At 41.5% G+C, this 242,258-nt stretch overlaps 1 protein-coding gene across 5 annotated transcripts; it reads right to left on the bottom strand.

Moving 5' to 3' along the window:
• Positions 1-56,493: 56,493 nt before the first annotated feature.
• Positions 56,494-215,479, bottom strand: TASP1 (taspase 1). Of its 5 annotated transcripts, none has more exons than XM_074947169.1 (14): positions 215,366-215,479; positions 205,974-206,192; positions 202,664-202,731; positions 198,923-198,991; positions 183,987-184,107; positions 182,466-182,550; positions 180,683-180,762; positions 166,012-166,118; positions 157,484-157,603; positions 156,336-156,414; positions 117,939-118,049; positions 93,598-93,708; positions 82,365-82,438; positions 56,496-57,900 (listed from the first exon to the last, which is right to left on the bottom strand). In XM_074947169.1, the coding sequence occupies exons 2-14, from the start codon at positions 206,116-206,118 to the stop codon at positions 57,808-57,810; spliced, it is 1,263 nt and encodes a 420-aa protein (XP_074803270.1). In that variant the 5' UTR covers positions 206,119-206,192; positions 215,366-215,479; the 3' UTR covers positions 56,496-57,807. The 5 variants fall into 5 exon arrangements, with proteins under 5 accessions (XP_074803272.1, XP_074803273.1, XP_074803270.1 ...); XM_074947170.1 differs by lacking the exon at positions 215,366-215,479 and adding an exon at positions 214,194-214,212; XM_074947171.1 differs by lacking the exon at positions 117,939-118,049 and having other exon boundaries at positions 56,494-57,900.
• Between the last annotated feature and the right edge of the window lie 26,779 nt (positions 215,480-242,258).

Below are 242,258 nucleotides of genomic sequence, written 5' to 3'. Positions count from 1 at the left end.
TAGGCCTTGTCATACATTCAGGCTCCAGGCAATGTAATTAGACCCGTGCATCACAGTTTTTATTAGCTGTTTATTCCCCCCCCCCCCCCGCCGTGATTTGCATTGTCAGTGGAATGCAGCCCTTGATCCAGACCTCCCTCGTAAAGTGCTTTGAGATCTACTGATGAAAAGCACTGTACAAGAGCCCCAGGTATCATTATAAATTAGGGCTGTCACTTAATCACCGTTAACTCACGCGATTAACTCAAAAAAATTAACTGCGATTAAAAATATTAATCACAAGGTTAAACAATAGAATACCAGTTGAAATTTATTAAATATTTAGAGCCTACAAGTCCACTCAGTCCTATTTCTTGTTCAGCCAATTGCTAAGACAAAAAAGTTTGTTTACATTTTTGGGAGATAATGCTGCCTGCTTCTTACTTACAATGTCACCTGAAAATTAGAACAGACGTTCGCATGGCATTTTTGTAGCTGGTGTTGCAAGGTATTTATGTGCCAGATATGCTAAACATTCATATGCCCCTTCATGCTCCAGCCACCATTGCCGTGGACATGCTTCCATGATGATGATGTTCCTTAAAAAAATAGTGCGTTAATTAAATTTGTGACTGAACTTCTTGGGGGAGAATTGTACGTCCCCTGCTCTGTTTTACCCTCATTCTGCCCTCATGTTATAGAAGTCTCGGATGATGTCCCAGCACATGTTGTTTGATTTACGAACAGTGTTACTGCAGATTTGACAAAACGCAAAGAAGGTACCAATGTGATAGTTCTAAAAATAGCTACAGCACTTGACCCAAGGTTTAAGAATCTGAACTGCCGTCCAAAATCTGAGAGGGACGAGGTGTGGAGCATGCTTTCAGAAGTCTTAAAAGAGCAACATTCCGATGTGAAAACTACAGAACCCAAACCACCACCCCAAAAAAAAAAAATTAACCTTCTACTGGTGGCATCTGACTCAGATAATGAAAATGAACATGCATCAGTCCACTCTGCTTTGGATTGTTATCGAGCAGAACCTGTCATCAGCATGGATGCATGTCCTCTGGAATGGTGGTTGAAGCATGAAGGGACATATGAATCTTTAGCACTTCTGGCACATAAATATCTTGCGATGCCGGTTATGACAGTGCCATGCGAATGCCTGTTCTCACTTTCAAGTGACATAGTAAACAAGCGGGCACCATTATCGCCTGCAAATGTAACCAAACTTGTTTGAGCAATTGGCTGAAGTAGGACTGAGTGGACTTGTAGTCTCTATAAAGTTTTACATTGTTTTATTTTTGAGTGCAGTTATTTTTTGTACATAATTCGACATTTGTAAGTTCAACTTTCATAATAAAGAGATTGCACTACAGTACTTGTAGTAGGTGAATTGAAATATACTATTTTGTTTTTTACAGTGCAAATATTTGTATTAAAAATAAATAGAAAGTGAGCACTGTACACTTTGTATTCTGTGTTGTAATTAAAATCAATATATTTGAAAATTTAGAAAGCATCCAAAAATATTTAAATAAATGGTATTCTATTGTTTAACAGTGCAATTAATCGTGATTAATTTTTTTAATAGTTTGATAGCCTTATTAATTTATTATTAAAGGCTATTTAGCTCAGAGAAACTGGTTTTCATGGTACCATTTCCAATAAGATTAGTGGGAGTTAATTACTAGTCTACTAAATCACTTTTAAAAATGGAACTCTGGCACTTTTGAAAGGTTTACCCAAGATCATTTCAGCACAGTATACCAAGATACTAGAGACCCTGCGTGGAGCAATTCATAGATTATATAGCCAGAAGGGACCATTGTGATCATCTAGTCTGACCTCCTGTACAACACAGGCTATAGGATTTCCCTGAATTAATTCCTGTTTGAACTAAAGCACATCTTTAAGAAAAAACATCCAATCTTGATTTTCAAATTTCCAGTGATGGAGAATCCGCTACAACCCTTACAATAAGCTGTTATCTGATTCCAGAAAAACTTTCAGTTCATTTCTCTCAGCAACTGTAGCCCGAGAGAGAGAGAGGATATACAGTAATAACTGAGCAAAGGAAATTAACTTGCACCCAGAACATTTTGATTAATGAAAAGTTACAAACAAACTAGCTAGTTATTAGCCCCCCTGAAAACAGTTAATATCCCCTGCAAGTCCTGTCTAGTTGAGTATTTACGCAGCCTTCAAATCCCAGAAGGCCACACGTGCTGGCTATACATCAGCCTAGCCGACATGTTGGCCTGGTGCGTAAGTCCAAGAAGACAGCTCCAACCTCAGGAATTACAGACCTGCTCTGGGGAGATGCTTGTGTTAATGAGCTCACTTCCGCCCACATGCCACAAGCCCCTACCTTTGGCTGTCCCCATAGTGGGACTGTGTAGAGGTTACAACAGCCCTAGGACTGAAAGTAAACCCTTCTGCAGTGCGAGCAGCAGTGAGGGGAAGGTCACTGGGCCACAGTCTAATTTCTCTTTTACCTTGTTTTTAAATGATATGAATTGTTTGGGGGTCCTCAGATTATACTGGAAAGTCCGTGAGGAGGTTCCTGATCCAACTCACCAGATATGGTTGGCCTCTCTCTCTAATCCCCCTGCATAGCTGACATAGGCTCCTCCCCCTTCACAGAGCTGTGAGGAGAACAAATCTAGTCAAAAGGCCCTGTTGTCTCTTGCCAAGCACCAATGCAGAGCTAGCTGCCAGGGAGAGGCACCTTCAGCTCCATAGCCCTTTAAAATTTCTTGCCTGCCTGCCTCCCTGAAATCAGCAACCCGCCACCCAATGCCATTGCTCAACTGCACTAGGGCTGAGATAGTTCTTGCGAGTCCACCTGCTGGCAGGGGCTTCCCTGCAGCAAGGACATTCCTCAGAAAGGAGTCATTTAGGCTGGCTAGAACACTTATAAGACCCCACTCCTACAAGTAGTACTGGGGCCCTAGTTTTGTGATCTGTAGGTACACAGCAAGAGTCTATCTTTGGTCAGTACAATTACCCCAGGAACATTCAACAGCAAGCGTATGGCACCTTTAGACAATCCTTTTAAAGTCGGTTGGAAAGTCATTGTGCGGGGTGTTATTTAACATAATCGAATGGCTCCATCTCTCTTGTGTGTGTTTACACTACCGGGGGGGAGGGGGAGGAAGGGAATCTAAGTTACACAACTTCAGCTATGTGAATAAGGTAGCTGAAGTTGACGTACTTAGATCTAATTACTGCGGTGTGTCAACAGGAGATGCTCTCCTGTCGATTCCCCTTGTGCTTCTCGTTGAGGTGGAGTACCGGAGTCAACTCTAGAGCGATCAGCGGTCAATTTATCGTGTTTATACTAGACACAATAAATCGACCCCCGCTGGATCGATCGCTGCCCATCAATCCAGCCAGTAATGTAGACAAGCCTTTAGAACGCATAAAAATAAGAAAGGAGGGAAGGGCAAGAGGAAGAGAAAGCAGAGCAGTTTGTGTTGGGATGGGGAGAAAGCCATTTCCAGTAAGCGCATACACTGGTGCCTGGCTTAATGACATTTGTGTGAAAGCTGATGGAGCATGTGGTTTTCTTTTTTTTCCCAATTTTTTCCATCCATTTGCAATTTCCAATAGAAAAGTGTGTGGGCAGCTTCCATTATGCCTGCACTGTTTCAGACAAATTAAGGGTTTGACTAAGTAATTACCGGTTTCATAGATATGTGTCTATATTTATATTGGTATTTATATTGTGTTTGTAAATAAAGGCAGGAAACCCTCTAGTCGTTATTTTAGATCAGCCTCAGATATGACAATGGTTTGCAGGATGCAGCATCCACAGAAGCAAAGCTACAGAACAGCAGTTCCTTACTGGAACGCAGGAAGGGATGACGTTTAGCCCCAGGTTGGACAAGCAGGCCGTCTTAGCTCTCTGCGAGGAGATGTGGTAAGTCGAGCCAGCAGCATCCATGCCTTGACTAATGCTAAAAACGTCAACGTCCTGAGTAGCCGGTTTATTCGTTTTCCCTGTAGCCACACTGGTAAAGGCACACATGCATTTTATGACCTTGCTAATTTTCTATCAGTTCAGGGAGTGATACATTTTTCCTATATTTGTGCTCTACCTTCAAAAAAAAGCCTTTAACACACTGAGAAGCTTTTCATTCCTTAAACACACAATTAATACGGGATTCAAAATGTCATATTTTGCAAGGGATAGTGATCTTAAATAGACTCAATCAGCGAAACCTAACAGGACCAAGGGTGGGTGGCTCTAGATTTTTAAAGGAGTGATTTGACAGTATTTCCCTTTTAAAACAGAGCAAATAATGTTTCATGTGTTGAACACCAGAGTCGCTACTTATTACAGGATTAATTTTGATACCTTTACTCATGTTAGCCGACACCTTGCTCCAGGAGTAGCCCCACTGACCTCACGGTCTGCTTGTGGAGGGCTCTGTGGTGGCTTTGTAACAAGCTCCAAGCAAACGACAGAGCAGTGTTGTGCTGGCCCTGGAACAAACAGGAAGGCAGTTTGTGATTCCCCGTTTTCCCCTGCTTTGGAGGGAGGCAGTGGGGAAGTTCCCTCTCCTAGTCCTTTACTTCGAGCTGTGTATATCCCCAGCATGCCAGTAGTTACACCAACCAGTTCATTGGCCAGCCAAGGTTCCACCCATTCCTCATCCCTTCCCATCCCACCTCCACAGAGGACACTCTCCCTCCTTCCTCTTGAATCCAGGTAGTGGATGCAAGAGAGTAAAGGGCCATTGGCCAGCTACACAGTCACAACCTGGCCTGGAATAAGGTGCTACCCAGCAGGAGTCTGGATATCCAGACCTGGTCTGAAATGGCGTGATGTACTCTTTGGGGTTTTTGAACCTTGCAAAGTAACTAGGTCCAAAGAAGCACAGCGTTCCAGCTCCCTTACATACACCTAGGAAACACGCAACTCAAACTGCGGGTGGACGTTGGCAAAGCTGCATTATAAAACCAGATTCTATTCAGGCTAGACCCAGTGAGTGCCCCTTACCTCACTCCCGAGGTATTGTGCTCCTCCACTGTCCCAGCTGTTGCCTTCTGCCCCATTTTAGGTGAGAGGAGTCTAGCCCAATGGTTCTCAAACTAGGGCCGCCGCTTGTTCAGGGAAAGCCGCTGGTGGGCCGGGCCGGTTTGTTTACCTGCCACATCCGCAGGTTCAGCCGATCGCGGCTCCCACTGGCTGCACTTCGCCGCTCCAGGCCAATGGGGGTTGCAGGAAGGGCAGGCTTCCCTAGCGGCGGCCCTAGTTTGAGAACCACTGGTCTAGCCTCTTTGTGCTGGACACACAACAGTCTCTCTCTCTCTCTCCAGGAAGCACTGCGGTAAACAGTGAGTCTAGTCGTCTTGCCTGGGACAGGCAGGCACAGCTGGAAGGACTTCATCAGGACCTGTGACAATGGATATTTCAGATCATAGGTAAATGCCTGGTCCAAAATTAGCCCCTATTGCAGAATACACAATTCAAACACTATGGCCTGTGTTCTGCCTTGCTAAACAGAGACCAAGCCAGTAACTGCCAAATATGGGCCTATAGCTACAGACAGACACCTGGGTATGTTAGGGCTTAGTCCTGTTTCAGAGCAGCGCTCGTGGGATTCCCCTATGCTGGGTGAGATGGTGTTCCCTCAAGCTGCTTCCCGACAGCAGCAGGGCACTAGACCAGGCTGCTGTCATTGTAGGACAGGGCTGCCCCTCTCCATGGTTCCTGGCAACTGCCTCTGTAAGGGATTCAGTGGGACTCCAAATTCCGCTCACCCCACAGCCTTCAAGTCAAAGGGAGAAAAGGCAGAATTTGGCTCTAAATTAACTAATGGGTGTCACGACTCCTGTTACCCCGTGATGGAATTGAAGAATGAGAATACAGCCTCTGTTAAAATGGGACCTTTGTACAATACCACTGCTTCTGCACTCCCAGTGGACTATCTTCCTTAAAAGTTCCCACCATTACTACTATATGATAGGTACTTTCCAAACACTTCAGGACAATTCCTACCCCCAGGAGCTCACAGCCTAGTGACAGAGTCTGGGAAGGGGAACAACAATGGGCAGCTTACATACAGATCAATTGAGAGTCACTGTTGGCAGCATGGTAGATGTGGGTCTTTAAGAGGGACTTCAGTGTAGAGGGGGACACAGGTATTGGCAATGTTGGACCATTTACGAGAGTGCTGGTGTGGGCCAACTCCTAAAAAATGCCAACAGCTGCTGACACCTTGTCTACACCAGCTCTCCCATCGCTGCTACTTCCAGTGGAACTGCAAGAACAGCGGGCAATTTTAATTCAAAGTCTAGTACAAAGCCAAAGTAGTGCTACACCAAGCAGCTGGGACTCTGGTTTTACGTCTCGTCCAAGACATCATCCCCTCCACCGTGCTGGGGCACTGCTTCAGTGCTAACTCGGCTGCCACCTACCAAACTGCTAATACCACGTCCGCCAGCACCTTGCTGTCTTTGGAGGTTTCACACCCAACCAGTCACAGAGCTCAGTGCTGCTTCACTTACACGATTTGAAGGAATCGCCGCATGGCTTAGTGGGGCTGGCAGCTACCGTTTCACCAGCGTGACATATCACAGAGACTTCCTTTAGAGCACGTGGCTGGAAGTGATCGCTTGGATTCTCAAGAGTTAGTCTCTCTTTTGGTAAATCCTAGTAAAGGGGAGCATATTAATTACCCTTTCCTTTTCTTTCGTCTTTGGCTTCTGGACAAAGACGATTGCCACTTCCTCATCCTGCACAAGTAAATAGGAGCAAACCTAAAAAAAACCCAAAACCACAAAAAGCAGCTCAGCATCAAGAAAGCATAGCTAAGGGATGGGAAGAACTGATCTTTATCGAATGAGACAGCCTACGCAGGAAGCCAAACAGATCAACCCGTGATGCTTTTTATTGATCACCATGTTGACTTAAGAACAGGTCTGTGAGAGACATACGATCTGGGCAAGGACACACACCTCTCTCCACCCTCCTCTTCTGAGACCTAGCAGCATCGGTACCCTTTGCAACATTCCACCCTGAGTGAGATGCTAATGGGCTTCCCCGAGTATATCACAAAGGGAGACCATGATTTGAAAAATCCACGATGGTGTTGGAATAAATACAGACTGGCTCCCAATGCTCTGTGTAATTCAGTGAAGAGGGGAGATTTTTATAGACACAAACCTCTATTGATCTCAGATTCTTGATTGATCTCAGATGCTTTTCTTTTGGAACTACTGTATATATGATTTTAAAAAGAATGGCTTGGACTGGGAGATAATGGAAGAAATTCAGATGCGTTGGACTTCATTGTATATTGAAGGAAAGGATGTCCTGGACTAACCCAGTGTGTCAAGTGAGAACTCTTCACTCTTTTGGGAGGGCGGGGGGGATGGAATGATTTGCTTTACTAACGTTTCCCATTAATAGAAATAAGATGTGTAACAGACTGACATGGCAACTCAAACACAGCAACCGGCAAATGGCATTAGCACCCAGATTTCTCCTTTTCTATGAGTGGTAAAGAACAACTTGCATACAAACAATGGGCCAGATCTTTCACTCACTCAACGCCACAGAAAACCTCTCGTCTTCAGCCAGAGTAGGACTGGATCCAATGTGTTGTTTTTACTCTTACCACACAGCAACAAGCAAACTTTTTCCATTCTCCTCTCCTTTTGGCATGGAATAAGAGTAGCTTGTAAATTGCTTCCAGGGATTTCAAGTCAACTTCAGGGAAACAAGGGAACAAAACTACCAGCAAGTATCATGTCAACTGTTTCATAGGAAAACAGTTATGAGACTGAAATAAAGGTTCTACAGAGCTAGAATCTTTCCTTTTCGTGATAGTTGTACTATGTCTTAGGCTAATTTTCCACACGTTAAAATGCACAAAATCTAGTGTCTCTCTTTTGCGGTAGTTTACCCTTCTGTAAAAGCTTCCCTCCAAGGGCCTCACAGTACTTCACAAACATTTGTGGATCAAGCTTTGCAATGTCCCTCTGAAGTAGCTGTTTTATGAATGAGGAACTTGAGGTTGTTAGACTTGCCCATAGTCACACAAGAGTCTCTAACAGAGAGTAGATAAAATATAACTCTGATATCTTGACTCATAAATCTTGTACTTTGACCCCGAGACAATCCTTCCCTCCACATAGCCACATATACATACTACTCCCCTTGTATTACACTGGTACTATTATTTACTTTGCCCATGCTTGTTCTATATTTGTCCTAGAGTCTATGTTGTTGTTTGTTACAATATAGAAAGAAAAGTTTAACATTAAAAAAAAGCAGGCAATTGCTAAATTACTCATTAGTCTTATAAGAAAAAAAAGGAGAAAAAGTGCTTTGGCACTCCTGTAAAGAAACATTTGCATAAGGGTGCTAGAATGGGTCTGAGTCCACAACCTTTTACCTGTAGGTCACCATGTCGAATCCTGCCCAAGACATTAGTGGTGAAATGTCTTTAACTATCTGATGACTGGTCAATGGTGCCAGCTGAGTTTCTTACAGACAGGCATCCCAGCACAAAAAGCACAATCGTCATTCGTCCCGTGTAGACAAATTCACCCAAGAACTCAAAGACTGAATGAGCAAGGAGAGTGTAGTGCCCTCTAGTGGTCCCACCCATATCTGGCTGAGGTTTATTGGTAGGTCATTGTGGGGAAACTTGCACTACCATTGCCCATGACATAAACAGAGAACTTCAGCAGGTTACTAGTGTATAATTAGGGGACTTCAGAAGACTGCTAGCTAGTATCCTAACTACTGTGGTACAGTTAAATTGGTAGAACTTCCTAGTGTGAATGCAGTTACACTGGTATAAAGCTGCTTTATGCTGCCATAGCTATTCCCATATGGGGATGGCGAATAAGCTATCCAGGTTATAAGGCACCTTTATACCACTGTAACTGCACCCACACTAGAGGCTGTAATGGTATAACCATTTATGTAAAATATTACACCCCTAACCAAAATAGCGCAATCACCCAGATCTTACTAACAACGCTGTGACTTTCAAGCCAACACCTTTCACAAGTAATAGGCTCAATTTTTCCCCAAAAGTTACTATGGAAGGCTCCAGGGCAGCAATGTCCTCACCTCACAATTAGAACAGTACCCAGTTCCAAAAACCGAGGATCTGTCTGCAATTTTAGCTGGCCAGCAATTGCTCACAAAGTTAGATATGAGCCAGACCTACCAACAGATCATCCTGGAGGAAGATTCCAAGCAGCACATCACAGTAAATACTCACAAAAGACTGTTTAAATACAATCGGTTACCTTTTGTTGTGATCTCAGCCCCTGCTATTTTCCATGGAGGGATTAATTCAGGGGATTCCACATGTGGCATACTAATCACAGGTACCACAAACACAGAACATTTACAACATTTAGCAGACGTGCTAAACAGGCTAACAGAAGCAGGTCTGTGCCTAAAAATGTTCCTTCCTGGCACATGAAGTGGGATATAAAGTGAAAGCTCAGGGACTACAGCCACAGAGAAAGAGAAAGCAATTTGGGATGGCCCTGCACCCAGGAATATTTCAGAGCTGAGCACTCACTTAGGCTTGCTGAATTATTACAGTAAGTTTTTGCTGAAATTATCAACACTTTCAATACCTCTGTATGTGCTACTCCAAAAGGGGGTTAAATGGTATTGGAAATCAGCTCAGGCACAAATGTTTCAGGTTTCTAAACTCTTGCTGCAGTCCTCAGAAGTCCTGGTCTGTGATCAAGCTAAGAAAGAACCGATCTTGACTTGTAACACATCTCTTTTTGGAACTAGCACTGTTTTAGCTTTGTGGATGAAGGATGGGTCAGAGAAATCATAGAATATCAGGGTTGAAAGGGATCTCAGGAGGTCATCTAGTCCAACCCCCTGCTCAAGCAGGACCAATCCCCAACTAAATCATCCCAACTAAACAAATTGCATTTGTGTCCTGGACACTGCTGTCTGCTGAACATACTAGATCGAGAAGGATTAGCTGTTATCTTTGGGGTGAAGAAAGTTTATGCTAAGTGTGTGGCTCCCCCAGACCAAAGCTGATCAGGATGTCACACCTTATTACAAGGGACACAGTGAACTTGGTGTGCAAGATGGGTGTGTATTATGGGGAACATGAGTCATCATTCCAAAGCAAGGACGTGAAGTAATACTGGATGAGCTCCATCAGACACAACGATATACTATGAACATGAAAAGGTCAGTCTGGAATTACATGTGGTGGCCAAAGATGGCTGCTGATACTGAGAATAAGGTACAATATTGTTCTATCTGTCAAGAGAGTCACAAAGCTCCTACTGTGGCTCCACTCCATCCTTGGGAGTGGCCAGAGAAGCCTTGGAGGAGAGCACGTAGTGATTATGCTGGACCATTCCTGAGGAAAATGTTTCTAGTACCAGTGGATGCAAATGCCAAATGGGTAGTCATCTATCCCATGAACACATCCATTAGCAAACCAACCAGAGAAAAATCAAGGACCAGTTTTAGTAACCATGGGTTACCTGAAATGCTTATATCAGATAATGGAAGTTCTTTTACCAGCATGGAATTCCTAAAATTTATTAAACTAAATAGCAACATGCTACATCGGCATCTTACCATCTATCATCAAATGGATGATGGATGGTAATTCATCAATTCAGTCATTTAAAGAGGGTATTAAAAGAATACCTGGAGGTACTAAGATATAAAAATGTCTTGTTACCTGTTTAATTGTCGGATAACACCACAGGCCTATCCCCAGCAGAAGGGAAGGAAACTAAGGTCAAGGTTAGACCTTATGCATTCATACTTAATGGGAAAATACACCAAAACCAACGGAAGCAAAAGCAGCATGACAAACATGCTAAAGACTGAAGTTTGACTGCTGGCAAAGCTGTTGATACTAAAAACTTTGACCCTCATCCCAACTGGATGCCAGCTATCATACAGGATCAGTATCCTACATGGTAATGCTAGGGGATGGCAGGATTGTATGCCAACACATGGATCAGCAGAGAAAAAGGAGTGTGGTTAACTCTGGAGATGTTAGTACAGCAGCACTGGAATTGCAACCTGATAATGCCCAATTAGGTTCAGCACCAATTTCTGGAAGTCTGGAAGGACAGCTGGACACATATTAACTGTTACAGATAGACCTCATGGACAGACTGTTCAAGTTACCACAGCTCAGAATGACTGGTTTGAACTCAAAGTTGTTCCTGAAAATGCAGCAGTGATGGTAGAATACCTTTTGTGGAGATTGAATTGAAGTGTTCTATACGGGAGAAATGTCCATCGACCCATCTAAAGGATTATACAGTGGAACAGTGACTGAATGCCTATTTATTTATCTTATTATTATTAGCCATTTGAATTGCACTACTAATTATTATTGTTGGTTTTGTGGGTTGTGTTGTAAATACTTAAAAAGGAGGAATTGTTATAATGTGTATCATACACCAGACACAAGAGGGAATAGGCAGGGAGTTAAACAACCTGTGGCAGTTCCAGGGTTGTGTTGTGCATTGTTGGCAGCTCTGGAAAGCCTGGGTCTGTGGAGCTGTTCCCAAGATAGATGTGTGTGGACTGAATAAAACGACTGTTAATACTCGAAGATGTTGGAGTACATCTGGTTCACACTACAAAAGAAGGTCTGACACCGATCGGAGCCCTTGCTGGAGATGGGGGTGGTGAGCGCTGGTAAGTTTATTGGCACATGTGTACATTCTTTTATTGTTTTTAATATGTTCTCTCTGTAGTGCTTTCACCTTAAGAAGAAATGAGCTTGCTTAGAAAAAATTGTGTGATAACATAAAGTTGTGGGCACGTATTATGCCATGTATAGCCTTTGAGGAGAAAGGCAGAGCTGGCCTGCTTAGACAATCTGGCTTTCTGGGTAATTCAGTGTAGGCAGGGAACTGTGCAACCTAGAAAAACACTGGTCAGAAGGGGGAAAGATGTGCATTTCCACCCAACAGAGGCAATGACTGGGAAGTCAAGAGCTCAGAGTGCGTACCCTTGCTGGGTCACAGAGGGGAAATACAGGTGCAGTTGCCCTGAACTGTGACACATACCTCACAAACATTAATCTCATAACACCCTAGTGAGGCAGAGAAATAATATCCCCATTTTACACAGGGGAAAACTGAGGCACCAAGAGACAAAGTAACCTGCCCAATGTCACACAAGGAGTACGTGGCAGAGCTTTGAAGTGAATCTACATTTCTTGATGCCTAGTTCAGCACCTTACGCATACAGCTACCCTTCTTCCACAGAAAAGGTACGTAAAACAGAAGGACAGTGGAGATAGTACAAGGTTCTTTAAGGTCAAAATGTTCAATAACGTCAGTCACAAGATTTCTAACATCAGTTTAAATTAATAAACCTTGCAGTGTCACCCCCAAGTGTTGTGCAAGTGAGGTAAATGTGGGTTTTAAATGGATGCCATGACCGAGGGCAGGTCTACACTCCCGCTTAAGTCAATGTAACTTACATCGCTCGGGGTATAAAAAAGACACATACCCCCAAGCGGTGCAAGTTACAGCAACCTAAGTTCTGTCCACACTGGCGCTATGTCGGTGGGAGACATGCTCCCACCAACATAGCTTCTGCTTCTGGCAGAGGTGGAGTAATTATGCTGATGAAAGAGAGCTCTCCCATCAGCATACAGTGTCTGCACTGATGCAGCTGCACCAATGTGGCCCTTCTAGTGTAGACAAGCCCTCAAAGTGATGTACGTTTGAAAGGTCTGATCTTTGCAAAGCCCAAAAACAAAATTTCAGTGGTTTGCTTAGACTTTTTTTCCCAAGAGACTTGCTGGAATGCACCAGGCCTTGGAATAGTCTGAGGACATACAGTCCTGCATCAAGGAAGACACTGTTCTCTGTGGGATTCATTAATTGTAACCACAGAAGTCACACGGAGGAGGCACAAAGACTGGGTAAGTGTGCATATGGTGAAAGACCAGAGAACGTGCTTGTTCCTCACAAGCATTTTCTTGGACCCTAATAAAGCCCTTATGAGCCACCTATAAGAAGAGTTCTATCCTTTGCATTGCTGCACAGCTCAGCCACGAGTTGGCTTATCCCAGCAAAGCCTTGTACACTATATTCAGATAGAGATTGAATAAAAGGGCTCTGGTTTTTTAGCCAGATCCCAAACTTAGCCTCTGATATTCTGGGTGCAATTTTGCACCCATAATTAAGTACAGACTCATCAGAACATAAGAACAGCCATACTGGATCAGACCAAAGGTCCATCTAGCCCAGTATCCTGTCTTCAGACAGTGGCCAATGCCAGGTGTCCCAGAGGGAATGAACAGAATAGGTAATCATCAAGAGATCAATCCCCTGTCACCCATTCCCAGCGTCCAGCAAACGGAGGCTAGGGACACCATCCCTGCCCATCCTGGCTAATAGCCATTGTTGGACCTATCCTCCATTAATTTATCTAGTTCTCTTTTGAACTCTGTTATATATAGGGCAGTTAGTTTTCAAAATGGGCATAATTGTGGTTACAAATAATCTGGGCACAAAGCTGCATCCACAATATTGAGGAACATTTTAGCTTTAGATCCGTTCCTTTGGTTACTGTCCCATTGAGGCAGTCTTGCAGAAAATTACCTCTAGCCAAACAGTAATAACAGTGAAGGTGCAAATCCATTCCTGCTTCCTCCTCAGCTAAGGTGCAAACTCTGCTCCCCAGCCCCATTCATATCAATGCTGAGTTAGAAGTGTTTACTGGTATGTGCAGTTTTGTCCCTTTCCCTCAGTTTTTTTAAAAAAACTGGCAAATACAAAAACATTACTGCAATGCATCGACTCCCAAGTTTGTGACTGCTCCTTTCCTGCTAAGCAAATATGGGGACCCCTGCAAAGCCCTCCAACTTGCCTCCTCTTTTCCCCAGTAGTGATATCCCAGATTCTGTCGGTGACCTCCCCCTAGACTCCTATGCCATCACAGTAGCTGGTTCCCATCTCACAGGTGATATGGAGGAGCGCCAGAGAATGTGTCCAGAACTGGGTCCAGTCAGGTGCGTAGCATAAGCATGTTTCCCATCAAACAGGAGGATGAAATCTAGAAAGTGCCATAAGCAAGGGCTGCAATAAAGAGGGCTGTTACAGAGCTGTCCGTCAGCAGCTTGTACCCCGTACTGTGCAGCACAGGAGTCTGGGACATAAACGTCCTACTAGCATCTCAGCCACCTCCTAATGGGGCTGGGCTGCCCCCACAGCTGCAGGTTTGGCAGGATTTTCTGAACTCTCTCCCCCCATCAATGACAGCAAGGAACCTCTGCTTGCTTTGTTATTTCATTAGGAGCCGCAGAGAACAAAGGGAGCCCCAGTGAAATACAGACAGTCCTCCCGCTGAAAGAGGAGGAGGAGAACCCTGCTGCTCTGCAGCTGGATTGAGCCAGCAGCCTCCACGTTGGAAAACTACACTGGCCCAAAGAGTGGATCCTAAGAAAGCAGCTGGTGCCGCTGCTACCTATGCAGCGGCCGCAGCATTTGGATTGAGCCTGACAGCTGAGAGAGATGGACGGCAACCCACTGTGCCTGGAAGAAAAACAAAAACTGCTGCCGTCTTAAAATTGAGGTCATGTCTCCTGCCATTACTTTGCCCTGGCTGTAACATTCATCCCCCTCCAGACAAGGCTTGAGATCACAGGTTTCTGCCAGGAAGCCAAGAGTTCCTTAGACACTAGAACAAGAATGGTTTTTACTTATTGTACTTCTCAAAGATCTTCATATACCGAACACCTGGCTTGGTTCTTAGTCTTACCTTAGAGACTCAATGTTTCAGATTTCTATGAAATGCCTGTTTTCCTAGGTAAAATTTAAACTTATCCCCCCTAGATCACGCACGCGCCCCTTTGATCAAATGGGGATGGAAGAGTTTCCTTCCCTGAAGTGCTCATGAACAATATGCTGTCAGAGCAAGTCAGAGATCTGACTGGAAAAATGTTAAATTCCACCCACAACCTAAGGCCTGTCCACTTGTGACACCAACATGAGATGCAGCTAACTGTGCAGATCTTTAAAATATGGCAGCCACACTCCCCTCTCCTATGTACAGTGAAATAGCTAACCTTTAAAATAGTCATCACTAGGCTTCAGAATCAACATCACTACTGAGTGAAGGAGAGCACTTTACACCTCTCTCAGGACAAGTGTTTCAGTCTGTCTCCAGACTCATGTAGACATCTCCCCATTTACATTCTGAAGGTTTTGTTTACCTCCATAAGGGCCATTTCCTCAGTTCCTTTCAAGGATAGTTTAGTTTCCGTAGCACAAGACTGAAGCCACCAGAGAGTGATCAAGCCACCACAACTCTACCCAAATTGAGCCTCAGAGCCAAGATTTCTCCTCCATTGCCCTTCCCAACCAGTCTAAGCATGCTGCCTCTGCAAATCCAGATTACCTATTATTTCCAGGGAGTTTTCTTCCAGCTGAAGAGTTTTCATGAGGACTTTCTGGATTATTCTTTGTGAGTCAGAAGAGGATGACAATGTAACACTGGCCAATAACACTGTAGGTTGGGCTGGAAGCGTAAGTACCTCATTAAATAAAAGATCTGAAACTCAATGGAATGTGTAATTATGATGAGGCAATGAAAAACACCTGATGGGATACTAGCAAAATGGTTGGCGTGATCTAATTGATCCTGTTGGTGCAAAATCCGGCTACCATTTCATTGAGCAAGGCACCAGCCCTAACGAGCTACAAAATAGAAGACACTAATCGTACATAGAGGACTTAGTTTGGCTATCTGAGTACTGAGCCCGCCAGCTCCAGTGTACTCATTAACTTTCAGAATACTACTCATCTACTCTTCTCCAAACCTGTCCTAGTTCCTCTGCATACTACTGACTGGCCTTTTTTATTTTCCCCTTGAGCTTCTCACTAGGGTGACCAGATGTCCCGATTTTATAGAGACAGTCCTGATCTTTGGGTCTTTTTCTTATATAGGCTCCTATTACCCTCCACCCCCCGTCCCGATTTTTCACACTTGCTGTCTGGTCACCCTACTTCTCACAGAAGCTCAAAAAGCTTCAGTTGGCTACAAAATACAGTTCTGCCTCGTTCAAAAAGGAAGTTCTGTGATAACCTCCACAACCCACACAATCCAATTCTACTCTCCAGTGTAAATCCAGAATAGCTGCATCGACACCATAAGGGTTACACCAATGCAACGGACCAGAATTTGACAACAATACCGTAGAGTGTTTATTTTAATGAGAACTTTGGTAGTTTAAGGGCTGCTGCTGTAAGGGAGCGAAAGCTAAATTAAATAAATCTAACCTGCTTATATATTTGTAGCAGTTCGACGGACGCAGTAGCAATCTGCCTACTTTGATAAGATTGTGGGTCTTTTGTGGGTCTTTTTGTGATAAGATTGTGGGTCTTTTAATACACGGAAGTATCTGAGCGTATATGACAATCTGGCACCTGAGCTGTTTGCTTTAGCATTGCAGATTTCACAAGACACATGAAAGATTTTAGCGGGGCTGGAAAGTCACTTTTGATGAAATCACACATAGCTCCAGGAGTTGCATTCTTTATAATGTGTGCACACTGATGATAGGTGTCTTCAGATACATTTTGGCAATCTCATGCCATTTTCAGAAATCCCTCTGCGATATGAGAACACACGAGAGCATGAGGATGACAGAACTGGCCCCGCTACCGGTTAGGAAAGTGATGATTCCTTCTCCCAGTGAATGCTGTGACATTGTTAAGCCCTTCAGACCAGGTAAAATGCATCACAAAATTTCTTTGTACTTATCTGCACTGTGACTCTCTCTCTGCACTCATTTCACATGCAGAAATTCCATGGATTATCAATGAAAGGTCAGAGTGTGAATGACCACCCGAGTATGCAATAAGTTATATGCTGCTAACTGCAGTTTGCAGCATGCATTGAAATCTGGATTTGGAAAAATGGGGTACTTTTTGAATACACAAACTGGTGAAAGAACAGATGAATGTAAACTGATTTTTCTTTAAGTTACTCATGTCTATCTTACTACACCCCTGTCTGTTTTGTTATGCAGAGCATTATGAGTGCATTGGCTGCTCAAAATTTTGCAGTGCTATTAATAGGAAGAATCTTATCTGTTCTATGACTTGGCAGATGACTTCTGGGGCAGGTTTGGCCAGATAACTCCTTTCAATTTGCACTTCAAATAATAAAGTTAAAATGGAATATGGTAAGTGAGACAAGATATGCATCAGATGATACAATCATCTGTTACGAGCGGCAGCCATCACCTATGGATAGGGCTCCATGTCTGTCACGGAAGTCACAAATTCTGTGACTTTCCACAACCTCCGTGACTTCTGCAGCAGCCAGTGTGGCTGATCCCACCCAAGCAGCTGGACTCACAGCCAGACACTCCGGCCGCTGCTCGGGCAGCCCCAGGCAGCTGGCCCCGGGGACTGCCCAAGCAGTGGCCAGGGCAGCTGGCCCTGGGGATCACCTGAGCAGCAGTCCTGGGGGCGGCGGGAGCACCACAGCTCAGCACCATCCAGCAGCAGTCCCAGGGGCAGCTGGAGCAGTTGTGGGTGGGCGGCCCCAGGGGCAGCTGGTGCCACTGGCCCCAGGGCCCCCCCAGAGCAGCAGCCCCCCCAGCTAAGGTTTAGTCATGGGTATTTATAGTACAAGTCATGGACACATCATTGGCCATGAATTTTTGTTTATTCCCTGTGACCTGTCCATGACTGTTACTAAAAATACCCATGACTAAATCGTAGCCTTACCTATGGATGGTGCTGTTATAACCCATGCACCTAATAGGGGGATATCTCTTTAAGAGATCTTTTTTGGGGAGGGATAGGAGTGAGTTCTGAGTTTTGTTGCTAAGCAAATTTAGAACTCCACATCCAGAAGTATCTGGAACTGGGTGTGGTAATTTGGGATATGCTCAATAGGTTCCCTGGAGCAGGACTCAGATGCCATGAGGGCAAGCAGTCAGGGCAGCTGCTTTACAAAGGCCATGTGCCCTATGTGGGCTCATAGACTTTAAGGTCAGAAGGGACCATCGTGATCATCTAGTCTGATCTCCTGCACATTGCAGGCCACGGAACCTCACCCCCTCCTGTAATAGATCCCTAACCTCTGGCTGAGTTACTGAAGACCTCAAATCACGGGTTAAAGACTGCATGTTACAGAGAATCCAACATTTACACTAGTTTAAACCTGCAAGTTACCTGTACCCCATGCTGCAGAGGAAGGCAAAAAAACCCCATGGTCTCTGCCAGCCTGACCCAGGGGAAAATTCCTTCCCGACCCGAAATCAGTTGTCTCCTGAGCATGCGGGCAAGACCTGCCAGGTCTGGCAGAAGCTCAGCCCAGGAGCAGAAAGCAATACTTAACTGGGTGGTTGGTTAATCAGTTAGCTGACTGGCTAAAAGTGATTTCAGTGGAGGAAGAGGAAGAGTCTGCATGGATTCCAGCTGAAGATTCCGACAAGCAAGGGGACAGAAGATGTTGTTTCTGACTCAGCAGACTGTATAGATTTGGTGACCGTAGACTCTAACTGAGATTTAAGTGAACTCAGCCTAAGCTTTTGGGAACACGGAGTTTCTTCTCACTATGTCCTGGTCTACACTGGGAGTTTAGGTCGAATTTAGCAGCGTTAAATCGACGTAAACCTGCACCTGTCCACACGATGAAGCCCTTTATTTCGACTTAAAGGGCTCTTAAAATCGATTTCCTTACTCCACCCCTGACAAGTGGATTAGCGCTTAAATCAGCCTTGCCGGGTCGAACTTGGGGTACTGTGGACACAATTAGATGGCATTGGCCTCCGGGAGCTATCCCAGAGTGCTCCATTGTGACCGCTCTGGACAGCACTCTTAACTCAGATGCACTGGCCAGGTAGACAGGAAAAGGCCCGCGAACATTTGAATTTCAATTTCCTGTTTGGCCAGCATGGCAAGGTGCAGGTGACCATGCAGAGCTCATCAGCAGAGGTGACCATGATGGACTCCCAGAATCGCAAAAGAGCTCCAACATGGACCGAACGGGAGGTACAGGATCTGATCGCTGTATGGGAAGGAGAATCCGTGCTATCAAAACTCTGTTCCAGTTTTCAAAATGCCAAAACATTTGTCAAAATCTCCCAGGGCATGAAGACAGAGGCCATAACAGGGACTCAAAGCAGTGCTGCGTGAAACTTAAGGAGCTGAGGCAAGCCTACCAGAAAACCAGAGAGGCGAACGGCCGCTCCGGGTCAAACCCCCAAACGTGCCGGTTCTATGATGAGCTGCATGCCATTTTAGGGGGTTCAGCCACCACCACCCCAGCCGTGTTGTTTGACTCTTGCAATGGAGATGGAGGCAACATGGAAGCAGGTTTTGGGGACGAGCAAGATGATGATGATGAGGTTGTAGATAGCTCACAGCAAGCAAGCAGAAAAACCGGTTTTCCCGATAGCCAGGAACTGTTTCTCACCCTGGACCTGGAGCCAGTACCCCCCCGAACCCACCCAAGGCTGCCTCCTGGACCCAGCAGGCAGAGAAGGGACCTCTGGTGAGTGTACCTTTTAAAATACTAGACATGGTTTAAAAGCAAGCATGTGTGGCATTGTCCTTCCCTCCTCCACCACCCCTCCTGGGCTACCTTGGTAGTCATCCCCCTATTTGTATGATGAATGAATAAAGAATGCATGAATGTGAAGCAACAATGACTTTATTGCCTCTGCAAGCGGTGATCAAAGGGAGGAGAGGAGGGTGGTTAGCTTACAGGGAAGTAGAATGAACCAAGTGGTGGGGGGTTTCATCAAGGAGAAACAAACAGAACTTTCACACCGTAGCCTGTCCAGTCATGAAACTGGTTTTCAAAGCTTCTATGATGCGCACCGCGCCCTCCTGTGCTCTTCTAACTGCCCTGGTGTCTGGCTGCGCGTAACCAGCAGCCAGACGATTTGCCTCAACCTCCCACCCCACCATAAATGTCTCCCCCTTACTCTCACAGATATTGTGGAGCGCACAGCAAGCAGTAATAACAGTGGGAATATTGGTTTCACTGAGGTCTAACCGAGTCAGTAAACTGCGCCAGCGCACTTTTAAACGTCCAAATGCACATTCTACCACCATTCTGCACTTGCTCAGCTTGTAATTGAACAGCTCCTGACTACTGTCCAGGCTGCCTGTGTATGGCTTCATGAGCCATGGCATTAAGGTGTAGGCTGAGTCCCCAAGGATAACTATAGGCATTTCAACATTGCCAACAGTTATTTTCTGGTCTGGGAATAAAGTCCCTTCCTGCAGCTTTTGAAACAGACCAGAGTTCCTGAAGATGCGAGCGTCATGTACCTTTCCCGGCCATCCCACGTTGATGTTGGTGTGAAACATCCCTTGTGATCCACCAGAGCTTGCAGCACTGTTGAAAAGTACCCCTTGCGGTTTATGTACTTGCCGGCTTGGTGCTCCGGTGCCAAGATAGGGATATGGGTTCCATCTATGGCCCACCACAGTTAGGGAATCCCATTGCAGCAAAGCCATCCACCATGACCTGCACATTTCCCAGGGTCACTACACTTGATATCAGCAGATCTTTGATTGCGTGGGCTACTTGCATCACAGCAGCCCCCACAGTAGATTTGCCCACTCCAAATTGATTCCCAACTGACCGGTAGCTGTCTGGTGTTGCAAGCTTCCACAGGGCTATTGCCACTTGTTTTTCAACTGTGAGGGCTGCTCTCATCTTGGTATTCATGCTCTTCAGGGCAGGGGAAAGCAAGTCACAAAGTTCCATGAAAGTGCCCTTATGCATAAGAAAGTTTCGCAGCCACTGGGAATCGTCCCAGACCTGCAGCACTATGCAGTCCCACCAGTCTGTGCTTGTTTCCTGAGCCCAGAATCAGCATTCCACCGCATGAACCTGCCCCATTAGCACCATGATGCCTTCATTGGCAGGGCCCATGCTTTCAGAGAAGTCTGTGTCCATGTCCTCATCACTCATGTCACCGTGCTGACGTTGCCTACTCGTCCGGTATCGCTTTGCCAGGTTCTGGTGCTGCATATACTGCTGGATAATGCGTGTGGTGTTTAATGTGCTCCTAATTGCCAAAGTGATCTGAGCGGGCTCCATGCTTGCCGTGGTATGGCGTCCGCACAGAAAAAAGGCACGGAATGATTGTCTGCCGTTGCTGTGACGGAGGGAGGGGCGACTGATGACATGGCTTACAGGGCTTACAGGGTTGGCTTACAGGGAATTAAAATCAACAAAGGGGGTGGGCTTTACATCAAGAAGTATTTCCGGCATGACTTCACGGAGGATTCCAATAAGAAATGGTGCACCTAAATAATTGTTCTTATTGGAACAAGCAGGTTTGTCTGCCGTCTGACTGATACATGTCTAGATTTACCTCGCTGCTCCTTCTCTGTGAGTGACTGCAGTGTGACCTAGAGGAATGAGTCCCCTAGACGGGCGGAGGGGGGGGGGAAAGCAAATGAGTACAAAACAAATCTAGTCTATTTCTTGTTTTGATCCACTCCATCTATCTTTTACATCTTTGGCTGGCAGCAGACGGTGCAGGACTGCAAGCCATCCACATCTCATGGCTGCTCGGCAGAAGATGGTGCAATAGGACTGCTAGCCATCCAAATCACCTGCCTGCTCACCATAAGATGATTCAATAGGACTGACTGCAGGACTAATGAGAATGACCTGGTCGAGTCACCCCAAATTTAGTCCCTGCGCCCATGTCTGCCCAGGCGCTCCTGATCGACCTCACATAGGCGACCAGGAGCACCTCGGACATGACAATGATGGCTACCAGTCCTATTGCACTGTCTGCTGCCACAAGGCAATGGGTTGCTGCTGCTGTGTAGCAATGCAGTACCGCGTCTGTCAGCACCCAGGAGACATATGGTGACAGTGAGCTGAGTGGGCTCCATGCTTGCCGTGGTATGGCGTCTGCACAGGTAACTCAGGAAAAAAGGCGCGAAACGATTGTCTGCCATTGCTTTCACAGCGGGAGGGATGGAGGGCCAGATTACATGTACCCAGAACCACCCGTGACAAGGTTTTTTACCCCATCAGGCACTGGGATCTCAACCCAGAATTCCAATGGGCAGTGGAGACTGTGGGAACTGTGGGATAGCTATCCACAGTGCAACACTCCGGAAGTCGACGCTTGCCTCGGTACTGTGGAAGCACTCCGCCGAGTTAATGCACTTAATGTACTTAGAGCATTTTCTGTGGGGACACACACAATCGAATATATAAAAATGATTTCTAAAAAACCGACTTCTGTAAATTTGACCTAATTTCCTAGTGTAGACATACCCTATGTTTCTGTGGGGACTGACCTGTTCAGATTTAATTTGTTTTCTTTATTTATGTTTATGCATAATGTGGAAATAAGGTATATGGATGATAAAATAGCCATGTTATGTTATAAAAATTAAGTTATTATTTATTATCTTGCTTTAGCATAAGATTTTAGAAAGTTAATACTTAGTTACGTTCATTTCTTTTGTTCTTTGTGGGACTTGAATGTGGGGAGACGGACCCTGTGAAATCCTTGCTGAAAATCCTTTGAGACTGAACTCTGGGTCTCCAGCTGCTTTTTTGGGGGAGTTGGGTTTTTTTGGGCATTGGAGAAGGGCAATGAAATGAACTCTAGCCCACTCAAAGGCTACACTGTGACCCTAGGCACCCCTCTACTCATACCCTACACACTACTGCAACAATAGTTATTAAAAATATGCCCTGTGAGGTATCATTAAAAAGGAAATAAACTGGCCAATAATATCCTTGTGAAATGTATGTGACAATGCTGAACATGGAATTATGGATGCTCCCTGATATTATGCTTTAAAGTCTGTGACTAAAACGTGTTTAAACCAGGCATGTCAGGGGGAGTTGATAAACATGTTTTCTCAAGACAAAGGAAATAGGCCAACACATCAAACCAGGTGTGGGCCCAGTTCAATGGGCTATTCATTTGTATCAGAGGCTGCAGGAAGAGAACACTGACATTGTAAAATTGCAGCAGAAAGCATCACATTGGAACACACACCAGGGAACACCTTCAAGACGGAGTGGGCCCCCTGGATAAGACAGGAGACTGAACCCCAGGAAATCAATCTGACCTTTGAAACAAAGTCAGACATTAAGATATAAGGACACTCAGCAATATTTGGGATTATCCTTCACCCAAGGAAACAAGGAAAACCAGTATGTTTGACTCTGTGTGGATCATGGCTCAGAGTTAGCCAGCTGTTGCTTGGAAAGAAAGATTGGTGAGGAAATGGTCTTGAACATAGACTGTAGCTTGTTAAGTTAGGGATTAAAAGGTGTATATTGACTTCTGTTTGTAACCATTTCTATCTTTATTCCTTCTACTTGGCATCACTTCACCTATGTCCTTGTGTTGATAAACTTCTTTTATTTTTACTGTAAACCAACTGTGCTGTATTTGAAGGGGAGGGTGTGTTTACCCCAATTCAGTTAATAAGCTGCAATGTACTGAGTCTTTAAAAGAGCAGTGAACTTAATATCTCCTGTGAATGTAGCAATAAAGGCTGTGCATTGCAGAAAAACATCTTTGATGAGCTCAAGGGCTGGAGTTCACAGACTTTGCTGCCTGGCAAGATTTGGACTTGGAGAGCCTTGAGGAGTTTGCTAGTGAGGAAGACAGACTCGTGTGGCAGGGAGCTGACACAGAGTCTAATCTCCACCAAAGCTCACTCTTGCCGAGACTGAAAGGGAACACCGTGACTCACAGTTCTGGGTGTCCCCAGCAGCATGTTACAGGTGCACAGGAATTGCTTGGGTTCCTGGGTAACATGCTCTATCACCGGCCACCCATGCTAATGAAGCCAAACACACGGGTGATTTCATATTCCTCCTGGTGATGTCAATGCACACTTGGAGATGGAACACACTCAGAAGGCCAGACCCTCAGGTGGTGTGTGAATCGAAGTTGCTCCAATGGAATCAATGAAACTACGCAGATTTACACCAGCTGACAATCTGGTCCAGGAACTTCCCATTTCAAAGTAAGTATGATTAAAATCAACACCCCCCCCCCCAGCATTTAGTTTATGTTAGAGAAATACAATAAACCATAGAAGTGAGGTCCTGAAGAGGAAATCCTCAGTCACAACAAAAAAATGTGTACTTCATCGTCTGCCTGCCCTAAAATATTTTAACAAAGAGACACAGACAGAGGGATTTTCCTCACAATGACAACAATAATTACGTTCACTGAAGAAAAATAAGTTGAACATGTTGACCTGAATTTGATGGGTTAGTTGTTATGGCTCGCCACTGGTCGCATCCGACCAGATGATTTATAGGTTCTTATCCAATTCAGACTACAGAGTTCAAGAACTCAGAGAGTTCTATATCAGGAGAGGACTCTCGGGGTGCATGGCAAGAACATGTACACTGAGGACAATACAAGGTATTCTATAGCATCCTGAGACTATGTAATTCAGGCCCAATCTACTATACCCAAATGTTATTTCCGTACCCTAAGAAATTTATGGGTACCCTTCTCCTATAGGTTAGTAGATTATGACACTTACTTTCTAAATATATTAATAAGGATAATCTCACTCCAAAACTGCCAACCTAGGCTCCCTTGGTGACCTCCAAGTTGTGGTGTACCCTGCGGTTACCAACCGGTTGTAGATGCCAGATAAACCTGTTGAGTGATGTGGATAGTTCCTACCTTTGGTTCCCCAAAGTTCAGTGACCATTCTTAGCTGTGCCAAAGGTTGCCAGCTTTTATACTGACATATTCTTAACTGCTTATACTTTTTGCTATATAGCAGATCTTACCGCATTGTACAGACCAGTAGGCTTCTTGCATTTCAGCAAAACTTATTATTAAGAAACACATGCCTCAACACATCCTAAATTCCAAGGAATTAATACTGATAAAACATAAAAGTGAAATAGATTAATTTCAGAAAAAGAAACACATTATTTGATGCAGCTGGCTGGATTAGTAGGATATAATAGTTAGCAAAATAATCCTATGGGCTACAAACAGGAAGATTTGCATACCTTGTGTGGAAAATATAATTCATCTGTGCCAAGTGCATTGGAGACATTTTTCAAGAATCTCTCATCCATACAAAAATATGGCCACCGTAATACTGCCAGGATCAGTGAGGCCTCAGATAACCTGCTGCAAAACTGACAGTCTGGAAGCTCAGGAAACATGGTGTATGTTTCATTTCGTCTAAGATTTCTATTATGATTAAACCCCTTTGAATCGCATGTAACAATTTATTTCTTCCCCCCTCCCCTCCTAATACTTTGAATTTTTATACTACCTTTATCTAAGACTCTAAAAAACCTTACATTTATTTGTACTACAGTAGCCTCAGCTGAGATCAGGTCCCCATTGTGATAGATGTTGTCACATTGTGAGAGAGTCATTGTCTAGAAGGGCTTACCATCGAAGGCCCCAAACCTACGAACATTTATGAACATGCTTGTGATTAACTTTATTCACATGGATCAGGGCCTAAATTAAGCTTCACAATTATAAATCTGTTTGGTACACAAATATCCTTTTACATGTGTGTAAACTAACACACAGAGCCATTACATGGACTTGCCAAGGACGTGCAGCGAGAGTGGCAGAGATTAAAGAGAAGAACTCTGGAGTCCTGGCTAGCTGACCCTTCACTCTCACCAGACAACACCATTTCTGTTACACCTGTTTTGGACCACCTTTAAAAAACTCAGAGGAACAAATAGGTGGGAATATTTTCTAAACTCTGTTAAAGGGAAAGAAGCAACAAAAATAAAATACCAAAGTGCCACATTAACTGAGGATTTGCCCAGCATTTATCCAATTAGGAAATTACAAATTCTTCCCACCTTGCCTGACAACCACAAATTTTCAGAGCAGAGAATACACGGCGACTTACTAGTTGAAGTCATTTCCACCCTTTCAGAAACTTTTCCTGCCCCTTTTTGGCCATGCACAAACACAACTCCCACGTCTGGCAATTTTCTCAAGATGCCCATCAATTTCTTACAAGAACACTGAGTCATTTAAATGATGTGCCAGGTCATGTCACTCTTTCATTTGAATTGCTCAAGACCCAAAGATACATAGGGCATAACCAAAGGCAAAATAGAGCCCTCAGTGTAAAAGTTGTAGGTAAAGCCTCTGGAAAATGATCCAGGAGCTGCAGAACACTGGGGCATTTGTTTGTCCAGACTGAGCACATCAGCTCCACTGTTCCTAAAACTCCCGAGTGCTGCGTTCACTTCACCACATTCCACCCGCGAAGCAGAAGAGGGCATTCAGCATGGTTCAAGAAGTAAAGACTGAGCCATGCCAGTCTCTTAATGTAAAAACACTCAGCTCCCTCTCAGCCATTAAAATGAATGAAGAGCAAGAGTGTTTGGATAAACATCAGCCAAAAGAAACCTTGGAGGCAGCTAGAAGGCTACCGCTTCATACAACATAGACCATGTTTCCAAATACAAATATTACACTTGGCAAAGACTGCCCTTTGCTTCATGAGTTATGTTGCGCTTTTCTTTTTTTTTCTTTTTTCTTTTTTTTTTGTGATGTTTGAGTTTGTGCAAGAGGTATAAATAGCTAGGCTGTTATTAAATGACCTTTTCATTTTTTGCAAAATATCAAATGGGTCCCAATCCCTGGAACAAATGCACACAATGCTCTTTTGTGCCTGAGTTTTAACCATGACAAAAAAAATACCACGTAACTGAAAAATTGTGTCCAAGGGCCAAATGTAAAAAATAGAACTTTCCTCTATGAACTCCTTTCCAGAAAGCTGTCTGTAGAAAAACACATCTGGATCACTGTCTTATTTACATGTATACACACATGCCTGCTTACCTTGCAAAGGAACAGTGAGTTACTGTTCTTAATGCACTATAGCCCAGTCTACACTACAGACTTTCACCGGCATAGCTGTGTCGCTCAGGGGGATGATGGGTGTATCGATCTTGGGGTTCATTACATAACAAACCAGGGAATAAGAAAGGAATAAAACTTTAATAAAACAAGCTAGAGAGCATCTCTGGTGAACTGCTGCACACAGCATGCCGTGGTCCCAACCCGGTTTTCAGGATGCAACTCCAAATTCCTATGTTCCTAAAACTGCCCCTTATGCATTAAATTCTCAATCAATGTAGTACATTTCCAGAAACCTTGTGTGTCAACCACCTAGATAGGAGAGGTTACCAGCACATCAGTCTTGGGTGAGTCTTTACCCCTCACTTTCCTCAAATACCCCTTCCCCAGGCAGGTTAGTAAGTCTCTATGAGTCTTTCAGGATATTTAATCTCCCAATATGATCTTCTCAGTATCAGCCTTTTATTAGAGTCTGAGTTGCTCTCTTGCTCCTTGACAGTTTACCCTTTGTGCGTTGATGATAAAGGATCAGTCAGATGGGAAATGCCAGAGTCCACATCTACTGTCAATATGTTGGAACTTTCTGGGATTACTCGTAAATCCCTTCGATTAAATCAAAAGGTGTCCCCCTAGTGCAGTGGTGGGCAACCTGCAGCCCTTCAGGGTAATCCGCTGGCGGGCCACAAGACAGTTTGCTTACATTGACTGTCCGCAGGCACGGCTGCCCGCAGCTCCCAATGGCCACAGTTCACCGTTCCCGTCTGGACCACATAAGACGTTGGATGCAGCTGACTTTTAGTGGCACCCCTTTGGCCCCAAGTATGAGAGGTGTGACGGTCGGGGTTAAGAGATGAAGCTCACAGGCCCTTTTGTCAAAATAATATTTGTGTGTCCACTTTTGATTTTCTTTCATCGTCTGTATGATTTAATTGTTAAGAGATTTCAGCAAGTAGATCTGATCCTTCTTCCCATTAACAGCTGAGCTGGAGAAAAGCCATTTTCCAGGGGTGTACTTCAGTAAACCAGTCACACTTTATACAAATAATCCTCGCTGTCCAAAGTCTTTTTCAGAAGGTTATTTACTGTCCATACAGACCTTTCCACAAGTCCATTTGATTGGGGGTAGTTTGGGCTTGATGTTTTGTGGTGAAAATCCCAATCTATAGCAGATTGCCTAAAATCTTCACTGAAGAATTGTGGCCCATTATCACTAGAAACTTCATCTGGAATTCCACGTCTGGAGAAGATTCCCTTCATGCTGGCTATCACTGTTAGTACTGTGCAATGTGCAAATTTCTGGATACAGAGAATGATAATCTGTAACTATTAAATAATCCTTTGATTGCCAGGTAAGTAAGTCAATGCCTACCTTCTCATAAGGCCTTTGTGGAGCTGGATGAGGTCACAGTGGCTCTGCATGTTGACATGGCTTGTATTTCAAGCAGGAAAAGCAGTTTCCTACCACATTTGTGATTCATCTGCAGTCAACACAGCACCTCTTGTGCTTGTTTGCACGTCTCAATTTCTAAATGACCCTCGTGGATCTTCCGTAGCTTTTCTTTACAGAGGCTCATTGGAATTACGACCTTATGCCCTTGAAAATCACACCATCTATCACAGCAGGTTCATGTCTGCAGTTTCAATAGTCTCTTATACTTGGACAGCAACTGCCTATTTCTTCAGGCCACCCTTTAATTATCACTTCTTTAAGGATTCCCAATGATTCATCTTTCTCCATTTCCGCTCTCATTTGTTGTAGTTTCCTGTTACAATTTAACACTTGGCAGCTTATCTCCCCAGTAGCTGAGCAGGCTTCCACAACAGGCTGAGGGGCAAAGAAAAAAGATTCTCTGCAATGTTGAGAAACCGACCGTGTTGAATGGCTGAAGGGGAGGAGGGAATGACATCAGACCAAATTCTACAAATCTATGGAGGTTGCAAGCACTCAGCACCCTGTAGTACTGGGCCCTTTCACTGTAAATTCCCTCCACCCACCCTACATCAAGATGGATTTTCTTTGGCATAAAAGGGCACCATCAGCAGAGCATTCTCCCTTTCCCTTGGAATGCTCTCCATCCTCAGGTCTGAAATAGCCTGAATATCTAGATCTTCAGGGCCTGCTGCAAAGCCCATCTCTTGGAACAGGCACTGGTGTACGGCTAACACAGTCAGAGGCTGGATTTCTGCCCAGATGAAATTGTGGTGGGAGTTGAGTTTATGTGGAGTTGAGCAAATAATTGTGTTTTAGGTTCAGTGGCCAAACCTCAGAATCAATCAATCATTCATTTCAGGTCAACCTGGAAAATTCAGTTTTTCATTTCATTTCCAGGTGGTTTGTTTTGCTTTTTAAATAAAGTCAATAATTTTGATTTTCTTTTCTTCTTTCGGCCAAAACTATTTGACAAATTCAACCTAAATTTGCATATAGTTTTGGTGGCTCCAAAACTGCATTTTTCAGTAAATAAACTACTCGTCCGAAAAAAATTCACCCAGCTCTAGGCTTCAGCTGTTTTGGGCTGATGACCAGTGATCAGCTGGGAGAAGGAGAAGCTTTAGTCAATTGTTCCCTATTAAACTGTGTTTACAAATGTGTTCAGAGACTTTTAGGTAGCGTTAAGGTTGAGGGATTGACGTTAGATAGCGTTAAGGTTGAGCGTTAAGGGAGCCTTCCCTCCTTACTGGACATGAATCGCTGCATTATTATTCAGTGCCTACAAACTCATGTGAGGGGAGAGGCTGCAAAGCTATAAATCTTTACAGAATCTTGCTCATTATTTTGAGGATATCTCCTCTTGCATCAAGACACAAGGTAGGGAGGAATATTGACAGTCGCTGATACAGAGCCAATACAGAAGGATATAAGAAAAGTTTAACCAACCCCACCCCCCAAGAATGATGGTTAATTTTAGCTCCTCACACCGCAGTATTGGTGGTGGTGTGCATTTCAGGAAGTGCCTGGCCACAATGCTATAGGGTTGTTATTGCTGGTCAATCCTAATTAAAAGGCTTCCTTGCATCTTGCAATCCAGGGTTCTTGACCTCACTTTCAGATCACATATTTGGCTGTGAGAAGCTGCCTGTTTTCCTGCCAGCACGATGAGCCCCAGAAAATGTGCTTAGAGAGGGTTAAACAAGATGTTTTTATTCTGCTTCATGCTCATTTGATATGAAAATAGCTATTCCCAAATGAAGGTGCGAGACAAAGAAAATACACCACGGATTAGGAAAAAGCCAAATTCTATGTGAAAAACCTACAGCCACTGGCCATTTGGAAATGCTTATATTTTTAACAGCACTCAATTAGTACTGGGTGGTTAGCTTTAAGCTGTCATTAGAGATTGCCAAATGATCCAAAGTCCCTTCTATAAGTAAGTAAATAGGGGTATTAAAGTGTTGAATAAACAAGCAGAGCGACTGGGGTGTCTCTTGGACTCCAGTGTGGTCTTGGTCAATGGACTGGGAGTCAAAAGAAGATTTGTGCTATTTTCTGTTCTGCCTTTCTACCAGACCTCGGGGAAATCTCACTGTCAGCACCCCTGGTCCAGAGCTCATTTCAATCACAGGCCTCTTTGAGTAAGAGCTTTACTGCAGGAGGCAATGGGTGTTTGACTTGTGGTCAAGCCGGTAGCTGATTTCGTGCACATCTTAGAGAGTAACAACAGTCTGGTGTAGCAATATACAAGATGCACATGAAGGGAGTCCAGCTATAGGATGGGCACTCCACTGCTAAGTAGTGAGACCACTCGACTGTCTGGGCACCAACTGGCAGGCACAACTGAGTCCAAAGGTATACAAGCTAAGAGGGATGCTGGCCTTCCTTGGTTTGTTTTTTGTTCCCTAGTACCATGGTGTTACAGGGGCATTTCTATCCTGACCAGGGGAATGGGAACAAAGATGCTGCTGTGGAGAGGTAATAGATTGAGGCTGGGGGACCACTGAGAACAGCTAACACATTTTGGGAGGGGAAAGGTGAATGGTGCCAGGGTGAATGGTGCTGGCGGGGGGGCTGAAGAGGTGACAATGGATACACAGTTATTGGGAATAAATATGTGTGACTAAGTTGGCAGGGGGTGCAGTAGTGGTGAATAGTGGGTTAACTTGTGTGTGTGAGAAACAGGTGTAACATGTAACAGAGGGAGACCAGGGATATGTGTCCATGGGTGCACATTCATGTGAGAGGTGTGTGTGCGCATGTCCAAGTCTGAGTTGTGCAAGAGCACTGTTTGGGCTGGATTAAGCCTCATTGAAACGGGGTGTAACCATCCTCCTTCAATTAAGTTAGTTCTAGGAAGCCAGTAAGAGGTTTTATGGAACCAAGAGCCCAAACAGCAGGGGCCTCCACCCCAAACACAGGCACTTGTCACCGCCCAAAACAAAGGCACATGTGAGGCTGCTCGGAAATTTAAACTATGTAAGCAGAGGAGCTTCACTCAATATTGTTTTGAGTAGAGGAACGTGCATGAGAGAGAAGCTGAGAAAACCACCACAGAAATAGTCAGAGAAGAGCTCTTAGATCTTGCTCTGTCTGTGGCTGGTGCTTTCTTGAAATTCTCTTGAAAGCACCAGCCACAGACAGAGCAAGCTCTAAGACTGCAGCCCTGAGAAGAGCAGAGGTAGAGAGTTTTGGGGCTGAGTGGTGTCTGAAAGGGGCTTGGAACGGTGAGCAAAGAAATGGTCTCTTGTTTGATTCCTGCTGTGTTCAGGGAAACACGACTTTATGTACATTCTTTGTAAATCAATGAAACGGCATCACAGAAATGCCTAACTCCATCACCAATTTCTCCTCGTATCTGGAACCACAGGCAAGACCTCAGATTTTGGCTAACCACTCAGGTCAAAAGGAGTAATAAGGAGTCTTAAAAATAAAGGTGGTGATTGTGGTCAAGAGCAAATGTATGTCCAGGGCCAGTATGTGGGAACAGGTGGGTGACTGAACATTTACTTGTCCAGAGGTGTATAAGTTTGTGTGAGCAATGAGTGAGAAAAAGTACATGTTTATATTACGGCCACCATTGTGGCCAACAGACGGGGGACTGAACCTGGGATCTCCAGAGCTAAAAGTTATAGCTTGAGCTAATGAGTCAGGGCTCTGTAAGAACTTACATCCTCTGTGGATTGGCACAGAGGGGGACCTGTGGCACACATTCACCAGTGGGTTACATATACACAGAGTGTAAGCTTATGTGAATGGTTGTATGGGCAGAAGGGGGGAAGCTGTGTAACTATAGTAAAGTTGGACTAGGAGAGTGTTGTCTGGACTGGTAAGTTCTCCGGCCAGTTTTACAAGTCTGGTTTTATAATTTCGCTTTCTCACACGCACACCTTTTACTGCTACACAATAGCACCTCAAATAGCTGCTTCTCAATAAGGTTCTCTCAGGTCAAATGAATACCAACCACCCTTACCACATATGTTCTGTTAGCAATCTCTCCCATTGATCTCAGACTTAATCCAACTACTTGGGAGATTTCTTTCATTAAAAATGTACTACCAGCATTCCTTAAAGCATGAAAACCGTGCTCATACACTGAAAAAACTTGGAAAACTGTGTGTAACAGTGTCATATGTAGTCCTGACTAACCACTCCTAAACCTCAGCCTTGTTAACACATGGGAAGCAGGGCAGTCCAGCCAGGAGTAAGCTCCTGGCTTGCCTCTGAGCCCTGCTGTAGATTCTGATTCTGCTGTAGAACTTCAACCAGAATGCAACCAGCTCATGCTCTCCCACCTCTGTCCCAAACAGTCCTAGTTTACTTATTTTCAGGGCAGGCCTCAAGGCCCACTTCTTCCCCCCCTCCTGCACTAGAAGGACTCTGGTGGGAGACAGGAAGACTTTAAATATGTTATTTGCTATTGTGTTATATGTTACTCATTGGTCAAAGTGGGGTTATTGGAGCAATTTTATTAGTTTTTTCTAACTTGTAAAAGGATAATGACTCTTACTGAATGAGTGCATGAAAAAAAAATTCAGCTCCTTTTTTGACACATCACAAATGATCTCTAAGTGCCCTAGAGAATTTCTGACCATGATTCCCACATAGCATGGAAAAACAAGGGAAAAACAAGCAGAATTCTTTAAGGCATAACTTAAAAGGAGTAATAAAACAACAAATTGTCTCAATTTAAAACCTCGCTGCTGTTCACTGTTCTAAAATGACTAGTGCCTCACAAGACAGCCGGTCTTGAGGTTTTTTCCCCAAATAATCCGGACACTCCGTGTAAAATAAATAGTTGAAAGCAGCCCCCTCGGCTCCTTCCAGCATAAAGTGGATCCACAGATGAGAGCTGGATACAGGACTTATGTTCCCTGGTATTTGCAATGGCTGTTGCCTTTCAGAGGTGAGATGTTTACTTTCCATGCAGAGGAAGTTTCCCCACCCTCTGTATACAGACATCCATCTGCCAAGAAACTGTGTAAGCAACAGCCCCCAGAGGCCACTGTGTGCCGCCTCTATCACTCATGCCCCAGCAACTGTTGCAAATTATGTGTAACCTGAGGATGATTCGAAGGTTTTTGCCTGGCATGACTGTGAAATGGTTTATTGCATAGTTCTGCTGAACAAGCCAGCCAGGCAAGAAGTTTATTATGCAGCCATGAATCCAGTTTGGCAGGAGACTGAACCGTACCTTTGCTGACTTACATCACTGCATAACTCACTCACCCCGCTAGCCTCCTGTAAAATGCTACTTCAGCCCTTTCCTTTAGGCACGTCAGGCTCGAGTTCAGTGATCTCCCATAAAGCCTTGTGCTTTGTAAAGGGGGGTGGTCCTGTTGAAAACACAGGGGTCATATCCAAGAAGGCCTGATGTGCCCCATTCCTTGCTCTGGCCTTCCCTCTTTGCCCCATAAAGGTGTGCAACACTATCCTCTCACATGTTCACAAATGAAAGAAATTTCTATGAGACGATAGAGGGTGCAAGAGAAATGGACAGTCAGGGATTTAGCTGGTGAGGACGAAATGATTTATAACAACATTTGAGACAGGTCATTAAATGCAACCTCATTGTTGGAAACCCTGCTGTGCAAGCTATTTTCTTGTAAATGATTTGCCAGGGAGCTTTTCTATAACCAAGTCAGACTCACTGACTTAACGCCTAGGCCCTTATCTTCAACATTTTAAAAAACAGTACAACTTAAAGCTGGTTACTAATTAGTTTGGGGTGGGTAAGAGAAGAAAAGGGCAAGAGTGGGGGTTATGATGTTCGCTGAGGTAAATAAAAAATACAGATTATGTGGATTTCCCTAGTCTGATTTTTACTTCATTAAAAACATGTCCACAAGCTCGTGGGATGGAGATTCCAGTTCCCCACTCCTCTCTTAACATCATCTTCATTTATAAGATCCTCCACAGACTTGATCTTTCCCTTCTAGTCAAGGTCTTATCTTGCCCTCAACACCATGCTATCCAAGTGCATTTTAAGCAATGTGACTTTGTCTCTTTACATTTTCCATTCTATGCCCTATAGGACATATTACGCCTAAATTATACAGCCACACCCTGGGGATTCTGCAGCAAACTGGCAATTACATGGCAATGTTAACAAGTTACAGAATAATCCAACAACCTAGTTTCATTGAGAAAGTCTAAAAAGGCACAGGGTGAAACTGTGTGACTGTGAACCCGGCCTTCCTACTGCTTTCTCCTGCCAGATCCATGACTCTCTGAATGCCTAGGCAAGTTAAGGAGACAGAAAGGTTGGTCTGGTTAGGACACTGGAGTGGGACTCAGGAGATCTGGGTTAAATCCCCAACTCTGCTGTCAAATGGAGATAGTATTTGCTCTCTCCCACCATTGTTTTTTGTGTGTGTGTGTGTGCGCATCAGTGTGTGTGGCATTGAGCACAATGGGGCTTTAATCCCAGGGGGGCCTGTAGGTGATGTTATAATGCATATGAATTCAGTGAGGCCAGAGTTCCATTGGCCAAGGGAACCGGCAGCATCTCATCTGGAAGAAAAACACTTGATTCCTCAGAGTCCTCATGACACGGGCTGGCTTTAATCCCCTTCTCCTCATTGGTCTTCTACAGGGGACACCTATGCAGTTCTTCAATGAAATTGACAGCACCTCACCTCTCTCTCATTTGTATCTGCAACTGGATGCAAGCCAGCTCCATTCTCTACCAAAACCGGAGAACAAAGGCCTCACATCGGGCCTGGAAACTGCAATGCTCACCCATACTGACGGAGGTGAGGATTGGAAGCACATCCCCAGTCAGGGTTGCAGCTGAATATGCCTCTTGTGTCAAAACGCTATCAGACAAGTCTTCCAGCTCACGTTTGCTATTCAATTTAGGTGCTTTCTGTCTCCTCAGGGACCTCTGCTGTTCCCGACTATCTTGTCTGGGACTGAAGCAAAATGCATTGCTGCCTCATTTCCTCTCTGGATTCCCTGGCTCTCTCAAATAATGGGTGATCCCTTCAATTTCTTCACTCACCTCTTCCAAAAGGGCCTTCATCTGTATCTGCCTCCTGCCTGCCTGGGATCGGGCCTGCTCCATTTAGGCTTTTCCTGGTCATAACTGTGGCAGCTGCTTCTGCTTGGCAGCATGGGGTTGTTTCATCACCACTCTACCATTCTGACACCAGTATCACCATTGTAGCATCAGGGGTTTCCAAAGGAATGAGGTGAGACCACACAGTCAAGAAATCCAAACTTTAATGCAGGCAGAGGCCTCACTATCTGCCTCTACTAGGGCTGGCCTCAGGCCGTCCCAATCGCTGAAAGAGCATTGTTTCCATTCCCCTTTCACCAGCTTTTGCTCAAATCATGCCCCCCTGAAACCCAGCTAACAGGGTGGGTGGCGGTAGGAGGGAGCTGGTTATAATATAAACCTAGAGAATTGGTCTCCATTTTACTACACACTTGGTAAAGAACTGTGGAAAAATGAGTACAAGGGATGGATGGAAATATAACTTACACAGGAAAGGGTTATGCAACAAATAAGCAATGTTGTCTTATTGGTTACACTGCGTGTATATTATCAAAAGGTGGGTCATGAACATGAATACCATCCATTATATCCCCCAGAGTAGAAGTCAATGTGTTATCCCTAATCTGTACCTTTTTCAAAGGGCTGGGATTAGGGTTGCCAACCCACCAGGCTTGTCCGGGAGTCTCCAGGAATTAAAGATTAATCTTTAAATAAGGATCATGTCGTTTGATGAAACCTCCAGAAATATGTCCAACCAAAACTGGCAACCGTAGCTAAGACAGGCATTTGATTCAATTGCAGTTCTATTAGGATTTTTAAATTATATTTTTTATTTCAAAAGCCCTTTTACGATTATAATTTTCTAACATCAGTGTTTTACAACAATACAGCCTCAGAAAACATAGACCAAAACGCAAAGCCTGACCCCTAAGGAAAGGGAGTGGGAGGAGTAGCTTCGTGTACATAGGCAAAGGAGGAAATAATGGAAAATCTTATCTACAATCTGTTTTCCTATTATGAACCCCAGCCCTGCAAACACTTTGCATGCATAAAGGTTAAACCCATGCAGGAGTCCCATCAATGGGAGTATCCACATGCACCAATTTATGAAGGATAAAGGCTAGAGTTTGCATAGTCTCATGTAATAGCTCTCTTCTTTTGAGCCCTGTGTTACTGTTCTCACTACAGCCTACATGTACTTTACTGTGAGAAATCGTATTTCCAGTGTCACAGTAACATGTCCCATAACAGTTAATTATACTGATCATCCGCTCTCTTCTATAGCATTTTGCATCTAAGTGTCTCCAAGAGCTGCACAAATGCAAAGAGACTAAGCTTCACAACCTCAAGTGTGACATAGGTACCGTTATCTGCATTTTACAGATGACAAATTCAGGGCTTGTCTACACAGTCAGTTAGTGAGCAGCAGCCAGAGAGTAAACCTACAGGGCACTAGCCGGCCGTGCACGAACTAGCTGTGTGGACCCTGCTGTGGCACAGGACAAGTCCCGTAGTATGCTTTGCTGCATGGCTGCTTCAGACAGCAGCAGGATGAAGTGCACTACAGAATTTTTAATGTGAGGTAGCAGGGTTCAACAGCTCGGCCAGCTAGTGCGCTGTACATTCAGACCCGGCTTGCCACACATTGACTGACAGCGTACACAAGTCCGAAGTGACTCGGAAGTCAGTTTTTTAGTGTCAAGCTAATGATGGCTATTAGGATTTAAAAGATATGGGGGGGTCTAGTGTTACAATGTCTAATTTTGTTGGAGAACATGGCATGTGTGTTATACCACAAAGGCGCCATAAATACTGAGGCACCTCCTAAAACACTCCGCATGAAGAGCCCTTCAGCAGCTTGCGGAAACGACGGTCAGAAGGCAATGCTAGGCAAGTGGCAAGCATGGTGCTCACCAGGGTTAATAAAGGATTCAGAAATACTAGCTTAGTTTTAAAGCCTAGATCATAAGTTCTACTCTCCACCTTCTTGGACATAATTGCGGTTTTGTAACCTTGGAGGGGATCCTGTTCCAAATGTCCACTGGAGCCAAGGAAAATAATCCCATTGAGTTCAAAGAGCTTTGGAGCAGCCCCATCCGTATCCGGTGGACACCCAAAAAACCTAAGTAAGTGATTTTATATATTAAATAAAACTGAGCAGAAAAGATACAGTCATCTCTACCTTTGAAAAATCATACTGCATCTGGTAGACAGCTTGGAGAACAGATTTGTATTTATTTAATCAGCAAATTACTATTTCCACCTTTGCTTATAAAGAAAGGGCATTTTTGCCATAGTTCAAAAAAGAACGATTTACTTTCATTATATAAACTCTTTGCTTTGACTTCCGAGACTATTTCTGAAGATCAAGAAGCTGTTTGAGATGAGAGGGATGATGTTTAAAAGGCAGGGAGCAAGCAGAGAGCTGGCCTCATTCTTGCTTTAGGATCTGACCATATGCAGGGTGTTAAAGCTGTAAATATAATGGGCCAAACTTTTGATACGAGAGAACAGAAGAAAACTGGATAGCTGCCAACCCCCTTTCACGAACCGCCAAGCCCCTTTCACTAACTGCAAAGGATTTGGCATCACCCACCCAAGAAAATTAGTAAACATTAAAAACAAAAAGCATTATCCACAGAACATGAATGGGTGGGTAGTTCACCAGCCAATGGCCAATGCTAGTATTTCCAATAAGGGTGCAAGGGCTTGATCAGCAAATAAATACTATGAAAGATTAGTCATCTCCAGACAGGTACCTACTTCAGAGAAGGCAAAAGTATGGGTAGGTAAGTACATTTTACCTCCCCCCCCAGGCACCTGGTATTCTGTGATCCATTACAACTGGGAAGTAACCAGTAATAAAACAAATCTTCACCAACTGGAGGGAAACTTAAACATCACTTGACATGAAGAGGACAAGCCAGTTCTTATTTGAGGGGTTTTTGTCTTTTTTTGGGTCGTGGTTTCTTTGTTTTTTTACTTTTCTCTCTTTCCTTCATGGAGGGTTTTACTGAAAGATAGCCAAAGGAAAGACTGCAGACAGAACCTTATGTCCAAAAGTCGTATCAGACAAAGAGAACACATCTGTTTTGAAGTGATACAAGAATGCACTGAAGACCATGTGGCCATATGACAAAGTTACTTGCATGACTATGCTGTACTGCTCAGGAAGAAGGCAAATGAGTGCTCACAGAAAAGGAAGATCTTTTATGTACAATTTATAGGCCTGAAAGACTCCTGAATTTACCCATCTGGAAACAGTGGAGAGGGTTGCTTTGCCCTTCTGCTTAGGTTCCCCATCTAACACTAAAAACACATCAGATTTTCTTCGGGGTTTAGTTTTGTGTAAACAGAGTTGGGATGTCCCAGCCACAACAAGTGCGCAGAGGTTTCTCCTCACTGTGAGAAGGCCCCCAAACTTACCAACTCTCCTGGCCAATGTACTTGTGGCAAAATGTTTTTTCCTGTTAGGAAAGACTCCCCCATATTTTCAAAACAGAAGGTTCAGAGGTTACCTGAAACATCAAATTGTTCTATTAGCCTCCTCGCATCATCTCAGGGCTGCAAAAAAGCACTAGAAGTGGAAGAAATAGGTGACGAGGCTCCTAACATTGAGACTTGCACCTTCAAGAAGCTAGGAGTTTGACCTAATCAGACCCCATCTAGAAGGAACTCCAGGATATATGTGGTTGAGAGACAAAACGGGATGCAGCTGACCAATAGTCTACCCTTTTGCTCAAATGTAACTGGTTTTAATCATTAGATGCCTTGTTTTGTGAACACGGGTCACTTGCTGGAGGATTCTCTGCTCCTCAAAGTCTTTAAACCACAATCTGAGGACTTCAATAGCTCAGACATAGGTGAGAGGTTTTTCACAGAAGTGGGTGGGTGAGATTCTGTGGCCTACGTTGTGCAGGAGGTCGGACTAGATGATCATAATGGTCCCTTCTGATCTTAGTATCTATGAATCTATGAAAAGACTGTCCTTAATGAAGGTTTGGTAAGCACCCAGCAGGTACTACTGTAAATAATGTAAGTTATAATCAGCAAAACTTCCTGCTCCAGGAGAAAGAGAATTTCCCTTGCTTCATTCTGGACTTTTAACTTGTTCCAGCCTGGAAGGGCCAGTATGCCCTGGAGCTCTCGTTGCTCTTAACATGAACGGCAACCAAGTCCAAAGAGATTAAGAAGAGAGAGAACTACTCTAGCCATTTGGAACTCTAGGAAGTTGTCCAGATGAACTTCCTGAGACAGCCATTTGCCTTGAATTGAATGGAGCCATTCTGAGCTCACACAGACGTGTGGAAGATATACTGGTTTCTAGTGCTGGAAATTCCACTGATAGTCAAGAAAATTTGTACAAAACAGAGCAAAGTAACAGTTTTTACATCTGCTCACAGTCATACAAAGTAACTGGAGACCCTGGAGGGAAAATACATGAGTTCCTCAAAGAAATACAGATTATGAAATATTTCTTTGAGTAACTGGACTACAATCAGGAATGTCTGATAGAATGCCCAAAGGTGGATCACATGCTGAAGGCATTAAGGAGGTCCTCTGAAAACAGATGAAGAAATCAAAGGGCTCAAGTACTTTGAAAGGTCTAGTCAGTATGAATAGATACTATGGGCGGGCTATCAACAAGTCATCTTTGACTGTCATAGACTGGCCAGAGTTATCATCAGACTCATAAAAAAAAAAAAAAAAAAACAGGAGAGAAGCCAAAGGGTCAGGAATTAGAAATGGGTCTGCAAAGCTGCAAAAGGCAGGTAGCTTGAGTGGCACATGCAAACTGGCACAGGTTTCCTTGTAGGACTATCAAAATCCTGATGAAAAATCTGTCAAAAACCTAGATTCCATTCAGAAATGGGCTTTGCACCGTTAGTCTAGACAAAACTAGTACTGAGCAAACTGTGTGTGTTCTCTTTCCTACCAGGCAGAGTCTTGAGAGAACATCCTTCCCCTTCCGCCCTGACTTAGTACCCTCCTCCCACCCCAAACAAAACAACCACTCAGAAAAGGAGCAATTGTTTCTGATGAAACTAGGTTCGCACTGCTGTCCTTCACTGCCTGTTCACTGGTGAAGAGGAAGGGTGGGTGAAGGAGGGCAACTTGAAAATCGATGGAAAGATTTGGATGATTTAGAGAGCCCAACCTGGCTGATGTGAATTTTTTGATTTGGAAGGATTAAAACAAAAACAAAAGCCTCTATTCTAAGAGAAAAATAGTAAAAAAAAAAACAAAAAAAAAACCTTTTTGGCTCTCTTCTCCGCCCCCCCCCCCCACAAAAAGACATCTTATTAAAAGATGGAACTAACCACCTCAGAAATGGCAAAGCCACTCCTCATCTACTGGGCCACCCAGCCTGACAGATGAAAAGACACTGCTGAGTTGGGCGTGAGCACTCTCAAGTTCATGCAGCAATACTCTGAGTGTTAAAGCCAGCTGAAGTAGTTTTACAGCCATGCAACAAAATGGTGCACTCTCAATGCTGACATTGTAGCCATGGATCATAGCTATTGCGACTGCCCACTGGAGCTGCCAGGCTCATGCTGTGAGCAACAGGCCATTATCAGCAACATCTGACAAAAACCTGCTGTCAGGCTAAAAAAATGGCACACTGGGATGTTCTGGCACACGTGAAGGAAACCTGGAAGAACTGTCACTCTCCCTGTAAATTCCAGCCAGGGTGGTCTGTTGGCACATGCAGGCTGCCAGCGTGAGCTGGGCTGCTCCACTGCCTTGGTAAGAAAAGCAATTGGCAGGTGTGGTTCAAACAGAGCAGGCTGGGTTAGACCACATTGCCTTTTGGGAGGCCAAACGGAGAACAAGTCTACTGGCACTGATAGGCTAGACTGCTCCATTACATCCTGTTAAAACAAAGCCGTGGTAACATGGAGGCCTGGATGAAGCCCCCCCTCTCCCCTTACCCCACACACAAACGCAGTCTCTTGCCAGGGAGCACACTGGCAGACTGGGCCCCACTGCTGTGCTGACTCACTGAGGAAAAGCCAGGAATAGAAGTACACAGATCCCCTCAGGCTACCATGATGTCATGGTAGCTGGTGCCAAATATAAGGAATCTGAGCCATTTCTTTTTGTTTTTAACTGTACTTCTGTTTTCAAAGCCTGGGGGAGTCCAATGGCCCTCAAAGAAGTGGGACTAAATGAACAATTGAGAGGACTGGGTGCAAGACACCAGATACAAGGACTAGCAAAGGCCCCTTCAGGACAATCAGGGCAAAAATACCTGGTTACTGTATCAGACAGAAAGAGGTTAGGAGGGTGGTCCTGCCTCATGGGGTTTTCCTACCCCCCGTCTTACCAGCCTCTTGGACACACTTCTGGATGCCACATTTCATCCCAGTCCGCACAGACCAGCCAAGACCTCTGGCTCATGGCTTCCAAAACACCAGCTCCTGCTGCTGAATTTCCACCCCAAATGGCTTATTAAGGCTTGCCTGCTACATGGCTGCTGTTGGAGTCAGCTCTTCCTTCCATGCTTCACCTTAACCAAGAGCACCATGTAGCCAGGGACAACTGCCCTGGTGATTCTGCAAAGCCAGCTCCTGCTGTTGAATTCCTGCCCCAAGCAGCATAAGGCTTGTAGAGTGGATACTGTGAGCCTTATTGCACAATGGTGTGCAGGAGCCCCATTGATCTCAGCTGGGCCAGGACCGGCTCTAGCCACCAGCAAAGCAAGCAAGTGTTTGGGGCGGCACAATTCCAGGGGCGGCATTCCAACCATCCTTTTTTCTTTTTCCTTGGGCTCTCGGAGTTTGGGGCCGCAATTTTTTTGCTTGGGGCGGCAAAAAACCTAGAGCCAGCCCTGAGCTGGGCATGCCAACGCTGGCAGGTTTTCTCCTCAAACACCAGTTTCCTACAGACTCCTAGTCTCAAAAATCCTCTCTGTATTGAGCCTGAAAGAAAGAGAGAAAGTAAAACAATAGAAAAAGCTCCTGCCTGATCACAGCGAGAAGAGAGACCCAGAGATGCCTCCTGCTTTGTGGAGCAGGAGTGAAACATTGGGGAGTTAGGCAACACAAGCAATTCTCAGAACAGCACCACCTGAGGGCCTTACAGAAGTGAGAGGGGGGTTTTGCTTGGAAGATTAGGAGGAATAAAGCAGTTGTAATTCGTAATAGAGCACCAGGTGCCAAGAAGGAAAAATCTTTTATAAAATAAGTTCTCTGGACTTGATTGAACCTTCCCTGGGAAAAGGCCAGCCACACAATTTAAAATACAAAGGGTTCAAAGGGTTATTTGGCTCAGATAAGTTTGAAGTTAACATTCTCCCTGAATTTTATCCCTCTTTTTGTAACCTGTTTACAGCACAATAAAATCATATTTTCAACTCTTACACCACTCTCCATCCAAGGATCTTAAAGTGTTTTACAATCATTCCCCACAAAAACCCTGCACTTGCTTGAAGACTTCATAGCCTCCCAAGAAGGCTAGCCTCAGAGACTGAGAAACCTTTCCTTGATCAGTTCAAGAGCTGCACCCAACAGACTTGACTCTTGTAACATTATATAGATGCAGCACACACAACTATTTTTCTAGCATTTCAGGTTTCTGCTATGGCTCCCAGTAAAACCAGTCAAGCGTGCATTTTTATTTATCTGCAATGACTAATTGAAACTGGACAATATGAGCAGCATACATTAAAAATAATTCTAGTTAGTACAGTGAGTAGGTCCCCTATTTGCAAGCTTTATCCAGCATCACTTTACTCTTGAGTTCAGATTCCAGCCACATTCAAGCTGCAGTTGACTGCATGTCAACCATAGGGTTTCCACCTGATCATCCCTTTTGTGAGGTAGCTCTCCCAGGAAATACGTAATGGGGCTCAGTACACATTGATAGCTGTCCAGTTGTATGGGCTCAGGATCATCCCTGATGTTCCCATGTTTTGTACCTCAGAAATGGCAGCCCTAGCCAACTGACAGATAGTATTTAATTCCAGTCCTTAAAGGTCCAGAGGTATCAGACTTCAAAGTTAAAGTCTATTTTAGGTCATTTGTAGAAGTTTTAAATTATATCTATTTTAAATGTATCATCTCCTCTAAGCCCTGTATGTCAGGATTCCCACTAAGACATCTGTCTCTACAGGTGGAAGGATGCAAAAAATGGTTCCAATAAAATTAAAAAAAAAAAATTAAAAAAATATTTAAAAAACATTTAAAAATATTTAAAAAAACATTCCTAATAGCATTGTTACATATGTGGTATGTGCAGAATACATGATGGTCAGTGGTGGTATCATGGTTTTATTAGCATTCACTTAGGATGCTGGTGGTTTTGCCACTAGTGAATAATATAACAATTCAAAATTGCACAAAAATAAAATGTTCGTATTGCACCATACCATGTATTCCATATAATATATGTTTTCAAAATGGAAGACAAAAGATGATTGCTTTTTGAACAAGAGCTCTATATGTTACCACCTTTGTAAAAATATGCTCAAAATGTTTGGCTCATGTAGATTTTCCTGAAGTGTTCAGAACAAATCTAGGTCTGGCTTCTTTAAATCATTTGCCTTGAAGATGCGAAATTCTATTTTTAGGGATTTCCCCAAAACACATTTCTGAACATAAAACCACCAATACTGATGCACAGCAGAGAATAGCTTGCAATCTCCTGCTCTCAAATACCTGTATTCAAGTAGAAAGCATTCAGCCATAATTTCACAGGGTCAACCAGATCATCTGCATAGACCATTCTCTTTCTGGTACATTCCAAAATACCCATTGCTCAATAAAATATTATTTAACATTATGAGTTGCAAAAATTGATTGGTATTGTTGATATTAAGGGGCTAAGAATATTTGTGCCTTCCGAAAAGAATTGCCTCAAGGGTAAAATCCTGGATCCACTGAAGTCAATGGCAAAGCTCCCAGTGACTTCAGTGGAGCCAGGATTTCACCTCAAACATTCATCCTGATGTGATCCTTCCAAAAGACTGCATGTTAGCAAATCTAAGAGGCTTTTTCTTTTAAAAATATCCAGTTTCTATAGTCTTAATAAACCATTTCTAAAAAAACAAATATTTATCAACATGAATAACAAGACAGCTTATATTGCTCAATATTAGGGATGTTACATAATTCCCTCACTATATATACAGTATCTTTGGATGGCAAATATAGTTGAAGAGCTTGAAATAACAGTACATATCAATTCTGAAATAATGGTATTCTTTTAACCACCTTAGTCACTGCATACGTATTTTAAAAATAAATTTACTGACATATCTATGTATTATTCCTTTCACTTACAGCATCACTTGGTATTTTCCAATATGCTCATTCCAGTCCTTCACCATCTTACTCCCCCTTGGCCATATTTAAGAATAGCAACCTCTGAATGTTTTAAGCGATACTTCATAAGGATTGATGAGCTTTTAAAAAGCTGTAGGTTAGCAGTTGATTCAGAAAGACTGATATCCCTGTGCAGTGTGCTTTATTGGAAACGTTAATATGACATAAAACTAAGCTGGAAAATAATGTAACCACGTAAAACTAAGGCCCTGACTCAGTTAGGGGTGGGATTTTCAGATAAGCTTAAATGACTAGGGAACACAAGCTCCATTGAAAGTCAATGAGACACATGCTCCTGAGTCACTTAGATGCTTTTGAAAATCCCATTCTAAGAAAAAAGGTGTTTTAAAATTAAAATGGTGTTAAGTTAAAAGTATTAGCCAACACATATATGACATGTTTTTAAACACCACTTTGCACTTAATGTAGGTGGCTTTAACACCCTCAATACACGTTAACTGGTCTTGGTCAACTCTACAGGGGACTATTTTCCTACTACAGACATGGCCTAAGAGATTAAAAATAGCAAATGTAACACCCCAGTAATGATTAAGAACTAGTTGACAACTGCCCCTAATATGGGAGTTCTCTGGTAATGGAATTAATCACATGGATTGCAGCTACCACAAGTGAATGGTCTCTCTCGGGGTTTTCCATAAAAAGCAAAAAAGCATACAAAACTTTTATTAATTAACAGCACCATCTCTCAGGGTTTTGACCCTTAGTAAGCTAAAAGTATGGTGAATTCAATGGCTGCTAATTCTGAGTCAGGGGTATGAAACTTGATTTTGTTGTCACCTGTATGTCCACAGGCTTCTACAGTGAGACCCATCTTGTGTCTGGCATAAAGACCTTGTTAACCTTGCTCACCAATAAGAAATTTCTCCTCCTGCCCTCACTGTGCAGTACATGATCCAATAGTTCAGAAAACATCCTTTTAAATAAAACCCCTGGCCCAGGAAACCAGAGGGTGCTTTTCTTGTTTCTGCAGAGACACCGTGGAGGATGAAGGAATCAGGTTGTGGTCTCGGCTATTCTGTGCCGTTTACAGTAAATAAGGTAATGAACTGTAAACCAATGCTTAACCAAGCTTCTCTGATGTTCTCTCCTCAGTTATGTCCTAAGCTTTCTTCTTTGTGCTATACCTTTAATTTTACAAATCAGTTCGCTTTCTTTTTCCCCACAGTAACTCCTCTTCGACTTCTTTTCGCTCTAGTTCTTATTTTTAATCAATTTGTTTGCTCTGCCTTTTGAACAGAGCCTTTGTTTCCCTACTCAGACACATTTTAACTAACCTTTCCTTCAACTGCCTGCCAATCCAGGACTTTTGACTACCTAGTACAACATTACCCTGCCAACACAGTTTGACCAAGGAGCAGGATTCTCTCTTGACCTGTAAGGTCACTCTGAACGGAATGAGAAGGCTCTGATAAAAAATGCCCTAGCTCCAGCTACAGCAGCACTTGTAGTGACCACTGCTGGAGTTGTTGCAGCAGGGAATTACAGGCCCAAATTTTGCTAGTGTAGACAAAGTCTTTGAGAGCCTGAAGCAGCTTTTTCCAGCAGACCCGGGTAGGACACTGTAGTGTATTGGCTGTGGGCAAAGGTTAGCTATTTTCAAACAGACATAAATCTTCATAAATCTCCATCCTCTCAATAAATTTTGATAAACGGTCATCAGTCATCTTGGCAAATGGTGACTGGATCTCAGTTTGTCTTGTTCTTTAGAGTAGACATGACAGCTAAAGGAACTCAAAGTAAATCCACTGAATATTCAAGTTATTTTTCTAAAAGTAAATCTTGAATAAACTTTGTTGATGGATCAGTCCATGAACTGATAAAAGTCCATTTACTGCAATCACCAGTAGCATTTTCTCATTCATTTATTACTTAAACACAGGTGGCATTAAGCAATCACAATACTTTTTAAAAATAATTGTTTCAAATGTAGTTCAGATTTACAAAGTTTTTTTGTTTTTTGCCAAACAGAACATCTGAAAATCCCTTCAAGAATGCCACTCCAACTACCATATTTATTCCCCCTTTTCTCACCTTTGGGGACCTTAGTCAAAATTTTCAAACCTGAGTGCCTGAAGTTGAGTTCCTAAATCCATTTTTGCCACCTAAATATATGTAGCCCAATTTTCAGAAATGCTCCTTATCCAAGTGCCATTGAAGTCAATGGAAGCTGAAGGTGCTCTGCTCCTATTAACAGGGCTATTTTGATTTGGTTCTGAAATCCGAATTTCAGAGTCCAACTTACAGCACCTGGTTTAGAAGTTTTAGCTCATTCGTCATTAGTGGCATCTCTCTCCACAGTGGTTAGTCAATCCATCTCAAGATTCCTCTTTTCCCACACATACAACATACATTCCTTTCTCTAATAAGAAAAGCTTTCAGAGCTTTCCATATGTAATTGTTTCTTCGTGCACAGACTTCAGACTAGCCCTGAAGTAAAGTGGTTTTTGGAATAAAAGGTACATAAATAGTGTAGCTACACGGCACCTTAAAACAGGATGTCTATAAAATGAAAATCAAGGGTCAGTTTAGAAGTAATCCCAAGACTGGTACTGAACTCCATAGCTGTTGTAGAAGTCAACCACATTATAGATCATTCCATTTTCTCCATTGCCTTGTAAGGACTGCTGCCAATTGCCACTCTGAGAAAATACCATGTAATTTCAAGGCAGAGTATATGCTAGTCCTCATTTAACTGGCTTCCCAAACTGTGGTTGCAGCCATGCAGCTGTTCTCCCTCCTAAAGTAGCAATCACTGTGGTCATTTTTCCTTACAGTACCTCCCAGTTTGGTCATGAAGAACCACCTTTGGCTTGGCTTTAGGTTTTCTGGATATTGTAAACACTAACATTACAGTTCTTCAGAATATGGCCAAGCCAATTTTATATTTAATCCTTCCTTCTGTTGTAGATTTTACAGCCAATGGCATTTTTGTGCCAAACTCCCACATGGCCAGACTAGGGGGCTTTTATTTGTTTTGGCCAGGGCCCGGAGGTGTTTAATTACACCCTCGAAAAAGTAAATACTCACTGTGTCCTACATAGTTTCTGTATCAGAAAATTTGGCCCCTATAGAGTTAGGAGGGAAAAAAAGTTTATTTGACGTGGAAAACAGACATAGCTATAGAGAATTAGGAGAACCGTCACTTGTCAGCTAAACAGAAAACATGGCAACATTTTTGTGTCAGAACCCTATCTGTCACATTTCAGGGCAACTGCTTCTGTATTTCTCCCTCTGTGGTCCACTAAGGAAACCCATTCCAGCTCCTCGGCCACCACCATAGAATCATAGAATATCAGGGTTGGAAGGGACCTCAGGAGGTCATCTAGTCCAACCCCCTGCTCAAAGCAGGACCAGTCCCCAGTTTTTGCCCCAGATCCCTAAATGGCCCCCTCAAGGATTGAACTCACAACCCTGGGTTTAGCAGGCCAATGCTCAAACCACATGCGTCTCTCCCCATCTTGACCAGGGTTTTTGCAGGCTACGCAGTTCCCTGCCTACATTTTGATATTCCCAGTAAGCCAGACCGCCTAAACAGGCCAATGTCTGCACTTTGCTTTCTCTCCAAGGGCTATGATCAACGTAACTGCCATAGTTATGAGTCCCACCAAGCTCTTTCGAAGAAAGCACACACATTCTAAAGGTGAAGGCATTACAGAGAAAATATATTAAAAACATTAAGAGAACCTGCAAGTATCTTAATAAGTTTATAAGAGATTAGCCATGATCGCCAACGAGGGCTCTGGTAGGAGCCAGTCCTTCAAACTCCACAAAGGGGGTTTTTGGAGTTTAACAAGCACCCCCATGAATAGTTCAGTCTTTCCTTTATACAGTATTGGGTCCTACCAAATTCAGGGTCCCTTCTGGTCAATTTTATGGTCATAGGATTTTAAAATTAGTGAGTTTCAGGCTTTCAGATATTTACATCTGAAATTTCATGGTGTTGTAACCGGGGCGGAGGGCTCATCCCAAAAGGTAGTCCTGGAGGCTCCCAAAGCTGTTGTAGAGTGGGTGACGCAGGATTGCCACCCTCACCTCTGCGCTGCCTTCACAGCCCCTCTGGACTCTGAAGGCAGCACAGCTGTGGACCTTCCTGCAACTGGGGGAGGTACCCAGACCCGTGAGTCTGATATCCCCGCAAGAGCAGCTGCTCTTCCTTCCCATGCATGGCCGCTCTGAGCCCAGTGCCCCCGTCTGGGGCACCCCCAGCCCTGCCTCTCCACCTCTCCTGCAATAGCTAGATCTCATGGGAGATGTTTGATTTCACAGTCTGTGACACGTTTTTCATGGCCGTGAATTTGGTAGGGCCCTATCTATAAAGCTTGAGCCTTTGAAATCCTGGCCTTATGTAACATAGGATCACCAGAAAAAGACCCACTCCCCAAGGTTTAGCTTCAAAAGGCTGGTGTTTTGCATAACTGGGGGTGGGGAATTTGTATTTACCTTACCCTAGACGTTTCCCAGGAAATCCACTTCACACATATTGTCCCAAAAGACCATTCTTGTCTGCCACATTGTTCAATATAGTCTTTTGATCATCTAGATGCACAATACATAACCTTTGCAAAGATACTTAAACTTAATTCAATAAGGTGTTGCAAGGATATTGCCAAAAATTGCATATTTGTTACACTGTCATCAGCATAAATGTGTGTTTGTTGCCTGAGGATCTGGTAATTTAACAATACATGCGATAGCCAAAAATCACAATATTTGGAGATGATGGTGATTCCATAGAGCTTATTAAAAAATTAAAAAAGCATAATCTGAACTTCAGAGAATCACGTTATGTATAATTAAAATTTTAAAAGTGTATTGATTCACTATTAAAGGTGCATAGCCAGGCACCCAAAAGGAACTGCATACATTACCAAAGTCCAATCTTAAACAAGTTCTGAAATATATATCGGTCCTCAATCTTTAGATACATGTGAATCTAAAACATGTTATCACAGTTAAAGACTGTAAGAATGTATATGCATAAGAGGGCATATTTACAGTTAAATATCCAAAATGCAGGAAATACAAAAATGAAGGTTGAATATTCAGTTGTGAAACCTGAATGCTGCATTATAATTTTTTTCCCTAACATATAATTTCTTATTTTTGTTGTTGTTTTTTAAATAAGTGAAAGGGGCAAAAGTAATCTCATAATAGGCCCAAGTCTCCCAAGGTCAGCTGGGGTTTATCAGCATTATCTGTAAAACATGTTATTGTAGATTTAAGAAGGACAAGTCAGAGGAATGGCAGTTAAAGTTAAGGTCTTGATCCAGCCATGCACTTGGGTAACTTCAGGCACAAATAGTCTAATTGCTTTTAATGGGACTAAGCATAAGCTTAAATGCTCTGCTGGATGGGGGGGGGGGCATACACATTCCCATACATATGCTTGTATATACATCATATAAATGTTATTTTAAAGAACCCTTAAGGCATATTAATCCCTTCCTACACCCTTGAGAGCTGTCCAGCTTCCTAGTCTCTCCAAGCTGTGTTTTTTCCTCCCAGTTTAAACAGATGCAAGGCCATTACAACTTTCTCTCTTTCATTTGTGAATAGAAACACACACAAAATATGGGGTAGGAGGAGGAAAAGGGGATAGGAAAGTGCAGGCTAGTTGATGAAGTTTCCAAAACTCAACTGCTGCCTTAAATACTGTACATCATCAATCTTTAGATGTTTTCTTTAATTTGGGCGGCATAAGTTTACCAAGCATGTTTAGTAAACAACTTTAAAACCAAGCAGACAGTGTTGCATCAGCTCACAGTTGGAATATATTCTTCATAACCATAAATGCTACATTTTTTTTAAATGAAGAAAATGAAGGAGCTGAGAAGTGCTGGTATGGCGTATCATGCTTAGTGGCTCCAGGGGTATTAAATCCTGCTGCCACTGACTCCACAAGGTATTAAGAATGGGAACCTTCCTTTTTGTCTTGATAAACACTTGTCCATACCTGCTCACCTCCCATCTTTATTTCTGCAGCATCCCACTATTGGTCTCCCTGGGTCCATAGTTTCCCCCTCTAAGTCTATCCCCAAACACAACTGCTAAAATTATCTTCCTCATCTAATCACACCACCTCACTTTCTCCAGCTGTTTCCCCCCCCATACCAAGTTTAAATGTCTAGTTCTCTCCTTCATGGCCATGTATAGCTCCAGCCTACAACTGGATAACATTTACATTATCCTCCTTAATCCCCTTCTCTGGGTATGTCTACATGGCAATTAAAAACCTGCGGCTGACCCATGTCAGATAGCTCGGGCTTAGGGGCTGTTTAATTAGAGTGTAAATGCAGGCCCAAGCCCAAAAGTCAACACTGCAATTAAACAGCCCCTTAGCCCAAGCCCCTTAGACCGAATCTGCTGGCATGGACCAGGTGCAGGCTTCTAATTGCAGTGTAGACAAACGCTCTGCAACAGAGATGCCAACCTCGATGCCCCTTTGACCTCAATTTCACACTCCCATCTTCTTCCTTTCACCCCTCTATGACTGGAATGGCCTACCAACTTCAGTATGTCAGGACTCTACCCCCTCCTTATTCAAATTCCTTCTCTTCCACAATGCCTACGAACATTAACCTGAAGTGGAAAAATGCCCTCTCTACCCCCAAACACACACACACACACACACACTATTACAATGTTTAATAGAATCTAAGGGCTTGTCTACACTGCGAAGTTGTCAACAAAACTTTTGTCTTTTATGGGTACCGTCAAAAATATAAAGGGAAGGGTAACCACCTTTCTGTATACAGAACTATAAAATCCCTCCTGGCCAGAGGCAAAACCCTTTCACCTGTAAAGGGTTAAGAAGCTAGGATAACCTCACTGGCACCTGACCAAAATGACCAATGAGGAGACAAGTTACTTTCAAAGCTGGAGGGGGGGGGGGGGAAACAAAGGGTCTGTCTGTGTGATGCTTTTGCCGGGAACAGATCAGGAATGCTCTTCAGAACTTCTGTTAAGTTAGTAAGTAATCTAGCTAGAAATGCATTAGATTTCCTTTTGTTAAATGGCTGGTAAAATAGGTTGTGCTGAATGGAATGTATATTCCTGTTTTTGTGTCTTTTTGTAACTTAAGGTTTTGCCTAGAGGGATTCTCTATGTTTTGAATCTGATTACCCTGTAAGGTATTTACCATCCTGATTTTACAGAGGTGATTCTTTTACTTTTTCTTCAATTAAACTTCTTCTTTTAAGAACTGATTGCTTTTTCATTGTTCTTAAGATCCAAGGGTTTGGGTCTGTGTTCACCTATGCAAATTGGGGGTGTAGGTCTTGGGGGGATATTTTGGGGGGGAAGACGTCTCCAAGTGGGCTCTTTCCCTGTTCTTTGTTTAACACGCTTGGTGGTTACACTTGGCAGCATAGGGTTCAAGGACAAGGCAAAGTTTGTACCTTGAGGAAGTTTTTAACCTAAGCTGGTAAGAATAAGCTTAGGGGGTCTTTCATGCAGGTCCCCACATCTGTACTCTAGAGTTCAGAGTGGGGAAGGAACCTTGACAGGTACTTAAAAAAGCCCCCCCCGCGAAAGACAAAGTTTTGCCAACGCAAGGGGCAGCATGAACGCGGCTTTGTTGGCCGGAGCACCCTCCTGCCGACAAAGCTAACGCTGCTCATGGGGCTGGAAGTATTTTGTCAGCAAAAGCACCAACTAAGTACCAAAAAAGAGCGTTTACACACACTAAAAGCCCTTACACACACTAAAAGTGTGGTGTAGATAAGCCCTTAGTTACCACCATCTTCCAGGCCTCCTAGTGTGTGACATGCCTCCTCTTTATCTTTTACATTGTAAGGCTCCAGGGTAGGGACTGTTTTTGTGCCTTTTCTGCTGTGCCATTACTCCTAATATTTGCTATATTCAAGAACAATTTTCCTTTTCCTCTTTACAAAATAGAAAAAAAAAATCTATTTAACATCAAAATAGCTCCCCCCTCCCCGATGAGTTCACCTTATTCACTGCTTGTTCAGCCCAGTATTTGGATTAATACAGCTGTACCTTGGAGAAGAGAAAATACATGAACATTTAGAGCACTATTAATGCAACTGATTTTGCATATTCTAAAGACTACAAAGCATTTTTCACCTATTTTTTCATAAAAGGGGATTTATAAAATGTGTTAAGCATGAAATCAAAATATGAGCAGATAGAAGCAAAAGATGATAGAAACTGCATTTTGAATGAAATGAAGATATTTTTACAAGCGTTTTTACAAGAAAGCAGCATAATTTAATGAGTTTAGCAAGACTTTGTTAAACTGGTGCAAAACTTGATATGGACACTTACTTTTCTTTACAAGTATCTTATTTCAGTATAGATCAACTCTGTAAGGAATTGATTTAGCTTAAGTCAATTTCTTGCAGACTTAAGCTAAAACCAAACAAGCCACTCCTAAATTAAAATAGAAGTGCATACACACTGTTTTGCGCCAGTTTTGCTACAGTCTGTTTAAAAACACCTCTTTAATGAAACTGGTGCAAATTTGGAGGCAGACATGGTGATAGTTTTACAACATTAAGAGTAGCTGCTGTCAGAGAGTTCAAAAAGCATGGGCGGTACGCATATTATATATACGCCTAACCAAAATCAAAAACTAAGGTGTTTGCTACTCAGTTTCTGCTTGGGGTTTGCAATTTTGGTTTATACTAAAAAGAACACATACACTTTCCTTGCTCACTAACAAACAACAACATCACATAGGGAGCACTGCCCATAGGTTTATTAACATGCAACATGTGAGTAAATGCATCTGATACCCCTACATACCAGACAATGAGTCTTCTAGTAGCAAAGGCTCATTAAGAAAGAAGAGCAGCTACCATGGCACCAACCTGTCTACTAGAAAACAGCCTGATAAGTGTAATTGTGTGTTTGCTGATTTATATTAATCAATTTCCAGTTTGTATTTACATGCACTTCATCTGGTTGCCCTTTTTTTTTTTTAAATAATTTTAACCATCTATTGCTGTCAAGTGTATAATTTCTTTTGGGTCTATATCACTTAATGCCCAGAGCCATGATTACATGGTGTAGGGGACTTTGTGGCATGCTTTGTTGCGGTGCATGTCTGTCTTCAGCACTTATCCTTGATAATCCTCCTTTCTTCTAAAATAAAATAAAAACCAAGTATGGCTTAATTGGTAGCAGGATCAGGCCCAATGCAAATTTTGTCACTGCCTTCAGTGTAACCACAAGGAGTGTCCTTCCAGCCCTGCCTTCTCCTAGCATGGAAATTCAGGCATGCTTTCCCAGCTGTCCAGGAAAAGAGCATTGTTTGCAGGGTCACCTCTGCACCCCATTTGAGTCTGAGGACAGTAACTCCCCAGTCAGCACTGGGAGTTAATATTTGTCCTGCTAGTGCAATGACGGTGCTATGGCTTCACACTCAATTGGGCCAGTTCATTTTCTTTTCACCTAGAGGAAGGGGGAGAACATTAGACATACAGCTTCATAGTTCAGCAGTGGAGCTGAACAGTGGGGGAAGGTGGTCTGCTCAGCGTCCCGTGCCACAGCTGGATACGAAGCCAGGCTTCTAGCAGCAGTGTGCTGCTCTCAGGGTCCATCAATAGGGCAGCTGGGAGTGTGCTTCCCAGCTCTGACAGACAGAGATGCTCTAGCCCCGCTCAAGCTAGTGCTCTAAAAATAGCTGTGTAGCTGGGGGCAGCACACTGGGATAGCAGCCTGAGTACAAACAGGCCGGACTCCTGCATACATGCTTGGGCTCCTAGCCCAAGCAGTCACCTGCACTACTCCCTGCTACACTGCTACTTTTCGCATGCTAGCTTGAGCAGAGTTAGTGCATGTCTGTCTACCCGCATTGGTAAGTGATGTGCAGATTGTATAGGCATGTAACCAAAATAAAAAACTTAAGTACTTGCTACTCATTTTCTGCTTGATTTGCTATTTGGTTTATATTACAAAGCAAACAAATACTTCAGTTGCTTACTAACAACAACAGGTTTCAGAGTAACAGCCGTGTTAGTCTGTATTCGCAAAAAGAAAAGGAGTACTTGTGGCACCTTAGAGACTAACCAATTTATTTGAGCATAAGCATCCGATGAAGTGAGCTGTAGCTCACGAAAGCTTATGCTCAAATAAATTGGTTAACAACAACAAAATCACCAAGGGAGCACTACCCATATGCTGGAATTCAAATCATCAGGGCTTTCCTTTGGTCCACAAGGTAGTAAACATAAGTTGAAGGTAGGGTGAAGGGGGAAAAAGTTAAGGGGCCAATTTAACTATTTCACAAACCATTTTTAAAATCCTGCTTGTTTTCAGAAAGATTGAACTCAAACAAGAAATGTTTGCGGGGTTAATTGCACACAAATAGAAACCGCTAGACACCAAAACATTTCAGATGGCAAAAAGGGTCATTTTGAAACTGTTTCCATGAAATCCACAATAAAAAGAATCTGAAATATCCAAGTAGCATATTCACCCCTATCAAGTCCATAGGAACAGTTCCCACAGGGGAGAATCCTCCAATTAAGCGCCAAAATCATAGTAAGAGGGACATTACCTCAAATACTGGTATTTACAAAAACCTCAGTAGTCGTTTTTTTCCGCCCAAAATCTTGCCATTCTTCATTGTCTCCAGATCCTCAACTGTGTAAATCAACGTAGCTCCCCTTTGGAAAAGCTGCACTTATTTACATCAGCTGAGGATCTGGTCCAATACATCTCAACATAAAAATCCTTTTGAGCTCAATGCATTGCCCTTATTATTTCCTGGACGGATGTCAGGATAGGCTTCTACGGGCACAAGGTTCTGAAGATTCAGAGCAGGCTGCACGTCGGGGACAGAAGGATGGTGAAGAAATTTGGCATCATGTGACCTCCAGAAGAAAAAAGGGGAACGTCCATGTACCAGCAGGGCAGATACAGGTAAGTAACCGTTTTCATGTTCTCTCCACAGGTACTAATGCGGAGAGTGGACCAGATGATACGTCTGAGGGAAGGGAGCAGAAGGAGACTCCGCCGATTGGAAGGCATGGGATGCACTGTCCTAGGGTTGGGGGTTCTTTGAAATATGTTAGAATAGTCTGAGGAAATCAGCTGTCAAAAGCAGCCATAGCCATGACAACCAGGATATTAGTGACTCTCCCCAAGTACGCAAATGAACTGAAGGAGGGAGTGATGAGTGGCTGATTCTCTCTCAAGTCACAATGTTACTACTCAGGCGGCAGCAGGGAGCAGTAAATGTGTACTGTGTGAGGGGTGGAGGTGGGGAGGAATCAAGCTTTTCCAGTGGTCAGATTTTCTATAATTCCCTAAAAAACAACATACAAACACAAAACACAGGTTGGAGATAATTTCACAAACATATTAATTAGCATCTGAAATTTGGTTCAAATTCTCCATAGCATGTTAACAAAAAAGGGTTCCAAAAAATGGTGAGACACTTGAGGTACAGACCCTGTAAAATAGAAAATTCTGACGCAACCTTAGTCTGCTACTGAGAGACCGTAAAAAAGCAGGGAGGTAAAATGCATATTCTAAACTGCTAGGCACAGAGATTAACCTATCTGGTTGTCCCAGTTATGGTCCAAATTCTCCGCTGGTGTAATCTGGCACAGCTCCAGTGACTTCTGTGGAGCTGCACTAATTTACACCAGAGAATTTGTCCTTATAGATCTGTGCCTGCAGATTTGTCACAATGGAAAAACAGCTCTAAGCATGCAGTGACGTTACCTTCAAAATTAATTCAGGCCAGTTTTTTAAAAATAAATTTATTAAGAATTTTTTCCATAAAACATTGATATCATAATCAATGCAACCATGTAATCAGAATCAAGCATTTCTGTTATAAGCAGGCACAAAAATACAAAAAAAAAAAAAAAAAAAAAAAAAAAAGGCGTGAGTACACTGTTAGGTGAACTATATGTTATTAGACTACATACTTATCCTGTACTTCTGGAAAAAGGTAAAATGGAGTATCTACTTTCTGATACCAAATTTGAACAGAAAAAAGATAAACTACTGTTGTTTCTCTTTGGCCTATCTACAAGACATTGAACAAAAGTTGGTTGTTACAAAAATCTTATGGTGCCGTCATTGCCAACAGGAAGAAGAATACTGAATGGATATTTGAAATGTAAGAACTCATCTTCAGAACTCAAATGATTTGCTAAAATATCAGAACCGGTGTCCAGAGATAACTAACTGTTTATACTTACAAGGCAGATGTGGCCTACATAGTTATATGAATATGTAGCTTTTTAGAATATGTAGGGGAAAAGTATTACAGTAAATGTATGCATAATTCATCCATATTAGACACATTAATATACATACAAACATGCTGTAAGTGAGCTCTGAGGGAGTCACTTTGTCAAGAAGAGTGCTACTATCAGATCTCTCAACAATAATACGCGTACTTAGCATACAGTAATATGCTCGTTTATTTCTGTACCTTTTTCTTAAAATATATATTTAAACAAGAAACAAAGAATAGTATTGAATCTTTCCATAAACTTTGTTTTCTTATTTACATTGTAATATTCCATTATACACAAAGTAAAGACTGCATTACGGTACATTATCTTTATATAGCTTTTTTGTAATACGTACAGCTTGACGCTATGTAACATCTTAGCTTGGGAAGAGAGATACAACTTATATTATAAGACTATTTAAAAACAATTCTGGCCATAATTTTGCTCTAGATTGTTTCACTGAAACCATTCTTTGTCAAAGAAAAATGCCCCACACAGGGGATGAAGAAGCAGTGTTTAAGTCACCACTGGATCCACTTAAACTTAAAAGAAATGTACAAACCACAATCACTTTTGCATTACCACACAACTATCTCTGAGGCCCGTTACTTCCTAATTTAGAACATGAATGACAGTTACTACCACATCTTTAAATTAGTTTTTTTCCATAGTTTTAGGGCATTATTTTTTAAACTGTAAACAATGAAAATTTAAATGCAACATTAATCATACATTATCTTCACCCACCTGCACAACGAGGAAGAGTTCTGATTTGTTTGGGAGAAAAATGAGCATGCACACACCCATTCACACAAAATGAGTATAAATAACAGCCGCATTTATCTCAAGTTGTGGTGCACGTGGTTGCAATAAAGAGTATAAAATGAGAGTAAAATTCCCAACATCTGTTAAAACACAAAAGAGCTTATTGTACAAAATGTCATTCACATTCTCTGTATTGAGCTGAGAAGTTAGTTATTCAGTTTGCTGGGGTCTCCAGCCGACAGACTCCTCCTTCGATTGCCACAGACTGCCCTGCCACAGCTCCAGGAGGAAGTCTCGAAATGTGAGTCTGTGAAAAAATTGTGAGAACTTTAGCAATTGCGGAAAAAACTGAGAGAACTGAAAGCAGGTGGAATCGCTGGACACAAAGACATCTTAAAAAGCCCACAATGTTTAGATTGTTCAATATGAACATATATACATGCAAATTACAACACAACTGAAAAAGCTGCAGACCGGGAATGTTTAGTATAACGAGGACATTAATTAATAGGAGGAGACATCGTAGACGTATGCAAAATAATAAACAGTGCAGAGCAGGTAAATTGGGTGCTGCAGTTTACCCTACCTACTAAGTGAACAAAGCAACTTCAGTAAAGTTGACACAAAATTAAAACTGATAAAAAGAAAATATGTTTTTGCACAATACGTAATCGATATGTGCAGCTCCATGAGAGAAGACATCATTAATGCCAAAAGCTTAGAGGATTCAAAAAGGGTTAGAACTTAATATGTTCGTGGGACACAAACTCATGCTTCAAAGCTTAAAGCCAACTTTAACTGATGAAAAAGTTAGGATGAAATTCCAATGTGTACTTTTTTGAGAGAAGAGTTAAACTGCAAAAATGTTTTGAGAAAAAAAGCATGGTCATGACAGTATTTCAGCAGGAACGATCAAAACACCCGTATGAGAGTTTAGTTTGTCAGATTGCTAGATGGATTTAATATATTATTCTCTATTTATATTCCGGTAATGTGTAATGGCCCTAATGATATAGGAAGACACCATCCCTACCACACAGAGCTGGTTATTACTGGTTGTGAAACTGCACTACAGGACAGCTAAATATATTTTCCATATATTACTTTTCAATGTTAGTAATTGCCAAAGTTATCAAAGTGATATTATACAATTATGAATGGAGGAGGATACACCGTTAAGCTGTGGTCCAACTATGAAAAAATTTGAGAAACTCTATCTTGAGTCATCCCGTCCTCTATTTCTGAAAAGTATCTGTTTATTGGTTTTATATTGGCAAACACTGTTATTCATTATATCTAAAGGCATGTGTGAGCCCTGTTGTGTGATAAGGAGCGGTACTGCTTCAGTTTATTGTTTGTCTATTGTTTTACCTTCGAGGGAGTCACATAAAGCCTTATAAAGAACTTACAACTTGACACATACCATTCTTCATGTTTAATGGTGTCTAGTTACTCCTTTTCCCATGTGTTTATTTGGGTTATATAATTCACATTGCTCATAATAATAGCTTGACATAATGGTTATTTCACCTCTTCAGTCCGTATTTGTTGTGCTCTATTTTGCAACTGCAGAAGATTTGTTTTGTACAGTCTAATTTCCTACCAAGGAGGACAGATCCATAAGTACTGAAGAAATTTCTTTATTTTCCAGTGCATACTTCGTTGTAAATGGGCAATGATAAAGACTTTACAATACCAAACATGTATATAAGCGTATTCTGCCTTATTGTTAGTGCTGTGTTACTGTTACATGTAACCCATCATTGTTTCCATATGTAGCACTGTTATATGATATCGGCATATATTTTGGTCCACATGGTGTTGACTCTGCAATATAATAATGCTACATATTGAAATAATCGTGGATTACATGTAGGGCCAGATGGCTAAAGCAGTGCTTGGTGCACTGGGAGAGGTGTCACAGCCAGCTTGCTACAACCCTTCTGCCCACACCTCAACTCCCAGAGCTGCTGGTTTGGACTCTGCTGTAACTTTAAAAAGCCTCAGGGCTACTCTACGGTCTGTTCTACACTACAGAGTTAGGTCAACTTAAGCTGCCTTGCGTCAACCTAACCATGAAAGTGTCTACACTTAAATTTTGTTCCCACCGATGTAACTGTTCTGCTATGTCAACTTAACTCCACCTTCACAAGTGGTGTAGAGTCAAGGTCGATATAGGCAGGTTGACCCAGTGTTAGCGTAGAGACTGTGTTGCTTATGTTGACTGTTACTGGCTTTCAAGAGCCATCCCACAATGCCCCACACTGACAGTACAATTGATACAAGTACTCCAGGTGAGGATGCGCACTGCCAACACAAGGAGCAAAGCGTAGAGACGCACAAGTGATGTAATTATTACAGCGGCTGTGTGCCAATGTAAGTTAGGGCAACTTAATTTTACAGTGTAGACATGGGCAAATCCGTACTGGATAGTAACAGCACTCCCAGAGGCTTAGGGTAGGTAAACAGTTACTGTTGTCTAAACTACAAAGATTTTGTCAGTATAGCTATAGCAGCAGTGCCCTCTGTGTAGATGCACTGTATGCTGACAGGAACTTTTCTGCCAGCATAGCGATTTGCCTCCCTGAATGTTAGCTACGCCAACAGAAGTACTCTTCTGTGGGTACTGTGTCAACATTAGGGGTTTTGCCGGCATAGGTATGTCAGCTAAGGGGTGTGGGTTTTTTCATACCCCTGATCGACATAGCTACGCTGACAAAACTTTGTAGTGTAGCCCTCACATCACACTGCCAGAGAATCACCAGCATGCACTGTTCCTGCAACACCCTCATCTATTCCATGTGCTAGAAGTTAGAGAGGAGGATAGCAGTTTCCCTGGCTATTATTCCACTCAGATTCTTTAGCTGTACTCTTAGGGCAGCTTTAAGGTTTTTTTTGTGCCAGGACAAGGATCAGGTCTGTAATGCTCATGCAATACGATTATCTGTAGCGTATACTGAAGTTGCAAAAACCGATACACTGAAGACAAAGTCCTCATTTTCCATATGTGCAGATTAAAGCCAATCACTTAATTCTGGGAATTTGATTATTTCATAATAGTTAAATATATAACAGGCTCAGCCGATTAAATTTCATTGCCAGATATTCTGGTATATTTTGCATTAGATGAAGGGACTTAGGCAAAAAATTTACACCTATTTTGCCAGTAGTCTCATTATAAAATGGCGAGCTATATTTACTTTTAAAAAAATTTATTTTTTAGATTATGGGCTGGATTCTGCCAGTCTTCCAAGTGCTGAACTCTCAATGCTAGTTCAAGCTTCAGAAGAATAAGACTTGCAGGACTGGACTTTATTTCTTTATTTCTGTTTTAATCGGGAGAGATGTCACTGGCATGACCCATCAGCCTCAAACTTGGGTCACAGGAGTAGCCATGCTTCAACTCTCCACTTGGGAGCCTGCTGACAACTCCTAACCCAGGATCCATGGAGCCCAGCTTGAGGCTCCACCTCTGATGTTCCATTGGTGGAGTTCCAGAGCAGCCAATTGGCCCGTTGGCCCTATTTAAGCGAGGAACAGGAAACTGTCCAAACAACTGAGCTTCTCCCTGCTCTGGACTGTGTGCCTCCTACTCCTGATCCCCCAGCTTGACTTCCTGGTGTCCTGACCTGGCTTGGATCTTGACCTCTGACTTGTGGTTCTGACCTCTGGTTTGTCTCCTGCCTCTGAATCCCTGGTATCTTGACCCAGCTGACTCTTGACTCCCAGCTGTGGACTCCGGCTCTGACCACTAGGTCTGGTTACCTAGGACCTGGCCCTGACAGTCACTTTATAAAACAGAATGTCTTGTAACTGCTCCACTGATAGTGGGAGGCTAGACGGTGCAAGCCTTATTTATGTTGCTGTGCACTTACTAGACCCTATAGTCCCATTAATCTTAAAAGGTCCAAGGATTGCACAATTTAACACACTGTGAGGTGGTATGTTTTGAAAGTCTGTAAGTCTAAAAGATAAAACAGTAACAACATGTATCAGTTGAGCGGAATGTTATTGAGAACCTTAACCACAATTCACTGTAAAGACATTCTATATTCCAGAGGCACAGCCTCTTTTAACCCCCTCCTTGATAAGGTTATCCTGGTGTCTGCTCTTAGGTGGTCTTCTTTGCAGTTAAATGACAGAATCAGATTTAATTAAAAACATTTTTAAGGTTTTCATTTTACTGGTTCAACTTTGATCCTTAGCCCTCCTACGTGATATATGAGCATCTTTCTACTTTTAGAACAATTTTGGTCGAGGTCATGATTTACCACTTCAAGAAGAGAGGGTTCCCTTCAAATCTCCTATGGTTCCCCTCAAATGCAACTGACAATTTTTGGAACTATTATTTCAGAGTTAACCTTCCATTTGTTTAAAAAGATTTATAAGAATAACTGGTAGAACCAAATTTGCAAATATCTTTTTCGGAGGTCTATTTAAAACCCCAAATAAAATTAGAGCTATCATGTAAAATCAGTTTTCTTAGTAGTATGCAGTAACAGTCTTTACTCAGTAGAAGCATGCTACTGATCACGCAATATGATACCACAGTCAATGTGGCTCAGTGGCCTAATCTGAATCAGACATCCATTATGAAGTGGAGATGGTCATGGCAGAGTACGCTATTGGAATGAAGAAATAGTACAGTATGAGGCATGGATGCCCACAGATTCTGCCAAGTGGCACAAGGGCAAATATTTTTTACCAAAACAGAACCACCAAAATTTCTTAGGTCTGCAGTAGGACATTTATTCATTCATTATAAAGGATTCGATTTTTGAGACATGATTTTTCTAACCCAAATAAACGGTGGGCACAATTAATAAAATTTGTGCTTACCTGCTTACCCCACAAATCAGGTAAAGTTAGATGCCTCAATACACCCACAAACAACTGCAGGTGAAAACTGGGAGGCTGGGTTGAGTTACATATTGAAAATCACTCTAAATATACTTATTATTTCTAACGACAGCAGCTGGCTCTTGAATATGAAACCTCAGTGAGAATTTGAATAGATTTTTCAAAACACAAGAACGTTTTAACAGATAATCAGTAAATTTGTATCTCAGATGTGTTATTTAGACACAGGCACTCTATTCCACTTTTTTGACTATGAAAAGGATTTCCAGTATATAAAAACCTAAAGTACACCTCCAAAATCTGTGTATCTCCTTACTGAACTACAAGACACATGCAAATGCATGTATAATCAAAATCCTTGCATGTGTCTTGACATATAAGCTTTCTCATCATCGCTTTATCTTGCATGCAACTCAGTATCAAGTAATAAATGAAGTACTATCCGATTTTATGCATAACATTTCATGTCACTTTTACTCAAAAGCAAGTAACTATTATGTCAAACAGAAAAAATATTAAGATGACTTTTAAAGAGAAATAAGGTCACAATATTTTATATTTAAAATATCCATAGCTATTTCATGTTGTATGAAAGAATAGATTTGAAGTGCTATACATTTTATATTCAATTAAACTCCCAAATGACCTTTTAAGATTAGACTCTCATCAACCCTTATTCTTAGGCATAACAATTTACACTAAATACATGTCTCCTTTGATTTTAGTAAGATTTTTCAGACTCAGCCACCTTACTTGTATAGTTTGTTACTTTTTTTTTTAAATAAATAAATACCCCCTACACTACACATTTTTAATTCTTGCTGGATTTAGGCTTGTATGGAACACAACAGGACAGGAGAGCGTTTAGTTAGATTAGATTGTACCTTTAGCTTTGCAAATGGAGGGAACCTAGATCTGGGGTGGGGGCACAAAAAAAGCATAGGAATAGAAAACAAGTTCTACTCCCTTCTTCCAACCCCATGGAAGCTTCTCTGTTACTGCACTGTGGATCAACAGGCAGGGTTGCCAACTTTCTAATAGCAGAAAACGGAACACTCTTGCCCCACCCCTTCCCTGTGGCCCTGCCCCTTCTCCAAGGCCCTGCCCCCAGTCACTCCATCTCCACTCCCTCCGTTACTCGCTCTCCCCCACCCTCACTCACTTGCTCATTTTCACCGGGCTGGGGCAGGGGATTGGAGTGCAGGAGGGGGTGAGGGCTCTAGCTGGGGCTGAGGGCTCTGTGGTGGGGCCAGAAATGAGGGGTTCAGGGTCCGGGAGGGGGTGAGGGTTCTGGGATGGGGCCAGGGATGAGGGGTTTGGAGTGCAGGAGGGGGCTCTGGGCTGGGGCCAAGGGGTTTGGAGTGTGGGTGGAGGCTCAGGCTGGGGTAGGGGTGCAGGATACAGTGAGGGGTACAGAATCTGGGCGGCGCTCACTTCAGGTGGCTACCGGGAAGCAGCGACATGTCCCTTCGGCTTCTGGGTGCAGGTGCGGCCAGGGGGCTTTGCCCACTGCCCCAGCCCACAGGCGCTGCCCCCACAGCTCCCGGCCAATGGGAGATGCGGAGCCGGCGCTCAGGGCAGGGTCAGTGTGCAGAGCCCGCTGGCTATGCCTGTGCCTAGGAGCCAGAGGGACATGTCGTCGCTTCCCAGGAGTCACGCAGAACCGGGTAGGGAGCCTGCCAGCCCTGCACCAATCGGACTTTTAATGGCCAGGTCCTTTTACGACCAGATGTTCCAGTCAAAAACCGGACACCTGGCAACCTTATCAATAGGAGACGGATTAGGGGCAAAAGGGACAGCCTGTCAATATAGTACATGCCTCACTCTTCCTGTTGGGAATATGCAGAATAAGATATTAACTCTGTGAGAATCATTTTACTTTGGTGTTCCTCTTGAAATGAAATCCGTTGGATGAAGTTTGAGGTTGGGAGGGCCATATAGAAGCATGGCTCCCAAAGGAGAACGGCTGCTATGTGGACAAGGAAGAAAAGCAGCAGTACTGGACCTCTATGGGTTTAGAGTACCAGATCTCATGTACAATGAAAGAGAAGGAGCAGACAAACATCACTTGAACAATTTTTGTAGGAAACTGGGAGCTGAAGCTTGCACTGGTGTTTTTTGATCTTGATTTTTTGTAATAACTACCAATACCCTGCCTGTGTAAGGTAGCATCTGTTATGATTTGCTTTTGAACTCTAGAGATCCTTCCCACTCCTCTTAAAGCCCAAACCAAAGGGTAATCTTTCTGGCCTGGAATAATTGTTAATTACGGTAAGAACATTATATGATTTCTTCTTGTGGATCAAATGTATCTTTCAAATCTGAATTACTTGGCTTTAGGATTAATTTTTTTCTTAAACTACACATGTTGTGCCAAGAACATTGCTATTTGGTGCCCCATTTGATAAAGTATTCTGACATGACTTGAAAGGTGAACTGTACTAGCTAATATGACAAGCATTTATTAAAGTCTTTAAAAGAAAAAGACCAGTTTAAGTGCTCTCCAAAATGATGTCACTTGGCCTTTTTTGTGCATATAACAGTAATAGTTCTTGTCAATGATTAGCTCATTTTTTTCATTAAAGCCATAAACATAATGTGAAATGAATATGAGTAAGCCAAAAGTAAGACAGAGCTGCATGAAAGACAGATTTCAGAGTAACAGTCGTGTTAGTCTGTATTCGCAAAAAGAAAAGGAGTACTTGTGGCACCTTAGAGACTAACCAATTTATTTGAGCATGAGCTTTCGTGAGCTACAGCTCACTTCATCGGATGCATACTGCATCCGATGAAGTGAGCTGTAGCTCACGAAAGCTCATGCTCAAATAAACTGGTTAGTCTCTAAGGTGCCACAAGTACTCCTTTTCTTTTTATGAAAGACAGAGTCCATCACAAACTGCAAACCAGCGTATAGTGTAAATTAGGATCGTGCATAACTACCATACGACAGCACATTCAGTACTTGTGCAAACCTAATGAATGCCTCACTTATTTTTCAACTAATTTATCATACAAGGGAAAGTGTGTTTTGGTTAGAATATTTTGTTTACAGAAATATCATTCTGATATCCAGTACATTTTTGAGAGCTGGAACAGTATCATTAAGAATAAGCAAATCAAGAATAAAATGCACTGAATTTCGTTTGCATTCTGCCACCTTACTTATTAGAGAAAAAAATTGCCACATCAATTTATTGTATACAAATCATAAATAACCTATGGGAAATGAGGTTAGAATTCTAAGTAGACCTTGAGTTAATAAGGAAGTCAAGAGAACGCCAACAAAAAAAAGGAATCTACAAACTGAATATAGTGATTCTAGACTATTTTTACATTTTAAAATGTTAGTACAACACATTAAGACAGATTAATACAGATTGATATACATTAAGATGGTTTCTAAAGTAAGTGTTTTAATTCCTCTCAGTTAACTGTACTTCCCATATAATTCAAAGTCACATTTAGATAGTTTAAAAAGATGAACAACAATGCACCATTCTACCAACTGATGATGATTTGGGACTCAGAGCATTAGATGATAACTCTCAGATTAGTGATATTTAAAAAATATACCAAAACTCAAGATTTTCACTATCCTAAGTGTCGCAAAAGCAGAGTCAGATAACAGATATATTCATACTTACACCCCACTGTTAATATCTGCTGCAATTATAAATATTTTATGTTTAATGTAGAGGAAAACAGTGCACATAAAAAACAAACCCAAATATTTTAGCCTGTTCCCAAAATGTTGAACATATTATCTTGTGTGAAATAGGAACATGATACCGAGCAGAAGTGTAAATAAGGGGCCAAATTCAATGTTTAGAACTTGGCTAAAGCCCACCAAACATTCCAGCTTGATCCAGAATTTCATCATGCGCTGGAATTTCACCCCAGCTACGTTTAAACTGGAGCAAGATTTAGCAGGATTAATATAGTAGAGACAGCTACGTAATCACAGATGTGCGTTTCAGTCATTTAAAGTTCAATGTCTTAGCTCAGCAATGTGGACTGCTCTAGGTACATCTTACTACAAAGTCAAATCCACAGTTTAATGCAGGGATTGTCAATAGGTGGACTGCAGGCCAAATCTGGACCACCAGGTGCTTCTGAACTGCCAGTGAAATCTTTTTATTTAATTATTACTATTATTATTATTTTTGTATTATATTCTCTAGAGTCTGGACCATGACTGTACCTTGACCAAGAAATCTGGACCTTGACAAAAAATAATTGATTACCCCTGGTCAATGGTGTGATGGTTCGAAATGGAAATCCTCCTATCTTTCCAGCTTTAAAAACAAAAGAATTAAATATAAAAGCCTTCTGCTGTGTTCCCAGATCTCAGAACCCAGTATTTTCATGATGTTCAAATGAAGCTGGAAGTTGAAGCTAGGCAAAAATTCAGACTGGAAATAAAACATACGCTTTTAACAGTGAGAGTAATTAACCACCGGAACAATTTATCAACGGTCTTGGTGGATTCTCCATCAGTGGCAATTTTTAAATCAAGGCTGGATTTTTATATTTAAAGATATGCACTAGTTCAAAAGAAATTATTGTAGGGGAGTTCGATAGCCTGGGTTATACAGGAGGTCAGACTAGATGATCACAGTGATCCTTTCTGGCTTTGGAATCTATGTTCTATTAACAAAATATTCTAATTTGTATTTCAACTCAGGATGGTCCTTTCCAGCTAAGCTGGAGTGCTGAGTTCTGAGCAGAGAACTGGATGTTCTAGAGCAGTGGTTCTCAAATTTTTTTTCCGCGGACCACTTGAAAATAGCTGAGGATCTCGGTGGACCACTTAATGATCTTTCGAAATGTTGTTTGTACCATTAGCTAACTATTGTAAAGCGCTTTGGATAAAAGCGCTATATAAAAAACCCCTTAATAATAAACTTTTTTTGTTCTACAAATAAAAGCACACAACTCATATTTTAATATCAGTAGTTTTACCTTTCTAATAAAATGGTTGTGCCCTCTCTCCCCTGCTGTGGCAGCCACTGACCTGGGCTGGGAAGGAGGGGGGGTCTCTCCCTCTCTGCCCCACCGCAGCAGCCCTCAAGCTGGGACTGGGAGGAGGAGGGTCTCTCCTCCTCCACAGCAGCCACAGAGCCGAGGCTAGGAAGGAGGGCCGTCTCTCCCTGGCAACCGCAGCCCTGGAGCTGGGGAAAGTCGCCTCTTTCTCTGGCCGTCACAGCCCTGCATGTCCCAAATTTCCCCCACTGCGTGGCTCCACGAATTAGATGGGTGGCCCTTCATTGTCTCGTGTGCGGCCACCCAGGTGCGCATCTTAGAGGGAACTATCTGCGGACCACTGAATGGAGCTCACGGACCACTGGTGGTCCGTGGAACACAGTTTGAGAACCTCTGTTCTAGTGTATGCACAAAGTTCTTTTCAAGCTAAGAATTACAGAATGACTTCTTCAGTCAAACCCTACATATCTGAGTGCAGATTTAAAGATGAGAGTGACACATATTTTTCCTATTTCATGCATATAAAAGAGCTTCTCTGTAGTCTGAAATGTATGACTAAATGACTAAACATAAGATTACTCAGTAAATCTTTCCACTAATTTTCAAATTAAGATTATAATTAAAATGTATATTTCTTTACTCAGTGAATATTGGGTAGGTATCTTTCTCTTGGCAAAGAACTTTCATAAACTCTTTTTACCGAAGAATGCAATGACGTACAGAAGCTCCCTACCTTAAAACAATACCATTTATTGTAATCTGTACTTGTCATACACATTACTTCAGACATTTTAAGGGCAATAACTGTTAAATTTGGTAACAACGTCTAGCATTTTAATGGCAGTAGCTAACTATGAATCACATTTTTCCTCTGCTTGTCCCGTTGCCACTCTGTTTTTTTGACTGGAAAATTAAGAGTTTTCAGAGATTTTTTTTTTTCTTTTTTGGTACTGAAGCGACATCACTTCTTGTAGATATTCACAGCAGCCAGCGTTCATTGTAAATACGGTGGCATACAAGATTCCATCTCCCCTACCCATTCACTTTTTCCTATCCCCTGGGCAGCAACTTAAATCCAATAAATTAGAAAATGGAAAGAATGACACACAGTAGTTTAATATTAAAACCAGCCTTAGGATAAGATTTATAAATTCATGTCACAAACTCAGTACAAGGAACAGGTTTTAAACTGGAAGTTGAATTTGGACTACAACAAGAATTACAATTAGACATTTAAAAAGTAGAGTGATTTTAGATCATCAAGATGGTAGAAAAATCTAAGTCCTATAAAATCAAATTATAGTGTATCAAGGATGTTGAGAACCCTGCACTTTGGGTTCTCAACATTTTACAACTATGTTCAGTTTCTTTTTTTTTTTTTTAATAAAGCTAATAAGTAAATTAGAAACTTTTTATCAATCATGTCTTGATAAAAGACGATGTTAATTTTAAAAGGAAAAAATGCGAAATGTGCAAACATGTAACTTCATTTGTTGGCTATTTTAAACATTTGAGGAAAATAACTGACACATGACAAGCTATATTTACTAGACGTGTTGTCTCAAGGAGATTGGCCTGACAGCTATCTGTTCCGATTGGTGAAGCAGATTTCACCCCCACTATAAGAACAGTATCTAACTTAACTAGTTGTAAAAGTGATCATCAGTAAATGAAGTAAAACTAATTCAGATCTTTTATACATCCCTCCACTGACAATTTGTGTTTTCTCCCATGCTGCCCCTCACACTTTAGAGGAAAGCCCCATAACATTCTTCAAAGCCACTTAATTGTCCTCCAAATCCCTCCTTAAAAAACTCTTCTTTGCTATGATGCTTACTTCCTGGTGTAGAGAGACAACGATTTATCATACTGACCAACACTGTCTCACTGTTTCCTTGTACTTCCTTGTCTGTCTATACCATCCGCTGTCTCTACAATACTTAGACCAGGGGTCCCCAATGCAGTGCCCGCGGGACACCCCGCCACCAAAATGCCGCCGCCAAGTGCGGCCGCCGGAGAATCGCCCACCAAAATGCTGCTGAGAAGCGTTGCTGTTTCTCGGCGGCATTTCGGCAGCGACGCTTCTTGCCACTGCTGCTTCTCAGCGGCAGCATTTCGGTGGCGGGGTGCCCGGCGCCTGCCACAGTCTTCTGGGAATAGCAATATGCTATTCCCACAAGAAAGGTTGGGGACCACTGACTTAGACTGTAAGCTTGTTGGGGGCAAGGACTGTATTTTTGTTCTGTGTTTGTACAGAGACTAGTAAAACAGGGTCCTGATCCAGGGCTAGGGCTCCAAGGGGCTCCAATACTAAAAATAATAAATACAGATCTATTTCGGCTTTCCACCTGCAAGGAAAGGGACTGCAGTGATACAACAGAAGGAATTAAAGCCTAAATCAACAAGGACTACTGGAAATGAATAATGTGAACTAAAGAATTCTTTTCCTGAATACCAGTTTCCGTAGAGAATATTTTCTACAACAAGCTACCACAATTAACACGTACCATCCCCCACCCCTCCCTAAGTCAAACCCACAATTAAATTGCACAAGTACTTCCTGCAGGCTCCCACTCAGTTTCTCAACATTGCATTAAGTCTCTTCTACATGCCTATTTTGATCCTGCTTCAAATGAAACAAGATGGGAATAAAGCACCCATTTAGGGCCTCAGTAAACCTAAAGAGCAGAAACAGCAGGAGCAATTGCAATGTTTAAAGCAGTTGAGTTGGAACACAAAACAACAACTTAGGCAAATAGGTGGTTTCCTCTCTACCAGCCGTTTCCTATCCTCCTCAAAAATGTATTTTTAAGACAAGGTAAATAAACCCGAAGGAATTCAAATGGAAAATAAGAGTAGTTACAAGGGCAATGAATTACTGATTTTTAATTGAAGCCCTAGTCATAAACCAAATGTAAGAGGGCAGTTCTAGTTGAACTCCTTTAAGCCCAGAACTGGTAACTGTCCATCCAGAAAGCATTAGCTGCCATTGCACAACTCAGACCAGGTCTACACAGTTGTTTTTTAAAACTGATTTAACTATTTCACTTATGGTTTGTTTTTGTTGGTTTGCTTTTTAAACCAAAATATTTAAACTGGTACAACCCCTAATTTTTATGAAGTTATATTGATATAGGGCACCTTTAAACACATATATCTTATTCCACTAGTTTTATAAGAATAAACTATATTAGTATAACAGCTTCCACACGAGGGTGTTGTACCACTTAACTACAGCATTTCAAATAGATACAGTTAAAACAGTACAAATACTGTTTAGCCAAGCCCTCACAATAGTGTTTATAAATTGTGACATGTAATTTGAAAGGTAGCAATGGGACTGTACATACTACAGAAAACACGACTAAGGAAAAAAAAACTATTTTCAAAAGGTGTCAGTCTCCAAATAAGAGAACCCATCAACAAATACTTGACCCAAGATACCAGAATATCCTATAAAGCATTATTGTTCCTTTTGTTTCATCACAAATTAAGCTTCATTGTATTTTCAACACTACACAAAACAGTTACCCTACAGAAGTATGGTTCTTCTAGATGCGTTCACCACACAGATTACACTGTTTGTAAGCAAGAGCCCCAAGTACACAAAATCAGATTCCTTTAGCCAGCAATGGCCACTGGGGCTATGCCTACACCCTAAGTACTCTCGCTCCCCGCTTCCCCTCACACCTGGAGGTATACACGACAAAGTGGGCCCAGGGCAATAGTGTCTTGTAAGTGCATGATTTGAGCTTTATGTAGTTGCCCTACAAATTTCAAATATAGGGACATTCCTCAAACAGGCAGCAGAGGCTGCCTCAGCCCTAGTGCAATGAGCTCTCATGTGGCTAGGTGGGTCTAACTTGGCTAACTTTATAACATGTCCTTATATAGTTGGATAACCTATGAGGGCATAAATTGCTCCTAAACTGTATCAGCAAAGGACACAGTCTGGATGTGTTCCTGAATGCTTTTGTTCTGTCTAATTAATAGAACAGTGCCCTTAGAGTGTGTGATGGTTAGCTTCCTCCAGGGTTGAGCAAGGCCTGGGAAAGAAAACCATGAAGTGAATGAACTGGTTTACATGGAACCGAGACAACCTTAGGCAGAAATTGGGGGTGACATTTAAGAGTGACCTGGTTCTTATGAAACTCTGGATAAGGGGAACTGCCACGAGGATCTCAATCTGCAGATCTAATGGCTACCAGAAAGGCTAAGAGTTAAAAGAATGCATGAATGAGCCCTTCTAATTCTATACTGAGGTTCCAAGAGGGAAAGGGTGCTGAACTGGAGGGAAAAAAAATGTATGAGGCCATTCAGGAATATTGCCACCTCATGGTGGGAAAATACAGTTTGGCCCTGGCTAGGAGAATGATGTGACTATAACACTGATAGGTGGACTCTTATGGAATTGTTGGAAAGTCCAGATTATTTGAAGGCTAGCAATATTGCTGAAACTAGCGATGTCAAGAGAGACAGCTAATACTGAGATGCACCAATAGAAAACAACTTACATTTACCTTTGTAAGTCAGTCTGGTTGAAGGTCTCCTGCTTTGAAGCAGAATGTTCTGAAGCTCAGCTCAAGAGCTACTTTCAGTGGACATCATCCCACCAGCAACTAGGCTCTCAGTTGTAGAATCTGACCATTCTGTGAGACTATCGGGGCAGCAGGTAGGCTGATGGGTGGACTGTGTTGAAAGACTGAACAGATCAGAGTACCAGAAGTGCCTGGGCCATGTATGGGTTATCAGTCTTGCATCTTCCCTCAGTTTCCTCATTGCTGTTGGTATCATGGGAATCAGTGGAAAGGCACAGACACCAATCCCACTGTGTCTGAGGGATGAGAAATACATCTGTCGTGGAATCAGGGCTCAAACACACTCTGGGGCAGAATGCTTGACACTTGTTCTGTTCTATAGCAAACAGTGCTACGGTACATCTTTTGCATGTAGGGACTCATAGAAACAGGCCTGAGTCTTCGACAGACCACTCCTTGTTGCTGAAGAATTGCCTTGAGAGTTGATCTGTTATGTTTTGGTTTGGAATGAACAAGTGACAGTTGCATGGCTTTTTGGTGGCGTGGAGATGATCTTGCTCCCCTTGCCTGTTGATATAATCCACAGCTATGATGGTGTCTGTCAGCACTTGTACTGTGGATCCCCGTAGAAGAGGAAGGAATGCTTCACGTGCCTTCCTAATGACCCTGAGCTTTATGACATTTATATGGAGGCGGGCTTCTTGAGGGGACAATAAGTGCTGAATCTGAAGGGGATCTAGATGAGTTCCTGTGACACAGCAGGCTACAATCCAGCCTAGTGGGGGCTGTGTCTCCCCTGCCCTGTAACTTGGGGTGCCCATTACAATGCCTTGCTGCTGTAGCCTCCACCCTGGACTGCTCACAAACAGCCTCTAGCATGTAAGTCACTCTTAGCTATGTCAGTGTGTGCAGCAGCCAGCCAGCCACGCCTTGGCTCTTACAGCATTGCTTATGCTGCAGGGTGACCCCAACACGCCCCAGTAGGGATGTAAATAAGGTTTAAAAATAGTAACCATGTAAGCTATTAAAATTCTACTGGTTAAAAGGTTAACCATGAAGGAGTTCACATAGGCGGGGAACTAGGGGCATGGGGGGGCGCTGCAGTTGGGGACTCCCTGGAGCACAGGGCCGGCAGCTGGGACCCCGGGGCCCAGAGCGGAGTTTAATCATAAACCGATAAGACTGATGATTATCGGTTAACTGGTTAAACTTTTACATCCCTACCCCCCAGTCCTGGATCTTCCTCCAGGAACGTATGTCTTGTACTGGCCAGCCCTCTACCAGACAGTAAAAATATATTAAGTCCCTTATTCTTTTAAGGGTATAATACGCCATCTTAGTATTTTAAACAGTTATCCAGACATTTCAACTTAAATGCACCGCATATAGCTAAAACTATAAACAAGTTTATTAACTACAAATAGAGAGCATTTATGTGAGTACACGTAATGAGGCATAAAAGTCAGAAATGATTACAAAAAAAATAAAGAGAAAATGTTTACTGGTGCCTAACTGAACAAACTATACTGGATTCAAAGCAAAGTTTTCAGCGGTCATACTGACCAAACTCCCCCAACGGCTGTCTCCTTCGTCTTTTCAGGTGCAGAGAATGTGATGGGCAGGGAAAGAGAGGGCTGTCTGCCCCTTCTTTTTATAGTCCTGCCCCCCCTTTAAGAAGCATTTCCAGCTGGGAGCAAGGTGACGTGCAGTCTGTGTGAAAGGAAACTCCCTGCTGTTTCTTTGCTAAGATGTAGATTTTTGCCCCTGCCCTGCCAAAGAATGGCCTCTTAGCAGATAACGGTCCATCAGCCTTCTTTACACTGGGCTGAGGCGTCAGCTTGCCCTTTGTCTCTGAGGAACTGATTTGGCCACTCCCCAGATTTCGCTGGAAAAAACACTTTTGGTCACGATCTCATCTTATGTTTATGACTTCACATATAACGCTGCTTTGTGCACTTTGCCATGATATCGATCAGCAAATTATGAATTTTTAAAGGATACATCACAAGGCCTACTTTTTACAAACATTATTACAATGTTGTGTAGGGTGTGAACATAGGGGCATATTCTGTCACAGCCCCCCACCCCCAAGTAGAGAAGTCTGTCACCAGAATCTTGGCAGATAAAGTGTAGAGAAGGGTACTCCATTGCCATCTTAAGGAGGACTTGCTACTAGTGTAACGAGGAGAAGACTTTTTGTGAGACTGTGACCATCATGCCTATGCACACTGATTTCAGCCAGCCTTGCATGGAACATAGGTGAAGTCTGGCATGCTACGTGACATAAGTGCATGAGGCCATGTGTTCTAGAAGTCTGAGACATCAGTTATTCAGCAAATGAAGACAGCCTGGACATATTTTAAACTGGCATTTCCACATATTTAGTGCCTATATTTAGGACATTAGCACCTTCTTTGCTGACCCAAAGAAGGAGGGAAAGCAAAAAAAGAGAAAGGCTATCCATGGGCAAAAAAGGGCAAAACAAATCTGCATTCACCTAGCACCTAGGCAGCTGCAGGGGAACAATTATTGAAGACTAGAGTCTTGAAAAGAATTCTGATTACAGCTACTCTCTAACAGAAAAACAGACCTGCTTTAGGTAGAATCCACTGCAATTAAAACAATAAAAACAAAATAGGAAACAGTTTGTAATGGCGATTCTTTGTTTGCTTCCCGGGGTAAATGAATCCATGGAGCCTGAGGTATATATTTTTTCACCTATTGCTGTAGATTGGGACCTAGCCACATAACTATTTTCAATTTGCACCTTCTAGAATCCAGTGGTGGAAGCCAAGTTTCTCTGGTCACTTCTATTACAAACTACTATGTGGCAGAGTTATTTTAGGTTGTTCATCCGAGTTAGAGCAGATTGTTTGCCGTCTCAGAACATATGCAGTTGCTTGTTGTAGTATCTTCTAATGGTTGTTTAAAAAGGGAAGGTCAATTTCATAAGGAGAGGTTTGGCTCCCACTGCTGTGAGGACATCAGGGCAGGCTGGATAAAGAGGACGTGGACAATGTTTCTAGCTGAGATGTAGGAGATGGTTAGGGAGTTCTGACCCACTACACGCAGGATGGTCCTATGGATCTCCTGGTGATAAAGACCAGTCGGAAGGTCCTGGCTGTCCTGCCAAGGGAGGTGGTAAATGCCTCATTCCAACTGGGTGGCACGCCCTTCATGTTCACATTGAACAAATTCTGAGCAATGGACAAACCTTCATGAACTTAAACATTTTGATTAATAACTGATCAGTCTCCTCTCTTTCTGGAGAAGGGTAATTGAGATGCTTGCTTGGCAGTTCCAGGCACACTTGGACTTGATTGGTTCCTTTTATATCTTTCAGTCATGCTTCAGATTGCTTTCTGGCACAAACAGCCAGGGTCAATAATTTTCTGCTGGTTACAGACAATCAAAAACTGTCCTTAATGATAAAGTTTGATCTCTTAGCTGCCTTGATACCATGGGCCATCAGGTGTTCAAGAGGCTGTGGTGATAAGTCAGATCTTCCCCTCTCCTGGCTTAGTAGGTGTAGTTGGCAAGACAGTCCCACAACTCCCTTCAGCATCCTCTCTAATATGGGTGCCCTTTTCCATTCTGTGGCACTGAATTCTGATACATACTGCTTTAGATAGAACACTCACGAGGGGCAGGAATCTAATTAAAATATTAACAGACATGTAGAGGTGTATGACCCTTACTATTGGCAGAGGAATGTCCTATCTGGCTAAGGCCAAGCTACTTTGCAGCCTGTATAAGATAGTTACGATAGTGAGCTAGAAGACAGGCTGGATTGCAGCAGCGTCCATCTCCCCGGTAGTGGAGACCAGCCCTAAGGTAACAATAGTCCAATTCAATCAGGAAGCATTTACAAGAAGGCCATGTACCAATATGGATGGACTAGACAGGCATATTTCTCCTTCCATTCATAACGTTCTATATTTAATTGTTTCTCTGAAATAATATTCAGTAATCACTTGTTAAATATCTAACAATACTATAATTTGTTGAGTTATACATACCAAATAGTCCTGAGATTATATAGGGTACTTGAGGAAACAGACTAACCAAATTGAGCTGTTTGCTAGAACAAAAATATATCTAGACCCCAAGGCTGCTTTCCATTCTGTAAACTGTAGCTGTATTCTGTTTCAGGACTTTTTAGCCAAAGTCCTGCAATTCCCTCCTCCCTTTTTAAAAAAGCAATTAATAATGCTACACCACCACTGAAGAGTGTGCATCTTTTTGTTTCAAAGTTTGTTTGTTTGTTTTTTTCCATTTACTGCAGAAACAAGTTCATGAAAACACACAGGAGATGAGCTACTGTTATAGGCTCGATCAAATGCCTTATTACAAACGTCTAACTTGAGTTACAAAAATGCTTTTCTAAAAATTAAAGAAGATAATATTCTAACACAAGCAGAAGTGCCCCCAACATGAAGTAACTACTTTGGAGCTCATAATGACATATAAAGATTAATCTATTGCTTGACTGAAGTTGGTGATGGCCTCAGGACCAGTGATCATGACTTGATTACATTCCATATGGGCAGAGAACAGTACCAAAATAGTTGGCACTTCAAAAGGGTTTATTTCCCAAAGTGAGAAAAATCTTGAACTAAATTGACTGGGAAGAAAAATTTAGACTGAAAAATATGAATGAAAATTGGGACTCCTTTATGAAAAGTTTATTAGATGGCCAAAAGTCCACAATCAAGGAGGACAAAAACTTAGGCTAAAAGCCCATCCTAGTTCGGTGGCAAAGTGAAGACAGCAATTCATATATATAAAGTAAATGGAAGACAGGGAAAATAAACAGCACTCCATATAAATCAGAAAAGTGCACAAAATCGATAAGGGAAGCTAAAGACATCAGGAAAAAAAATCATGGCTGGGAGAACTAAGGGTAAAGAAGAATTTTTAAGTATACTTCGAACAAGAGATCCTAGCAGTGGTATGAGGCCATTACTACATGGAGATGGTAAAATTGTTAATGATGCAAATAAAGGGAAAATTGTTCAGTAAATAGTTCTGTTCTGTATTTGTAAAGAAGTAGGATAATTTACTCATATAAAACGAGGAGAATTAAGTATTTTCCACTCCACTGGTAACTAAGAAGGACGTTAAATAGCATCTACTAGGGATAAACATTTAAAAATCAGTAGGCCTGATTAACTTGCACCCAAGATTCCTATAAGAATTGGCTGAGGAGATCTCTAACGTGTTGCTAAATTTTTAATAAATCTTGGAATACTGGGGAAATTCCAGAAAATTAAATGTTGTGCCAAAAAGGGCAAGTAGAATGACCCAGGAAAAGCTGATATGGAAAAGCTGATATGGACTTCAATTAATGAAAACTAAAAGTATAGGAATATAATTAATGGAAGTCAATATGGTTTTATTGAAAATAGGTCTTGTCAAACAAATCTGATTTCATTCTTTAATGAAATTACAAGTTTGGTTCATAAAGATAACTACATAGATGTAATACCCTTAAGGCTTTTGCTAGGCATTTGACTTGACTTACTACACAGCATTCTGATAAAAAAAATAGCAATGTACAATATGAAAACAAATGTTAAATGGATTAAAAACTGGCTCAGAGATCTCACGACATAGTTATCGATGGGGGATCATCATCTAATGGAGATGTTTCTTGTTGGGTTCCACTGGGATGGGTACCAGACCTGACATGATTCAACATTTTTTATCAGAAATCAGAAAGTAAATATAAAATCACTGCCAATAACATATGTGGTTAACACAAAGATTGGTGGAGTTGTAAATAATGATGAAGACAGGGCAGTGATATTGAATGACTCAGATTGGTTGGTGAGCTGGGCCCATCAAAACAAAATGCAATTGAATACAGACAAATGCAAATGTATACATCTAGAAAGACAGAATGCAGGACACACCTAAAGTATGGAGGACTATATCCTGAAAGCAGCAACTCTGAGAAGGATTTAGGGGTCATAGTGGACAGACAACTGAACATGAGCTCCCAGTGGGATGCTGTGGCAAAAAGGGCTAATGAGATGCATGGATGTATCAATAGGGAAGCAGTGAAGAGGAGCAGGAAGGTGATTTTACCTCTGTAGAGAGCACTTGTGAGACTGAGGCCTGTTCTACACTAGGAAATTAGGTTGGTATACTACATTGCTCAAGGGTGTGAAACATCCACACCCCTAAGTGACACAGTTAAACTGACCTAACCCCCAATGTAGCCACTGTTAGGTCAACTGGAGAATTCTCCAGTTGACCTAGCTACTGCCTCTCAGGGAGATGGAATACCTATGCCAGTCGGAGAGGCCCTGCTATCAGCGTAGGCAGTATCTTCACTGAAGGGCTACAGCTGCGCTGCAGCAACATTTTAAGTGGAGACATGCCATCATACTAGACTACTGTCAACAATTCTGGTGTTCACATTTTCAAAAGGATGTTGACAAATTGGAGGGGTTACACAGAACAGCCACACAAGTGATTTGAGGCTGTACATTGAGAGACTTAGAACTCAAAGTGTTTAGTTTACCAAAATATTGAGAGGTGACTTGATTTCAATGTATAAGTACTTTCCCTGGGAGAAAATACGGAGCACTAAAGGTCTCTTCAATCAAGTGGTGAAAGGCATAACAAGAACCACTGGCTGGAATCTGAAGCCAGATAAATTCAAGTTAGAAATTAGGCACAATTTTTTAACAGTGAGGGAGATTAACTATTGGAAAAAATAACCAAAGGAAGAGGGGATTCTCCATCTCTTCAAATCAAGACTGGATGTCTTGCTGAGAGGTATGCATGAACCAAACACAAATGTTTCTGGGCTCAATACAGGGTAGCTATGTGACATTGAAATGTCTATGACGCACAGGAAGTCACACTAAATGATCTAAGACTAGAAGAGACCCTTAACCTATTATTCTATAAATATATACATAATTATGATTTTAATGTGTTCCTTTTACAACTCTTAATATCTTAACATTTTACAAAATGTTGCTACCAATGGACTTGCTGTATTGATATGCACTGCCTGTGAATTCCTCAATCATTAACAGCCAGCCTTTGGCTGGTCATGATGTGAACCACTTGACTTCAGAATAGACTTTAGCCCAGGACGAGTGAAGGCTGAGAAAAACTTGGATAAACAGGGAAGCAAGTCAATTTTATGCTACCTGCTTGACCATTTTGCTTCTGGAGTTTTATACATGGCTATCCTGTACTTTTATGTCACTAATACCATTATTTTTTCACAGCAGCCAGGTAATGTTAAGTTTGCCAAATATTTACTCTTTTAAAGAAAAAAAATTATTTGCAATACACTGTGTTCTATTTCAAGCCTGGCTTTCCTTCTATGACTTAACCTTACTTGCAATACAACAAAATTCCAGCCTTTATGACAGAAGATTATTTTTTGATCAATAGAAGTCGGCAGCCAAGGCATTTGTGGTTTTTCTCTGGAAAGCATTTGCAGCCACAGGCTCAAAGGAGGAAGAAAGGGAGAGGGATTAACTTTCTTCAATGAAGGTCAAAAGCATAATTTAAAAGTGAACCAAGAGAAGCAGCTGTGTCTGTCAGCCCAATCAAGATTACCAGCTGGAGAATTTACCAGCAATATGAAAACAATGTACACCAGATGTCAAACGATGCAACTGCGAGTAGGAAAACGTCTCTGGGTATGGCACTGTATAGCTAGTGCTCATTACTAACCACATTTCATATGAAATACTAAAGACTTCAGTAGGCTACCGCTAGCTAGGAACAAACATTTCCTCACACCAGCTCTAGGAGCCTTATTGTGTAAACAAAACCAGCTTTTATTTCTAATATAATTTAACATTTCACTTCTTTTAATGACTATATGTCAGGATCAAAAATATAAAGAATGAAGCAGGTTTATACATTCACAACTGCTGATTCTGGAACATCTGCAGCTGGGCTTGTTCTAGCTTCACTAACTTGAGTTTGAGAAACTAGATTCTTTTTAAAAAAAAAAACAAACCCTAAAATAAATAAGAACTCAGTGACACTACATTTCTCTCCAGTTGATTATCCAAGGAAATAAGCTGTACATGTGCCATAGAAAAGTGTGCACCATTGGCTGCTGTGTCAGCATCTCTGTAACCAGCTGCTTTTCCTCCTTTTCCCTCAGGTTATTGTCTACATTACGAGCGAAGGGATGTGATTCTCTTGCTCGTGTACCCTTACTCATTGTAGCTCTCATCGGTTCAGGTGGGCTTGGATTTGGCACAGCTCAGCCGTGCCTTCACTGCTGGTGCTGCTGTGACTACATTGCTAATTATACTTGCACGAGCTCAATGTGAGCTAGCAGGAGTATGTGTACATGGCAGGGGAATCCCACCCCTGGGTCATAGTGTAGACATAGCCTCTGTTGGTATCCTTGTCTTTGTTTCTCTCTACATACTTATTCCTCAGATGAGCTCATCTACTCCCATGGTTTCAGATACATTTGTGATAATTACTTGTAAATCTACCTCAGACAGAAATACAGGACTGCATAGAAGGGAGAAATTGTCCTCCTTGATGTCTCACTAATTAACCACAGCAAAAAGCAAACGTCTTTCTGAACCCTCTCCTCCCCCCCTTTAACACTGCTGAGAACTGAACTACACCTCTGATCACTCAGGCTCACAGTTACTGGGGTCATCTCTCTAACTTTCTCCCAAAGTATCTGGGCTCTCATCAAATCATCTCATCTCTCTAGCTGTAAAACTGACCCGCCCTCTCTCACCAAGTTCCTTCTCCAGTTTTGTTTCCACATCAATTTGTACGCATCCTCATGTTCAAATTCTACGCAGCTCTGTTCCTGCCTGCATCTCACCTTCTTCTGTTTTCCTTTTCACACTGTATGCTCTGCCCACACTTCTCTCCAGAATGCCCCATTTGCCTCTCACTCACAACTCCAGTCTTCTCCCCATAACCGCCCCATGCCTGAAAACAGCTCGCCTTGTCCTCAACCATGGCACATCACTCCTATATGGCATATCCCTTTCTTTTGTTTCACTTTCCATCGCTACACTCAACTATGCTATGTTCTCACAGTCTCATACCCAATTATGTGGGCAAAACCAAAATCTTATATTAAAAATCCAAGAAACTGCCAAGCTGATCTGAATTCTTTATGATAAAGGATCCTAGGAATAAGCTTGGATTTTTTGTGTTATACCCTCTCCTCCCATTTCCAACCTGTCATGGGGTATTTCAATTTTTATATCTATTATCTTCCTAAGGGCTTATCATCACACAAAAACTCTAACATCTAACTACACCAGTATAGTTAAAATAGTACAATCCACCTAGGAGTAATACAGTTATACTGGCATAGCTATTCCTGTAAGTGAATGGCAACAAGCTATACTGATATAAGGCACCTCTATAAACTGCACCCACACTAGCAGTTTTCAGTATAGCTACCTGTTTCCTTAAAAATATCACACCCCAATCAAAACAGCTAAATCTGTATAAAACTGCCTTTACATAACCACTTCTGAGAAAGGTGTTTTTCCTATGCATCTGTGAGGCACCAAGCACACCTATGGAAGCTATAAATAATGATCACCTTAAATGGTGAAAAGAGGAAATTCAATGCACTTGATGACTAGATACCCAACACTATGTACTACAGTATAGTCTAAAGTCTCATTCTCATTAGAGTGCTTAAAAAAAATAATCAAACAGCATCCATTTACTTAACTTATCTAAAGCAGAAGAGTTCCTATTCTGCTTCACTTTTCCTTTCAACATGTAGCAGTAAATTTCTTTTGATTCATCTTTTCAATCTATATTGCCAGGATCAAGATCAGATAAACAGTTTAATTAAATGATAAGAGATTTATCATAATCTAAATAAGCAAGGCTTTAAAAATACAAAAATGTAAAAGTCAGAGTTGTTAGTAACCCCCTATAAAGGGAAGTAGGAAGGATTTAAACATTAGCTACACAAATCTAAAATATCAGATGAACACAGGGCACATCACCAATGAAAAGCACTATCAAAATGATCAAGAGTGGCAAACTACCAGTGAGATAGCTGATTTGAACACTCAAGTCCAGGCAGAATGCTAAAATATGCACTCATTCATAATGAATGCATAGCTTTCTTTTTCCTTAATTCATTATTACAACTTTTCCTTGCAGACCTTTATAGAAGTCTGATCCTAAGGCTGTTTTGTGTTAACAGTATTGGTCACTAGCCTGGCCAAGGAGCAGAAAGCGCTCCAACAGTAGCAAGGTTGCAGATAATCGAGTAAACTGAATCTTATATTATGTCGCTTTTAAAATAATATTTCAACACTGAGTTACTTCGCATGACTTCAAAATAAAATTAAAGTCATTGTAGAAGTTTTTAGGTCACAACCTATTCCTTATGGCTTACCTTTGCTTTGCCATCCTGTGCTGACATATATCCTACACACATGCTCTCTGTTGTGTGACTCCACAAGAACTCCACTATAAGAAAAAATGTAACAAGTCACAAATAAATGTAGAAAAACTTCACTTTTCACAAAATCAGAAATTAAAGGGACAACTCAAACCTAGCTTAAAGTTTAGGTTTGGTGCTTTTATAAAAATTTAACAGAATTATTTACAAGAAAAAAGTAATTCCAGTGGAAGTAGCAGTTAAGCACTCCCTGTAGTATTTGCAAATAAATACTGTAGTACTAATAACCAGAAATAAATGGCATATATGAAAAGTAGCATGCATTTTTAAGTTGTATTTATAAGGTAGGTAATTTTTTTTTACAGTATGATTAATAAAACTGAGAATGTCTCTTTAAAGTTAAAATTCAGACATACATAAAGCATATTACTGCACTTTATTTTTTCTCGCTTGCTTAACAAAAATTTTCAACTGTCAAAATGATTTATTCTTAGTACTGGATAATCCCTATTTACTGTGATAGACTTTTTTCTACTCAAATGTATAATTTTTGTGACAAAAATATCAAGTGTTTCTGCTGTCCAGAGCTCAGTTTCATAAAATTCTACTGTGTGTAATATATGTAGTATACTGCAGACACTTTTGGATTACTTACCTGCTATCAAAGAATAATGTTTTAAAACAACTAAATCTTTCTCCAGTACAAAATAGAAATCAAATAGATACTAAGAACTCTTCATCTGTCTAAGGAACTTGAAGTCTGGGTTCATCAAAATGTAATGTTCAATATCTAAGATTAAATATAATTGGTCTTCGGAACATTTACATTCATCCACTAATCCCAAAGAACACTTTTTAAATTCAGACAATTCTAGGAAAAGCAATTTGAGGATTTTGACAAAGATATTGCCAGAACCTGTGCAAGTCAAACAATAAGAGAAAAAGGAGTTCTATACTTAGATCCCTTCTTCACTCCCCCATAATTGATTAATTAGTGAATTTGCCAATCTGCTTAACAGACTGTCAAATATAGTAAGAAAACAGGATCACAACTGGAGTGCACTAGTTCTCCCAGATCATTATTTTCCATAGACATTTCCAGTCTTAAAAAAAATTTGCAATTTTTTATACTATTGCTGTCTGTGGAGTTTTCTAAATAGATAAGTGACTGCAGTTAAATTATCACCGTTTCTTTAAGGAAATTGAGTAACTGAATTTGAAAACAAGACTTAAACACTGGAAAGTTTCAGCTACAGGTGAAGTAGGCAATTAGCTCCTTTTGGACAACTAATTTCATTTCATTTTCTAACTTTACTTTCCAAAGTGCAGAGAAAGACTAGACAGGATACACTTAGAATACAAAAGGATGAATGCTGATAACTGTTATAAATGAATGTGTAAAGTGTAGTTAATTAAGTTTTAAGGATTTTTAGCCTTTATTGTCCACCACCTACGTTCTACATAATAGTTGTGAATTTTACTACTGCACCTTCACAGCTGAGTCGCTGTGTGTGTGTTCATGATGAGTTTCTTCAAGCTGCAGATAGTGTTAGTTTCTCGAAGTGCTAGAATTAAAATCAAGATCTCAAATGTATGTAAATTCACTGCTCTGAACAGATTCCCTGGAATAGCACAGTTCATTAAAACCAAAAATGCTCAACCTTCCTTGTATGTTTATTTCAGCTCTTTAAAAAAAAAAAAAAAAAAGACACACAAAACCAATAGCTTATATGAATATCCAGCATGTGACTTGTCATTTGTAAAAAAATAATTTGTTGCCATCTTCAAGAACTGAGAGTGCATATAAAGATCGAAAAGGGATCTACTATCTATGCTGATTTATATCTAACAATGTCATCTGAATTATGCAGTTTAAAAATCTGATTCTACTTCAGAAATTCCCAAGACCCTTACCTCCATTGATAGAACTTTGAAAAAGTACAATAGGAAAACATCTTTGGAGAAGCCTTTGACCTTGACTTAAGAAGTTCAATTATATTCATTTTTCCCTCTATAATTTTAAAGAATTTTTAAGAGGCGAGAGTACAAACCTTAATATTGCTCATTATCGCTTGAAACATATGCTTACAAAAGCAAGATGCATCAATGCCATGTGATAGTATAACATTAAGATTAATTTAAATTTTCAGATAGCCAAAGTAATTATTTAGTATAGTCAACGTGTTCATGTCGTCACTTAGTTAATCATGCAGGTAATTAGATATGCAGAAGGGCAAAATAATCTTAATACAAACCTAAGGGTACATTCTCAGCTTGATACAAAGTGAGTTGCAGACATGAATCTCCATAAATTGCCACTAGAATACATGATAAGGGCATGGGGTGCAAGGAAAAAGTAAATATCATCACTGAATAATGATAGTGACAGCACTAAGATGTTTGAAAGGGAAGACTTGTCACTATTGTTAAATATTGTTCAGACACAAGACATTAATCTTGCTACCAAATGTGTTAAGTGAAAGGTTAATTTAATTCACATACAATGTCACATGCTGTTCTTTCATGTCTCCTCATGCTTACATTTTAGTTCTATTAACTCCTTCATGCAGACAGTGTTGATTTCTTGGCATACTTCCCATTACATGTCAGTAATGTCAAGTTCTTACAGCAGCATATAATCCTATTGCTAATTCATCCATTTTTTGTGTTGCGAAGTGTAAACTGCATTTACAAGATCTTGCATATGTTCAGCAATACCCAATCTTAACTCAGGAATTACATATTTTAATAGTTTTGACTTTTTAAATGGTTGACTAACAACAAGTGGCCTGATTATCAAAGGTGCTGACCTTACAGAGGCACAACTGACATCACTGGGAGGGATGATCACAGTCTTTGGAAAAAATCAAGCTATAAATACATTAACATGTTAAAAAATAAGAAAAATGCCTCCCATTGATTCTCTAGCAGTTTTTGAAGAATTGTTATAATATCAATGCCAAGAAACTATTATGTGCCAAAAAGACACTCCTCCCCACAAAAAACCTCCCTATGTCCCTCTATGACATATCACCCACTGTTCCTTTACATCCAATATAGTGTCAGAAGAACCATAAGGATTCATCTCACAGATCTTTGGTTTCTTGGGATAGCAACGTCTGGGAAATGCGGTAAGGACAGTGTGCTCCACTGTTAGAAGAGTGAGACCTCTTTGGCCAGTTGAAGAATGGCAAATTACAACAAATATCTTTGAGACAAGGTGGGTGAGGTAACATCTTCTACTGGCCCAACTTCTGTTGGTACCTTGTGGTCCCTTCTAATCCTCTGATTCTATGATTCTGCTGGTGAGAGAGACAACCTTTCAAACTACACAGACCTCTTCAAGTCTGGGCAAGGTACTAAGACTATGTCTACACTAGAGAGCTTACAGCAGCACAGCTGTACTGATGCAGCTGCGCTGCTGTAAGATCTCTCATGTAGCCACTCTGTGCCGATGGGGGAAGAGCTCTCCTGCTGACATAGCATTGTGAACACTACCACTTATGCCGGCGAAACTTATGTTGCTCAGGGTGTGTTCAAGGTGAAGTGGCCCATTAATAACCCAGTAGTCACAGGACAGAAAGAGGAGGTTAGTGGGTTATGGATTGTTGTAACAATAAAGACACTGGATTTATGGTTTAAGACTGAGATTTTTAGTGTCTATCAAAGTTATGAATTTAAGCTACCAAGCTTGTCTTCTGAAAGTGTTGTGCAGGTTTCCTTGCTGCTGTGTGCTAACTATTTATGCTAAAGTATCTGTTTGACCTTGTATTTAGTACCTCTTAGCCCTGGTCTACACTACAAAATTACTTCGGTATAACTACATTGCTCGGGATGTGAATAATCTACACCTCTATGTGACATCGTTATACCAACCAAAGCGCCGGTGTAGTCAGCGCTGTATCAACAGGAGAACAGCTACCGCCTCTCACAGAGGTGGAATCATTAAGCCAACGGGAGAGCTCTCTTTGCTCAGCTTAGAGCATCTTCACCAGAAGCGCTCTAGCTCTGCTGCTGTAAATTTGTAGTGTAGACCTGCCCTCAGTACCTTTCCCAGACTTGAGGAAGAAGATGTAAGGATATTACTCAGGAGAAGTGGTATGGAGGCCCAGACAGAAAGAAAAAGGTGCTGGATACAAGGACTGGAAGGAGAATGAACAGAGGGGAGGAACAGTTAAAAAACAAACTGCTTACATTTGCAAGAGGAGGTTCCCGTACGAAACAGGTCAACTAGAGCTGTTTAAAAATGTATTGTATAGGTTTTGTTTTGCAGTGCAAAAGCTTAGCTTTAAAATGCAATACCATAAATCTAATTTTAAAAACTCCCAAAGACTAGAATTAAGGGCTGAGGGGGAAATTACTCATCTTGTAATTCAGCTTCTTTGAAAACAGAACTCTGGCAGGACCCTCAGATTCCTGGATTTTATGTTCTTTAGCTCAAGAAAGATGTTGGGGAGTTTTGTCTAAGAACTGGGTCTTCAGGGAACTGGTAGCAGCAACTCTACAACCAGTGGTCGAGAGCTGCCTAGGATTAACTGCCATCTTCAGAACCTTCCATTCAGTTCCCGTTTGAACAAGAAACAAAGGCTCCCCAGAAGAGATAAGCCAGTCACAAAACAAATTGAACAATTAGTAGCTCAAAATGGGATAGATCAATAAATATGATTAAAAAAAAAATAATCACAAAACAATGTTGCCTTCTAAACAATAAAGAGAGGTGGGTGAGAATCCTGCCAGAATATCGTTAGTGACATGAGTGAAGAAGAGCTCTGTGTAGTTAAAATGCTCATCTCTTTCATCAACAGAAGTTGGTCCAATAAAAGATATTACCTCACCCACCTTATCTTCACTGAAAAAAGAATTACAAGTTCAGTAATCCTCACTTCTCTGAAGACAACATTTGGGAAAGATTCTCGGTTCTAGACATGAAGCATTTTGAGGTATGTTCCAAAAGAAAGACAGCAGTATTGCTAGCAATATGAACGAGGCCAAAGCCAACACATTAAAGACACAGGTGGTAGTGATGGCGGTAGTTATGGTTGCCTAACTCTCCAACACAAATCCCATTTTCAGTTGCACCATGGTTGGCCAAACTCATCACTTGGGATGAAATTTTCCATGACAGGTTTCTACTTCAGAAGGATTTTGCTCCCAATGTGCTCTCCTCCCCACACCAGGGCCCAGTGAGTATAGAGAAGGAAGAGGAGGAAGCTGCCAGAGTGAAATGCCGGGGAGGATGGCAGGTGAGAAGCAGAGGGGTCTATAACCACTAGAGCAGGGGTCTCCAAATTTTTTAAATCGCGCACCCCCAGGGCCAGCTCTGGAGAAGCAAAAAAGAAGAAGAGCATGCCGCCAAAGAATCAAAGGTCCAGGAGCTCTGCTGCCGCCGTGCTGGCGGCGTTCCTTCGGCGGCGATGGTCCTGCGCACCCCACTTTGGAGACCACTGCACTAGAGAACACTTCCCTCCATCACCTGGAATTCAACCCAGGATTTCCAAGTCTCAACTTTCCTCTCACATCAAATATCTGTGAATCCCACTGAAAACTGATGCTAGTCATCCCCTGCTAGTAGCTGGTTCACTACCTCAAAGGCAGTGGTCCATGGTGGAGATCTATAGATCCCAAACCTACAGATGACCCATGCAGTGGATGGGTGAAAAGGTTTCCACATGAATATCTATTTATTCATTTTTGCTTTATTTAAATGCTCAAAAATTACACACACAAAAACTACATTAAAACAGAATTAAGGTTGCAGAGTCAAGCACTCAAGAGTTAGCACATGCTAGAATTAAGGTTGCCCATGCAACCTTTATTAACTATTATTATTATTATAGTACTTAGAAGCCTCAGTCATGGACCAGCCCACACTGTGCTAAGCACTACATAAACACAACGGAAACTGTTCCTGTTCTAAAGAGTTTAATTCTTGTTGTTATTAATAACATACTCACATTCTATCTCCGCCAGAATTTTTATGTGATGTTGGGCAAGTCACAAACCAAAATCTGGCACAGTTGGCCACTATTTGAGAATTCCTCATTTTCTGGGTGCCCAATTTGAGACACATGAAATCAGATTTGCAGAAGTACAGAGCCTCATAACTGCAACTGAATTCAGTAGGAACTGTGCCTTGAATATATTAGAAAAATGCTAAGTACTACTAAAAATCAGGCCATAGGTGTCTCAAGTGGGGGCATCCCAAATTAGTGGATATTTTTGTCAATTATACTTGATTCCTCTGTGCCTTAATTCTCCATATGTAAAATGGGTATATAGACCTGCGCAGCTCACAGGGATGGTTGTGAAGATAATTTTATTGCTATCTGTGAAGCATTGACACTATGCTGATGAGTGCCATAGTAGTGCCAGTTCCTTTAATATTCTTGGATGGAGATTATCTGAGTCCTCGATTTGGTCTCATTAAGCTGTTTGAGTTTGACTTCCAACTCAGCTGTGATAATTTCTACTTCCCTATTCTTATTTCCATTAGCCACTCTTACACTACCCCTAAGGTCCTTACTACCATTATTAAAAACTGAGGCAAAGCATTCAGTTAGGAGTTGGGCCATGCCTAGATTATCTTTATCCTCCAACCCATCTTCAATGCTTAGTGGCCCCACTTCTTCTTCCTTTGTTTTCTCTTTATTTATATGGCTATAGATTATTTACTATTGGTTTTAGTTTCCTTTGCAACTTCAAGCTCTGTTTGGCTTTTGGGAGTTCTCACTTTCCCCCTACACTTTCTAACCTCCAAGAGGTAGCTTACCTTGCTGATCCTTCCCATCTTCCATTTCTTGCAGGCTTTCTGCTTTCTCTTAATAACCTGTTTGAGATGCTTGCTCATCCAACTTGGTCTACAACTCTTCCCTGCACATTTTCCCCTTTGCTTGTGATGCAGGCATCAGACACTTCTGCAACTTTGATTTAAGTAATTCCAAGTCTCCTCTACATTCGGATCCTTCAGTCCAGTCCACTTCCCTAATTCCCTTAATTTTTTAAAGTTTGCCCTTTTGAAATCAAAGACCCTAGTTGCAGACCTATTTTTGTTTCTCCTCCCATTTAGTTTAAACTGAATTAGCTCATGATCACTCAAACCAAGCCTTTCCTCTACAACCATTTCTTCTATGAGGTCCTCGCTACTTACGAATACTAAATCTAAAAGGGAATCACTTCTTGTTGGTTGGTGCCTATTTGCTGAAGAAATGTCAGCTATCAAATCCAGGAATATCTGGGACCTACCATTATTAATAACATTTGTCCTCCAGTCTATACATGGGAAATTAAAGTCTCCAACAATCACACAATTCCCAGAAGTATTCATTTCATTTAAAATATTAAAGAGGTCTCTAACCATATGCAAACCAGATCCTGGAGGTCTATAGCAGACCCCAAGTGCTATCCCAGTGGAGCCTTTGTTATCTGTCCCCCCCCAGGTGATTTTAACCTGAACAGATTCTGTTTTTTTTCAATTCCATCAGTTCTGATTTCCTTACAGTCTACCTCCTCATTAATATACAAATTCCTAGTAATGAATATAAACCAGAAGCTATCAATTTCCCATTTCTTCCATATAAGCTGCCTTCACTTCCTCTCTAAGCCACTATGTGTTTTTTGTTTTTTAAAGCAGCATGGATTTCTCTCAATTGTGGCTTTTGGGGCATCTAGTAAAACGTTCTTAAACAATTCTCGATAATCATTCACATTTTTCAGTTTAAATTCTTCCTCCCATCTGATCTGGCTCAATTGTTTTAAGCACTGTGAAACTGGCCCTTTCAAAGCATCAAGTATATATATTACAGGTTTGGACTTATTCTGTTCACACATAACAAATGTGATAAAGTCATGATCACATCTACATAAACTATCACTAATTTTTAGTTCTCTGATCAATTCCTCAGGTCAAGACAAGCTCTAAATAAAGACTTCCCCCATGCTGTATGCAACACTTTGTTAGGAAATTGTTATTTCTAGTACTTAGAAATTCTAAGGATGTTTTAGGACTGCCAGCACGAGACCTCTAGCATATGTCATTCAGATTGAAGTCTTCCTCACCCTATGATCACTAAGCTTCCCCACCATCATAGATTATAGATAGGTGCTTTAGGAGCTGGTCATACTATCCAGTAGTGTGATTTCATGCTCCGTAGCAGACATCAACTAATACCCCCTCTTGTACATTATCTGTTAGGACACTGATCCATAAGCATTCCAGACATTTTCTTCTACACTATCAATGACTTGGAACAGGCTGTCACTTTTGATAACCCTCTCCTTTTGCTCATTCAATCCTTCCTAAATAGGCTGTAACCATTGATTTTAACATTCCAATCATGGGAATCATCCCACCAGGTTTCAGTAATACCAACTAAGTCAAATTTTTGCTCATAAATAAGCAATTACAATTCCTCTTGTTTGTTACCCAGGCCTCTAGCATTGCTGTGTAGGCAATTAAAGATTTTCTTCTCTTCACATCTTTTGGGTGTTTTGGTTAATTTTGTTCTCAACCTATTGATTTTGTGCTGAGTGCATATTTGTTCCCTTTTGTTATTGTGTAACTCCTTCCTGACCACTCTTGGAACAAAGAACACGTGTTACAAGATGGCGTACTGTATTCTGGACGTATTGAAACAAAGAGACTTTGAGATCATGGCAAATAACCAATAGACTCTCACCTCTCAGAGCACCGTTGGGCTAAAGTAATCATTGGATGCATAAACAGGTGACTACCAAGTAAGAGTGGAGAGGTGATATAACTTCTGCATACAGCATTAGCAAAACAGTTACCAGAATATTGTGTCCACTGCTGGCAAATCCACTTCAAAAGAAGAGGTTAAAAAATCGGAACGGTTTCAGAAAAGAGCTACAATAATTTCAGGCCTTGAAAACACATCTTATAGTACAAGGCTGAAGCTCAATGTATTTAGTTTATCTAAGAGAAGATTAAGCGGAGCCTAGGCACCTACGTAGAGAAGATATTAATAGCAGAAAAAGGTAGAACGAGATCCAACGGTTAGAAGTTTAAACTAGACAAATTCAGACTGGCTGTGTCTACATTATAGGCTGTGAGTATGATTTCCAGCTCATGTGCACATACTTCATGCTCGCTCTCATCTGAGCTAGCACACTAAAAATAGCAGCATCACCACAGTAGCACAGTCAGCGGCCGTGGTGGCACAGGCTAGCCACACCAAGCACAAACCAGCATGAACCCCGTGGGTACCTACTGGGGCGGCTAGCTCGTACCATCACTGCCACTGCGCATGCCGCTGCTGCGCTGCTATGTTTTTTGCACGCGAGCTCAGATGAGAGCGAGTTGAGTATGCGTACGCAAGCGGGGAATCACACCCCTAGCTTGTAGTATAGATGTAGCTTTGAAATTAGCTCAGTCAGAAGTTACCGGCTTGATTCAGAAATTGGGTGAGGGTCTGTAGCCCACATTAATGCAGAAGGTCATACTACATGATCAGAACATTCCCCATTGTCACTAATTTCCACGAAAACCTCTACTAATTGAATTAAAAGACTAACTGCCAACTCTATTTGCTGGCAGCAGTAGTGATCTTTGGGCCAGCCACTAAAAAGGAACAATAATGAAACTGTGGTTACATATGCAGGAATAGCTCTTTTTACAGACAATATACCTAGATATACACTTGGCAGGTTCTTTCTAAGCGGTAATGTGTGACTGGTTATCGCTCCGACTCTCAAGCTGGTCCAGCTCCAACATAAAGTTATATTCATAGAATATCAGGGTTGGAAGGGACTTCAGGAGGTCATCTAGTCCAACCCTCTGCTCAAAGCAGGACCAATCCCCAATTTTTGCCCCAGATCCCTATATGGCCACCTCAAGGATTGAACTCACAACCCTGGGTTTAGCAGGCCGATGCTCAAACCATTGAGCTATCCCTCCCCCCACCATGGTTTATATTAACCCCCATATATATTATGGACAACTAGCTATGATAGTTAAGAGACCATATACTAGTTGTCTATTGGCACAACATGAGCAGAAATCTGCTGCTCCACCTTCTCCCATTTCCCCTTTCATTGCTTCTACACTGGGGTGCAGAGGGAAAGTGCTGGTGTAGAAGCCAGGATCACTAACACACAGTTACCTTCTGATGAAGGAATTATCAACTTGGTAGCTGCAGCCAGATTCCACCCCTTTTGCAATGCTCAGGCAGCATAAAGGGGCTGGAACAGAAGTGGGAAATTTGGTCTCTGGGTTCTATTCTCACATCTGCCACAAGTGACTGTTAGTCATTCTGTAAAATGGTGGGACTTGTCTCCCTTCCAGAGTAGCAATGAAGCTGCAAGGTTTCCAATGTGCACAGATTTTATTATCAATCAGCAGAGGCGGCAAGACAAACATATGGTCTTCTGGTTCCCAGACCAGTGCAAATTCTCCTAGTCCAAAGAGTATTTTGATGGGAGAAATGCAACAGTAGCAGGAAGACGAGAATGACTCATTTTGTCTGTGTGACATCTGTCTGGAGGCACAGCAGGGGGGGACGTCCACAGCATAGGCTGAATAATTAGGCATTTCAGGAGCAAACATGTCAAGTACTACTGTGCACATGCAAATGTCAGTGCTGTAGCTTTTCTGGATTGATTTTCATGGGGGGTTAGCCAAAGGAATTTCTGACTCTTGGAGCCTAGAGACCCTTGGCCAATCTGCCAAATTTCAAGTCCATGTTCCAAACCATCATACACATTTTGGTCTCCAAGAATGAAGAGGTAAACATCCTTATATAGCACATCTTGGCATGCAATGCACTGAGCAGCTTTAACAGCAGGATCTATGTGCATGCATCTTTCTTGACCAAAAATGTGATGCTCTATATTGGGAGAGAGTGTTTTAAAAATATTTAAAAAAAAAGAATCCAAGCAATTAAAATGAAAATATTACTATTATCTACACTCTGTCTAAAAAGGGCTCTGGCTCCATAGACCAATACGGATCATATTTAAGTTCACAAATGGCAATTTAAGAGGCATGGTCTCACCCACAATTTTCAAAAACAGAAAATATTTACAACTTCCTCTCTGTCCCTCCCCCAGAGCATTCCTGTATTTCAATGACAGATGCTTCTCTTTTACGCCAAGTGCCCCTATTTATGGCTTTCAATTGGTAGTAGTACATGTGATTTTTATTTCACCCCTTGCTTGGTTCGTGAGTTTAGCACCTCCTGTTCACAATAAAACTATACAAAAATCTTCTTACCTAGTAGAGTCTGCTTTTCTTGTAAAGAGTCAGGCTCTGCAGAACATCTGCAAGATCGAAGAACTATCACTCCACCGAGTACACCATCTTCATTGGCTAGAAAAGGTGAACCTAGGTAGAATTGGGTGGTAGAGAAGGAGTTGTTACTTGCAAAAGGATGTTTTTTTAATTTGTCCCCCCTCCCCCTTTAAACTGGCCACCTAGGGCGGAAGAGCCAAGTCATGATAATATTTCTATACAAATATCAATTTCATTCCTCTACTGAGAATTACCATTATTTCTACTGGGTAAATGTTGTAGTCACTTGATGTGTCAGGAAGACCTAGACACTGTCTATGTGGTAAAAGTAACACTGAGAAGTGCCAAGGCAGGTTTAGCATGAAGGGCTGAATACTCATTATTTTCTTCAGAATGGAAATACAACCAGATTAAAGGGTAAAAACATATATAAAAACACCTGACTGACAAGCTTTGATCAGCTCTTCAAGGCCATTTAGCATCCTCTTGCTTGGCTGTCTGGTGCACAACTGCAAAGCTCTGATTTACTACCTCAGAATATATTTCAAACAAATAAGATACAGCGTTTAACACAAATATTTCTAGTAATGAAATTCTAAGGATAACTTGAATATTTCAATTTCAGTGGAAGTTGCAGGTGCTCAGACTTTAGTATCAGACTTCAGAGGCCCAATCACATTCCCCATGAAATTAACGTTTTGCCGTCAATTTCAATTGAGGAAGGGTCCATCTCAAGTTGGTGACATATAGGGTATTGTGATTTACGGAGGATTATCACACCTGAGGAGACCAAACAGACAAAACCAAATTGATGTTTGATCAAACTACATTTATTCCAAGAAGTGAGGGAATTTTTGATTTTTAAGTTTACCATAACTATTAAATCTTAAGTTTATTGTAATTTGTGATTTTTCCAATGCCACTAACAACCAGTTCCTCTCCCCCGCCCCACAAGCTTCAACACACAAGGTTGCAAGCATTCGATGGTACCTTCCAGAATACGAAAGCTGTGCTGGGAAACCAAGAAATGTGGAATTTAGGTCCCCTTACAAGAAAGTGTTATGGTTATAATAAAAGACACAAGTGATAGAAAGCTGACAAACACAGTGTTAAAGTGACACTTATACTACACTGCCTTAACTCTGCCAACTTTCATCCCTGCCCAGAGGAGTCTATAGGGAGTATGCTTTAATGCTGTGCTGTTTCAAACAGCACTATGCTAAAGCACGTTAGGGAACCTTAAGTGCGCATCAGGCAAGGTCTACACCGACCAATTAATGCATAATACTTTATTTCACTTTAGAAATCACCCCAACAGGGGACATTATCCCATCGTACAGACGGGCCCTTAGTTTCACCACCGATTCACACTCAGGTAGCACCTACAGTCCCATTCAGAACTGGGGCTCAAATGTGGTAGGTGGTGTGCAAACTCACAGATGGTACCTAACCCCGAAAGTTACCATCCCTTCCATCTCGCCATACTCTAACTAAACATAATTGGTTGATAATATAATAAAATCACTAAATATATTTGAGTTTAAGGCTAATGTCCACCACTTCCTAAAAATTTCCGTATTTCTAGAACAATTTGCCATCTCATATGACATGTAAAAAGTAAAGTCTCAAACCTGTCACTGGATTAATGTGGGCAGATTCTTACACCTATGCAGTCCCACTTAAGTCTAAGATGCTCCATGGGGACGTAGGGGTCTACACTAGGCAGATCAGATGGCAGAACCGGACCCTACAATGTGTTCAGAAATCGATGCCTAAGTGTATAGATGTATATAATGACATAAGTCTAGTTATCGAGGTTTGTTTCTGATATCAGTCACACCAATGTAAATGTAGAGCAACTTCCTTGATTTCAAGGGAGTTACTCTAGATTTATATTAGAATGTCTGAGATCAGATATTAGCCCTGAGAGCATTTATGTACCATACATATTTGGGGTGTTTTGTTCTATTTTGGTTTTATACTTTTATCTTTAAACACCTTAGGGCAGAGGTCCCCAAACTGTGGGGCATACCCCACTATGGAGGAACATTTGGGGGTGAGGGGGAGCAGCAGGGCCTGGGCTAGCCCACTGCGGGGGGAAAGCAAGGAGGGAGCATCACCCAGCTCCATTCCTGGCCCCGGCCAATGGCCCCATGCCTGCCAGTGGGATCCATGCCCAGGGATCTGCACCCGCTGGCGGGATCTGTGGGGCACAAGGTAAAAAGTTTGGGGACCACTGCCTTAATGCATCAAGCTAAAGAAAATTAGTCATGTTATCACATGCCAGGCTTGCCAGCATCTTTTAAAAAAAATAAGGCAAAATATATTTACAAGAGTCTCTATTTAAGGTAAAGGAACTGAAAATTTAAGTTTTATGATTCTATATCCATTTATTCTCACATCAAGGGAATTAAAAACTGAACCGTAGTTTATTGTCAGAGTTGAGTAACAAATTACCACTGGAGATAGATTGTCAAACTGAAAATCAAGTGTCTGAACATTGTGGCCCTTCCATCTTTAGAAGCAATACTGAAGATTTCCATTTCCGAATAAAGTTGGGGACATTTTTGCCATTTTTCCAGTTGGTTTACTTTATCCATTTGATAGCACTTTGTGTATAGTCAGTTTGATTGTTTCCCTGAATAGTCTGCCAGTATCTGCCTTACTGAGAACATTCTGCCATAAAAGCATCAACACAAGAACTGACAGACCCCTTACAAAAATGGCTACTAATGTGTTCTGTAACTTCTCTTTGAGATATGTTGCACATGTCCATTCCACTTCAAGTGTGTGCATGCCCAGTGCACCAGAGCCAGAGATTTTTCCCTTAGAGCCACCTGTTGGGGTGGTGCATGCACTTTTAGCACTCTTGTGCTGCAGTCCAGGGGTATAAACAGCAGAACTGCCCCTAATCCTCCTTAGTTTCTTCTTACCGGCTAGAGACTCCGACATAGAAGGAAAGGACAGTGGGTCATGGGATGGACATGTGCAACACATCTTGAAGAACAACGGTTACAGAACAGGTTAGTAACCGTTTTTCCCTTTGAGTGATTACACATGTGCATTCCACTTCAGGTGACTCACAAGCAGTTCAGTCTGCAGAAGGGTAGGTTTCAGAGTCTACCTTAACAGTGATTGTAGAACTACACATCCAAATTTTGCATAATCTCTGGATTTGCCGAGATATAGCATAGTGACTTGTAAAAGCATGCACTGATGACCATGTTGCAGCTTTACAAATGTCCCTTATAGGTACTTGAGCCAGGAAAGCTGTGGAAGCTTCAGGAGCCATCAGCACCAAGTGGCTACCACAATCCAGCAGTTGCTGCACCGAGGATATTGGCATCTCAGCAAGGTACAGTCTTGAAGGCCCAGACGGCTATTTTGCAGAGGTTGGTACCAGGGAGCCACACTGACACCGTACCTTCCATATCCAATGCTCTACTAGTAGATGGTACTGGAGATCTCAATCTTCCCGTCTTTGAGGAATGTGCTATTTCCTTGGCACTGGAGAGGGGGATTGGCGCCTTCCCTCTGACAATCTCCTTGGCAGGGGATGGGGACACCACAATGCTTGCAGGGGCATTTCTAGCCAACGTAGAAGTATTGGGTGCCTGCACTGAGCAAGAAGGTTCTGAAGTTGGATGTGAAGCTGCCTGCATAAGACTGTGGTGGATGTTGTTAAAATGAAAGCCTTACTTTACATTTCAAGTGTTTGTGTTTCTGTATCTTTAATAAAAGGTTAAAAGGCTTTTTAATGGTGTTTGCGCCATAGTACTAAGCAGGCGGAGGTCTCTGAACTACTCCAGCAAAAAGCCCAGTTATGCAGTATGTGCACTTAACGGGAAAATGTTAAACTCAAAAATGGCACCGTAGACAAAAAGTTTTGAAAAGAGTATTTTCCTGCTATCGCCCTGCAGATGTGAAATTCTGAATTTTTTTGTTATTGTTTAAATGAAAACACTGACGCTCCTGTTAACTAGAGCAGTTTAAAAAGTTATAATGTTATAATTCAACAGAATGCAGTAGGCAGTCCAATTCCACAAGATTATAGCACACCAGGTGGTGCTGTAAAATATAAAGCTGAAGGCCAGGTGACTTTAATCTGATGACAAATGCAGCAATCCTTTACAAATGCACTGTCTATGCATCTCATTTTTATGTTACTAACAGAAAGTAGCATTTGCTGGTGACAGGCTTGATGCTAGCACTATTACAATTAAAGAACAGCTGGTGTCTGGTGTTGTAATGACAAGTCATTCCATATAAAGCAACACATCCGAGTTTCCTTATTTTATTTTTAAAGTTCCCGTATTGTGGATCAATGGTGAAAGACAGCTTTAATACATACAATACATTTTTGAATAGTCTTTACAAATGCACCAGGTAAAGCCCCACGTTTGCAATGCAAACAAAGTATTTGGATGTCTGGTTTTTGTACATTCAAATAGATGTGCCTGCAAAAAAATTTTAGACTCTAAGATTGAATTTTAGAAATAATGGGCTATATTTTTAAATATCTAATATTTAGATAGTGTATGTGTTTTTAAATTATCATGGTAGATAAAGAGAAACTGCTTTCTTGCTAACATTGGACTCCAAAATTTCCAGTATCAAAGTAACTTCACTTTTCAGCATAAGGGTAGACATCAGTAGGATTTGCACAAGTGTCAGTTAACAAAAACCAAACATAATTAGAGTCAAATTCTGCATTGGATGCATGTGAGCACATTATCTTAAATAAAAGTTCCACATGAGTACTTGAGGGTAGAGTTTAGCTCATTGATACTGATCCTGGAATGGACGTAGCATCCTCAACCACTAACTAAAATGGGACTTGAAAGTTCAGTAACATGCTAGGAGACGCTCAGTGCCTGGCAGAATTGGACCCTTAATGCAGTATGCATCACACAAAAATGTGTCTTTTTTTTCCCCATGGTGGTGCTTCACATTAAAATAAAATAGATTGTGTTGTTTCAAAATACTAAAACTGGCAGAGATCCATATTGTCTGAAGAATAGCCTCATTTACTAGTCATCAAAATACTGGCTACTGGGCCATCTCCGAAGAATGTTGTTTTTTTTTTTTTAAAAAAAACCCTTTACACCCATTATTTTAACTAGAGTTAAAATACTGTAAAAATACAGTACAATACAACCACATATGAACATCTAGCTAGTCATTACAATTTGATATGGAAGAATTTGAAGTTCTCCTCCTAGAAACGAGAATGCCTTGTTCACTTTACATTGATTTGACAAAGTAAAATATATGTCTGATATTCATATATTACTGTTGAACCCTGATTTATAAGCGACACAGAACCAAATATTAAAAAACCAAACAACTTCTATACTACTGCAAGACAGGGCTGTTCAGTGCTAAGTGAAGATGGGTAGGCAGTAAAGCATAATTGTGTTGGTAACAAAAGTTACCTAACTCTGTATAACCACTTAGCATGGCCATTATAGCTCATAACATTCTTGTGCCTTCAGCATTAATTTTTCAGAAATGTTCATCCTTCAGCACTTAAAACCAGTATACAAAAGAAATGTTTGCAAATAAAGCCAGCCACACATGCCTTTACTTTCCCAAGTAAATTCACCTTCTTTATCTGCACCTAAAATTGTTATCCAGCAGCTAACCAAATTTTTAGCAGCATGAATAACTGATGTAAAGTTGTGTTCCCACTTAACAAGAGCCCCAGCTGTAGATTTCTTTCCTTGTTATAGAATTAGTGCCAAAACATTTAATGCTACATTTTCTCTAGGCCCTTTTCATTTTCACAGGGATTTGTTTGCTGGAACTTATTTGGAGTCTCAGTCAAAGTTACAGTACATTCCTTTACCCCAGGTACACTTACTGGCCTGCAAGTAAAGCAGGAGAAAGGAAGAGAAACAGTACATTTAGTTGTGTTTTTTTTTCCACAAAAGCCTGCTCTGAGTTGTTAACATTTAAAAATATGTAGAGTGGTTGCTCCATATGGACTATTAGAGTAGAAGTTCCAAAATGGTTTTCATTAGCTTTCAATTCACTCACGTAGCATCCTGAAAAACTCGCCTTTGGGCCTGCAGTTTTCCATTCTCAATCTCTGCCCAAAACATGATTTTTTAAAAAAAAGTTTGGCAAAAAAAAGTTTTACTGGTTTGCAGTTCTTGGAAAGTGGAACAAAACAAGCAAATAAAACACCATTTTCCTCACTGAAATGAGGGAGAGGGAACTAAAAACTGGCTGAACTTGGAAGCTCCAAACTGAGTATGTGCTTTACGAAAGCTTTATGAAGTGATTTTAAAATAATACAAAAATATTTAAAAATTGATACCAATGATGTGTGGTTGAAGATTTCCTTAAGCTGAAACTGCCCTCCCAAAGAATTGCACTATACAGCCTCACATGGCTAGCTACGTTACAGCCCTATCCTGAAAAAACTCTGTACATACTTAACTGTAAACACACGGATAGTCCCGTTGTCTTAAAGTTAAGCAACTGTTTGCAGGACTGGGCCCTCTGCACAGGCTAGTTCAATGAACTTAAATGGTCAGAGCTTTGTTGGCATTTTGTAAAAATCCTGAAGTTAACTTTGGATCTGCTCCCTCTTTGCTGTTCTCAATTTTCTATTAAGTTTTCTTTAAAACTGAGAATTAAATATATTAACATAGCTTTTTGCAACAGTCAGGTTGTTGTAATGTAACAGCAACCAGCAAATACACAAGTTACAGTTCAAACAGCAAAAGAAATTGGGCTGCATTGTTCATAATCTTGCTCTTGTTGTGCTTATGGCTTTCCTATATTATATATGCTGTAAAACACAAAAGACATGCATCATAGCTGTACCATTATTGACATGACAGTAGTCCTAGGCAGGCCCTTGGAGCAGGTCTAGATTTATCTGTATTATAGTTTCACGTAGCGGTCCTAAACAAAATCAGGGCTGCATTGTACTAAGCGCTGAACAAACCTATTAAGGAACAATCTGAAAAGTTTATAGTATGGACAGACAAGACAAAAGGGGGAGAATGGAACTGTTATCCCCATTCTGCAGGTCAGGAATGGAGGCAGAGATATTTACTGATTTGCCCAGGGTCACCCAGGAATTCTGTGACTAAACTAGAAACTCAACCCAGGTCTCTTCAGTCCAGCATCTAAGTCAGAAGGCCATCCCCTTGCTTATTCATGGCAGTTAGAATGCTGAGGGCTACCAGTAACATTCCTACTGTAGAGCTGCACTAGTAGAAAACTAATAAAAAAAAGTCTAGCATACATAGGTAAGGCCTGCATGTTCAAGTTTCTTCTGTAGAATACATTTCTAACCAAACATGCAACCCAAAATTGACCGGGGTGAGCACAATGGCACATACAAAATAAGGGGTCACTGAAACATCATATCTCTGCAGATAGCAGCAAGTTTAGCATGTTTCAACCCAGTTATTCTGATAGCTGAAGATAGATACTCTTTTACAAATCTCTTTAGATAGAGTTCTTAATCTTCTGATCCACCTTATCTACTGCGGGTTACACACTATTACTGTACATGTCTAAAACAGGAAAATGCCCCTCCCTACTGCAACCCATACACAAAGGGAGGCTGAGACGTCATTGTTGAAAACTGATTAAAAGAGGAGGTTACTTACTTGTAACTGGAGGTTCTTTGAGATGTGTGGTCCCTGTCTGTATTCCACAGAAGGAGGGAGGGACCACACATCTCAGAAAACCTCCAGTTATAGGTAAGTAACCTCCTCCTCTTCCTTGAGTGATGGTCCCTATGGTATTCCACTGAGGGTGATTAACAAGCAGTACCTAGCTAGGAGGAGGGTGCGAGGAAGACGATACAACTGTATGTATGGTGAGATGCAAGTTTGCTGACGGCTCTCTAAATGAACTCAGAAATATAGCTTATGCGAAGACTGAGTATGTGGTGTTGAAGACTGCGCTGATGGATGGGATCGTTGGGTCTTCTGATGCTTAAGAGGAGCCTCATAGGGTTGCTGATGAAAGAACTGAGGAGTTCTGAACTGTTGTGCAGGAGGTGGGTGGTAGACCTTGTGCTTGGGTGCTGGTGTATATATATATATATCCAGCGATCACAGGGTGGCTGTGGAATCCTTGGGGGAGTGCAGGGAATCATCAGTCTTCTGGTTGAAGAGTTGAGATTCATTGAAAGGGAGGTCCCTCAATGGTATTCTGCACCTCCCTGGGGAAACCAGGCGAATGCAACCAGGATTCCCTCCTCATAACAATCCCTGCGGCCATGGTGCGTGAAGATGTGTCCACCAACAGTGACCTTGAGCGTCATCCTTGCAACTAGTTTGCCTTCCTCTAACATAGTGTGGAAACAGGCACAGTCCTGGGGGGAAGCTTGTCAGCGAAGTCTTCTAACTGGCCATAGTTCAGAAAGTCATATTTTGCTAGTAAAGGGAGGTAACTGGAGATCCTAAACTGAAGGCTGGCTGAAGAGAAGACCTTATGACCTAGGAAGTCCAATCTCTTACCTGCCTTGTCAGCTGGAGCAGAACACGCATGTTGTTGCCTGGCCTGTTCCACTGCTGCTTGAATAACCAGGGAATTGGGTGCAAGGTGAAAAAAACTCAGAAAAACCTTTTCCAGTACACAGTATCTCTTTTCCACCTCCTTTGGGCTGGGTGTACAAGTTGTCAGAGTACTCCAGACAGTGCAGACCGGTTGGAGAATGGCATTGTTGATCAGCAGTGCCACCCTGGCTGGTACTGATGCATACAAGATATCGAGTAACTGATGTTGGCTGTCCTGCACTTCCTCCAGGGGGAAGTGGAGAGCATAAGCCACTCTCCATAACAATTCCTGAAACTGGTGGTAGTCATCCAGGGGGAGGAAGGAGTCGATGACACTGCTGCTTACAGAGATGCTGAGGGGAACTGCTCCAGTCCCGGTGGTACTGTCAGAGTAAGGCTAACCAGAGCACCCTCCAATCCCAGGTTCAGATGTCTACTTGACGAAGGCCGGAGTGGTGAGATGGGGGACTCCTCTTGGGCAGATTGGGAAGATTTTGAAGGTGGATACTGTGGCCAAGACTCCCAGTACAGCCAAACAGGTGGATCTAGCCATTGCTGCTGAGGGCTCCTCAGAGCGGGATACCAAGGGCACCTATGTTGAAGAAAGGGAGGGTAGTGCCACTGAGCCAGTGAAGCCTTCTGACATTCATGGCGACGGTACGGGAGGAGCGGACTTTGTGGTTCATCCAAGTTCTTGGATGTTGAAAAGTCAGACCGCTGTTCTAAAGGCAGTACCGTCAGACCCGGGTGAATCATATGGGAGTGGTCAGGAACACTAGCTGAAGGAGGTAAGTCCAATGCAGGAGAGAATACTCTCTTAGGAAGAGAGTGCACCAGGAGACGTGGTGATCTGACCTCTTCCCTGGCAAATAATTCATGAGGTCTGGGTGCTGACTGCAGCCTCCCTGGAGTCAGCAGCATGTGTTCTGCAGTTGGAACTGGAGCTGGAACCAGAGTAGAGAACTGTCTCAGAACTGAAGGTTCCCTTGATATTGGCGGTACTGATCCAGAAGGGGTACACAGCTCGGTAACCGGGACTGATGGGTCTGGTGTTCTGTGCGACTTCTTCTCGTGTCTGTGAGCCTTGGAAAGCGCTGCTTCTCCATGGCTGGAACTTGTGGAGGATGCAGTGTCCTTCCGGGGCCTTGAGGGAGACTTACCGCCATGCTTATGCACATTTCCTTGCCTCACGACTAGGTCCTGGAACAGGGTCCGTAGTGCTGGTACCAGTGGAAGCAGACTGGAGCTCCGCAGTAGCAGGTGCGCTCCTCGATTACTCGGGCCAACGTACTGGGGGAGGAGGGGTCTCCCAGCCAGGATCCCACTGCGGCCTCATGGTGACCTCAATGCAGATGTTTCTTGAGGTGGAGAACCCGGCCTTCCTATGTACGGGCTGGGAAGGAGAGGCAGATACTGCACCTGGATGTGATGTGGGCCTCCCCCAAGCAGTAAAGGTAGTGTTGGTCCTTGTTGCTGACTGAGAATAAGCAAGGGCAAGAAGTGCAGGTCTTGAACCCTGGCATCTTTGGCATAATCCAGTATCCAATCATGGGTGCTGGGGGGTGGAAGGGGGAGAGGGGAAAGAGACGAGCAAAACAGTGTCCCAAAGTCCTTAAAATCCTAAAAACTACTACTAACATTAAAACTACTACAAAAATAACAAAATACTAGCTATATACAAGAATAAAACAGCTGCTTTTGTGTTTTAGAAAATGCATCACATGAGACAGAGAACAGTAGAGACTCTGACTTGGACCATGAGGAGAAACTGAGGGCATGGCTGGTCCAGCACACCCTTTATCACCTTGGATGAACCCATGAGGTGGACCAAGGGACACTACTACTTTCAAAACCTCTGGCTCCAGACACATGATGCATAAGTATAACTCTTAGTAGAATACAATAGGGACCATCACTTGAAGAACATATCCTTACTGCAAATTGTTTAGGTAAAGAATATTTCTTATTCACTTAATTAGAAAGAGAAAAGAATACATTCATATTTCTGTATTTAAAACATTTTTGGATAGGTACACTTATTTTCTCATATTACTACACTACTATAGCTGTGCTAAAAGAGTTGCACGTCTTTTATAACAACCAGAAAGACAGCGTACATGAAGAGTTCCATCTGCTCAGTCTAGCTATGTTGGATGCTAGGTAGGTTTGATACCACACACATCAGGGTCAGCTCTCTCAAAGCACTGATATAAAGAAGATCTTGAAACTGTTTTAGTCCTACACATGTTCGTGCTATGCACAAGGGACTTGACTTTGTAAAGTGCTGAGTGCCCTCAACGCTTCCTGAACTTGAAGTTTCGAACATATTTTATCCTCTTAGATCTAAAAACAGCATCTGTTGCGAGCAAGACATTAGGGAGAAAAGAGGAGTACAGACTGCTAAGGGATACATTAACAGCAATTAAAAGGAACGCTTGGCAGAGCATTTTTCATATTTGTTCAGCTATTTTTAGAAGTTTTAAAAGACATGAAAACTTGAAATGTGTTTTACTGAAATTTTATCCTGTATATTATATTCACCATGGTGTGTTACTAAAAGGATAGGATCTAATAGTACCCACACTGATTTTACTTAATCCACATTGGGCTCTTTGTACATACCTTAACATAAAATTAAGACTTTAGTAAATGTATTCTATACTGATTGCCTGAAAATGTATTTTATTACAGTGGAAAGATGCAGATGCTACGCAAATCTCTGTTTGGGCCACTGGTTTGCAAACTGCAAATATAACAGAGATAGGACCAAATTCTGCTCTCATACACCAACACAGGTTTACGCTGGCATAAGAAGGAAGAATTTGCATACAGTATCCAAAGATATAAATCTGATGAATCAAGCCGTTAAATGTAACAACCCACCCCTGTGAAAAGACAACGTGCCCTCCAGTAGCTTTGTGCAACAGATACATAAATTATGTTTTAACATGATGGACACATTATCACCGACTTAACCTAACTTCAGAATTTAACAATTCAGCAATTTATTCCTATTTGACAGTTTGGAAGTGCTACGAAGTGATTTCTTACATATTTCGTGTGCCTTATTCTTTTAATCTGGTCTCCAAAAAATAAGCAACCCAATTTTCACAGCTCAGGACTCACTGCTCCCATTGAATTCAGTGGGAGTGGCTGAGGCTGAGCGTCAATGTAAAGTTAGGCTAAAGCACACAGGTTTCCTCTCAGAAACTGCATGACAAGCAAGTTCTGTCTGTAAAATGAAACCATGTAGATAACCGATCAATTTTTAAGGGAATCTAATCCTTATGAAAGGTTGTTAGATTACAACCACCAGAGCTTGATCCACAGAACAGGTATAAAATAGTGCAAGGACACGATACTTGACCCTTCCGGTTTGCCTCAGACTTCAACCCTGCCCTGGAAGGACAGGTATCTAGGATGGGCAACTTAGTTTCCAAGCCCATTTAAAACTTAGTCTTTGCCAAGACTGACAACAACAGTGCCCAACTGTTGTGGTGTATTTGGTGATGGGTGGGGACCTGCCTATTAGAAACCTAGGCTTGGTGCCAACTCTTCATTTAGAGCATTAAAGATATGATATTGGATGATAGGGGATAGGTAAATCCATTCTAAGGCAGATGTAGTGTTCCATTTACTGTTACCAGCTCCATGGACTAGCCACTCCCTCATCAGGTGCATTGTATTTAGATCTACTGTCTTCCATGCTACAGGAACCACTACTAGCTCTCTTGTAATTAACTTTTTATGTCTTGATAATTTGGATGTAAACATTTACTATGGAAAGGTATAAGCGGCAAAACTGTGTTAAGCAGTACTGATACAGTGCAAACAAAGTAATACTTCCCAGTTTTAAATACTTTTGTATTATGTTACTAAAGAAGGTTCAGAGGCCATTAGTCCACAAAGATGTTCATTTTGTACTATGCCACTGGACTTACTAAGCCTATGCACACCTCAAATTGAAATGAAGTCATTTGCCCTGTCTATGCTGATGTTATGCATCACATTAAACTTAGTGCTAAAGCTATACAGGGTATCTTTGATAAAGGTAATTGATATGAATACACACTAAATGGAGAGTCAGGTTTTGATTTCAGGCACCTTCATTTGTTAAATATGTAAGCACAAGAAAGCATCTGGATCCAGAGATCTCTAAATTTAACTGAAACTACCACAGCAATTTAAAATAAGTTAGATTTTTAAAAAAGCTGCAGCAAAAATTTGTACTCTGCTTGAGACGTTACATGCCAGATTTTTAAAGATATTTATATAGTTGAATATAGTGCACACCATTAAAAATACGTGTTAATTTAGGAGAACCATAAACAGACCCTTCAATACAGAAGTAGAAACAAGTCCTGCTAAAGCACCTACAGAAAGGTGTTTTTAAAATCTCTCCAGTGTTAGCAAAAAACCTTAACAAAACCCACAAGAACACTGAGTGAATCTAAAGAGAGACAATTTCATTTAAGGAGCTGTATGCTCGTTGTCTTAAGGAAATGATGAATGTTGGAACAATGCTTTTTATTAAAGCTTTCAGCGTTCTATTACTTATATTTCATAATGTAGAAACATGGTATCTACCTGTCCACATATATTACATGAGAGCAGTGGTGGACAACCTGTGGCCCGTCAGGGTAATCCACTGGTGGGCCGCAAGACAGTTTATTTACATTTGCACAGTCGCTCGCAGCTCCCAGTGGCCACAGTTCACCGTTCTCAGCCAATGGGAGCTGCGGGAAGCAGTGCGAGTCGCAGGGATGTGCTGGTCGCCACTTCCCGCAGCTCCCACTGGCCGGGAACAGCGAACCGCGGTCACTGGGAGCTGCGGGTGGCCATGCAAAATGTAAACAAACTGTCTCGTGGCCCGCAAGCAGATTACCCTGACGGGCCACAGGTTGCCCACCACTGCATTAGTCGGATATTTTTTAAAAAACAAACAAACAAACAAACAAACAGAAAGACATACACACAAATAACTAAACAATACTGTTTTGATGGTGAATACCTATGCATACAAAGGAGAATCTTGACAATAATTCCAGATTTCCAGTTTTACCATTAAATTTATTAATCAGATTATGGGCTGAAGAAAAGGAGCGATGTTAGCTTCTTTACCAGTTAGGCTGGAAGCTCTCTAAGGACCCCTGAGCCCTTTGGTGGTTTAATTTTCATGTCGGTAAGCTACAGAGCTCTGCAAATAAGGTGGGTTGTGGGCTTTCAGAGCAAACTTACCAATGCATGGAGTAAGTACTAGCAGACCCTGGCTCTCCAAGTTTTTCCTTTCCATATTAACAATGTAAATGGGTGTTAGTGTTTCTAGGTTGCTATTAAAAACAAAGTACTTTTTACTAGGTTTTTATAGGCTTCCAAATTCCAAAAATCAAAGACTTTAAACCAACTAATGAGTTTCATGGAGAAAATGAAGAAAGCATTTCCATTCTCTTTTTTAAAAAACAATCACTAGCCACCATGATAGGGTTGGAAAGGACCACCTGGCTCATCTAGTCCAACCTCTTGCATCAAGCATTAGAGTTTAATAAGGTGTTAACTAAAGTTTCTCCTGGAGCACACGTTCAAAATGTTTTAGTCTGTATTGCTTCTATTAACTTTTTAGCCACTTTTATTCCACAAAGGAGTGTTAACAATCTTAAGTTTATTTTAAAAAACGTACATATACTTAAAATATGTAGAGTATGTTTCTCTCATGCTAGGACTGGTACAGCCTTTCCTCAGTAGGATCTCCCCTGCTCCCATGGGAAAGGGGCAGCAATGCCTCTATGGCAGTTTTCTCGCCCTCCAGACCACCATGGATGCTGCAAACGTTCTGGGAGGTGGGATGGCCTCATGGAAGAGCTAGGAAGCAGCCATGCTATGTAACTTTATCCCCTGGCAGTCCTGTGGCTGTCTGAGCATGGACCTTTTTCCCATCAATCACCATGACCTGTGTGGTATTAGGAGAGCTCCCATCCTGGGAGCTCCAAAAAATGTCAAACCCTTCTCCCTACAGTGGGGTTTGCAAGGTTCCAAAAAATGTCAAACCCTTCTCCCTACAGTGGGGTTTGCAAGGTTCTCTTGGCAGACTTTCCTGCCAGAGTTTGCTTGGCTTTTTGAGCTATCCTTCTGAAGTTCTCTTTAGGAAGGAACAATCTTAGCAGCTGAAATGTCACTATAGACATCAAAATACAGCCAAGCTTACTGTACCTTGAATCTCCATAAACAATCGGCACCACATCCTCATTAGCACTGTAAACGAGTCAGTTACATTTAGTGTTCATAGCTCAAGTTTGTCTTCAGTCTACCTTGCTAAATATTATTTGCTACTTGTGTCCAGGGCACAGTCACAAAATGATTACAGAGAAGAGAGATTTCAACAGGATGGTCCACACAGATGTGGTTACGAAACTGAAGACCAGTTTGCTAAAACTCGTTTGTTCTCCCCACTCCTCACCCAAAATGTTTACTTTATAGAACAGTTATGATCTAGTATTTGAGAGTATTCAAGAATTTTAATGGCATGACAGCTCTTTTTTAAAAGGACACACGCAATATAAATTACACTGCCAAAGAGCAATGCCTAAGTTATGCGCTTGCAAACATCCCTATATATTCATGGAAGTGATGGTGTAGGAAGCACAGAGGATGAAATCCCTCTTGCTGAAGACCAGTCAGACTTAATGGGGATTTGAGTGGTGCATAGGCCCTGTGCGGGCCCCTTCACAGGGGTAAATATTTCACTTAGAGTGAAAAACACGCTTGAACTATAAACGAAAGTTAAAAATCTATTTAAGGAACTCAGTATGGGTGTTTAAATCCTCCCATCAAAAGACTAAATAGTAGCCAATTTTAATGAATATACTGATGTGGAGCTTCATTATTATTAATTATTATTATTATTATTTAAAAAAAACCTGAAGACAGTTTCTCATAAATCACTTACCGGATTTTTCCAGCATGATTCATGAGTTACAAGATCATCTGTAACTCATGTTAACTACAAAAAATAAAACAAAACAAAAACAACCAAAAAATCCTGATAACTGGTGATGTAGACAAAATTGATCAATTTTTCTAAACATATTTCTCTGCAGTCTATAAGACTCTGAAATAACAAAAGCATTACACGTTTAATTAGCATTCTAAATCAAGAAATTAGATTTCAAAACTTGGCCAGCCAGGAATGGGTAATCAGTGGACAGTTTTCCTTCTCTCCCTCCAGGGAGAGGATGGCTTGTACATGAGTGTATAAATGTGAAAGCACTAGTGAAAGCAAGGTCAATAGAATACTCCTTGGATTTGGAACAGAAGGTGTTGAAATTAACATTCTTAAATCCTGTGGGAGTCTTACCCTTACCATACAAGCCATTACCTTGTGCCTGAGGAATGGTGTTCTCAGTCATGATCTTCATCGCAGCACTTTAGGTGATTTTAAATATCCTGAGCCCAAATCATAAAATACCTTGAAGATAGAGACCAAGATCTTGAATTTGATGTGATACTGTATAGGAAGCCAACAGAGACCACAGAGGACAGGTTTGACGTATGTACCTGTATTATGTATTAGTTGAGGTTTCCAAATAGCTACTGTTTTCATAACCAGGATAGAATGTTTTGCTGTAGTCAAGTCAGGAGTAACAAGGGAGTGCAACAACTGAAGTCAAGGCATCATCCACCAGAGTTGGGTGCAGCCAGACAGCCAGCCATAGAAGGTAGAATGTTTTACTTGCAGAAGCTAGTCTGCAAGAGCTTGGTGTACTTAAAGAATTCAGAAGCATTCAGTCCTCAGCATGTTTTCCTTCTCCAATAAGCATGATCTCCAGTTTCCAAGGGTTCAACTTCAGCCGGGTAGTATTCATTCATAAATTAATCTCAAACTGGCACTGGGCAAGTCCAATCTAATGATTCTGTCATAGTGCGAAGATTAGGTAGACTTATGCATTATCTTGACACTTGGGTTCACGATCTCTCACCATTTCTGCCAGTGGTTGAAGGTAAGCTAAAAGAAAATTGATCCTGTGAGACTCTGCACCTTTGCCACCAGATGCCATCTCACTTGCAGTTCCCCATCCAAACCCTTTAGGGGCATCCCTCCAGGAAGATCTCAAACAATTTCACTGCCTTTCCCTTGACCTCAGCATCCTCTCTCAGATGGGACAGAAGTATCATGAACAAATGCTACAGAGAGATCCACAAATATGAGAATAGAGGTCTGCCCATCATCCTCTGGCATCAAGAGATTGTCCATCACCACCGCTAATGCCATTTCTGTTCTATTCTATAGAACTTGAGCTATAACCCCACCCCCATTTAGTTATTTTCCATTGAATTATTTAATGTTATAGTTAAGCGTATCCAAAATGGTACATGTTTGCCAATGATAATTAACAAGAGCAGATCAGTTATTTCATGTACAAACTGTACCCTAAAATACATTAATACAGCAACTGAGGCAATAAAGATTTGAAAATATTTTTGCCTCCTAGGACTGAAAAGCAACAGATTCTGTTTATGGTTTTCAAAGGGTTTTCTTTAATACTTTATAAGAAACTCTAAACTACAATTTATAATATTTCCATGTGAATAGGCTGAATCTCCTGCCTGTGAGATGGCACAAACGTTTACTCTCAAGTCTGCATTCCTCAAACTTGGCCACATTTGAAAGGAATGGATGAGTAACAAAATCCACTGTTTTGTATGAAAGATATTTGTGTTTATAGAACACCATTCTTACTCCGTGTACCAATCTACTGCTCTTCTATTTAGTATATTAAACCCATTCCATTTACAAAAGTCTAAATTTAATTTCCCCACCTCCTACTCAACCAGAAATTGTGTGTTATCCATAATAATTTGGCTCTAAACAAAGGGACGAGGGAAGCACATCACCTGCTGTTTAAACAGCTCCAAGTGTCTAAGCCAGGCTTTCCCTAATTGGAAGAATTCCCAAGGTTCTGTGAAGATTTCAGGAGTTCTGTAAACAGGAAGCAAGAATCTGATGGCAAAGGCCAAAATCAGCTGTTCATGGGTCCAAAATTTTTACTTTTGACCATTCACTTCAGTTCTGCCTTGCTAAACCATTCTTTTTCGCTTGGTCCAGAACTATTTTATTAGAAGCTTAATGTGACCACAAAGTACGGGTTTAAGAAAGAGGAGCAAAAAAACCAGCCATGCTGTCTGGAGAAGGCTATTAACCTAATTTATCCAGTTATTTCACAGTAGAAGGAAAACTTGTATGGTATGATATAGCTTAAGTAAACTTTATATCAGCGAAAATCAAAATCTGTGAAAGTTCACAAGAAAATAAGAGTTACGTAGTTTAAGCTTAATATTTCAGCATAAATTTTCCCCTTGGGGTAATATTTTGCAAAAATTAACGTTGTGCCTGATTTTCAGAATTGCTAAGCACTCACAAAACTGCACTTAAGTTTGAGACTCCTCTGTTGATAGGTTACTGGAAGCAGTAATATTCATCTGGGTTTCCTGTATTCATTCACAGATACCAATAGGCATTAATAGTAAGCATGAGTAATGGATCAATATCTAACATGTACCAAATATTTTTTGGAAAGCAGTGACTGAGAATATATAATAAAGAGGTTTTAATTACAAACAGGGCCTAATACACATTACAAAATAAGCACACAATTTTGTCTTCATTCTTAACCAAAGCAATGAGCATTTTGGCAATGAATGCTATTCATATCATCTGCTTTTTTATTTGAGTCTTTCCAAGAGTTTTGGAAACATGAATGAGTTAACTCTCACAACTCCTGTGAATTTGGGCACTATCATCCTTATTATAAATGGGGAAACTAAGGGATACCGAAGCAAAGTGACTAATTTAAGTTCACACAGCACACCTGGGACAAAGCCAGGGACTGAACCCAGATTCTCTGACTTCCGATTATGCTTGTAATCAGAAAATCTTCATCTCCAGGAAGGATGATAGCCTTTAAAACCAAGTTTAAGCACAGTCCTAGTTCAAAAATGTTATTCTGTCCCACCTAACTAGATTAAGAACACACTTTTCATTCCACATGGACTTTATTTCTACTTTGCCAAAATCTGCCTCACTTAAACAGCCCCAAGTTTGTCACTACTGAATGGTTTTTCTGTTCATCCTGCAGACCAGCTTGTTTATCTATGGCTTCTAGCAAACCTTTCATATAGTAAGATGTTTTTCCAATTAGTCACCAAGAGGAATAGCTGCTTTTGGCAGTCTCCTTAATGTGTAGTCAGTACAGAGGATCCAGGGTAGACATAGAAAAAAACTCAGATGCCCTATCACACAAAACTTAAGTAAATCTGCCCATCTTTCTCAGTCTTTTATAATGCACCTGTCAGAGGTTTCTATGACTGGTATACCCCACAATAAAATGTATGTAAACATGGCTCTTGTGTTGGTATTGTCATAGCCTTACTGCGACAAATTAAATTAAAAGAAGTCTACTTCTTTGGGACCATCTCTTTTCGCATTCTCCTTCAATATCCTGGTATTTCTTTTAATCTTTTCAGAATAGTTTCATTTAGATCAACTTTTTTTAACTTACATTTATGCCCACAGACCTCATGTTTCCTTTCTCAAGACTTTTGCTGACTATCTTCTGTTTCTTATTCCTCAGAATTTGTTCCTTCAATATTGCACTATTCTAACCTATTATTTCATTCACGTCTTCCTCCAAAGCACACTTTTGTTTCTCCTCCCAAAACTTCGTATATAGCACCAAGGTCATGAAGTCCCAAATGTTATGCACTTACCACCTGGATCAACAGGGAAACCACAGATGATACCGTCCTCTCATTATCTTGTCCTATCTGGACAATCTACTGACAATACATTCCCCAAGACTTCTACAAATAAAGTTTACCTTGCAGAAGTGCTTGTTCAGGAGAGTCACCTCTGAAACACACATGCAAGCACAGCTTTTAAGAAAAGCCATGATGCAACAAACTGCATAACAAGTGAGGATGAGTAGGCAGGAAAAGACCCCAGCTCAGCAAAAGCACCTAACAACGTACTTAAGTCCCATTGACTTTAATGGGGCTCAAGTGCTTTGCTGAGGTTCAAAGGACACACTGAGGACTCATCCTTCTAAACCCAGGAAAGAAACGATAGTCCTGTTTTCTCCACAATCCAGTTCCCATTCTTACTTTGGTTCCATTCTTCTCTCTCCAGCCTGTTCCTGCATCCTTGCTCTAAATATGTGGTGCCTTGACCTGTATACTGTGGATACAACCAGGAAGAGCTTTGCCTGTCCTGAGTAGCCAGCACTGAAAACTACCAACAGATAGGAATATTGAAGGGGTTAGAGTTTACTAAGGTTTTCAAGAACTTAACCAAAAAACATTTCAGTTTTCTCCATTATTCTCTTCACTATTAGCACCATAGGTGAAGCAGATAAAAGGCTAGGTAGCGTTCAATGTAATGATGTTGTTTAACATTGTTTCCTCTGAATTTAAAAGATTTCATACTAAAGAACACTGAATTTATATACCACATGGTCACACTGTCTGGAGTGGCTCATGACCACGAGTGCCTACTTCAGGGCAGACTGTCAAAAGCAGGACAGACACCCCAAAATGGTGGAATGTTCTATAATTGATATAGTGATCTGGGAGTTCACATTTGTTACTGGCCTGGTGAAATCAGTCTTATCATGGAGTCACAGACAGTTCCCTTAGACACTCCGGTCTATCTTGCCACCCAGGCAAGCTGGACTATGTGATAAATGGTCATTTATAAAAAAATCATAAAATATTGAGATTGCACCCAGTCCCAAGAGACCAGTTACAAATGCAGGTCAATTTCCAACCTAGATCTCACACCAAAAGACAATGTTGGCAGCCAATTCTATAGTAAACTAACTAATGATTTATTAGCTAGGAGAAAGGAATGAGAGTTGCTGAGAGGTTAAAACAGGTAAAAATGTATGTATCGGTGAGTCAGAGTCTATACTTTGAAATGGAGGAGATGTAGTAATCTGCCACTTTCCCAAAAGCCTCTCAACACTACCCAGAAAACTCTGGGGTTCTCAGTCTTCTCATTCAGTTATTCTGCCCTGTTACAATCCAAACAGTCCAGAGAGGAAGAATTTTTCCTTATGTCTACATGTACAGCATTTTCTCACAGAAAAGAAGCTGACAGGATGCCTACCAAAGCTTTTTCTTCGATGGCGGAGAGAGAGGAATGCGTTTAGAGTCTTTGCTCTCTGATCATCACACATAATGTCCACTGACCTTCAAATGCTCAAGAATTAGCACTTTCCTGTTAAAGTTCTTCATTTGCATTACACAAGGCTTCTTTCTCATTAGATGGGTTATTTAGTTATATAATGTAATAGCAAACATTTATATTGTATGTAACAGGATACAAATAAGTGAAAACCATGCTGGTAACATCCCATTAGTTTTCATGAAGTTTAAACACTACATACATTCTTACATATTTAACAATCACTTTGAACAATATACCAATAAACGAGTGAACTGGCCTGGCTTCCAGCTACGAGTTTGTCAGCTGATGCCTAGGTCTTTGCCAGAGGTGGCATTTGGCTTACCAGCATCACACATGTAATAGCCATTTAAAAATAGAACAGTCCACCATACAAGATTGGTTCAAAAGCTTCTTACCACCAACTAACAGTAAGTTACTGGGGAATCATGGCATGAGTATTTTTGCTTGAAGTAATTAAAATAAACACAAATCAACCTAAAAAAATACCTCCCCCCCCCCTCCCCATTTGCTACTTAACTAGCGCCTGAGCTTTTGGTCTGTAATCAGCTGGTTAGCATACAGTATTATTAAAGAACTATTTTTGTCAACCGTTTTCTTATGGGTTTGGTGTGCTAACATGAAAAGTGGTTAAAAATACGTGAAGTGTATTTTCTTTTATCCATCCTACTGCAAATCAAAAGAAAGTTCTGGGTCTAACAAAACTCTTATTTCAACTAGTAATATAAGAATTCTACAGAGCATATAATGTCTTGAACTGGGCTATATTTAATCTTTCCCTTTACATTTTCCATTACAGTAAATTAGAACTGCCAAGAATGTTTTTTTAAGACAAAGATTTGGATCAATTTGTCCAGCATTTGCCCAACACTTTCACAATGCTGTTCTGAATTAGACAGTAATGTTATAAAATGGGTAAATCCTGCCTACAAAACAGCTGCTTGTCTTCGACAGATTACTGCCCAATTCTGTGCCAGTAGTTAAATGGTTAAATGTGCTAAAAATATATTTGTGCTACTTTTAAGCAGACACCATCTTTGTTCTGTCTTTGTACAGTGCCTAACACAATGGGGTCCTGGTCCTTGACTGAGGCTCCGAGGCACTACTGCAATACAAATATTCTACCGGGACTTAAAACATTGTATCTCTCCCCATATCACACAAATTGCAGTGGCGATCAGAGGCAGTGGCCAAGATGGAGATCTAGCTTTCTACATGGAGAGGAGCTAATGGCAAGACACTTGCAGTGAAGACCCCGTTGGCTCTAGAACTTGCTTTCCCCTTTGCCTTCTGAACATACTGTAAGATCTATCTTTTCACCTGGACATGGGAGAATAACATCTGAAGGGATGAGTTTTGTCTTAGCCTAAGCTGTTTATTACTGATCTTATTTATGCAGGGATAATTAAGCAGCATATTGATCATATACACATGTTACAAGAATGCAAATTTAGCATTGCAAGGGCACCTAGAGCATGGAAGGGGCATCTACTAATTACAAATCATATTAGATAAAGTACCCATGTAAACAAGTGTTTTTTTTTATCATAACATGAATTAATTTCACAATAGTTTCTTCATTTTCAAACTGCACCTTGGGATACAGAGATACAAATACACACACTAAAATATAAAGCAAGGTGAAAAGTCTCCCTTTACTTAAAGTAAAGTTTCTGACAAATAAATAAAAGGAAATTGCCAGCAAGTTATAAATATCTGGTCAAAATTCGGCAGCAACTTTTAGTTGACCTAAATATCACAAACAAAAACCTTATCTACAATTTGAAGCAACTTTGCCATTTTTCTGTTTCCAGAAAATCTCCTGAAAAGATCATGAACATTTCAGTTCCACTATAATAACTTGACAAACTAACACCAAAATTAAATATTACCTCTTTAGAACCTCAAGGTGAATACCCTCATCACAACTATTATTTGACTTCCAGAGCTTGTCTCTACCACCACAATCTAGGTTCTCCAATTTTTCTTGACTTTGCCTCACCTTGATTTAGGGACTGAGCCCTTTTTGCACTGCAATAAATGGCATTAGACAGTGTAATATTTTCAATTATGACTAGTCAAGTGACATTTAGAATATTTAGGATTTCTATTTTTAAACAATAAACCAGCCAACCTGACTAAACCTTGATAACGCAGATTTAAGCATAATAAGAGTTTAAGAAATAGGATTAAAGCAGTGAACTGCATTCAGTGCTGCTTTCTTATAATCAGAGTTAGCTTCAGGCCTGATATCAGGCACATTATAAAATGTATCAGTTTTCCACTGCCCTCTTTATTCTAGTGGTAGCTAGAGGGGAGATGATACTCAGACCTCAGTGGTTCAAGAGCCAAACTAGTGATCAACATTACCCAAAAGAGCCACAGTAGTGTGCATCCTGACTGGTTAATAATTAAATCAGAGTGTTTTAATATCATGTGCTGCAAAGAGCTGCAGGAGACATATTAAAGAGCAACTTTCAGCTCCTGAGTCTCAGTTGGAGTATCACTGTGCTAGAGGCTCACACACCTATATATTGTTTGAGTATGAAGGTTTAACATGGTATGTCTAGACTGAAATAAAAATAAGTAATGAGTTGCAATTAAGAAGTTTTCCAGTAAGTCACTGCCCCAACCACATCACCCAGGAGCAAGGTACTTGCACACTTAAGAGACACATGACCTATGCTCAACTGCTTAGGAACTTAAACAGTCCTTATGTTTCTGAATGCAGTAAGATTAGACTACAGTGAAGCCTGACATATTACATATGTCAAAAGTCTCACTGTAATCCATGGAATCTCCTGGACTCTAGGTTTATCTAGAATTGATTAGTTGGTGAAAATCTGATGCCCAAATTTTGGATGACGTTTGTTTTCTTAATTTATTTTATTCAAGTTTTGTACTTATATTTTTCATCCATACACACAACAAAATAGTCAAAAATATGTGACACAGAATGACTGAATAGGATCCACAATTGTAATCATTATGTTAAGGGGGAAGAAAAAAAATATAACAATCAGCGTTTGCCTTTTCTATTTATTGTCTTCAATGAAATCTATATTTCTTTTTCAGAAAAAAAATTATTATTTAATTCACAAAACAGAATCTGTCCACATACAGGATTTTTAATCAAAAAATAAAATGGATCTTAATTTCCACTACATAAAAAAGGGGGTATGGGAAGAAGCGTTTTATAGCCCCTATGATAATTAAACCACTAATTCCTAACAAACTCACTCTATACTATAGTCAGTGATTCAACCTAGGAAATTCCTCCCTCTAAACTATCTGTTCCCTGGCTTTTAACATTCAATGACTTCCCAACCAAGGAATATATTTTCCTTTCCTGTATGTATTTTTCTGTGACTTAATTTATCATTCACTAAATACATTACAACATATTACTTAATCTCTGTCTACAGCTTCAAGACCACCAAGTAGCTCCAAGAGGAATTGCAAAAATATATTTGATTATATTTCAATGGATTGTTTTTCTTTTCAAACAGAAACGATAAACATGTACGGTTAGGCAGTTTTCTGATGAATTGTATACTTACTAATAAACTTGTTTTGCATAGTCTCTAGCAGAGCCTGGTGGGCATCTTCTGTTTGCAAAGCACGTGAACATTCTCTGGCCAGTATGGTCCTTACAAGGTGCTCTCCACAACCTATACAAATACCACCACCAAGAATGATTAGAATATAGTTACTACTCACAGGTACTGATAGTTCTTTTATAACCACACAGTAAAGAGCTGTATTCAATAGATGATTTCACTATTCTGTTAAAGGTTCTGACATTGGTTCCCCTGCAAGTCCAAATATCAGCAATCCAACCTGACAGTATAATTTAATGGTAAATTCACTTCACTCCATGGTAAAGACACACAGAGAAAAGAGGCAGGGATTAAATACACAGAAAGCAAACAGGTAAGGAAAAGTGTTAAGAAGAAAAGGAAAAGTATCATGCTGTATGACTAATGATCTCCCTCCAGATTCTGCAACTGTAACTCACATGAGTCATCTACACACAAGTAATCATAGTGGTCACTCAAGTGAATAATCATATAATCTACCCCTTAGATTAGAAGTTTGTAAAGCACAGATCTACTTTTCACAGATAATCTTATGGTCATTACATAAATGATATAATATTGCTAAATATAATAATCTGAGCGCAGGTTTTAGAGCCAAAAACTTCCAAGTTTAATCCCATCTTTACCACCACCTCCCAGTATGATTTAGCCTTTCTGCCTCAGTTTTCCAATCACAACATAGGAATAAGGGAAGTTTACTTGTAATTAGGTTTTTGAAGGCACATCTGCTCTTGGGTTTTATGTTTCTTGCTAAGAACTCCACTAGCTCACAAAACTTTGTCTAAAGAAACTGTAAGTGTTTCATGCAGACCTTTAGTCACTGCCTCAATGTTTTAACATAGCCTTCTGCAATTTACTGACAAGCCAGAAGAAAAGTTAATTAACCTATGATTCTGGTGTATATGCTAGTCTTTTCATCTATGTTTTTTCTGCTATGGTATGCTATAAGTCTACAATGATCCTTTAGCATGTACAGTTCAGTTCAAGTTGTATGCTGCATGTTTATTACAACTATGTTTTCTTGGACAGGAGACTGAATTTGTGATATTTTGGGGGCATAAGATGTCTAAGGGCATATCTTCTTCTGTCTTCCACAGGCTGGCAGGTTTTATTCCACTAGTCAGTGGGAGGATCAATCAGATAGCAAGGGTCTAAATAGGCCCCAATTATATCTGTCTAGGGAAGCTGAAGTGGGCTATCAACTGTGCTCCAGTTAGCAAAAAAAGAGGAAATAGGCCTCCTACAGAGCTAGCATATCAGCCCACCTGAACAGCTGAGAGATGACAATGATTTAAAATCATTTACATTTAGGTCACTGGTTACTGGCCTTGGTTGTTAGGAAATCCCATTATCAATCCTCTGATTCTACTTCTGTTTGGTATGGAAGCATCACATGTATACTTCAAGAACAAAGATTGTTACCATTAGGGTTTCAATTTTGAGGCATTTAATTTTTTTTCAGGCACAACAAGGTCCAATGTTTAGTACTGAAAATCTGTTTTTAAAATCTGTATTATTTTCTATGAAAATCAAATATTTCCATCTAAACCACCTCCCTACAAGCACACAGTGGCCATTCTACTCCACAAATAATTTTCAAAAAATGCAACTGTAGCCACACCGGAAGAAAAACAAGAAGCACTAAATGTGGTTTAGTTAGGGCACAATTTCATTCGCTTAAAATATCAGGGAATACCCGTTCCAGTCCAATTTATCCATTAACCATAGCCCTTCCATAACTAGTACTTGCACTGGACATCTACCCCATTTTTGTAGTTACGAAGTTGAGACATTTTAACCTAACTTCCTGACTACTCCCTGAGCCACTGTGGGGAAGATGAAAAATCCACTCTGCCGTTCCTTTCCAGCCCCCAAGGAAAAGGTTGATTAGCATAAATGCCCACAGTAGATCATGAAGAAACCCAGTTCTACTGATTCCCTGGGTAGAAGGGTGGGTGTTGCCAGTGAGATCCTCTGGAAGGGCAATCCCTTTTTGCCCAATCCAGTCACTTACTGTTTCTCCCTGCCCTGTCCAGGTATACTTCCTCCTTCCTCCTCTCTGCCACCAATTGCAGAGGGATCCCTCCGTTTTCTTCCAGCCAGCAGGACAAAGGACCCACTGCATACAGTTCCAGTGAGGACACCGTTCACTGCCAGAGTACGGCAATCTTACTTTGGCTTCCTGGTATTCCTATGTTTTTTATTAAGTAATTAAAACAATCCCATTAACCTAAAAATCAAGGAAATCTACTGTACAGATCTTTGGAAAAAAGAGCGTACTATGTATTTCCTCAGACTGCTGGAGCTAAACATGTTATACCTACATTTATCTATTTACTTGAGGTCACACACTGAAACGTATGACAATCTCGAAATTGTGATTTTTAAAACAGGTGCTTAGCATGTATGGTTCAAGCATCTGCAAATAAACTACAGCTAATATTTTGTCATTAAAAATATGACGGTATTGTTTCTTACTTTCTATATGCAATAAAATGCAATTTTATCTGTTGATTCATTTTGGAAAGCAGCTCTAAAAGTTTTTCTTCTCTACTATCACAAACTTAGATTTTGCATCGTGAGTGCAAAACTAATGACAGCAATTGGACTGACAGCTTACTTTTTTATAAACTAGTCAAAATGCACAATTTCTGTGGTTCTTCCCACAAATTCCAAGGCCTCTAAAGCTTGGCGGCTACAAAGCCCATATGTGATTTCAACGCAAAAGGCTTCTACCCTGCTGCTTCAGAGCTTAAAACTCTGGCTTTAGCAAGATGCTCTTCCCTCACTGGTACAGAGAAATAAGTCTATCACCTCACAAGCTCAAATAAGATAACCTACATTCATGGTGTTTTACAAACTGAGAAAACAGATTCATTGAAATAAATGGGTGGGGTAATAGTAAGGGCTACTGACACAGATAACTCAAATCAGGGCCGAATTAACCTTTTGTGGGCCCCACCTCCCCGCTCTGTCCTGAGGCCCCATCACCATTCAGCCTCTTTCCCCTGAAGCCACGCCTGCTGCTCACTCGGGGGGGGGGGGCAAGGGAGAGAGGCATGATTAGGGGGCGAGGCAGGGATGGGGCAGAGAGGAGCAAGCGTTGGGCAGGGCCTCGAGGGGAAGAGGCCAAGTGGGGGTAGGGCCACGGTATGGGCACCACGGCCCTTTCTTAGTGTGGGGCCCAGCGCCATTGTAAACCCGGTACTGACTCAAATCACCAGTCGAATGAATTAACTGTTGATAGTGCTTCAGGATTTCTTTTTTAAATAAGGGCATGAACATTCTTATTATTCTACAGTATTAAAATATTGCACTTACTACAAGTTACCATCGTTGCTTTGACTCTTCAAAAGGCAGCATAAATTAATGGACTGATCACCAGGCTTGGAGCCAGAAACTCTTGAGTTTTATTCCCAGCACTGCTATTAACTTGATCTGGTCATGGGTAAATCATTTTTAGAGTCCGATCCAAAACGTGCTGAAGTAAATGGAAAGACTCCCACTGACTTCACAGGTCCTAACCTTTGTGCTTCAGTGTCCCCACCATCTCTGCTGGAGGGTAATTAGTACATCATATTTTCTAAGCACGTAGAAAGAATAATCCCAAGTATTTTCTCTATATTTGTATGAAGCTCATAATACCCATTGAGACCAAAGGCTAACATGCCAGAAAAACAAACAGCTCAAACATGGTTCAGATGGGGAAGAGAAATAACTGACGGCACTCTCCCAAACTCAGCCTACAACCTGAGCTCTGTAATGCTAAAGTAAGATGCAACAAAGTATATTGTGCAGATTTTCATATGATCAGTGAAAACGTTAAATGCTCATATTTAATGGTTAGGCTTCAGAATTTCAGACTCAGTATCTGTTTCAGCCTGACTGCAGACTCTGGCAGACACCAGTGCACTGGTTTATATTTTGTTCACATTTTTACTGTGTGATTCTACTCCGAAAAGAGACTGAAAATGGAGCATTCTTACTCAACATATCTGCTCCCTGGGAGTAAATCAGCACAATCCTATTTTTGCATACAACACTGAATACACAAATTAGCCCCAAAGATACAGAGATAAGAATAACGTCCAGTTAACTCTAGCTTGTACATTCAAAAGATAGGCTGCAGTAATTTAAAAAGACTTAGAGTGTTTTTAAACTTTAAAAATTTCAACATTTAAAACAGATCAATAGAAAATCAGTGGTCTTCTGGTCTTTCCTCTATTACTCTATTGTGTGGGGCACTGTGGAAGTAACTTGTAGCAAAAGTTAGCCTGGAAATAAGGACAGTAACTTCATTATAGTGCTCCAAGTCCTGGCAGCTCAGAAAGTACACATGTAGTGCCAGCCTTCCAGCATGTTTCCTTTAAGTGAGCCATACAGCCCCTTATTCTTAGCTTCTTATTAAGCCAAACAGACAAACTTCAGGTATATTAATGCAGATTTTAAAGAACTCATTAGGCATTACCAGCAAAACATGGAAAAGAAATTTAGTATGGGAGAAACTCCACTGAGAGATATTTCAGACAATTTGATAGAGGTGTTTCCAACAAGTCTTTAAACAAATTAAAGATTTGTTAACTGAATTTAATTAATTTAACTGAAATTTAAATGAAAGTAACGAGATTGCTTGAATGTGGAATCATATAGGCCAGGTCTACACTAGAAATTTTTTTTCTCCTGCTGATAATAGCTCATCTTAATTAAGTAGCCTCTGACAGTTTGTATGGCAACTTCCACCTTCTCTGCATGTATGTGTGTATATCTTCTTACTAGATGTTCCAGTCTATGCATCCGATGAAGTGGGCTGTAGCCCACGAAAGCTTATGCTCTAATAAATTTGTTAGTCTCTAAGGTGCCACAAGTACTCCTGTTCTTTTTAAAAACATAGGTTACATAGTACAAGGAGGCAACCCATGAGAGCACAAAGGGAGGAAACGGGGAAATACTTCCATGGATCCTGTCAACTTCTTAATCAACAAGAAAATCCCCTTTAAAATGTAAGGTTCCCAGAAAACAGGAAAGGCGCAAGCAGCATCCCTCACTATGATAATACAATATGAACTGATATACTCTGCTGCAAGCAGTTATTCGTGAGACCATTCTAACATTGCCATGTTACTTCCTATGCCAGAAAACCCCTGCCCAAAATGGAACTGAGATATTCTCCCCTATGTATGCAAGATACAGTACAGTATAAAAAGACATGGAAAATCCATGGGGGTGCTACAGAATGCATTTTGTCCACAGGCCACAGTTTGGGTACCCATATTTAGTAACAGTAGAAAAAGGGGAAAGGAAACAAGATTTTGAACAGTTTCTCCTGTACCATGTTCTTAAAATAGAAGAAATCCTAAAATTTCTGTTAAAACATGAGTAATAATTTCTAATCCTTCACTGAAATTTCTTCCTCAACAACTTCCTTTCTTATTCTTCATAGAGGTTTGTTTTCTTCATTCTCTAAACAAACTCTGGCTCTATTCTTATCTGGTGACAAATGCAATCAACCCTAATTAAGGAAAACTAAGCCCACAACCATTTGTTTATGTGTGACTAGTAGTTTGAATAATTATTTGAAATCAAATTAGAGAATTTTACTAATGAACATTTTATCATTGCAAGAGGTAGTGCTTTTACAACAAACTATAAAAAAACCCCAAAACCAGATGCTGCAGTAAAATGAGTGATGGAGGAATATCTTTACTCCTTTTCTTAGGCAAAATAGTCTGTAGCGTTTTAAAAAAAAAAAACACACACATTTTATGCTATATGATGAAAAAAAGTAAAAATCTGAGATCGAGTAAAGTAATTAGAAAATTCACCAAGACAAGCCCATGTGTCTCCAACTTTTTGAGTGCAAGCAGATGTTTACTAATTCAAGATTTTGATGCAACTCCTAAAACCGGCCTCAAAATGAGATTAACCATCTTTAAACAAGATGTATAAGACAGTCATTCTCAAGGGGAAAAATTTTCTTAAAGACCTCCGGCACATCAAGTTTGTTACAAAAGGCTGAGAAAAACAGAAAACTGAAAGTGCGTTATAGGACATCTGCAGCCCACTGACATTCCTGGGAAATCTGAATTTGGAGAGATAGAGGATCAACTACAAGGAAAACTAACTTTCAATACTACTACCATACCACACATCCCCAAGGATTAACAGTGATTTTTTTTTTTTTTTTTAGCATTCATGTCAACCTATTAATAAAGCAGTAAACTTACAGAGTGTTGCTAGATGTGCATTTGGAAATCTTTCAACACATCACATGCTAGCAGTCTGTAGGGACAGATAAGTAATGAGAAGAATATTTTCCCAATTTTAAAAGGAAACATTTGTTACTTCAGTTTTCAATACAGCTACATCTATTTTTCAACAGGAGAATTTATTATACAATACATCACCTACTCTTTGACAGGGCAAAGGTTGGGGAAAGGATTTACTATATTACTTTGGGGATGGATTACTTAGAATTTTGAGGGCTTGAGAAAGTAACAAAATGGGGAAGCTGATAAGTATTAGATCATGTATTATTGCAGGCTTTGCACTGTCTCCTTCTCTACCCAAACCTGGAAACTATTATGTACAACAGACTAATGCAGGAGCTCCAGATGAAATAAGTGATGTGGTGGAGAATCTTCTAATCTTTTCTAGATCTTACAGTATAAATGTTTTGGGTTCAAATCTGTGTTTCGCTCACCTGTAATCTAGCCATCAAAATCAGCTCATTTCTGTGGAAGTTAAGTTTATGTATATTGCAATGACTCAAACATACTTCAGCAGGTTTCCAAAATAAGTAAGTAATCTTAATGTGAAACTGATTATCAGTTTCTGATAAAAAGATAAGTCTTGTTCGTGTGCTCCACTGTTTCACATTACAATAATTTTTAGGTTTATGTATTATCACAGACAAATGTAACTGTTTCTGGCACCTGGAAACTTCAGGAAACTGAAGTTTACTTTAGTTCATCATCATAATGGAAAGGTAATTAAAATAGTGACAGGCCAGTTTACACTAGGATCATTTTAAACCTACCAACCATAGATTACTCAATTTTGCAGTTTAGCAAGGATGTAAAAAGTGTGCAACTGAAAAACCGACAATGGAGTTTGTTAGAGCGGGACTTTGCTAAATCTGCATCAGAAATGGGGGGCCCAATGGAGTTTAGTTTGTGGAGTAGAGCATGCTGTGAAGGGTCGGGGAAGCACCAGCATCATTACCCAACTATACGTATTCATGCTCTGTTTCCGGCTATTACTAAGTGCCAAGGGAACGGCAAAAGAGCACTGTGTCCTCCTACTGGCATTCCAGAAGCCTGACATTACCCACAATGGCCCCAGCTTAGCACAGTACCATAATCTGACCTGTCCCTATGATTTTTGGTGTTTTTCTTAGTTCACAGTCAAACACTAGTTAAGAAGTAAATTGTGGACTATAGTTCATAGCATAGCACAACCCTCATATCTCTTTGGGGAGGGGGAATCCGAGCATAGTGAAAAGCTCTCATTGCAAAATTCAGCGGCTCTCACGTTAAAGTTCAAACAGCTTATCGTACCCTTTACCGAGAAAAACCTGGGTCACAATATAATTCATTCATTTTCCAAACACTACTAAACCTGTGCTGTATTAATCTGTTTTCATATGCTAACTGAATTCCCTCCCCCAATCTTTCACCCATAAACTTCTTGGTATTTCCCGAAGTTGCCGCAAATATGGACAGCCCAAGACTTGTCACGTTCCCCTGAGAGTCACTGTTAGTAGAGTAAGCATTGCCTCTGCAAGGACAACAGCTCACGAGATGAACCTTCTACTGGGCCTGATTAATGAAATTCAGAGGACAGACTCCGACTAGGATTTTGATACACGTTTAGGACACTTTTTAAGTTAGAAATTTGCTAAAGATGAGAAGTGTTTAGTTTCTCTCTACATCCATTCACTTTCCTGCCTGGAGAGATCCCTTCCTTCAACCACATCCAGTCCCCAAACTAAAGTCCCATGATCTAGCCAACATGCACTTATGTTTTGCTGCTTTCTTAGCTTTCCTCATTGCAACCTTGTATTTCCTGATTTGGAGAACTGAGACAACTCTAGGATAGATATTTACGGTTAGGACCACTCTAGGCGAGGTCCCCCATGGTTACAGACCTCGAGGACTCACCACAGCTATCCAGCTGGGAGGACTAACAGAGATGTTGCCTAGAGCATAACCCTCTTATTCACATATGGCGACATTGGGTAGTGATCTAGACATTTCTGCCTCTCCCTATTGTTAACTGTTATGATTTTTATCATGAGTCTTGCAATGAGATTTTTTCTTAAAGCTCTAGCTCCTGGACTCATGTAATTAGGAGAGAATCTCTGCTTTCCTTAAAAAAAAAAAATAAAATTTCTAGTCCTTGTTGTTGTGGAGAAAAGCTTGAAAACATGACCACCTAAAGGCTCCCACAGATACTGAGCAGGAATTAGGGCCAGTGACAAATGAGTGAACAAGGCAGGAGTTCACGTGGCAGGAGAGTGGTTATAAGAAATTAAGCTGCAAGAGCATCCACTAGTCCACAGTACCTTTGTTTTGCTCTAAAACCTCTAAATAAACAAGACCGATAGGTTTGAGGAGAATGAATGCCTTTTAAAGTTTGTCCAAACCCACTTAATAAAGCTATGTGTCATACTCAAATCTGAGAACTTTCTAATCCCCTTCTGAAAAGTCTCTTATGCTTGAAGATCATTTGGAAAGCATCAAAGGTGATTGTGTGACACAGGAAGTGCCATGGACTATCCCATAGTATTATTTTTAAAAGGGAGTTTCCCCGAGAGTTAATAGCTACCTATACAAAGTCAGATAGAAGTTCTGACTTTTGTCAATATTTTTAATATTTATAAGTCCTGAGAAAGCGAAACACCTTTCCCTCATTTTTGGAGAACACTGAAATTCTCTCTAGATTCTTAAATAGATCCCATCCAGATGTCCCTGCAAACCTATAACCTCATTAAGTTGTTTTTCTTATTCACTCCTCCTGGTGCAGTCAGCTTGCCATTTATGTATCAAGATATAAAGTACAAATAATCTGTTCAAACCCTTTAAAGATTTGAATTAAGAAAGCCTGACTCATTTCTGGAAGCTTTTGGTATATATCTGCTATTATATTTAGGTCTTGGGAAACTTGCAATATTAGGATATTCTTCTTCATTGTTAGTGGCTGCAGATGTCAATGTTTACTGTTAAGCTGAAAGTCCATGGGGTTTCTTATTTAAGATTCAGGTGTAGCAAGATTCTATTGATGTAATTCCTGTGGACTAACATGGCTTTGTGTTAGGCGATATTGTACTCATTCTAATGGTCAGACATGGGACTTTTATAGTAAAAATAAGATACGTAACCTGGCTTTTTGATTTTTGCTATGTACATGACCCTATCTTGCTGAATACACATAGTATATTGTACAGCTTGATTTTCACATCTAAAACACTGCACGCACTGTGACCATTAATGTAGACTTCTCTTTCCCCATCTCCCAAAGACACTTCTGTTAGAATAATCTCTCCTAGACAGACTTAGCACAGATCCCATAAGAACCGCAATGGCAGTCATGTGGGAGACCTATGCAAGTACTGTTCTTTATGGCAGGGAAGTTAACTAAGCAGCCTTGCCATACCACAAACCTGTGACACTAGTTTTCTGTTACCAATAAAACATACATTCCACATATGTTTAAGCATTTCTTGGGGTTTATTTTTTTCCAGCTAAACATGGATTTTCCCGTTTCCCTTTTCATTAGTATTCCATCTTTTAAACATTCTGCTACAGACACAAATGGAAATTAATTAAGAAAGATTTTCAAAAGTTTACAATAATGGCAAATACTAGAATTGACTGAGACAATACTGAAGACAATAAATATAACACCGTAATACAATAAAACCAGGCTCTACATACGGAACACACATGTAGGCTGACCTAACATGACAACTGAATTGTGCCTGCTTCTTTAAATCTTACTTCTAAAGAGAAATTAATATTATCACCTTCAAAATGAAACCTGCTAGTTTTAGCAGTAAATGGCCATGATTTACTATTTTGTGTTTCAAGGCCAGCCTAATGTCATGGTATTAAAAGCTGTCATACAAACTACATTTGAATAATTTTATCAATTGGCAGTGAATGAAAAATTAAAATGATAAAGGAAATTATAAAAAAGATTAAACTATTACATTTAATCATAAAGCACAAATTACTAAGTTCACAAGAACATGCAATTATATTTCCAAAACTCTTTATAATTGGCAATACTCTTCAGTGATTTACATGCATGCAACGCCACTGGATTACACATACAAATAAGGGCAAAACTCCCATTCTGAATCTCTCTTTTTTTCCCCAGCAAAGAGCTTCCCCTATCATTCGTGAAATGGAATATACACATGTACTCCAGACATCAGGACCTCTATCAGCAAGAGGAAAATATTGCCCTTAAAAAAAAAAAAAAAAAAAGCACACAATGAGAAAAAGTTAACACAATCCTCAAACCTCTCTGGGAAGAGCAGTGAAAATGGCAATCACAACACAGATCTTCAGAGAACAGCAGTTACAGATAAGTAATTTCATCTTCTATAAAAATACAGTTGTGATCACTGCCAAATCCTGGAGAAACAGCTATCTTCAATGTGATTTGGGCACTTTATTTGCCCGGGATTCTTTGAAAATACTAGCCTACATCGCTAAGAGAAAAGCGTAGAGAGAATTAACTGTCATTGGCAATTAGTTTATATGCCAGGTTAAAATCCCTCAAAGCATATTTTTTTTATTTGAGAGGGTTTGTGTTTAACATATAAGATCAGAGCTCTCACTGAACCAACCAGAGGAAACAAACGCTACCCTGAGAAAGTTGGTAGGAGATGGAAAAAGCTATCTATTGGAGTTAGAACTATTAGACATAATCTTGAACCTGATTTATAGACAAAAATTGAAGCAAAGGTGAGAGCCTAGAGAACGTGCACATTGCCTCTTTTTGGCGCAAGTGGCTACCCAAAATTCACGGCTCTGAAATTATTTTGATGATGGATTCAGTTATCTTTGATGCAATCCTGCTACTTGCAAAGAAAGTACAAAGTCTTGTTTCCCTGAATACAGCAGGAAATAAATAGGGGATAGTTTCTCCAATCACAGCTCCAAGCACCTTTCAGCCAGCACTTCGTCCAAAAGCATTCTCTCTTAGCTTTTCACAGGGCTACGCTCCCACTGAATGTTCATGTTGCATATGGAACTTACTTCTCTCTGCTCCTCTTGTGGTTCTCCCCTCCTCTCCCACACAGACACAAACCTCCAAACAATAATCAGCAAAAACTCTCTTCCCAAACAGTTCTAACTCTTGAGAGATTTGAAGGAGGATAATGAGGTAGATATGCGGATGTTTACAGGGAGAGCTTCCAAGTGTGAAATGCAGCATGGGAGAAAGCACAAAAATGCTTGTTTTAAAATTTAACAAGTGGACAATGGAAGCTGTATCATGGGCCAATCAGAGATGGGAGTGCATATCTCAATAGTGTGTGAGAGATGATAGGCAGAGTGAGAACAGGTATGAATAGCCCTGAAAGTGAAAACAAGCAGCTTACAGAATCATAGAAACATAGGGAGAGCTGGAAGGGACCTTGTGAGGTCATTTAGTCCACCTCCCCACCCATGTTGAGGCAGGACTAAGACTATCCTTGACAGATGTTTGTCTAACCTGTTCTTAAAAACCTCCTATGATGGGAATTCCATGACTTCCCTTGGAAGCCTATTCTAATATTTAACGATCCTTAAAGGTAGAAAGTTTCTCCCAATAGCTAACTTAAATCTGCCTTGCTATAGATTAAGGCAATTACTTCTTGTCCTACCTTCAGTGGACATAGAGAACTGATCATCATCCTCTTTATAATAGGCCTTATCTTATTTGAAGACTCAGGTACCCCCTCAGTCTTCTTCTCTTAAGACTAAACAAGTCTAGTTTTTTTAACCTTTCCTCATAGGTCAGGTTTTCTAAACCATTTATCTTTTTTGTTGCTCTCCTCTGGACTCTCTCCAATTTGTCCACATCTTTCTTAAAGTGTGGCAGCCAAAACTAGACACAGTACGCCAGCTAAGGCAACACCAGGGCTGAGAAGAACAGGACAATAACCTCCTGTGTCTTACATACTACACTCCAGTTAATATACTCCAGATTGAGAGTCTCTTTTTAAATATTTTCGACACTTGCATCACATTATTGCTTCACATTTAATTTGTGATCCACTATAACCCCAGACCCTTTATAATAGTACTAGAGCCTAGCCAATTATTCTCCATTTTGTATTTGATTTTTCCTTCCTAAGTATAGTACTTTGCACTTTTCTTTATTGAATTTCATTTTGTTGATTTCAGACCAATTCTCCAATTTGTCAAGGTTGTCTTGAATTCTAATCCTGGTCTCTAAGTGTATGTCTACACAGCAAAGAAAAACCGGCAGCAGGCTCATGCCAGCCAACGCGGGCTTGTGGGGCTCAAGCTCTGGGGCTATTTCATTGCTGTGTAGACTTCCAGGCTCGGGCTGGAGCCTGGAAGTCTACACAGCAATGAAACAGCCCCACAGCCTGAGCCCCGTGAGCCAGAGTCAGCTGGGATGGGCAAGCTGCAGGTTTTTATTTGCTGTATAGACATACACGATAGGGCTTGCAAACCACTCCTCCACCCACTCTAGATTGGTGTAATCTACAAATTTTATAAGCATACCCCCCATTTCATTTTCCAAATCATGAATAAAAACATCGACTAGTACCAGACGCAGGATAGACCTATGCAGAACCACACGAGATAGATCCTTCCAGTATGACTGAAACCACTGATGACTACTTTGAGTGCTGTCTTTCAACCAGTTATGCGCCCACTTTACATTAAGTTCATATAGACCACATTTCCTTAGTTTGCTTATGAGAATGTCATATCAGACTATGTCAAAAACCTTCATCAAAATCAAGACATATCCTAACTACTGCCTCCCTCCTATCCACTATGCCAGTAGGCCGGTCAAAGAAGGAAATTAGGTTGGTCTTACCTAATTGTTCTTGACAAATCCATAATGGTTATTACTTATCACCCTATTATCTTCTAGGTGCTTACAAATTGTTTGTTTGACACAGTAAAGAGGGAGTCACTGAAAGGAATCAAAGAGAGGAGTGACATAGTCAAAGTGATGGGCTAGTAAAGTGATCTTTGCAGCAGCATTCTGAATGGCTGGGTTGGGCAAGATTGTATTTGTCAAGGTGTGCAAGGAAAAGAATGTTCCAGTAATTTGAGACATGAAATGACAAAAGTCTGGATGAGAGTTAACACTGTGGATAGATAGGAAAGACTGTATCTTAAGCTATGTCTACACTAGAAACTTCAAAGCGCTGCTGTGGGAGCGGGAGTGTGGTCACATGCTCTCCCAGCGCTCCTGGTAATTCACCTCCACAAGGGGAATAGCTCCCAGCGCTCAGAGCCTGTCCACACTAGCGCTTTACAGCGCTCAAACTTGCTGAGCTCAGGGGGGTGATTTTTTAGAGCACTATAAAATGTAAGTGTAGACAAGCTCTTAGAGATGTAATACAGAAAGAATCTGAACCATTTAGTATTCTTACCTTAGAGAACAGCCCTTAAAATCAACCATAAGCTGCAGGTCTGCTAGGCTTACCAAAAAAAAAAAAAAAAAAAAGACGCAACCAAAAAGAATTACAGGTCTCTCTTGGAGACAGTTTCCAATAAACCTTTAAATTAGGGTTTTTTAAAAGTTTCTTCAGATAAAATACAAGGGATTTTTTGTGAAGAAGGGTTTCACTAGACTGAACATACAGATATAGCGTTGGTAGGATGATAACGGTGCAACACTATCACTATCTTAGGAAGGTATTTAAGAGGGACCTGTAGCATCACTTAATCGCTGTAGATTTTAGTATACAAAGGCTGATCAGTCACTAGAGCTTTAGCTCAGCCATTCCAAGTTGAAGTCACTGCCACATGTAGTATAGTGTCTTTCATATTAGAAACCCTGATCAGCTTGCCATGATTACAGGTCTGCCCCCTTTCAGATCTGGGTGTATTCCTCACGCCACTCAGGTGTATGGCCCCTTACTCTTGGCCTGTTTCTTCATGGAACCTCATGAGTCTTCTCCACCGAGACCAAGATCCGGGTACATTGTGCCAACCAGTTATCATCCTGAAGGTTCAACTGGGTTTTAAACACGTATATTTCCTCTCTTCCAGAATCTGTGATACTGACAACAGGCTTCTTAAAACACAGCATTTTTATTTAATAGTCTGAAAAAAGCATTAGAGGAAAAAAGGCATTTTAAAACAACCGCCTACATGCATATTTAGTGTCATCTAATCTTAAGCTTCACCACAAGCGAAGTCATATAGACTTTCCTCCTAAATTACAGGAATGCAACAGGACAAAAACAACTTACATCGGCCTAGCAAGCCCATACCCTCCTTCATCCAAGAGTCTCCATCTTTACTCTGTCTGCCCCACCCTTTCCAAACCTGCAGATACATCTGTACTACAGGTGCTGCAGCTATGCTGCTGTAGCACCACAGTATAGACACTTCTTACCTCGATGGAAGGGATTTTTGCATTGATGTCGTTAATCCACCCCCATAAACAGCAGTAGCTAGGTCAACAGAAGAATCTTACCCACGTCAATCTCAGAAGCTAAGCTGGCTTACCTACAGTAGAACCTCAGAGTTACGAACACCTTGGGAATGGAGGTTGTTCGTAACTCTGAAATGTTTGTAACTGTGAACAAAATGTTATGGTTATTCTTTCAAAAGTTTATAACTGAACATTGACATAACACAGCTTTGAAACTTGACTATGCAGAAAAAAATGCTGCTTTTAACCATCTTAATTAAAATGAAACAAGCACAGAAACAGTTTCCTTACCTTGTCAAACCTTTTTTAAATTTTCCCCTCATTTTTTAGTAGTTTACATTTTACACAGCACTGTACTGTATTTGCTTTTTTTTTTTTTTTTTTTTTTGTCTCCGCTGCTGCCTGATTGTGTACTTCCGGTTCCAAATGAGGTATGTGATTGACCGGTTAGTTCATAACACTGAGTTTCTACTGTACATAGCTAGGTCAATCTAAATTTGAAGTGTAGACCTGGGTTTTGGTGCTCCCTAAGGACAGCAGGCTACAAGCCAATAAAGCTACTCACTCTGGCACTGTCTCTTGATCATCCCTTAAGCGTAAGCTGTTAGGCAGCTATTAGAAAGGGCCTCCTCCATCTTATCCTACGTGGGACAGATCCCAAGGGTCAAACATCAACTCCTATTTATACTGGACACCATTAAAGTGTGGATCTACATCCAGAATTAATCACCAAAGATCACAGACATATTTTTCACATATCCACTTTAATATTCCAAGAAATATAAACTAAAGGATGGAGAGAAACAAATGTATCAAGCTTTCGTGCACTAACAAAATACAAGTGAACCCAAAATTTTCAAAAGGATCATTATTGTGCAGAAGATTAAATATTTGCTCACTCATACATATTACGTATTTTAGTACTTTTGTACATGCCAAATTATGTTAGCTATGCACAAAGAACAGACTGGCAGACAAATGAGGAAATTTTGGACAAAGGAGTTACACAGCTAATTACACAATGAAGCCATGAGCTACAATCCTGTATTGTCTATGCATTACACTGCTTGAAGCCACTGACTATTAGCTGCTTGCCTGTTGTGACTGTTACACCTACACTCTTAAGAAGCCTTGTTAAGGGTTCATCCACTGTTCCTATTAACTTACAGCAACAAATGGAGCCAATGTTCTCCAGTGGCATAATGCTGGAGTAGAGCATATACTATGGAATAGCTGGTACCGAGAGGACTGAAATGTTGCACTTGTAGAAATTTCCACTGCTTTGCTGAGAACAGGTAGGCCACATAAGCATGGTCACTTGGAAGCGATAAGTGTCTCAGTTTCTTCAGAATAGCTTGCTAAAAGACATTCTCTGTAGTGGATAAATGATTAGTTATTAGCCCATGTACAACTCTCACATAAACCATAATTTTTGGTTTTCAAAATTCAGTCACCATCTTTGACTTGCAGTTATTGAATCTGGTATGACTTTAAAGTGTACACAAATTTAAAGTTACTAATTTCCTATGACAAACATTTGATCTGCTGCACCAAACAATAACTGTTACTGTATCTTACTGATCAGTTTATATAAACCAGTACTACTTATGCGCATTGCTCCTAATTTAAACTTCATGTTAGAAACTAGGAACTACCCTACAGTCTTTTCTATGCAAAAAAACTTTACTAGTAGAATTCTAATCCTTGAATTAACCACAAGAGTATAAAAAACCCAACACAGCATAAGACGAACAACCCATATTATGTGAGCTCTGTATCTTAGAATAATCTTCTATCGATGGAACCAAGATGGCAAAGCAAAGGAAGGCCTTCTGCAACACAAGGGCCTCTGAACAGCGTGTCAGAAAGAAATTGTTTTTCTACTTCTTTTGATGGGTTATGCTTTCAAGTCAGGAAATTAGAAACAGGTGTGCCAGAGGGCACACACACATCCATGCACCACACTGAAAAACACGCGTTTTCAATTTTCAGACATGAAAGAGACTCCTGTTGAATAGAAGGAGAAATGAAAATCCAGCTGTTTCTGGAAGCCATATGCAGAGGGCTTAGAGAGCTTTGACAAGTTGCCTAACTCTGTCTAGCTATTGTAAGGTACTGTACCTCAGCAGGAAAGTGTAGGAACTTATTTTAAAGGAAGACTTCAGAATGGCAAATTATACTATTGTGTGTACATACACATATGCGCACAGTCCACCCCACTGCAAATGGATGATTATTCTCTTCTCAGAAGTGATTTAGAGACAGACATTTTCTTTTATTATCTTTCATATGCCAGAGACTAAAACCCTTATGCTTCATTAATTTCATTTCATTCTTATTTTTAAAAGTTTGAATAGCAATGCCTAGAGAACAAGTTAGATTTTATTAATAATTTTTCAGCACATCAACTATCATCTTCACTTTATTTCCAAAAGTGACAAGTAGTTATGTGCAATGGAAATGTACAGTACTTGGCCTTTATTTTTAAAAACTCTGGTTGTTATTACCAGCATTTCTAGAAAAAGCTGAAGAACCAATATGCCAATGAAGTTTTAAAAATAGATGTTGTACGAGCAGTACATTAATATAGATACAAACACAAAAATACATTAAAAGAACATTGCAGTTGCAAAATCTAACATTCAAATATTAGGAAATGCCAGAATTAATGTTGCTCATGCAACCTCAATTCAATCCCCTTATGTATTATGATACAGTTTTTGTTAATTGTACTCCAGTCAGCCTGCTTCCTCCTCTTGTTTGCACCCCAACAGAAGGAGCTTTGAAAACAAAAGGAAAGCCTCCCTAACCTCAGTTCCTGTGCTCAGCACCAGAGAGTCCCTGGCTGCCACAGAAAGGAATTACAGAGAATGCCTTCTCAGCTCTTGTGGCCTGGGATAGAGCATTCTCAGGGCAAGCCTACACTATAGTCCCCCCTCCCCGAGCGACGAAAGTTTTGTGCTGTCCATGTGGTGCTATGTCGGCGAGAGACGTGATCCCACCAATATAGTTTCTGCCTCTCGCTGAAGTGGAGTAATTATGCTAACAGGAGAGTGTTCTCCCATTGGCATAGTGTGTCTTCACCAGACATGCAGCTGCGCTGATATAGCGCTGTAGTGTAGACTTGCCTTTAGTAAAGATCTTCACCGAATTTAGCTGGAAACCAAGAAATCTCTACTAAGAGCATAGAAAGGAGATTTTCAGAAAATTTTAATGGCCAAATTTGGGCAAGTTTCACAAGGATGAAAGGTGGCACATCTGACATGAGTGCAACCCCTTGCCAAATCTGAAGTGCCTGCTTCAAAACACAGTAGCACTAGAGCATTTGCACAAGACAGTTGTAGGAATTTAATGTGGCAAAATAACCTATTTCCCCCCACCATTGTTCTGAGGAACAGCTGAACAGATTTGGTTAACTTTTTGGAAAAGTTCAATCTGAATCAGATACCTGCATGGAAAGTTTCAGCCCAAATGGCTAAGTTTGGAAGAGTTACGGATACTGAGAACAGCATCTTATAACGGAAAGTATCAAGTAATCTCAACAATAGGAACCACTACCTGCAGTGCCAACAATACCCAGGGACACCTTAATTTCATTTTCAAGAAATGAAAAGAAGTTTAAAATGTATAAAGCCATTTTTTATGAAACCAGTTAATTGTGTTAATTTCAGCAGAGTTAAGTAGGAAAAACATTACAGCTCAGAACAGATATTCAGCGGAACTTTTGTAGAAAAAAATATAACTTGCCAAGTGATATCACTTTTGTCCTATCAGCCCTAAGAAGATAGGTAAATTAGTTTGTAGTTTACAAACTATCCAACTGTAAATTAATATTGTTCTCTTCCACCAAAGAATAAGTTTATCTACTGTAAAAAAGTTTAAGTTTTAATTTATGTTATGATTTTAATCTCATTTTACATTCTTGTTCAAAGCAAATTTTGTAAAGTGGTCTGAACAGGAACAGGATTAAATCTATTCATCCCTGTCCTGGAAAATGGATGGACAATGCCCGTTTACCATCACCCAGCCTGTGAAAGTTATGTCCTTCTATAGAGATAAACTAGCGAGAAGGAGTCTGCTCTTATTTGTTCCTAATACATTGTTAAATGAAGTGCAATTTAATTTCCATGGGACTACCACCAAGTACTTTTTCAAGACACGCCCATCTAGCATGAACTTTCCTGAAGGCAGTTCAACCCCAGAGCTATGACTAGCATGTGCCAAAACTGATCTCTATGGGCTGGCTCTTCTACTGCATTTCTCCATCTGCTTTCTACTGGCATGCTGGTGGAACGTGGGGTGCTGGTAAATTAAAAATGCTGGTTAACTCAGAGGAAGGGGTTTGGAGTGCGGGGGAAAGGGTGCGGGGGCATGGGAGGGGCTGTGGGGCATGGCCTCTGGGAGGGAATTTGGGTCCAGGAGGGGCCTTGGGCAAGGGGCTGGGAGGGGGCTTAGAGTGCTGGATGTGGGGGGTGCACTCACCGCCAGTGGCTCCTCACAAGCGGCTCCCCGTCCCTGCTGCTCCTGGCAGAGGCACAGACAGATGGCTCTGCCAACAGGCAGGCATGCTGTCTCCATCTGCAGGTGCCCCCGCAGCTCCCATTGGCGATGGTTCCCGGCCAATAGGCTGGGAGCTGTGGAGTCAGTGCTCGGGGAGGAGGGACAGAGACAGTGTGCTGCAGAGCTGCCTGGCTGTGCCTCTGCAAGCAACAGCAGAGACAGGGAGTTGCTTGTGGGGAGCCGCCGGAGGTGAGCGCCCCCACATCTGGCACCCCAATCCTCTCCCACACTCCAACCCCCTGACGGCCCCACTCCAACTGCACTATAAACCGGATTTTCAGTGCAGATCAGAAATGCCGGTTTATAGAACTTGCCAGTTGGTGAAGTGCCAGATAAAAGAGCTTTTACTGTATAACATTCCCAATCTTACAAATAATCTTTGTCTGCTACTAACTTTACCTTCCACAGCCAGTGACCAGTCCCTCTCTGGGAGACCTCAGGGAGGTAGCGTGTGCAGATTCCAAAGGTATCCTTGACAGCAACCTGCTTCTCAAGGATGAGAGAATTTCTCTGCAGGTAAACTCTTCAAAGCATGGTGGTGCTGCAGAAAACCTGGAGCTGAACAGTCTTCCTCCAAGAAGCCCAGTTTGACATTACAGTAGGGTTGCCAACTTTCTAATTGCACAAAACCGAACACTCTTGCCCTGCCCCACCCCTTCTCTGAGACCCTGCCCCCACTCACTCCAGCCCCCCTGCCCTCTGTCGCTTACTCTCCCCCACCCTCACTCACTTTCACTGGGCTGGGGCAGGAGGTTGGGGTGTGGAAAGGAGGTGAGGGCTGAGGCTGGGGTGCGGGCTCTGGGGTGGGGCTGGGGATGAGGGGTTTGGGGTGCAGGAAGGGGCTTTGGTCGAGGGGTTTGGAGTGCAGGAGTGGGCTCAAGGCTAGGGGTTTAGGTGCAGGAGGGGGTGCAGGCTCCGGCTGGGAGTGTGGGCTCTGGGGTTAGGCTGGGGATGAGAGGTTTGGGGCGCAGAAAGGGGCTCAGGGCTGGGGTACGGGAGGGGGTCCGGGCTCCGGGAGTGGGCTCAGGGCTGCGGTAGGGGGTTGGATGTGGGAGGGGATGTGGGGTGTGGGCTCTGGAAGGGATTTTGGGTGCAGGAGGGGGTTCGGACCTGGGGCAGGGGGTTGGGGTCCGGGGTCAGGGAGAGAGTTAGGGTGTGGGAGGGGATTCTGATCTGGGGCAGGGTGTGGGGGTATAGGAGGGGGTGTGGGCTCTGAGAGGGAGTTTGGGTGTAGGAGGGGGTTCCAGCCTGGGGCAGGGTGTTCGGGGTCAAAAACCGGAAGCCTGGCAACCCTACATTACAGTGAAGCAGAGTCTTTTCTGCATATAGCCCCTTGGTTCTCCATATAAGAAAAGGAGATTGTTTCAGCTCTTTGGAATGCCAGTCTGTAGAAGGTCCAATAGGCTATTGGTGCACCTGCCATGAATCAGTGCCCTCAAGATCTCACCTCAGCCAGTGCACTCCAGCCATCATGTCACCTGGATCACTTGGTAAACTGGGCTTGTTCAGACATGCTCTCTAATATAGCCAAATATGCAAGATCATATATTTAGGAACAAAGAGTGTAAGTAAGATCTAAAGTGAGAAAGTATTCCAGAATTCAGTTACTATAAAGGTCTTGAGGGTCATGGTAGATAACCAATTGAACACAAGCTCCCAGCACAATCCTGTGGCTCAAAGATTTAACACAATTCTTGGATGTACAAATAGGAGGATATCAAGTAGGAGCAGGAAGGTTGAGAATAACATTGCCTAGACTATTACTGGAATACTGGGTTTAGCAGTCATATTTCCCCCTTTTATAAGATGCTGAAAAATTGAAAAAATATTGTAAGACAGTAGCTGTCTGGGAATTGGACAAAAAATAGATTTTGGAAATCTATAACTACTGTTATACTAAAATACAATGTTACTAAAATACTAACTGTTACACTAAAATACAATGAATCAAAAGAGTTGTTATTTTAATATATTGCTAAGAAAACAGATGTGAGATTGGAATGCTTCTACTTGTCTACACACAAACCTATATTATGGATCAAGTTTTATTTTTTTACTATAGTATAACAGTTGAAAAAGTTCCATTCTTACAGGTGATTTACCTATTAGGGCAGAAGACCCAGCCACAAGCAGCGTTTAATATGAAAAGCAATGAACAAATTCCCTGTTTGGATCTAAAATGTTTTCATGAATAATACTGTATCCAATAATTTGACCATTCTCCATACAGCCATGTCGTCTACAGTGCCTACTGTAATGGGGCTCTAATCCTAGATATTTGCCTCTGGGAGCAACTGAAATTCAAATTATTCTTTACAAGTATTCCCTTAGAAGAATCTAAAATGTCACAATATGTGAAGCGTTTTGATGAATTCAACTCCAAAAGCATCCTTGAATAAATTACTTCAGAAACTACGGATTTCAGTTTGTATCATTTACTAATGTTCAACAATTCACAACTATTTTGAGAAATTTGAAATCCCTGATTAATTCAAGAAGAACAAGAGTATTAATAAAATATTTTGACTTTTGTATTAGGTGTCCTTCATGAGTTCTGCATGCTCACAGCAGTTTGTATACTACTGGGTATAAATTATTTTTAGCTTTTCAGTTAATTATAAAGAAAATAACAATGCCCATTGGATAAGTACATTTTCTGTGAAAATGTGGAAGTCTACACAGGCTATCAAATTAATATGCAAAGCAAGCAAAAAGTCTAATTTTCATGCTTGTCCAAATCTTTGGGAAGCAAAAATTCAAAACAAACAAACATCTGCCAATTTACAACTTAGAGCGGACACACAAAAAAAAAAAATTAAAAGGTTGTACTATGAAAGCTTGTGCACAGCCACAGAAATCTCTAAAAATTAATTTTATTGAATCCAGACTTTAATAATTGTTTTTATAGATGTGTTTAAAACCCTTTACATAAGTTATGAAGAAAGGGAGCCCATTTAAATCAGGAGTCACCTATCCATCTCCCCAAAACACATCCAAAAAGGAACAGAACTAGAAAAAAACGGTTACTTACTTTCTCGTAACTGTTGTTCTTTGAGATGTGTTGTTCACGTCCATTCCACATTAGGTTTGCGCGCGCTGTGTGCACAAGCGTTGGAAACATTTTCCCTTAGCGGCTCCCGTCAGGCCGGTGGGGGCCCCCTGAGTGGCGCCACTGTGCTGTGCATATATACCCCTGCCGGCTCGACCCCCTTCAGTTCCTTCTTGCCGGCGACTCCGACAGAGGGGTAGTAGGGTGGGTGGTGGAATGGACGTGAACAACACATCTCAAAGAACAACAGTTATGAGAAAGTAAGTAATCGTTTTTTCTTCTTCGAGTGCTTGTTCACGTCCATTCCACATTAGGTGAATCATAAGCTTACCTCAGGAGGAGGGTAGGAGTCACGGAACAACTGCCGCGTCCTCTCTGGCCTGCTGGTTGACCATTTAATGGGTCGCGAAGGTGTGCACCGAGGACCAGGTGGCTGCTCTGCAGATCTCCTGGATCGGGACCTGTGCCAGGAACACTGTGCAAGTCGCTTGCGCCCTGGTCGAGTGGACCATGACTGCCAGGGCCGGAACACCTGCGAGCTCGTAGCACGCCTGGATGCAGCCTGTAATCCAAGATGAAATCCACTGCGCCAACATTGGGAGGCCTTTCATCCTCTCGGCCACAGCCACAAACAGCTGCGCGGATTTGCAAAAGGGCTTGGTGCCCTCCAAATAGAACACCAGCACTCAACGCACATCCGGGGTGTGCCAGCTGCAGTGACTCGGGTCCGTATTGGGTTTTGGAAAGAACACTGGCAGACAAATGTCCTGGCCCAAATGGAATAGGGAGACCACCTTAGGGAGGAACTTGGGGTGCAGCCAGAGCTGCACCTTGTCCTTGTGAAATACTGTATATGGTGGCTCAGAGGTGAGGGCCCTCACTTCGGACACCCTTCTGGCCGAGGTAATGGCAACCAGAAATGCCACCTTCCAGGAAAGGTGCAGGAGGGAACAGGAAGCGAGGGGCTTGAAAGGGGGTCCCATGAGTTTAGAGAGGACCAGGTTAAGGTTCCATGGAGGGACTGGTGGGCAGAAGTACGGGAACACCATCTCCAACCCTTTAAGGAACCATCCCACCATTGGGTGGGAAAACACCGAGCACCCTGAGAACCCCAGATGGAAGGCGGAGATGGCCGCCAGGTGCACTCTCAGTGAGGACGGGGCTAGCCCTTGTTGCTTGAGGTGCAGGAGGTACTCCAAGATGGCCTGCACCGGGGCCTGGCACTGCCGCACCTGTCAGGGTTCACACCAATACAAGAACCTTTTCCACTCGGCCATATAGGCCACCCTGCTAGAGGGCTTTCTGCTGCCAAGCAGAATCTGCTGCACTGGAAGGGAGCACTGGCTCTCCAGGGCGTTTAGCCACAGAGCCTCCACACCGTCAGGTGCAGTGACTATAGGTCCGGGTGGAGAAGCCGCCCGCCGTCCTGTGACAGGAGGTCCCGGTGTCGGGGCAGGACTACTAGGGCCTCCACTGACAGGTCTAGGAGCGATGTGCACCTGTGCTGGCGGGCCCAGGCAGGAGCGATGAGGATCACCGCCGTCCTGTCCCTGCGCACCTTGAGTAGGACCTTGTTCATCCAGGGGAGCTGGGGGAAGGCATAGATCAAGCCCTCTCTCCACAGGATTGCAAACACGTCCGCGAGCGAGCCCGGGCTCTGGCCCTGGAACGAGCAGAACCGCGGGCACTGGGCGTTGGCCCTGGTGGCAAACAGGTCTACCCGGGGAAACCCCCACCTGTGGAAGAGCGAAAGCACGACGTTCGCCCTGAGCGTCCACTCGTGCACGCGGTACGACCTGCTGACGGAATCAGCCAGCTCGTTTCGTACCCCTGGGAGATAGGATGCCTCAAGGTGAATTGCATAGGCTATGCAAAGATCCCAGAGGAGGAGAGCCTCATGACAGAGTGGTGAGGAACGAGTCCCGCCCAGTTTGTTTATATAAAACATGGCAGTAGTGTTGTCCGTCAGAACTGTCACGCTGTGACCACTCAGAGTGGCGTGAAAGGTCTGGCAGGCGAGATGAACTGCCCTGAGCTCTTTCACATTGATATGGAACAACCGCTCTGCTCCGGACCACAACCCCTGCGTCATGAGGTCCCACAGATCCGCGGTCTGACGCATCCGTCACCAGCGTCAGGTCCGGTTGTGGGGCAGCAAAGGGGATGCCTTCGCAAACCACAGGTTGGGACTGCCACCACAGGAGGGAGTCCAGCACATCCGTTGGGGCTGTCACTACCAAGTCCAGGGGGTCCCTGCCTGGGCGATACACCCGAGCGAGCCGCGGCTAGACAGAACGTGAGAACCGCAAACTGGTAATGTTCTCGGCCCATGGTGAAGCGTAGAAACCTCTGATGTGCTGGGTGGATGGCAATATGAAAATAAGCATCCTTCATGTCGAGGGCAGCGAACCAGTCCCCCAGATCCAGGGAAGCGATGATGATGCCCAGAGAGACCATGCGGAACCAGGCCTTGACCAGGAACTTGTTGAGCCCACGCAGGTCTAGGATGGGGCAAAGACCCCCTTTGGCCTTGGGGATGAGGAAGTACCGGGAGTAGAACCCCTTCCCGCTTAGGCCGTGCGGCACTGCCTCGACCACCCCTGCCTCCAGCAGCAAGCGGACTTCCTTCTCTAGGAGATGCTCGTGAGAGGGGTCCCTGAAGACGGACAGGGAAGGGAGGTTGGGGGTGGTGGGGGGAGAGGAGGGAGGCGAACTGCAGTGAGTACCCGTTCTGCACTGTGCGTAAGACCCAACGGTCTGACGTAATGGTGGACCACGCATGGGAGAAACGGAACAGGCAGTTCAGGAAACAAAGGGACGGATCCGGTGATTGGTCTGGTACGCTGTCCTCGAGCACACCTTCAAAAGCCTGGCTTAGCGCCCGGCTGAGGTTTGTGCTGGCCTTGGTTCTGGCCCGGTGCATTATTGTTACTATTGTTGTTGTGCCATTGCCTGTTATCCCTGCCTCGCCTACGGTAAGGTTCAGTTGCTTTAGATGAAAGTCTCTTTCTTTCCTTGTCCTTGGCTTAAACGCCTTGCAAATCCTACACCGTTCAGCTTGATGTCCGTCCCCCAGGCAACATAGACACAAGTCATGGGGGTCACTAACTGGCATAGGTTTGCGGCACTTGGCACAAGCCTTGAAGCAGCCCGGGGTGGGTGCCAGAGGCCTCCAAGCACCCAATGACTTAAATGTCCACAATAGGTATGTAAACGAACTGATAACAGCTACTCTAATGGCTAAGGGACTGCTGATCTATGAGAGAGAGAGGTTGTTCCAACGCCGCCACGGACGGTAAGAAGGAACTGGAGGGGGGCGGGCCGGCAGGGGTATATATGCGCGGCGCAGTGGCGCCACACCGGGGGCCCCTCCAGCCTGACGGGAGCCACTAAGAGGAAAAGTTTCTGACGCTCGTGCACGGGCACACCTAATGTGGAATGGATGTGAACAAACACCCGAAGAAGAATATTAAGTTATGTTTGAGTGCTAAATAGGAAAAAAATCATACAAAACTACCACAAAATGAACAATGACTAGTTAACTTCAAGGAAATAATGAATTTATATGTATAATCTTTAAAATGTTAGCAAAACACTTTGGTCATAATACAGACATTTTTGCTACAGTAAAATTTGTTACTCTTCTACATTCACTCATGTCCCTTTCTCCCTCTGTATTAAGGGGGAAGAAAGAGGTACTTGCACTTCTGAAGAGTGATTCCCTCCAGACGATGAAGTAGTGGTATTAAGAGGGTACCAAGTGAATAATGTCTTGTCCTCCTTGTCAACATGGAGGGAGGGTGAAAGTCACGCAAAATAGAGCGAGAAAACAAGGACTTCAAGGCAGCACTGGAAAAAATGAGTGCACACAACTCAAGACACATTAGATCTAATTAGTAGTATGGCAACACACTAAAATGATTCCTTTTCAGCAGAGTGATTCACCACCACGCAATTTTATGCTTGGAAAATCTGGATGAGGTGAGCCCCGATAGGCTCTTTGAAAGGGGGAACAGCATGCTGAGCTCAGAGCTCAGCTCTGGTGCTGCTTACAGATATAACCTTGTCCCTGTGAAAAACAACAGTAAGTTTGACATAAAAGCAGTTGTTTCTGTAGATGGCACTGGAACAGGACTAGAAGCTCAGCTGCCAAGCCTTCTTTCTACTATCTGAGATCACGGTCTTTGATGGGTAGCTTCACCCCCCAGCTCACACTCTGTTCTGACAAATATTAGCAGATAAATATTTCCTACCCAGTCTGTGCTCGAGACATAATCAACCCCGGGGAGGGGAGGAGCCTGACTGACAAGCAGGGTAACCAACTGCAGGCTCTAGGTAGTCTGCATGTGGCTGGGACAACCTGAACCCCAGACAGGAGCACCATGTGTAGAAAAATAGCTGCTGCAAGGAGTCTGGTTACAGCAGCCAGAAGAAGGGCAGTACTGGAACTGCTCCCTGCAGCATTATCTACCTCTCCGCCATGGAGCTTAACACTAACCCAGAGGACCGAACCCCAGAAGTGAAAGACAACCCTAAAGACTCTGATGCCATCAGAGGACTGTTGGACAGCTGAGCCTGGATTCAGGCCCTCAGGGAACCCACCTACATGAAAGGGAGCTACCTAAGGAGGGATAAAACTCAATAAGGACGGGTGGTAACTCCACCAGACAGTTAAGGCTGGTGGAGGAATTCTGACAAAATTTCCCCCCATACTTATTATTTGTGAGCATTTAGTGTTTAGTCATTAGCGTGATTTGGTTAGTCGCTCATTTAATTATCCTCAATATGCCTGCCTTCTCCTTTTGTTCCTTAAGAGCTGCCTACCTTGCACCCCCTTCTACCAACGTTCTTCTGGGTGCTGTAGTAGCAGAGAGTTGCCACAGTGAAAGACTGCCTTGACCATGCTTCTGGTTCACCCGGAATGCTTCCTGTGTCAAGGGGTTCTGTGGAAGTGACACAGATCTGATAAAAGACATCCCCCACCCCGCCCACAATTGCTCCTTTGGGAATTCTGTGCCCAAAAATTAAAAATTCTGTGCCAAAAAGATAAAAGTTCTGCCCATAATGTTTTAAAATTCTGCAAATTTTATTTGTCAATAAATAAATGCGGAGGCTCCAGGATGGCAGCGGGAGCACAGGCGAATGGCTGCATGGAGGTGGGAGATCACCCTGCAGCCCTCCCACGGGACACATATTTGGTGGTGAGGCTGCACCTGACTCTGACATGGTGCAAGGGCCAGGCCAGCCCAAAAGGTCCACGTCATGGGGGGAGGAGGAAAGGAGGAGAAGCCCCTCCCTCCCCGGAATGATTTACCTCTCCACTGGCTGCTCCAGATGCCCAAAATGATGTGCCCGCACTGCAAGGGAGGGGCAGATGACCACTCTTGTGGTTTCCCTTTGCTTCCCCATCAGAAAGTCATTTTTCTGTGGAGAAGCAACGAAATCACCACAGGATATGAATTCTGCCCACACGCAGTAGCAAAGAATTCCCCCCCAGAGTAAAAAATGTATACTTGTCACTGAGGCCAGATTCATCCTGTGGCAGTAAGCTTCACAGTACAAACAGAGAGGGGGGCACTTTTATGGATAAGACTATCCAGGGAATTAGGAGGATTTCACAGACAGATGTGGGGTAATCTGCCTTCCACAGTTTTTGCATCTTCCTCTGAAGCAGCTGGTGCTTGCCACGGCTGGAGACTAGATTCTGAACTAGATGGACTGCAGCCTGAACCAGTATGGCAGTTATGCTCACAGATGTGCAAAGCCAGTGCTGCCAGGCCAGCTCTCCCAGGGACTGCTGCTCTTGGACAATTCACTGAGAGGAATGCCTCCAAAGTCCCTTTCTGGCTGCTTTGCACAAGTAATGCAATGTACAATCCACAGAATGTACAAGTGGATTTCACCCCTGCATATGAGGCACAGCCTCCCTGAGGAAAGCTGAATAATGCCTTTGAGAATACTGTAAAATGAAGCCCTCTATTTTCACCCATAGAATGGGAAAGCATCGACAGCTTTGATAATGGTACTTTGGTGGGAAAGCTACTACCAGCTTTCCCACCAAAGTAATAGCTTTCCCACCAAAAGCTGGCAGTAGCTTTCCCACCAAAAGTGATTCAATCCCTAGAGGATGGGACTATATCTCTAGAAGGGGAAATGTATGTGTGACGTTTCACTCCATATTCTTCATGAAAATATGCTTATGATATTAATATGACATAACTGAGATATACTTTATGCAAAAAGAAAAGGAGTACTTGTGCCATCTTAGAGACTAATAAATTTGACAGGTTTCAGAGGAGCAGCCGTGTTAGTCTATATTCGCAAAAAGAAAAGGAGTACTTGTGGCACCTTAGAGACTAACAAATTTATTTGAGCATAAGCTTTCGTGAGCTACAGCTCACTTCATCGGATGCATTCAGTGGAAGTGAGCTGTAGCTCATGAAACCTTATGCTCAAATAAATTTTGTTAGTCTCTTGAGGTGCCACAAGTACTCCTTTTCTTTTTGCGAATACAGACTAACACGGCTGCTACTCTGAAACCTGACTTTATGCAAAATGGCTCATGTACGGTATCATTGGAAAGGTTATGATTTACTGAATGTGATTATCCAATTTGCATGCCTGTATCATTTCTGTATCTGAAGTTAGGAATAGTGACTATATATCTGTATTTCAAATGTATTACTTTGGGTGTCACCCCCAACTAGTCCTTCGGGTACAGCAATGGAAAAGTCAGACAAGGCTAATGGGCCATTAGCAAAGACAATGGACTGTGGAAGAGCTTAGTCTTCATGTGGACGCTCCAGACAGCCTACAAGTAATGGCTGCCACAGACCTGCAGAGACATGGGTCTGAGTTATCTGGTACTGGGACCCACCCCTTGGAATGCCGTGTTCTTCCATTGGTAGACAAAGGATTCCTGCCATACACAAGAGCTATATAAGGCAGAGGAGTGACATCATGGTGGTTCTCCTCTGCCTCCCCGCCCAAAGAGACACTGGGAAACACCTGGCAGCAAGAACTGAACTGGGGGGAGAAGGGTTGAGCCCAAGCTGGAAGGGCATCTAGCTTGTGAGTAATAACAACTGAGGTCTCAAGCTGGAGATCAGTGTAGCTCCCTTTTGATACTTTCTGTAATCTGCCTGCAACAATATCTAGGGTGAGAAATTATTACCTGTAAACAATTTCTTTAGTGAAACAAACTTTGTGTGCCTGTTTTATTTGCTTAGTAATCTGCTGCGTTTGCTAACTCTTTAGCCACTTAAAATCTGCCTTTCATCGTTAACAAAATTTGTTTTGTTTATGATTAAACCCAGTTTCTGTAATTTGTAACATGGGGGGGAAGAGGGTGGACACAAGAAGTTGTGCATACCTTCCTCCACATTGAGGGAGGAGGCAGATTTCATAAAATACCTTTGGGTCTGCACTCCAAGGGAGGTGGACACCTGAGTGCTGGGGCAAGTCCTTTAAGCTGAGGCTTCCCAGAGCTGATCTCAGTGTCTGTGTCATTCTGCAGTTAGGTGTGGCCCTGCCTTTGTGTGTGCTGGAGGAGGCTTAATAGCCTGGCTCAGCAAGGCAGGTAAAAAGGGTGACCAGGCTGGAAGAACAGGCGGGTTCAACAGTATCCCAATACATCAGGTGGCATCCTAAGTGGGGCAACCCGTCACAGTATGGACAATCATTCTCCACGTCAATTCAGTTTTTAGCCTCTGTGCTTCCAGTCAGTAATTAATTTTGGTTACTACAGATCTTGGTCACACTTGAACCAGTAACGTAGAGATGAAATGCTGTGTGTATCTTTAAGTAATTGATTTAGTCTCACCTTTCCTACCCAAACAAGACATTATGATTTTCACCACTTGACTGGTAAGTTGGTCAGATGTTCAGTTCTGTTTCAGAAAAGAAATCTTGGTAAAAGCTTCTAAGCATTTCCGTATGACAAAATCCATATGTCGTTATACTTATTGGAATGTTTAGTCTGATGAAGGGAAAGCCTTATCACACAAGGTTACATTGTTAATTCTATAACAATGTTATGGACATGAATGGTTAAACAAGACCATAATGCAGAAAATGATAATAGTTTTATAACTGAATACCCCAATTACAACTTACTTTACTGCAATAAGCTTCCATTAATAATTCCCAGCAATGTCACCCCCTACATTATGCCAACCTCTTCAAATTCAGCAAGGGGAGAGAGGTGTTAGACTGGATGAGGCAATATGGGTTAATACATGTCTTGAAAGTCCATTTTAAATTTTATCCCTGTCATATTGTTTACAAATTAATCATGCAAAATTAAATGAAAGACCTTTTAAGGTCATCTAGTTCATCCTTCTGCTAATCATGATTACTCATTACAGTAATTATTCCAATTTCCATTAGGAGATTGTTCCATTGTCTGAGCTCTGACTTTCAAGAACCTTTTCCTGGTATTTCAGGCAATATTTTTTCCATCGTGTAATATCCTCTATCACTAAGTAAATTCCTTCCCTTCCTTGGTGATTTCACCCTTCAAGTACTTGCACGTGGTTATGTCACTTTTCCCTTCCCCTAGTGAAGCCACACATTTAGCATTTTTAATCTTTCCTCAATTCAGTCTCTACAGCCCTCTAATCAGTTTTGTTGTTCACATTGTTGGCTGAGCATATTTTAAACAAGAGTCAGACCTGAGCATATTTAAAGTATGTCCTAAAACACATTACATTATAAAATAAAGCTTATGCGCTTCTGAAAATGGAAAAAGAATGGTATAGCTAACAAGAGTTCTGACTTCCTGTCAGCATTTCTATCACACGCACACAAAGTTTATAGGAAAACCAGAAAAAAAGAGATTAAACACTACTACCCTGTATTTCAAATCATTTAGTGAACAGATGGCTAAGCTTCAGAGACCATCAGCAGTCTATTTCAATTAGCTGGAATTGCAATTCATGTAATGTCATACAAACTAGGACTAATAGATTTGAAGCAAGATAAATAATATACTTATAAATAGCCATTAAAGTATTTACCACTATAAAAAAAAATGGTACCAGCATTAAAAAAAAAAGACTTCTATTTAAGGAAGTCATTAAATCTAGACTTCTTCTTAAGTGTATCAGGATGTTTGCTTGCATAGGCTTCAACAAACCCAACTGACTATCGTAAAGAATAATTTAAGAAAATTAAATAAAGCTGCCTTCCGACTTTTCATCAAACAACCTCCAATTTCAGAAACATGCTTACTAACAATTATGGCCCCAATCCTGCAAACACTTAAACACATGAGTAGTTCTATCTAGTTCAATGGGACTATTCATGTGCATATGCATTTATTAACTTGAGATCAACTCCATAGTCCTTGAGCAGAGAAGTTTTCCACTGCCTTTGCCTTCAAGGGGACACTTTGTTAAATTTAGGAATACAGTAATACAAATTTTCGAGACTGTAAGCCTGACCCTTTCCCTCACATTCATGCATTTTTAAAATTTGACACCTATAAGAAAAGTAAAAAAAGGCTGTGGCGGGGTGGGGGAGGGGGGGGAGGAACTAATATGATATTTCATGTTAAGTTTCTTCAACACCATTTATAGCAACCCATTATGCTAGAAAAAAAAACTAGGATAGATAAACCCACATAATCCAATAGCCCATTTGCCTAGTGTATCTATAGGTCAATAGCACCCAACTTTTCTTAGTATCATCAAATGGCTTGAAAGACAATTAGATGGAGGTAGAAATAATCAAAAAGACATGACATCTCAACTGGTGGCATCAGGCAACATGCTTATATCAAGCACGTCCTTTGGCTGTCATCTTGTAGCCAGGCCCAACCCTGCCTGTGATGTACCATTAAATATTTGATAATGATTTCCATGTTGACAATTCAATAAATAGTACTTTTCTTTCTGAGTCATAGTTTACCAATATCCCATTATGGCTACCAATCGAAGCTCCCTCTCTTTTTATTCGGGTAAGTTCTTCCTTTTCTGTTCTAAATTGTTCATATTTTAGCTGGTACCACAAAATCTAATGCTTTCAGTCCCAATGTGGGTGCATTTTGATGATGGGTAAAAAGATCTACATATTTTTTTTGGTTTAATTGTAAAAATCACTGCACTGTACAATATATACTAATGAGCAGATACAAGATCTTTACCCAGAAAAAGTCCTAGAATTCAGTTGAGAGGGGGTGACAAGGCCAGTGGAATAGATTTTAGCGGATGAGTGTATTACTACACTAACATCTAGAGACTCAGTCAGGGATATCCAGTCCAGTGCCTCAACCACAATACCATCCTCTCCCCATTTTCAGGATGCTTTATTATAATCTAAAAGTCTGTGTAACAAGTCAGAAGTGGCAGAGGCAAGCCTGGAAGTGATGATCTTAACCTTCATTGTCATGCAAGAGGATAGCGAGTGAATCCAACAAGTCATAAAACCCATTAAAATTTACATTTATAACCAGGGAAAGAAGCATAGCTGCAAGCATCTTGAGAAGAGATGAACAAGTGGAGAGGAAGTGCAGTGACAGGCATCTTGAGACAAAGAGGAAGCCCAAAATATTGAGGAGTTAAAAAGATTATAGAAGCCACATATCTGGGAAAGGAAGAAAGTTTTTCTATCATAAAGATCTTTTTGCCTCCAAAGACACCATGGAAAAGGGTAATGCCTCCCCTTCACTGGACAAACTGGAGACAGAAAGAGAAATACCAGTCAGTTCACTCAAGCTAACCTGAAGGATCTGCTAGCAGAAATTATGTATAAGGAGATGAAAGAAGAACTTCAGACCAACATTAAGGACACTGAAATATATAAGATTAAAAAGATATAGGAGGAAACAGGATTAAATGAGTAAACAATACTAGCAGAGTAGTTTGAAAACTCCAAATAATTTGAGATAGAAAAAGACAGAATTAAAACTAGAGAACACTGAAGATCAGGAATGCAAAAAATCAAGATTAATGACATCCTGGAGACAAACTGAAGGAAGAAATCTCCCGGGAATGCTGAATGGTATTTTCCAAGATATGCTAAAATTGGGCAGCAAGGCATGCATCTGTATTGAGAGTACCCAAAGAATTCTGACCCAGCTTCTCCCGCCTTGCTCTCAGTAGGCTGCAGACACATAGAGTTGGACCGCTGGTGATTCTAAATCAACCCATAAAAATGTTCCCAGATCTAGCACTCTCAGTCCTTAAAAAATGAAAGGAATTGCACCAGATAATCACAACTGCTAGGAAAAACAATATTTAAAAAAAAAAAAAAAAAAAACAAGTCAGGTTTCCCATTTAGACTTTCCTTTAAATGGAAAGCCAGAAGGGTCTTTCAGATTCAAAGGAGAGAAATAGATACTTATGGATATGGGAATAGACAAATCAGTTCAGGAACAAAGAAACTGGACCTACATGTCACCGAACAACTAGGAAAACAGACCAAGGAGAGCAATCAAAAAAGATGCATCACCAAAACAACAGGACTGACCTGAGAGAGATGTAGTAGACCAAATATAGAAGAAGACTGGAATATGGGTTAAGGAATTAATCTACCAATTTTATACAGTTATGAAGGGAAGATTAAATGGAAACTGGGTTGTATAGTACCAAAAATACTTCATATAAATACAGTATAGTTAACGAGCATAACATTATTTAAGGCTGTGGTTCATAATATTCAATGAACAAAGTTAACAGTAGAGTGGCGACCCAGCTCTCCCTTTGTGATGGAAATTAAGAGTTATATAATCTTGAATTTTCATTTTCCACCATAATTGACCCTTTCCCAATGATTATCAAACATTCTAATATTTATGTCAATCTTTATAATGACATGTTACAATATATGAACTTAAGACAGACCACGCCTTGTAAATGGACTCCCCTCACCAGCAGGGAACCAGCAGACCCTTGGAGGAAGAAAGGAGAGACCAGGCTCCCACAGATAGCAGGAACTAGACAATAACAGTGGCAAAGAATAGGAACAGATGTTAAATGCTGCTAAGTTTTAACAGAAGAGATCACATTTGATCTATTTATGTAATGCAATATATCGCTTGACTTGCCAGATGAAGAAAGAAGTCTATCAGCACAAGCCAACACAGCAAAATTGGAAAGGATAACTGTGGCACCCTGTACCTCCAAGCAGCATTCTGGAATCCCCATATTCACCACTGTCATGTAATTATGATATGTTTCATACAAAGTTTGCCATGTAAGATATCATATGAAAAGTCATGATCTGCTGAAACCCATTGTTCTGCCAAAATATGTATATCTTTAGTGAGCACTGAGTTATGAGATTGTGCTATATGGTTGTTACTGAAATATGCTGTAAGTTTGCTAGTGACATACAAAAAAGGCAAACCACTCCGAGGAGGTGCTCAGCGACCATTAATCAGCAGGGGAGATGTAACCAAGGGATTTATAATTCAGTGAGAGCTGCCCAAGCACCACAAAACGGGCACTGCTCAACTCTATCACTCAGCTTGCACAAGACCACACCAGGGGGATTGCTCAACCCAGTGACTCAGCAAAGCCCACCAGGACATGTCTGGGCAAGTGTCTTCTAGGCACATGGATTAAGGATATAAAATAGAGAACAGTGGCAACATGCCTTTGCTTCCAGCACAAGTGGGGGAGGAGAAAAGCAACAAGAACTCTGAGAAGATGAAGGCTTCATCGAAGGTGACTGGTGCACACTTCAGGGAGAAGCCTATACATTAAGAACTGTAACATCCAGTGGGGTGAGAAAATTGCTTGATCTAAATACTGCCTAGTGTAATAAGGTTTAAAATTTAGATTGTGCATTTATCTTTTATTTTCTTCTGTAACTATCTCTGACCTTTTATGCCTGCCACATATAATCACTTAAAATCTTTCTGTAGTTAATAAATCTCTTTTAGACTTTACCTAAAACTGTGTATATTGCTTGAAATGCTTGGGAAATCTCAGCTCAGTCTATAAAGGCTGGTGCATGTCTGCTCCACATTGATGGAGGGGTGGACTGGGTAATGAACTTACCCTGATCAAGCTTCTGAGCAGGGCAAGACGGTACAGCTCTGGGGTGCAAGGCTGGGGACCTGGGGGGAATAAGCTGGTGCCTTTCTCTGTGTGATTCATGAGTGGCTTTGTGAGCATTCAAGCAACCTAGCTGGGTGTGGGGCTCCACATGCTGCTGTGCTGAGTGATAACAGCACCTGGAGGAGTTTGCTGCTTGTCACTAGCAAAGCATTGTGAGAGACAGTCCAGGCTGGAGAGTTAAGGGGGCACGGCGGTACCCTAATTCCAGCTTACACTCCAGGGATCCCATCATAGGCAAAACTATAATTGGAGGAGACTCCAGCATCCCACTACATCCACTAATGGATAGATCAGCTAATAAAAATTTAGAAGTTCTTAATATATCAACAAATAGAGCAAAATTTAATACACCAGGATTAATCACAGTTTGGCTTTCCCTTTGGTAGCAAACAGAGATTCAAAGATATCATACCCCAAATATGGGCAGTCAACACAATGGTTGTAAACCTATTTTAAAAAATCAGTTAATCAATGACCGAGGTTGTATAGATTTGGGGTGTGTCTACACTGCACTATAAACTCAGGCCTGTGGGACCTGGGTTTATGGATTTGGTGTTTCCAAGCCTATGCTTGAGCATACACAGTGCTTTATAAACCTGGGCTTACAGTTGCTGGACTCGGGTATCACAGTTGTGTTAATATGTCCATACTGCACTACACAGACCTTCTGACTTGGGCCTGCAACTTGAGCTGTATCCAGGCTGCAAAATGACAGTCAGATATACAGTGGGATTTGGGCTCTGATCCACTCCCCTACCAGGATTCTAGGGCCTGAGTTTTAGTGCTTGTTGACTCAACTTTTGTGTGGACTGACTTGTGTATGGAAAGAAGTGGGGCTTGGGCTCAAACCTGAGTTAGAGCCCAGGCTTAATGTGCAGCGTGCACAACCATTGGAGCTGAATAACTCCCAATGAAAGATTGTTATTTTGGATGCTATCAAAACAGAAATTAAGTTCTATTTTGATACTAATGATAAAGGCCAAATATCCCAGAGGAAAAAAGAAAAGCAAGCAGATAAAACAAAATTAACAAGAGACTGACAGGCTGCAAGGTTTGCAAAAAAGAACTGAGTCTCAAAGCACATTTATACACCTCTGATTCTGAGGGCAACTAAATGCCATACTTATAGAGAAAACTGAAGAGGCTCTCAAGCTGGCTGAAAACAGGCATAATAAAGGGTGGTGGAGACAAAGGCTAATAAGCTGCTTATAAAGCAAGACAAGAGAAGGAAAAAATTAAAATATGCCAAAGGAGTAGTAAGTTTTAAGACCTGAGAGATTGCTGAAGAACTCAGGAGGTTCTTACAGTTCTGTATGCCTTCAAACTATGACAAGCCCATGGGAAAAATTACAGAATATATATTAGAGAGGTTAACATTCCAAAGTTAACTCAGCAACAGTTAACAGATTGGAAAGATCAGTAGAGACAGAGAAAGCTACAAATTTGATTAAATTAATGCCAACACCAATCCCCAGGACCAGACAGGTTTTCAGCAGAGTTTTATCAGGTGAAATCACATCACTACAGACAAACCAGACACAACGATTTTTGTAGGGAGTAAGGAGATTCCCAATACAATGAAAAGGGCAGATATCATAATCCTAAAGCCACAAAAAGACAAGCTGCTATGTGGCTTGTTAAGGCCAATCTTGCTTCTTAATATAGACATGAACATATTTTCAAAGACTCTTGCCAGAATAGAAGCAGTCCTTCCTCAGTTAATACAAATTGGTTAAATAGGTTCCACATGCAATAGACAACCAAACAACATTAGAATATTAGGATTATTTAATAATATACAGAACAAAAACTGAAGGCCTGTGCTATTCTTAGGCACGTAAATGCATTTGATAAAGTAGAGTAGCCTTTCCTAAAAACAATGCTATTGGAAATAGGTTTTGAAGTCAATATAAAAAAAAAAAAAAAAAAACATGGATAAATATGACTCTCCCTCAGATAAAACAGGAGCAAATAGGGGTATATACCCAAGAATTTCAATTACTAAGAGGAACCAAATAAGGTTGTCCTCTATTCCCTTTGTTGTTTGCTCTCTTTATTTAACCCCTGGCTCAAAATGTAAGCCAGAAGAGCAAGTTAAAATGAATAAAACTGAACTTACTGTTGTGCTGTATGAAGACTGTGCAATACCAATCATTACCAACCCAGTACAATCTAGGACACATTCTCAAGGTAATTAATTCAGAGGTATATTAGCCTATACAATTATATTATATCCAAAATTAGATATAAAAATGGAAAGATCTATGGTTTAACAGCTGCACAATACATTGTTTGTTTAAATTACACAAATTCTGAAGCATTTTGGAGTCAATATTTCTCCTAACTTCAAATCAGCTACATGAAATGAACTTGCCTCCCATTATTTTGAAACTGAAAAGTTTGTTGGATCGGAAAACACTACATTTGTCTTGGCCACAGAGCAACAGTAAAGAAGAACTGTTGCCAAAAAAGTTTCCTACTTCAGGACTTAACAATATGTACATGAAAAAGAATAAGGAAATTCAAACAGGAGTTACATTAGTATTGGACAATAAACATAGATCCACACTGGAAGGAGAACTGGCAATACCAAATTTACTAAAAATATTATTGGGGGACTATTTGCATCTAACACACATCAAAACACATGTAGGAAGCCTAAGTTTCAGGAGATGATTAACAAGGATAGAAACTCTCATTACAGAAAAGGGCAACCAGAAGGGGCTAATCACGAGATGGTGCAACAAACTGTTACTGATGGATCGAAATATAGGTAAGAAGGTGAGCAGCCACAAATCGATTGTTTAAGGATAACAAGCACAGACTCTGAATAAGTTTGTCTGAAATTTCCATAAGCATGTTAACAAAGGCTCTTTGGTAGTTAATGACACTGAATTCATTGGCTTGAAGAACACACTTTCTGCTATGCTACCACATGAGTCTTAAGATTTTAATTCACTATACATTAAATAACTTGTTTTGAATTTTTACATGGAAGAAAGTTGAACAGCAGTTCAAAATATTTACAAAAGTAGCAAATACCTGAAGTACTCACAGCTGTGGAATAAGGGTTATGAACTCCAATATTTTCAGCCCAGCAGCCACATCCATAAAGAGCTGCCTGAGAAGAGAAATGGATCTTTTATAAATTCAAGTACTCAGTTTTTGGGAAAAAAGGGAGATTATTACATAGGATAAAGGAATAAGATTCAAAATAGCTACTCCAGTACATTTTGCTACATCCTCCAACAGTTACTCAATCCTGAAGAGGAGTACCTTGGAGGTGCTCTTATCTCCCTAGGTGGGGATGGAGGGCTCAATCTTGCTGCAATGGTAAAACTCACATTCATTTCAACAGGAGCTGGAATGGGCCCTATTACTACAGAGTGAAACATAAGAGTGGTGGACCCTAATCCACTACTCTTATGCTTTAAAGAGTTCTTTAAAACATGTTTTATGTTTAAAATATTAAAACATAAATGCTTTTAGCTACACATTTTAAAGAACCCTAAAGAATCTTAAGGTCAGTCCAAAAGAGGGCTACCCATGGGATGATGCCAAACAGTGGACTAATTGGTTGTATGTAAGCAGTAGAGCATACAGACTCTTGAAGAGTCTCAGAAGTGTTACTCCCTGTTGATAGGCCTATCGATGCTGTGTGTTCTTATAGTATCATATCTTTATCACCTCCTTCAAAAGATTCTAGCACAACAAAAGAGCTTCGCTGAATTTGAAAATGGACATGTTATCCTCACATATTGATCAAAACCTTATAGAACTGGTAAATTTATCTAACAGTTATCAGAGTGGCACTTTTTCTTTTAAGCTTTGTGGGGTATTTAATGAGTGGCAAAAGCGAAGCGTACCAAGAGCAGGCTCTACCTTTCTCTACCAATGCATCCCAACTAACCTGCAACACACCTGCTATTCCAGTCTTATGTAATAACCAGAAAGCATGCCAAATTAGAAGAAGTTTTGCAACACTGATAAAGATCCTCTAGATTAGACAAAACTCATTTCCCCATGCAGAGTAGTCAAGAACGGAATCCAGGTCTTCAGATTTGAATGCTAAGGCATCAATTCACTATCACCTGACTCTTGGCTAGTTTGCAGTTGCACAGTTTATTAAATATGTAAGCCATTCCCTGGTAATACTAAGTAACTGTCCCCTGTTGAAAATACATAATCACCTGACCAACTCTTCCAGGATGCTTCAAAGCCAAGCCTCCACTGGAGACAGCAGCAGCAACATTTCCTTCTTGGTCAACAACGACCGCACCAACTGTATCCAGTGTTCCTGAGTCATTCTCCTGCAGGACGTACAAAGAGAAGCAACTACTAAAAGAGTATACTAAACAGAGGGCTAAAATTAAATTATATTTCTTTAAAAGTACGCAAAAGCAGTGCTCAAAATCTGATGACTAACTGGCAGGCCAACAAAAAAAAAACCTTCTTTATTGCTGTCCACAGTGTACCTGGTCTGTAATGTTGTAAATTGTCATTCAAAGCGGCAATTCACTTATTCATGAATAGTCACTAAATCAAGGAAAGAGATGGAGAATGACTCTCAAGCCACTGAGCCAAAAGTTATAAGGGTGGCGCTCTCCCCACCTCCCCATTTTGTTACACCAGCCCAAAAATGTTTCGACAATGCCAAAATGAAGTTTCACTCCAACACTACCAATTGTGTTCATTTTTTGGTTTCGTCAGAACTATTTGGCGAACTTGACCAATTCACAAATAGTTTCAGGTCAACCAGAACTGCATTTTTTGGCAAATAATTTAATCATGGAAAAAATTATGCTCAGTTCTACTATTAACTCATTTATGGGTATTTCGTGTCACTAGCTCCATGGCATACATTTAAGTTGTTATAAAAACTCAATCCTGCACACAATGATCCTGGTGAACAGTTCCACTGAATTCAATGAAGCTACTCATGTGAGTAAAGTTACCCATGTACATGTTTGTAGGATTGCCCCTCCAACCCCAGTCACACCGTACAGCTAGGACAAGAGTCACACTGTACTGGTAATTTATCTTTTTAGAAGTTAAGGAGAAAGTGAAAGCTAGAACTGAGGGTCTTCCATGGAAGATTCTCCATAGAGTTCATTAATTTTTCTCTACTTAAAAATGAGATATTGGGAAAAAAACAAGTCTCTTCAAAAATACAAAATTAGAATGTCCACTTCAATTTTTAGCATGTAAATAGCTTACTAACTTAAATGCTGGATGTAAAATATCACACACTGTGGCTATTAACTCCAGTAATAAGGTCTGGTCTACACTACGGGCTTAGGTCGAATTTAGCCGCTTTAGGTCGATTTAAAAATGACTGCGTCCACACAACCAACCCTGTTCAGTCGACCTGAAGGGCTCTTAAAATCGACTTCTGTACTCCTCCCTGATGAGGGGAGAAGCGCTAAAATAGACCTTGCTGGGTCGAATTTGGGGTAGTGCGGATGCAAATTGACGGTATTGGCCTCCAGGAGTTATCCCACAGCGCTCCATTGTGACCGCTCTGGACAGCACTTTGAACTCCAATGCACTAGCCAGGTACACCAGAAGAGCCCCAGGAACTTCTGAATTTCATTTCCTGTTTGGTCAGCGTGGCGAACTCAGCAGGAGTCAGCAGCATAGGCGACCATGCAGTCCCCCCAGAATCGTAGAGCATAGAATGTTTCTACACTCCCCCTATCATTTCCATCCCTGAGGTTATCACAGATTAGAAGGCGAAAAAAACGCACTCGCGATGACATGTTTTCCGAGCTCATGCAGTCCTCCCGCACTGATAGGGCACAGCTTAATACATGGAGGCATTCAGTGGCAGAGGCCAGGAAAGAATTAAGTGAGCGTGAAGAGCAGAGGCAGGACGCGATGCTGAGGCTAATGGGGGAGCAAACGGACATGATGAAGCGTCTGTTGGAGCTGCAGGAAAGCCAACAAAAGCACAGACTGCTGGTGCATCCACTGTATAACCGCCTACCCTTCTCCCCATGTTCCACAGCCTCCTCACCCAGACGCCCAAGAATGCGGGGTGTGTGGGGAGAGGGGAGGCTCCGGGCACCCAGCCACTCCACTCCAGAGAATGGCCCAAGGAACAGAACGCTGTCAGTCAAACAGTTTAATTTTTAGTGTGGTTACAATAAGCAATGTGGCCTTTTCCTTCCCTCCTCCCCCACCCCACCTGGGTTACCTTGTCCATTATCTCATTTTTTTTTAATTAATAAAGAAAGAATGCATGGTTCCGAAACAATAGTTACTTTACTTCGAAGGGGGGAGGGTGGTTGGCTTACAGGGAATTAAAATCAACAAAGGGGGCAGGTTTGCAACAAGGAGAAACACACACAACTGTCACACCGAAGCCTGGCCAGACATGAAACTGATTTTCAATGCCTCTCTGATGTGCAGCACACCTTGCTGTGCTCTTCTAATCACCCTGGTGTCTGGCTGCTCAAAATCAGATGCCAGGCGATTTGCCTCAACCTCCTACCCCGCCATAAACGTCTCCCTCTTACTCTCACAGATATTATGGAGCACACAGCAAGCAGCAATAACAATGGGAATGTTGGTTGCGCTGAGGTCTGACCTAGTCAGCAAACAGCTCCAGCGAGCTTTTAAACGTCCAAAGGCACATTCTACCACCATTCTGCACTTGCTCAGCCTATAGTTGAACTGCTCCTTACTACTGTCCAGGCTTCATGAACCATGGGAGCAAGGGGTAAGCTGAGGTAGGTGTGACCGTGCGGTGTTGCCGGCTGGGAGAGCAGCCTGAGGCAGAAGCCTCCAGCTCGCATGATATTCCAGGCAGGACTGAATCTCCATGAGACGAAACTTAAAGAAGAGAATGACCTGGAGTCTCTGGCTCCCATTCGGTGCTCTAAGAGGAGAATAGCCATGTCTGTCCAGGTGCCCCAATCAACCTCACGGAGGTCTGCCAGGAGCAGCCAGGAGACGTATGACGGCTATCAGTCCTACTGCACCATCTGCCGCGAAGGCAAGAAGCTGCTGATGCGTAGCAATGCAGTACTACATCTGCCAGCAGCACCCAGGAGACATACGGTAATGATGAGCTGAGCGGGTTCCATGCTTGCCGTGGTATGGCGTCTGCACAGGTTACCCAGGAAAAAAAGGCGCAAAACGATTGTCTGCTGTTGCTTTCATGGAGGGAGGGGGGCCTGACGACATGTACCGAAAACCACATGTGACAATGTTTTTGCCCCATCGGGCATTGGGAGCTTAACCCAGAACTCCAATGGGCAACGGAGACTGCGGGAACTGTGGGATAGCTACCCACAGTGCACTGCTCTGTAAGTCGATGCTAGCCATGGTGGTGAGGACGCACTTCACCGACTTAATGTGCTTAGTGTGGACATACACAGTCAACTGTATAAAATCAGTTTCTAAAAATTGACTTCTATAAAATTGACCTAATTTCGTAGTGTAGACATACCTATGAGTACTAATAGCCCAATGGTAAGGGCACTCTCCTGAGAAGAGGAGAGACTCTGGTTCAAGTCCCTGCTCCACATCAAGCAGAGGGGGATGGAACCCAGCTCTCCCACCTCCTGGATAAGTACTCTACCCACTGCATTAAAGGCTGTAAGGAGTCTCCTCCTTCTCCTCTGTTTCTTGAAAATGGCTGACTGGGCTTAGGCATCTAACTGCAGAAAAGGATTCATGGCTGTGAATCTTAAGCAGAAGGATGACTTCCAAGCAGTATCCCCAAAGGGAGGAAGGAGCTTTGGAATCCAGTCCAGATCTGAAGATAGCACTGCTGAACCAAGTGCCACACTGGATCTAGCAGCATGGGACATGGTATAGTGTTTCTAAAATGTATGTATTGAAGACTACGTAGTGGCCCTCCATAGCTCATATACTAGCACATTCTTAAATTATGTCGTAGATGTTACCTGTGATCTGGTCAAATGCATTATCATCCTTTGGGGGGAGTAGGGACTGAATGACTGCAGCATCATAAGTGATAATACATCCAGAATACTGTAAAAGGCAGGACCTGCCATCAAAGCACCAATGTCCAAGACCCTACGGGCTGATGTGATGGCTACTAAAAAGCCATCTCTGCAGATTAGTAATATGTCACCCAGATTGTTCTGACCGCAGGCACAAGTATATATTTCCTAAACTCCTTAAATCACAATTAGAAAAAGGAAAATACTCACATACAGTTAAGTTAGTTAAAATATCTTTAAAACTAAATTGCATTGGCAATCAAGTCCAACATGCAATTTAGGGCTTTTGTTTTTCAAAAGCAGTGGGCCTGAACAAAGACTCTTGTGTACATATGACTTAAACCCAGTGTTACTCAAATCAAGCAGATGGCAATTCTTCAGGCAAGTGGCCTGTTTCAATATAACTGAAAAAAAGCTTAACAGCCAAAAAAAATTGCAGATTAAGAACAGGACCTTTTGCCATCCTCTAGTACGAATAAACATTTTCAACCTTGTTCGAAGTCAGGTTTTTTTAAACGGCTATTTAGGAAGGGAATGACATTTTATACTGGAAAGAAGAAGTTAACATGGGGAACAAAAGTGAACATCTATTGCTGATAATTACTTGTGCCTGCGGTGACACTCTGGGTGACAGTTGGCCAATGAGTCAGTACTCCACGCCCAGCTGGGGAATAAATCACCTAATCCACTTAAACAGAAACAGCTCCACTTATGAACACATTTAAGATTAGCTCACATGCAAAGAAATATAATTTCTCAAACTCTGTATCATCTAATTATTTAGCATGCACATACAATCTTGAAGATGTGGAAATGTATTTTAGGTCAATTCCTAGTTTCTTCACCCCTAAATGTAGTGAAGTTAAACAGATTTTTAACTTTAAATTAGAAACTCTCATAAAGAAATGCTAAAGAACAACAGAGATAAGAACTTTTAACTAAATTGTAGAAATTGTGAAAAATACACTAAGAATATTTTGTTGTTCACTTGGGCCTTGTCTAACCAGTCAGCTTACAGAAAGCACACTAGCCCGCTGTGTGGATGCTGCTACTGCACACTAAAAGTTCCATAATATGCTTTGACATACTGCTGTTCAATAGCAAAACTACTCTGGTCAGTGGCATTGTCTAGTTCTTATATAAAAGGAGTATTCCGTGCTATGGAGGAATACTTTAAAGCAGTCGTGGGCTGCATACGGCCCGTCAGGGTTATCTGCTAGCGGGCCGCGAGACAGTTTGTTTACACTGACCGTCCGCAGCCATCGCCGCCTGTAGCTCCCAGTGGCTGCGATTCACCATTCCCGGCCAATGGCAGCTGCTGGAAGTGATGCCCCGAGCTGTGAGAGCGCTGCAAACTCCAGAGCCCCCCGGTATTGCTGAGGCTTTTTTAATGTGCACATTAGGTATTACAATGTCACAAAAGTATTTTACCAATCTGTTTTAAACGTTACCTGCAATATATTAACGGTAAGACTAATACTTATCAGTTAACTGTTTAACATTTTACATCCCTAGTTAGGAGCTGTAGACTACAGAGGTTGCCTCTTTTCCTCTTCCTCTGTGGGTACACTCTGCTTTCACATCTGTTCCTTCCATGAACCAGAACAACAGGTACTGAGAGAATGGCACAGCCATTTCGCCTACATTGTCCATCTTTAGCTTTGTGAAAGAATAAAGAGGAAGCACTGGAGGGAAAGGTCAGAACCCACCCCCAATACACGCGAAGAATGCGGGGAAACCCCTCCAAGATGGGTAGGGAAAATTCTGCACTCCTCAGAAGTTTACTCTAGAAGTGCATAAGTATATGAAATTTTGAGGATTGTATGTTTTGGACACCAGATGAAGTAGTGAATAAAGTTTTTGATTATATTTAATCTAGTAAAATATTCTGCCTTTGGTAATGGAACCTTAATGCCACGCTTTAACTTAGCATGAAATGCTGTTGTAAGCTTTAAAAGTCCCCTTACACGACCTTAATTACAATGGCAGTGGCAGGTGCTAGTGCACACTCAAACAAGGATCTGATATCCTCGTATCAGATTATCCAAAAGACTTAATTGATAGTGATTCCTCCAGTATGTGTTCCACTGACTCAATTTTATTAAGCCAAATAGTGGAGATTCCAAACTAATTCAGACAAACTAACATGCTAGTCTTCCAACACACAAATACACTGGGCCAAATGTTCAATTGATGTAGTCATGCTGAAATGAATGAGTTATACTGATTTACACCAGCTGAAGATCTGGTCTTTTGAAACTAGCTGAAACTATAGTTTATGCTGTGCTACCTGTACCTCATTGGCTAACACCAAGGAAATGTACGTGTATATGCCTCTCAACTGCAACTGCATAAAGCCAAGTCAGGACACTTCTTTTTTCTGAAGAGGCTCCAGTGAAATTAGGACAATCACTCTGGCTGTAATTAAAAACGTTGGGTTAAAACATTCACTTGCGTGGAACAGGTTTGTCAACCAAATGAAAGGCACCCTAGGGGAACTCTGTTAGGGGAAAAAAAGAAAAATCAAGCTCATTGAGGTTTTGTCCTGTAATGTGCAAGTACTATGTAAAGGCTCCAATCCTTACATTTTTAAATATTCACTTTATTGTATATGCAAGTTCTACTCCACTTCATGACTTCTGAAAAATCCACCCAACAAAGAGAATGGATGTCCAAAATGAAACATTAAATGAGTAAACACTATCTAAACAAGACATTTACATGTGAACTAGCCCTTTGGAAAAAAATTAAGGCTGTGAAAAATGTTGTGTTTTAAGGAAGCGGAAATTCAATTGACTTTCACAAGACCCTCTGAGTAGTCAAGCTATCCACAGAGGACTGATCCAATTCCCACTGCAGTCTGAGGGAGTCTTGACTGGTATTAGTGGGTCCAGAATCGGGCCCAAAATGAGTTATCCAGGTCTGATTTCAGTGTAATTTTTGTTGAGTGTGCTACAGAATTGCTACATCCAATTATTTAATCCCTCATCTGAACCGAGGGAGGCCAGGGACTAACAAATCCCTCTTAGCCCTAAAGTTGTTCCCTTCAGATCAGATTTGATGCATATTAAAAGCTTTCTCACTGGCCTGCAACTGCCTGCATTCTACATATTACGTAGACACATTATTTCAGCCCACAGTGTTGTCAATCTGGTTTCTTTCATAAGGACCGAATTCACTGAAATTTAGAGAAAGTGGTGGGATTAATCAAATTACTTACCACTAAGCAGAGTTCTCATATTTGGTCATCTCCTCTACTTACTATCCCTGGTCTGTGGGTGCTCCCCATAACTGCTGCCACATGTCCCTTGAAATTTCAAATTGCAGGTTGGTAAAATCACGCACCAGCGCATGTATCAAGCATTGACCTGCCCCACATTACATGAATGTCAATACTCTGCAGAGACCCTCCTCCCTCAGTTATAGGGAAGTGTGCACAAGCCTGTAAGCAACAGGCAAAGGTCAGATACCAGTAAATAACCCATTTTCCCCCTCTAATTCTTATCTTCTCTACTGAGCCTTAGCTTTTCGAAGACTGAGAATTAGTACCTTTACATAAGGAAGGTATGATCTGAGAATGTAGAAGAAATAGGCCTGATTCTTCACTGCCTTGCACCTTATGCAGTCATTTACTCCAGTTCAGAGCAATGGTAAAATATTATTCCACTTTCATATGCAGTATTATTGTAGCCACGTTGGTCCCAGGGTATTAAAGAGACAAGGTGGGTGAGGTAATGTTGGTCCAATAAAAGATATTACCTCACCCACTTTGTCATTCTAGTTCCGTAGCATTTACGTGCACTTTAAATGAGGGTAAGTGACTACAAGCCAGTGGAGAATCAAGCCACCAGAGTCTGGAGATCTGGCTGTCCAAGAAAGGCATTGGCCACAAACAAAATGCAGGTAAATGTTTAAAAGAACTACTACCCCTCACTTTCACAGTTGTCATATTTCACGGAAGGGATATGTTTGGACTAGGCTACAGCAGTTGCCTTGCTGCACTACTTGTAAAGTCTTCAATAGACCAACCCCACAGGTGTGACTTACACAGTCCACCACTAATTTTTCTTTTATTTAGTATTGTACTCACTAAGTATCCTACTTTAGCCAACTATATATTAATACTCCTACTGTAAACCTATATATTAAGCAACAGAGAGACATGATGCTGAAGTGACAACAAAGGCTCAAAAGTCAAACTAGCAGGGAGGGGAAGAAAAGAAGGAGAGAATTGTGGCAGTTTTGTAGTAAAGGAGCATAAGTAACATGGGCCAGGTCAATACTAGATGCATGAACTGATGCACATTTATCTACCTGATATTTCAGATTTCACCACCTCCAGGTCCACAAAACAGTGTTATCAGGAAACATTAAAAAATGGGAAGCAATGATAGATCCCAAGCTGGAGAAAATGTTTTATTAGATATTTATCTGCCCATATTTACACTTGTCACATTTCCACTTTAAAATGTGCAATAGTGTAGATATATTTACATCACAGACAAGACAAAAAGGCATCTTTTTTCTCAGTTCTTTTGAAACTGTAAATAGCAGGAAGTTCTATCACCACAGAAGATAATTTAGATGATCTGATATTATACCGATACTAACATGCATAAGATAGCCAAAGATGAGTAGTTTGTGATGCTATATCAGGTCACTTCATCTACAAAATGAAAATTTAGATGTGAAATTTTCGCATTATAAATTATCTTTGCGGTAAGAGTGACAAAAGATCTACTCACCTTTTCACTTGATTGTCTTCTTTTCTTTAGCTGAATAAGATCTGTTTCCACCTTTTCTGCCAGCTCCAGCTTCCTTTTGTTCCTCTTAAAAGCTGCTAAACTAAACCCTATAAAATATTTTAGAAGCATTTAACTAATGAAGGGTTATTCAAACAAATACTAGATTAGTAAGGTATTACACTTCAGAAGTTTCTTCCACCCCACATGATTTGTAGCAATAGCCAAAGTTAACATATAGATTGTGTGAAGTTTCAGTACTACAGATTTTACATCTTTTACTAAATCAAAAGGAGATACTATTCAAATATAACCTTGAGTAAAATACCTAATGCAGACAAGTCACTGAACACATCTGGAAGTTATGATGCCCTAAATATCTCCCTATTTGGCAGTCATGTAGCAACACTAGACAAAAGAAAAGCTGTAAGTGTCTTGTTAGAATGATTGTTTTGGACTGTTAAGATGTAAATAGATGCCATGTGAGCTTGTTTTGATGATATCCATAAGTTTGTGTAGCCTCTTCACTAAGTTTAATTACATATCTGTATGCTCACCCACATATTTAAATCCACATAACACACAGGCAATATTTTTATGCACCATAATCCAGCACAGGCTAAAGATCAATACATCTTGAGGATGCATACATGTGTTTTTCCACATTTAATAACTACATTTAAAAGGAAATGTTTTCTAAATTACAAATAAAAATGTGATGCTTAATAAAAATGATGGTGTATTCTCAGTTTGAGGGCTTTGTTTTACAAAAAGCATATTGACAGGAACACTTTTGTAGTTCAAATTAGTTTTGAGTTAATGTGACCCTCAGATTGTCTTAGAAGTATGGGGGGAATTAAGAGGGAAAGAAGAAACATTGCAGCGGGTATTCCCTTCGATAAGCAGAGACCTATACAGGTATATTCCAAAGCCAGTGAAAGTTAAATGCAACAAATCCCTACATCACAAAAGAATGTTTAATTACATTTCAAATATAGCTCAAAATAGCTTTCTTTCTGTAGAATTATCATTTACAAAGCCAACACAGCTTCAGGAGCAATCTATTAGTTAAGTGATACTGCCTAGTAAAACTAGCCAAAATTCAGGGTTTCCAGTTCATGGAATATTTCAACATTTCAAAATTTGGTTCTGGCCAGATTCAGGTTAAAACCAAATGTTTGAAAGTTTCTCATGAACCAGGAATTCTGAAAAAAAAATTGTTTCAAAAGCGCCAAAGCATGGTGTTTCCCAAACAAAATATGATCCCCAAATCCTGACACATTTTTTGTGAAACTGACATGATACCAGTTTCACCACTATTATTCAATGGTGGACAACAGTGAAACTGACAAATTTCAGCAGCTACCAGGGATCCCGGGGTCCATGGCTCCTGGGCAGCCTTGTTATGCAGACTTCCGCAGAGCTGGGCACCCCAGGGCTTCCAACCTTCTGGATCGTCTGACTCTCTGAGCTACCTGACTCCCACCACCTGGGGAGCCAGCTGGCCTGCGGTCTGGGCTCTCAGGACTTCCAGGCTCATTGCGGGAGCCTAAACCCTAACACTCACAGCTCAGGCTGAGGTTTCCAAGTTCCTGGGTACAGTGGCAGTGAGCCTAGGACCACTGTGAGCCCTGGCTCCAGGCTCCACAGCAAGATGCCTGAAGACTTCGAGACCCAGCTCAATCCAGAGGCCCCAGGCTTCCCATTCTGCTGTAGGGACCCTAGAAACCTGGGATCTCCAGCCCCAAAGCACACTGCATAGCTGGGGTGTACCTGAGCCAAGGACCTATGGTTCTGTGATGACCTGGCAAGGACCAGGAAAGTTTCCTCAGGACTTTCCAACCTGCTCTACTGCCTAGCCAGCAGAACACAACTTACCTTTGCAATTCCCACAAAGTTTCATGGAAACTGTAGTTACATCTTTGGCAATTGAATAGGGAAGATTGAAAGACACCCAGTGCGTTTTCCTCTTTAGCTTAAAACAATTTTAAGGTATGAAAATTGTGGGGACTAAACTATCAGTCTCCTTTCCTCTCTGAAGTAATTGAGAAAGCTAGTCTTCACAAATCCATTAAAAATTATAGATTCAGGAACAGGACAACCTGCAACAGCCAAGAAAGGAACCCATCCCATCATTCAGAGCATAGTAAAGCAGGAATTCATTAAATATGCCTATATATGATTCAATACAAAGAGCTCTTTAGTGTGTAAACTGATCTGAAGAGTGAAAAGAGAACAACACTACATTGGAAAGATTACTCCAACTCCAACTCGGCTTGGTTTGAGAAACTGTCCTAAAAAGTACAAGCCATTTAGAAAACACGTGAATTTAAGTTCAATGTTTAACAGGTAAACTTTCAGGTTGACTTGGGCCTCAATCCAGCAAGACACTTAAGATCGTGTGTAACTTCAAGCAGGTGAGGAGTCCTACTGATGTGCTCAAGTGCATTTATTGGAAACTAAATGGCTCATGGACAGTGATAAGGCTCTGGAGCTCTTCAGTTCTAGGTTACCAGTGACCTTAAGTCACTGTCATCTGAAAGCTGTGTGGCAGTTTAAATGAACAAATTGGTGGTTTCAGTCCTGCATGGACAAGCATACATAGACATAAACCACAATTAATACTAGTTGGAACTACTGGTAGCATTGTTGGCAATGGCAAAGGACTGAATGGGTTTGGAGACTGAACTATTCACCCTGGAAGTGATCCTTCTAGAATAAGACTCATGCACATTGACAGGACAGGGTAGAGAAATTTGCACTTCCAATACTCTTGGCTTATCTGTTCAAAGTCCAAAAATCTGTGTGGAAGCGTATTCTGCCAGTCCATCCTACCTGCCCTGAGGCTCCCTTCTCCTACAGCTGCTTTTACAGCCTATGGTGTGAGTAGTGGCCACAGCCCATCTGTACCACTTGTATATCCACTGGCCCAATGCCTGTACATGATTATGGAATCTATAGGCCAACTCACATCATGCTACTAATACTGTCCTGTAAGTTAGTTTACACTGGGAGAGCACCAAGACCAAATGATGCAATAAGTAGACTGTAGGATGTCTCCTATCACTCTTGCACCTTGGTTGGCTACTTCGCCACTTCAACCGTGCCCTCAACATATGAAGCTCCCCAAAGTTCAACAGGTAAAATTCACATGCTATCAATAGAAGACATAAGTCTCTAGCACCTTTCACAAGCATAAGAGTTAATTAGTTTTGACTTTAAAGTGTACTTTCATTTTTCACTTATCTAAAGGTTTGTGCTTTCAAGAAGCATACTGCCCTAGAGATTTGCTTTTAAAGCCAATTTTATACATAGGTTTTGATTCAGTGCAGTATGTTGTAATAGTATTTTCACAAAGTCTTTTCCTTCAACATGGCCTTTCAAGAGGGCACCACTGGATTAACAAATGCAGGGCATAGGACAAAGGCCATCATTACTCAAGAAACTGTACATGCCTATAGGTAATAAGCAGCAAATAAACATGAATTTGGGATACCAATATGTCATTCAACTCCAGAAAACTGGTAAAAAGTATTTGCACAGTTTTAGCCTCCATAGCAGTTAAAATTTATATAATCATGATGAGATTACAAGACTGGTTGGCATCACTGATTCAAAAAATCAATATAACACATTAAATGGATTAAAAACTGATCTCAAAGAGTAACTGCAAGTCACTTTTCATCCAAAGCCAAAGGTCATGTTTCTAGCGGAGGTCCAAAAAAATTGGTTCTTGGCCCAATGATATTTGAATCTATGATTTCTGAAGGATATAAAACTGCTAGAAAATCACAGATGACACCAACTGGTAATATAGTAACAATAGATCAGTTTAACAGAGATCTGTATTGCTTAGAAAACTGGTGTTATTTGAACATGTTTTTTAGTGCAGTCAAATTAAAGGTCATACATCCAGGAAAAAGGCAGGTCACACTTACAGGATGGTTAACTGTATCCCAGAAAGAAATGACTCAAGAGGACTTGATGGATGACCTACTGAACACAGACTCCCAGGACAATGCAATGACTCAGAGGGTTAACATGATCCTTGGATGTACAAATGGTGTGAAGGGGTAAACAAACCCAACACTGGGCCCAAAAGGGTCAAAAGGCCCAGGTAGCCCTGCCCTTTCGGGTCTGCTGAGCATGCTCTGGCTGGAGAAGTGGGTTAAAAGAAGCACAGAAGCCCAGGAGGACAGGCTGCAGGAGAGATGACTCCTTCTCTGGGAAGCTAGACAGAAGGCTGAGCCTGAGAGGGGACTACAGAGTGGGTAAGGCCCACAGGCAAGGCCTTCTCCAACCACTACCACGTTTGAGAACCAGCAGATCCTGCAGGGCCCTGCTCATTTGGACTCCTTTGGTAGGAAGTAGCCTAGAACAGCGGACGTAGACTCTCTGCAGGGAGGACCCTGCTGGTGTTGCTTCCCACGGAACCCTGAGCTGGGACCCAGTGGAGAGGGAGGGCCCCAGTCCCCCTGCTATACCCCCCTGAAGAACAAAGACCCAGATGTGGGTGGAGGCCAAATCATTCACGGCTTAGAGTCAGAAACCAGGCACTTCTACTGCCCTGACAGAGAGACAAGGGGCTGGAAGTCAGGTGCACTAACTGCTAACTGCACTAACCTCTCCGAGCACCCTGTTGCACAGGGGAATCAGGTCTGTGCTCACACTTCAGAAAGGATGCTGAGTAGTTGGAAAGGGTTCAGAATCATTAAGTCTGGGAAACCTGCCTTACAGCAAGACAAGCTCAATCTATTTACCTTAACAGGAGGTTGAGACAACTTGAACATGGTCTATAAGTACCTACACGGGGAGAGATTCTGAATAGCGGACGGTTATTTAAGATAGCAGAGGTATAACAAGATCCAATGGCCGGAAATGAAATGTTGACAAATTCGGACTAGAAATAAGATGCAAATGTTTAGCATCTAGAATAATTAGCCATTGGAACAATTTACTTTGGGACATGGTAGAATTTCCCTCAGTTCAAGTCTTTAAATCAAGATTGGAGGTCTAAAAAACTATGCTGTACTCAGCCACAAGATACAAGTTTTATGCAGAAATTACTGGGTGAGATTTTTGTCTATAGTCATTCTACATCACAAGGATCTCTTCTAGCATGAAAACCTGTAAGTGACCAATTTCTAGCCCTATACACTTAAAACACAAATGTAAAAGACCTTTAGAGCAGTAATATTGTATTTAGTGGTTGATCTAGTTTCTCACCTTTAAATATGGCCTATACAAAAGCAAAAAAGAGTGAACTGTAGAGTTGTGTCTTTAAAGTTAAAAATAGCAAGGATAAGAGAGGATTTCAGCAGCTAGCTGATGTTAAGATGGTCTTCCCCTCTTGCCCTCATCATCACCACAAATCCCATGAAACTTCTAGTCCATCAGTTCCTACACTGACAAATACCTCAGCATGTACTTCGATGGCAAGGTCAACCACCACATAATGCAGAATAGAGTAAATCTGGTAATGTCAGTTACAGTTCCATAGTTAAAGTTTTGCACAAAACTGGGATTTAGCCTTTTATTTAGGAAGAATACAACATATCCTCCTCAAAATTAGAGCACTGAGAATTCTTGAGTAAATGCATTAATTTATTAGAGTTTAATAAGTTTAGCTCCTGATGTCAAACCATTGTCCCTAATGCTCTTAATGGAGTCTCTTCAGACTTCCCTTATAGTTGAAACTCACTCAAATCTTGTGCTTACGCTACACTTGATTTTTAGGATTGATAGTTTTCTCTCGGCTATTTTTCACTAATGGAAGTTTCTCCTTCAGTAGGAATTCTGCTAAGAACTGCCCTCTTTCAAAATGGCTGCCACCACCTATTGTTTTTAAATAGGACTCAGACCACAAGCTGCCCTTGCAAAGACTGCCACCATTTACTTCCGCCTCAACGTTTCTCAGCAGCAGAAGGGGATGGCATCTTCCCCAAACCACTGTTGAGAACAATGGGCTGTAGCAGCCATTTTCAAAATGGCAACTCTTCATGAGTTTGAGGTAGAATTGGAGGGTATAACCCAGTTCCACTGTGCTGAGGGCCCAGCAGTCTGAAGTTATAGCAGTCCACGCCAAGAGGAAAGGGGAAAGGCGGTTGGAGAACACTGGGAAAGATGGATCCTGGGAATAGTCTGGTAGGTCGCCCTCAGGCGCGCCCTCAAAATGACTGTTTGGCCCCCTGCTTATTACGGGTTGAGCCCAACAGGGCCAAGGGTGGAGGCGGGTGGCTCTGGCGGTGCTTGTAACCCGTAGCTCATTTGAGAGGCTGGTCCTGCCAAGGCTGGCTCCCCTGGCCCTGAGGCTGCTGTGGTTTGAACCGTTAACATGCTGGGGCTGGGACGTAGAGATCCAGGGTTTTCAGGGTGGTGCGGGAGTCCTTGAGGCTATTCAACTTGCTGTGTTTGCTCCGCAAATAGGGCCCCGCCGAAGGGAAGGTCCTGCAATGACTGCTGGGCCTCGGTGTACAGCCCAGGGAGGAGAAGCCAGGAGACTTGCCACATGGAGATAGCAGAAGCCATGGTGTGGGCAGCCGCAGCATTCGATGCTGCCTGGAGGGCCGCTCTGGCCGCAGTCATGCCCTCATCGAGGATCACTCTGAACTCCTTCTTGGAAGCCTCGGGGAGCAACCATTCAAACTTGGCCATGGCTTGCCACATATTAACGTCATATCGACAAAGGAGGGCTTGGTGGTTGGCCACTCTCAGCTGAAGGCTGGAAGACGAATAAACCTTACGTCCAAAGAGATCCAGCCTCCTCAAGTCTTTATTTTTGGGGGTGGCCCTGGGTTGTCCTTGTCTCTCCTTGTGGCTAACCGCCTCAATCACAAGGGAATGGGGGGCTGGGTGGGAGTACAAGTACTTGTGCCCTTTGGTCGGCATGAAGTACTTGAGTTCGTCCCTTTTAAAGATAGGGGCCAGGGAAGAAGGGGTCTGCCACAGGGCATTACTGAGCTTGGAAATCCCTTCAGGAAGGGGTAGAGCCACCCTGGCAAGAGCCGAGGACATCAAACAGAGTCCGAGGGCTCTTCCAATTCCTCTGCCTGAAGCCCCAGGTTAGAAGCGACCCTCTTCAGAAGTTCCTGGTGCATTTTGGCGTCATCCTGAGGAACTGGGTGAGGGGGCCCTGTGATAGCCTTGTCCGACGACGATGAGGACAGTGCTGTAGGAACCTCCACGTCCATTGGTGGTCCAACAGCTTGCTCCCTATGGTCCTCCTGGACCATGGAGTCTTACTCCCCAAAGCCTCGAGCACCGGAGGGAGATGGGATACTGAGGTCGCTGGCCTCTCCGAGGCTCCCAACTCTGATCAGGCAGCCTGGGAAGGTTGGGTGAACCCCCAAAGGTTCCACGGATACCATGGCACTGGCCACTGCGCTTGGGGCCATGGGACAGGTTTCGGTGCCAATAATGTAGATGGCACCGCTGGTACCGGGGCTTGTCCCACAGGCAGGGAACCTCTCTCCGAGCTGGAACTACCAGTGGAGCAGTCGGTCCCGGGCAACCAGGATCGAACTGAACAGTGGCTCTTGTCCAACCAGTGCCAGTCGCTGCATCCCTAAGTCCACCTGTCCGAGCAAGACTGTCTTGGTCGGGCTCTCAGGAACCGACGGTGTTCAGCGGATCTGTGTCAGATACCCAGCGATCCACGCATCATACAACTTGACCAGCACTGGGACACTGAACGGGACCGGGAGCTACTACGGCCCGGTTGCCAGGAGGATCGTCCTGAATAGGGCGACCTCCTTCTTGGAGACAGGTGATGATGGCCCAGCAATCAGTGGTTTCTGGTGTCCAATCGGTCCCGGGGTCAGTACTGGGCCCTTGGAAACAGTCGGGGCCAGTCCCGGCGTTCTTGCTGGGTGGCACATGCCTCAGAGGGTTTGTGCCAATCTACCAGCAAGGTACACCTTGAGTCCCTCAATTGGTGCCCCTGATGGGGGACCGAAGTGGGCTCCGCTGAGCCTGCCTCTCCAGTCCTGAGACGTGACGGCTTCAGGTGGGCAAACGTTGGTGGGACGTTCCTCTTAATGGGGATCAGTACTGCTGAGGTGGGGACACATGCACAGGTCCCAATGCAGGTTTTTCCTGACACTGGGGTACCGCGGGAGTCAGTGTGGGCGGCATGGGGAGCATCAGGATCTGTTGAGACACTCAAAGAGCTTCGAGCGTCGACAGCACCTGAAACTGGCTAGGGCCTGCACCACTATCCGGGGGTCACAGGAGAAGCATGACATGGGCTGCACTACTTGACTTCTTCCCCGGAGCTGTGGAGGGGGATTGGTGCTGGCTCGTGGACCACGCTGGCAGAGCACTGCCCACAGAGGCCTCTGTGCTTGGTGCGGAGTTGGACTGCTGCTCCGGTGCCGGAGTGAGTGCCGACTCCATTAGGAGCGCTTTCAGATGGATATCGTGCTCCTTCTTTGTCCAAGGTTTAAAGGACTTGCAGATAGAGCACTTGTGACTTATGTGCCCTTTGCCTAAGCACCTTAGGCAGCTGGTATGTGGATCGCTGATGGGCATAGGCCGTTCGCAGCGATAGCAGGGCTTAAAACAGCTGAGTCCCGTTCGGGACTAATGAAAAGTTGAGAACTACTACTAAGGATAACTAAGAAACTACTAACTGTATACAACTATATTACAGATTTTCAAAGTTCACAAGAACAGAAAACAAAACAACACTAGCCGAAGCAGCAGATATTCCAGCACCATCACTGGCGGCAAGAAGAAACTGAGGGTGGGGGGAGCTGGTGGCACCCCTTATACTGCGCCATGCGGGCGCCACTCCAGAGGGTGCCAGAGCTGGTCCCCTACGGATACTGCTGAGGGAAAAACGTCCAGCACCGGTGCATATGGCGAGCACACACACCTAATGTGGAATGGACATGAGCAAGCACTCGAAGAAGAATACCATGAATCTGACCACAGACATGATTTAAGGTTGATACTACATTTTTCATGATTTGACATTAATGATCATTAACTGTATTTGGCTTCCATGCAAAGTTTCATACATTAAAGAAATTCCGAAACAAAAAAATGTTCAAGTTTGAAGTACTTTAACAACTTAGGACAAAACATTACAGCAAATGTGTAATATAAAAAAAGGAATGCAGAGTTAAACTTAAAACATGTTAAGTTATGGAAATGCACAATTAGAGCACCCAACCACCCTAAATCTGTCTGGCAATTACACCAATGGGCAGGGGGAAACTCATCTATCTCTAAGAGACAGATTTCTCTATTCTAAGACCACATGCACTAAAATGCCTTATAATCATGTTACATGGCTGAGGGCAGAGGTAAGGTTCTTGGGTACCCTAACTGCATTTTCATACATTAACATGTTTAGATTTCATTTCAATTTAATCTGACCTCGGAATTTCTTGAAGAGTTGTTTTGGGGAAAACTGCAACATCCCTGTAATACATTTACCCAAAACTACTACTATGTACTCAACCACAAATGCATCTTAATACAGTTTGCCTAAGACTCTACAGATTTGTTTTGCTGTTCAGCTATGTGATTTTGCAAAGGTTTTTGATAACTATTTCAGCGTTTTTGGAATAAAAGCTTTACAAAATAGCATATATAATGCTAAACAGTACTTTGGTCTTTAATAGGCTTCATGATTGCAGTGATACCTGTACAGTCCAAGCTGAGGCATCACCAGAAGTTAAGCTCTTCAGACCAAATTTGTGATATTAATTACAAGTCACATAATAAAGTTTGCGGTGTTACTTTATGGAATTATATTTCATGGTGAATATTTACTGAGCAAGTTATGTGAATACATTTCTTATCTTTGGGTGTAACTCTGTGGTTCACATATGAAAAGACATACTTTAATACAAGATGTTGCACGCTTTTAGTGTGTACTAACTATTTTGGAAACTAATCTAGCATTCCAGATTTCAGAGGACAAGTCTTAAGACCACAATCTCACAGCATTAGAGTTGTCCTATATGATGACGATTTCATAGAAAAGGTACAAAGTGCAAGAAAATTTGAATATTTTCAGAAAGCAAGATTTAGTCAAATCTACCTGTTCTTCACTTGACAGCAGTACTATTTATACATATGCTTAAATAATCTGATATTTCTATGACTGCATGTTTCAAATAGGCACCTAGTTAAATAAATTAAACAGATTTTCAAATACCATAAACTGAGAAGTTTACTACTGTCAGATGCTTAAATCCTAGTTTTTGTTAGTGCACAACAAAAAATAAGTTATATAACCACAAGGTTTTCCATTCCATTTTCCTACTGAAATCTGTTCTGTTCTTTTGAGCAGTATTTCTAATCATTCCAACCTGGGTTCATCATTTGAATATTTCATTAATTTTTTTTCAAATACGATTAACAGATACAGCAATATAGAAATTTCTATCACTGTCAAATCACAAATATTAAATTCGGGTTAATGGTCAAACTGATATATACAATTACAAATATAGATCTTCATAAGTATTATGTGATGTTTCTGTTGGAGTAGGTAACATGGTGTTTCTATACTGAGATTACCATTAAGGCAACATGTATGTTAATGATTCAAGATAGAGCCAAGTCTACACTTACCGGGGATCGATGCTGCTGCGATCGATGCTATGGGGGTCGAGTGAAGACCCACTAAATCAACCACAGAGCGCTCTCCAGTCGACTCTGGAACTCCACTGGAACGAGTAAGTCGACGGAAGAGCGTCTCCTGTCGACGCAGGGCAGCGCTATTCACGTAGCTGGAGTAGCGTAACAGATGACTTACTTCAATAGTGTAGACAAGGTCATAGTATCCAAGTTTAAAATAAGCTATGAACCCAAGATAGTGGGAGTAGTAAGGATATGTTTTCTATCTTTGGAGATCAGATCAAGCTCTGACTAGTCATACAGCACCCCCTGGCAGTCAGTTCATAGAGTGGACTGAAACAGTATCAGAGAGGAGGTTTTTGTACACTTTCCCTTTTAACGCAGTTTGAAAAGAGAATACTGCAGTTGGAGGGAGGGAGGATTATAAAAAGAATATACCAGCAAATTACAGGAATTAAAGTGGCTTAGCACAGCAATCGGCTCAGCAGCTGCTAAATAACTACTGCATAACTGAAAACAGAAACAGATGCAAGTAATTAAAAATAGGTATGTTAATATGAAATTTAACTCTGATATATTACACCAGCTATACTTGGGCTAAATTGAATTACTGTATTAGATCTAATTTTCCTTCATATTGCTCCACTTTGACAAAGACAGCAGCATGTAAAGCAAAGTAATGTTCAGCTGTTAGTAGTGTCACGGATTTTGACCCAACATGTGACGAGATAAAGCCATACAGCCACCAAGATTGTGTTTGCAGCAGTGACTCAATCTGTATGTCCCTGTACATGTAAAGTTTTCTGCACCCAAGGAACATGATTCACCACAGGAAGAGGCAGGCAATGGTATATCCATCATCTGCTATGGGCTTCTACCAGAGAGGACAGTTTTGTTTTACTGTGGAGCTCCATCAGAACTCATTATCAGATGCACTCAGTCTGGGGGGCATCTCCTGGGTGCCCTCGCCCCACTTTGCCCTGTGCTAAGCTTATACATTGTTTGGGCTACACTTTGCTGCTCCTGGGTCTCAGAGAATTGCAAGTAAGCTTGCATCGCTGTGATCCCTTCCAGGTAGACTTTACACCACTAACTGGCTAGAGTTCTGCCAGCAGAACACAGGCAGTGAATTGAGCTCATTTACTTGCCACATGATGAGAAGAAATAGAACTTCCATAGTTAAGGTTTAGCCAGAGTCTTCTGTTTAAGGGCCATTTTCCCCCCAAATGTCCTAAAATCCACATGTATACTCAGATTGTCAAAAACATGAGTTAGCTAAGCCTGACCTAAAACTTAATCATTCTTCCTAACCAACACACACACACTCTTCCTAGAGATTTTGAGTTAATAACCCTTTCATCATCACCTTAAAAAACCTTTTAAGAGAGAACCTTCAGTTACCTTTGTGGAACAATGTCTGTGCCAGACTGCTAGTATTCACTGGAGGAGCATTTGAGCAGAGGACAGGGAGTGTGCATGGCAGTATGGGAATGCCAGTGCACATTTGGAGATTTGGGTGGGCACTCAGAATATGGAAGGGGTTATTAGGATGAGATGAAGTATTCTTGTACTCCACTTGTGTAGACATCAAGTGGACATAGCATATTACGGATAGTACAACTGTCCAATTAGGAATGAAGCAAAAGTATGCTGAGCACACAATTTCTTTATTCACAATGCCTGCTGCCATTTCCACAGGGTCAGAGTTAAGGTTGGGGAGCAGGCAGTGGAAGAGGGATGTTACCTTAACTCTATTTCCTGGGTTTTAGTTTACATTTAGGCACCCTCTTTGTTCTAGAAGGGCAGAAGGCAGTGCTCAGCTACCTTAAAGTGCACCGTAACATTATCAGTGTTAGTGGGTTAATCCAAATGTTGTAATCCCAAATTAAGCTTTTATACAAATTTGCATTCCATCAACCCACTTCATTGAAACAGAAGTCACTCTCCAGACAGTGGTCATCCATCTAGACACACAAGGTGAGTGTTATCAGCCCTGATCTTCAGTTTTTACTTCAGAACCTGATTCCCCAGAATAATCATCTCCACAATTTGTGGGAACTGTAGAATATTTAAATCTACCTCCCTGTGGTAATTTGGGTAACATGTCTGTACAGTTTATGAATTCTGGTTGATGCTATGAATTTATTAAAAGATTACTATATCAGGGAATACCTAATTGTGGATGTTTTATCCACCACTTGCTGACATGGGCTGAAGCATGTAACTACCAGATGAGGGACAATGGACTGTACACTCACGCAAGGAAGCTGACTGGAGCTGGAAAAAGATACTTCACCAGCCCTTGCAGACTAGGTAGAGGAAGTCAAGAGTGGAAAAACATAAGTAGCCGAACAAAGGAACCAGGTGTTGGTAGGGGGGACATATAAACTTGAGAAATTCACAGACAGGAACAAGAAGCTTTGGGCAGGAAAGGGTAAGAGATGGGCAGGCTGTTGTAGCAGGGTGTCCTGTTTAACTGCAGACCAGCCAAGGTCAGAGAAAGCTAGCTAACCTAGAGAGGCTCCATGTTTCTGAAGGTAAGTCAGTAGCTGCAGAGAAAGGATCCCAGACAGCTCTGCTCAAGGCCTGAGAGCTCACCAGAGTATCAAAGAACCTGACACAGGGAAATGTGTACAGGTGAGTTTATTATTTTGTGTAGATCTATTTCTTGTGCTATTAAGCAAAGAGCAATGGTGTTTTAGAAATCTGTGCCAGGTCTGTCTCTTTCTGATGGCTTTCACTATCCTGAAGAAGTGAGATGTAAACCCAGAATGCCTACACAGCTGGAGTTCTGGGAGAAGGTATGTTTAACCTACAGGGCACACAGGATCAGCATTGGTCCCAGGGGTGAGGTAGTTGGACTGCTGGGTCTCATCCCTCAGAAAGGGGTGTTAGGCACAGAAGCTGTACCCTGAGTGCATGCCTAGAGGTCCAAGCAAGGGCCAGTGCCTGGACTCTTAAGGCTCTGGAGGCTAAAAGTCATACAGGGCCCAGTCAGGTGGATTCCCAGCACAGCAGTCTACTGAGTGCCCAACACAGGAACTCAACCAGATCGGACACATTAAACTCTACCTCCCAATCTGCATTTGGCTCCAAAATGCACTCATTTTTAGCTTGTATGTATGGTATGTGCAATTACAAGTGGGGCTGGTAGCACCACCTATTAAGTTTGCAGATACTTCCCGTCGTAAAATCTTGTTTTCAGTTGTGTATAACTTTGCCAGACTTTAACCATTTATACTGAAGTTTTCCTTACTATATATACATGCGTATTGAGACTGTGCTGAGGTGATATGAAATCCCTGATGTTATCTAAAACTTGCCTCTGCTAAGCTATTGTCCTGAAGTATTTAAAAGCTAAGACAAGGTCACAGTGGCCATGAGCATTTTTAACCAGTGGCATCTAGATCTGCTCTAAGCCATTTTATGACAGCGCTTAATGCCATTTGGCAGTCGACACTTGAAAACTCACGGTTGCTTTTTCCAATGGTGCTAGCAACAAAGGAAATTTTACGTAGGGATAGAGTTAGTGTAAGAAACCTCCTTGACTAAGTGGCAGCTGCTGTATATAACACTCCTTAAACCCCATTGACTTTAGAAAAAGGAAACAAGGAGTGTAAAGATATTCTGTCGAATCAAGCCAAATACATTTTTCAAGACCTTTGCTTTTTTAGAAACTGGAAAAATTGTTAAGAGTTTCATTCAGCAAGGACTATGAATCAAATTATCAGGAAAATGAAAAGTATTGTGGATCTGAATAAGAGTTAATATGATCAAGTATAATGCTGTCTTAGTTTTGGAGGGTATCATTGTTTGATGATTTGAGTATCAGCAACTTTAGACAGGAAACTTCTTAATATTTATATACATTAAGTCATTAATTTGTATTACTTATTGACCTAAAATGGAGCTAAATTTTAATTATAAAGGTTAATTATCCAAGTTCTACAGAATAATAGCACTTAAAACATCCTTATGTATCATGACTGATACCAGTGAAGTGAAATACACTTCAAAATATGAAACCATTTTTAAAGTCACTCTGACCTGTTCCTCCTACTCATACCACCAGTTTACTCACTTGTAGTCATGATACCTGGCGAACATGCTGGTATCCCATGATCAACTGCCCATCTGTAAGCTCCTTCACCAACCAAAAAGCTAAAACACACAGAAGAAGGAGTTTAAACAAAAAAACTAGCAAGTGCTTCTTCCCGGGCAAATTGTTTGGTTTGGTGGCTTTTAAAAGGAAGTCCCCACTACCTGTAGAATTGACCCTTTGCCTAGTTTTACTATGAGAGAGGACATGTAGTTATGAGACAGTTTATTTCTTACAACCAGTCCCTCCCCATGTCCTATCACATTTAAAATAAGTTACCAAATCACATGCAAGAGCTTCTTTTCTTTAAAAAAAAAAAAAAAAAAAAGTCTTCTGCTTTTTTAGACTGCTGATGACGTTGAAGACTCACATACATCAAATGAATAGGGATAAAATGGAAATACATTTCCAGTTAAGCATATTTCAGAATATTTAAGGGTATGCAGTAAATGATTTCTGACAATCAGTTTCCTTTCCCCTATATTTCCCAGGATAAAGATCACATGCAGTTTCAAACCCTGGCTGTTTTTGCAAAACATTTGATGAATCTGCTGAATTTGAAAAAGATTTGCAAAACCATGTCTGATTTTTCACATGGCCAGTGTCAACAATTGTATTACAGTAGTAAGATAGTAGGCACTATGTGCATGCAAGCAGCAGTTACTAAAAGGCTTTAGAACTCTGGAAATAAATATTTTAATTGGCTGTTAATAGTTATACCCATGTTTATAAGCCTTAGTAAATGCAGGGAATCAGATGCAATTTAGAACATAAGTATATCCATACTGGATCAGACCTAACATCTATCTAGAACAATATCCTGTCTTCCAACAATGCCCAATGCCAGATGCTTCAAGGAATGAACAGAATAGGGCAATTATCAAGTGATCCATCCCCTGTCATCCAGTCCCAGCATCTGGCAGTTTAAGTAGTATTTTTGATTAATTGAGATTTTAAAGTTTGCTTTTTCATACACTAGCTCTTAGCATCGTCTCCTGATTTCACTGTTACCTGATGCGCTATTGACAAGCATAATTAAGTTTCTTTCAAAATATGTATGCTACTTAAAGTCTGCAAGGTACTTCTTATTCCCTCTTCAACATTTAGACAGATTTATATTAAGAAAAATGTTGCATTTTTAATGCACTGTAAAGATGCTCTACATTGTTCAGCTGCATCTTTAATAAACTGTTTCCCAGTTGGAAAGGATAACTCTTTTGGTTAACAAAACGTTGTAATCTTTATTTTCCAACTTTAGGTTAAAAGATGGAATCACCATAAAGATAGAGAGTAAGATAAAGGATTTCAAAATCCATTATTGTTTTAACTCTATACAAATCTTAAGTTTAACACTTAGAAAAACTGTATCTTGTCATAAGAAAAGGCAAACAAACCAGGTTTTTTAAAATGACTTTTTTCCTTTTTTCTAACTAACAAGTTTACAGGACTTCTTAAAAATCAAATTAGGAATAAGAATTTACAATTTGTAATAGTACAAATCTGTGTCAACAGCCATGAAGAAAGAAATTAACACTCAACATAGTATCATCTTCTATCCACAATATTTCATTCTATTCACAGCTGCACCAAGCGCACAATAATATGTTCCAAGATGAGAGAACAAAGCAAGTCTTCCTTTTAGAGGCACGCTATTGCTCATGTGTAACAAACAGCATCAGCCTTCTGTGGATAAGAATAACCTTCAAATATTGCATTCATTAAAGACCAAAGGCTAAAGGAAAGTCAAGCAGAACAAAGCAATTACCAAGGTGGAATTCTGCCAGCAGAGAGTTTTCCCTTCTGCCCTTCACACAACAACCTATTTGCAACTGAAACAGGATTCTTGATTCCTGAAAAGAAATAGGAACAAAAATTTTAAATGTTGTTTCACAACTGTTGCAGGGTTTATTTTCACTAACCAACATTAGGAATTCAGTTTCCTGTTGATATTACAAGTTCGCATTTGTTAAGGCTTTTGTTCGACATTTGTTAAGGCAAAAGATATTGCCTGCAATGTCAGAGATCTCAATATAATGGTAAACTGATAACTGTACAAAGGCTTGGCACTTGCTGTTAAAGTTAGCATTTTCTTTAGGAGTGCACTGAAATGTGACTGCCCCACTAGAAGAGTCCAGAAATTCGAAGTTAAAAGGGAAGGGGCAAAACACTGTAGCAAGAAAGGGACACTTCTTTTCTGGCCTCCTATAAATCATGAAGCAGTTTAAAAAAAAAAACAAAAAAAAAAACAAGTCCATTCTTTCTCAAAGCCTTTTGTAGTCACCTTTAAAACAGCCACAAGAGAAGGCAACAGGTTCAGGGTGATCCTCTTCTTGATTCTCAGAGATGTTTGCTCATTTATTTCTCCATTTCTATGATTACCAGCTTTATGGTATGGTAGGATATGGGGGAAAAACAAAATAGGACATTTTGCAGACCTCAGTGGCCTCCACTGGTTTTACTACATGTATTCACTTTCAAAGACAGAAAAATCTATAATGGCCCTTGTAAAAGCGTGTAAGTCAGTAGCACACTTTCTATGATATTTTTTCAACATCTCAGATGTTTTGAGGCTTGAGCAACTTGATGCTGTCTCTTGAAAAGTGTGTTTCATAGGATTCTACAAGTGAAGAGACATTTTAAATTGACCAGAACAGAGATGTTGTGTTAACAGCAAGGTTCACAGAGAGCGTTAGAGGAACACATTTGTAAAGTACTTTTCTAATTTTTTACGTCAGAGTTGTGACAAAAAAAAAATCTTAAACTCAATATGCCTTGGCCAGTGAGAGTAACAACAAATGTCTGTCTCAGACAGCTCTGGAAAAGTTTTGTCAGATATTGTATGTTTCAAATGAAATGTAAAAAGTGTACACTTACACACCATAACATGGAATTAAATCAAGTCTGCAAGTAGACAGACTGTAAAAGCAGATTAAGCCATATTACTGGTTTCATTTTACATATTGTATTAGCATCTCAACACTATTTATACTCTACAGCATAGCCAAGGCCCCAAGCCTAAAAGGTGCTCCACTTGAACAAACCTGTAGCCATGGGAGCACCTTTCAGGATCAGAGACTGAATTACCTTCATGACAAACTAGAACGCTAAAAAAAGAGTACTTAAAGCAAAGTACAGAGTTTTATAGTAGTTATGGGCCCAATCCTCCATCCACTGACTTCAATGGGAGTATTTCGGAGTGAAATTGAGAGCTCTCCTCTTAAGGGAAAGCATTAATCATCTTTAAACGTGAACTGTATTTATGCTTTATAATATACAGTTAACATACCACTCAGTGCTCCAACTGCTCCAAAATTTAATGACTTTCCATCCATTATACTGGCATCACATTCTATCTCACCCAAAAGGTTTAGGTTAGATCCCATTCCTGCATTTGTAAAGGGGGAATCCTAAAAACATAAGAACAGGCCACAGAGTAAGATACGTACACATACCATGACTTCATAGATCCGAAACTCAGTATCATTAGACAGACCACACTCACCTGGACAAAATCTATGGAACTTTCTGCAGCAAGTAACTGAATTGCTATAGAAAAGAAAGCTTCCCTAGATGCTCGCCTTGGATACATTACAGTGTAAACTCTATATACATTACGATGGTGTATTTAAAATGCACTGTGCTACCATAAAGGACGACTCTAGCCATACAGCAATCCAGGAAAACCCTTTGTTCAAGACTAGATTTGTGGCACAAGCAAAATTTCGCCAAGGAAAAAACCAATCCGTGCATTTGGCACCAAGAACCCTCCACCAATTAATTCAGATACACAAGTGCAGCCTCCACTGTAGAGGCCACACACACAGTCTTGTCAACTAGACACTGAGTACTAGGACTGGTGATGACTTACTGAGGCAAAAAGAAAAGGAGGACTTGTGGCACCTTAGAGACTAACAAATTTATTTGAGCATAAGCTTTCATAAGCTACAGCTCACTTCATCGGATGCATGCAGTGGAAAATTCAGTGGAGAGATTTTATATACACAGAGAACATGAAACAATGGGTGTTACCGTACACACTGTAACCAGAGTGATCACTTAAGGAGAGTGGGCGGGAGGGGGGGAAAAAGAGAACCTTTTGTACTGATAATCAAGGTGGGCCATTTACAGCAGTTGACAAGAATGTGTGAGGAACAGAAGGGGGCAGGAATAAACATGGGGAAACAGTTTTACTTTGTGTAATGACACATCCACTCCCAGTCTTTATTCAAGCCTAAGTTAACTGTATCCAGTTTGCAAATTAATTCCAATTCAGCAGTCTCTCATTGGAGTCTGTTTTTGAAGTTTTTTGTTGAAGAATTGCCACTTTTAGGTCTGTAATCTGATTCAGACGTCAAGAATTATAACATTCAAAAACCAGTCGGAGAACACTTCAATCTCTCTGGTCACTCGATTTCTGTTTCTGTTTGACCATTCACCTGGAGACGGTCATTTTGATGGGCATGTAATTTCTTCCATAGGTGGAAAAGTACAATTCCATGCTTAGTCTGTGTTCTCTTAACAAAGTTGCAATGTTAGTGTATATTTGTTATGACTGATAATTTACATTTCTACAGCACTTTCATCCTCAAGGATCCCAACCAAGTAGAGTCATCTACACAATCACAGATTTAAAAAAACAGAATTATTCCAGTAGTGCTGCCTATTTTCATACTACCCACCACTCCATAACTAGTTCAGTTTTTGCTACACTGAACTTGAATTGGCAGCAAGACATTCAGGAAATGTCACACTGTCCAACACAAACAAAATGGGGTGGGGAGGGAGAACAGGGAAGGAAAGGTTAAGTCCAAATCTTAAGCACATCTTCTCCCTTTAAGTTTTGTATCTCCATTTCTGTGACTGAAGTGAAACTGCCTCGGGGGTGGCACAAGAGAGCTGTTTGACATCAGTCCTAGACAACTAATTGTAACTGGAGAAGAGACCATAATTAAATGTTCAAAATGAATTTAACTGAGTAGTGTTAATCAAGTTTTGTTTCAGTTCCTTACGGAAGTGCCCTAGAAAAGGATTAGCGTACACTAACCTTGGTCCTAATAAACTAAAAGGATGATACAAAAACGCAGTTTAGACAGAGATGGTGAGTCTAGGGACTTAAATGTGGAAAATGGCAACCCTGAACACAAAAAGAGGGGGAAGGGTTGGGAAATCCAGATCAGACATTAAGATCTCAAGCTGAGAGCAGTGTCGGGGATGGAGGGCTATGCAGGCTTGGAGGGATTACATTTTTTAACCGGTAAATATCAGCGAATGTCGATTTCACATTACACATGCAAACCACGAAAAAATATTTCCATCAATAATTGAAATTTACAGACAGTCAATAAAAGAAAAATGCTGCCTGAGAACTTAAGAGTCAAAATCTAGGGATTCAGACTTTTAATTAGGCTGGTTACAAATGAGCTGGCGAACAAATAGTAAAAACTGATATGATTTAAGGATATTTATTTTGTATACTTTGACATGGGGTGTTGACAGTTTGTGACTTAATGGTTTATAAATAGGGCCCTACCAAATTCACAGCCATGAAGAACACGACACGGACCGTGAAATCTGGTTTCCTCCACGAAATCTGGTCTTTTGTGTACTTTTATCCTATACAGATTTCGTGGGGGAGACCACATTTCTCAAACTGAGGGTCCTGACCCAAAAGAGGGCCGGGGGGAGGGGAGTCCCAATGTTATTGGGGGGGACGTGGGGGTCACAGTATTGCCACCCTTACTTCTGCGCTGCCTTCAGAACTGGGTGGCCAGAGAGTGGCCGCGGCTGGCTGGGCACCCAGCTTTGAGGGCAGCACCTAGCCAGCAGCAGCACAGAAGTAAGGTTGGCCATACCATACCGTGCCACCTTTACTTCAGCGGTTGCTGGCCAAGGTCCCAGCTCCAAAGGTAGCAGCACCAAAGTAAGGGTGGCAATACCATACCATGCCATACTTACTTCTTGATGCTGCTGGAGGCAGTGCTCCCTTCACACCTGGGCTCTCGTCCAGCAGCAGCTGCTCTTCGGCCACCCAGCTCTGAAGGCAGCACTGCCATCAGCAGCAATGCAGAAGTAAGGGTGGCAATACTGCAATCCCCCGACATCCCCATTTGGGGTCCGGACCCTTCAGTTACAACACCATAAAATTTCAGATTTAAAGAGCTGAAATCATGAAATGTAGGATTTTTTAAAATCCTACAACTGTGAAATTCACCAAAATGGACTGTAAATTTGGTAGGGCCCTATTTATAAACCTTTTAACTTGTTGAATCTCAATGTCTACTATCATAATAATTGTCTAACATCCATGATTTCCAGCACATAAGAAAATTTAAATAAAAAATAAAAATCAAAAAATACTTTTATCATCCCTCAAAATTATTTAAAAAAAAATCTGCCAAGCCTAAAATAGGCAGTGCCATCTCATGTTTCTGAGGGCAGGGAAGCCGCACATCTACCATGGACATGTCTTTTGAAGCTAGCTGGTTGTACCGTGCGTATATTGTGCATACAACACGAATCAGAGAATAAAAGTATTTCCCCCCCCCCCGCATTTACTCAGGGTAAGGCTTTGCGCTGTGTCCATGTATAGTCTCAAGTGTGTTTGTGTGGGGTTTGTTTGGGTTTTTTTTTGCAGGTGTCAGGGTGTAGGCAGTCTACAAAGAGAATGAGAAGGTGACTGTAGATTTGAACATAAAATGGATATAAATACACCATTATTTTATTAACTTTATAAGTGGTCTGTTATGAGAAATTCAAAGCATCTGTGTGGATACAATCATTTTAGTTTGTGAGGATGTGAAGTTCAGATGTCCTTAGTGCACAGACAAGAAAAAAATTACTTTAAAGAAATGACCGTGTCTGAACAACTTTTGACTGTAACGACCTTACTACAGAATCCTCAGAATAGAAAGTACTCACTCCACAGGCCCCTTTTACAACACTCATCTCTGTATTTCCCTGCCTTCCTCAAGTACAGCAAAGAAAGGAGCATATGGCCCCCATACTAGAAAAACAGAGCTTCCCCCACATCACATAGAACATACACACTAAGCCAAGTCAAAAATCTTTATAACACTACTCCTTTGTTATGAGTCACAACTTGTGTTAAAAAAGGAATATTTGATTAAGACAGTGGAATGTTGGCAGGCCTAACTCAGTGCACAGGGGGCCACCACCTCAACGGTCTTAGGAAAGGTGGAAGGATGAGGAACAGTAAAAGACTTCGGCAACTTTACAATCTTCCAGCTTTCAAAGGTATGAAAAACCCTGCCAGTGAAAGTCAGAGCCCCAGGGCTAAAAGGGAAGGTAAGAGTGGGTCTGAGAGGGACTGCTCCAAGATGCTTTATAAACTCTTTGGGGAAGGCAGTAAACTTTTTGGCACCAGATGCCTTTAAACTTGTTTTTTCTTGTTTTTATGTTTAAGAGCAGCTGAGATGGCACTGGTGTGGATTTGTCCTATAAGCAAGGACGTACTTGATGCTTTTGAGATTTTTCCCAATGAAGGTCCCAGCGTTAATGGATGCACCATGATGTGACAGGCTCAGGACAGAAGATCCTAGGACTGAGGGATAGCCACATCAGATTGTTCCATTAGAACAAGGCTCTTAAGTGCCAAAGGAATTTGCTGCACTGACATACCAGTAGGTGTCAGCTTGATTTCCATATTTCAGTACTTAAGTAGTTCCTAGCACCAAAGAAGGATCTTTAGAAGCAGAAATCAGCCTTGACATCCATAAAGTTTCAGAAGCAAAAGCCCCACTTCTGAGCTACAGTTTATTTGTACCAATAAAGCTCCAATGCTTACTGAAGACCTTGGCACTATAGTCTCTCTCTAGCAGAGACTTTAGTTCTGTGGTCATGCCTGACTGAAGAGAAAGATGATCTGCTCCAACAAGCCTGAAAGTTGGTCCAATGACAAACCTAGGGACTGAGGGCCTCATTTCAAAAGGCATGGATCCTCTTGTCTACTGGTATGGTCCCATGGCATGCTGTTCTGTATATTGGGCCTTGAAATCTGGACAAAATGAGCTCCCCTGTCCGAACAGAAAATGGCACTGTGCATCCACTTCTGGGACAGTGTGGGAGCATGAAATGCACCACCTACAACCATCTCTTTTTAATCTGAATCTTTGGAGGCGAGATCAGCCATGACCAAAAGGTTTAAGTACCCTTGTTCAATAATAAGTGGCCAAATACTAAATAGGCTATCGTACACTTTAACAAAAATAAGGAGAGTTTTAAAATGAAAAGTGAATTCTTCCCTCCAGGCATACAAAGATATTCTTAACACCCACAGACACCCATGTTAAAAAATGAATTGACCTGGAGGGGGCAATCAGACCTTTTTTAACCTCAGCTCCAACCATTTGATGCTGGCAAGAGGGCAACGGTGTAGCTTAGGCACCGCTTTGCAAAAAACTTCAGCATCAGCAGAGGATGTGTTATATGGGAGAATATGTAAAGGCCACTTCAAAGAATTTACCTTTTAATTTTTAAATGGAAGCAAAGCACTCCTTTATATTTCTAAGTAGTCTCAATTGATTGGGGAGGTGATCAGTGCAGTCATGAGCTTTGCAGATCAAAATGCTTGCCCTCTCATCACATAAAAGTGGAAGAGGGGAGGAAAGAAGAGAAGAAACACTGTCCATAGCATTTTAGCCAAAAGAAGCCTAGCCACATGAAATAGAAGACATTGTTTAAGAAACCTACATCCATTGCACTTACATCGCCAGCAAAGTACATTTAACTTATGATTCTTGCATCTACTGAGATGTGAAATTTTAGCTTCTAACATAAAAATTAGATTGTCAACAAAAAGTTGCACTTCATCCTGTAATTGCTCCTAAACTACTAAAGTTATCATTTTCTTTTTTGATTCCTTCTCTTCTTCAAGATGTACTTACAATGCTTGCCAGTTTCACAGCATACTAAATATTTTAGCTGTGGTCAAAGTTGGAAGATTTGTAGAAGTTACTCATCTTTGACAGTCCTGGAATTACACCTAGCCAAATTGTTATAGCGCTCTACTTTCAACATGTGTTAAAGTAACACTTCAGATATCTTTGATATAGTTTTGGCCAGTCTGTTTATGCAAGCTTTGTGACTACTAAACGCTATTCAAGAGAAACGCATATAGACAGCCACCATTTAAACAATAAGATTATAAAGTTGCTTTCTTACTGGAGGGTTGGTGGCACTGAGAAGTGGCCTCTTGGGATACTGTTTCATCAGTTAAAATGTTCTTAAAGAGAATCTTAAATTAAAGCCAGATAATTCAACAAAGCACAACACATACCTATGAATCATACTATGCCAAGTCAACAAATGGAAGTCATAAGCAAATGAAACCAGTTTTTATTTTATTTTAACATTATAACTATAATTAACAATTTTGAAAAACTAGGTCAGAACCTCTTTAACTTTCCAGTTTTACATAGACCCCTTTACTGTAATAGTGCTGTGTTTCTCATTACAAATTAATTGTTTGTACTTAATTTTAAAAACATAGACTTTAGTTTCAGAAGTGTACATCTGTGGAGGTTAATCTTTTCCTATTAATGTACTCAATGTAAATGTAAAACTCAATCTAGTTCTACAAAATAGGTCACATCGCACAGTTCAAGTCAGTATTTAATTGAAAGCAACAGATTTGCAGTACAGAACGTCATAGATCTAATATTAATTAGACTTGCATACTTGATAGTTTAGATTTGTTTTAGATTCTTTATGGTATCTAGTAAGAGGTAGTGAAAATGTCCTTTCTAGTTCAACTGCAACATTAAGACACAGTAAGTGGAGCGGTTCCACGAGTAAACACAAATCTGGCATTTATTTATATAGCATTTTCCATCATAGGATGAATAATCAGTTCTGAGCCCTGACTTAAGTATCATCTGTTTACAGCCTTGTAATAAGTCAGAGGAACACAAGCTAATGCTATTGCACAAACTGTGTCCATCATATGTTTAGACAGAAATCACAGTGCTTGCAACTTTGATCAGTGGAGTATTTGGCTCTGCTTGTGATTATTTTCCCCTTCTACATGATCAAGACTTAAAATATTTATCTGGGTGTTCTTTAGTGTCTCTTTCCAGCACCTGGACAGTGATGCTCTGAAGTGCTATAGAGATACATAAAAGCTTAATCATATGGAGTTCTTCTGGTCTTCCATAAAAAAGAACAACAGCATGTGGTTATTGTACACTGCAAGTCAAAAAATTAACCCAACTCTTGTGTTCGAAGACAAATTCAACAGTCAGCTCATATGTGGCAACTGGTAACAGAATTGTGCAAAAGCGAATGGCTATGTGACCATCTCCTTAAAGAATCATGCAGTGTTTTAATGATCAGTCTTAGGAAGTATCCACTAATTTATTACTGCAACATAAAGAGACTTTGGAGTTAGCATCTTCATTTGTTATATTCAATTATGCAGCTCACTGAAATTCTGGGAAACACATTCACCCATGCTGCCATGATCAGGTTGCCAAATATGATGGATGACACTTTATAAAATTCAGCAGTGTAGTATTAGGTTATATGAACAGCATTCACAGTTAGTTGCTGTTCGTTAGTTTGTACATGCAAGCTATTTTGCTCACATAACTGCTAACATTTTATCTTAATCATGGAATTTATTGCACTGGAGATGTTCATGCAGTCACGCAGAGATGGACTGTTCTTTCTCCACTTAGAGGCTGCAAAAATAAAAAAAACCAGCCAGCATACCACAAGCAAACTGTCAGCTCGCTCATAAAAGATCAAGAGCAAATTTTGTTCCTCAGCAACTCTTTGAAGTGATGCCTTTTGGACTGGCTGGAATTCCATGTAATAGGAGTTGTGTAACTAAGCAGAACTGGGAAAAATCCATCTTTGTGACACTTGTCTGAAAAGATAGTTGGATCTTCCAAAATTCTGACGAGAAAGTAGTTTGTGAAACACAGAATAAAAAATATCTAGACAACTGGAAAAAGAGCTATAAGCTATAACCTATTCTATAGTTTTCAGAATTTGAGAAGGAGCATCAGTACTCAGGATTTTATTGCAGGCTAGAAAGGTTCTTTGTACTTCAGCTGAAAAGATTTGTTCATACTGTCTTATAATTAGGGCTGTCAAGCGATTAAAAAAATTGTGATTAATTGCACTGTTAAACAACAATAGTATACCATTTATTTAAATATTTTTGGGTGTTTTCTATATTTTCAAATATATTGATGTCAATTACAACACAGAATACAAAGTCTCCAGTGCTCACTTAATATTTATTTTTGATTACAAGTATTTGCACTGTAAAAAAAACAAAAGAAATAGTATTTTGCCATTCACCAAATATGAGTATTATATTGAAATCTCTTTATTATGAAAGTTGAACTTGCAAATGTCTAATTATGTACAAAATAAACTGCATTCAAAAATAAAACAATGTAAAATTTTAGAGCCTGCAAGTCCACTCAGTCCTACTTCTTGTCCAGCCAATTGCTCAGACAAACAAATTTGTTTACATTTGCAGGAGATAATGCTGCCCACTTCTTGTTTACAATGTCACCCAAAAGTGAGAACGTGCATTTTCATGGCACTGTCGTAGCTGGCATCGCAAGATATTTACATGCCAGATGTGCTAAAGATTCATATGTCCCTTCATGCATTCCAGGGCAAATGCGTCCATGCTGATGATGGGGTTCTACTCTATAACAATCCAAAGCAGTGTGGACCAATGCATGTTCATTTTCATTATCTGAGTCAGATGCCACCAGCAGAAGCTTGATTTTCTTTTTTGTGGTTCAGGTTCTGTAGTTTCCACATCAGAGTGTTGCTATTTTAAGACTCCTGAAAGCATGCTCCACACCCCGTCTGGGTCAGATTTTGGAAGGCACTTGAGATTATTAAATCTTGGGTCGAGTGCTGTAACTATCTTTAGAAATCTCACATTGGTACCTTCTTTACGTTTTGTCAAATCTGCAGTGAAAGTGTTCTTAAAATGAACCACATGTGCTGGGTCATCATCCAAGACTACTATAATATAAAGTATATGGCAGAAAGCAGATAAACAGAGCAGGGGACATTGAACTCCTTGGGGGAGAATTGTGTCACAAATTTAATTAATGCTTTATTTTTTTAAACGAACGTCATCAGCATGGAAGCATGTCCTCTGGAATGGTGGCCGAAGCAAAAAGGGAAAACTAATGTTTAGCTTATCTGGCACGTGAATACCTTGCAATATCGGCTACAAAAGTAGGAGCATTGCCAGCAGATCGAGGGAAGTGATTATTCGCCTCTATTCGGCACTGGTGAGGCCACATCTGGAGTATTGCGTCAGTTTTGGGCCCCCCACCACAGAAAGGATGTGGACAAATTGGAGAGAGTCCAGCGGAGGGCAAAGAAAACGATTAGGGGGCTGGGGCACATGACTTATGAGGCGAGGCTGAGGGAACTGGGCTTATTAGTCTGCAGAAGAGAAGAGTGAGGGGGGATTTGATAGCAGCCTTCAACTACCTGAGGGGGGGTCCCAAGAGGATGGAGCTCGACTGTTCTCAGTGGTGGCAGATGACAGAACAAGGAACAACCGTCTCAAGTTGCAGTGGGGGAGGTCTGGGTTGGCTATTAGGAAAAACTATTTCACTAGGAGGATGGTGAAGCACTGGGATGGGCTACCTAGGGAGGTGGTGGAATCTCCATCCTTAGAGGTTTTAAAGGGCCGGGTTGACAATGCCCTGGCTGGGATGATTTAGTTGGGGTAGGTCTTGCTTTGAGCAGGGAGTTGGACTAGATGACCTCCTGAGGTCTCTTCTAACCCTAATCTTCTATGATTCTAAGAAGAGGACAGCATTATCTCCTGTAAATGTAAACAAATGTGTTTGTCTTAGAGATTGACTGAACAAGAAGGAGGACTGAGTGGACTTGTAGGCTCTGAAGTTTTACATTGTTTTGTTTTTGTACACTTTTTTATTTCAATTACAGCAGAATACAATATATATGAAAATGTAGAAAAACATCCAAATTATTTAATAAATTTCAATTGGTATTCTATTGTTTAACAGTGCGATTAAAACTGCAATAATCGCAATTAATTTTTTTAAAATCATGAATCGCGATTAATTATTCTGAGTTAATCGCAAGTTAACTGCGATTGACAGCCCTACTTATAATTAAAATCAATACTACAACAGCAAAATAAGTTAACGAGTTGACTTAATTTACATACAGATTTTCACAATACATTCTGGCTAAATCAGAATACTCACAGTCTTAGGTGATATTCTTGCTACATAAAGACAAGAGGGATGGAGTTACTTCATTAAACGGACAGTCAACATGAAAACTGCAGTTTTAATGTACTGAAGTTACAAAATGACTATAAATGGAAGAGAGGAGAATACGTTTCTCTATTCTGTTTATTTTGCTGACTTGCAACATTGAATAAACATCAGGAGGAAAATTGTGGTAGACTACTCTGCTCATCAAGCAAAATGGAACTTTCTATCTTAAGGGTAAAGCTTGTGTGTGAAGGAGACAGCTTCCTTGGGTGCTGGTATGAGCCTGTGAAACAAACTCTACAAGAAGTAAGGACCATCAAACCTCACTACGCTGACTCTACCCCTCCTCGTCCTCCTCACACTCTCTGTCACAGGACCAGAAAGGGTTACACAGCTAGCAGGCTAACTGACCCAGATTCAACCTTTATAGACATATTAGTAGATGATAGTTATGTTTTTGTGTGTTTACATGTATATTGTTAGGGGTTAACAATGTAACCAAATAGAATACAGCGATAGACAGGAACTGTTAATTCAGAGATCAAAAGAAGATATTAACATTTAAACGAACTGTGATTGTAGTGATATCACTGTCTTCATTTCTCTTTGAAGTATGTAGCAAATCACATGTAAATGGCTGGAGATAGCTACGTGGATTAACATAAGGCAATTGCCTAATTACTGGTGATGTTTAGGAAATAAGAAGTTACTTCAAAGACACTACTGTCCACCCCAAGGACTGCATCCTGTCAAGAGGCTGCCAGTAATCTCTATAAAAAACTCTTGGGACCTGATCCTTTCATCTCAAATCGATTTATGCTTCACCAAGGGAAGCTTGAGCCACCAGATTGAGGTCTCCAGTTCCATTCTGGTTTGCCCTGTGTGACAGGGTCGGGCCAGATGGCTATCGGAGAGTAATAGAAAGCAGATATATTAGTCCCAGGTTAAGTAGGTCCCTTTTCCCTGGGTAAGGTAACAGGAAAGATTCCAGAACAATCAGGATCTTTCTGAAGACAATTAAGACAGGCTGATTAGAACACCTGCAGCCAATCAAGAAGCTGCTAGAATCAATTAAGGCAGGCTAATCAGGGAACCTGGGTTTAGCTTCATTTTGTGGTGCGCATATGAGGAGCTGGGAGCAAGAGGTACTAGGAGCTGAGACTGAGAACGTGGACTGTTGGAGGACTGAGGAGTACAAGCATTATCAGACACCAGGAGGAAGGTCCTATGGTGAGAATAAAGAAGCGGTTGAGAGGAGGGCATGGGGAAGTAGCCCAGGGAGTTGTAGGTGTCGCACAGCTGCTCCAGGAGGCACTCTAGACAGCTGCATTCCACAGGGCCCTGCGCTGGAACCCGGAGTATAGGGCGGGCCCAGGTTCTCCCCAAACCTCCCAACTCCTGGTCAGACACAGGAGGAGTTGACCTGGACTGTGGGTTCACGAAAACGGCCAAACTGAGGGTTGCCGTGAAGCTCCAAGGCGAGCAAATCCGCCAATAAGCGCAAGACCCACCAAGGCAGAGGAGGAACTTTGTCACACCCGATATTGGAACATTACACTGAACCTATGGAATAATTTTGAAAGAACTCTTTGCAACTCTAAAGCTCACCAGCTCTACTATGAAACTGACCTAAGAACTCTATTCATGTCTGCATGTATAATGATCTTCTAACCCATAGTCACTCTCTCTTCTTTTTTAATAAATTTTAGTTTCGTTAATAAGAATGGACTATAAGTGTGTATTTGGGTAAGATCTGAAATATTCATTAACCTGGTGGATAATGTGTCCGATCCTTTGGGATTTGTAGAACTTTTTATATGATGAACAAGATTTTCAATAATCCTCATAATATTTGACTTGGCTGTCTGGGTTTGAGCCCGAAGTCTTGGTTGCTTTAAGGGAACTGTTTTTGGCTTCTGGGTAACCGATAAGGTATTGCAGAAGCTGTTTTGTTGCTGGCTTGGTGAATCTAAGTATTGGAATAATAACCAGTTTTGGGAGATTGTCTGCCTCATTCTTTGCAGTTTGCCCTAATTGAGCAATCTCAGCATGGCCCTCCTGGGACTCCAGTCACATCCTCCAAGTCCAAGGTGAACTTCTGACCTTGCCTTCTCCAACATATTCACACAGCAGCCTGTACATTAAAACAAGAAACCCAATACAAAACCCTACCAAAGCAAAACACTACCATTTTGAATGAGAGAGTGAAACATACATGAAAGATGTTAGTCACATCACTTATTTCACTACTGGAAGACACTCAGATACTGTGCTGATGAGAGTGGTGTGATACCCTCTATAGACCAGAATTATACCTCAGAACACAGGAAAACAAAGACTAAATAGCTAGAGTTCACAAATATGAAAATACTGTGGTGACTGGCAACAATACAGAACCATAATATGAAATACATTGATGTATCATGGGAAGTCTAGCAAGACAGAAAGGGAAAACAGGATAGTTGATAGGAATAACTCATGGTACCTTAAACATTCACACTTTAAAAAGTTAGAGCTTCTGAAACAACACAAACACAAAACAAAAGCAAAACTAGTCATGATAAAAATATATAAAATGGTAGAAGAACCTCTTGATGGAGATTTTAGATAAAAATAAGACTCTTCTGGGGAGGGGAAGGACGCTCTATGAAGCATTTACATCAGAAACAATAAAGAGGACCTGACAAGGATGTTAGACCTGAAATTAGATTCACTAGTCATATTTTAGCTTGCAGGAATTTCTTGAATGTAATGAAAGCATGCCATACTGCCACTCCTCTGTCTTGTGTAGAGTTTATTCTGTTGGCCAATGTTTTTTAACAGTCTCGTGTAGACAAGTAGCACAACCTTTAACATGTGCTAAGCTTGTTAAATTAAAGCTTATGGCTTTAACTCAGTCAGCTTAATACATGTTGAAATACATTCTACCTTGTCAAACACATTAGTTAGAACATGTTGACTAACTCATACAAACACACACCTCTTGCCCTTGTCTAGACAAGGCCTATAAGCAAATTCAGTTTTTAGTCCTCTTGTATTAAATTCCCCAAATATATCAATCTCCTTGTTGTCCAACATTTAACATTTTTCCTTGTGGAGCAAGAAGTTGTGACTTGTATGAGAGAGGAGGAATCCCTGCTTCTCACTTGGTTGCAACTGCTGCCATAAGGGAGTAAGAGAACCTGGGCCAGTCTTGCTACATCTCCCCATTTGGAGCCAGATTCTGCCACCTTTACTCACCTTACTTTGTAAGTAGTCATGACTACTTACATGTGTCAGAAGCTACTCAGTGTAAGTCAGAATGTCAAAATGTGAATGCAAGATTGATATGGCCTTCAAGACTTCCCCACACAAACAGCTACCAGTATCGCCACAACTGCAAGGAGTCGAGATCCTTTATTTTCCATTCACCACCAAAAATTTTAGACATGACTTGCATTTTCCATATTGTTCTGTATACAGTAGCTCATGTTACCTGAAGAAAGTAACTACAATTCCCTTTAAGCCAGCAAAAACTGCTCATAACTTGATACAACATATTCCTAACACAACAAGCCAGGCTTCTCCAAACAGCCCACTTCTACGCTCATATCACAACCCAAAAGGGGATGGGGTGGGGGGGAGGTTGCGAACCTGTTGTAGAGGGGTCATGGGATTGCCACCCTCACTTCTGTGCTGCCTTCAGAGCTAGACTCTGAAGGTAGCAACCACAGAGCTTCCTGCAGCCACAGGAGGTTCCTGGAGGTGGAGGTGGGTCTGATCTCCTCCCCCGCCCCCAGAGCAGCTGTGCAGGGGAAGGACAAGTCCTGTCCCTCCCCAGCCCAGCTAGAGCTAGGAGCCCCCTTTGCTGGGGTGCTCCTAGGAACAAGGGGACATCGGATTTCAAGGTCTGTGAGGCATTTTTCACAGCCATGAAATTGGTAGGGCCCTACTCATATCCCAGCATGTTAAAGACATATGGACTGGAACACTGGTCTAGCTGAGAACCTTCATCAACAGAATCAAGAGTTAATGCCTCCTAAATCTCTTTAAGTTACCCTGTTAACAAGCTACATTCATTTAAGTACAATTGTGTGTCCTGCAATGTGCTACCTATATTCTTTTCTTGTTAAACCTCTAATTTCTAGGCCGCTTAAGCAGATAAACTAGGAAATTTTAAAATTTAGTTTATCTTGCTAATACATATAGGTCTAAACTGGAATGCTGAGCAGCAACTAATTCTAATACACAAAAGAGTAAATTTAAGTTGTTTCACAGTGCTCACAACAACATTTCTATGAGTTTTCTTCACACTTACAGTACTGGACCTCCATGCTCCCACCCATGAAACAGCTTCCCTAACAGAATTAAAAATTAGCTGAAGTGATCATAAAAATAAAAGCCACTATCTTTGGTGATGCAAAACCCACTGCATACCCTAGAGACAGGTTCTTTCGGTTGCCTTAAATGTTTATCTTTAGTTCTTCTGTTGAAAGATGCTAAAAGTACTAAACCAAGATCTGCTGTCCTAAATCAAGCAAAGAATTTTAAGGAACAGGAGAGTATTCTGAGAATATTTTGTAAGCTAAATTCAGTTACATATAAGGCTAATTGTGGAAGCATCCACTAACAGTCATTCTGACACCTAAACCAAAATCTAATAAAGAAATATTAAGTTTAGCAAACCATGTTAGAGTTATCATTAATTATTACAAAGTTTATTAATATGCCATTTTAAAACAGAATGTCAATGAAGTAATGTCTATCACCTATGCCACCTCTTTTCCACAATGCAATACAACTATTCACCTTAACATGATCTCATGATTGTCAGAAGAAACAAATTAGCTTTACATTTATACAGAACCTTCCTAAAATGATCCAAAAGCACTGAAAAATATGCAAAATATCATCCACCCTGTATAGCATTGGGCTATATGGCAATAACATGTTCACTTGGTTTAATTCCTGAATTAAAAGTAAGAAGTACCTCTAGTTCGATTAGTGCCGCAGTCACTGCATCAGTTGCAAGAGCACCAGCCTGTAGTTTTTCAATTGCCTGTAAAACAGAATTTTTAGTTGATGAGTTTGGATTTAATTATTATATGGCTAGTTCTAATGATTTTCTTGGCACTGAATGAGACAGAATCCCCACCACAAGAATATTCAGTCTAAGGCTTTGTCTACACTATACAGCTTATCGCGACACAGCCATGTCGCTAAAAGTCGGGCAGCGTAGCCACTGTTTGTTGGCACTTTTGCCGACAAAATGCTTCCACCCTGAACAAGCGGCATTCACGTTGTCGACGGGAGAGTGCTCCTGCCGACAACACACTGTTCACACTGACACTTGCTACAGCAAAACTTTTGTTTTTCGGAGGGGACGGAGGGAGGAAGTTAGCACCTCTGAATGACAAAAGTTGTGCTGCTCAATTGCCAGTGTAGACATAGACTAAGAGGACAAATAAGACAAAAGGCACTGTGAGAGAAGAAAGTCTTTACAAGATTTGATATTATTGTTCTGGCATCATGAAACCACACTGCACTTGGCAAAAAAAACTGACGGTTGAATCTGACAGTAACATATGTCTCCCCCACACTTGAACTAATGATAGGGCTCTGACACCAAAAAAACCAACCCTAAACTATATTGTGTCATATTGAGTTGCTGCCATTAAAATGATTAGTTGTACCATTGAGTAAGTTGGTCCAGATGTCAGCAACACACACAGTTGAAAGGATTAGATTTTTAATCATTAAATGTCAGTAAACATTGATTTCACCATATATACACCAACTGAAAGCTTTAATTTTTTCAATCTCTCCATCTACTGTCATTAAATAAATTATCTGACCCGCCACCGACTTCCTGAAATTGTGAAAATTTAAATCTATTAAAAACATTAAAATGCTTAAAAATAATCATTTTTGAAATTATAAAAAATAAAACTCAAACTCTGCCAAGCCTAGCAACATAAATGCAAAATAAACAAGTGATGATCTTTGTTCAAGTTTGGCACTAAAAAGATATAAACTTTTGGAGCCATGTAGTAATTTCCCAGATCCATGCTGTACAAAAACCTAGAACAAACTTCTGCTCACAGCAAATTCCCTCAGTGAACTCACAAGAACTAATGAGGGCTGCATTCTTAGGGCATTTCTACACTTACCGTAGATAGATGCTGCGGCAATCGATCCATCGGAGGTCGATTTAGCAGGTTTAGTGAAGACTTGCTAAATCGACCGCTGATCACTCTCCCGTCAACTCTGGTACTCCACCGGAATGAGAAGCATAAGGTTCGTCAATGGGAGAGTTTCTCCCATCGACCCAGTGCGGTGTAGACACCACAATAAGTCAACCTAAGCTACATAACTTAGGTCGACTTAACCCCATTGTGTAGACCTGCCCTTAGTTGCGGCACAAATCTTATGCTGTTTGTTCTTACTCAAATATTATGTTGGCTACCTAGCTCAAGGAACCAAATGGAATATCAAGTTACCATTAGCATTATCCTCAACAGCAAGCAAATTTACAACTCAGGCAAGTAGTGGAAAAGTAGCATTACAAAACAGAGATACCAGGTAGGGCTGAAGTTCAGTGTTAAACTATTCAAACTGTTAGTTACAAAGTGAGATTGGTATTTGGAGATGAGGGGTGGGATTTTCTAATAAGCCTATAAGACTTCGACACCCAACTCCTTCAGACTCCCCTGAAAAAGTCAGCTATATAAATCTTCCATCAAAGCACTGAGGATTACTTTTTAATGGAGACGTTACCATACAATCAGGGAGAAGTGATTTTATATCGGCAAGTATTCAGATATGTTGCAAGTTACTTCCAATTTCAACAGTCTTTTTTCAAAAGAATCCGATAATCTCCACACCAGCAATAATCTATAAAATATTTAATATATAGGCCAAAGGTAAATGTAGTTTTCTATATATCAAGTTACCTAGACCTCAAGATTCCCATTTGAATGGTTATGTTAAAATCAAATCTAAGTCAAATTGTAAACACACAGCATTTCATTAAACAAGCATTAAGTTACACTAGAGAAAAAACATTAATCCAATTAGCCCCATCAAATATTAAAGATTTGTAAATTTTAAGATGATAATTTTTTAGAAACTAGAATAAACTGAATAAACTTAAGCATGATCAGATTTGGTCAAAAAATTTCCAATGGAAGATACTGACTTGACAGAACCAAGATATTCCACAGCAATGTGCTCGTTCTATCAAAAACGTTGACAAAAGCTAGGCAGACCAGTCAGTTGGGGCTCCTCAGGGAGGAAGCTGAATTCCATTTCATTTCGCCGGCAATGGAGTTTTACAGTTTTGTCTCCTGTGAAAAATCTAGTTTTTGAGGTTTCATAATCTCAATTTCAGACGAAAATCTTCAAAAATTTGAAATTTTTTGCAAGACAAAAATTTCCATTTTGCAACCAGCTCTATAAACAGGCTGTATGCTAGGACTTTAGATGTATTGGAAATAGCAACAAGTGAACAACTGACTTTAGTAGATTTAGTGATTATGTCCTCTAACAGTGGTAGCTTTGGCAAAGGTCTAATTGTAAGAGTCCTCAATGCATATTTTTATTTCACACACTGTATAATTCATATGCAGCACAAGTCTTACTGCCTTTACTATCAGACACCAGTACCAGTTTGACACTTCGTCTATAACACAAAAGTAGACAAAGTTACAGATAGCATGAGCAGATGCACTGCCACCTAAACTTGTTCTCATTCACACACTTACTGAATTTAAATCAATACATCTATTCTTTAACAATATTCAATTTGCAGCTGTTCGACTAATCAAGGGACAAATTACATTCACTTATCCTTCCACTTCTGTCCCAAACTTAACAGGAAGAATTAATAAATTCTTCTCATGTTCTATTCCAAATTCTGCCATAGACATGCTGTAATATCTTGGCCAAATGACAGTTTCTGATGTCCTTATGGAGAAAAGCAATAAAATCACTACAAAATCACCATTTAAACATCCAGGTCAGTCAGATGTCCATAGGTGGATGGATCTTCCATAAATAAGCTGTTGATTCAGGCCACACATATTAGGTGTATATCGTCCTGACCAGTGAGTGCCAGCCAGCCTTCAAGCAGCAAGAAGAGATACCATAGAAACATGATTTGGAATCATGATATGAAATGAAAAAAACACAATTTGTATGTGTACCTGGAGCAAGCCCTGGAACCATAATTGTTGCATGAGCAGAGAACCACCACTCTTTTCTTTTAATAATCCTCAAGTATTGCAGCCCTCTGAAGCAGAGAGAATGTGTACGTAGTTTCTGTGCAAGTGAAATAGGTATAGAGCAAACCATAATCCTTTGGGGGATTATGCAATACTGTTTATTGATCTGTTACTCAAATCACACTTCTCTTAAAGTTTTTACCATTCTTCCCTTATGAAATGCACAGTTGTTTCTGTTTTTTTATTGCTATTTCTTTTTTGTCCACAGAAATGTAAACTCTTCAGAGCATAATTGTATCCAGGGGATAGTGTTAATGAATCCCAAAATAAACACTTCATGAAAACACACTTATGCACTTCTGAATAATATCCTAAACTCTCACAAAACAGATCAAAACTTTAGAGACTAGACCCAAAATCCTTTCATAAATTGAACTCTAGTAAACTCAGATTTGTTAGAAGCCTGTTGATCCTCTAAAGAAAAAAGTTTGGAACCGGGGAAGTCATACCTTCTGACAGGCTCTTTTGCAAACATGTTTGTATTCTTTAGCTTTGGATTCAGAATGATAACCTGCACCTATTATTAAAGACAGAAAAACAAAGTTAAGTACAGCTTATGGTAAGCAGTCAAACTAATATATTGGGATAGTGTTTTCCCCAGGAATTACAATACAGGCTGACAACCGCATCTTAACTCAGACTTACATAACTCCATGTCATTTTGTAAAACAGAGACTACTGATCTACTTCCATCACAGAATAACACTTTCAAGCATTTCAAAATTAATCTAGAATAGCCACTGACAGTTATCTACACTACTGATATAAGCGGAGAGGTACAAGTTCCAGTATTTTACGTAGATATTCTGACCCCCTAAATATTCATTGGGAGATTCCAGTTTTGCCTATTCCTGGAGAGTTTCAGACATGACAGTTGTCACTATGTTAAGCCACCAAAAAAAATATTGCTGTGGTTTTAAGGGTCATGCTCCACTTTTTCTTTTGTATCTTTGATCACGTGAGGTGGCCCTCCTTCCACTTTGATCCCTGCACTAGTTTTTTTTTTTTTTTTTTTTTTAAACTACTGCTTCTGCTCTGTGACTGCCAGACCCAGTTTCTTGAGAAAGATTATATGGAATAATGTCTCTACTACTCTCATTTTCAATCTCCATTTTGTTCCTGTTCCTTGCCTCCCCAAACTGACTCCAAGCATCTCTCCGCCCTTACCCTAACCTTATGCCACTCTTTCCTGCCTCCACAGGTCTAGAAAACCACTACAAGTACTATCAGCAACAGAAGCCATAGTCTTAGAGTAATTTAACATTTATTTCTAGCAAACTGCCTTTTTCTTTCTTTTTGTTACTTGTGATATTCATCCCAGCTCCCTCTTCCTCATCTTCAGTGTTGTCTGTGCTTAAGCTTCTTTTAAACAATCAGATTAGTTTATCAGAAACTAAACTAACACCAATAGTGGAGAAAATACACCATAAGCAGCAGCATATTAAACACATCCATTTATTCTTAAAACAGTACAAGCAGGGTCTTTAAACACTGACTCAGAGTAAGGTGTCCTGTACATATTTGCTCCCTTAAAGGTCTTATTCTTTTAAAAAACACACATTACAATTTTTAGCTCCTCGGGCATTTTAAGCATCACCAGGCTGCTTTAATCAGTTGCAGTTGTAAGACTGTAGGCTCTTTGGGATAGGATAATTCTTTGTTCCATGTTCCTATGGTGCCTGTTATAATGGGGTCCTGGTCCCGAACTGGGGCTACTAGGAGCCATGGTGATACAAATAATTCACTTCACACTATAGTCCAGAAACAATTGTTAAAGACGAACCTGCCCCTATATTTAACAAGATTCCTTGTAGTATCAAGGAACTAAATGTATTATTTTCTCTAGAACGTTAACTATACTAGAAGTTTTTGGAACCTTAAATTTCCCAATGGATGCAGCAATCAATCAAGGTGGAAGGGACAATTGGTATAACTGCAAACGTAGGTAATTTACAAGTCTGAAAAATCTTGGTGTACATAAATCTAGTGTTTCCTCAGGCCAAACACCCTAAAGTGCTCCTTTTCCCTTCATACATCTCCAGCTCACTTCCTTTCTTTTATTAAATTGGACACACAAATTCAGGAAAAATTTTTCCTTAACCCCACAACATAAGAATTAAGCATCAACCAAGGCAATCAGTCAGGATGTCAAAACGTGCTAAAGAAAAGGTTTTCAACTAGACAGCATGCCGTGATCACCATTTAGTGTATTTTTTCACAATACTTGTGCTTGAGAGAGCATACCACCATGTGATCAGGTAGCAAAACAGTTAAGGCATTTGTGCTGTGACCCAAAAGAGTCATCCCATTATCCAACATATTCTACCACCTCTTGTAGCCACAAAGCATTGTGGGATTAGGGTCACCGAAGAAACAGTAAGAAGTTTCTGGGTGCTGTGAGGGTAGCTGGCTGAAGGGACTGGTGCTGGTGCGGAGGACACCATGCGTAAACTACAGAGTGCTCAGCTCTGAGGCAGCACAGCTGCAAGAGTCTATGAAGCTGAATACACAGCCCCTTTAAGCATTGCCTTTCCAGCCTGAATTAGAATACTGAGCATGTGATGGGAAAAGGGAGCTGCTTTGTAACTGGGTGATGGGCAGGAAGATGTACAACAGGATTGAAAGCAAGGAGTCACAGCAGCAGCAAGGTAGAGAGGACCAAGGAGCAAACTGCTCCCTTTCTCCACTGTCTAAATATCCATAGGGTCCTAACATCGCATAATTTAGCTGCTCTCTCAGACAACATGATATGACCCAGCTGATGCCCCCTTGCAATCCATCAATTGAGTAGTGCTGACAAAACATGGTAGAAACTAAGTGCACAAGACAAGTCATGTAGCTTTTCCCCACAGCCCAATGCCAGCCCTACATGTATGGACTGTGAAATTGCAGAGTTATCTCCTCCTCAAACACAGGTTATATCATCCCATGGATAAGTGCCAACAAACCGGCCTGAAACCCACTCATGCTGGATGACAGAAGAATGGGAAATGCTCCTTCCACCTTTGACTATCCCAAAAAAGGCCCCTGTTCTCCAAACCCACCCTAACTTAAATTCAGCAAACATGCAGGAAAGAAGGAAGACTGCACTGAGCCAGAAGTACTGGCATGCTACACATTTGCACATTTTTAAGAGTAGCTAAACAGCTTTTGTTCAAGCTTAGCAAAAAGGCACTGAAGAGTTCTCTCTTGTACCAAAACCAAGCATGGAAAGGCAGGCCAAAAAGGAATTTAAGTTATAAGCAACCAGTAAAAAGGAAGGGTTATAATTGAAGCTCTCTTCTTCAATTACAGTGCTCATGGCTTTCCATATTGTAGGAGGTAGGTCATGTTTTAATTCCGGTCCATCATTACCCCTCACAGACTAGCCTGATGCTCTAGTCCCCCACCCTATTCCTGAGAAAATAGCTCAGCTTCACACAGCCCGACTACCTGCAAAACCCCCACTCGGGTATCCAAAATAGGTAGGTTACTAAGGACTGGTTGAGACTCCCGAATGGATTTCAGAGTGTGCTCCGAGAGGCTTAGAACCTTCTTGAGGCATACACTAAAATCTGATACAGATGGCATGCACTCTTCCTTTCACTGAAAGGGAGAAATGACTTTGAGGGGTCTCTGTGCACATGAATCCTGGAGGACAATCCAGGCCATCACGTTAGCATTAGAACTCCCACTCACAGCAGAACCAGCCATAACTCACTTAGGATTTTATTACAAATTTTAAAAAACCACCTCAGTTCTCAACTTCTGGAATCTTACCTGCATGTACAAGCACAAATCCCACTCGTTTCCCTTTTTGGATCGATTTTGTTTCATGCTCCTTCACTATCACCTTCACGGCAGTAACCTGGGATGATTTGGAAGGTAACACTTCTACTGAACTCATCCCCTTCTCCATGATCATACTCCAGGGTCACCATCTTCTACTGGAAAGAGAGCATGCTTTCATCCAAAAGTAATCTCTGGAGAGGATTCACCCTAAGGTAAAACCATATGTAAATGTTACGTAATTTTTTCCACTGAACACAGTTCAGGCAAATTTATGCAAAAAGCATTTTATGAAAAACAGCAGAAGATTCATGTTAAAGTTAGGTTGTTTTTTCCACTTAAGCAGGGATCGAGTTTTGCATCTTCCATTTTACAGCTCATAACGTGAGTAAAAACGGACTTTTCCAGGTATTTACATAAATTACTTAGGAGGCTCTAAGTTTACTTTGAGTCTACAATTTTTCTAGCCCATCTAAGCTACTGATTTGAGATTTGAAGTTTAACCATGGTAAATTTTAGCAAAGGGAAAGTTACTTTAAGTTTATGATCTTTTTATTTGACATTACATCCATAACATATCTGCTCTGATTACGATCATCAAATCTGTGCGGCACTGATGCTCCAGAATCTCAATCTTTGCTTTTTAAGGAAATGTTTCCAGCACTTACAGTTGTGAAGAAAATATTAGACAGAAAATAAAACATGCTCTTTATAGTTATCAGGACTTCAATTAATAAAAACCAGGACTTTGTCAAAGTTCCCAGCTGCTAAGCTGGTGAGGCATTTTCATAAAGAAACTGTGTCATGAAATGAAGAGCTGCTGCTGCTGAGATCATTTCAAAAATCAAAGGACTGGAAAAATTGATAAAGTGTTGCATATCAATGAAGGTTGCTACATAACATGCCTGACAAAGCCTCAAAAGAACAGTAGATACCCTCTTTTCTTCCACCCAAAGACCCAGACTTCACTAATACCACATCCACCAAACACCATAGCCTTAAGTCGGCCCTGATAGTGTTGTGGCACCCTTTCAGCAACTCCTTTCACAAACCTGGGTGTGGTTTCCCAGAAGTGGACAGCAAAGGAGAGTCAGAAGAAGAGTCTCGTCTCTGGTGGTGGGAGTTTAGGGAAGAGGATGTTGGAAGACTGGCATTCCGACTAAGGCAGAGATATGGTTGAGATGCATTGTCTGTGGTATGTGGCATCTCTAGAGGCAAGACTAAACGATATATACTGTCAGACTGCGTACTCTTTTCTGACTTTTTGAGGTTGCATCAGGTATGTGATTGATACAGCAGTCTTAACAGACACACAGATACCAAGTTGTGTATCAAATAAATATACTTGTGTTTCTCCTTAAGGTGTTATACAATGAAAGGGCTTGCATACAGTGCAGTCGTAGCCATATAGAAAGGTAAGAAAATGCAATTTACTTGTAAACAGAAAGTTATGGTAAAAAGTGTAACTGTGTTACCAAAAAAGGATGGATGTACTGTTCAGTTAAGTGAGTGCTCCCAAGAACTAGTAATTTAAAGATGCCATAATAAAAATTTTCCATCTTTTATCCTCAGTTATATTCCATGAAAACTTCCTATTCCTAGGAGATACAAACAAGGTATTTAAAAAACCATGACAGCAAGAGGAGCCACCACAGTTAATCCACATAGTGTGCACGTCTTACACTGGCACAGCGATGGTACTGTAGCTATGCTGGTATAATCCCATAGGGTAGACACAGTCATAGACACAATGACCAAAGGGATTTTTCCCATGGGTGCAGCAACACCACCTCCCCAGGCAATGGTAGCTAGATTGACAGAAGCATTCTTCCATTGACCTAGCTGTGCTTACACTGTGTGTTAGGTCAGCATAGCTACCTCAGTCAGAGATGTGGATTTTTCACACTCCCGTGCAATGTAGCTAGGTTGACTTCAATTTTAAGTATAGACCAAGCCTTAGTCATCAGTGTTCAGCAGGATCTCTAGGTTCACCTAGTTTGGAAGAACCGAGTGTTGGTAACTTTTTGCAATTTCAGAAGATGAATAAAGTTTTGATGCTTACAGAATGATTATGGAAAATTTAAACTGGTGGTCTAGTACCTAATGTATGAAGTACAAGCTTCCACTGACAGCAGGAAGTAGTTTTCAGAAGTCAGGCACAGAACATCAAAGCTAATCAACACTTATGGCTTTACATCTGCAAAGCACTGTACACATCAATCAAGAGGCAACATCTCTCAAACAATTTAATTTAAAACAGTGGGTAGTTCAAAAGGTGGAGGGTATATTTAGTATATGCAACAAAGCTATTTCTGTACACATAATTCAGATGAACTTGCAGCTTTGGAACAGGAGTGGAAAGTATAACAGCAGCTCAATATGATGTATGTATACAGCTCATATTGACATTGGGACTAATTGCAGCCTACATACTACTAAAGTGAATAAAGATGGCAGAATCAGGTGGGGGGGGGGCTCAGCAGAGGGGTCCGGATGATGGGGCAGCAGGGCTTGGTGGGATGGGGACTCCAGGTGCAGCAGGTTGGGGCTCAGTGGGATGGGAGTCCGGGAGGCTCGTTGGGGGCAGACTGGGTACAGTGGGTGGGGCTCATCAGGGTGGGGGTTTGATGGGTCTGCTTAATGGGGGAGCCCCAGCTGCTGCTGCGGAGGGGATGCTGCATGCCAGGCTCCCGCTTCCCTCCCCCATTCCCCTATTCCATCCCCATCCCATTCCCCTTCCTCTCCCCTGCTCCTCATTCCCACATCCCTCTCCCCACCCTATCCCACACCCCTTCCTTTCCCCGTGGCCCCCGCCCACAAACTACACCCATGGGCATCCCCAGCCCCACAGTGATTTACCTCTCTGCCAGCTTGCTCTGGGTGACGGAAACAAAGCGCCTGTGCTGCCGGGGAGAGGAGACAACTCTTCCATTTTCCTTTGCTTCCCCATCATTTTCTGCAGGGAAGCAAAGAAATCTGCGGGGGATATGAATTCTGTGTGGTGCAGAATTCCCTCAGAAGTAATAATATTTATTTAAGCAATTCTATAGCTTAACACATATTTCATATTCTTAATTTTTACACTAGAGAATGGTGATTTATGCATTTCTTATTTACTAGATTAATTTTTCCTCATGATTTGTGTCAAGCTTTATTAGGATAAAACTACAGTTCAACTGAAAATGCACAAAAACCACAATTAATTCCTTTATTAGTTAAATAAAACTACCTTGGTTATGCTGGATATATAAGAAAAATAAGTTTATCAAAACACGTTCTACATTTAAAACTAATTGATTTATTAAACAAAGGAAATATTACCTGTAACTAGTGGATTTAATTGATTGTTTCTGGTCACAATGACCTTCAAGATTTTTGATCTCATTGTCTGACACCTAGTTTTTATTCATATAGTGGAAGTGGAAAACAAGCTTTCCTCCTTTTTCAACTGCCACTGGTTTCTTAACTTTGAATAAACTAGCCATTGAACTGACCTGGTTGAATAAACTGAAAAGAAAATATTCTCTCTGCACCTGTAGAAAAGGCTACTGCTGTCAAAAACTGGATTAGCACTTCAACATACTCCCATTCCAGGTGCTTATCGAAAGACTTCCACCAATACAGAAGTTTGATTTTCTTTACTACTTCAGCAGCAAACATTTACTGATTCATATTTTTATTCAATTGATTAATACATTATAATACATTCAGGCCTTAACATAAATTTATTTAAAATTGATAACCTATTTTAATTTTTTTGTTTAAATAATCATTTATTTAACCAATAGTTGGAGTATCCCAGTCATTTCAGTGGAACTTCCGTGTAAATTTTCATACTGCTTCCTAAGCTTTGTTAAATATTTAGGAAAAAAAAAACAAAAAACCTTATGGCACTGCTAATTAAAAATGGTTTAAATAATTTAAAGTACTTTTACTGCATCAGAATACTGTTATATAATAATATATTCATCCAGATACTAAGTATTAAAGATACACAGCTCACACCATCCTCAGAGGTAAATATTTCCCTTTTACAAACGGGCAGAGGTTCAGCGAGGTTAAGCAGTTAGCCAAGTACACAGCAATTCAGTAATGCTGTGGTCCCAACTCCAACAACTAGCCAGCACTAATTCATTTAAAATTGCCAAATTGTGGGATTAAGAAGAGTGAAACTCTGGGCTAGGTTCACCATCAGCAAATAACATGTTTAACCCTACTGACCTCACGGGCACAGTTCTCATTGCTAACGAGACTGATACTTACCCTCTCTTATACAAATGTTTATTAGCAGTTATATTTTGATAAGGTACTCAATGCACAGAAAGGATGCCATAATATAGTTTATTTAGGGCTGTCTATTAATCGCAGCTAACTCATGCGATTAACTCAAACAATTAATCACAATTTAAAAAATTAATTGTGATGAATCGCAGTTTTAATCGCACTGCTAAACTATAGAATACCAACTGAAATGTATTAAATATTTTTGGATGTTTTTCTACATTTTCAAATATATTGATTTAAATTATAACAGAATACAAAGTGTAAAGTGATCACTTTATATTATTTTTATTACAAATATTTGCACTGTAAAATGATAAACAAAAAAAATAGTATATTCACCTCATTCAAGTACCATAATGCAATCTCTTTATCATGAAAATGCAACTTATAAACGTAGATTTTTATTTTGTTACATAGCTACATTCAAAAACAAAACAATGTAAAACTTTACAGCCTACAAGTCCACTCAGTCCTACTTCTTATTCAGCCAATCACTAAGACAAACAAGTTTGTTTACGGGAGATAATGCTGCCCACCTCTTATTTACAATGTCACCTGAAAGTGAGAACAGGCATTTGCATGGCACTTTTGTAGCCAGTATTGCAAGGTATTTACGTGCCAGATATGTTAAACAGTCATATGCCCCGTCATGCTTCAGCCACCATTCCAGAGGACATGCTTCCACGCTGATGAGACTTGCTAAAAAAAAAAATGCGTTAGTTAAATTTTGACTGAACTCCTTGGGGGAGAATACTATGTCTCCTGCTCTTTTACACCCGCATTCTGCCATGTATTTCATATTATAGCAGCCTCGGATGATGACCCAGTACATGTTGTTCGTTTTAAGAACACTTTCACGCAGATTTGACAAAATGCAAAGAAGGCACCAATGTAAGATTTCTAAAGATAGCTACAGCACTCAACCCAAGGTTTAAGAATCTGAAGTGTCTTCCAAAATCTGAGAGGGACGAGGTGTGCAGCATGCTTTCAGAAGTCTTAAAAGAGCAACACTCTGATGCAGAAACTACAGAACCTGAACCACCAAAAAAGAAAATCAACCTTCTGCTGGTGGCGTCTGACTCAGATGATGAAAGTGAACATGCGTCGGTCTGCACTGCTTTGGATCATTATCGAGCAGAACTGGTCATCAGCATAGTGGTTGAAGATGAAGGGACATATGAATCTTTAGCACATCTGGCACATAATTATCTTGTGATGCCAGCTACAACAGTCCCATGCAAATGCCTGTTCTCGCTTTCAGGTGACATTGTAAACAAGAAGCAGGCAGCATTATCTCCTGCAAATGTAAACAAACTTGTTTGTCTGAGTGACTGGCTGAACAAGAAGTAGGATTGAGTGGACTTGTAGGGTCTAAGGCTTTACATTGTTTTGTTTTTGTGTGCAGTTACTTTTTTTGTACATAATTCTACATTTGTAAGTTCAACTTTCATGATGAAAAGATTGCATTACAGTACTTGTATGAGGTGAATTGAAAAATAAATTCTCTTTTGTTTTTTACAACAGAAATATTTATAATCAAAAATAAATATAAAGTGAGCACTGTACACTTTGTATTCTGTGCTGTAATTGAAATCAATATACTTGAAAATGTAGAAAAAACCCAAAAATATTTAAATAAATGGTATTCTATTATTGTTTAACAATGCGATTAATCACAATTAATTTTTTTAATTGCTTGACAGCCCTAATTTATTTAAAAAAAAAAGATTTGTATACTTAATTTTGGCCTCTGTGTATATTAACTCATTTAATCTCTAATTAACTTTAGGAAGTAAATACAATGACAATTTTGTTTATCAGTACAATTGAATGGCGCCATGGACAGAAGTAGGAATAGCCCCATTTATACCCAGGCTTGCAGTTTGCTTGCTGGGGACAGCATTTGTGAGAAACACTCCCTATGTTATATGGCAGGGGTCTCCAAACTACGGCCCGTGGGCCGGATCCGGCCCGGGGCTTCCATTTGTCCGGCCCTCCAACCAACAGGGGAGAAGCGAACAGCTGAGCAGGCATGCCGAGCAGGCAGAGGGAGGGGCCGCTGGCAGCAGCTCACGCGGGGCGGCAGCACAGCTGAGCTGTGCAGAGGGGTGAGTGCCCCCGGGAGCCAGTATCCCCCCAAAAGGGGAGCCAACTTAGGGGAGAGTTGCTGCTGCAGCCGAGCAGGCCCAGACCCCTGCCTTAGAGTAAAAATACAAGCCAGATGCTTCATTACATCTCCAATAAATGGAGTAAAGAAGATGGAAATTAACAATTTCATAATGGTTAAGTTTTAACTACAGGACTAATAGAACCAAACAGTCCCAACCAACTGAGTAGTGTTGTTTTTTTTAAAATGATTTTGCATATATTTTGCATATATCTGCATATATTTAATTTCTTTCACAGTTGCTTCGGCCCGCGAAGCCCCTTCAAAAATCTAATATGGCCCTCAAATCATAAAGTTTGGAGACCCCTGTTATATGGCATAAGATGACATATTTCTTCTCCAGGGAAATGACCACGAGCAGAAGGGCTACAGATGAGTCACCCCATAAATACATTTCTAACTGTGAGCTATTCCTTTACATCCATCCTACCATAATTTAAGCATGGATGCAACTGAGCACTGGCGAGAGTACTGGTGACCCACCAAAGCATCAAAGGAAGAACATACATTTTTGTTGGAATCCCTCATAAATAGGGATTTTTTTAAAAATACTTGAACAAAGCAGTATTTTAAGAACAAGGCTACAGTAATTAAAACCTGAAGGACATTCTTCTCCAGATTGCAAATACTAGAGAGATAGATACATGCTGGGCCTAAGTTATGTGACAACATGCATTTAAACACTGTAAATTTACACACCTGTAGATTTGAAAGGCTGTAGATTTTATACCAACATTACAATGCCCCAGTTTGCATGTCCTATGCTGTAAACAAGGCAGTGCAATCTCCATAAAAATCTTTCCATTTTTAACTTCACTTCCACATCAAATCTACAAGTTGTCATACCGGTCATATCCCTGCTATTCCCCCCAAACGCCACCTCCAGCTCCACATGTACCCCCTTAAAGTTTTCCCGTTCTAGCTGCCCTCCCCACTTGTTCCTATCCCCATGCCCCTCGCCCTTCTAAATTCCTTCATTCTCTTTTCCAGCTCTCCTCTAAGCATGAACTTCTATCTCCCCACGACAACAGTGCACCACTCTAGCCATCTCTACAGCTGCAAGCACATTGGGGGCTGAACTCCAACTAATGTCCTGAAGCACTCTGGCCACAGACAGCCTCATAAAGGAGACTAATCATGGAGACACAGCCAAGAGTGCTTCCCCCACTTGGGAGAAACTAGCAGTTGTTTGGGACCCCACCAGGGTGCACTCAAAAACAGGAGTTTCCCAGGTTGTATGGGAGACTTAAGAGGTCTGTTGTTAAGCTGCCACATTGCACTAGCCACCTTTTATGTCCTACTTCTGACTTGTTCATAACACTTGCCTGTAAGAACTTACAATCTAGTGATAAACACTCTAGTGATGGGAGTATATAGATACCTAAGTATATTTGACAAGTGAGCAACAAACATGGAAGGATGGGGTAAGGAAGAATAAACATTAAGTTATGTCCATATCTTGAGGAAGCAATTAAAGAATGTCTTCTTTATTAAGATATAACTCAGTTCCCATGTGCAACATTGATGAGTTAGTTTTTGAAGGCATTTTAACTAAGACAATGGTCATTTGGCAAAAAGGGAACAAGAGGCCGTTCATGCATAGCAAGCAACAGGTAAGGAGGCAAAGAAAGAAGATGAGAGAATTTTGGACATAGTGAAAAAAAGCTTCCAGGCAGATATCGATAGATCAGAGGAAATGCAATATGAGAGAAGGTCTCAAGTTCAGACAGTGCAATTATGAAGGACCTAGAACTCAATACCTGAACTCCGAATTCGGTATGCTGGGAAAAGAGAAACTAGTGAATGAATTTAAAAGACAGAGGTAATATGGACTGAATGACAAGAAGGAGAGTTTTCAGTAACAGTATTTTGAACAGGCTCAATGAAGATAACAGGGGCATCAGGAAGACTGAGAAGAAGGTAGCAGTAACTGAGGCAGAATTTGACTAGACATAAACAAGCAATAACCACAAAGATAGTCAAGAAATAACTCTTATATTAACAGTAATTAACAGCAAAATTAGATCATGATTTAGATGTGGTGAGAGATTATTTAATATTACTAAAGTCAATTATGCACTTTTTGAAAAACCTGTTCCCAAAATGGAGGCTAACAAAAGCAACAGGAAACCATTTTTTTGGTTAACAATTAGAAATAAAGGCACACATTTTTAACAAGGAGCATTATTAAGCATTAGAAAAAGTGAAGTGTTGGATTGTTCATCACTTGATGTCTTCAAGTGAAGACTTTTGCCAAACACAAATTAGTGGGCGCACTACAGAGGTGACGGGTGAAATGTTAGGAACCATGATATACAGGGAGGTCAGACTAGAGCTATGGGTCCCTTCAGACTTCATGGCCGTACACAAGAACTTACGACAACGCTCACACAAAGGTTGTGTTTCCTAAGCAAATTTAGTTACAAGCTTCTGTGCAAACTCTCTCCAAGCAGGTTAGGAGTACCTGAGAGGGCCTCAGTTCAGAACTACCTATACCTCACAGCATAGTTAAAGCAGCACCAATCTGGGCACAGATGGACGTCAGGCCCCAGTGACATCACAGCACTGACATCATGCAGGCCCACAGCCCCACACTACTCTCTAGCGAGGATAACTGTCACCCCACGTGACATCACCACCCCAATGTGACGTCAGCAGGTGACACCATAGCAACGCACCCCACGACAACAGGGGAACACCACCACGTGGTGACCACAAAACGAGCCCGGGGGGTACCAGCGAGATGACGTCCCACTATCTCATGGTGATGTCATCGGGTCACACCCCGGGGGACGACACGAGCCCGCGCTCGGCTCCCCACCCAGAGCGGCCCGGTGCCGCCGCAGCGCTTGGAGGCCAGCGAGCCCCGCCCGGAAGGAGGAGGGGGCGGGTGGGGCCCGCGGCTAGAAGGATCGGGGCGGGAGGCACTCACCCGCCGCGGTCACCAGCCTCGCGCGCACCCGGAACCGCTCAACCGCCGGCAGCCCCGGGGAAGGGGAGCCGCCCCGCCCCCCTCAGGCTGTCAGTGGGCCACTCCGATCACGTGACATGAAGAGGCCGGACGCAGCCCGAGTGCCCATTGGCGGGCTGGGTCCGAATACCGCCTGTGCCCGCCCCCTCCGGGGCAGTTCCGCCAATAGCGAGCGGAGGGGGCGGTGCTAAAGGGCTTCGCACAGGCCGGGCGGCGCGGGTGAGCGGAGGCGGCAGGAAGGGCCTTAAGCCGCCGGCCTCGCCCCGCCACCCGGCCTGCGCAGCGCGCGGCGCCTACGGCAACGCGCCCCCCGGGCTGCCGTTCGTTAACCCCTTACGAGCCGTTCGCGGGCCCCGCCTGAGGGGCTCCCCGGCCCTCGCCCTCCCCGCCAGGTCGTCCCGCCCGACGCGGCAGCCGGCCTGGGACGGGCTCCTGCGAAGTGGCCTTGTTGTCAGAGGTTCCGCGCACCTGTCGCTACTGCTGAAGGCCGCGCGGAGGGACCAGGCGGGAAGAGGTGAGGGGCTCCCCCTGTTCTCTACAGGCTCAGCTGGAGCCAAGGGCTCGCATCCTGCTTCAGGGACAGGAGCAGGCCCTGCGAGCCCACCCCTCAGGGCTCCTCTTGCCGAGATCCCGCGCTCCCTGCTCTGGAAGCCCTGCGCGTTCATTCAGTGTCCGGTGTTGCAGGCAGGCGCTCTCTGCTGTACACATGATTTTTCCCAGTGTTGAGATGTCTGGCTTCTCTTTGTTTGCAGGGGCCTCTCATTAAAAACCAGTAAAAGGAAGTATTTCTTCACACAACGCAGAGTCAACCTGTGGAACTCCTTGCCTGAGGATGTGGTGAAGGCCAAGACCATAACAGCGTTCAAAAAAGAACTAGATAATTTTATGGAGGATAGGTCCATCAATGGCTATTAGCCAGGATGGGCAGGGATGGTGTCCCTAGCCTCTGTTTGCCAGAAGCTGGGAATAAGCAACAGGAGATGGATCACTTGCTGATTACCTGTTCTGTTCATTACCTCTGGGGCACCTGGCACTGGCCACTGTCAGACAGGATACTGGGCTAGATGGACATTTGGTCTGACCCAGTATGGCCATTATTCTGTTCCTGTCTGGAGGTGGGGAGTCTTCCCTGCTTGATTTGGACAGAAGCTCATTCCACTTTGGGTCCTCTCCATCTCCTGCTTCCCATCAAATTTAATACAGTAGAACCTCCGAGTTAAACTGACCAGTCAACCCCACACCTCATTTGGAACGAAAAGTATGGAATCAGACAGCAGCAGAGACCCCAAAAAAAGCAAATACAGTCCAGTACTGTTAAATGTAAACTATTTTTTAAAAAGGGAAAGCAGCATTTTTCTTTTGCATAGTAAGGTTTCAAAGCTGTATTTAATGTTCAGTTGTAAACCTTTGAAAGAATAACTATAATCTTTTGTCAGTTACGAACAATTTCCATTCCCAAGGTGGTCCTAATGCAGAGGTTCTGCTGTAAGTAGATGACCACCTGTCAGCAAAACGTTGAAAATTGCTCTTCCTGGCTGAATTCCCCTAGGTTTGCAGTGCCTAAGCTGACCCTTCAAGCATGGCATACACATTATGTGGGAGCTCTGCCCGGGTTTTTTTTTCCTTGTGCACAATGCATGTGCTTTTATTAGTCTCAGTTTTCAATACAAGTCTCTGTTCAGGTAATGCCTTTCAAAAGGCTTACCAAGCTGGTTAAGTACTACAAAGGCACTGATTTGTTATGCAGCCTTTCTTCAGAAATTAAGGGCCCCCTCCTTTGTGAAGGGCTCTTATTGTTCAGCAAAAGTGTTCTGCGTTATTCATCTGAGTCTAAGTGAAATTCAGGAGCCAAAAATCTCTGCATGCTTAATCATCTTGTTCACAGAATTTGGGCTTTACCACCAATCCTGGATTAGAACAGATTAAACTCAGTCCCGTGGGTCCTTTTAGGATATATTACTGGGTGATTTGGCTGTCAGCACCTTAAAACCAGGGATGTTGTACAGACACATGGAGAGTGGCCTCTCAGGCCTTAGGGACAGCATGTCTGCAGCCCGTCCTCCTTAAAGAGAAACACATGTTCAGAGTATATGCCTGCCAGCACTTTGCTAGTGGCCAGTTTTAGCCTATGGTTCCTTGTGGTCTTGTACAGCTGTACAAATACACTTTTGTCCACATGCTGACTGTGAGGAGCTAGCTGAGCTATCTTGTCTTCTCTTTCATGGGACTGGTGGCTATAGAGTTTTTTGAGGGTTTTGTTTGTTTTTGCTTGCAGAGTACATGCAAAGCTGGTCAAACCCATACCTTGTTGGCAAGTTTATTGTGCACTTTTGCTTGGTTTTAAGCTTCTTAAGATCACTATCACCGCAAGAAGCTTGGCCTCAATCAATTTGATTTGCTTTCAGTTGAATGTGCCCTCCTAAATATTGTTCTACATTGACAGGACATTAGGAATGAAGGGGAAAGGCACTTCAGTGAAGAAGCATTGAAGATTACAAACTCTCAGTGAAAATTGCAGTACACACTCATGTTGCATACGTTTTTGCTCCCCCATTCCTAGATTAGTTGAATGGATTTCCGGTGTGTCTGATGCAATACAATATGGCATTCATGTGAGCCGTAACAAATGCACAGAAAGACTGTCTGCTTCCTGGACTGTAATATTGGGGAAGGGAAAGGATAAAGGACCGTGTTGTTAAAGGGGTAAAGATATTGTTACTGCTTTTTGACCCAGGTGCTTAGCCACTATTCAGGGTCTTGTGGGTTGTTTCCATTAGGAAGAGAAATTGATGATAGACTTAGGTATTTCGAGTCATAGACTTCAAGGACAGAAGGGACTAACATCATCTAGTTTGACCTTTTGAGCGTTTCAGGCTACAGAATCTTGCCTATCCACTCATGAATTAGACCCATAACTTCTGGCTGAGTTACTGAAGCCCTCCAATCGTGATTTAAACATTTCAAGTTACAAAGAATCCACCATTTACACTAGTTTAAACCTGCAAGTAACCTGTGCTCCATGCTGCAAAGGAAGGGAAAAAAGCTCCAGGGTCTATGTCAATCTGACCCAGGGGAAAATTCCTCTCTAACCCAAATACAACAGTCAATTGGACCCTGAGCAGTTCAGCAAGACCCACCAGCCAGACTCCTGGGAAAGAATTCTCTGTAGTAACTCAGAACCCTTTCCATCTAATGTCCCATTATCAGCCATTGGGGATGTTTGCTAGTCGCAGGTTGCTTATATGCCATTGCAGGCAATCTCATCATACTATCCCCTTCAGAAACTTAACAAGCTCAGTCTTGAAGACAGTGGGGTTTTTTTGTCCCTGCTGCTCACTTGGAAGGCTGTTGCAGAACTTCACTCCTTTGATGGTTAGAAACCTACATCTAACTTCAAACCTAAACTTGTTGATGGCCAGTTCATATCTTGTGTCTATGTTGGTCCTTAATTTAAATAACTACTCTCCCTCCCTGGTATTTATCCCTCTGCTATATTTATAGAAAGCAATCATATCTTCCTCTCAGCCTTCATTTGGTTAGGCAAAACAAAACAAGCACTTTGAGACTCCCCTCATAAGCTAGGTTTTCCATTCCTCTGATCATCCTAGTAGCTCTTCTCTGCACCTGTTGCAGTTTCTTAAACACAGGAGACCAGAATTGCTCACCATATTCCAAATGAGTTCTTACCAGTGCCTTGTATCATGGCAATAACACTTGCCTATCTCTACTGGAAATACCTCACTTGATGCATCCTAGGATTGCATTAGCCTTTTTCACAGCCACATCACAATACCACTGAAAGATACATACAGTCTGCCCAATATAGCACTGTATAGTTACACCCAATGTAACACTTTTGGGATTTGTAAGTGAAGACTCCTTAAATAAATAAAACTCTTGATTGATTTAGAATTGCTATGGTACATGAAGCCTGTTTTTTATATTTTCATCTGTGCAGTAACTTTTTAACATACAAGCAAGATGGTTCCATATATATCATTGTGTGTCTACATAAAGTGATAATGCTGTTTCCCTTCATGTTCTGTTATGAATCTGGAATTCTACCTATTAAAACAGCCTATAGATACAATAAACAAGGAAGATTTATTCTGGAAGAAATACATAAACGTCAGTCCTAGTTAAGTCCCATTTGTGTCACTTCAGTGTTTCCTGTAGTCAGATGATGGCAGAATCCCCCAGTGCAGGGGAAGCATCACCAAACAAAGCCACTTTTCTCCGCACTTTACAAGAGGGGGCTTTCCAAAGCTCGGGGCATGTATTGGGGCAAGAGGAGCTGGAGCCAACCTGCAATGTGTTCCAGTGATTCTGGACCAATGGGATGGAGCTAGGAGGCAACAACATAGATGGAGGAAAGGGTATGAGCAAGGGTAAAAGAACAGAGGGAAGTCATAGAGGCAACTAGATGCCAACCACCACACGCAGGGAATCAATTTAGGACAACCATAGGAATTTTCATGGGAGTGAGCTTGGGAAAGGACTGAGTAAAATCTGAGTAAGGATATCAGGTTTTAGGCCCATCTGAATCACTACATTCTAGTTGAGGTCCCTTATAACTCAGTTCTAAGGTCAGTGCAAACAAACTGCATGCACTAATAATAGGGACAATAAGTTGCTCATTGGAATGGTCACATCAGAAAGGAGAATGGCACCTCAGCGGGGACTAGAATTCATCATTTCAGATACTGAATGATGATCCCTGCTGAAAAGCAGGCTGATCTTTTCAAGTAGCATAAATAAACCTGCAGTCCTGTCCTGGCAGGGTTGCTGCTTCCTCTGCACATGAATGGGCCTCTTCCCTTACATTCAGCCAACTGGAAATACTTTCTCCAGATAATCAGTCTTTTTACAGGAGAAGAATACTCCAGCATCCTTTCCTGGATCTGTCTAAATAGCATTCTTTGTACTCTCCGTTGTTCTTTCCAATGCGTGTTCCATAACATCTCGAAAGATTCTAACAATGTGCCTTGTGTTCTTTCCTAGGCCAGTTTTCACAATTGTTACTAGATAGGGGCCAAACCAAAAGCACAAGAAATTTGAGCTCAGAAGCTTTGTTTTTATTGAAATAGTCATCTGTTGCCAAAATGGTCACCAGCAGTAAATCTGGTTTTGTTTTTAATCTGTAGAGATTGGAGCTACAGTATCTGCATAGGAAAGATGTACTGGCCTCCCTTAAGTTTAGGCTACATCTACACTTCAAGAAGAACATACTCACATTTGCTCTCATCAAGTTAGTGCACTAAAAATAATAGTGTAGCCAAGGTAGCATGGGCAGCAGCAAACCTCCCAGCCACCCAAACTTCGAACCAGCTGGACCCCCTGGGTACGTAGTCAGTGCAGCTATTCATGCTGCTGCTCACCACTGCTTGTGCTGCCATGGCTACACTACTATTTTTAGCACATTAACTGAATGAGAATCACAGCCCCAGCTCCAAGTGTAAACATAGCCATAGTTATCTTCCCATTGACATCCCACCATTATAAGAAATTAATTTGATGCAGTCACATATTAGTGGCTTTGGAAGGTGTAGCTCTTTTCTTTTTGGCTTTGTCTACACACCAACTTGCCCTGGTTTCACTTAAATCAGTTTAAAACCACACCTAGTTTAAGTTAGGCATGTAGACAAAATCTTGTTTATGTATTCTCCACTGTTTTTGTTGCTTTTCTAATCTGTTTTAATCCCTGCAGTTATTCATATGTAACGGTTTAGTCCAAGTACAAGTTCTCCTTATTGTGTTCAGATGTATTGTACACTTCCAGTAGGGCATTCCTCCTTTTGATCATTCCGGTCACAGTATGCTCTTCTTTCCCTGTTTTATTGGGGCCAGCATCAGATGTTTAAAGACAAAAAAAAGCCTAGATATTTATGCTGCGCAACTAACAAAACCGCTTGTAATGATAGATATCAGGATAATTTTCACATCAACAAAAAAGTTATAGTCTTCCTCAAGATGTAAAATAGTACAAGAGACCACCCTTCTGGTAACTCAACCTAAACCATGAGATCTATACCAAAAAAAACCACAGCTGGAAAAGTTAATATTGACAGGTCCCGGGTCTAACACCTAATAGGTTATTTCGGAGGGGGATTTGCACTAATTTTAGTCCAGAAAGTTTGTAGATGTGATATATAACTCACATGACTGGAGTACTGTCATGGATGGTTATAAACTGTTCAGGAAGGACAGGCAGGGCAGAAAAGGTGGGGGAGTAGCACTGTATGTAAGGGAGCAGTATGACTGCTCAGAGCTCCGGTACGAAACTGCAGAAAAACCTGAGTGTCTCTGGATTAAGTTTACAAGTGTGAGCAACAAGAGTGATGTAGTGGTGGGAGTCTGCTATAGACCACCGGACCAGGGGGATGAGGTGGATGAGGCTTTCTTCCGGCAACTCGCAGAAGCTACTAGATCGCACGCCCTGGTTCTCATGGGTGACTTTAATTTTCCTGATATTTGCTGGGAGAGCAATACAGCGGTGCACAGACAATCCAGGAAGTTTTTGGAAAGCGTAGGGGACAATTTCCTGGTGCAAGTGCTAGACGAGCCAACTAGGGGGGAGCTTTTCTTGACCTGCTGCTCACAAACAGGGAAGAATTAGTGGGGGAAGCAAAAGTGGACGGAAATCTGGGAGGCAGTGACCATGAGTTGGTTGAGTTCAGGATCCTGACACAGGGAAGAAAGGTAAGCAGCAGGATACGGACCCTGGACTTCAGGAAAGCAGACTTCGACTCCCTCAGGGAGCGGATGGGTAGGATCCCCTGGGGGACTAACATGAAGGGGAAAGGAGTCCAGGAGAGCTGGCTGTATTTCAAGGAATCCTTGTGAGGTTACAGGGACAAACCATCCCGATGAGTCGAAAGAATAGTAAATATGGCAGGCGACCAGCTTGGCTTAATGGTGAAATCCTAGCGGATCTTAAACATAAAAAAGAAGCTTACAAGAAGTGGAAGGTTGGACATATGACCAGGGAAGAGTATAAAAATATTGCTCGGGCATGTAGGAATGAAATCAGGAGGGCCAAATCGCACCTGGAGCTGCAGCTAGCAAGAGATGTCAAGAGTAACAAGAAGGGTTTCTTCAGGTATGTTGGCAACAAGAAGAAAGCCAAGGAAAGTGTGGGCCCCTTACTGAATGAGGGAGGCAACCTAGTGACAGAGGATGTGGAAAAAGCTAATGTGCTCAATGCTTTTTTTGCCTCTGTCTTCACTAACAAGGACAGCTCCCAGACTGCTGCGCTGGGCATCGCAACATGGGGAGTAGATGGCCAGCCCTCTGTGGAGAAAGAGGTGGTTAGGGACTATTTAGAAAAGCTGGACGTGCACAAGTCCATGGGGCCGGACGAGTTGCATCCGAGAGTGCTAAAGGAATTGGCGGATGTGATTGCAGAGCCATTGGCCATTATCTTTGAAAACTCGTGGCGAATGGGGGAAGTCCCAGATGACTGGAAAAAGGCTAATGTAGTGCCAATCTTTAAAAAAGGGAAGAAGGTGGATCCTGGGAACTACAGGCCAGTCAGCCTCACCTCAGTCCCCGGAAAAATCATGGAGCAGGTCCTCAAGGAATCAATCCTGAAGCACTTACACGAGAGGAAAGTGATCAGGAACAGTCAGCATGGATTCACCAAGGGTAGGTCATGCCTGACTAATCTAATCGCCTTCTATGATGAGATTACTGGTTCTGTGGATAAAGGGAAAGCAGTGGATGTATTGTTTCTTGACTTTAGCAAAGCTTTTGACACGGTCTCCCACAGTATTCTAGTCAGCAAGTTAAAGAAGTATGGACTGGATGAATGCACTATAAGGTGGGTAGAAAGTTGGCTAGATTGTCGGGCTCAACAGGTAGTGATCAATGGCTCCATGTCTAGTTGGCAGCCGGTGTCAAGTGGAGTGCCCCAGGGGTCGGTCTTGGGGCCGGTTTTGTTCAATATCTTCATAAATGATCTGGAGGATGGTGTGGATTGCACTCTCAGCAAATTTGCAGATGATACTAAACTAGGAGGAGTGGTAGATACACTGGAGGGCAGGGATAGGATACAGAGGGCCCTAGACAAATTGGAGGATTGGGCCAAAAGAAATCTGATGAGGTTCAATAAGGATAAGTGCAGGGTCCTGCACTTAGGACGGAAGAACCCAATGCACAGCTACAGACTAGGGACCGAATGGCTAGGCAGCAGTTCTGCGGAAAAGGACCTAGGGGTTACAGTGGACGAGAAGCTGGATATGAGTCAACAGTGTGCCCTTGTTGCCAAGAAGGCCAATGGCATTTTGGGATGTATAAGTAGGGGCATAGCAAGCAGATCGAGGGACGTGATCGTTCCTCTCTCTTCGACATTGGTGAGGCCTCATCTGGAGTACTGTGTCCAGTTTTGGGCCCCACACTACAAGAAGGATGTGGATAAATTGGAGAGAGTCCAGCGAAGGGCAACAAAAATGATTAGGGGTCTGGAACACATGACTTATGAGGAGAGGCTGAGGGAACTGGGATTGTTTAGTCTTCAGAAGAGAAGAATGAGGGGGGATTTGATAGCTGCTTTCAACTACCTGAGAGGTGGTTCCAGAGAGGATGGTTCTAGACTATTCTCAGTGGTAGAAGAGGACAGGACAAGGAGAAATGGTCTCAAGTTGCAGTGGGGGAGGTTTAGGTTGGATATTAGGAAAAACTTTTTCACTAGGAGGGTGGTGAAACACTGGAATGCGTTACCTAGGGAGGTGGTAGAATCTCCTTCCTTAGAAGTTTTTAAGGTCAGGCTTGACAAAGCCCTGGCTGGGATGATTTGATTGGGGATTGGTCCTGCTTTGAGCAGGGGGTTGGACTAGATGACCTCCTGAGGTCCCTTCCAACCCTGATATTTATGATTCTGTGATTCTATGATATTTATACAATCGCTAAAGCTTCCTTTTCTGAGATCTAAATGTACAGAACTCAAAGAACTTTGTTCTCTAGAAAGAAGGAACCATTTTGTGTTTAATTTAATACAGACTATCACAGAGATCTGCACAAATGCACTTACTGGACTCCCTTTAAGGAGTAGATTTTTGGTCTCTTGGATTTGGTTTTCCTTTATCTAAATTAAAAAGTAATTTTAGAATGGAAGCATATGGTGGTTCTCTGATAACAAGCATAGTTTACAGGTTTGCACCTATTTTGATGTTAAGGTAACAGTCCTGCAACAAACTCTGTGAACAGACTCTGTGCAGAGCCTCATTGACATCAGGTTGAGAATTTGAAAGTGGAAGGCAGCTTGGGTTTCTGAAAGTGATCATGAAATAATAGAGTTCATGATTCTAAGGAATGGTAGGAGGGAGAACAGCAAGATAAAGACAATGGATTTCAAGAAGGCAGATTTTATCAAACTCAGGGAGTTGGTAGGTAAGATCCCAGGGGAAGCAAGCCTAAGGGGAAAACAATTGAAGACAGACATTTTTCCAGAGACATTATTAAGGGCACAAGAGCAAACTATCCCACTGCATAGGAAAAATAGAAAGTATGGGAAGAGACCACCTGGTTTAACCAGGAGATCTTCAATGATCTAAAAATCAAAAAAGAGTCCAACAAAAAGTGGAAACTAGGTCAAATTACAAAGGATGAATATAAACAAATAACACAAGTCTGTAGGGACAAAATTAGAAAGGCCAAGGCACAAAACGAGATCAAACTAGCTAAAGACATAAGGGGTAACAAGAAAACATTCTACAAATACATTACAAGCAAGAGGAAGACCAAGGGCAGACCTAGGCCCGTTTCAGAAAACGTGGAACTGGCACAGGTGCTTAATGACTTCTTTGTTCCGGTTTTCACCAAGAAGGTTGGTGGTGATTGGACATCTAGCATAGTGAATGCCAGTGAAAGTGAGATAGGATCAGAGGCTAAAGTAGGAAAATGAACAAGTTAAAAAATTACTTAGCCAAGTTAGATGTCTTCAAGTCACCAGGGCCTGATGAATTGCATCCTAGAATACTCAAGGAGCTGACTGAGGAGATACCTGAGCCATTAGCGATTATCTTTGAAAAGTCATGGAAGACAGGAGAGATTCCAGAAGACTAGAAAAGGGCAAAGATAGTGCCAATCTATAAAAAGGGAAATAAGGACAACCCGGGGAATTACAGACCAGTCAGCTTAACTTCTGTACCCTGAAAGATAATGGAGCAAATAATTAAGCAATCAATTTGCAAACGTCTAGAATGGGGTGGGCTAACTACAGCCCAAGGGCCGCATCCAGCCCACCAGACGTTTTAATTCAGCCCTCAAACTCCCACCAGGGAGCGGGGTCGGTGGCTTGCCCCACTCTGCGCGGTTCCTGGAAGCAGTGGCATGTCCCCCCCTGGCTCCTATGTGTAGGGGCAGCCAGGGGGCTCTGCACGCTGCCTCCACCCCAAGTGCGGCCCCTGCAGCTCCCATTGGCCACAGTTCCCGGCCAATGGGAGCTGCAGGGGCGGCGCCTGCAGACAGGGCAGTGCGCAGAACTGCCTAGCTGCGTGTCCGCGTAGGAGCCAGAGAGGGGACATGCTGCTGCTCCTGGGAGCTGCTTTGAGGTAAGTGCAGCCCAGAGCCTAAGCTCCGACCCCCTCTTGCATCCCTGCCCCAACCCTGATCCCCCTCCTGCACTCTGAACCTCTCGGTCCCAGCCCAGAGCACACTCCTGCACCCCCAACCCCTCATCCGCACCCCCAGCTGGAGACCTCACCCCCCTCCCACACCCCAACCCCTAATTTCATGAGCATTCATGGCCCGCCAAACAATTTCCATACCCAGATGTGGCCCTTGGGCCAAAAAGTTTGCCCACCCCAATCTAGAAGATAATAAGGTGATAAGTAACAGTCAGCATGGATTTGTCAAGAACAAAGTGTGTCAAATCAACCTGATAGCTTTCTTTGACAGGGTAACAAGCCTTGTAGATGGGGGGGATGTGGTAGACATGGTATATCTTTTCTTTAGTAAAGCTTTTGATACTGTCTCACCTGACATTGTCATAAACAAACTAAGGAAATGCACCCTAGATGTAGCTACTATAAGGTGTGCAAAACTTGTTGGAAAACTGTTCCCAGAGAGTAGTTATCAGTGGTTCAGTATCGTGCTGGAAGGGCATAATGAGTGGGGTCCCACAGGGATCACTTCTGGGTCTGGTTCTATTCAATATCTTCATCAATGATTTAGATAATGGTATAGAGATTACACTTATAATGTTTGCAGATGATACCATGCTGGGAGGGGTTGCAAGTGCTTTGGAGGATAGGATTTAAATTCAAAATTATCTGGACAAACTGGAGAAATGGTCTGAAGTAAATTGGATGAAATTCAATAAGGATAAATGCAAAGTACTCCACTTAGGAAGGACCAATCAGCTGCACACATACAAAATGGGAAATGACTGCCTAGGTAGGAGTACTGCGGAAAGGGATCTGGGGGTCATAGTGGACCACAAGCTAAATATGAGTCAACAGTGTAACACTGTTGCAAAAAAAAGCAAACATCATTCTGGGATGTATTAGCAGGAGTGTTGTAAGCAAGACATGAGAAATAATTCTTCCGCTCTACTCTGCGCTGATTAGGCCTCAACTGGAGTATTGTGTCCAGTTCTGGGCGCCACATTTCAGGAAAGATGTGGACAAACTGGAGAAAGTCCAGAGAAGAGCAACAAAAATGATTAAAGGTCTAGAAAACATAACCTATGAGGGAAGATTGGGTTTCTTTAGTCTGGAAAAGAAAAGACTGAGAGGGGACATAACAGTTTTCAAGTACATAAATGGTTGTTACAAGGAGGAGGGAGAAAAATTGTTCTTCTTAACCTCAAGGATAAGAAAAGAAGCAATGGGCTTAAATTGCAGCAAGGGAGGATTAGGTTGGACATTAGGGAAAACTTCCTAAATGTCAGAGTGGTTAAGCACTGGAATAAATTACCTAGGGAGGTTGTGGAATCTCCATCATTGGAGATTTTTAAGAGCAGGTTGGACAAACACCTGTCAGGCGTGGTCCAGATAATACTTAGTCCTGCCATGAGAGCAGGGGACTGTACTAGATGACCTCTTAAGGTCCCTTCCAGTCCTCTGATTCTATGATCAGTGGGGCTTCACATGGGCCTGCAAGACTGAGCTTAAAATTTAATTAGCAGCTAGATGATTTCTACTTGAAGATCATACCACTCCTCCCTGTGTTCCCCTTTCAGTATTTGGGGTTCTGCAAGCATTTGTATTTTTAAGTGTTTCTGAGCCTTGATACCATGCGAACTACGAATACACAGTATTGGTCTATCTATACTTCCACTTAACTCAATGTAAGTTATGCTGCTCAGGGGTGTGAAAAAAATCACACATACCCCTGAGCAACGTATCTGACATCAACTTAACGTGGTTTCTACACTGAGCTATGTTGGCAGGAGACGCTCTCCCTCTGACTTTACTTCCGCCTCTTGGGGAGTGAAATTGATGGGAGAGTGCTCTGCCATCGACTTATTGCATCTTCACCAGACCAGCTAAATCGACGCTGCTGCATCAATCTCAGAAGCACCAATTTAGCATGCCAATGTAGACTAGCCCACAGAGAAAACTGATGAACTGACTAGCAATGAGGAAAAGAGCAAAATGGGCTATGACACAAATGCATAAACTAAGCAAACTGAAACATTCCCCCTTCTTCAGTCTCTCTGAGACACAATGATTGTAGGTTTACAGTGTCTCTTATGCAGTGTAGACATTTTAGAAGAATGTATTTTGTATTTAGAGTTACACATTAGAAGTCTCTTCTGTGCCTAAAATCAGTTGACTGCAGATGTGTTTGATATGTAATTGTTCTAGAGGAAGTAAAAGTAATAAAAAGTATGAGGACATTTTTCAATTGTGAGGCGAATTTCTGGCCCCACTAAAGTCAGTGGCAAAGCTCCCATTGACTTCAACAGGGTGAAGATTACATTCTCATTTTTTTGTACTAAGGAAATAAAAGATTTCATATACAACATGGAGAGAGAGGAAAAAATGCACTTGAAACACAGCCAGGTGAAGTTCAGTGGGCAACAATGCTGAAAACTTGATTTGAAAGTTTGAAGATCCTTGATACAGGAAGAATTGTGAAATGAACAGGAATTTTTCTGAACGCTTGTAAAAGAAAGGAATTGGTTTGGCTTGGTACTGAGTGCTTAAAAACAGCTTTCACAGACCACAATGGGATCATCATAACACTATGTTGAACAAGCTTATTTTTTGTGAAGGATGAAAACTATCAAAGTATTTTAAATTGCATGAGAGCCTCTTTAAAAACATACAATAAAAATAAACTCATTCCAAAACCAAACATCAGATAGGTTAGACAATTTAGTTCAATGGCAACATATCTGATCTAGAGGTTTAATACTCACTGAGAGGTCTTTCTCTTTTTGTTCCCCTACCTCTTGTCCATGTTTCGTCTGTAGTTAGAGTAGTTTAGTTAGTTTCTTTTCATAAAGAAGTTGCTTAAGAATTATTTTTGGTTCTGTCTACACTAAGGAAATCTGCACCTCTAACTACAGCTGGGCACAGCACAATCCCCAGTGTAGACATAGTGCATGGGGACAGAGCAAGGTTTACACCAATGCATTTTATTTTAGTATGTTACTGGATTACTGTGCACTAAAATAATCCCCGCTTTATACTCGTGCAGCACATCTACATTAAGGGGATGCACTGGTGTAACATCACTGCCTGATCCTACATTCCTTTAGAAGGCAAAATTCCATTTGAATATGTTCATTGGAGTCAATGGGAGCGTTGCTTATATATGGATGTCAGGACTGGTCCTTTACTGGGATCTTTGGAATGACATTCCTCTACAGATAACTAGGAAAAATTACACTCTGTGATTTAAAAAAAGCGGGGGGGAAGGGGAACTTTGGACCAGGTTTATCACTGTAACTCCAATTTTTCTGATTTCCATAAACTTACTCATGCCTGGAGGAATTCTGTGCCACTGTGAAAGTGCAAAATTAATGTCCCCCACAGATTTTTTTTCCCCCTGCAGAATCATTGATTCTCACTGGAGGCAAAGGGAAGCTGCTAGAAGGGTCATGCTGTAATTACACCTTTTGCTCATCAGAGGCTGATGTGGCTGACTCATGGGCCAGAGCAACCAGCAGCAGAGAGAGAGGAGGTAGAGGTTTCCTTCCTCACAGTGCCCTGCCCGCAGGGCCAGGTGAGGAGGCACAGGATATGGGGGGAACAGACAGAGCAGGGCACACGGGGCTGCTGGGGGGGGTTGCTCAGATTTGGCTCAGAAGGACTAGTGGGGGGACATACTGGGGTGGGGGCACAGGAGCTAGTGGGATGACAACATTGAGCTAGGGCTAAATGGGAGTGAGGGTGCAAGGTGATGGGGGAGAGGGGAGTGCAGGGACACATGGGGTCAGGGGCAGTTATGCCTGGCTGAATGGAGAGCGGGGAGTGCAGGGACACATGGAGACAGGAGGGAGTGAAGATGCAGGGCATATGGGGACATGTGTAGATATGCCTGGCTGAATGGGAAAGGCTAGGGGTTAGGCAGGATCTACATAGGAGAGGCTCCCCAACTTCCTAACAATTCCTCCTCCCCAGCAATTACCTCCCACTCCCTCATCTCCTCCATTACCCATGACTCCCTCAAGCGTTTGCACTGCTTCTGAGGGGTGCAGGAAATACAGTACTGTATTGTAGTTTAAATGAATTATTACTCAGAGTTCTGTATTAATATGCCTAGTAAGGAATCTATTTGTCAAAAAAAAAATCTGGAATCTTTTTTGTTGTCTGTATTGTTACAGACATACTTGCTGACAGGTATTTTGAAGTAAATAACCAAAATAATTGAAACTGGCATGATTAAACTGTCATTTTGACAAATAAAATATGCAGCATTTTGCAAATTTTAAAATATTGTGCACAGGATTTTTAATTTTTTGGCACAGAATTCCCCCAAGCTGGTGAAACTATCTAGGAAACAGGAATTAACAGACTGGATAAGACTCAAGGTCCATTTTTTCCAGTGTCCTGTCTCCGACAGAGGCCAGTACCAGATGCTATAGAGGAGGATGTAAGAAACTTGTAATAGGCAGATGTAATCTAACCCCCCCCCATATGTCTCATTCTAATCTTTAATAGATGTTTATGTGAAAAACAAGACTATCCAAAGTTGTCAGAAGTAATAAATGTTGGAAGATGTTTTAATCCAGCCCTTGAGCTCCCGCCGGGCGGCGGGGTCTATGTCCTGGGGCTTGCCCCGCTCCAGCACTCCAGCCAGGGAGTGGGGTCAGGGGCTTGCTCCGCTCTGTGCAGCTCCTGGAAACAGCAGCATGTCTCCCCTCTGACTCTTATGCACAGGGGCAGCAGGGGGGCTCTGCACACTGCCCCCACCCCAAGTGCTGCCCCCACAGCTCCCATTGGCCAGGAGCTCATGGGGTGGCACCTGAAGACGGGGAAGCACGCAGAGCTGCCTGGCCATACCTCCGCATAGGAGCCAGAGGGAGGACATGCCGCTGCTTCTGGGAGCTGCTTGAGGTAAGCGCCACCCGTAGCCTGCACCCCTGCCCCCCTCCCGTGCCCCAACTCCCTGCCCCAGCCCTGATTCCCCTCCCGCCCACCAAACCTCTTGGTCCCAGCCCAGAGCACCCTACTGCACCCCCAACCCCTCATCTCCAGCCCCACCCCAGTGCCCGCACCCCAAGCAGGAGCCCTCACCCCCTCCAGCCCCCAATTTCATGAGCATTCATGGCCTGCCATACAATTTCCACACCCAGATGTGGCCCTCGGGCCAAAAAGTTTGCCCACCCCTGCTCTAGTGGCTAGTCTGCAGAGAGGATGACAACCTTTTACTGCTATTAGTTACTCCATTAGCTCAAGTGGTAGAGGCCCAGTATTCCAGTTCTAGACGTCCCAAACCTGCAGTCGACTCATGTAAGGTGTCATTATGGTTCCACATAGCATTTCCCCTGTTTTCATTTTGCCTTTTAAAAATATTTTAAAATTACATTTAAAAAACTGTAATTTTGCAAAGTCAAACGCTCAGAAGTTAGGAAATACTGAAATTAAGGTTGCCCATCTGCAAGGGATTTTTCCTTCAGACCAGTGACAGATCAGCTAGTAGAAAAAAGAAAAATCAGCTTTTTTTATACAAAAACAATGGTAAACAAAGTCCATACTTGATTTCCCAAACATGGTTTTTCCCTTTGATACAGTTTGGGAATTGGCTCCTTTGTGTTTGTGTGTAGTTTGCTCATGCAGAGTTCTGAGATGCACATGATGAGAAACATCTTATCCTTTATGACTCTGCCAGCTGTTTTGATTAAAATGGAAATTTCTGCTTGTCAGCAGATGTGTTCCTGAAAGCGCATCATTTGTGGCAATAGTCGTTTTGGAGTTGGTAAACCCGTTTTCATCCTGCCTTACTATTAGTTCAACTATGTGAAGTACTTTACTCATTAGACAAGCACATTTGTTAAAGAACTAATTTTTGGTAATACCTTCATAGATACTTGAAACTGTGTGTTTTCAGAGTTATGGGATAGTCATATGGTGGAAGCTCTGGATTGGGACTCAGAATGTCTTGATTCATTTCTCAGATTTGCAACATTTGACTTTGGGCAGGTCACTTTCTCTACCTATGCTTCAGTTTCCCAAGTATAAAGTGAGAATAATACTTTTTTTTCTTACCTTTTTTGTTGTTTAGGTTTGGTCTATTTGTGCAGTAATATCTTGGGTAGGGCATCTGTGCTGAAGTTTGGGAAATGCACCTTCTAGATCTACTTAGAAAATTTCTCTTCCTGGACTGATACAATGTAGGGCCCAGTCTCCACTACAACTTTTAGAAGAGTCTGTAGCCAGTTAGGGCCATTAAGTTTGATACAGTGAAAAACTGGTAGCGAAATGAAACTATAACATCTGACATAGTGCCTGTTGCATAGTTAGAGTAAGCTTATACGAGGGTTCTCTTTAACCTCTGCGTTAGTGGCCATTTGTTTGTCATTCTCCTAAGGGTTTCCTGTGTTAAATAAAGACATTAACATCAAATCGGTTCCACCACATTAAGCTCCACTTGTAATTTAAAAAGACCAAGCCTTCTTGTCATGTGATGTGGATTTGCTCCTTTTAAGAATGTTCATGAATAGTTGAAATGACTAGGAGTATCAGTTAATGGTCTCCAGCGCTATGTAGAGTTATTAACACTGTTACAGGAAAACAAAGTCCTATACCACACTCAATTGTAAGTGTCATTCTTTTAAAAAAAGTTATGATTTTGCCATAGCTTCATCTAGCCAAGTGCAAACCTCCATTTTCCCCTTGGTAAAGAGACAAATGAGATGTATTTGGCACTTCAAAAATACAAGCTGCTTCAGTGCTGTTATATAGCATTATAAACAAACCACTTACCAGCGTTTAGAGCAGGAAGCCAGGAGTTCAGGGTTCTAATACTGACCTGTCATGAACTCACCGTGTGATCTTCACAAGTCACTTAACCTCTCTGGTACCTATGTTCTCACACCTGTAACATCAAAAGAACACTTATTTTTGTAAATGTGCTTTGAGATCCTTTCGTGAAGGGTACAGAACATAATTTTAGATACCGTAATCTTTCTGAGTTTCTTCATCACTGGGACTTGTGTAAATAAGTAGTCATACTACTCTACATTTGCTCTCCTTTTAAGGTTTATTATCCCCGCCATAAAGTTTGTTCTACACTACTAGTAATGTTAGTAATGTTACCTCTTGCTAACAGTGGGTATCTGCAACAGGTATAGCCTAACTACAATGTTTAATCCTGCAAGGTGACTGTTTATCTATCCCTTTAAGAGGAAGAGTTAATTGCATTTGAATCAGTGCTGGGCAACAAAATTTAAAACAAGACTAACCATGTCCTCCCAAGTTAACGTAATCATCAGTTCCCAGGCAACCTGCATTAGCCAATCCTTCTTGCCTCTCTAGGCTAGTAGTGGACTTCTGTCTATGCCACAGCACAGATCCCCACATGCATGTTTATAACCCCAGCTAATTGTCTCAGTCAGTGTCCCCTTCCTCCTGGAGCCCTAGAAAAACATCTTCTCCCCAGGCCACCTTGACTCATCTGAGAGGAACTCTTATAGAAGCTGCAACCAGTTCCAGCTGAGGGACTTCTTGCTAACTTTGTTACCGTGTGGGTGTATGGGGGCTATAAATCCCAGCACACAGGACAAACCATGTTCAGCTGTACCCTTGTGGACAGCCATTGTCAACAATGGGCAATTTTGCTACTGTGGATAAGGCTAAAGGTTGTGAATTTTGATACCATGGGGACCAGAGGGGAATTTGATTTACACGGAACTCTGACAATTGTTGTTCTTCCTTGGAATATAAAAAGAGAGGGGGCCAATTTGTTGGGCTTGAAATTCAGTGAGTTTGTGCAGCACTATCTCATGAGGATATGGGAGTTCAGTCCACGTAAGAGAGGGCTGGGGGCATGGCCTCAAGGCAGTTGTCCACACAGGAAAGCTAACCAGCCTTTGGATCCTGCCAAAGCAAACCTGGGCATCTACAGTGTTGGGAGAGAGGTATGGTTTGCTAGTGCACTCACTGGAGGCCAGCAGCAGAGTTGTTCTAATAGCCCCGCTAGTGAACAACTTGGTTGGAGACCTAATGGTCAAGATAAGGAACTGGAGCTGTTCTGAGTAGGGATTAGAGGTGTACTGGTGCGGTGGAGGCATAAAAAGCATTGCTGACCTTACATGACCCCATTCTGGTTGGATGACATAGACCAGAGGAAAACATTCCCAGATCTGTAGTACTATATTCCAGACATACAGGAAGTACAGGAGGCAATAGACCTGTCACAACTGCATTATTATTTACAGAACTACAGCATCCTGAACCAGTGCATGAGATAGTGTTTAAATGTTCTTATAAGAAAGGCTGCAAATTATGATTGTAACATGTTATAAAATAAAGGGTAATGAAGATCATTCTATTGGGGCTAGTACTCTGCTTGCCTTTATTACTATCCCAGCTGCAAAATTAATATTAAAGTATTTGGGCTTATGATTTAAGGCAAATGCAAAAAAGCATAACTCTAATTGTTTGATATATATTGTAGGTTTCCAAGACTTTGTCTTTAATGTAGTACATGTAACATTTTGGTTGGTTGTTTTGTTCTTCAGCAACAGCAGTTATTTGAAATATGTCCGCATGGTTTAGTAGTGTTATTTTTGGACGCCATAGGAATATGAAAGGGGAATAAAAGCCAACTGTCGCTATTAATTGGAAATAATATATTTAATTTTGGAAGGCTGGAATAATAGAAAACATGCCTGAGTGTTCATCTCTGGTTGTCTGATCTTTTTCTGTTATTAAATAAATCAAAACCTCTTGTGGTTTCAACCTGTAATATTAGATCTCTAAATATCTGACTTACACTGTCAGTAATCACTCTAATGACAGCCAGCCTTGAGAAGAACGGTTTTATACTAGCTTTCCCCATACTGCTGGAAGAATTATATCCATCTTATTTCTAACAATCCTGGGTTTGTTTGGTGTTGTTTTTTTTAAACTGATACTCTACGCAGTTGCCACTGCTTTCGCCAATTAGCTGACATAAAATAAAATAGAAAACAAAGCCATATTTTAACGTGTGTGGGTGAGAGCTTTTGTGGGTTGTTTTTACGTCTAACAGGCCAGCTCATGATTTTATCATGAGTCTCCTGATTTTTGGTGTTTTTCTTAAGGACCCAGCTCCTGGAAGCATGGTGGTAGATGAGAATCTCATTTTTCATTTAAAAAAGTAAGTTTTTAGCCTTTGTGGTTGTAGAGTAAAGGTTCAAAATCCAGAGGGCAAATAAAAAGAACCCTTATTTAATCATTCTTTTTAAAATATCATGAATGTTAAGTCAAACACAGTGCTTTTTATAATGCACATATTAGATTTGTTTAGAGGTGTGTAAAAACACTTGCATATGTAGTTCAGACAGTGAGAATCAACAGTGTTTACTGTCACAAAGAGACATGAAGGTGTGCACCTGATGAGGGAGAAAGTAGTTTTACATAGGCCATAACTTTATTTTTGCTTTGCAGAACTCTTGGCATTAGGGTCACTTAACCATATAGTGTTTAGCCTTATTAGAACTCACATGACTGCAGCCTTTGAGCTAACGCGGAATGCTAATATATGCCTAATGAAGTTTATTGGCGTCAGAGTGGTGGTCTGGGAAAGAAATACAAGGTTCTTGGTGTGCATCCCTTACACACCCCAAATTCCCAGTGCCAAAAGCAATGAGAATTTTGGGTGGGCAAGGAATGCCCCTGGTTCAGAAGGAAAAGTTTTCTAATCTTTTACAACCTCCTTAAACTACACTCAAAGCTAACCCCCTAATCTAACCACTAAAAATAAGCACAGTACTCTGTATGGCTGCAATAGTTAAAATTATAATGTGGATTCCACTGTAAATGCAAGTTTCAATTTGTGCAATGATGATTATAAAATATTTATAGTATGGTAGCACCCAGAGGTCCCAACCTGGGTTCAGACCCCATTGTGCTGTTGCTGTACAAACATAGTAAATAGACAACCAGAAGAGTTTACAGATCTAAAGAATGACAAGTATTTCATTAGGAGGAAAGAACACAATGTGCATGTTTTGCACATTCCAAGAAATGTTCCAATAAAATCCTGACTAAGCCAGACCAGAATATCATAGAATCGTAGAAGATTAGGGTTGGAAGAGACCTCAGGAGGTCATCTAGTCCAACCCCCTGCTCAAAGCAGGACAAACCCCAATTAAATCATCCCAGCCAGGGCTTTGTCAAGCCGGGCCTTAAAAACCTCTAAGGATGGAGATTCTACCAGCTCCCTAGCTAACCCTTTCCAGTGCTTCACCACTGTCCTAGTGACATAGTTTTTCCTAATATCCAACCTAGACCTCCCTCACTGCAACTTGAGACAATTGCTTCTTGTTCTGTCATCTGCCACCACTGAGAACAGCCAAGCTCCATCCTCTTTGGAACCCCCCTTCAGGTAGTTGAAGGCTGCTATTAAATCCCCCCTCACTCTTCTCTTCTGCAAACTAAATAAGCCCAGTTCCCTCTGCCTCTCCTCGTATATCATGTGCTCCAGCCCCCTAATAATTTTCGTTGCCCTCCACTGGACTCTCTCCAATTTGTCCACATCCTTTCTGTACTGGGGGGGCCCAAAACTGGATACAATACTCCAGATGTGGCCTCACCAGTGCCGAATAGAGGGGAATAATCACTTCCCTTGATCTGCTGGCAGTGCTCCTACTAATGCAGCCCAATATGCCGTTAGCCTTCTTGGCAACAAGGGCACATTGTTGACTCATATCCAGCTTCTTGTCCACTGTAATCCCTAGGTCCTTTTCTGCAGAACTGCCACTTAGCCAGTCAGTCCCCAGCCTGTAGCAGTGCATGGGATTCCTCCGTCCTAAGTGCAGGACTCTGTACTTGTCCTTGTTGAACCTCATCAGATTTCTTTTGGCCCAATCCTCCTATTTGTCTAGGTCACTCTGGACCCTATCCCTACCCTCCAGCATATCTACCCCTCCCCCCAGCTTAGTGTCACCCACAAACTTGCTGGGGGTGCAATCCATCCCATCATCCAGATCATTAATGAAGATGTTGAACAAAACCAGCCCCAGGACCAACCCCTGAGGCACTCCACTTGATACCAGCTGCCAACTAGACATAGATCTGTTGATCACTACCCATTGAGCCCGATGATCTAGACAGCTTTCTATCCATGTTATAGTCCATTCATCCAATCTATACTTTTTTAACTTGCTGGCAAGAATACTGTGGGAAACCATATCAAAAGCTTTGCTTAAGTCAAGGTATATCATGTCCACTGCTTTCCCCATATCCACAGAGCCAGTTATCTCATCATAGAAGGCAATCAGGTTGGTCAGGTATGACTTGCTTTTGGTGAATCCATGTTGACTGTTCCTGATCACCTTATTCTCCTCCAAGTGCTTCAAAATGGATTCCTTGAGGATCTGCTCCATGATTTTTCCACGGACTGAAGTGAGGCTGATTGGTCTGTAGTTCCCCCTGATTCTCCTTCTTCTCTTTTTTAAAGGAGGGCACTAGTTGAAATTAGTATATTCCAAACAATTTGAGGAAGTGGCCAAAGTAAGCAATTGGATGAGCAGAGATTTATAGCAATGCAGGAAAAAGTGCCTCATCCTTGTGTTTGAAAGTAGACGTATTAATCTGAGTCTAGCAATAAGACAGATACGTTCTGACACATGCTATTACAATCAGCTAATAGCCAATTAGTTTGCTTGCTTTTTCCAGTAGATTTGTGAAGGAAAAATAAATTTTTTCAAGATGTGACTTGAAAGTACAGGAGTACAGGAATATTTATAAGACTCAACTGTGGCCCCTCACCCACACTACAGAGTGAAAATTCATTGAGCAAAAACACTGAGTCTCTAGATGAAGTCAAAATCTTTAAGGGGGTCTTTTTATTATTATTACACTGTTGTAGCTCAAAATGTAATTGTAACCACATCCTATCCATTGATTAACAACCAAGGCTGTTTTTGTTTATAGCAATTTTTTAATACTCGTAAAAATGTGCTACATTTACAGTTCTGCAAACTGGTGTTTTGTACATCCACAAAACAGATGTAAGAAGCATAGAGAGAGGCCACACTAGCCCAATGATACACTTTCCATACTTCCATGGAAGAACCATGGCAAAGACTGAATTTATTGGTTCTCCCATTGACTTAATTACTCCAGGCCCCATGAACAGCGGTAGCTATGTTGGCAGGAGAAGCTATCCCACCGACATAGTGCTGTCAACACTGGCACTTAGGTTGGTGTAAATTTTGTTGCTTGGGGGGTGGCTTATTCACATCCCTGAGCGACATAACTTATATCGATGTATGCTGTAGTGTATACACAGTCTAAAATAGGTACAGCACCTCACAGATGTAACTCTCAATGACTAGAGTTTGCCAAATAACTATTGATATTGTAGGCTGTTGCACATTAGTTTGTATTGCTTTCCCTATAATCCAATGGCATGGGCTATGAAATGGTCTTTAGCTAACTTAATCAAGGATGTTTTGTTGGAAGATTTCACTGAAAACTGAATTCCGCTGCTACTTTCTCTCTTGGATAATTAGCAAAATTTTCTCGAAACTGAAGAGGGTAGGTCAGCCTCAACAAAGAAGGGATTTCAAATTAAATGGCAGACTGAGACCAAATGACTTCAGGCAAAATACATAACACTCTGAGAACTTGAATATTCAAGAAAAGCAAATAACATGCATCAGATTGGACACTGAATACTGCACCAGTTACACCATACATTGCTATTTGGTATGGCAAATCTCTATGGGCAGTTTCCATGTAAATGCAGCTGCAAAATACAATCAACCATTTTCAAACCCATACCTATGCCTTTTCAAGTTTCTGCTTATACATTTTTGTCCACCATGTCTTATTCTGGCTGTTAAATAAAGGCTGGGCTTCCTTGCCATCTCTGGACACAAGACCAAAAACAACAGAGTAATATGGTTCAAAATAGCTTTCCAAAGAAGAAACCCAATATATCTACATGCAAAGGTGATAACAGTTTGATTCCAACTCTATCAGCAGTGCTAACCTTTTAATTTGTTTTACCAAATCTTTTTAAACCTTTCCTTTATAATAGTCTTGCTGGAGAACTAAGTGGATGGAACATTTGCTATTCTATCTATCTTATGGTTTCATGCTGCTGTCCATCACCATAGTAACTGAGCACGTTCCATGTAACATCAGTAACGAAAGAAGTCCCTAGTGAACTTCGTGGAGCATCTGGCACTTTTCCCCTTTCTAAGTTTTTGCTTGAGGTAGGGCTTTTGTTTTGTTAGATTTTATTAGTTCTCCTCCTCATTTCTGTGGGGGTTGTGAGGGATCTACTGCGTAGAGCCTGTTTTAGTGGTGTGAGCATCATTTTGATAGTTTAAAGGCTTTTTTGAAGAGGAAGGTTACACAGTGTTTCTTAAAGATGGTCAGACTCTGGATTTGCCTGATCTCTGGAAATTTGTTGCATAGCTGGAGCCCCTGGAAATGCTTTGCCCTATACTCTAAAATCCTTCATGCTGAGCTGTGCCACCTGCATTGTGCCAGAGGAGCACAGCAGTTGCAGTGGTTGACAGATCAAAATTCTGTCTCTGATGTAACTGGGGCTTAATCGATTCATTAATTGCTTTGAAAATTAGGACCAAGGCTTTAAACATGCACAGGAAGCTGACTGAGAGCCAGTGCACAGATCTGAGCATAAGCCTGAGGTGCTCACAGAGGCCTAAGTCATGGAGAAAGCAGGCAGTCACATTCTGTACCAAATGGACACTGTTTGCACCATCTTCACATTCAGCTTCGGATACAGTGAATTACAATAATCCAGCCTGGAAGTAACAAATACATATAGCCAGGTCCTCATCTGGGAATGATCCTGTCACAGTGCATTGTTTCTTTACTGTTCTTGAGGGCCCTGCAGTTTCAGCCTCTTGTTTTCATTTCTTTTTATTCAGTTTGTTTAGCCCTTTCCATGTGTTCTACAATTGTCCGCCTTCGAACATAACCTACAGCCTTGCCGCATACAGTACAGAACAGCACATTTCACGTGAAAGTTGTCCTTACCAAACTCAGTGACATGGTCTTTAGGGGCAATTTTTAAAGTTTTCAGCAGCTTTTCACATTCTTAATTACTCACATCTGGAGACTGAAGAGAAATTGGAGATGCATTAAAACACAAACCCCTATATACCGTTGAATAACCACGATACGCGGAAGCAGCTTATTGGAGTTTTATTTAGCAATGTAAATTTAAAGCGCATTCAGAAATCAACCACAAGAGGGGGAAGATTCCAGGTACTGAATAAGTGACTGGTACTTTCAGTAAAATTTAGTTAATAGTTATACATTTTTATTTTTTCACAAAATGTAAAAACCAAAGATTTTCTGTAAAAATGCAAATTCTGCATTTTTCCATGGCAAGTGGATTTCTAGGATCCACCTGCTAAAAATTTAAATTGGAGCCACAATTCTTATGCACTTCACTGACTCTATTACACATTCAATAGCCATGCATTTATTATCCAGCTGTACAGACCTTAAAAAAAATCCTGTGGCGCTACTCCCTGCACATCCAAGCTTCTCCCCCTTCAGCTGGGCGTAAACCCATTTTCTTGAACTGGGTGAGGGACAGTCTTTGAAGACTGAGTACTTGCTTCAGGCGTTGAATTTATAGCTCTCCCTTATGTGATCAATCTGTTCACAGCACCAGCATTTAACTGAACTGCTAATCTCTTTTTTTTTTTTTAAACATTATTCTTTCATTTTACAACCCAGTAACTCTTTGGACAGAATCAATTTAGAATCCCCCTTTTCCATCATGCATATTAGATGTGGATTTGTACTTCGAGCACTCATGGCTGATAGCTTCAAGCTTCTTCATTTAGCAGCTGCCTCCACTTCTGCTGGGCTGCTGCATGAGTCTGCACTTCCTGCAGGAAATTCTACTATAAATTGTCCTGTTTCCTTTTGATTATTTTAATTTTCAAGTCCATGTCCAGCTGAACATCAGTAAATTGGTCCATGGTGTACACTGAAGTCCTCAATTCGGGTGGGGTTTATTTCTCTTCGGAGCCAGCCATGAGCAAACTATATAGCAAGAGCTTGTTTGCTCTGGGTAAGTTCTGTAGCAGCACCTGAGCTGGTTAACAGCTCAAGGTCTGTTAATTTGCCCAACCATTCAGTTGAGCTATTTTAGAAGTGAATGCGGAGGCTTTCCAGTAAAGATACACAAGTGATTAGTAAAATGTAGTTTTGGCTCTTCAATTCCTGAACTCCTTTTTACAAACTCTCTTGTGAAATCACCTGTTTCTATTTCCACATCACATTTCTCACTGTACACTTCACAGTTTTTAACACTAATTACCTGTAATTGAATATGTCGTTTCTCTCATTTTCTTAATTTGTCTGCAAAAAACAAACTGGCTTTACTAAAAGTTGATATTTTGACATTGAAGGACCATCTGCTTCAGTGAACATCCATCTGTATTTACTTCATGTGTGCAAGACATTTTGTTTGGTTTACTGGTTTTAATGGTTGCTTTAGTGAAATTTTATTTGCATACCAATTTCTTTTCTTTATTAGGCAGAATGCTCTGGAGCTATGGCTCCCAGAACTGGGCAGAGAATGGTAATTCCCTGATGTGGAGAACTTTGAAATTTTTGGTTTTCATTCCTAATCAGAATTAAATTAAATTTATACATTCTCTGTGAAACTGAATTACTGTTCTCCATCCAGTTCTAGCAGCAACCACCACTTGGGAGAGGCTAAAGCTTTTTTTCTCCTGTAGTCCATATTTTGTGGGCTTTTTGTTGGCTTTTGTTAAGATTCATAGGTTGTTCATAAATTTTGGGTAGAGATGAAGCTTGCCATCCTGACATTGTTCAACTTTTACAGACTTTTTAAGTAGATCATTTAGATTTCCAGCCCAGAACAGTTTAAAAATAGAAATGCTTTGTGTAAGAGAACCACCAAGGTCCTGAAAAGTAAAGGTCTTGCTTAATGACCCATCAGACGGAGAACTCTTCCCCTGAACCCCTGCTTTCCACTAGTGTTCTGTGTGATCAGCAGCTGGCGTTGAGCAGTCTAGGTCAGGATACTTGCTGGACTCCTACTTTCTCACCCCCACACACACACACTAGATAGACTTATTGTAGGAAGATTTTTTTGGGACACATATTAACAGTTCTGACAAACTAATTTTGTAAACAGGCTCAAACGGCTGTATTATTTGATATATTTCTCTTTATACATACATTGCATAGTGTCAAGTAGCAGGTGCAGCAACTAACTATTTTCATGC

Source organism: Natator depressus, chromosome 3 (assembly GCF_965152275.1).
Source record: "Natator depressus isolate rNatDep1 chromosome 3, rNatDep2.hap1, whole genome shotgun sequence".
NCBI lineage: Eukaryota > Metazoa > Chordata > Testudines > Cheloniidae > Natator > Natator depressus.
This window is presented reverse-complemented; position numbering and strand designations above follow the sequence as displayed.

What these genes read in the sequence shown, in the direction of transcription:
- TASP1 (XM_074947169.1), bottom strand. Translation starts at nt 206,118, where the DNA reads ATGATCATGGAGAAGGGGATGAGTTCAGTAGAAGTGTTACCTTCCAAA. An exon ending in GCCAGGTATCATGACTACAA is followed by an intron (nt 166,119 to 180,682) that starts GTGAGTAAACTG and finishes AATATTTTATAG; the next exon opens with GGTTTAGTTTAGCAGCTTTT. An exon ending in GAAGACAATCAAGTGAAAAG is followed by an intron (nt 157,604 to 166,011) that starts GTGAGTAGATCT and finishes TACGTCCTGCAG; the next exon opens with GAGAATGACTCAGGAACACT.